A 288,358-nucleotide genomic window follows, 5' to 3' on the forward strand; every position below is an offset into this window, starting at 1 on the left:
ACCCAAACTTAAAAGATAGCCCCAGTAATCTTTACTTTTTCCTTAGTACCCTCTTCTTAGTGCAAAAATAAAATTTGACACTTTACATGAGTAATCAAATTATCTGAATTTCCAGAATTGAGTATGTTCTATGCATGTATCAACTTGGTAAAATCATCCCCTGTTATTTTAAATGTCTGTGCTTGGGGTTTTGTTTTCCTGTAGAAATCCTAAAGTATCAGCTGAATTGGTAGGGTGGGCTAAACTGCTATAACAAATACATATCTCCTCTCCTAGTCACTATGTTGTATCATCACTGCTCATTTCCAGAACTTTTTCATCATGTCAAACAGAAGCTCTACCCATTATCACATTCCCCTGCTCCTGGCAACCTCTATTCTACTTTCTGTCTCTGAATTTTTCTAATCTAGGTACATTGTATGAGTGGAATCATACAGTATTTGTCCTTTACCATCTGGCTTATTTCACTTAGCATAATTTTTCAAGCTTTATCCATCATCAGTTGATGAACACAGGGGTTCTTTCCACCTTTTGGCTGTTGTGAGTTTCCCTTTGTTTTAAATCCAAACCTCACTCCATCACTTCTTCCTTTTTTTTATTTGCACTATAATTTTGAACAAACAAGATTTTGTATTTCTGTAGCTGTGGGGATTTTTTTGAGGGAGTGTTGCTGCTGTGGGGTATGTGGTAAGGTTATGCTAGTAACAGAATTTGTTCAGTCAACAAACATTTGTGAGAGTTTCCTTTGTGGTAGATACTGGGGATACAAAGATCAATAAGACAAGGTCCCAGTTTTCAAGGAGCTCAGCTTAGTAGGGGAAACAGGTGTAAGTAAATAATTGCAATGCGGGGTCCCAGGGTTGGGAGGGACCCAAAGAAGAGAGGACCAACTCTATGGGAGGAGGTCGAGTTAACATCTTGAAGGATGAGGAGGGAATTTAAGGAGGGAAAAGTAGTAGAAGTAAGATGAGGCAAACCTTGAGCTTATTGGTAAGTTTTTCCCTCTAAAAAGTTAGAGCTCATAGAGGCTTCAGGAAGAGGGCTGATAGGGTCACGTGCCCATCTGAAGATGATTCTAGCGAGAATGTGGAGAATGGAGTGAAGTGCATGGTGCTGGTTGGTGGGAGAATAGGTCAGGAGAGGGCTAACCAAGAGACAGGGGGTAACAACGATTGCAGCCAAGGTATGCGTGCTGGGATAGAGGGAAGCTGGACTGGAGACAGACAGAAGCCGTCAGAATTGTGGACCAGCTCCATATGAGGGTTAAGAAAAGGGCCTCTTCTCAGATGAAACCCATGTTTCCAACTTGGTATCATTAACCCATAAGGGCAAGTAGGTTTCTAGACAAAGAAAGAAAAAGCTCTCAGTATGGGGCCTGCGAGTACGAGCTGTCTGTGGAATATGCAGGTAGAACTGGCTGTTAGCTGTGGCATCTGCCTGTGTGTACCTCAGGAGAGGCCTGACTGAGAACTGAAGATTCAGGAGTCAATAACATATAAGGTAGCAACCGAATATTCTATATTAAATGGGCCAGTAGTAGGGAAAAGGTCACTTCCCTTTTTAAAGTTGGGCCTGCAGTTCAAATAAATACTTGGAAAGATTGTGTTTGTCTTCCTCAACAAGGTCCCCATGTGTCTGGGCACAAAAACCCAGACTCCTTTCATGATAGAAATGCAGTGAGAATTTGGTTAGGCTGTTCACAGTGAAATTGAGGTTCGTTTGGATTAGGGTGTTTACACTGTTCTGAAATTTAAGCCAACTAGGTGTCAGAAAGAAGTAGGATATTTTTCAGAGTTGCGCCTGTTTCTGGAGATATAGACAGGCGTCTTTCAAGTACTTTATGCAATTTACATAATTTCAAGTACTTTATGCAATTACATAATTCCCAGAGCAACCCCACAAGGAGATACTTTTATCCCATCTTCAGCTGAGGAAATGGAGGCTCATGATGTTCAATAAGGTCCCCCAGTTCATAGGTGACTGATCCCGCAGTTGAACGCAACTGACTCCGAAATTCCACATTGCACCCTGTCGTGATCAAGGAGTCATGGGGCTTTAGTGTCCATCAGAAGGGACAGGGTTAGTATGAGGCAAATGATCCACACAGAATCTTTTAACCATGGAACTGAAATATTCAAGATGAAATGATACGATAGCTGGAATTAGTTTCAAAATTGGGAAGAAGCGAGTGACGATTTCGATGAATGCAGGTGTTCAATTGATAATTGTTGAAGCTGAGTGGGAGATACATAGGACATCATTATATCATTCTCTCTGTGATATTTGTTGTGTGTTGCAAAAATAACACTTTGGGAAGTAGGTGAATAAGATAGTTGCAAAAATGGCGTTTTTTCACAATTATTTATGTTTGAGACATCTTTCGTGTTTTGGATGATCTATCTCGCAGTTTCCCTGTGTTCATATGCGTAAGTACCACTGACTAGGGGAATACACACTGTTGAGATGACATACTCCAACTTTGGGCTCTGGCATTGACCAAGCACCTTCTTAAACACGAGAGAAGCTGGATATTGTCTGGTGTCCCCTCATACCATGTTCTTCCTAACAGCCGGGGACACTTTATGTACTAAGTGTGAGTGAGTGCCTTAAATGCTGGGCATGTTCTCCCTCCAGGGTGAGGACAGTTGTGGGAAAAGACAACAGTTGATTTTGAAGAATGCTGACACTTGGGACGAGAACTCTGTCTTTAACCGTTCTCAGTCTGTCAGCTCTGCTAAACATGGGAAGTAGCTAGCCATAGGACAGCAATTGTTTTCTATCTGTTAAAACAAACACTTCTCACTCATCAGAATGTAAAGAGGTCCCCATGTACTAAGACAGACCCTACATACGCACCCAGTGCAAAAACTGGATGAAATTTTGAAAGTGATAAATATTTGAGGAAGTGGATAGACTAATTTAGAAAGTCAATGAAATGTGTGAAGTATAATACATAAAAATATAATGGGGGACTTTGTTTCTTTTTATTTGAAATGTTTCATTTGAGGGCTTGAATTAAATTGCAGTAGACCATTGCACATTTACTTAAATAAAATTTGATGAGAGTTTGTTTTTCTGCTTATAGGTCAAGCAGTACCATTTGTAAATATTAAGAACCATGACCATTCCTTAGTGCATAATTGTTTATAAAGCATGGGAAAGAGTGAAATCACTGACTGAGGCAAGACAACAATCTTTCCTGATGATAAAAAGACTAGTAATTTCCACTTATGTGTATATTTTAGGCCTGTTCTCCAAAAGAAATATAACCGAAGAAATAGCGTGATTGTGTCCAGGGCTACTGAGCCTAATGTTTGGCTGCCTCTATGTTATTCTGAGTTGTAATTTTCCATGTCGTCTAAATTTGTAATAATTTTTAAATATGATAGAGTTTCAGCGAACAAACATTCTGCTTGCTGCATTTCTTCTGAGTGAGTAATTCCCTGACAACTACCAGATCTTGGCAGAAGCAGACCTGGTCATAAGTCCTGCTCCACTTTCCGTGTGCTGAAACCTGTGATGCGTAACACGGTGTCTTTGATTTCAGTTGCTGTTTTTCCTAAAGGAAATTTGGGAGAAAAAAAGAAAAGGACACGGAATACTGAAATTTAGGAGGAGAATTAATGTATTATTATTAGACTTTAAAAATACATAAACACTGGTGATGGAGTCATTTCCGGGAAGTAAAAGGATTGATGCCATTTTTCCCTGTCCTCTGTGTGGCTTGTTGGTAGCTTAAGTAGCTATGTGAGTTTCAGTGATGGATGGTGTTAAAGTCTGCAGACTAATCGTGTGAGGCAGAACGCCAGGGCCAGGCTGACTGCCATCCACAGCCGACTTAATCTAACTGAAAGGATTGAGAAGTTTGTCCTTTTTGGCAAACGCTAAGGCTCTTCCAAGTAGCCAGCAATGTGATTTTACCGCACTGTTCATTAATGGGGGTTTTGGATGGCTACCATGTCTGTCTGCTGAGTGAGTCCAAAACTGCGGTAACGGCCTCCAGCAAGCTCACAGAGGGTTATGTCATCCCCGCTCAGCCAGCCCAGCACTTTTTCCATCTGCTAAAATATGAAACATGGTTGCTGATTTTCTTCTTTCTCCAAAGAGAGTGAAATCAGATGATTGCTGCTTTTAACTTAAAGATGCAATGTTACTTAGCATTTTTCAAATCTGTTAAGCTATGCAGGTTGAGAGTAGTCGGTCAGCATTGAGTTTCTTAAAGGAGAAAGAGGGTTACAGAGTAGCAAAATTTGGGGCCAGTGTGCTAGAAGTTTGGTGGATATTTCCATAGTGAAATGATGCTCCAACCAGGCTTTCTTTTCATCAGGGGTGATCCAAAAGGTGTCTTGTGTCATAGAATTACACATGTCCTAACTAGGTTTAGGGAGAGGATAATTGACAGGTTGTGTCCTCCCCCACCCAGGAAGAGCACATGTGTGTGTGCACAATTATTTAATACATTCTTCTGGGGCGCCCTTATTTCCTTTTCTCTTTATAAATTTTTACTAAGACATTTTCTGATGGGATGGGGCGTTTAGACAATGATCATATTGTCATCTTGTATTTGATGCATATGGGGGGACAGTAGACGCTGATGTATTCTTAAAAGGCACTCCTGCTTTAAAAAAAAAATACAGGGTCACTTGTGTGCTCAGTTGATTCAGCAACTACCTTCAGCTCGGATCATGGACCTGGAGTCCTGGGATCGAGTCCCACATCAGGCTCCCTGCTCAGCAGGGAGTCTGCTTCTCCCTCTGACCCTCTCCCCTCTCATGCTCTCTCTCAAGTAAATAAATAAAATCTTTAAAAAAAAAAGGTGAAGAATGCCTATTTTTAAAAAAAATACAGGAGAATCCCCCTTAACAGGTGATATTTATTTTATGTTTCTTCTTTGACATTCATACTTTTCATTATTCTTTTAAAGGTCTCTGGGGAACAAGGCTCATGGAAGAAAGCAGCACTAACCGAGAGAAGTATCTTAAAAGTGTTTTACGGGAGCTGACCACGTACCTCCTTTTTCTCATAGTCTTGTGCATCTGTAAGTAGAACATTTCCTTCTACTAAAGGAAAAGATGTGAAAATATTTGACCTGTCCAGACCATAATTGAAAGGAATTGTACGTGCATCAGAGGGATTCATTCAGAAGCTCTCTGTTCTCAGTTTCAGTTGAGAATTTGATAAAGCTCTCCTCTCTCTTTTGGCAAACACCGATGAAAATTCAGCATTAACCTGATTGGCTAGCTCATTGTTACCATAACCCTTTTTCACTATGAGATGCATAGGCAGTCTGCCAGATAGCAAAAAACCAAGTAAAAGAATTTTTTATTAGTTTTCCCAATAAATATACTGTCACTATTTTTTACATCCGTCAACATAAAGTTGAATGTAGGAATTATTTTTAGCAAAATGACGTTCAAAGTTTAACACCGAGGAAATACAAATAATTATCTCCTAATATTGCTTTTATGGATTTAATTAATTAATTAACTTATTTATTTACTTACCTACTTATAAGTCCCACTCTTTTGGATCTGGATGTGTTTGTTGTTCCCGTATGTGGGGGTTCCTTCATTCTGATTCCTAAAGTTTTCCAAATCTGCGGTAATCACCGGTCTTGTACTCTACAGGAAACTTACTGCAGACTCATCTCTTTCTTCTTCCTCTCTTCTTTCGGTATGTCCCTGCATCCTCTGCGAGGGGAGGGGAGTCAAGCCTTAGCCAGGACAAGTCTTAGAAACCATTTACTTCCAAGTCCAGGAAGTCTTAGTGGATTAATGTCCTGAATCAAAGGTTGTTGGATGATGGGAGTTCTGTTACATTCTTGCTAAAGCCCTTTATGCAAACAGACAAGGAAGCAGCTTTATGACAACCAGGACCTCCTCCCAGACGTCTGGGAAAGGACTTCATTCGCATAGTGTACACTTAGAAATGCTTAAAAAATTAACACCAATCTGAAAAAGAGTCCTCTTTTTTCTTTATGGAGAGAATCAAAATTTAATCGATGATTTAATAAGGTTATTCATAATACATTAAAATTGATCACCTTGAATCTAATTGACTAGGTAAAGAAAGCTTCCTTAAAAACATTTTAAAAATGTATTAGATTTATAAAAATTTTTTTCTATAAACTTGTAAGTGTAACATAAAATATTGAGGAAACACTTAAGTTTCAATATTTATAATTTCAAGAAATTGAGTATTGATTTGTTTACTATCCCACCCACAGTTGTGGGGTTTTTTTAATTAATACTAGTAAGCTCTTAACGAGCTTTAACAGGGAGTGACGACTTCTTGCATTTTCTGAGACTTTGCCAATCCAAGTGGGAACTTAAGAAAAAAAGTAGGTATTTAAACTAGAATGTATGTATGAGTGAATAATATCTGTTTTCTTTATTTTTTTCTGTTACTTGTTTAGGAAGGAATGTCATTACTTTTTACAACATTCTATCTAAGATAGAAATGCTAAAAAAATACAAAAGATCTATTCATAATATTAAAAGTTGTGGTATTTTTAATTTTTATGTCCTAAGCTGTTAGAGCTTAGGATACTGAAGTAGAGTTTGCTCCCTGCATAGGCACTTGAATATTAAACTACAGTGACTTTAAAATATTAACAGATTGGTTAAAATCGTTATTAAGTTTTTTTCAAGACACATACATACATACATATTTCTTATGCAAAATATAAGTACCCCTATAGTAAGTTTAGGTTTCAGTGGCCTCCCAAACTGCTTGAGGATCAGAATCACCAAGAGAATTTTTTTTTAATTACTTTTTAAAAATAGTTTACCCAGATCTGCTAAATCAGAGCCTTCCAGATGTGGCCCAGGAAAGTGAGTGTTCTCATACACTGACAAGTTTGGGAACTAGGCCAGATAAATAAACCAAATAGTTAGAGTTCCAGGAAACATGCCTTAAGTCATATAATTAGTGTTTTCTTGTTTATTTTGGAATTTTTAATGCTTTTCTTTTTCACACTAGTCACTTTTTTTTCTTATATCATTAGCTACATATTTTACATAGGCCATTTTCAGGATATTGTAGAATCTCTGGCTAGGAAGGGATCTTAGCAACCATATGATCAAACCTCCACTGAATGGTAAAATTCCCCTGCAGCATCCCTCTCAAATGGTCAGTCTTCCTGTGTGATTGAGCAAGAGTCGAAGTTAAGGGACTTACTTATTTGAAATAGTTCATTTTGTTTTTCCATGCCTATGTCAGAAAGTACTTCTTTATATGAAGCCAAGTCTATCCTGTCTAATTTCCTCTCTTAACTATCCCCCCTCCAAGCCCACGTATACCAAGTACGTGTTCTTCTCCAATTTAGCCCATCAGAAGTTTGAAGACCAACACTCAGTCTCCCTTAAGTCTTCTCCAAGTTAAATCTTTCTAGTTCCTTTAACTGTTGGTTGTGTAATTGGAGACATGCATTTGAGGACCCATGTCACAGAAACTCTCTCCAGCACCTGTTGTGTTTATCAGGTCCCTTTGAAAGCACAGTAGGAGCCTCATGAGGAAAGAGTGCAAAAGTGGTGCCATGGGTGGGTGTCCTCAGTCAGATACATGGCTGTGGGTCTCTCCTCTTCCCAGTCCCTAAGTCTTCACATAAATGATTCTTTAGTCTCTTCACCAAAAACTGTAAAGTACTGTGTCCCACCAACTAGCATATCAACACTTTTTCCTGGAACAGAGTGAAGGACTTCCCTTTCAGCTCTGTTAAATTTCATGTCATTCATTCCATCTGTTGAAATTTTTCTGGATCAAGGTTCATTCATCTGTTCCTCTTGGCTTCACTGGATCAACAGAGTTAATACTATCTCTGTGTCCTTATTCTGATTAATAAATAAAAAAAGATTGGTCAAAGAACATCATGAATTAGTCAAAGCTCTCTGAGTGGAGTTCACTGAATTCGATCCTCATCTAGCTCAGAATGTTCAAGAAACAGAATGATAAGAAAGACCTTTTCAAAAGCTTGTCGGAATAACTCTGCCTTCCTCTGCTGTCACAGCTGTTGACCAAATTAAAAATGGACATTGTGAGGATAAGCAGACATGACTTATTCCTAACAAAGCGTTACTGGCTTCTAGTGGTTGAGCCCTTGCCCACTGCTCAAAAACCATCTTTTTAACTACCAGTTTTAAAATCTTGTCAGCAGTATCAATATCAAATGACCAATAATGTCAAGCCCATTACTTTGTGGGTAAATGAGATAATGTACTTAATTGTATGCCTTGCATATTGGATGCTCTTGACACAAAATAGATAAGGTTCAGGAAGGCAGTTGGCATAGTAGGAAAAGCAGAGATTTTTTTGCATCAACAGAGATCCCAGCTCAACTACTTATGTGCTAGGTAAGCTTGAGCAAGTTATTTAACCTTTCTGAGCCCTTATTTTCCCATCTGTGAAATACTTATTTTGAAAGATTTTGTGGAGCACCTGAGTGGCTCAGTCAGTTACGCGTCTGCCTTCGGCTTAGATCATGATCTCAGGGTCCTGGGATCAAGCCCAGAGTTGTCGGGCTCCCTGCTCAGCTGGGAGTCTGCTTCTCCCTCTCCTTCTGCCCCTTTGTTCCCTTGCTCAGTCTCTCTCTCTCTCTCAAATAAATAAATAAAATCTGTAAAAAAAAAAAAACAAAAAGAAATATTTTCTGAAGATTGGGATTAATATACCAAAAGACCCTAGGATACTGTCTATCATATAAAGAATAGTAAGAGCAGAATTCCTCCCCGAGATAGTTGACAATGGCTGAATTGTTTCATCAGTAGATTCTAAAAACTTGTGGGTTCAAACTGTTTGGGCATTCTTTTGAAGCAACTAAGTGCCCATCAAAACCTATTTTCAATCTTATCAGTGTTAGTTCTAAACCCCTTTGTCTTTAAAATTAGTCTGATTAACCCAGAGGAGAGAAATAACATGGGAACTAGGTAATCCCACTTCCTCTACAGCTTAGAATTTATTCTTTCGTGAAACCTAATAAACTGCCATGAATCCACCATCACCATCAAAGTACATACTTAAATATGGTTACTGTTAAAATAGCAACAGTATTTCTTGGTGTGATTTAGATGCTGAATTTAAAGAAGGGGATTAGTAGTATTGCTAAAGATCGTTGGAAACGCCTAACAAAGTCTTTGGTGAATCTATGATAAAAATACATTTGCCTCTTCTTCTTCTTCTTTTTTTTTTTTTTTTTTTGCGCTCTACATTAAATTTTCTCAGATTTCCTGTTTAGACATAATAATGGAAATCCTAAGAGTTGGTTGAGTTAGCATCATAGAAATGTGGTATTTCTACATGTCAAAGAAATAGATAAGATGAAAAGGCAGAAAACAACTCTAAAGAATCCTTAGAAAAAAATATTACAAAGGATTAATATTTTAACACATTTATAACCCACAAAGCACTGAGAAAAAAATATCACGTCCCCAGTAAATATTGTACAGAGTAAAAAATATAATCAATTAGTGCAAGAATGTCTTTAACCTTAAACTCACTAGTGTCCAAAGAAGTAATGAAACTGGAGAAATGAACAACACAGTCATAATACTATAATACAGCATGGTATGTCCTAGGGCGGGAAGAGCTCTTATAAGAAGAGATCTGTATGTCTCCATCTTTTTATTTATGAAAAAAGGAGGCTTTGTTTTGTATTCAAAAAAAAAAGAAATGAATAGTATCAGATCAGCACATTGTATACCTTAAACTTACACAATACTATATGTCAGTTATATTGCAATGAAAAAGAAATGAATATTTTATTTTACTTGTAAAAATCTTGCGAAGATGATTGTCTAATCTAAAGATAGTTTCCCTAATTGCAAGAGAATTCATGCAGATGAACTGTTGATAAACTAGGTCAAGAAAGTCAAAGCCCGGGGGTTAATCATCACGTTGATGGAAAGCTAATTCAATTTCCGGTGACAAACATTCCAACAGCTTCCCACAGCTAGCACATTTAGTCTGAAGATCACAGCTTGCAGCCCATGGAAAGTAACTTTTAAAGACTGCCTATGGCGAGAAAGCTGTCTTTGAAATTGAACAAAACTACAGTGCCTCAGTGCCATTAGACCACAGATTGGTTGACATCTTTTTTTCTTTTTTTAAAGATTTTATTTATTTATTTGTCAGAGAGTACAGGCTGGCAGTGGCAGGCAGAGGCAGAGGGAGAAGCAGGCTCCCTGCAGAGCAAGGAGCTGGATGCAGGACTTGATCCCATGACACTGGGATCATGACCTGAGCCGAAGGCAGATGCTTAGCGAACTGAGCCACCCAGGTGCCCCCCTCACCTTTTTTGACATCTTTTTAGATCTTTTAGTAGGGTTCCCAGGCACTGCCTCCAAACTGCTGTCTGAGACCAGATTAACCCAGGTCACTCTTCCATTGAACATGCTATAATCCCCTCCCTTTCAAGATGAAGTTCAAAACCATTGTATAATAAAGCGCACTTCATTATTCCGTCTTGGCTTACTTCTTCACACCAGCCATTTCCAATGAATACGTGTTAACTTCAGCCCCATCAGTCCACTCTGGGTCTCAGAAAGGCCTTGGCCTACTTGGTTGTCCCCTTTTCTTGGGTCTGCTCAGCTCTTCCTCATCCCTCAAGATGAGCTGGAGAGGCAGATCCATCGAGAAGTTTTATCCACCAGGCCCTCCCCTGAGCTGTGGTGAAATCCTGAATCCGCCTCAGCCAACCACACTCCTCCCCCAGGATTGTCAGGCTAGCTCATGCATCCGTGTCCTTCAGCACCGGGAGGGAAAAGGGGGTCCTGTTAGGTGCATCTCAAGAGATGCCACATGGATGTTCTTACTAAATGTTGACATTTCTCGTTTTCTGTTTCTTAGTCCTTCTTGCTCACCATCCCGGAACTGTTCCTAATAGGACAACTGCAAGAGTTCAAGCCTAATCATTCTTTGAATTATGTGTATTGCTTTGTATTTGGTACATTTTGTTTATAGAGTCTCTTCAAATATGTGTTCTTATTTTATTTCTATCGTGTTTCTGTGAGGATGTGGGACAGCACAGAGCTAGCAAAGGACATCAGCTTCCCGGTCAGGATTATGGCTTCATCTTGTGGCAGATGGCTTTGGAATACTGGATTCTACTGTCTTTACGTCTGGCATATTTATAATTATGGAGGCATTTTGATTTCGTCTTTGGCCCAAGAGTTATGAAGAGAAAAAAAATTTTTTTTTCATTTCTAGATGGCTTGGTTTTATCTCTGTGTTTGCTTAATCCTTTTTAAATTAACTTTCTGCATTTGTGGTTTTAAAAATACTGCTTTTTCATTTTTTGTGGGGGACTTTTTGTTATTCTCCGTGTTTCTGTTTGTCTTGTTACACTGGAAAATTCTTCTTTGCTTTCCTTCTTCTTTTTTTTTTTTCCTTTGCTTTGCTTCTTTTAATTCTAATGACCTGGAGTTTGGGGAGTACAGTCCTCTTTGTTTTTAGTCTTTGAGCCTACATTTTTTTTCAGCAATATTAAGGATAAAATAGTGTCCATTGCTTATTTTGAAATGAGGCTCTTTTTTTTTCATTTTTGTTTTTCTTTTTTTTTACTATTTTTATTAAAATAATATTATTAAATAATAATAATATTTATAATAATAATAATAAATAATTAAATAATAATGTGTTATTGTTGTATTAAATAATAATGTATTATTTGCCCCAGTGGTACAGGTCTGTGAATTATCAGGCTTACACACTTCACAGCATTCACCATAGCACATACCCTCCCCAATGTCCATAACCCAACTGCCCTCTCCACACCCTGCTTCCCCCAGAAACCCTCAGTTTGTTTTGTGAGATTAAGAGTCTCTTATGGTTTGTCTCCCTCCTGATCCCATCTTGTTTCATTTTTTCCTTCTCTACCCCCCAAACCCTCCACTCTGCCTCTCAAATTCCTCATATCAGGTAGACCACATGATAATTGTCTTTCTCTGATTGACTTATTTCGATAAGCATAACACCCTCTAGTTCCATCCATGTCATTGCAATTGGTAAGATTTCATTTCTTTTGATGGCTACATAGTATTCCATTGTGTATATATACCACATCTTCTTTATCCATTCATCTGTTGATGGACACCTAGCTTTTTTTCCCATAGTTTGGCTCTTGTGGACATTGCTGATGTAAACATTTGGGTGCACATGACCCTTTGATTCACTACATTTGTATATTTAGGGTAAATACCCAGTAGTGCTATTGCTGGGTTGTAGGGTAGCTCTATTTTCAGCTTTTTGAGGAACCTCCATGCTGTTTTCCAGAGTGGCTGCACCAGCTTGCATTCCCACCAATGGTGTAGGAGGGTTCCCCTTTCTCTGCATCCTCGCCAACATCTGTCACTTCCTGACTTGTTAATTTTGGCCATTCTGTCTGGTGTGAGGTGGTATCTCATTGGGGTTTCGATTTGTATTTCCCTGATGCCAAGTGATATGGAGCACTTTTTCATGTGTCTGTTGGCCATCTGGATGTCTTCTTTGCAGAAATGTCTGTACATGTTCTCAGCCCTTTCTTGATTGGATTATTTGTTCTTTGGGTGTTGAGTTTGCTGAGTTCATTATAGATTTTGGACACTAGCCCTTTATCTGATATGTCCTTTGCGAATATCTTCTCCCATTCTGTCAGTTGTCTTTTGGTTTTGTTGACTGTGTCCTTTGCTGGGCAAAAGCTTTTGATCTTGATGAAATCCCAATAGTTCATTTTTACCCTTGCTTCCCTTGCCTTTGGCGATGTTTCTAGGAAGAAGTTGCTGCAGCTGAGGTCGAAAGAGGTTGCTGCCTGTGTTTTCCTAAGGATTTTGATGGAATTCCTGTCTCACATTGAAATCTTTCATCCATTTTGAGTCTTTTTTTTTTTTATTTTTTGTGGTGTAAGGAAATGGTCCAGTTTTATTCTTCTGCATGTGGCTGTCCAATTTTCCCAACCCATTTGTTGAAGAGACTGTCTTTTTTCCATTGGACATTCTTTCCTGCTTTGTTGAAGATTAGTTGACCATACAGTTGAGGGTTCATTTCTGGGCTCTCTATTCTGTTCCATTGATCTGTGTGTCTGTTTTTGTGCCAATACCATGCTGTCTTGATGATGACAGCTTTGTAGTAGAGCTTGAAGTCTGAACTTGTGATGCCACCCACTGTGGCTTTCTTTTTCAACATTCTTCTGGCTATTCGGGGTCTTTTCTGGTTCTATATAAATTTTAGGATTATTTGTTCCATTTTTTAAAAAAAAATTGATGGTATTTTGATAGGGACTGCATTAAACTATAGATTGCTTTATGTAGCATAGACATTTTCACAATATTTGTTCTTCCAATCCATGAGCATGGAACGTTTTTCCATTTCTTTGTGTCTTCCTCAGTTTCTTTCAAGAGTACTTTATAGTTAGGGCGCCTGGGTGGCTCAGTGGATTAAGCCACTGCCTTCGGCTCAGGTCATGATCTCAGGGTCCTGGGATCGAGTCCTGCATCAGGCTCTCTGCTCAGCAGGGAGCCTGCTTCCCTCTCTCTCTCTCTCTGCCTGCCTCTCCATCTACTTGTGATTTCTCTCTGTCAAATAAATAAATAAAATCTTTAAAAAAAAAAAAAAGAGTACTTTATAGTTTTCTGAGTACAGATTCTTTGCCTCTTTGATTAAGTTTATTCCTAGGTATCTTATGGTTTGGGGTATAGTTGTAAATGGGATTGACTCCTTAATTTCTTTCTTCTGTCTTGCTCTTGTTGTATAGAAATACAACCGATTTCTATGCATTGATTTTATATCCTGACACTTGACTGAATTCCTGTATGAGTTCTAACAGTTTTGGAGTGGAGTCTTTTGGGTTTTCCACATATCATATTGTATCACCTGCAAAGAGTGAAAGTTTGACTGCTTCTTTGCTGATTCGGATGTCTTTTATTTCATTTTGTTGTCTGATTGTTGAGGCTAGGACTTTTAATACCATGTTGAATAGCAATGGTGATAATGGACATCCCTGCTCTGTTCCTGATCTTGGGGGAAAAGCTCTCAGTTTTTCCCTATTGAGAATGATATTCGCTGTGGGTTTTTCATAGATGGCTTTGATGATATTGAGGTATGTACCCAATACGCCTACACAGTGAAGAGTTAATCAAGAAAGGATGCTGTACTTTGTCAAATGCTTTTTCTGCATCTATTGAGAGAATCATATTGTTCTTGTCCTTTCTTTTATGTTTGTAGTCTATCACATTAATTGATTTGCAACCTTGCAGCCCAGGAATAATCCCACTTAGTCGAGGTAAATAATCCTTTTAATGCTGTTGGATCCAGTTGGCTAGTATTTTGGTGAGAATTTTTGCATCTCTGTTCATCAGGGATATTGGTCTGTAATTCTCCTTTTTGGTGGGGTCTTTGTCTAGTTTTGGGATCAAGGTAATGATGGCTTCATAAAATGAGTTTGGAAGTTTTCCTTCGATTTCTATTTTTTGGAACAGTTTCAGGAGAATATGTATATATTCTTCCTTAAATGCTTGGTAGAATTCCCCTGGGAAGCTGTCTGGCCCTGGGCTCTTGTTTGCTGGGAGATTTTTGATGACTGCTTCAATCCCCTTACTGATTATGGGTCTGTTCAGGTTTTCTATCTCTTCCTGGTTCAGTTGTGGTAGTTTATATGTCTCTAGGAATGCATGCATTTCTTCCAGATTGTCAAATTTGCTGGCGTATAGTTGCTCATTGTATGTTCTTATAATTGTTTGTATTTCTTTGGTGCTGGTTGTGATCTCTCCTCTTTCATTCGTGATTTTATTTATTTGGGTCTTTTCTCTTTTCTTTTTGATAAGTCTGGCCAGGGGTTTATCAGTCTTATTAATTCTTTCAAAGAACCAGCGCCTAGTTTCATTGATCTGTTCTACTGTTCTTTTGGTTTCTATTTCATTGATTTCTGCTCTGATCTTTATTATTTCTCTTCTCCTGCTGGGTTTAGACTTTCTTTGCTATTCTTTCTCTGGCGCCTTTAGGTGTAGGGTTACGTTGTGTACTTGAAACCTTCCTTGTTTCTTGAGAAAGGCTTGTATGGCTATAAACTTTCCTCTCAGGACTGCCTTTGCTGTGTCCCACAGATTTTGAACAGTTGTGTTTTCATTTTCATTTGTTTCCATGAATTTTTTCAACTCTTTTTTAATTTCCTGGTTGACCCATTCTTTTTTTTTTTTTAATATTTTATTTATTTATTTGACAGACAGAGATCACAAGTAAGCAGAGAGGCAGGTTGGGGGTGGAGGGAGCAGGCTCCCTGCTGAGCAGAGAGCCTGATGCAGGGCTCGATCACAGGATTCTGGGATCATGACCTGAGCCAAAAGCAGAGGCTTTAACCCACTGAGCCACCCAGGTGCCCCAACCTATTCATTCTTTAGTAGGATGCTCTTTAGCCTTCATGTATTTGAGTTCTTTCCAACTTTCCTTTTGTGATTGAGTTCTAGCTTCAGAGCATTGTGGTCTGAAAATATGCAGGGAATGCTCCCAATCTTTTGGTACTGGTTGAGAACTGATTTGTGACCCAGGACAGGATCTATTCTGGAGAATGTTCCATGTGCACTCGAGAAGAATGTATATTTTGTTGCTTTGCGATGGAATGTTCTGAATATATCTGTGATGTCCATCTTAAGGCCTTTATTTCCTTGTTGATCTTTTACTTGGGTTACCATTTCAGTGAGGGGGGGTGTTAAAAGTCTCATGCTATTATTGTATTATTGTCAATGTCTTTCTTTGATTTTGTTATTTATTGGTTTATATAGTTGGCTGCTCCCATGTTAGGGGCATAGATATTTAAAATTGTTAGATCTTCTTGTGGGCAGACCCTTTAAGTATGATTTAGTGTCCTTCTCTTCTCTTATTATAGTGTTTGGCTTAAAATCTAATTTATCTGATGTAAGGATTGCCACCCAGCTTTCTTTTTAATGTCCATTAGTATGGTAAATTGTTTTCCACCCCTTCACTTTAAATCTGGAGGTGTCTTTGGGTCTAAAATGAGTTTCTTGAATACACCATATTGATGGATTTGGGTTTTTTTTTTATTCATTCTCTTACCCTCTGTCTTTTGATTGGGGCATTTAGCCCTTTTACATTCAGCGTTATTTAGTGCCATTATATTCCCTGTAAGGTGACTGTTACTGTATATTGTCTCTGTTCCTTTCTAGCCTACTACTTTTAGGCTCTCTATTTGCTTAGAAGACCCCTTTCAATATTTCCTGTAGGGCTGGTTTGGTGTTTGCAAATTCCTTTAATTATTATTTGTCCTGGAAGCTTCTTACCTCTCCTTCTATTTTCAGTGATAGCTTAGCTGGATATAGTATTCTTGGCTGCATATTTTTCTCATTTTATGCTCTGAATATATCCTGCCAGTTGTTTCTGGCCTCCAGGTCTCTGTGGATAAGTCTGTTGCCAGTCTAATATTTCTGCCATTGTATGTTACAAATTTCTTCTCCTGAGCTGCTTTCAGGATTTTCTCTTTGTCACTAAGACTTGTAAGTTTTACTATTAAATGATGGGGTGTGGACCTATTTTTATGGATTTTTGAAGAGGGTTCTTTGTGCCTCCTGGATTTTGATGCTTGTTCCCTTTGCCATATTAGGGAAATTCTCTACTATAATTTGCTCCAATATACCTTCTGTCTCTCTCTCTCTCTTTCTTCTTCTGGAATCCCAATTATTCTAATATTGTTTCATCTTATGGTATCACTTACCTCTCGAATTCTCCCCTTGCAGTCCAGTAATTGTTTGTCTTTCTTTGGCTCAGTTTCTTTATTCTCCGTCATTTGGTCTTCTATATCACTAATTCTCTCTTTTGTCTCATTTATCCTAGCAGTAAGAGCCTCCATTTTTTTATTGCACCTCACTAATAGCTTTTTTTTATTTCAACTTGGTTGGATTTTAGTTCTTTTATTTCTCCAGAAGAGTTTCTCTAATACCTTTCATGCCTTTTTTGAGCCCAGCTAGCACCTTGAGAATCGTCATTCTAAACTCTAGTTCTGACATATAACCAATGTACGAATTGATTAGGTCCTTAGCCATTGGTACTGCCTCTTGTTCTTTTTTTTGTGGTGAGTTTTTCCACCTTGTCATTTTATCCAGATAAGAATATATGGACAGAGAATAAAATACTGGCAGGGTGGCAAAGACCCCAGAAAAATGTATGCTAACCAAATCAGAAGAGAACCAAAACTTGGGGGAGAAGAACGGAGGAAAAAGAAATAAAAATTTAAAAATTAAAAGTTATAGGAGCGCCTGGGTGGCTCAGTGGGTTAAATCCTCTGCCTTCGGCTCAGGTCATGATCCCAGGGTCCTGGGATTGAGCCCCGCATCAGGCTCTCTGCTCAGCAGGGAACCTGCCTCCCTTCCTTTCTCTCTGCCTGCCTTTCTGCCTACTTGTGATCTCTGTCTGTCAAGTAAATAAATAAAATCTTTTTAAAAAATTAAAAATTATATATATATATATGACTGGTGAATAGAACAGAGCCATCCACTTCATTTTGGGTGTATTTTGGTCTCTTAGAAGACACTACCTCCCAAAGTTTTAAAGAAAGGAAAACTTACATATATACAAAAATAAGGGTAAACCCGATGAAGGGGTGGAATATGACTGTAAAGGTGAAAATTTTTTAAAAATTCTAAAAAAGAAATTGATAAGATAAGTTGGTTGGAAAAAGAGGAAAAAAAAAAAAAAGAGGAGGGAATGTGCTCAGGCTGGGGACTAGAACAAAGCCATGTGGTAGATTAGGGTATATTTTGATCTATTAGAAGAAATTGTATCCCAAAACTTTTTAGGAAAAAAAACCTATATGTATATAAAAAATAAGATTAAGTACAGTGAAGGGATAAAATATGAGTATGACAATGAAGGTTTAAAAAAAAATTTTTTTTTTAGAAAGGTCTCATTTAGATAAACTACTTAAAAATGTTAAAAGAGAAAAGAGGAGAAGTTAAAAAATAAGGAAAAAAGCAAAATTTAAAGAAATTTAACTTTGCAAGACTAAAGAATCACGGGGGAAAAAGCCATGAATTCTATGCATTGCTTTCCCCTAGCTCTGGAGTTCTGCTGTTCTCCTTGATAGGTGAACTTGGTCTTGGCAGGATGTTCTTGCTGATCTTCTGAGGGAGGGGCCTGTTGCAGTGATTCTCAGATGTTTTCGGCCAAGGCAGAATTGCACCGCCTCACCAGGGACCGGCTAAGTAATCTGCTTGGGTTCACTCTTGGTAGCTTTTGTTCCTTGAATGCTTTCTGTATCGCTTTAGAGGATGGGATGAAAATGGCAGTCTCCCAGTCCCTGGCCTGGAGGAGCCAAGAGCTCAGGGCCCCACTCCTCAGTGCACCCTCAGAGATAAGTAGTCAGTCACTCCTGTCTCCCTGGTCTCTGTCTGCACTCCAAGCTCACCTGGCCTGGTACTGAGCATTTCTATCTCTGGCACACAGCCTTGTTTGGAGTCTCCAAATCCAGCAGATCCCTGCTGCACAGCTCCTCCTAGAGCAGAAAGGTGTTTCCCTGAACTTGCCACTTGTGGGGTCTGTGCTCAAAAAGCAGAGAGTGGCCCAACTGTGCCTTGGATCACGGTTTAAGGTGACTGCAAGCTGAGAGCTCACTCCTCAGCTCCATCTCTGGAGCCAGCTTCCCTGCTCTGATACCACACTTGGGCACCCCCGACATTTCTGTGACCCCATGGGACCGGAGACCACACTGTCCCTGCGAGGGCTCTGCTTAGCCTCTGGAGCGATGTCCCTCAGTGGAGCAGACTTCTAAAAGTTCTGATTTAGTGCTCCATTGCTCCGCCGCTTGCCAGGAGCCACCCCCTCCCCCCATGGTCTATCTTCCCGCTGCTTCGGATTCATTTCTCCGCACATCCTACCTTTCAGAAAGTGGTCAATTTTCTGTTCTTAGAATTGCTGCTCTTCTTCTCTTAGATCTCTTGTTGGGTTTGTAGGTATTCAGAATGGTTTGATAACTATCTACCTGAACTCCTGGGATCTGATGTCATTTCAGTCTGCTTCTCCTCCATCATCTTGCCTCTCTGATCTGAGGCACGTTTTTAAAACAGCTTTATTTATAGTGCATACTGATTAGTTGATGATGCTGTAATAATATTTTTTATTCGCCTTATTTTATGGCAAAGGGAACTTGGAAGTTAAGACAAGGGTTATATAGTAGAAGAAATATATACACATTGGACATATATTTCTCCTTTAGCTTATATTTTTTAACATTTTCCTCCTTTCTATTCCTCATTTAAGGTTATCTATTTCATCCTGTATTTTTTTTCTTCATGATTCATATCATTTAAAGAGTGAATGCTATTTTCTAAGTGGGCTTTCTCCATCTGGGACTGAAGAGAAAATAATTTAACAGTATTTGTATTACTGCAAAATGTCTTCACATACATTTCTCCCATTAAACTATGCAGAAGCCCTAGACATTATTTTTTTTTTTAAGATATTTATTTGCCAGAGAGAGTGCATGCATAAGCAGGGGGGAGGGCAGAGGCAGAGGCAGAAGCAGGCTCCCTGATGAGTAAGGAGTCCCATGGGATGCAAGTCTCCATCCCAGGACCCTGGGATCATGACCTTAGCTGAAGGCAGCCATTTAACTGACTGAGCCACGCAGGCATCCTGCCCTATATATTATTATACCCGCTTCCTTGTAGGTGAAACTCAAGCTCAGAGAAGTATTTGAGATCCCAAAACACCAAGGCCTACTATCACAACCACAGAGGCAGACATTCTTGATAAAGCAAAGCTGAAACTCAAACCCAGATCATTCTGCTTCCAAATCCTGGGGGTGCTTTAGCTACAACCTACTTGGACTCATGGTGCAGATGATGCCTGGAATGTGTGGCACTGGCACTCAGAGATATCCCATGGACCAACCCAGGACTTAGCACAAGGGAGGGACTGAGTTAATATTGATTGAGTTAATATTGAGGGACTGATTGAATGTATTAGAATAATCATCCCTTCAAAGCTAGATGACATTGTTTCTCTGGATGCCCAACAGATGGTGCTAAATAGCCAAGGGAGTGCATCACTTCCCTTTTAGTGAAGGCTTGAAATTTCATACAGGTCCTGAGAATTTCAAAAGCAATCGATACTAAAAATATAGGAAAACAAAAGAGTTACAATTTTTAATCAGTGGCTCAAATACTTATATTTGTGTATAGATAGAACTAGCATAATTTATAAAGCAAAATCTTTAAATCATTTGTCATAATTTTTTTTAAACAAATAAAAAAAACCACACAGGTAAAGCATTCGGAATCAATCAATCCAAAGCAAATTTTAATTTCAAGTTAATTGAAAAAAATCAGCTTAGTAATTATTTATTAGGTTTTGGGGATCCTTCCCTTGTCCTCTTTTGCATTATATCAGCTTTGTTCCCTCAGTTGTCTCTGGATCCACAGAAAGCTTTCCTAGAGTTCATTGTACCTTGCCCATCCCTCTGTGGGAGCTGAGCGAGCAGTGCTGTTCCCAGGGAAGCTTATTGGCTTTTCTTCTTACTGATGGAGATCACACCTTGCTTATCTTCTTAAGTACTTTATCAAGTCTAAGCCCCTAACTCTGGCCCAGTTTAGTTTTGAGAGGTAGCAGGTCATGTAACACTTGAAGAGGAATGTTCTTATCCTAATTTGTGTGTCCTAGGGACAGGGAGAAGAGAGAGCCTAACTAAGGGGACAGGAAAACATTCCTTCCCCTCCTGATAGAGCACAGAAGCCTCATGACTGTGTGTTTGATCCATTGACTGCTCAAGGTAGACTCTAAAACACACTTGGGTTTGAATCACTACTGTCTACTCCTCTTTTTAAATGATTTTCTCTGCTGCATAGGTGGGGACGAGATTTCACTCAGTAGCACTTTATCTCCAAATCATATAATACAAGGTTTTAAAATGCATTTTATGATGCTTGAAGATTATTACAGAGTCAGCTAAGTATTAATCACCCACTGGATGTTGAGAACAATGGTTAAAAGAAGAGTAAAACCTCTGTGGTCGACAGAAGTATAAGAGAGAAGTATTTTCCCTTGAAGCTTTTTGTCAGTGAGAGGGATCATAGCATATTGTACATGCAATCGTTAGCGTCCAGTGTAAGACAGCCCTGATAAAAGCACTGAAATTTTTAATAGATATGTTAGAGCAACTGATTAAGGAGAAAGAACCATCATTATTGGACTCGGAAATTTCAACCACTATATTGGGCAATTTTTAGTTACTAGTTACTAGTTTGTTGTTGTTGTTGTTTTAATTTTATTTATTTATCTGAGAGAGAGAGAGATCACAAGTAGGCAGAGAGGCGGCGGGGGGCGGGAGGGAAGCAGACTCTCTGCCTGGCAGAGAGCCCCCGATGCAGGGCTTGATCTCAGGATCCTGAGATCATGACCCAGGCTGAAGGTGGAGGCTTAACCCACTGAGCCACCCAGGCACGCCTACTAGTTACTGTTCTTATGTACACACCCAAAACTCCCATGGGATAGCTAGTTATCCCCATCCTACAGAAAAGGAAACCAAAGCTCAGAAAGTTTAAGCAGCTTGGAGCACCCAGGTGGCTCAGTCAGTTAAGCATCTTACTCTTGATTTCAGATCAGGTCTTGATCTCAGGGTTGTTGAGTTCAAGCCCCTACTTAATAAAAAGCAACGAAAAGAAAAGAAAGTTTAAACAACTTGCACAGGCCACATAGTAAGTAGCAGACACGGCCAAGATTCAACCTCTGATCTCCTGTAACCCACTACGCCTATAAATTATCTTCCCATCTCCCTCTGGGACCAGAATGGGCTGATGTAATCAGCAAATTTCATGGCAGGGGTGTAGCTTGGCTTTAGAGGGTTCTGTAGAAGATATGATAGGTAGATGGGAGGCAGATGTGTCTGTGTTAGCATTCTGGAAGGAAAGAGATGGAAAGCTCAAAGTGGCAATTAAAGAACATTTCCTGAAGGGACTGTTTCCCCTAGTGGGAGGGTTCTGGGAACCTACAAGGGGAGTGAGGCCCTCGAAACAGTTACCACCGCCAGACCTGAGGGGACAAGGGAGCAAATGGCATGGCATGAACCCAGTGTGGCTGCGGGAGGGGAGATTTCCCTTAGAGGGTGCCCTGCCAAATTGCATCCAGGTGGTGGAGAATAGAGTACAGGTAGAGGAAGCAAACCCAGCCTCGTTCTTCTCAGGTCCCCGGATTTCCCGCTCAGCCTCCTCTGGGCCAAATACATGGGCAATCCAAGGGCAAGGGAGCTCATGTGGTACAGTCTGTAGTGGTCAGCCTCAAGGTGCAGAGCAGAGAAGAATGGAGAAGTGATGCGGAAAAGAGAGCAGCCGCCCGCGTTATTGTAGAGAGCGTAACAGTGTGTGCCCAGCCGCAGGACAAGGAGTGCAGCATGGCCTCTGTAGGCGCCTGTGCAGAGCAGCCTCACCATGTGGAGGGGCTGATCCAGGAGCAGCCTCACCATGTGGAGGGGCTGATCCAGGAGCAGCCTCACTGCGTGGAGGGGCTAGAGGGGGGTGGGGGGTGAGGTTAAATAGGCCCATCCCAGATGTCAAGTAGAGGCGCTTGATCTTAACTTCATTCCCTGTAGTGAGCCAGTTTTGTTTCCCATAAGCCAATGTGAATTTATTTCTTTTATAAACAAAGAAAGAAGAGCTAGGGAGAGATCCTAGAAGAATGGTAAAAGGACGGAAGGCAGGGGACACAGCAGAATGTTTGTGGCTACCCACCTGCCCACTGGGAGTGTGCAAGTGAGTGGGCGGGTTTCCCCACAGGGTTCACATGGCTTTTTCTGTGTTCCAGTGACCTATGGGATGATGAGCTCCAGTGCGTACTACTATACCCGGACAATGTCACAGCTCTTCCTGGATACCCCAGTGTCCAAAACAGAGAAAACAAATTTTAAAACACTTTCTTCGATGGAAGACTTCTGGAAGGTATTAGCAGATGGCTTTCAACGTACCTCTTTACTGTTGAAAATTGTTCATTGAGTTTCATAAATTTAAGTCAGCAGTATCCATCTGTAGGACCTACTTTGTGATGCTGTATGAGGTGAAGGCTATGGCGAGGTGTTAGGCTGAGAACCATGTATGTGTCTTGCACCCTGTTGTGTGTTTCGTACCTTCCTGCCTTTAATCCCAAGCAACCATACGAGGCAAGGGCTCACATTACACACTGGTGGTAGGTGAGGGACGAGGAGTCATTCAGCTTGCTTACACATGATCAGCGAGGGAGAAAAATGGCCTTGTTTCCAGCCTGACAGGCACTTCCTCTCCCTAGTATGTAATTCACTCAGTCATTCATGATTCAGTAAGTGTCTGTTGAGTATTTCCTAGGCTGTATGGCCTTTAAGGGCAAGATTTGGTTGTTTTGTCTTGCTTTGGGTTTTTGTTTTTTTGGTGTTTTTTTTTTTTTTTTTTTTTTTTTTTTTGTCTTTTGTCTCTTTGTTAATGTTGGCATGTAGCCTAGAACAGCGCCTGATACAAGGCAGGCACGTTCTTTTAGAGATCGTTAATGTGAAGTTCAACCCAGGCCCTTCTCAGATTGTCAGAAAATCCAACATGGTAACCAAGGGTAAATTTTGAGTGATACTGTAGGAGAAATGTTAGACTGATCTGGGAGGTATAGTGCTCAGAACCTAAGAAAATCAAAAGGGAAACTAGAGAGGAAAGACTTGTTTCTTCCAGCAGAGATGCTTTCTAAAGCTCTTACTGAACCCTGGGGTCAGAGCTGGTGGTTGTAAAGATAGAGGAAACTGGACCATATGAACCCATTAATGCTGACACCTAAAAATACTTGGCATCCAAACCCCACCTCTCCCAGCCTCAGCAAAGCAAATCAGTTTTTCTCTACTGATTATCTAATAAGGATAAGACACTGAGAAACAGCTTCTTCTCCCCTAAGGCAAACTAATGAGAGACTTCTCCAATATGTACAGTTCCATGGTAATGAATGCCAAGCTCGAAAAGCAGGGGCAGTGGCAGGGGTGGGGGGCACTTACAGAGTTCACTATAGGCCACAATAACCCAGTCACTTGGAAGGAACCTAGATGTCCATCAACAGATGAATGGATAAAGAAGATGTGGTAGGAGCACCTGAGTGGCTCAGTGGTTAAGAGTCCTCGGCTCAGGTCATGATCCCAGGGTCCTAGGATCAAGCCCTGCATTGGGCGCCCTACTCCACAGGAAATCTCCTTCTCCCTCTCCCTCTCCTCTTGCTTGTGTTTCCTTTCCCGCTGTGTCTCTGTCAAATAAATAAATAAAAATCTTTAAAAATTAAAAAAAAAAGTGTGTGTGTGTGTGTGTATGTGTGTGTGTGTTTTAGAATACTATGTAGCCATCAAAAGAAACAAAATCTTGTCATTTGCAATGACATGGATGTAACTAGAGGATAGTATGCTGAGTGAAATAAGTCAATCAGAGAAAGACAATTACCATATGATCTCTCTGAATCAAGGAATTTGAGGGGTAGGGCTGGGGGGTGGGGGGTTATGGAGAGGGTGGCTGGGTGATGGACACTGGGGAGGGTATGTGCTATGGTGAGTGCTGTGAGATGTGTAAGCCTGATGACTCACAAACCTGTACCCCTGGAGCAAATAATATATGTTAATAAAAAAAAATAAAAATAAAAAAATAATCCAGACACTTAAATGATCCACCAGATGGCAGACTGGTAACCAAAGCTAGTGTTATCCTCTCCAGACAAGTTTGGAACCGGGATTATGTAGGACGCTGTGGGGTGTTTTGTTTTGTTTTGTTTTAAAGATTTTATGTATTTATCCAAGAGAGAGAGACAGGGATCAGAAGCAGGCAGAGTGGTAAGCAGAGGGAGAGGGAGAAGCAAGCTCCACACCGAGCTGGGAGCCCGGTACGGGGTTCCATCCCAGGACCTTGGGATAATGACCCCAGCTGAAGGCAGACGCTTAATCAACTGAGCCACCCAGGTGCCCCCAGGATGCTGTTTTAATAAGGGAAAGTAAAATTGTTCATACTTGTGGACTTATGTGAATCCCCCCACACACACACCTTTAGTCCTAGCATAAAAATCTGAGTTGCCCTTTGTTAAGCACCTACTGGTGACCAGGCTAGCAGCCATGCAGAGGATGGATATTATAGATGCAGGAACCTTGGCTCAAAGTTGGATCCTGCTCAAGGCCTCACAGCTGGCAAGTGACAGAACTGTCACTTGTCACTCTGCCGTGTTTACAGAGTTCCCAGACTGTTGGTCATGCAAACATTCCAGGAAAGAGCAAAACAGCCATTAAGCTTGGGGCTCTTCAAAAAACTTTTCCACAATGTTTCCTTCACTTTCAGTTCACAGAAGGTGCCTTACTGGATGGGCTTTACTGGAAGACTCAGCCCAGCAACAGAACGGAAGCTGACAACCGAAGCTTCATCTACTACGAGAACCTCCTGCTAGGGGTGCCACGTATCCGGCAACTCAAAGTCAGAAATGGGTCCTGTTCTATCCCCCAGGACTTGAGAGATGAAATTAAAGAGTGCTATGATGTCTACTCTGTCAGTAGTGAAGACAGGGCTCCTTTCGGTCCAAGAAATGGAACTGCGTAAGTATCAGTGCCCTGGCTTCTCATTCACTCCTTTGTTCATTCATTCATCCTCTAACCCCTTAACTGAGGAGAATGTGCTTTAAGTGAGTCTTCAGTGCTTAGACTTAAGACCATGGCCAAATTGGCCTTTGGTTTCTCAGGTTTTTTCTACTTTTTACCCCCTTTGGCTCCTGCATACGTATTTTTCAAAAGGCTAAATTGTTGACCATATGGCCCCCAAGAAGGCAGCTACCTGGGCCTTTGGAGGTTTCTTTGAAGATGCCTGAATCCTTTTTTTCTAGATCCGGGGATGACATTCACTGGGTTGTTACTGAGAACTGGTCTGGTGTGGAAATTCTCATGTTACTAGCATTTGCAAATACATTTTGGTTCAAAGTTACAGGTATTTAAAGTGTATAATAAGCTTGTGAGGCAGTTTTGTGTCTGGTTGAAAGCCTGTCCCCTCAAATGTGTGGATTCTGATTTTGAGTAGGTATTGTTCCTGTGCATATTGGCACGGATTTTGGATGTTCTTTCGTAACCACACCTATAACATCTTGTGTATTAAGGGAGGATAGTCATTATTTTTAGAATTACTGCAGTTATTATAAAGAAATAAGAAGAATGCTCAAGCTGTCCCAAGGTGGACCTCTTAGGGTCATTGCCCCTGGGGGAATCACTATGGTTAGAATTATCTTCTACACTTTACTAATTAATTCTGTCAGTTCATCTAGATCCCTCTCTTGAACTGAGACAGCCAGACCCCAGATTTGTTCATAGACAGTGGGGCAGCCAGCCTTCCTGTGATCAGATTTCTTTGTCTGTCATCCAGTGGATATCTTATTCAGGACCAGAGTCCCTAAGGAACACACTAAGTAAAGGTCAGAAGATTCAGCATAAAGGGATCAAATCATCCCAAAATATGTTTTGTCCAGGTTTAATATTTTACTTATTTCATATCATTAATAAGAGAAGTAGATGCAGCCACTTACCAGATGCTATTTAAGAAGGGATTTCATGCATTGTCTCATCTGCTTTCACAAAACAACCTGAAATACGTGTCATCTCTATGTTGTTGGTGAAAAAACTGAGGCTAACTTACCCAAAACGTCACAGCTCACAAACGGAACCATGCTGGGATTTAACCAGCCTGACTCCAAAACCCGTGATTCTTCCACTAAACCACATTGCTCCTTCCATAGCAATTACACTGTTGAGGTGTCTCTTGGTCTCCCTCAGCTCCTCGTCAGTATTCAGGCTTCGGGACCACGGGGACTATATTCCATTCGCTGCTGTATTCTTACAGCCTTGACCGCTGGCTGGTGTCTAACACTGCTCCGTAAATACCCACCGGGGCATAGATGGGTGCGTGATTTCCACTACAGGATGGACCGCCGTGGATCCAGACCACCCCTTGATTCTGCCCTATTCTCAAGTTACTCCCATTTCTCCTTCCGTTCAACTCCACAAGCGTCTGGAAAGAGTAGCCTTTACTTGCCACTTCCATTCCCTTACCACTGATTCACTCCTTAAAGCTTAAAATTTGTGCTTCTGACATCTCTCTTGGAAGCCACCAGTGGATTTGTTGAATTTGCCAACCCAATGAAGAATTCTTTTCTTTTTTTAGAGATTATTTATTTATTTATTAGAGACACAGCAAGAGCAGGAACACAAGCAGTGGAAGTGGGGGAGGGAAAGCAGGCTTTCCCCTGAGCAGGGAGCCGGATGGGACCCTGGGATCATGACCTGAGCCAAAGGCAGATGCTTAATGACTGAGCCACCCCGGCGCCCCCCAGTGACCAGTTCTTGATCTTCACCCCATCCAACCTCTGCAGAACTCGGCCATGTTGATTGCTCGTTTTTTTGACTTCTGAGTGTGACACTAAACTTGGGGTTCCCTTCATTCTGTAATGCCCCTCTTAACTCTCCCACTTCTCTCTTATTCCCGGGTTCTGTATTCAGATCTCTAGATTTGCTTTCTTCACATTCTTGCCCTTGGCATTCCAGTGACTTCCTCTCTCATGCCTGTTTGATAATTTATTGTTTCTTCAACAAGTATACAGAGTGTTAACATGTGCCAGCATTTTCTCAGTGAAGTCTCCCTCTTCTAGAAACACCCTTGGTGCTGGCTGGGGTAACAAAGCAGCAGGAAACAAAACAGAAACAAATTCCCCGTCTTTACAGAGCTTATGTTCTAGTGACAGGAAACAAAAGCCAAATCTATATCCTACCTTTGTCCTACCAGCTCCTTTGCGTTATCCAAAAAGAGAATCTCCATTTTTTCAGATGTCCCTTCTCCCTCGCTCCAGCTTCCAAGTCAGAGGCCACGTTCTGCTGACAGTCTGTCCATCCTTCCTGTCCATCATCCTGTCCTCCTCTCATTGCTCTGGCTCAGGCCTCATCGGCTCCTCTGAGTAGTTGCAGCCACTGCTAACTGAGCTGTGTCAGTGTGCAGGACCACTCCCAGGCTCAGGGGAGCACCGGAAGGATTCGCAGTGTTCGTCATCCAGTCATGTTCATGGCTAGCTTCAACGCAATGAAAGGATAAAAGCAAAAGCAGCAGAGGGTCCAGGCACATGGGGGAAGGTTTGGAGGAAACAACACGCAGGCTTCCAGAAGCCCTCTCCCAGCGGAGTCACATAGGACACGCCGAATTCCTCCAGGAACAAGCTGTGACAACATGTATGAACTGTTGTGTGTCAGAGAGGCTCATTAGAGACTTGGTGCCCGAGGTAGTCTCCGGCTGCTGGTCACATAGGCGGCCACTGCCTGGCAGAATGCCAGACTCCCAGAAGGCAGGCAGTCGTTGGGCATAAGCCACTGTGTTTGTGCTGATGGTCTAGGCACAATCACTCTTCCTAGTCACTTAATGTTTTTGTTTTTGTTTGTTTGTTTGTTTTAAGATTTTAGTTATTTGAGAGCACACACCTGTGAGCCGGTTGGGGTGGGGTGGGGGGATGGGGCAGAGGAGAGGGAGAAGCAGCTGGCCAGACAAGTTGGTCAGATAAGTTTCGTATCCGCGTAGGGAGCCTTTTATCAAGTTGCAGATGCCAGCCAAGGTGCAGCCTTGCCAGCGGGCCTTCCTAAGGAAAAGCGGTCTTAGACCTGCTGTGGCCACTTTTTTTCGACATGTGAGCCTCCTGTTCTCACCACTCCAGTCTTTCCTGCTGCCACCAGAGGAACTCTGTTCTGTGCCTCTCAGAAACCTTCCCTCCGTAACCCCTTCCCCCACAGTCTGATCACTGTCTACCTTTCAGCCTTCTTCCTTCATGTATGTGAGCCGACCTCAGCTACTAGCCGGGTGCCTTGTACTCCCCCCCTCCCTCCACCTCTCCCAATCCCCTACTCCCTGCCTCAGGCTTGAAAACACCCTTCCCATCCACTGGTGCCTGCCTGAATTCTGTTTACCTTTCACAGCCCAGGTCCACTGCAGCTTCTTCCAAAAGCTTTCTCTGATGCACCTTCCCTGTCACTGGATGCCTGGACAAGAACAGCTTTCCTCTGATTTGCCTGAGAAATTTCCCTTTCTTCTCTTGGACATCATCCATCTACCTTGTATTTGAATTTTTTCATGTCTTTTCTCTCCCCGCTTCCTATAAATGAGCTGGAATGGAACTTGGTTCATCTTTATATCCTCATTAATGCCAGAGAGGCATCTGGTTCCCAAGAAAGCCTCTGCCAATACTTGTGGATTAAATTCCCAAATGCCCTGGAAAGCTTGGGTGGCTCAGTTGGTTAGTGTCAAACTCCTGATTTCAGCTCCAGTCATGATCTCAAGGTCCTGAGATCGAGCTGCATGTTGGAATCTGCACTGGTCCTAGAGCCTGGTTAAGAATTTCTCTCTGTCTCCCCCCACTCCTTCTGCTCCCCACCACTCTCTCTCCCCCTCTCAAGTTATTTAGTTAATTAATTAATTCCCAAATGCCCTGTGGAGTCTTGTTTGGTTCAGTTGCCATTAGTGGTACTTGATGAACTTGTCTGCAATTTTCTCTGAGAGCCTAGAGTCATCTAGCTCCTAAGTATAGTTACCCACATAGACTGAGTGCTAATAGCACAGATTCTAGAGACTCTGGCTTGGTGTGGGATCCTGACAATAACCTCAGAAGCTGTGAGATTGAGTGGACCTCACTAAGCTTCAGAGCCCTCATTCCTAAAATGGAGATAATAAGTGTATGAGAGTTAAATAAAAAACACAAAGCCCCCCACCGAGCATGTTACCCAACTTGATAAGACTTAACTTGATTTATTACATACTCAGTTATGCGGGAAACCAGCTGTCTTTGTAATTGCCTTAAGTGTTCCACTGATTGTTTTGTTTCCCTTTTGTCTTTTAATTAGTTGGATCTACACAAGTGAAAAAGACTTGAATGGGAGTAGCCACTGGGGAATGATTGCAACCTATAGCGGAGCTGGCTATTACCTGGATTTGTCAAGAACAAGAGAGGAGACAGCGGCTCAGATTGCCAGCCTCAAGAAAAACGGCTGGCTGGACCGAGGAACCAGGGCCACTTTTATTGATTTTTCGGTATACAACGCCAACATTAATCTGTTCTGTGTCATCAGGTGTGTACCAAGGGCACTGATCCCTCCCATGTCTGTGTACTTGTAGGTACATCCCAGTCCTGAGAGAGACCAGGAAACCATTGCTGCTTTTGGCTAAAAGAGAATGCCGAGGGTCAGAGCCAATAGCAAGTGAAGGGGGAAACCAAAGGCTTACTGGGATAAATATATTTGGTGCAAGTGAGTTAGGATCCTAGAATATTATGAGTTGGGAAGAAACGTAAGTCTGGTCCAAGTTCATCCCAAAGCTGAAACTTTCCCAGAAAAAGCACCGTGTTTTGTAACTATTCTTACTTGTTGTAAGATGATGGGTGCTCTATGCTCCTTTACCACGACCTCTGGCCATCAAACCTCCACTCCTTTCCAAGTTTCCCACTCCCAGATGATACTGTTTAAGAACACAAGCACAGCCGTCAGGGGCTATGCCTGGGTTCAGGAGATTACCCAGGTATCTGCTTACACACAAGATTCACCAAAGGCACATAAAGTTCCTTCTCAGATCCTGTGACATTGCCATCCTGATCACTCTGGTTAGCAATGAGAAAACTGACAAAAATCCTGTGGACTTGTCTGGAGCCTTGTGTTCATTTATTTACTTATTTGGCAAACATTTATTGGACCCTTAGTATGTGCGAGGCACAGTTCTCAGCTCTGGGGACACCGCAGTGAACAAAGTAAAGATCCCTCGTCTTCCAGAGCTTGTGCTCAACCAGGAGGAGATGGATACTAGACAATAAGCAAAAGAAACGAATTAATAAAGTGGTATATTAGAAGGTATATGTAATAAGGTAATATAAAAAAGGAAAAAAGTAGAACAGGTCCAGAGGGATCCAGAGTTCATCCCCCTTGACTCCTCCTGGTGAACGTGTCAGCAACACCCAGACGTAGCTGGCATGAATTTCTTGCACATATCTTTACCAACCAAAAAGAAGTATAAATTCTCATACTTGCCTTATTTTGTGATTATTTTTGAGGCTAAACGCAAGTCAGCTTTACATGGCCAGTTGGATTTTTCCAGACCATGTATTTAACAACTTTTGAAGGAAATAGTATCATCATAAGTCAAATAAGAGTTATTACTAGAAGTGAATGAAAACCGATTGCAATTATTATTGAACTTTTCTTCGTGATTTCAGTCTGAATAGAAAGAGGATAAAAACAGGCACTCAACTGTGATTGACATTTCAGGGAATTTCTGTAGAAGGCCCTGAGTATGTCTTCCATGTCTTCCCCATACTTTACAAGTGAATATCGTCAAGGCGATTATTTCATTTCTCGATGCTGCTATGTTTCTGGAGGGGCTGACAGACACAGGGCCAGAGCAGGACAGAGAGAGGACTTGGCGCACAGAGGCTACTTTCTGCCCTTCCTTGACCAATTCTAATTTGCCCTTGTCTCTGCCTGGACCTGATTATTGCTCATGCTTGGGTCCTAGACACTCGGGCTCCAGGTGCGGCTACCAGTCCTGCAGAGAGAGAGAAGGTCTTTTGAAAGTCTTAAAGTGAAGGAGCTAGGTAGTCTATTTCTAGTTTGATAGGGAAGCTGTACCATTAAATGAATCATTTAACTTTCTCACTGTGACACCTCCAAAATGGGAATTTGTCAAGAAACATCCTCACTTCAACTATACTAAAACACTAAACATCAGTGCCATCAGAATGAATGTAAAATATGTTACTGTTTCAGACTGTCAGACGTTTGCTGAACACCTATTAACTATAAGGCTCTGGGAAGGGTAAGAAGAATATCCCCTAGGACAAATCATTCAGTGCTAGTTAGGTGATACCAAATGAATGTAATAGAAACACATACACATACACATACATACATGTACATCCACACACACATGTACACATCCACACACAAACACATATCCTGCTTCTCAATAGGCCATACACATTTGAATGCATGAGTTAGATTTCTTATGTTCTTCATTGCCTAGTTGAATTACTTGCATTTAACAGAAGTCCTAGAAAGGCTTGTTTGTTGATTAGCTTCTACATTAAGGAAAAAAAAAACCTATAGAGCATTTTGAGCAGTATAAATACCAGAAAAGTAAAGGCGAGAGTGAGAAAGAATAATCTCTTTAGGAGGATTTGGGAAGCCTTGTTCCCTTTGGGGGCACAGAATTGTACAAGTGTGTAGTTACTAGCTGTGATAAAAAATATTCTGCCACCAGCCTGGGGTGACTTGTAGTTACAGTTTGAATCCCGTATGAGTGCAGGGACAGACTAGACAGCTGTCCCTTCCTGGCTGCGTCCATGTTGTTGTTGTTACTGTTTTAATTGTTCTTATTGCAACGCAGGTTATTGGTTGAATTCCCAGCAACAGGCGGTGTGATTCCATCTTGGCAATTTCAGCCTGTAAAGCTGACCCGATATGTCACAACTTTTGATTTCTTCCTGGCAGCCTGTGAGATTATCTTTTGTTTTTTTATCCTTTACTATGTGGTGGAAGAGATCTTGGAAATTCGCATTCACAAGCTACACTATTTCAGGAGTTTCTGGAATTGTCTGGATGTTGTGATCGTTGTGGTAGGTTTGAGAACACCACCGAATTCCCTCCTCTGTTATAAAAACATGTTAATTAGAGTCCTTGATGTATCTCCTCAGTACTGTGGATCCTGATATTCCTGAAGGAGAATCTGAACGTTTTGCTCTGCTGTTTCAATTTCAGTGTTACTAATTATTTTTGCGTTTTGCACAAGAGTAACCCTTCTGAATATAGAAGCAGAGAATTGTTTACGTTAAGTTGTCAGTTAGCCACACTAATAACAAGAATAACTTAGTGGGGGACCTGGCTGGCTCAGTTGGAAGTGCATGTGACTCTTGACCTCAGGGTCATGAGTTTGAGTTCCATGTTGGATGCAGAGATTACTTAAAAATTAATGAACTAATTATTTTTTTTAAAAAATGAGAGATCCATATGTGCTGATACAGCAGGAGTTCTAAGACATTAAAAGAAAGAAGAAGAACTTAGAAATTCATATTTGTCTTTGGCATGCCATGGGAGACAGGGAGAAAAGAATGTTTTGTTTATTCTTTTTTTGTTATTGTTAATGATATTTTTTTCCAACTACTAGCAAAAATCATTTTGTATGTTTCTGCACATGTGTAAAGTTATAGTAAGAAGAAACATCTTGAAGATATTTGGGGTGGCAGAGAACGCCTCCCTGCAGTTTGAAATTTCCCGCAAATAGTCCAGTGTACAAAATACCAGTGAGGGACCATCAGGGTTTTCTGTATCAGGTACAAGAAATCAGAAGGCAATGAGGAGAGAGCCGAGACTAGGACACCTTGTAGATCTGCTATCTGCCCTTGACTTTATTATAACATCTTACACTTGTTCAACATGGTTTGCCTTCCGCATCATCCTCGTCACTTTCTTCCAGGGTCCCCACTGCAGACATGCATTTTTGCCAATCTTTCTCCCTTGACCAAGAACGCATAATCTTTTGCTGAGTCCTCTTACACACTGAAGCACATAAGGACATGCTTAATTGTCACATGCCTCAAAGTCCATCCTCCCCACTGTCCGCTGACAGAGATGCCCCCCGAAGTCTCAATAAGGGGTGCATTACCCTATCAGGTTTCTGTCTTCTGTCACCCTACTTCTTGGCCATTACTCTTCTCCTGCCCCTAACAACCAAAAATTCATCTGGGCTTTGTGAAGCGTTTACATCAAGCCATTATCAAATCATCACTAGAATTAGCTGGCAAAATATAGAAAATGTGTTCTGAAATATATTATTGAGATGTTTTAAATATAGGAAAATGTTACTTACATGTGAGTAAAAGAATGCTCAAGACATTGAAGAGAACTATACAGATCTGTACTGCGTGACGATAACATTAACTGGAGCAATAATTTAATAGTAATTGCTAATGCTTTAGAAATGGTGTGTGTCAGACACAGTTCCAAGTGCTTTTCATATCCAGATGTACACTGAGTTCTCAGAGTAACCTTAGCCACTCTGCCATTGCCTTTCAAGCTACATGCCTATGTAATTCAGAAAGAGCTTTTACTTAAAGTAAAAGTTCCTATAGAATATCGGGGAGAACCCATTTGGCCCGGATGCATTCCGAAGGGCGTCCCTTCTCTCATGATGGCTGTGTAACATCACGCCGTTCCTGGAGGTAAACTCTTCATCCCCAAATTCTCAGTATATTAATAACTGTAACAAAGCAATTTCACCATTTAGGGAGGCAAAGAAGGCAAGGATACTGGAAGTAATTTTTCAGAATATTTCTGTACTGCATGATGGAAGAGTGTGGGTCCATACACATGAAAATTATTCTAGAAGACAATTAACGTTCGGAACTCTAACTGCCTTTTTAGTTTATATGGATGTATTTATAGTTAAGTCATTGAGAATAATGGTGAAAAGGTGAGTGTGAGTGTGATATTATGCTAATTAATGGCAGGTTTGTTTGGGTTTTAGCCAAATACCTTCAATATCAGCAAAAGAATAGTCAGTCGGTGGCCATCCGCCTTTTCGATTATGTACCTATCAGTGAAAACTTTAATAACACACCCTAATGTATTCCATTTATTCATAAACTGTGTTTGTGTGTGTGTGCGTGTGTGTGTGGTATAATAGGTACATTTGTGAAAACACACACAACATAGAATTTGAAAGATTGGATTCAAAAAATACAAATAGAACTCTTAACACTTTCTTTCTACTTGGATAGAAGTTTTCATATTTTCTTTTCACACCCTAGGGAATAGCCTTGTACCCACTTCAGAGAAAATAGCTGTTGATATCATGGAATTTGAGGGTAGTTTTTTGGCTCAGTTTTGCAAGTATTTCTTTGAAAACTTGCTTTATTGTTCTATTGTTCTTTTTTCTTTCTTTCTTTTTTTTTTTTTTAACTCTCTGTACTGCCAAGACAACAATTCAGACAGTGTGCTTTTATAAAGAATAAGGAAAGGCTACTGGAATCCTCCTTCTCCTTTGAAACATTCAGACCCAGCAGAAATAAGGGCACGTCTTCTGCTCACCCTCCAAAATAAGCCCTATGCACAGGACCTTCAATCCCATGAAAAAAGCAAAGGCATTTTTATCAGGCTAAGGCACACCTGAAACTTGAAAATTAATTCTACCCTAAATATAAATATAACATCTTGGAATCACTTTGAAATCATTTTCCCTGTTACCCTTTTGTTTCTTTTTTTTTTAATAATTTTTAAAAATTTTATATAAACATTTAATGTATTATTAAATTATTACCCCTGTACCCCAGGGGTACAGGTCTGTGAATCTCCAGGTTTACACACTTCACAGCACTCACCATAGGACATACCCTCCCCAATGTCTACAACCCCTTCACCCTCTCCCTACTCCCCCCCACAACCCTCATCCTTTTGTTTCTTTAACAAAGGCTCTGAAATCTCTGGACTTACTTTAGTCAACTTATTTAACCTAAACAGTCTTTCTATCAGAGTTACTGATAAAAAGAAGACTATTAAGGAGTCTAAAAATCAGGGCCCCTTGTGGCTCAGTTGGTTGAGTGTCTGCCTTTGGCTCAGGTTATGATCTCAGAGTTCAGGAATCCAGCCCTGTATAGATCTGCTATCTGCTCAGCAAAGTTCCTGCTCTCTCTCTCCATCTCAACTTGTGCTTTTTGTCATTTGCTCTGTCTCGGTCTCAAATAAATAAAAATCTTTAAAAAAAAAAAAAAAGGTCTAAACTCAAATTGTTTTGTTGATTGGTAGGCTCAGGGGTGAAAATGATTAATTCATTTATTCAACAAATATTTTCTGAGTGTGTACTATGTGCCTGGCATTGTTCTAGGCATTAGGGATATAGGACTGAACAAAACAACCCAAACCTCTGCCCTTAGGAAGCTTACATTAAGGAAGGGAAGTTCTTTGGTAGATGGGGATGGAGAATCCCAAAGAAAACTCAGGAGGACATAACTCAAGTGCTTACAGAATCTCTTTCCCTCATCTCTTTTCTCTCATTCTCTATTTTGATGATGAATTTTGTAGGAAATTCAGTGTGTTGATAAGATATTAATGTTGTTTAAATGACTACATCTTGGGTACAAGGCAGTTGTCCCTCGTGAGAGTTGGATAAAGGGTTATTGTTGTTGAAGTCAGTCAACCCTTCCCCTCTCAACTAAGTTAACATAACAAAATATTTTCGGTGTATTCCAGAGAACCCCAAATATTCCCACCACCAGCACAGAAATCCAAGATTTGCTCTGGGGATCCTTCACAGAAAAAGAAAAGGTGGTGAGGTTGGCTTTTTTCAGCTGTGGTTGGTAGCCAGGCAGGTCTTTGCTATGATAACCACCCGGAGCCATGATTTGGACAGCCATCTCCAGAAGGACTAGTGAAGTGACCTTTGACCATCATGCATGAGGAGAGAAAGGGAATGAACAGCAAAGGTCTCAGCACCTGTGACAGCCCACCTGCTGTGGCTTCAGGCCCCACAGGAGGCCCAGGTTGCGATGGTGAACCTCTAACAGTTTCCACATCTACACATTAATCCAGTGGCAATGGATGGGAGTAGGGCCCAATGTTCTCCTGAGATGTGGTTTTAGAACCCAGAACTAAAGCCAATGTGAAAAGTTGCATGGTCATAAATTAAGGGAGAGAAGTGAGCAGGAGGGAAACCCTTGGCTCACATATATTCCCACAGTAAATCTTGAGTTCTCTCACACCCATCATCCCCACCATCTTTCAAGACCAAGGATCTTTCCTCTTAAGGGCCTCTTTCGATATGTCTTATTTCACCCTTCACCTTATGTAGTGTGATGTCGGTTCCTTCCTAGGTCTTTGTGTTACTTATTTTTGCATGTGTGCCTCGTCTTGAACCAGAGCATGAGTTTCTTGAGAACAGCTTGTGCATCTTACTTCTTACTTACTTATATCTTAGCCTTGGCACTGTACTGTGTACGTAGGTACTCATATTTGTTGAATAGTGGAAAGAATGTATGGCTGGTGGTTGAAAACAAACAAAAACAAAGCAAGATGAGGCTGAGAAAGCAGAAGGGTGGAAAGTGATTTGGATGAGGGTGGCAGAAAAAAAAACAAGGCATTCCTGTTTGATTTTGTAATAGAGCAACATATCGTGTGTGTGTGTGTGTGTGTGTGTGTGCACACGCACATAGGTGCACACACGTACACGTGCACTCACTGGATTTCTCTTCCTAGCTAAGGGAATGTAAGTGGTTTATTGTTATACCTGTTTTGGGCCGTGGTCAACACCTGTCACTTGTATGAGTGATTTGGATAAGTAGATGGGTGAACCCTAGGACTAATACATGGGTGAGGAAAAATAGTTGTTTGAAGGTAAGTTACATGTTTCTAAAACACTGTAATGATACATAAATCTTCTGTTTTCCAGCTGTCAATGGTAGCTATAGGAATTAAGATACATAGAGCATCAAATGTGGAGGTGCTGCTACAGTTTCTAGAAGATCAAAATACTTTCCCCAACTTTGAGCATCCGGCATACTGGCAAATACAGTTCAACAATATAGCTGCTGTCATCGTGTTTTTTGTCTGGATTAAGGTAATTTACAAATTTCATGTCCTGGATTTTTGATAATGTTTTTCTCTTCTTTTTACTAACAAGAGTTAACACAAAATGCTGGAGGACCTGAATTTGCTTTTGTGGCCAAATTCGGACAGCCAGCTGTAGCCGCTTCATATCTTACAAGTAAACTAGCAGAATCCATGTCATCCTTCCTCTCATTGTGAATGACCTGGCCTGCTATCTTGCAAGACCTGTCCCTGCAGGTTTGTTTAACAGATGTGGTTAAGAGCCCTTCTCAAGGTCATCTTGGCCTGGGGCCCTAGGCTACACTAACACAGGGACTGGTCTGAGTTTCACCTGATGTGGTGTGACCAAGAGAAGGAAAAGAAACTAAGAATGAGGAATGCAGATGGGAAGGGAGGGGAAGATGCAATGGAAATGGTCTACAGTGGGGTAAAAGAGGGGTCACCCTCTTTCCCGGGTGGAGGCCATACGGAAGTTTTACCTAGAATTGAGGTTGGGACAGATACATACTCTTCCAAGTAGTACCTTAATTACTTGTTTCCTTCTTTCTTGAAACGTAATGTGCATTTCCATGTATGTGAAAGGTTAGGGCATCTCATATGCAAATGAGCCTCAGTGCTGGATATGCAGGAAATTTTAGTAATAACGAGGCATCTGCCAGCATGTCACCTGTGAAGATCTAGGATTCTGCTATCTAGGCAGCGGCTACGAGCCACAATTGGCTCTTAAATTGAAATTTTAATTAGTAAAAATCACATACCATTAAACATTCAGTTCCTGTGGCACTCTAGCCACATTTTAAGATCTCAGCGTCTGTATGTGGCTGATGGCTACTATACTGGACGGTGGAAATAAAGAACATTTCCATCGTGACAGAAAGTTTTATTAAACAGCACTGTTTTAGAAGCTACTCACCAACAGTTACTTTTCCCACTGAATTGGTATTCACACCTGGAAGGCCTGCGGTTTATCAGAGGGTGCAGGCCTCATCCTCTATCTCTCGTGCTGTTTATTTAGGTACATTCTTATTCGGGAAAAACCACCGCTCGCACACCAAACCTTTAGTACAAAATAGTAATAATCAAGTCCAATAGGAATTAAGTAATGTGATTGCAACAACCCTCAAAAAATGTTTCTTGTGGCCCGAATCAATGTATAAGAGCTCTTTACGTAAAATTCTAGAGATTTCCTTCCAATTTGTGCCTCAGGCTAAGAATTTTACTTAGTGCTTTGCTTGTAACTGTTCTGCTTCCGAAACTTGAAGAACCATTAAAGTTGTTTAGGGCAGGGCCTGTGACTAGACTTCTAACGTATCCCCCTAATGGTCTTCCCTCAGGACTTCGCGCTAGAGTTCCTGAGGTTGTCAGGCCTCTGGGCTGTGATCAGCAACCTGAACAGCCATCCTTAGTGAACAGAAATGTTCACTGTGGGGGTGCCTGGGTGGCTCAGTGGCTCAGTGACAAAGCCTCTGCCTTCAGCCCGGGTCATGATCCCAGGGTAGTGGGATCAAGCCCCGCATCAGGCTCTCTGCTCAGCAGGGAGCCTGCTTCTTCCTGCCTCTCTGCCTACTTGTGATCTCTCTCTGTCAAATAAATAAATAAAATCTTTAAAAAAAAAAAAAAGAAAGAAAGAAATGTTCACTGTGGCTTTGGCATCAAACAGAGCTGGGTTCTACTGCTAGCTCTGAGTCCTTGCTGCCTCCTAGAGACAGGATACCAGTATTTCAATGTCATTGCAAAGATTTGAGTCAGTATACATAGCCCTTCCCATAATGTCTGGCACGTAGTCACTAAACAATGAATGATAGTTAATAACATGCAGTAAGTATTTCCTGGAGGAGGTTTTTGTTTTTCTTTACTAACTTTCTTTTTGAGGATTTTTTTCGTCTTTAATTTTAATCTTTCTTAGGGGAGGGTTCCCCAGTCCTCTTAATTATTATTTGAACCTGTTTCTACTTGCCACCATCATGTCAAATGTTAGCAACATCAGGGCAGGCCTTTTTTCTGTCCTCTGCTGTTCCCAGCTCTAAGAACAGTGCCTGGCACATGGTAGGCACTCAACAAATACTTTTTGAACGAATAAATAGAAACTGCTGGGTTTGGGAGGGCGGGGGAAGCAAGTCAAAAAAGCGCTCTCTCATCCAAAAATATTGTTGTAAAATAACATAACATAAAACTGATCACGTCAGTGGCATTAATTACATTCACAGTGTTGTCCAACCGTCACCATATACATTTCCAGAACTTATTCATCATCCCAACTGAACTCTGTATCCAGTGAACACTAATTCCAAACTCCCCCCTCACCCCAGGCCCTGGTCACCTCGTCTGTCTCTACGAATTTCCGTATTCTAGCTACTCCGTGTTAGTGTAGTCATACAATAGTTGGGTTTTTTGTGTGTGTCTGGCTTATTTCACTTAGCATAGTGTTTTCAGGGTTCATTCATGTTGTGGCCTATATCAAAATTTCATTCCTTGGTAGGGGTGGATAACATTCCATTGTGCATATCTACCACATTTTGTTTACCTATTCATCTATTGATACCTTCTCTCTGTTACAGCTCTTCAAATTCATCAACTTTAACAGGACAATGAGTCAGCTCTCCACAACCATGTCTCGGTGTGCCAAAGACCTCTTTGGCTTTGCAATTATGTTCTTCATTATTTTCTTAGCATATGCTCAGTTGGCCTACCTCGTCTTTGGAACTCAGGTTGATGACTTCAGTACTTTCCAAGAGTGTATGTAAGTATATATGAAATTAAAAAGAAAAATTTAATCAGAGATGTTACTGTGTTCTGAAGTTTAAAGAAATCTTCATGGGTGCTATTTAATCAACAAGTATTTTAAAATAGTTATTTAAAAATAAGAATTTATTATCTTTCCCGGATGCAATGGCCCACCCATGCAGAGATGGCAGTGCATAATGCCAAAAAGCTTCAGAGAGCAGCTCTAAAGTAATAAGACATAGTAGAACAGCAATGGTGAACCAGTACTGTTACAAAGACGGAGGGCTTCTCAGCACCGAGTGCAGATGGCAGCTTTTAAGAGACATTTGCCTATATTTTCATTCTTACTCAATGTGGTTGCCATATGTTTTAAATTTGGAGATTTTTTTCTAAGAAAAAAATAGTATTTCTAATATTCTAAGAGCAATTCAAATCGGTACAGGAATTTTCAGTCATCCAGAGTTCTCAAATATGATATGAAGACTAAATAAATAAATAACATTATTAGATTTACATACCATTTAGAAAGGAGTTAGTTAGGAAAGAAGAGGATTATGGTAATAGAAGTTAATAGGGCTTTGTACTGGAGGACAGCTAATTAATGTCACAGTTTGATGGATGTCAGGAACGGAAATGATTTTGCTGATTAAGACCCAGAATTGGCAACCCATGGCCACTCAGTACCACTTTGAGTACATGTGGGGATATTGGATCTTTGAATGCACACAATTTTGGTTGTCCTTCAAGTCTTCTTTTAAAGAGGTATTAAATTCAGAACCAGGGTAACTGTTGTGAAGTTTAGAGTTACCATGTTTTAGCCAGATTATGTGTTAAGTTCTTATAGCTGATTGCTTTGTGTCACCTAATAATAATATTATTATTTTCCTTTTAATTAAATGGAAATAACATATTTAGCATGAAAGCATATTATTTTTATTCCAGAGGCTTCAATTGGTCATATAAGTAGCAGGAGTTTTCCAAAGGGATTGACAATTTTCTATTATTTGGCAGCTATCTATACATATATATCTATACATATATATCTATCTATATATAAAAGGTCCAAAAGTGTCAGATCATCTTTAAGGAAAGTTACGTCAATGCTGGCCATTCTTTGTTTTTGTATTGTGCTGTTTTGTTTTGTTTTGTTTTTATAGTTTCACTCAATTCCGTATCATTTTGGGTGATATCAACTTCGCAGAGATTGAGGAAGCTAATCGAGTTTTGGGACCAATTTATTTCACTACATTTGTGTTCTTTATGTTCTTCATTCTTTTGGTATGTACACTTTTGTTTATAATGAGGTGATTTTAACTTCATAAATCACCATCGTAAAATCACCATCTTCCTTTTTCTGTCACTCTCTAGGGTCCTTACCATTTTTTTTAAAAGACCCAGGAATAACTGTAGAAGACATTTTTTTATTTTACTTCCCATTGATTCAGGTTTAAGTCGTCACCAAATACCTTTTCCATGGTCTTTCATTCATCTACATATAAGTGTCTGTTTAGTGTAAAAAAAAATAAGATTACATGCAAATTTATAAAGTCACTTAAAATAGTGCTTTGCCGAAAAAGTAGAATGCTTACACGTGTATGTGCTTTTTTTTCTTTTTTTTTTTTAAGATTTCTATTTATTTGACAGATGACAAGTGCAGAGAGGCAGGCAGAGGGAGAGGGGAAAACAGGTTCCCCGATGAGCAGAAAGCCTGATGTGGGGCTCAATCCCAGGACCCTGGGGTCATGACCTGAGCTGAAGGCAGAGGCTTTAACCGGCTAAGCCACCCAGGGGCCCCTGCTTTTTTAAAACACAGATGTCAGCACTTTCGTGATCACTTGCTAGCATGACTTTCATTCATCTTTTTCCTCTTTTCTAAAAAGAAAAAAGGAACTGACAAAGCAAGCTAGATCCAGGATGTCAAGAGTAATATTCGAGTGAATTATTGTTTGTAAAGGTTAAGATATTTTTGTTTTAACTTAATAATATTTAGCACATCCTGGGGCCCCTGGGTGCCTAAGTGGGTTAAGCCTCTGCCTTTGGCTCAGGTCATGATCTCAGGGTCCTGGAATGGAGCACTGCATTGGGCTCTCTGCTCAGCAGGGAGCCTCTTCCCCCTCTCTCTCTGATTGCTGTTCTGCCTACTTGTGATCTCTCTGTCAGGTAAATAAATAAAATCTTTTTTAAAAAAAATAGGGTGCCTGGGTGGCTCAGTGGGTTAAAGCCTCTGCCTTCGGCTCAGGTCATGATCTCAGGTCCTGGGATTGAGCCCTGCATCAGGCTCTCTGCTCAGCAGGGAGCTTACTTCCCTTCCTCTCTCTCTGCCTGCCTCTCTGCCTGTCAAATAAATAAATAAAATCTTAAAAAAAAATAATATTAACACATCTAGAGACTGCCTGCAAAGAACATTCAGATTTTAAATTTAAAGCTAAATGTAGGGACACTTCGGTGGTTCAGTTGGTTAAACAACTGACTCTTTGATTTTAGCTCAGGTCATGATCTCAGGATTGTAAGATTGAGCCCTGTGTCAGGCTCCACACTCAGTACATACTTGAGATTCTCTCTCTCCCACCCACCCCCAGCTCTTGCTCTTTCTCTAAATAAATAAATAAAAATCTTTAAAAATTAGAAAATACAAAATAAAACTAAATCTAACAATGAGTAGAAATTGCTTTAAAAGTTACTTTCAAAAATAATTTTTCATTCTCTTGATTTTGTACAAATTAACATTTTTAACACTTTGACCCTAAGTTAATTAAGAGTTTTTAGGAGGCATTTTGTTCTTCATCTTAACATTTACACATTCATTTGTCTACCAAAAAATTACCAAGAAATTATTCAAGTAAGTTAGCTTAATCTAGGCAGTGGGTATTTTTCATCTAAACACTAATACTTAAGACTTTCCTGGGGCGCCTGGGTAGCTCAGTGGATTAAAACCTCTGCCTTCGGCTCCAGTCATGATCCCAGAGTCCTGGGATGGAGCCCCACATGGGGCTCTCTGCTCTGCGGGGAGCCTGCTTCCCTCTCTCTCTTTGCCTGCCTCTCTGCCTACTTGTGATCTCTGTTAAATAAATAAATAAAATCTTTTAAAAAAATACTTAAGTCTTTCCTTACATCAGTCATCATTGTAAGAAAACAACGAAATTGTCTCCATTTTCAATAGATTTTATAAGATGCTTTGTGTAAAGTTCAGTAATTCAGTGTACTATCCCCAAAGTTGTTCCAAGAATTTAGTGGTTTTGTATATGGTTAAGCACTATTTATAGACTGAGTATCAGAACTACTTTAGTAGGATGGAAAGAGTCAGGAATATCAAATAAGTCCATTTGTATCTTATATGTATGTATCATTAGTTTTATTGAGTTTTTTTAAAGGATTTATTTATTTATTTTAGAGAGGGGAGAGAACATGAGCAAGGGGAGAGGCAGAGGGCGAGAGAGAGACTCTCAAGCAGACTCCTTGCCGATCGCAGAGTCCGACGCAGGGCTCCGTCTCATGACCCTGAGATCATGACCTGAGCTGAAACCCAGAGTCAGATGCTCAACTGACTGAGCTACCCAGGTGCCCCCATATCATTAGTTTTAAAGTGAAACCTCTCTAGTTTCTTTTTCCAGTCATATGTTAAGGGAAACATAGAGGGAACAGTTAGCCTTTTTCAGTTCTAACACTGGTAGCACTTTCGATTCTGGAACTCCTGAATCCCTGAATCTCTACTAAGAAAACAAAAACCAGGAACTGAGAGCTCCACCATAGACCCTCTAGTTAACTGCAGGTCGCCTAAGTTTTCTTTGTGTGTCTGTCTGCTGCATGAGAGACGGACCTGTAGCAATTCAAAATGGTCAGATGTGGACTTGTCTGAAGGTGGTTTTTTGCCCTAAAACTGGTCATTTCATCAAATCCATCAATAGAACATGAAAAGAAGCTTTTAGCTTCTGTCTTTATACTAAAGTAATTTTTCGTGCTATTGCAAAAAAGGAAATGGTCTCCCTGCACCCCACAGAGAGAGAGGAAGATGCTACTGTCAATTCACATTTTTCTTTAAAGAAATGACAAGCCAAGTGCAGAGTTGGCCATTTGTCTGAGATGACTGCAAGGTGTTAGTTTATTGCCCAGACTCTATTTTTTTATTGTTTTATTTATTTATTTACTTATTTATTTCATGATTTTATTTATTTATATATAGAGAGAGAGAGAGAAAGAATGCAAATGAGTTGGAGGAGGGGCAGAGGGAGAGAGAATTCCAAGCAGGCTCCACACAGAGCCCAATCACTCTTAAGATCATGACCTGAGCCAAAATTAAGAGTCTCAGATGCTTAATTGACTGAGCTACCCAGGTGGCCCTGCCCTGGCTTTGAAAGAAGCCACTGTGATGTGAGCTGGTCCAATGGAAGCAAAAGTCCGTCATCACTAGGGAAGGCCTTCTGATTACATATCAAGCAAACCTTCTGAGACAGAATGGAAAGAAGGAGGGGGAACTTCTCTACCCACATCCTCAATAGCCTTTCTCAGCCACGTTTAATTTTTTTAAATCTCTTCAGAGAACCCACACTTTAATCCTATAACTAAGATATTTACAGGTGTTAGCTACCAGCCATTTGGAAACTTAAAAAGAGAACACTAATTGCCTGGGTTGGGAGGAAAAATGTGGGAGATGTTACTCTGACTGCCTTTGGAATTGAGCATTAAGCCAGGAACTTATGTGCATTTTATATTTTATTCTCATTTTTGCTACAGGATCTTAAATAGTATTCCTCCTTTGTTTGTAGCAATTTAGTAGCACACTAAAATAATAGAGCTCTCTTTCATTCATTCCCCATTTAATAAGTATTTACTGAGCCACTCCACTGTATTCCAGGGAGGGTGCTAGGTACTGGGGGTGCGGTGGTAAGGAAAGTAAGAGACCAGCCCTGCCCTCAGGGAGATTCCACAAACTTGTGGAGACAACAGACCTAGTCAAATACATAACTCTGGGGGCACCTGGGTGGCTCAATCAGTTAAGTGTCTGCCTTTGGCTTAGGTCCTGATCCCAGGGTCCTAGGATGGAGCCTTGTGTCAGGCAGGTTCTGCTCATCCCTCTCCTCCTCACTCATGCTTTCTCTCTCTGTCTGTCTCTCAAATAAATAAAAATCTTTAAAAAAAATAACTATAGTCACAAACCATATCAGTATGCCAGAAAGAGGAGTAAAGAAAGAATGTATTAAAGAAGGAACTGATCGGTTGGGTGTGGTGTTTCAAAAAAAAAAAAAAAAAAAACTGTGGGAAACAGGTGTTGGAAATATAAACCATTATCTTGGGGAGGGGAAACTTAGGAAAAATGAACTAACCATTATTGAATAATAACAACTATAAATTATGTAGCACTTATCACGTGTGAGGCCTTGTCCTAAGCACTTGACATAGATTATTTCATTAATTCTTACAACAGATCTGTAGTGGAGGAACTATTGTTTCTCCCATTTTATTAATGTAAGAACAAATGAGTTTTAAAGATTGGAACATTTAAACAATATAGTCTTGGCAGGGCTAATACTGAAACCCAAGCGTGTTTGACTCCAAAGTCTGTATTTTTCACTAAGCTTCTCTTGACTATCTTTCTTCTATGAAGCCTACTGTATTCCCATTTGCAGAGATCTTTTTAACTCTTCAAAATGCACTCTGTAAATCTCAAATAATAAAATATAACAGTATTTGGAAGAAGCATAGAATTCCCCTTGTCTGTATTGACTGTTGAAATTTGAAGAGCTATGTAGAGTTCTCCATTTCTATTAATTTCTGTCAGGTGAAAAAAGTGTAGATAACATAGACAAGCAAAAATAATAAAATAATACCATCATCCATAGGTAAATACATCAGTATTTTGTTGTATTTCATTCTTGTCTCTTTTTGTAAAATATATCACAATATATGGTTTGTAAATAAGAATATACATTGCATTTTCCTTTGGCATGACTTAGTGAAAAAAATAATTTTCCCAAAGTATATAGTAGCAAAACTATTAATTTATGTCTTCTTAAGAAATCAGATTGTTAAAAAACAAAAATGCATATGTCAAATTTCAGATTGATGTTTAGAAAGTATATTTAGTTTCTTCTTTAATCTCAACTTTCCTTTGATTTACAAACAGAATATGTTTTTGGCTATCATCAATGATACTTACTCTGAAGTTAAATCTGATTTGGCCCAGCAGAAAGCTGAAATGGAACTTTCAGATCTTATCAGAAAGGTATGACAAGCCCTAATTCTCACAACTGCTTTATTTTCTACATAAAATGAGCATTGTTTCAGCCAGATTTCCACATCAAAGTTGATCCATTGTAAGGGTTTCAAGTGAAGAGTAGATTGCTACATGTCATCAATAATTTAAATGTTCTCTGTCTTAGAGCTAGAGATGGGTATGCTGCTAGCTTGGACTTAAATTCTGGGAATCTTTTATTGACCTAGAATTAAATTCTCAACAGTCTCTTGCCCTAGAATTAAAAATCTCAACAATCTCCTTTGACTCTTGAGAGCTGAGCTGCTGGTTTTACCTTTATTGTTTTGAGGACACCTCTGGTAGGCTATCATGTGCAGATCCAGAGTTCAGAATCAACTGGAAGGGAAGAACCTAAAGACATTTCTACTTTCTCTTTCTCACATACAGTTTTCAAAAAGAAGAAAAAAAAGTTTTAGAAGAGAATGTTTTGTCATTCACCCTTTATCCTTGACCTTCCAGGGAAGTTTTAAAATAATCAAAGGAAAAAGGCCACAGAGTAAGGGCCTGAGAACTTTCACTTACGCACCTTCTCAGGAAGTTGTTAAGTAAATGGAAGGGCAGGACAGGAAAGTTGGGTAGCTTTGTTCTTCTCAATGTGATTTCTTTATTTGGTTTAAAGTATAAAACTTAAGCAACAACAAATAACTACATCTAAAGCACACAGCTTGTTCCCTAACATCATTTTGCTAAGAGACCAGTGGCTCCTGGACTGTGTGATCTTTTTCTGTTGGTTTAGATCCTAAGACTGTGCTGTCTGTGAATCATGTTGAAACAGAGAACTTCCAGTTCTTAAACAAAACCCCTTGTTTCAACAGTAAATTTTGGAACACTGGAAAAAACAAAATTCAATTTAAAAAGAAATAACACACACTAAACAAATAAATAAATACTATGAAAATCTTTTCAGATCACAAAAAAAAAAAAAAAAAAAACCAAAACAACACTTGGATGGGACCTAAAATTTGAGTTATCCGGATTTTTTCAAAAACATTTTATGACATCTTAGCAAATGTCCAAGGTGTATGCAAGCAGTCCTTACTTTGCACTTCGGTTCTGAGATGCACAGGTTTCAATTATTTCATGTTCAATATGGCCAGCCTCTCTACACAGTTCCCCATTTCAGTTGTCACAGTATCTTGACTGTGAATAATACTATAAAGTGCAAACTTCCAATTTTCACAGAACATTTCAGTTATCACAGTATATTAACTGTACTGGCATAACATAAACTTCACGGCTAGCTCTTCAGTCTACAAATCGTTACATAAATAACAGATGTGTATCATAATCAGTGAGCGATAACATCCCTTCTTACAAAGTCTAGGCTAGGTCAAGGAGCACCTGCCTTTCAGTGCAGGCATAAAACATGTACTTGTGTTGCTTCTTTCTCTCTCTCTCCCTGTGAGCACCCCCATGTGATGTTTTACAAAAACATCTCAAAGGGAGAATGAGCCAGCAAAGAGGAAAGCAGAGCAAAGAAACCAAGACTGGTAACACGGAAAGTGAAGTTCAAAACAAATGTAAGAGAGTTCTAGAATAGGGAGCTGTGGGAATGCTGACACTGCTACCCTTCAAAATCTTGAATATCTGTAGAAAAAATGATATGGAGTCTAATAACCTAGTAAAGGCAAATTTATCAATGTGAATGAGGGTAGTGGTTGTGTTGGAAAGTTCCGACGAAGCGTCTCCTAGGAAGTGACGCTGGCAAACAGCGTCACATACAAGGAACTCTGGAGATATTTTACAACATTAAAAGGGCAAAGGATAAAATGTTGGGAGCTGATCCATATTAAGAAGGGATTATCAGAGCTCCTCAAGACAGAAAAGAGGCTTCCTGCATATCCTGTGACACAGGAAGAAGGGAAGCACTATTCAAACTACTCTGGGTAAAATTGTTACAAAGAAATAAGACATTTTATTTTTTAATGTTTCTAGTGTTTTAAATTTCAGTGTACTAAATAAATATTCATTTTATGTTTTTTTTAATCTCCCCATAAATTTATAACGAATGCCAAGGGAGTTTTTAACGCTTTGAATAAAAGGCTCTGTTTTTTTTTAAAGTTTATTTATTTAAGTAATCTCTACGCCCAACGTGGGGCTTAGACTCATGACCTCGAGATCAAGAGTCACATGCTCTCCTGACTGAGCCAGCCAGGTGCCCCGGTAAGATGTTTCAAAGGTCACAGAGCAGTCACAAGTTTTCCTGTTGATTATTAACATCACTTGCAGTTTCGCCTTGTGTGATCATTTTGACAGTCCTGCATGTCCGTGCAAAGCAAGATCTACACTAGTAGTTACTAGTGTAAATGAGTGGGAAAGCACATGCAAAAAAAGAGAATAAACTAAACCCAGTCGTTTCTTTTCAACAGGGCTGCCATAAAGCCTTGGTCAAACTCAAACTGAAAAAAAATACTGTGGATGACATTTCTGAGAGTCTGAGGCAAGGGGGAGGCAAGTTAAACTTTGATGAACTTCGACAAGATCTCAAAGGGTGAGAATCACACATTTTGAGGCCCTGGGAAATTCCTATATAAACATAAGTTCTTGGTGACACAGATTTACCTGGTCTGAGTACTCAGAGAAATGCTCTTTTTTTCAAAGGAGGTGTCTTTCTGGAACGTATCCTCAGAGGAGGGCTGGCCCTGATTCAGCAGTTTCCCTTTTGTTCTGCATCATGTCTCTGTGCTTGCATTGGACCATGTACATGAATGATTTCATCTGTAACCTCTCAATAATTTCAGGAAGGGCCATACTGATGCAGAGATCGAGGCAATATTCACAAAGTATGACCAAGATGGAGATCAAGAACTGACCGAACACGAACATCAGCAGATGAGAGACGACTTGGAAAGAGAGAGGGTGGGTCTCGTTTAGAGCCGGGTTTGATTCAGCCCCCACCGTGTTCCAGACACCATGCTACGTGGCGGGTTACCGAGAGTCTCTCTGTCTCTCTGCCTCTTTCTCTGTCTCTCTGTCTCAGTTTATGTAGTAGTACCCGGCATATTCCAAAAAGGATATATAACGTAATAATATGTAAAACTAGATTAGATTGACATAAATGCAAAAAATCAAAATGAAAAAAATGAGGTGAAACAAACTGAAATTAAAACTAGACTATGGGGCGCCTGGGTGGCTCAGTGGGTTAAGCCGCTGCCTTCGGCTCAGGTCATGATCTCAGGGTCCTGGGATCGAGTCCCGCATCGGGCTCTCTGCTCAGCAGGGAGCCTGCTTCCTCCTCTCTCTCTCTGCCTACTTGTAATCTCTCTCTGTCAAATAAATAAATAAAATCTTTAAAAAAAAAAAAAAAAAAAAAACTAGACTATGAAGCTAAAAATTTAAATACATATATGCTTGTTAAAGACTGAGCTACAAATTCGGCCCCAATAAGCCTTCTGGTCATCAGCTTGAAAAGGGAAACCTAGGAGTTACATACTTCACAGTGTCCATGAGAGTGAGGAAAACAAGATTGCTCAGGAGATATAAAGTTAGTTGCTCTATAAATTAACACTTATAGGGACGCCTGGGTGGCTCAGTTGGTTAAGCAGCTGCCTTCGGCTCAGGTCATGATCCCAGCGTCTTGGGATCGAGTCCCACATCGGGCTCCTTGCTCCGCAGGGAGCCTGCTTCTCCCTCTGACTCTGCCTGCCTCTCTGCCTGTGCTCGCTCTTGCTCTCTCTCTCTGACAAATAAATAAAATCTTTAAAAAAAAAAAAAAAATTAACACTTATAATAAAATAAAACTAGCAGCTGCCTTCCATCTGAGTGCTTATCATGAAATGATCTTTCATAATCAGAAAGGATAATTAAAAGCTTTTAACATTAACTTTAAAAATAAGTGACTAAACAGGGGCACCTGGGGGGCTTGGTGGGTTAAGCCTCTGCCTTCAGCTCTGGTCATGATCTCAGGGTCCTGGGATCAAGCCCCGCATCGGGCTCTCTGCTCAGCGGGGAGCCTGCTTCCCCCTCTCTCTGCCTCCCTCTCTGCCTACCTGTGATCTTTCTCTGTCAAATAAATAATATCCTAAAAAAAAAAAAAAAATGGCTAAACAAACCAAAAACATCCATGGCAATTGAGGTACAGAGAATATAGGTGAATAATATTCTATGCAAAAGTCCCTTTTCTATAAGGAGATAGTATTGAACAGCAGTTTCCAAACTGCTCCACAGAACAGTGTCAGTAGGTGGGAAACTTTACCAGGTATAGTGAAATGTGAACAGGACAGTGAATACAATCATCTTTCACTAGGCTGTTTTTAGTTAAAATTTTTATTTAAGATTATATCCTCCCTACTTTGTAGCTATTAAATGTGTTCTCTCTTTTATGAAAAGGGGATAATACATTTCTTCATTTACTTTTGTTGTTGTTTTATTTTTTAATATTCTTTCTTGTCCAAACAAGTTAGTAGTTCCATGCTGGTCATTAAAAATCTGTTTTGAAAATTGGCCAGTCCATGAAATTTAGAAGACTGGCAATCACAGTCTGGTGCTAAATGGTACATGCCCATTTGCCATTTGCTTGAGCCCACAGTGAAGCTCTGTGGGACTCGCTGTTCTCGCTCCTCACTCAGTGACCCCTTGTTCTTCAGGAGGACCTGGATCTGGATCATAGCTCTTTACCACGTCCCATGAGCAGCCGAAGTTTCCCACGAAGCCTGGATGACTCTGAGGAGGATGATGATGAAGACAGTGGGCATAGCTCCAGAAGGAGGGGAAGCATTTCCAGTGGGGTTTCTTATGAAGAGTTTCAAGTGTAAGTATTAAGGAATTGGCAGAATTGGGGCTGACAAGTTCAAAGGAGACCAAGCAGCTTCTCTTATCTCTCAGTTTGATCCTTTCCATACTAAAGAAATTCCTTATAGGAAAATCAGCAAATAAAGAAAACATTAAAATCTCTCCTAATCCCACTAAACCAAAATGCCAGTTAACATTTTGATGTCTGTATCTCTATTTACATGTGGTGTTTTTTTTTTAATATGTTTTTATTGCCGTGGCCCATGATATATCCTAAAGGATGTTCCATGTGCTTCTGAGAAGAATGTGTGTTCTGCTCTTGTTAAGTGGAGTGTTCTATAGGTGTATTTTAGGTCTAGTGGTTTATAGTGTTACTCAAATCTCCTATTTCCTTTTGTTCCACCCGTTTGTTCTATCTAGTTTTGGAAGTGGGTTATTAATGTCTCCAACTATATTGGGGCTCCTGAGTGGCTTAATCATTAAAGTGTCTGCCTTTGGCTCAGATCATGATCCCAGGGTCCTGGGATGGAGACCTGCGTCAGGCTCCTTGCTCAGCAGGGAACCTACTTCTCCCTCTCCCTCTGCATGCAGCTCCCCTTGCTTGTGCTCTCTCTGTCAAATGAATAAATAAAATCTTTAAAAAGAAAAATCTCCAACTATCATTATTAACTTGCCTCTTCTTTCTTTTCTGTAAGCTTTAGCTCTGTGTTTTTTGGAACTCTGCTGCTAGGTGTATATATGTTTACAATTGGTACCTCTTCCTAATAGATTGACCCTCTTTTCATTATAAAATGTCCTACTTTATCTCTAGTAAGATATTTTTGTTGTTTTAAAGTCATTCTTGTCTGATATTATTATAGCAACTCCAGCTTTCTTATTGTTGCTTTTTGCATGATGTATTTTTTTCCATTCTTTCATTTCCAACCTGTTTGTATCTTTGAATCTCAAGTGTGTCACCTGTAGACAGCATTTAGTTGGATCTGGTCTTTTTATCCAGTCTGATAGTCTTTGCCTTTTGATTAGAATGTTTACTTCATTTACATTTAATGTTATCATTGATACGGCTGGACTTACATCTACCATTTTATTTTTCATTTCCTATAGGCCTTATGTCTTTTTTGTTTCTCTTTTTCTCCTTTATTGCTTTCTTTTCATAAAGTGGATATTTTCTAATGTAACATTTTAATTCCTTTAATAGTTTTTTTTCATTACATTTTTCAGTTATGTTTTTAGTGGTTGCTCTAGGACTTAACCTACACAAATCAATTTATCAGAATCTACCTCAGATTTATATTAACGTAATCTGAGGAGATATAGAAATATAATTCCTATTTAACTCTGTTAACTCCTCCCCTTTATATGCCATTATTATACATATTCATCTATATATGTTAGAAATCCAGTATCACATTTTTAGAATTACCACTTCATATAAATTTATGTCCCTTAAAAGAGCTGAGACAAGAAGAGAAAGTATATATTTATAGAGTTCAGCATATTCTTTTTCGTACTTACATTTCTGGTTCTCCTCATTTGTTTCTGTGGATTCAAGTTACCATCTGGTGTCATTTTGTATTACAGTACAACTTTGATCTTACCCACCTCCTTCGTTCTGGTATTGTCAAATATTTTATTACATTTCTATGTGTTATAGGCCCAACAATACAATTGTGTACATATTGTCTTGCATAGTCCTTTTGAAATCAGTGAATGAGAAATAAAAGGAAAAGGAGTATGCATCTATATTGTCTTCTACAGTTACACAGTAACATGTTCCCGTGTTCTTTGTGTTTTCATGGGGATTCTAATTATTATCTGGATCACTTGCTTTCAGCCTGAAGAACTTCCTTTAGTATCTCTTCTAAAGCAGGCCTGCTGGGGCACCTGGGCGACTTAGTCCGTTAGGCTTCTGCCTTTGGCTCAGATCATGATCTCAGTGTTCTCAGATCAAGCCCTGTGTTGGGCTCCTAGCTCAGAAGGGAGTCTGCTTCTCCCTTCCCTTCTGCCCCTCCCCACAGCTTCTGTGCTCTCTCGCTCTCTTTAAAATCTTTAAAAATAAAAAACAAAGCAGGCCCACCAGCTTGAATTCTCTCAGTTTTTCTTTATCTAGGGATAATTTTATTTCCCCTTCCTTTTCTTCTTGTCTCCACTATTTCTGATGAGACTAAAACTTAATTTTACTGAGGTTCCCTTGTATGTGATGGGTCACTTTTCCTTGCTGCTTTTAAGATTTTGTCTGTCTTTGTCTTTCAGTATTTTGACCATGATCTGTCTGGATGTGGATCTCTTTGCAGTTATCCTGATTAAAGTTCATTAAGCTGCTGGAATATATAATATTTTTATCAAATTTAGGAAGTTTTCAACTATTATGTCCTCAATTTTTTTTTTAAGATTTTATTTATTTATTTGCCAGAGAGAGTGAGCACAGACAGGCAGGGTGGCAGCAGAGGCAGAGGGAGAAGCAGGCTCCCCACCGAGCAAGGAACCCGATGTGGGACTCGATCCCAGGATGCTAGGATCATGACCTGAGCCAAAGGCAGCCGCTTAACCAACAGAGCCACCTGGGCGTCCCGAGTCCTCAAATATTTTTTTGCTGCTTTCTCTCCTTTCTTTCTGGGAGTTCTATCCTATGTATGTACTGCTGTCCCACGTCTTTCTTCACTCTTTTTTCTCTCTGCTCTTCAGATTACATAGTTTCTGTCCATCTGTCTTGAAGTGCTGATTCTTTCTTCTGCCAGCTCAAATCTGCCGTTGAAACCCAACCTTTAGTGACTTTTTCATTTATTGTACTTTTCAACTCGAGAATTTCTCTTAGTTTCCTTGAAATAATCTGCATCTCTTTGTTGATATTCTCTATTTGATGAGACAATGACATCATACTGTCTATGTTTTTAAGCCTGATTTCCTTTAGTTCTTTGAATATATTTATAATAGCTACTTTGAGCTCTTTGTCTACTAAATCTATCTGGGCCCCCTTATAGGCAGTTTCTATTGCCTCATTTTTCTTATGTATATGTATGGGTCACATTTTTTCTGTTGTTGTTTTTTGGCATGGAGATATTAAATATATATTATAGCAGTTTAGAATACTAATTTTCTTTCCTCCCCTACCCCCAGGCTTATTGTATTTGCTGTTTGCATGCTTGTTTTTTAATGAAGTCTGTACCCCCCACCCCACACTGTGAAACTTCTGATGTTGCTTCTCAGAGGGCACAGTCGTGACCACGTGACCAGACACGTCTTGAAAAGACAGTGCTTTTAGCAGGGCTCCTCTCATTGTCGTTCCCGATCTCTCTGTGAAGCTTTCCACCTCTGTTGATATTACTTCCAACTCTTAGCTTCCACTAACTGTTGGCTGGTTGGTCTGTTTTCAGTAATGCCTCAGGATATAAGCTGTTCCACACTCTGACCCAGTTCAATCCAGGCCCCTTTGCAGGGGTAGTTACTGAAGCCAGTCTTTAGCAGTCTTCTTAGCTGTCTCTTTCCCTGGTTCTTTCTGGTAAACTAGCTGGTAAACAATTTACCTTTTTATCTCATGGGGTGACCAACCTCATCTTAACAATCTCCATTTGGAGGAACACTCTTAGGCTTAGCACTTTGTTCCACATAAAGCATTTCTCTTGGAGGAAGCTTTGGAGCCCTGTGTTCTGTGACCTGACTCTCCTCCCAGGCAAAACCTCTGTACCACAGCCTCAGAGCTAGGGGCAGGGACTGCTTCCCAAAGTGATACCCCTGTTTCATGAATAAGCCACTGGGCTAGGATGGCAGCCTTCAGTCTTCTCAGCTTTCCTGTCCTGGCATGGAAACTCCACCCTACAGTTGTCAGTTGGGTAGAAAAAGAGAACCTCATTCCTCTCAGCCACTCTTGCCTTAGATTAGATCCTCTGCAACCTGGATTTGGAGAGGAGAAATGCAACAGCCTGCCCCTCCCTGGGGGATCCCATAGCCCCCCACTGGGAGTTGAAGGGAGTGGGGGCCCTGTGTCCATTGCCAAACCAAACTGGAGTGACACTTCTGTCACAGTGAACTGGGGAAGACAGAGAGGGAGCAGACTGTAGTTCACATGTCATAGACTCTCACTCCTCTTACTAAAATCCAGTGGATTTTCTTAGATAAATGCTTCTTCATTTGCTGTATACTCTTAAGAAGATTTACAGAATTTTGAAAAAAGAATTTAAAGAATTTTCAATAGCTATGGTTGTTTCTCTGGGGAGAGTACCTATAGAGCCCTCATGGCATCATTCCAGAAGTTGTCTCCTATTTCTGTGTTTTTAAAGCATTTACATAACTTTTTATTCAAATCATTAGTGAGCAGTGTTTTCTAGCTACTTTATTTACTTAATATATTGTGAACATTATTATTTCATTAAATATTCCATCACCATATAATTTCTGGTGTCTCCTTGGAATTCCATTTTATGGATGAACAAGAACATATTTGAATGATTCTCTGTTAATTATGATCATTTTTTTTTTAAAGATTTTATTTATTTATTTATTTATTTGAGAGAGCAAGAGAGAGAACACAAGCAGAGGGGAGGGGCAGAGGGAGAGAGAGAAGCAAACTCCCCAGTGAACAAAGAGCCTGATGCGGGGCTCAATCCCAGGACCCCAAGATCATGACCTGATTCCAAAGCAGACACTTAACCAAGAGGCACCCAGGTGCCCCTAATGTAACTATTTTCAGTGAACTACTATTAATAAGCAGAACTCTAATGAGTATGCTGATAGCCCAAAAAAAAATCACACATATACATAGTTCCTTCGGAAATTTTCCCAAAAATGGAACATTGGAATAAAAGTTAAGCATATATTTTTAAAACTTCTAATACAGTGTTGACTTGCAGAAAAGTTGTGCCAGTTAGCATTCCCATCAGCAATATGTGAGTTTATCACTAAAGTCTGAGACTGCTTAGAATGTGTTTCAGATTATCATGTTGTTTAAGAAAAGAAACCTCAGCACGTCCATCTGAAAAGCCAACTGGGTGGCTTTGACCTGCTCCCCTGCGGTTTCCCACAGCCTGGTGAGACGAGTGGACCGCATGGAGCACTCCATCGGCAGCATCGTGTCCAAGATAGACGCCGTGATCGTGAAGCTGGAGATCATGGAGCGGGCCAAACTGAAGAGAAGGGAAGTGTTGGGAAGGCTGCTGGATGGGGTAGCAGAGGTAAGTGGTCATGTGACACAGAAACACTGATTCAGTAAAATATCAGGGTATCCTATCTTGTAACCTTTAATCTGAGACGTTTTTTGAGATGTCTGTGTAACTGCAGATCAGGGCAATCAGATGATAATCTGGAGCTGTTAACGTAATACCGCAAGCACTAAGGCTTCTGCCTTCCCTGAATGGTAGAATGAAGCAAAAAAGTTACTCCAGTAGCTCAGGGAATTGCTATGTATGCTCTAAATTGCTGGTGTCACTTAATGAGAGATAATTTGGCTCCTTACTTTCCTAGGGCAACCTCTAAGCACAAAAGTATGTGTCGACCTACACCCAACATGGTGGTCTCTTTTTCCTTTATTAGGATGAAAGACTGGGTCGTGACAGTGAGGTGCACAGGGAGCAGATGGAACGGCTGGTGCGGGAAGAGCTGGAACGCTGGGAATCGGATGATGCGGCTTCCCAGATAAGTCATGGTTTAGGCACACCCCTGGGACCGAATGGTCCACCTCGCCCCAGAAGCTCCCGCCCTTCTTCCTCCCAGTCTGCAGAAGGATTAGAAGGTGCAGGTGCAAATGGGAGTTCCAGTATCCACGTCTAGGACGTGTGTTAGGATGTGTTCCTAATTGGTGAGAAAGGGGCTGTGTTGCGTTGGCAGAACAAGTACACTATTTATATGCCCCGCCCACCATGCAATGCTGGTCTTTGTGACCAGCTGTTAATGCTTTTGCACTTTAATTTATTTTAGATAAACCTTGCCCATGGATCAATGAAGATTTTTTTTCTTCATGTAAGAAATCTGGGTGTAAATATTGAGTCTAGAAAAAAAGTCTTTGTAAAGTATTTGGAGTGGTATGCCTACTTGCTCCCGTGGGTGAGTCTTCTCAGTTGACAATGAAGTAGCCTTTAAAGTGAGGGGAGACCTGTTGGAACTCCTATCGGAGTTTTACTTCCAATCACAGAAATCAGTATTGGCATTTTTGCCCAGTGTGTGGAGGGAAAGTAGGGGCATTCTTTCCCACTCAGGCTTAGCTCATGGACGTAATATAACACTTTCTTTTAAGAAAGGAGCCTGTTATTTCAACTACCTTCCTGGGGTAAACTTTTCTAAAAGATGAGCTGGAAAAGAACTCCAAACCAGAGAATGGATATGTAGTCATTATGCTAGAATTTGTATGAATGGTTAAGATAAATGTTGAATAATGTGCTATTTTTTTTTTGTTACTGTATCTGATGTCTGTGGGAATAACTGTTTGACTTATTCACAATATTTTTGCTCTGAACTGCAGGAAGCCAAAAGTGACTGATTGTGGGTTAATATGTCATCTCTAACCATAACGTGGGAAAATTGGAAAGAGCCCAATCACTGAGTTTTACTTAGTCTAATAATTAGTTTTATATGAAGGTTTGTCCATATATTCTCTTCCTAGGTGGCCCAGCTTATTTGCAACTGATTTTAATGTTGTAACTAATCTGTAACTAAATGTTTTAAGTATGTACCGAAGGTTTTAGCTCAGCAGATATGTTCATTTTACACAAAAATTTAAAGGAGTTTTGAAATGCATACATAAATATTATAAAACTAAAGTTTGAGTTTTATGATGTTTTGAGAATATAAAACTCAAATGCTCTTTTTTTTTATGAGAGAGAGGGAGGGACAGAGCAACAGGGAGAGGGAGAACCTTAAGCAGGCTCCAAGCTCAGCAGAGAGCCCAACACAAGGTTCAGTCTCTTGACCCTGAGATCATGACCTGAGCCAAAATCGAGAGTTGGACATTTAACCAACTGAGCCACCCAGGCACCCTTAGAACTCAAATACTCTTGATCCTGCATCTCAGAACTAGAATTTTTCATCTAAATGGAGCTCAGTTTAATCAATTTTCTGGTATTGAAAATTTCATTAACAAAACGTATCAGCCAAAGTTCGAGTTTGCAGCAGGTTTTTTTTCCCCCATTAAGAGAGGATCTCTCACCAAATTAATGGAGAAGAAATCTATTTCTCAATAAAAAATAAAGATCTTATTTTTCAAAAGTGTTGAATGAGGTGACTGTGAGCTAATGGGACAAGCAAGAGAGAATGCAACGTTGGTGAGTTAACTCCGACTCGGAGAACAGGAGAAGAGAGGCCCATGTTTTAGTGCCTTGTTTTGAATTCTCACATTGTTCATGTAATGGGTAGAATATGTCAGTCAAATCTTCAATGAAAACATAAGCGAACAAATCTTTTAAAGCTAGCTTCCAGAGAAGTGATATACATTGGGTTTCCTTAACAGGATTTCTCCTGGCTTTCTTTCGAATATGCTACACAAAGTTCTTTATTACTAGGTACTAAAGTTTGCATTCCAGGGATACTGAGTGCACGTGTTTATGTCTGTGTACCGTGTTGTCACATGTAAACAAACTTCAGTTTGAAGTGCAGCCATTATGTGGTATCCATGTGCATTGACCATGTGCCATAAGTCAGTTATGGTCACTAGAAAGTCTTCTTATGTACTTCTTATTATACTGTTCCTCATTTCACCTGTAAGATTTTACAAAATCCCTTTTACCTGTAAGTTACATATTTTTTTTCTCTTTAGTCATGGAGCATTCCCTTCTCATCCCTCTCCTATCAACCTCCCCTCTGTATTTGTGTTATTAAGATGTTACATACGCAAGTCTCTCGACAGTTGAGAACTTCATTAATGTGTGATATTGAGCACTTTACTTCTCAATAAAGACTTGGTATAATAACAGATGTGATAGTGGTCTATTTCCTAAGTAGAAGCATCTGGGTAATTTGTATCACATGAGACTTATTAGTAAAGGCTTAGACTTTGAAAAAGGCATCTTCGTTTTTTTATATCCCAGGAACTCTATGATTGACACATGACTTCTTCTGCTGAATGTGCTTCTAGGAGGTTATTCTAAGAATTGTGTAGTATTTCCTACTGTGCAGCTACCACATTTTACTTAATGCTTTTCTGTAGTGAAGAGTTGGCTCTAATATTTCTGTTATTTGAAAACTTTGAACATAATTCCCTCATTGGCTTTTCGTGAGTTCCTCCGTATAGAACAGGAGTTGGAGTGTTGAATGCCAGGTCTACAAATATTTATTTTTTTAATTATATTTATTTGGCAAAGAGAGAGAGAGTGCATGAGCAGGCAGGAGGGGCAGAGAGAATCTCAAGCAGACTCTGCACTGAGCGCAGAGCCCAGTGCAGGGCTTGATCCCAGGACCCTGAGATCATGACCTGAGCCGAAATCAAGAGTAGAACATTTAACTGTCTGAGCCACCCAGGCGCCCCTATAAATACTTAATTTTATTCAGAACTGTCAGATTCCCCTCCGGAATGACTGCACCAGTCTACAATTCCACAATGTGCATGAGATAACCAGTTTTATGCATACCCTCACCAGCATCCCTATCATCTAGCTTCCTACTTTTTTTAATAGCATGGTTTTAAAGTAAGGTTTCATTTTATTTTGCATTTCTCTGATTCCTAATTCCTAAGGTTATACATTCCCTCACATAATTGTTCAACATTTGGGTTTCCCTTTTGGTAAGTTGCCTGTTCAAACTTTAAAATCTTACACTTTGATCTACTGGGAAACACGTTATGTTTTTGTTCATTGCTTATTTTCCTACTGGGTCATGGCCTTTTTGTTGATTTGCCAATCAACAAATCAAGTTCCTTGTTGTATGGTTTAAGTATTAATCCCTTACCAGTTTTGGACTCTTACTAGTATCTCTCATCCAACTGATAACTTTGTCAATATTTCCTTGGTTTTTATATTTAAAAAAATCCATCAATTTATCTTGCCTTATTGTGTTAGGAATTTTGAGACCTTTGTATGGTGAAAAGCTTTTATTTATTAAACTTACAGTTTTACCTTTCACATTTAATACCTTGTATAAGGTAACCTTGTGTAAGGCCCACAGGTGTTTTCTCCATACAGTGAGCCAGTTTTGCCAATATTCTCTATTAAGTAAGTTACTTTACCTTGTTAGTTCATGATGTCTTTTCTGTTTCATGTATAAATATGTGGGTTTTTTTTTTAACTTTTTAGCCTTTTACAAATTGATCTATGAATGTTCTTGCACAACTTTTATTATTAGGACTCTATAGTATGTGTTTGTATGTGATAAGATCTTTTCCTTTTCTTTTTTTTTCAGAATTGTGCTATTATTGTGAACCTTTATTTTTCCATGCAAGTGCCCAGACAGATTTGGTGGGTTCCTATGGAGGTGGAGGGTGTACAGAGAGAAAAAGTTCCCCCTGGAATTTTATTGGAATTGCATTGAATTTATTTACTTATTTTTAAAGATTTTATTTATTTATTTGACAGAGAGAGATGACAAGCAGGCAGAGAGGCAGGCACAGAAAGAGGAGGAAGCAGGCTGCTTGCCGAGCAGAGAGCCCGATGCGGGGCTCGATCCCAGGACTCTGAGATCATGACCTGAGCTGAAGACAGTGGCTTAACCCACTGAGCCACCCAGGCGCCCCTGAATTTATTTTTTTTTAAGATTTTACTTATTTATTTGACAAAGAAATCACAAGTAGGCAGAGAGGAAGGCAGAGAGAGGGGGAAGTAGGCTCCCTGCTGAGCAGAGAGCCCCGTGCGGAGCTCCATCCCAGAACCCTGAGATCATGATCTGAGCTGAAGGCAGAGGCTTAACCCACTGAGCCACCCAGGCACCCCAGAATTGCATTGAATTCATTGATTATTTTAGGGAGAACTGACATCTTAACACTATCAGGAACTGTTCTTTCTTTATTCGGAACTTCCTTAGTGTCCTTTAAGTGTCTTTTAAAATTTCTTAAAGATCTTATGCATTTTTAAAAGTTTTATTGGTACTATGAGAATCTATTATATTTTCTAGTTGCTTATTGCTGATATGAAGAGAAACTACAGATGTTCTGTAAATTAATCTTACATACATCACACGTGTCGAACTCCTTTACTAACTCTAATGGATTCTGTATTGGTTCTTTGGGTTTTCTGGGGAGGAGAGCAGCTCATTTGTAAGTAAAGACAGTCCTGTGTTGGAGAGAAGCAGTGAGAGTATTCATGCTTATTTTGTTTCTGGTATTAATGGGAATGTGTTTTAGTGTCCTAAAACAAAAGCCAAGAAAGGACTTGAGTCCCGGTAGTTTATCGGGGAGGTGATACTACACAACTAGAGCAGGAGACGGAGAGTGAGCCAGGAAAGGAGGAAATGCCAGTTAACGTACAGGTGTGTTATGGAAGGTGCCTCTGGAGGCAACGGGAGCTCAGTTCCACCTCTGAGGGCACTACAGAATGCCTCCCATAGTTCTCTGTCGGAAGAGCCTAAGGCCGGAGTTTAATCCATTGGCTCTGGTCCCTGTTGGTGGAAGGGTAGACACCCCCCACACTCTCTGGCTATGCTTGCACTCAGGCCAGCAGGTTCTTAGCTTTGGAAGCCTGACAGCAGCAAAAAGTGAAGAGATCCGTGGTGCAGGCTTGAGGCGGGGTGTTGGCAGCATTATCCGAGCTCACACGCAGCTATCGCAGCCAAAATCGGAGACGCAGAGGAGACCTGCCACAGGGCACCAAACGCATCTCTCATCCACTCCTGGCACCACTCAGATCCACTCATGACAATGTTAAGTCCACCCTGGGTTTTTTTGAGGGAGGCCATTATACGCTCTAATCTCTAGAGCGTATAACTCAAGAGGGTTAGTGGAACTTGCCGGTCCCCATTGCTGCTGCTCACAAGTCCAAAACTATTTACCTCCTCTCCCAGACTTCCTAGAGTTTCCTCATTCTTGGCCAGTACTTCACCTGTACTGCACTGCGGGTTTGGTGCAGTGATAACACCCTCGTTGGGGGTTCAAAGCCCTCATCCTTTATCAAGCTGTGGTGGTTCTGCCTGCCTGTTGAGGGAAACCACTGAGCACGGAAACACCAGGTTATCTCTGTGAATTCTCTGCCCTGTTAGATAGCGGTTAAGTCTCGCCTCTCAACACAGATGACCAGTGTGATACCCGCTTTCTTTGCCTACTGTTCACCAGTGTGCAAATCTCCAAGTGTGTATGTGGCAGACAGTTTCAGGTGTGGTGGAACCCTCACTGTTTTCCCAAGTAGAAGTGTCCACCCCCGCCCCCCCCCCCCCGAGGATTTGCGAGCTCCTCTACAGTAGAGCTGACAGCTGTAGACAGGAAGCATAAATTGTGCAAATGGTCCCAAGGAATGATGCTGAGAAAACCCAAGATCACTGGCGTGTGGACCGGTATACCATCACTGCTGGGAGCAAGAACTCCTGGTTTACTCCAGGGGCCTGCAAACTTTCCGTAATGGGCCAGAGAGTAAGTATTTTAGGCTTTATGGGTCATAACGGTCTCTGTCACAACTGCTTGGCCGTCATAATGCAAAAGCAGCCATAGACAATACAAATACAAATGTGTGTGACTGTGTTCCAATAAAGTTTTATTTACAAAACCAGGTGGTGGGCCGGATTTGGCCTGCAGGCCATGGTTTGCCAACCCTGGGTTTAATGCATGGAACATACTCCAGAAGATGGTGTTCTCATCCCCGCCAAGGGTATCATCCATGAACCAGCACTGAGATGATGCTAACAACCTGTATTGATGTCCTATGGGGTGTAGCAGGAATAGCTACTGTGTACTGAGGGCATCGTAGGAGCCAGGTGCTTCTAGGCCCTTTACATGCATTCCCCTATTCCACCGTCACACCTCCACAGAGGTAACTAACAGGGTCCCTATTTTATGGGTAAGAGGCTGAGTTAGTTACATACAGATGACATGAAGTCAGTCTGAATCCAAGTCACAAACGTGGTGAATGGAACATGACAAGGAGGGAAGGAAGGACATCTACCTGAGTAACTGTAGAGATAAAAAGGCCCCGGGTTGGGATGCATGGGTGGTTCAGTTGGTTAAGCGGCTGCCTTTGGCTCAGGTCACAATCCCAGGGTCCTGGGATCAAGTTCCGCATCAGGCTTCCTGCTCAGCCAGGAGCCTACTTCTCCCTCTCCCGCTCTCCCTGCTTATGCTTGCTCTCTCTCTCTGTCAAATAAATCAATCTTTTAAAAAAAAGAGTTACTTCAACTTAGAATGTAAGTATCTTGTGTTCATAGTCCTCAGTGGGGACAAAAAGTAGGCTGCAATATGTGAGTCAACCATTTTTTTTAAAATGTATGTACCAAGAGACAGAAGGCCAGGAGGTACAGCAAAACAGGAGAACTAGGTTTGGTGAGGTTCCAGGTTTTCTTTCCTTGGGATCTTTATTCCACTGAGATTAAACAAACACGTGATAGTGAGGAGGGTACAGTTGGTCTCCTGCATTGTCTTGGTGACAAAGAGCTCTCACAACTATTCCGCTCAGCTTGACACACATTCCTACGGATGTAGTAGACATTATTTGAATTAATCTGAAATCCTAATTCTGTCCAAGGAAGCTTTTGATCTCAGTTTCACACCTGAGAGAAGAATGTCACAAGTAAACAGCTATTATAACATTTTACTGTTTAAATTAATGAATCAGTCCTCTGGCTTATCAATCCCCTTCTGAGGATGGCCAGTGTGAATCAATTCCTCGGAGCATAACACTACTACTTACATGCACTGGGGGGAAAAAAAGCCCAATTCCTAAACATGCAAAACAGGCCCTCCCACAGACTCTGTGAGGCCTGATCTCAACTGGTGGCTAGATCTCTTAAGGGAGAGCCAAGTACTAAGAAGCGATATATTTGTCCTATCATGCAGAAACAGAGTCTCAATATAATACCTTGAAAAATATCTTAGCAAAATTACCAGCAAATTTCTTAGAAATCTGGTTCATCAACACTTTTAAGTATGGTTTCACATGACGCAGGAGTGACAACTGTTCACACCAAGGCTCTTCGCAAATCTGGCCTGCGGCCCGATCTGGCTCACACTGCCCATATTGGATAGCCTCAAGCTAAGAATAGTTTTTACATTTTTCAAGAACGACTTTCACATTTTTAAGAGGTCATTTTAAAAGAAAAAAAAGACAAAGACTACAAAATATTTATTGGATCCCTTCACAGATAAAGCCTGTCACCCCTCGTCTATAGGAAGAGAGCACCCTGCTTGGTCCTACCCCAACGAAATGTAAAAAGAATACTCAAAGCTAACCAGGAGAACAGGTCAAAGGCCAACCTTTCAAACAGAAAGAAGGAAGCCCTCCTCGATCTTAGCAACTTTGAGTATAAATCTGCATAAATAAGATTCCAATTATTTTGGTAACAATTCAAATGAAAGAAATTACAGTATTATACCAAAGCACATAGCTGAAGTTGAAAAAAGCAAACTGGATAGCTGCTCTTCTTGAAGCTAGTTGGAAAACGGACAATTCAATATAAACAACCATGTAATTTAAAATGCTAAAGCTAATTCTCATTTTACAGCTGACAGAGGAATTCAGAGAATGTAAGGATGTATGAAAAAAAACCCATAAAATGAAAAATAAATAGCAAGAATTACTTAATCTTTATGATTTCTATCGAAGGTAGGTAAAGCAATAGTAGCACCATAAAAACAGAATTGATCAAACCAGGACACTAAAAACAAGGACATATAAAATTGTGTAACTTTGAAAATATTTATTCATTGCATATTCATTGTATCATATTGGTGGGCCTATAAAATTATTTTACTCAAACTTTATTTTCAAAAATAACTTTTGGAATGCACCCCATGAAGCTTGTTTGGATTATCTGTGTATACACAAGCAATGGGTTGTAAAGCAAAGTATACTTCTTGCCATGGACGCCGGCCAAAAGTGTGAATGTTGCAATGACTCAGAAGTACTCACAAGCCAATGGCTTTCTAATAATTCTACTGCTACGCCCAAAGGAAAATTCCTTAGACACAGTAGAGCAAGAGGTATCATAAGACACTGTACAATTCTTCCCTGAAATGCAAGATAAGACACAAAGTACAGAATTTCTACAAAGACCTCCAGTAGGACTCATACTCCAAGATGCTGATCCTCACATATTTCTGGGACAGTCATAAAGTTCTTGCATATTATCATGACCATGAAGAATGGCTTCCAAGATGGAGAAACAGATGAGCAGGTACACGGCCTCTTCAACAACTCACTTTAGGCCACCATGAGAGCAATGGAAGGAGTCTAAGTAGTAGCTAACACTTTTCATTTATTCCTGAGGTTTCTTTTATTTTAAACCAAATTAATTCATCCTCTCCATTATAGATGAGTTCTTCTGACATCCAAGAAAATAAAAACAAAATTCAAAATATAGACATAGTCTGAAGTAAGTATCTTTAAATGAATATGTCCTGCCTTATAGGACTTACATTTACTTTTACTTTAAAAAAAATCTTCCTTAACTTAAAAATGGTGAAGATGGCAAATTTCATGTTATGTGTTTCTTATCATAGTAATTAAAAACAATTATGTAGGGTGCCTGGGTGGCTCAGTGGATTAAGCCTCTGCCTTCGGCTCAGGTCTTGATCTCAGGGTCCTGGGATCAAGTCCCGCATCGGGCTGTCTGCTCAGCAGAGAGCCTGCTTCCCTCTCTCTCTCTCTGCCTGCCTCTCTGCCTACTTGTGATCTCTGTCTGTCAAATAAATAAATAAATAAAATCTTTAAAAAAAAATTATGTAGAAAAGTATATTGTAATAGAAACAGATAAGCATAATAGGATGCATTTTTAAATTCTTTTTAAAAAGAGGTACCAATATATTTGGCTGTTTTGTTTCTTCTTCAAGTGTATTTTGTTCATAAAATACAGATATATATTATTCTCTGTAAAATGAGGGAAGAGTGTTTACAGAGAAGTCTGAGAAGTCAGGGTTCTATACCAAGAACAGGAAAAACTGATTAACCCTCACGGTCACATAATAAAAGAGTGTGTTATCATATGTTACAAGATGACACATCAATCAAATGTCATTTTTAAAAAGTTTTTTAGAAATATGCTATGTCCCTAGACTGACATCGCGCCAATATAGCAGGGCTCCCACTAACACTGACTGATACTCGAAGATGAGCAGTCACGACGAGTCTGCACCAGTGATCCTCAGGCTCACTTAATTCCTAGGGATACTGACTAGTGTTGACTTTTTATAAAAGGTGGGCTAGTTGCAATGTGATCTCCTGAAACAGATCCTGGAATAAAGCATGTTAGTATGAAAGTGGTGAAGTCTGAATAAAGAGCGTGGTTTAAATAGTAACAACATATAATGTTAATTTCTTTCTTCTGATACATGCAGTGGTCTATAAATGTTACCATTAAGGAAAGCTGGGCAAAGGGCCCATGGGAACTCTTCCATACTATCTTTGTAACTTTTCTCTAAATCTAAGATCATTCCAAAATTAACATTTCCCTAAAGGGGGGCAGGAGGGACTTAAAATAAGGGTGTAACTGTGCACACAGGGCCACAAAACTCAGCTGTCACGATGTGTGATAACAGCAACAGAGAGGAGTATGCCAGCGTCATTTCAGAAACAGCCCAGAGAGAAGGAAGTGGTGATGGGGACGGGGTGCGAGGGGGGCTTTTGTGGGCCCATCATGTTCTGTTTCTGCCCCTAGGTTCTGTAGTTGCACCTGCGTGTTCCTTTTACGATAATTCACTGGACTCGACCTTTCCCTATGTTACCCTGCCATTAAAAAAGTGAAGAAATTCTTCCCCGGTACCGATAAAGGTTAGAATGAAGGGAGAATCTGGGACTAAGAGATGTCTATGTGGGAATGCAGACATCTGCATGGGGGCGGTTATGACAGGGTATTCTAAATTCAAGTTTTCGGAGCCGGGAAGGATCTTGGTGGTCCCCAGGTCCTGGCACAGACCATTCTATCTGGAGCAGCCCCAGAAGCGCTGACGCAGCCAGGCGCACAGGGTGCCGTTGTGACACGCACGCAAGTCACAAACCCCTGACCTGCCCCAGCATGGCTGTGAACCGCAGGCCCTCCACACCTGGTCCAGAGGCTAGCTGAGCCCCCTGTTGTGTTCTGATTCCACAACAGAGCCATCACAGTAAGTTCTCATAACCTTCAAAGGCTCAGCAAAGCTGCTTCTCTCATAACAGCTGTTTTTACCCCATCAATCACACCGGGTTCTTCCAACACTGTGTAGACTTCATACTTCCACCGCTGCATCTCTGTGTTTGTTGTTACTGTTTACTAAGTAACGGCAGATCCTAGATTTGAACAGTGGTGGAACTGGAGGGCAATGAACCTCTACTTGTTTTAAAGATGAGGAAATTGGTGTCACAGATGTTCAGAACCCGTCACTAGTTCCTAGAATTCAATTCTTTATTAGGTCGTCAAATTAACCTAGATGCTTCCCCCGTAGTTACTGTGTGATTAGATGAACTGATATGCAGTTCCTCACAGCACTAGTTTATGACCTAGGTTCTTTTGTGTATAACTCAGTTCATAGTGGTGTCTGTGGTTGTCTGTGCTGAAAATAATTCTTGCTGAACGGTACAATGCCAAAGGAAAAGACAACAGAAACACGTCTGAAAACTTAAAATGTCAAGATGCTCCCTTTTTAATGTGTGGATCAATCATGTAAATTAAAGGGGAATTTAGGAATATTTTTTAAGAAATAACAATTTTAGGTAGGCAATTGTAAGGAAGATAACAATCATACATGCCAAGGCTACATGATTCTTCCACAGGCCCCATGGGGAGATATCGATGCCCTGGTTGAGCAAAAATTCTTCGCCTGTACATCTGAAATTCAACAGAAAGAGAATATGACTTCATTCTTAGCATTTGCCAAATTCTACTAAATTAAATTCACTCCTCCCGGGATGCCTATGTGGCTCAGTGGGTTAAGTCTCTGCCTTTGGATCGGGTCATGATCTCAGGGTCCTGGGATAGAGCCCCACATTGGGCTCTCTGCTCAGCAGGGAGCCTGCTTCCCCCTTTCTCTGCCTGCCTCTCTGTCCACTTGTGATCTCTCTCTCTCTCTGTCAAATAAATAAATAAAATCTTTAACCAAAATTAATTATTAATTATTTCACTCCTCCCATAGGTTTCCAAGGGTCAAATAACTATGCCTTTATATATAGTAGGTAACAGACAATGAGTGCTTACAAATCTGCTAGATACTATGTTGAGCAACCCACATGTAACAGTTTAGTTAATCCCTAAAACAATCCAGTGGGGGTTCGGATATACCTGTAAAAGATGAAGAGGCTAAGGTTTAAGGAACTTAGGTCCAAGGCCACAGACTCACACTGTGAACCAAGTTGCTAATCTCTGCAAATTCATTTGTTTCCAGATCTACGATGCTGCTCTCTTTGAAGGGCAGAAACATTAATCAAGTAATTTGCCCTCACTCCTGATGGGGTAAACCTCAGTTTTAACAGAAGGCATCAACAGATAACAGATGACATTATTACCAAGACAGTTAAAGCTCTTTCTAGAACTCATCACCCACAAATCAGCCATGCAAACGAACACAAGCTAAGAATTTTGCAACTGGGTAGAGAGGTGAGCAAGGGCTTCCTGGCACTGTTGCAGTTCCATCCACTCTTGCAGCAGGACTGGAATGAGCCCAGCAGATGCCTGGCTGCAAGCTGTCACCAGCAGGCCCCTTAATGAGGGGGAAGCCTCAGTGGCAGCTGAAGCAGAACAGGGTGGGGTAGCCCTAGCACCGTTTAGAAAAGCACCTGGCTTTTCTAAAACACCTGGTACAGCCTTAATTATTCCTTGTTCCTTAATTATTCCTTAATTATTCCCCATTTTTGTGCAACTCTTGAAATCTGGCAGTTCAAAAAAAAAAAAAAAATTGGTATGGCCAGACAAAAGACAGAGAGTGGGCAGGATAAAAAAGATGCTCTTTGCAGAGGTTTTCTAGAAATACTTCAAACTAGCAATGTGTCCTGTTACTAAGAATTATTTCATGAAGGTCCATAAGATTTTTGATACCAGCATCCTCTTTTCTTTCATTAGTTAATGTATCAAAGTCAAACCGTTAACAACAATCATGGATAAGGAAAGTGTTACTCAGTTTTTAAAACATCCTCTTGATTTTATGGAAATCTGCATTTCTGTTTTATTGACACTATGCAATAAATGCAAATTCTTTCTCATGACTGAAATGTGTTTCCTTCTTTAGAGGCACATGCTTTAATAAGGGCATTCCAAGTCAGTTTAAAAGAAAAAAAAAAATAGCTGTGCAGACTTCAATTTCTTCATGCCTCCTATTTAGGTGCAGGAAGAAGGGGCAGGTTCCTCGAGTGTGCCAGGGAAATGTTCTGCTCCTGGCCTCGGGTTGGGCTTCCAAGAAGCTGTAAGTTCATGAATCTGTACACTTGCCATAATCCATAAATTCCAATATCCTAAGGCTTTGCAAAAATATCAAAGCAGCTCATTTCAAACTCAGGTGTTCTGAAAATAAAAGCTAAAATCCACAATTCAAAACAGCATTTTAAAAAGGCCCCAAATGAACAACTCATCAGAAACATTTCCCCAACTTAACTATAACTTGGACTGTAGTAGAACATCAAGGAGACGTGCACTGTGCACAGGTCTGCAGTAGAAGGACCCTCAGCAGCCACATGGTCCAGTGGCCTTTCTACATGACACCCCAAGAGTAAGCAAATCCATTCTGACAATGAGTACAAACTTACATTGCATAGCTACAGGTATCATTCCCTGTTACGTTGACTCCTGGGCAGAAGTTTTGTCCCAAAAATTCATTATGCTGCAAAGCCTATAACACAGGGGGGATGAGACAAGGTAAATGGTTTTAAATTTCAAAAAGTCTCCAGAGAATGATCATGTCCTCCTAGTTTAATCTTTACTGCTATTCCTAAAAACAAACCAAGCCTCACATTCATGGTCTTGGTCACATCAGAACAGTCAAAATTCTTTTCCCTGGCAACTAACTGGGTGGCCTCTGTCGGGCTTTTGGCTTCTAAAACAAAGGCTTTAAAAAGTATTTGGCAAAGAGGGGAGACCTGTGGCTATCCTACCCATAGCTCCTTCCTCCTCCTAATTTTATAATCCCACAAACAGTGGGATTAAAATCATAAAACGGTAGTCCGTGACTGTTGTTAATTTACAGCATCTATTTAAGAACGTTTTATATTGTTCCTGTTTATTTTCATCAAAACCAGTGCTAATTCTTGGGAGTCAGAACCCCAATCGTACTATACTAAGACACAGTTTTCTGTGGACTTGATGAGCTTTTTCTAAAGCCAATAGAGTAGCTGTATTATATGCTCTTCTTCTTCTAATTTCAATATAAAATATATATTCTAGCCCCCCCCCTTCTCATTTTCGTGTGGAACTGAAATGCAACAACAGTTTTTCATATCCATTAGTCAATCTTTCTCCTTTCTGTGGAGTTCTCTTTCCACCCCTCAGCACCCTCGGACAGCAGCGTGACTGGGGAAACCTCAGGGGATGATGGAGGTGAAACTCTTCTTCATCGCTCGGAAAATGAAACCCCTGGGAGACTTTCACAGTTCATGGCTGGGGTAATGACGTTGGCAGGCTTTATTCTGGTTGTTCCTAGCTTGGGAACAATGAAGCAGTCACAAGGACAGATGAGGAAAACTTACCGCATAGCCGTATCGAGGAATGCTGAAGTACTGAAGCCAGGAGAGCCAAGGCGCAACGGTTCTGAGATTTACCAACAGCCCCGAAAATATCTACGGAAAGAAAATGCCAAGAATCAGACCTGGTGAAGGGATTTCATGGCGAATTACAGAGAATAATTTCTGAGTCCCCTACAACCTTCACAAACATTTCTTCTAAGACTTCCCTTTGCGTACGTATGCCCCGCTCGAGCTGAGGCTATTCGTGGTTGTAAAGGAATGACAACATATCTCTAATCCCTAGGTCATCTAATTGGAAGACCCTTCATTGTGAAGGCTTTTACTTTTGGTGACTGCCCACGATGAAAGATCAATAAAGTACTGACTGTCCCAGCGATACCATCACTCTATGCTTACACCAAGAAACTTACCAGAGCAGATCCTGAACATCTCCTGCCCCTCTCTACTTCCCTAACACAGTAAGATCTGTTATTTACAAGGGCTTGCATTCTATCTCTGCGTGACTATAGAAATAATCTGGCGTTCGGGATGCATGCTTAAAATAACCCAAAGCCTGGGGCGCCTGGGTGGCTCAGTGGGTTAAGCCGCTGCCTTCAGCTCAGGTCATGATCTCAGGATCCTGGGATCGAGTCCCGCATCAGGCTCTCTGCTCAGCCTGCTTCCTCCTCTTTCTCTGCCTTCCTCTCTGCCTACTTGTGATCTCTCTCTGTCGAATAAATAAATAAAATCTTAAAAAAAAAAAAAAACCCAAAGCCTGGAACTTATACACAGAATAACACGGAGTAGTACAGACTAACATATGGTGAATACCTTCATTTAAAGCTACCAAAAAGCCGTCTTACGGTGAAGGACCGAGGCCAGCAACAGATGGCTACATGAGAGAAGGTATATATTTAACTTTTAACTGGCAGTAGGTATGCTGGGATAGACCTAACAATGACAATGTTGGAGTGACTACGTATTCCTGAACTTGACTTAACCAGGTGCTTAACAGAGGAGACACTGCATCTCTGAGGAAAATGTGGTGTTATGACTGGTTTTAAAGGATCTATATACAAACTTCTAAATAACAATAAGATGAAGCATCTAATACATTATCTAGAACATTTTTATAAATTGAAGACACATTATGTATTGGATAACATGATAGAAAACATATGGGAAGGTTTATCACTTTCTCAATAACGATTAGATTGGTAGATGTCAAACTCAGAAATGGAAGACTTAAACTTTGGCAAAAATTTGTTCTAATTATGCTCCTTTTAAGGACATCTCTCCTCCTCTAGCAGAAAAAAACACATGTATTAAGTAAACAGGCTAACGTTCCTGTTCACTTGACGTTAAGGGGCAAGGTGGTAACTAGCTGATTCGCTTACTGATCCATCTATGTACAGGGAAAATGAAGGGACACGTAAGGTTAGGCTTCAGTAACCATTTAAAAAAAGGTAGGCAGAAATAGATTGGTATAAGAGAATGTCAGGAACCCAGAAGGGAGGAGACACAGTACTCTGTGGACTTTGGAACTTTTCAGTGTTTTTATTTTTTTTTTTAAGATTTTATTTATTTATTTGACAGGAAGAGAGAGATCACAAGTAGGCAGAGAGGCAGGCAGAGAGAGAAGGCGAGGCAGGCTCCCTGCTGAGCAGAGGGCCCAATATGGTTCTCGATCCCAGGACCCTGAGATCATGACCTGAGCCGAAGGCAGAGGCTTAACCCACTGAGCCACCCAGGTGCCCCTTCTCAGTGTTTTTAAAACACCCCTTTTCAAAATACAGGAGGGACCCACGATAGACTACCCACACTGCAAACTGTTCCACTTCTCATGGAGCTTAGCTACTCCCTTGGAGGGGAGTATATCCAGCCAAACCATTAAGCCACTGCTTAAATAAGTCTAACCCGAGCACAGAAGTTGGGCAATTAACCTGATGCTTTTATGAGGGAATCTTACAATCAACATTTTTCTGGGTTTTGTGGGGTTTTTTTTTTTTTAGAAGTTTCTGTTTAAATTCCAATTAGTTAACATACAGTGTACTATCAGTTTCATGTGCCCAATTTAATGATCCAACACCTCCATACAATACCTGGTGCTCGTCACAAGTGCCCTCCTTTATCCCCATCACCTCTGTGACCCAACCCCCTAACCACTTCAGTCTGCTCTCTATAGTTAAGTCTGTTTCTTGGTTCGCCTCATTTTTCCCCCTAAGATCGTTTGTTTTGTTTCTTTAGTTCCACATATGAGTGAAATCTTGTGGTATCTCTGACTTGTTTCACTTCGCAAAATGCTCTCTAGCTCCATCTACATCATTGCAAATAGCAAGATTTCATTCTTTTGATGGCCGAGTAATATTCCATTCTGTCTATCCATCTTCACATCTTTTTATCCATTCAATAGTCAGTTGACATTTGAGCGCTTTCCATAATTGGGCTATTGTTGATAATGTGTTTACAAATATAGGGGTGCATGTATCCCTTCAAACCAGTATTTCTCCCCGCTCTGGGTAAATACCTAATAGTGCAGTTACTGGATGGTTATGGATCTTGGTGCAAATGTAAGTGGGATCAATACCCTGATTTTTCTTTCTGCCGCTTCATTATTGGTGTATAGAAATGCAACAGGTTTCTGTACATTGACTTTGTATCCTGTGAATTCATGTTCTAGTTCTAGCAATTTTTGGTGGTCTTTTGAGTTTACTATAGAGTATCATGTCTACAAACAGTAAAAGTTTTACTTCTTCTTTACTGATTAAGTACCTTTCATTTCTTTTTGGTGTCTGATTGCTGAGGATAGGACTTGTAGTACTATGTTAAATAACACTGTTGAGTGAGGACATCCATGTCTTGTTCCTGACCATGGAGAAAAAGCTCTGTTTTTCCCCACTGAGAACAATACTGGCTGTGGGTTTATTGTATATGGCCTTTCTTATGTTGAGATATGTTCCCTCTATCCCTACTTTGTTGATGCTTTTTATTAAAAAGGGCTACTGTACTTTGTCAAATACTTTTTCTGCATCAACTGAGAGAAGCATATAGTTCTTATCCTCGCCTTTATTAATGTGGTGAATCATGCAGACTGATTGGCAAATACTGAACTACACTTGCAGCCCAGGAGTAAATCCCATGGGACTGTGATGAATGATTCTTTTAATGTACTGTTAGATTCAATTTGCGAGTATTATACTAAACATTTTTCCATCCTTGTTCATCAGAAATATTGGCCTGTAGTTCTCTTTTTCAGTGGAGTCTTTTGGGGGGGGGGGGGGATAGGGTGATGCTGGCCTCATAGAATGAGTTTGGAACTTTTCCTTCCATTTCTATATTTTGGAATAGTTTGAGAAGAATAGGTATTAACTATTCTTTAAATGTTTGGTAGAATTCCCCCTGGAAAATCCTCTGGCCCTGGACTCTAGTTTGTTGGGAGATTTTTGATGACTGAATCAATTTCATTGCTGGTTATCAGTCTGTTCAGGTTTTCTATTTCTTCCTCTTTCAGTTTTGGTAGATTATAGGTTTCTAGGAATTTGTCCATTTCTTCCAGGTTGTTCAATTTGTTAGCGTATAGTTTTTCATAATATTCCCTTAGAATTCTTTGTATTTCTGTAGTGGTGTTATTTCTCCTCTATCATTTGTGATTTTATTTATTTGGATCCTTTCTCTTTTCTTTTTGATGAGTCTAGCTATGCGTATATCGATTTTACTAATTTTTTTCAAAGAACCAGCTCCTGATTTCACTGATCTGTTCTATTGGGCTTTTTTTTTTTAGTTTCTGTATCATTTATTTCTGCTCCAATCTTTAATATTCCTTCTTTCTGCTTGCTTTAGGCTTCATTTGTTGTACTTTTTATACCTCCTTTAGGTATAAGGTTAGATTGTTTATTTGAGATTTTTTCTTCCTTCTTGACGTAGGCCTATATTGCTATATACTTCGCTATATATATATATGTCTCGGGACTGCTTTTGCTGCATCCCAAAGGTTTTGGACCATTGTGTTTTCATTTTCATTTGTTTCTATGTATTTTTTTTAATTTTTTGATTTCCTGATTGACCCATTGATTATTTAGTAGAATGTTGTTTAACCTCCATGTATTTGTAGTCTTTCCAAATTTTTTCTGGTGGTTGGCTTCAAGTTTCATAGTGTTGTGGTCAGAAATATGTAGGGTATGATCTCATATGGTATGATCTCAACCTTTTTGTACTTATTGAGGACTGATTTATAACCTAGTATGAGATCTATTCTGGAGAATGTCCCATGTGCACTTGAAAAGAATGTGCATTCTGTTGCTTTAGGATGAAATGTTCTGATTATATCTGTTAAGTCCATCTGGTCAAGTATGTCATTCAAAGCCATTGTTTCCTTGTTGATTATCTGCTTAGATGGATCTGTCCACTGCTATAAGTAGGGTGTTAAAGTCCCCTACTATTATTGTATTATTATCAATAAGTTCCTTTATGTCTGTTATTGTTTTATATATTTGAATGCTCCCATATTGGGGGCATAAAGATTTACAATTGTTAGATTTTCTTGTTGAACTGTCCCCTTTACCATGATACAGTGTCCTCTTTCATCTCCTGTTACAGTCTTTGGCTTTAAAGTCCAGTTTGGTTTTTGAAGTTTCAGTTTATCAAGGTTTCACTATATGTCACCCAAGAAGCATCTTTTAAGAACTCATGTGTAACAAAATGTTAACTAAAGTTATAGCAATTATATTAGAACAGTAGCCAAAAAGGCTCGGTAATGCCAAGAAAAATCTGTATATTCTCTAATATAAGCTATCCCTCAATACATGGTCTCCTTAAAGCACAAGATCCCATTTACAGAATCCTCAAAGCAGGTTTAGGTAACAGGCAAATCTGTGGAAAGGAACAAGGGGAAATAACTAGTTCTCAGAGAAGCACAGTTCCTACTCACCATCATAAACACAAAGGAGATGGTCATGAGAAGTGTCGCTATGGATACCACACTCTGGCCTGCTGCTATGGCCAGTGCCATAGAACTGGCCGAATAAGCCACCATCATAAGGGTGAACATCATGACGAAGAAGGCCTCCACAACTGGTTTCAAGCCTTAGTTGGGAAGGAAAGAAGGTGTTGAATCCACCTGCCACCTGTGTATTTGGGATTGCTTCCTATGCAAAGCATTATAATATTTGGAGAAACTAATACCAAAATGAAGAATATTCATCCTCTATTCAACAACCTTGGGTCACCAATTTCATTACCAGTCCCCCCCTCCATATTACTGTATAAAGTTATCATAGTTTCTTTTTTATACTTGTTGCATAAGCACATTTCCGTGTAACATCTCTGCTCCTCCTTTATTTATAATTATTAACAATTTCTGAGTATTTGAGATGGAGAGCTCCAGGCAACACAACTGGCCCCAATTCTATTGCCTTTTTTTCTAAGAACAAAACTTGTCAAGAGCATATTTTTTTTTTACTCAAACATCACCACGTGTCTGTTTGCTATCACTGCATTGAGTAAAGAAACTGGGAAGATTAGGTGACCTCCCAGTGGTTTCAATATCGGGGGGAATGTCTCCACATTCCAAGTTCCCCAAGACAAAGCACCATATTAATTCTGGGATTGAGGGTGGGGTTAAATAAATTTCCTAAAACTACTTTATAAATGATAATGGACTAATACCATGGATCATACAATCTGAAGGTTTTGGAACAGCTGTCAAATTTGATTCTGAGGATCTAGGTTCTATGCCTAATTCTTCATGACACACCTCTTATTTATAAAATGGAAGTTTAAACTCAATCAGTTGGTTTTTTTTCTGTAGTGCTTTACTTATATATATTTTTTAAATAAAAGATTATTTCTGATGTGTGTTTTTGCCTCAGTGAAAATATAAGGACATTATGATACAATGAGCCTAATGCACAAATGAATCTAACTACACCTATCGAACAAGTATTTGTATTAAACCAGGAAGCCCTGAAAGTCACTGTCTTTCACTATCTTTATGTGTAAACACACAGACAAATATAATAATAAAAGTACAAATACATAGTAAGTATCCCAGCTCCTCTATCATAGTCTCAAATAGTTTTGTGAATTCTTTCCATGTTGATAAATGACACACAGCATCTTTCAGTAAAATTGAGTTTTATAAGTAGTTTTAAAAGTTAGTTTAGGGCAAGTCTTGATAAAAATGTCCTCAGGGAACAGTTATTTCAGAGTATGCATGTGGGTAGATGTCTCCTTATCTCACTGGCTTGGTTTAGAGTTTGAGAACCAAAATGAAGCTGGTAAAAAGAAATTGGCTTGCCCTCATATTGAAGAGTAAAGACACAAACCTTTTGTTATACTGCTTACCTAACAAGAAGTATATTATACAAGTAAATATAATACTTGGTAACATCCTCATGGGTAGTAAATCAGATAACAGTTTTCCAAAGAAATAAGACGACACTCTGTAGTATCCACTGATATACTCATGTCTAAAAAAGAAAAATTCATCCTACATTAGTTAAGGAAGGCAGAAACCAGATTGGGCTGCTTGCTTATCTGCAGACTTCCGCCACCACCAAGGGTCAAATGACTACAGCTTCTCACATCCCTGAGGTGAACCTCCATCCTGTCAGCATCAGGCACCCTCTTGGGTGTGAGCCTCACCTGTGTTGTCACCCCCACACAAGTCTGTGCAATACCCCTCTTCTCATTATAGAACTCCCTCTGGATGCCATCCATTCCGCTCCCTGAGCGCCCACTCCCAGTGAGTAGATCTGCATCTCCTTCCTCTCTTCCAACACTGGCTCTCCTTTAAGAATAGCACTCCAGTAGCTGAGCTCAGTTATGGTAGAGGCTTTATTTTCTTTCCACTTCTGATTATGAAGGTGGCGGCTCTGCTATCCTCCAAGCTTCCTAAAGCAGCCCTGGATCACTTACTCAACTCTCATGACAAAAAGAAAATGGCACTTCTTCCTTCAACAATCACACCTTTCAACCACACATCCCTGTCAAATCCTGCTTCCTTCCCTCTCCAGTTTTAGATCCCTTCCTCTTCCTGGCATCTTCCTCCTGTAATTCCAAACTCCTCCACCAATATCATTCTTTCCCTCTAGAATGATTCCTTTCTTCAGTATGGGAATATGGGCAAATCTTGTCCAACTTTGGAAAACACAGGAAACAAAAGAGCCCTTACTTTATTTTAAGGCCGCCCTTTGGCTCCTTCCATTTCCCTTCCATTGAGGGCTAAGTTGGGTCCACATTCTTTGTCAGCTTGACCTCCACATCTTATGTTTACTGCTCAGCCTACTACTTTCTCTCTACCAAGCCCCTCTGACTTTGCCTGTGTGAGCCATCATGACTTCTCATCTGCTTAAAAACAAAAAATCCTTTTTTGCCCCTTTATCGCTTGCTTTTTCTGCAGCATTTGGATTTGCTGGCTCTGCCTTAATCTTAAACTCCTTTTCCCCTTAGTATCAAGCCCTACATGCTCAATGATTGTCCTCACAACCTCTGGCTGCTTTTTCTCAAGTAACGTGGGCAATCCCCAGGAACCAAGCTGTGGCCCAACACTGGATATGACCAGTTTGACCAACAGCCCCTGATACCGGAGAGTCCCCTTCCTGGAACAGAGACCTACTCACATAAAGAGCTTCTTCTCAACCACAAAGAGCTCCACAGCTGACACACTGCTGAAACACTGGTTGGTCGTCAGGAAGAAGAGCACCCCTGACCTGCAATGAAAGAAAAGTGGGGGGCGGGGGGAAAGCACTGCAGTCAGTGAAACATTCTTAGGTCAATTTTCTAATTGTGAAATGCTCTCCTCAAAGGATACCTCATAACATTAAATAGAAACTGTTCTGGTTAAAACAGGGAAGTATGCGCGCCATCAGCCTTCTCCCCACCATCTCTGGGTATCCACAGTGGTACCCTTCAGAGTCCACAAAGCAGAGTCTGGAAGTCTTTGTCCTGGGCTGCCATGGATTAAATTGGGTTCTCCCCCACATTCCTACGTTAAAGCCCGGACCTTCAACGTGATGATATTTAGAGACAGTGTATTTGGGAGGTAATTAGATTTAGATGAGGTCATGAGGGTAAGGCCTCACAATGGGATTAGCACCCTTAAAAGACAGGGGAGAGACATCAGAGTGTACTCTCTCTGCCGTGTGAGGACACAGCAAAAGGGTAGCCACCTGTGAGCCAGGAAGATAGCTCTCATTGGAATCTGACCATCCTGATCTCTAGAAGTATAAGAAATTGTTGTTTAGACAATTGTTTAAGCCACACAGCCTACGGTTCTTTGTGATGGCAGTCTGTGCTGATGAATATGTAGGTCATAAAAATATTATCATCTTGAATTTTAACTAACAAATCAACAAGTATCAGGCTCAGGTTATGGTCTCAGGGTCCTGGGATTGAGCCCCGCATCAGGCTCTGCTCAGCAGGGAGGCTGCTTTCCCCTCTCTCTCTGCCTGCCTCTCTGCCTACTTGTGATCTCTCTCTCTCTCTGTCAAATAAATTAAAAAAATCATTAAAAAAAAAAAAATGACAACAGCAGCAACAAATACCATTCCTAATGTATGAAGGGAGAAAGAGTGAACCAAATAAAGCCTGCAAAGCTTAAAAACCTCTATCAGCCACCGTTTTTTTTTTTAAAAAAAGAGATTTATTTATTTATTTGACAGACAGAGATCACATCATATCATATCAGCCCACAACTGTCGAGAGCCTTGATGTTGTCCTTGACAAGCCACACCAAAATGGTTTCCAACATGCTCAAAAGAGAAAACATGGGCAGCTGGGTGGCTCAGTGGGTTAAAGTCTCTGCCTTCGGCTGAGGTTGTGATCTCAGCGTCCTGGGATGCAGCCTCACATCAGGTTCTCTGCTCAGCAAGGAGCCTGCTCCCCTCACCTTCCACCTGCCTCTCTGACTACTTGTGATCTCTGTCTGTCAAATAAATAAATAAAAGCTTTAAAAAGAAAAAAAGAGAGAGAAAACAAAATGATGTTTATAAAGGAAAGATCTGTGTACCTGTAGGAAAAGGAAGACTACTAATGCTTCTTTCTCAGTAAAATAATTAAGGCTTTAAAAGGAAAGTCACAGTTAATCTACACTTTGCTACACAAACGCGTGTTATGAAAGCATGCCAACATTCTAAAAACTGGTGTTGGGCTTCCCTTTATAACCAAACCATTTCATTGACATTGAGGACATGAGTTGACACTGAAAGAGCTAAAGTGACCCATCATTTAAATGACACAAGAATACAAGAGAACACTTTTAAAAATATATAAACCCGGGGCGCCTGGGTGGCTCAGTGGGTTAAGCCGCTGCCTTCGGCTCGGGTCATGATCTCAGGGTCCTGGGATCGAGTCCTGCATCGGGCTTTCTGCTAGGCAGGGAGCCTGTTTCCCTCTCTCTCTCTGCCTGACTCTCTGTCTACTGTGATCTCTGTCTGTCAAATAAATAAATAAAATCTTAAAAAATAAATAAAAATAAAAATATATAAACCCAAGTGTACAGCCTCTCAAAAAAAAAAAAAGCTCATAGACACTTAGTAATTGTTTTTAACACCAAAAAAGAAAGAAAGAACTGAGAGAACAGAATGTTTTATTTTTATTTATTTATTTATCTTTGAGAACAGACTGTTTTATAAGTAAATGTTTATACAATAATTAATGAACAGAAAATAGCCAGAACTGGTACACAGGAGGCTATGTAACTTTTTCCACACAAGTAAGTCTACTAGCAAAGTAAAAGCTAATTTCAGAAACAAGAAACATGCAGAAAGAAAGAAAGATGGGACACGCAACAATTTAGCTCAATTTGTTAAGCCTTATATCCTTAACACTGTTATGTTCATCATGATTTTGAACTAGGAGATACTGCTATTACTTCTAAATCATATGGTTTGTTTTATAGTAAATAGTTTTTATTGCTAAATAATGCAAGGTATTCAAATTCTTTTCACACTGGTAATCCAGGACTGTAATATCTACTTATTGATCCAAATATTTTTTAAAATATCTTTTCTGTTTATATTAATTTGTTTAGCAACCACCACAAGCCTGTAAGGTAAATATTAGGCCACAGAAGCTCATATACTACATACAAATTAAACCCAGCTTGTTAGTTAGAGAGGGGCGCCTGGGTGGCTCAGTGGGTTAAAGCCTCTGCCTTTGGCTCAGGTCATGGTTCCAGGGTACTGGGATCAAGCCCCACATCGGGTTCCCTGCTCAGTGGGGAGCCTGCTTCCCTTCCTCCCTCTCTGCCTACTTGTGATTTCTGTTAAATAAATAAATAAAATCTTAAAAAAAAAAAAAAAAAGAGAGAGAAAGAAAGAAAGAAAAGGAGCCAAGAGCTCGTCTTTGGGATAATTCATTCCCAAAGAGAACCAAACCACTGGCCTCCTAAGCAATTTCAAATGACAAAAAAGTGGCAGCAAGTTTATGTCAAAAATACAAATTAAAATAAATCCAAAGAACTATTTCTCCAGAAAACATTTGAAGAAACTGCTAAACCTCTTCTTTATTTCTCTGGATTCTTCTACCAAGAATTCTAATGGTTAGATACCCAATTCCTCTTTAAAATTCCAGTTGAGGACAGGTTTTTCAATACTTTTCCAAATACTTCCCACTGCACAACACAAAAGGTCCATGGGCAATAGATCCTGTGACCTATATTCTGTGCCTGGTAAAAATATGGCATTTGCAATGGGTACAGATCATCAATGACTAGAAAGCTTGGAAGCAAGTGAGAGAACCCCACACCCTTCAGAGAAAGTAAAGGGAATAGCAGTGATATAACTCTGGAAATAAGCTTCCATAATAATTTCAACATGGAGTAACACTATCTGATCCCATACAGGAGATAATTTATTTTACTTGAGTGAGGAATTGAATTTTATGCTTATTCTTTCTTTTGTAAACAATCTGACATCAAAACAGATTCAACGTAAGCTACTGCAACTTTCCTCATATCCTTCTGGCAAAATGGGGATAACACCCCCATCTCTTGGGGCAGAAATCCGTATCCATGATTTAAAACAGAGCATAGTACCTGGCATAGAACAGCTTTGTACATGAAGTATAAGGAGAAGTCTGCAGTCTTTGACACTGCTGAGCATAGACATTCAGAACATGCTAGAGCCCATTACCAAATCTCATCATGAAAAAATAGTTTTAAGGGCACATGATGACTAAAACTCGGTAAGGTAAATGAACGTAAGCGCTAACCATATAACAGAAAAACCGGAGTGTCATCCACCTCCCCCGAGCAAACAAATCAAAAAAATAGAAAAAAATTATTTACAAACAAAAGAAAAAACAGATAAACTGGACTACATCAAAATTTAAAACTTCTGTGTTTCAAAGGACACTCAACAGTGAAAAGATGATCCACAGAATGTCAGAAAATATTTGCAAATTTAGACCTGATAAAGGATTAATATCCAGAATATATAAAGAACACTTATAGTTCAATAATTTGAATCTCCAATTAAAAAATGGGCAAAGGATTTCTCCACAGAAGATTTCCCAAAAGAAGATACACAAATGGCCAATAAGCACAAGAAACGGTTCTTAATAGGGTGCCTGGGTGGCTCAGTTGGTTGGACAACTGCCTTTGGCTCAGGTCATGATCCCTGAATTCCAGGATCAAGTCCCTCCTTGGGAGGTCTCCTTGGGGGGTCTGCTTCTCCCACTGAACTTCTCCTCTCTCATGCTCTCACTCACTTATTCTCTCTCAAATAAAGAAATAAAATCTTAAAAACAAAAAAAAAAAAAGAAAGAAAAGAAAAGAAAAAGTTCTCAATATCACTAATCATGAGGGGAATGCAAATCATAAAACCACATCCCCTGACACCAACTGGGATGGCTATTATTATTTTAAAAAGAAAAGAAAAGGAAAAAGAACAGAAAATACTGTTTGGTAATGTTGTAGAGGAATTAAACACTTGTGCACTGCTGGTAGGAATGTCAAATGATACAACTGCTGTGGAAGATAAAATATTTCAAATAATCCAATAGCTCTACTTCTGAGTATAAATCCAAAAGAATTTAAAGCAGAGATTGAGACATATTTATTTGTACAACCACGTGCATAGCAGCATTGCTCAAGGAGGGGCAAAGGGCAGGCCACTCCAAGATGGGGGTCACAGCAACATGAAAATTATTTTGAGTTAAAAGCAATCAAAAAAAAAAAAAAAAAAAGCATTCAAGGCCTCCAGACTCAGGAAAACTTTTCATCTCAGGGCACCTGGGTGGCTCAGTCATTTAAGCATCTGCTTTCAGCTAAGGTCATGATTCTGGGGCCCTGGGATCAAGCCCTGAGAATGGCTCCTAGCAGGGAGCCTGCTTCTCCCTTTACTTCTGTCTGCCTCTCCCCCTTGCTTGTGCATGAAATTGTGTACTTTCTCTGTCAAATAAATAAAAAAAGAAAAAAAACTTCTTACGGGGTGCCTGAGTGGCTCAGTTGGTTAAGCAACTGCCTCAGGTCATGATTCTGGAGTCCCGGGATCGGGTTCTGCATTGAGCTCCCTGTTGAGCAGGAAGTCTGCTTCTCCCTCAGAACCCTCCCCTCTCATACTCTCTATCTCTCATCTTTCTCTCTCTCTCTCAAATATATAAATAAAATCTTCTTTTAAAAAAAAAACTTCTTATCTTCCCCTCAACTGCCTAAATTTACGTTAGAAAGGAGAACCTGTACCAGGGAGAGAGCCATTAAGAAAGATGCCTCTTTGCCTAAGAAACTTATTTGCATAAAGAGGGCAACCTTTGTTTTCCAAACATCTCCCAACTTTTTGCTAAGGTCTTTCTTCCTTTACCCTAACCACCCTTCTCCTTAATTCATATACGCATCGTGTTGTCTCACTGCTTTTGGAATTTGCATGTCTGTGTGGATTACCTGTACACATGCTATTAAATTTGATTTTCTCCTGTTAATCTGTTTCATGTTAATGTGATGCTTAGTCCTACTAGAAGGACTCTGAATGGCAGAGGAAATTCTTCCTCTCCAACATTCACAACAGCCAAAAGGCTGAAATAACCCAAGTGTCCAAGGACAGAGAAATGCATAAACAAATATGGTATTCCATACAATGGAATATTATTCAGCCTTTAAAAGAAAAGAAATCCTGGGACACCTGGGTGGCTCAGTTAGTTAAGCGGCTGCCTTCGGCTCAGGTCATGATCCCAGCGTCCTGGGATTGAGTCCCACATCGGGCTTCTTGATCGGCAGGGAGCCTGCTTCTCCCTCTGCCTCTGCCTGCCACTCTGTCTGCCTGTGCTTGCTTGCTCTCTCTCCCTCTCTCTCTCTCTCTCTCTCTCTCTGATAAATAAAGAAAATCTTAACAAAAAAAAAGAAAGAAAAGAAATCCTGACATGCTACAATATGGGTGAACCTTGAAGATAACTATGCTAAGGAAAATGAGCCAGTCACCGAAGGATAAATACTGTATGATTCCACTTATATGAGTACCTTGAGTAGTCAAACTCAGAGACAGTAAGTATAATGGCCATTTCCAGGCACTAAAGAAAGGGAGAATGAGGAGTTGTTGTTCAATATGTACAGAGATGCAGTTTGGGAAGATGAAGAGTTGGAGTTGGATGGTTGTAATAGTTGTACAATAATGTGAATGTACTGGGGAGCCTGGATGGCTCCGTCAGTTAAATATCTGACTCTTGATCTTGGCTCAGGTCATGATCTCAGGGTCATGAGATCAAGCTCCACATCAGGGTCTGCACTCAGTGCAGACTCTGCTTGAAATTCTCTCTCTTTCTCTACCATTCCCCATGCTCACATGCTCTCTCTAAATAAATAAATAAATTCTTTTACAAAGTAATGTGAATGTATTTAATGTCACTGAACTATATGCTTAAAACTTGTCAAGACAGTAAAAATTAACAACCTGTATAATCTGTACAAATTACATATTTATATATGTATAGAGACCATCCCCCCCACACACATTCAGCTTGCAATTCACTGACTTATCCTGATCCTCAGTTGACTCTGTACTTGTCTCAAATCCAAATTCTTAATGAATTTTCATTACTTGAAAGATGTAACAGCACTTTCTCACAATCAAGATCCAAATTTACTTACCTATTCTGGATTCCTGTAGGATCATTTTTTAGATCATAGAAAATGGCACCTATAACCAATCCCAGGATGATTGTTACAATTATCTTTTCAAAAAGAAAAAGAAAAACAAGTTTTAATGCAAGATAAAAACTTAATACACCATTTATTATTACAAGATATGTAATCAAATTTCTCCATTGAGATACATGCTTCCAGTGGTTCAAAATCCTTGGGTGAATATAAAACAGTGTATGTTATGAGACTGCTTTCTAAATTAAAAAATAACTGATCCATGTTGGAGAGGCTGACAGAACACAATACCCCCTGAATGCCAAGGATCCTCCCAGTGATTCACCAGGCCAATTCAAGGTCCAGTTCAGGCTACAAGGCCTGGGAAGGCCAGCAGAACAATGGAAGCATCTGGCTAAGTCATTGGAGGAGTAAAGTCCAAATGGATAAGAGTTCTGACCTGAACTCTCAACCTTTTGTTCCAGTGAACATGCAGTTTTATATTTCAAGAAGTACAAGTAAAAACAGGATATCTTTACTCTTACTATTATAAATAAATACAATTTTTTGAGCACACATAAAAAAAATTCTAACAATGTTATTCTGCATGATAAGGAAACAGGCGTTAGCTGACCACCCACCTGACCTAGAGGACAGGGCTTGCCTGCACTGGAAAAGTGCAAAGTCATAGCCACCAAAGCATTCAGCCAGCTCTCTCTGAGGGCACTCACATGCTGCCACTGCCCTTTCTCATGTCACAGCTCCTCTAGCAACCTTAGTCCAAGGACCTACAGCCAACACTGTAGAACTAAGCTGCTTAGCCATTCTTACCTGCATTCACTTACTCGCTTTGGGGACTCCTAAGAACAGTACATAAACATCACTTTTGTTTTTAAGACTGACAAAATGAGGGCACCTAGGTGGCTCAATCACGTCTGCCTTCAGCTCAGGTCATGATCTCAGGGTCCTGGGATCAACCCCCACAGCAAGCTGCCTGCTCAGCAGGTTGTCCTCCCTCTCCTACTCCCCCTGCTTATTTTCCCTCTCTTGCTGGGTCTCTCTCTGTCAAATAAATAAATAAAATCTTAAAAAAAAAAAAACAACTAATCTATAGTCCCACATTAAATATCGCAATGTAAAGATGAATCTCTAAGAGTTATGATAGTGTTTTCCAAATTGGTTTGATGAGAAAAACCCATGGCACATTAAACAAACATTAAATCCTTTTACACAGATGATCCACTTACTCCCAGGTCATCCAAATACAACCTTTAGTTAAATGGCATTATCAGAAGCAAAGTCTGAACCACATAAATGACTACTTGAAATCTAAGCATGGCTGTAATATTACAAATATGAGATTTATCAGTAGGAAGCCATAAAGCAGTTTAATAGCCTCACATTCAAACACTTAAAGAAGTAAACCATACATACCAGATTAAAAACACTAAACCAAAGGTCGGTAAGCTAGGGTCTACTTCTGTTCAGCCCTCTAGCTAAGAACAGGTTTTACCACTCTTCTCGAAGAGTGAGAGAAGGAGACTATTTCTTGCCACATGAAATTTAGATGAAATTCTAATTTGGTTTGTGTCCATCAGTAAAGTTTTATTGGACCATAGCTATAATCATTTGTTTATGTATTATCTATCGCTCCTTTCTTGCAAAAATGGCAGAGTTGACTACCTGAGACAAAGACCACAGGGCCTACAAAGCCAGAAGTATATACTATCTACCCCTTTACAAAAAAGATTTGCCTGCTCCTATCCTAACATGCCAGTATGTACAAATCAGAACAGCAGATGCTCAGAGAGATGCAGTGTTCTATCTTTGTTTTACAAGAGCTCCGTGAATTTGAGCACTGTTAGGACTCCTTCTGTCAAACAGTTCACTGAGGAGGCAAACAGGGTGAACACGCAGCCCGGCAGCACTAGGCTGGGTCTACAGCTGAAGGAAGCCCAGCAACAGAAGATGCAGAATTATGCTGTATTAGAAAGAGCTCCACATTCTAGAAAAGGGATGCCTGTTACACTGCTGCTGGGAATGCCAACTGGTGAAGTCACTCTGGAAAACAGTACGGTGGTTCCTCAAAAAGTTGAAAATAGAGCTACCTTATGTCCCAGCAACTGCACTACTATTATTTACCCAAAGGTAATTATTTACAAATCATTTACCTAATTCAAAGGGACGTATGCATCCCTATGTTGCGGCATCATCTACTATAGCCAAATTATAGACAAAGCCCAAGTGTCCATCGACCGATGAACGGATAAAGAAGATGTGGCGTATATACAATGAAACATTACCCATCCTAAAAAAGAAGGAAATCTCACCATTTGCACAACATAGATGGAGCTAGAGAGCATTATGCTAGGCAAAATAAGTCAGAGAAAGACAAATACCATATGATTTCACTCCTATGTGGAATTGAAGAAACAAAAACAATCATAGGGGAAAAAAGAGAGAGGCAAACCAAGAAATAGACTCTTAACTATAGAGAACAAAGAGATGGTTCCCAGAGGGAAGATGGGTGGGTGGATGGATGAAAGAGGTGATGGGGCTGAAGAAGGGCACTTGTGATGAGCACCAGGGTTTGTATCAAAGTGTTGAATCACTGTATTGTACATCTGAAACTAACAATACACTGTATATTAGCTAACTAGAATTTAAATAAAAACTTAGAAAGAAAGAACTCCACATTCTAATCACATCCTGCCCAGCACTACTGTATGTGTGACTTGGACAAGATACTTAAAAATCACTTTTAGAAAAAAGAGAAATTTACATTATTTTCCAAGTAAAAAAATATAATGTATACATCACACTAAAGAATCAACTCCAGTACATTATCTCACTGTTGAAAAAAATGGGTAAACAAGGCTAACCTCATTTATCAGATATCAATGATATCTGTTTCCAAATGATATCAAATCTTCTCTTAAAAAAAGAAAAATTTAACTTTGATTGATAGTACACAGAAGTGTTCATATTCTGAGAGAAATACAAAATTATAGTAGCAAAAATGTTTGGAGCAATTAGCAGTATATCTTAAAGAGGGACAGAGATTCTGAGTACTAATACTTAAAAGGCAACAGCACCAAAGTACGAAAATTACGGCTCATGTGGTTAAGAAGTCAGTCATATCTTTTTTAAGATTCATTTATTTATTAGAGAGAGAGAAAGATCTCATGCACCCATGGGGTGGGGTGGACGGGGCAGAGGGAGAGAGTCTTAAGCAGACTCTACACTGAACAAGGAGCCCAACTCAGGGCTCAGTCCCACAACTCTGAGATTACAACCTGAGCTGAAACCAAGAGTCGGCCACTCAACTGACTATCCCACCAAAGTGCCCCAGGAAACGAGTAATATTCTATTAGTGTAGTGCCAACAACATGCCATCTTTTGGTACTCAACAGAAATCCAATGACTGATAATAAATAAAACCAACGACCCCCAAATAACTGGCTAAACTGATTTCCTTAAAAAGAATGGACCACTTCAACAGATGTAGTATATATACACAATGGAATATTATGCAGCCATCAAAAGAAATGAAATCTTGCCATCTGCAATGATGTGGATGAAACTAGAGGGTATTATGCTAAGCAAAATAAGCGAATCAGAGAAAGACAATTATCATATAATCTCTCTGATACAAGGAATTTGAGAGGCAGGGTGGGGGTTATGGGAGGTAGGGAAGGGAAAAATGAAACAAGATGGGATCGGGAGGGAGACAAACCATAAGAGACTCTTAATCTCAGGTAACAAACTGAGGGTTGTTGGGGGGTAGGGGGGTAGGGATAGAGTGGCGGGTGATGGACATTGGGGAAGGTATGTGCCCTGTACCTATACCCCTGGGGCATATAATACATTACATATTAATAAAAATTAATAAAAAAGAAAAGATGGACCAACAAACTGGTAATACTAGGGGTTTGTAGAACAGAGCACCTGAGAATAACAACAATAAAGGGGTACTAATCAACAACTACCAACAGAGCCAGCCAAAGGGGAAAAGAACATGATTTCCTTTTCATCAAAAGAAAGTTAATGGGAAAGCAAATAGCCTTATTTAGTAGAATTCAAGCCTGCTTACTATGTTGTGTTAATTGCCGACTGTTTAGGTACCTAGTGCTTTCCTAAGATGAGAACTCCTAAATGAAGAAGGTCAATGATGAGGAAAACCACTTGCACACAGGCTCCTCCCAGAGAGAGCAGATGACCCCCGTGACCTTCAGCTGCATTCAGTGAATCTAGATGCCAGCTTCCCTGACCTCCTGACTTCAAATGCAATCAACCCCCTTCCACTCTGTCCCTCTCTCCTTTCTTTCTCTCTTCTCTTCCTTTCTCCCCCACTGTGCTTCAACTTTCTCCATAGCTCCTTTTACCATATGACTTGCTATCTATATCTAGTTCATTACTGTATGAATTTGTCCCCTGTCACTCCTCATAGGAAAACAAGCTCTATGAGAACAGGAGTTTTATTTTCACTGATTTTGTTCACCCCTGTATACAAGCTCCCAAAATGGCACACGTAGTCAATGAGTCAGGAAACGAATGTGTGCAGCCACCAGAAAACCCTAAATGTGGCTAAACACTTCATTTCACCATCTTTGAAGAAAAGATTTTTCAACAAAGATTACCCATTACAGCTAGTCTAAATCAACAAGAAGTCTTAATTAGGTAGTCAAAAAAAAAAAACAAAAACCCACCAAAAAAGTTTTCCATAAGTAAAAATTTCATGGTGTTTCACTTATGCTATTGGCTATTTTTATATCCCAAATGGAGTGGAGATAAATAAATGGAAGCTTGAGTAGAAGATAAGCATAACCTTAATAGATTATATCAGAACCTAATGCTCCCACATGATTATGTCCCAGCATAATCCAAAGAATCTGCCAGGTTACCTGAGCTATAGAGGCCTGGGGATTACCCAGTAAGTTTTTGAATGAACGCTTGGAAATCCATCTGAGTTGATGACAGAAGGAGGTGGCATAGGTGATCTCCTTTAAGGCTGAGCTCTTCCTTTTCTGACCCTTTAGGACTTCATCTAACTCATCTTTCATTTTTCTGTGGAAGTCAGAGTTGGCATAAAACTCAGCTATTTTTTCTATGAGTGGAGTACCTCTCTTGGAAGGCTCTTCAGTCTCCTTGACTTTGGAATAAAGGTGGATAAAGAAGGGAAACATTATTCATAAAATAACAACTGATTTAGTCCATTTTCCTGTAACCCCTTTCTTTGGTTCCTCCCTAACATCATAATTCTAATGCTTGAGTATAAAAAATTATTAGATCTGTCATTGCTTTACAATATTAGAAAAATAGTTAATTGCCCGACTGCTTCCATAAACCTATGAATATAGCAAACCTACTGCCTTCTCCTAACTCTAACACTTGAACCCTAATTCTTTTAAAATAGACTACTTACCAGAAGGAGTTATAATTCCTGATATACAAACCTGGTCCTTGTTTTCTTCTCTATGCAAATATATAAATTGCCAAGTTTCTTATTTCAAAACATAATATAAATGGGTATTTTTAATGAAATTTCCCCGTAAAAGTGACACTATCACATGTATACTCATGTATACATTCAGTCAAAAATATACCAATCACGGAAAACAAAATCTATGTTGACCAGTGCTATAGAGTGAATGTTTATGTTCCCTCAAGATTTATATGCTGAAACCCAATCCCCAGTGTGATCGTATCTGAAGGGTGATTAAGTCGTATGAGAGTGTAGGCCTCATGAATGAGATTAGAACCCTTATAAAAGAGGCCCCTCCTTGCTTCCAACATGTGAGGAGGCATCGAGAAGATGGTCACCCATATTTGAACCAGGAAGCAGGTTCTCCACAGATACTGAGTCTTTAGTACCTTCACCTCGGACTTCTGACTCCAGAACTGTGAGAAATAAATGATTATTGTCTAAGCCACCTAGTGTATGGTATCTGTGGTAGGCAGCCCAAATGGACTAAGACAACTATTACCAGAGGACAGCATTAATATAAATTCATGTAAAGCCATGTTTTCCTGAGCTGCCACATGGTTAAACTTCAGTCAATTCCATTCACAATAATCTGTGACTCTCAACAGATTCACATACCTTCACCCTCTTGGTCCTCTCTGTTCAGTTTCACAGCAGAGGAATCTCCATTAATGACATCCAGGAAGAAATCTGCAGGGTTATTATAAGGCTCACACTGGTAACCTACAAAAAGAAGGCAACTCAGGTATATAAACTTGGTCTTGGAAAGTAAAAACTCACTTTCAGGGGTGAGAGAGGTGAGGCAGGGAAAGAGAACAACTTCTCCCTCAACTCTCTTTCTTTTCTCCCCTCTTCTCCTTTCACTGATTTACCCTTTCTTTTTTATACATTCAATCACATGAAATTTCAACAATGCTCCGTCTTCCAGAAAAACAACATACCCAAAGCCAACCTTAGACTCCCCAAAAGTCTGAAGTTAATAGCTGGTCCTTATTCGTCATAATTCATCAGGTCTCAAATGAAACCTGAAACAGCTATCAGTATGCACTGATGCTTATCAGAACTGCTTCAAAAATCTAATTTGGTCAAAGGGGAAAAAATTAAGTTAAAAAAAAAAAAAGGCTGTAGCTAGGACAAATGCTCCTTAAAGCAAAAATGCCAGGGCACAGCAAGACAGCACCTGGGAGAGGCCAGGGGTGTGTTCGGTTCTCCCAGTTCACCTGCCAAATGATCATGCGTTGTGCTGTCATAATTCCAATATAGAGAACAAATCCCCAGAGCAGCACTCCCAAGAGAATGTGACTGGCACAGGTGAATGCTTATCTCAACTCCTTGTGGCGTGATCCTCTGACTCAAATTGACCTGTAGTCTATTAGGTTCAACTCCCCTAAACTCCCTAGACTTTGTGTGCTTATTAACTTTAAATGAGAGAGATTAAATAAAAATCTCAGAAGATGGCTATTGAATATTTAAAAGTGTATTTGGAGTCATGGAGCACCATCTGTAATCCTATCCAAATACCTCTAAAATGAAACAGACTGCATGAGTCATAAAAAAAATTATATATTTCCATTCTAAATAGAACCAGGCAGTCCAAAACTGTCAGAAGTGTTGGCCCCTCAAAGTAAGACTTACAATGAGTCATTCTATTGACTGGTAAGTCTCTTATACCCCCTCAAAGCCTAAATCTGTAATTTAATGTTACTAGAAAATTTTAAGTAGCATCTCCATGAATCCCGACCAGAGCAGATCAACATCCCGTAAAAAGGAATGACATAAGAAAGCCTGATCCATAATCTGGACAAGAAGACAAAATATTGGGGGATATTATGAGACCTTTTCAAAAACGTTTGACTGACAGATAACTGGTTATAAGGCCAACACATTCACTGAACTGTTAGTGAAAGGTCACCAGAACTGGGAAGAGGGTCAGATATAGGCCCAGTAGAAATATTCATACATATGTATGCAGGCATATTCGAATAAGACAGGAAAGAGAACTAAAGAACAAGGTAGCACTGTAAAGTGAAGAAAAATTCTAGCACCAAACTCACCAAAGATGTTTTGGAGTGGTGGAAGCCATAGTATGTCTACTCAAAGACCAAACAGCACTTCTGGAGACCTCCATTGCTCTCTTTCAGGTTTCTTTTAGTAAAGGATCTTATTGTATGAAAAAGTCAAGCATACCTACTGATGCAAAGTACCCCAAGGCCTCCTGGGCAGGCCCGTGGAACATTAGTTTTCCTGAGGCCAACAAGGTGAGGCTATCAAACAGTTTGAAGATAGAATAACGAGGCTGATGAATGGAGAAGATGATCGTTCGTCCCTGTTCAGACATCCTAAGTTAAAAGCGAAAAAATAAAAGTCATTAAACATCTAAAACTTGAACATCACGGCAACTTTAATCATCTATTCTTAGTTCGACTTGATTTTCTCTTACTAACTCCTTATTTCATATTATCTGATGGTTAGGGGACCTAAAGGCAGTGCTTTTATGAAACACTAGGGTTTCATAAAACACTAGTGAGTTCCACGGGCAGTTGACATCAACCAGAATATTCATGAAAAATGCAGATCCCTGGACAGTCTTCTCAGACATACTGGGCCTAATGAATCCATATTTCTAACAGGCACCCAGGTAATCTTTAAGAAAACTCAAGTTTGGGGGGCGCCTGGGTGGCTCAGTGGGTTAAGCCGCTGCCTTCGGCTCGGGTCATGATCTCAGGGTCCTGGGATCAAGTCCCGCATCGGGCTCTCTGCTCAGCAGGGAGCCTGCTTCCCTCTCTCTCTCTCTGCCTGCTTCTCTATCTACTTGTGATTTCTCTCTGTCAAATAAATAAATAAAATCTTAAAAAAGAAAACTCAAGTTTGGAAACATATCATGGACTGAATGTTAAAATGATGGATGTATGCCCCATTTTCACTGATCATTTAAATCTCCTCGTTTTGTAGGAATTGGTTTTCATTCTTTTGCCCTAATGATACAATTAACATTACTGAGTACTTACAATGTCTTTGCTATTATATACTTTCATACTTATCTTACTTCTCACAATACTGTTACTAGGCAGTACCAATAATATTATTACCTTTATGTTAGGGATGAGATGTAGTGTGTTGAACGACTGACCCTAAGGTCACAGTAAGGGGCGAGGCTGGGATTTGATCCCTGGTCTGATTCCAAGGCCAAAACATTGCTAAACTACATTTACATGGGAGGTACTACTCACGGATAGAAGAAACAAAAGGTCAAAATCACTTTTGAAAACCTGTCATTATTGAAAATATTTTATAAGTGGTATCATATCAATTTAATCACTTTCTAAGCACCTACTGCATGTTAGCAGTAGGTACAAGGTTACTCTGCCTCAAAGAGGATCAGGCCAGTAGATTCAACCATTTCAGTACAGTGTGGAATAAAAGAAGCTGAGGGTTCCTTATAAGCTAAATGCAAGACCGTAACCCACTCTGAAGATAACATAAGTAGTGCATCAATGGGGCCAACCAGAGTAAGCCAAGAAGAGAAATTGTAGTTAAGCGGAAGGAAGACGGCAAACAGACTATGCAATAACAAGGTCTATTAAGGAGATTACAAGTACTTCCGTGTCACTGCAAAGCCCGGATGTGTGCATGGGGATCGAGGCCAGGGGGAGGGGAAGAAGCTATGAAAAAGAGACTGCCCCCAAAAATCAGTCCATGAGGAGTCCCTTCACTCAGAAGCTGCAGCTTTCGTCAGAGGGCAAGAAAAAGCCAGTGAAGGACTGAAAGCAAAGAAGTGCTTCCATGAGAGCTTTGTGGTCTAAGGACCAATGGCATCAATATCAGTATCTCCTGGGAGACAGGAAGACTCAAACTCCATCTCAGAGCAATGGAAGCAATCTGATGTTAACAAGATCCAAGTGATCAGTGTGCACAGTGGTGTCAAAAGTTCTAGGTTAAAGCCCTCCAGCCCAGGGAAAGATGCCTATGTGCTAACTAGTGCAGAACAGGGTAAAACATGACAGAGCCTAGAGCATTCCACCACCCTCTAATGAACACTGTTAACACACTGAAAGATAACATTCATTCTCTAACAGAACCTGACCCATTACTTGGCATCTTCACTTTTTTGTGTAACTGCCATCTCAAACTTAAGATGTCTAAAATCTTCCCATTTCTTCTTACCCTGGCACAGAGACCTGATTAGGAGGGCATGAGCGTCTGAGGAAGCACAGCAATGACAAGGAGGGGATGCCACAGGAAGAGAATGTGTGTGGTAGCTTTTAAAAAATTGGGGTGGTAGGGAGCAGTCCCAGAGGTGGTGGGCAGAGAGCATGGCCAGCGTGACTAGATCATCAGTTATATTTAACAATTAAGTTACTTGGCTTGGAAAGTAAGTAAATGTATTGAGATAATGGCAGCAAGTTTTTGCCTGTTTAAAAAGTCATTTACAGGGTGCCTGGGTGGTTCAGTCGTTAGGCGTCTGCCTTCGGCTCAGGTCATGATCCCAGGGTCTTGGGATCGAGGCCCACGTCAGGCTCCCTGCTCGGAAGGAAGCCTGTTTCTCCCTCTCCCACTCCCCTTGCTTGTGTTCCCTCTCTCTGTGGAATAAATAAATAATATCTTTTAAAAATATCATTTACAAATACGGAAATGGCAAAGACTAAAAAGAACATTCAAGTGTTAGACTGGATTGGAAATATTATGCACTCATGGGTTTCTTGATACACACAGGCTAACAGAGCGATAATTACAGATGTATGTTTGCATGTATCATTCTATTCAAACTATATACACATGAATACATAATAAAATAATATTCTAAATATTTCCCATATAAAATATAGAACTAGGAGTGCCTGACTGGCTCAGTCCATGGAGCATGCAACTCTTGATCTTGGGGTTGTGAGTTTGAGCCCTATGCTGGGTGTAGAGATTGCTTAAAATCTTTAATAAAAAAATACAGATACATATTTCTGTGTTATATATGCACAGACATAAAGCACACACATGTACACAAGTATTTCCTAGGTATGTCTGCTAAGTTGGTCTGGAAGCAATGAAGTGACAGTAGCAGTGAGCACACTAAGTAATTAGATCTTGGTTTCTAAATTCTGACTACAACAGAAGGTACCAGGACTCCACAGAGAAATATATGACACGGGAAAAGTACAAGATGAGCCTGGAACACCTTGTTGATCATAAAGTAAAGAATTGCTTGAAGAATGATTAGGGAACATGTCAAAAGGACACAAAAGTCAGACTGGAAAGGCTTCTAATGGCTAAATAAGGGCTAATCTAATCATAAAATATTTAAGTTATATAATCCACTGATCCATTAACGAAAATAAGAATATGAGAAAACATAAATGGGGAAGGAGGAAACGTTCTTTACAGTAGAATGCCAACTAATATATGTAGAAGGAAAGATGTAAATAGAAAATCACTTGGCAACTATCATACAAGTAATTGATAGAGGCAGAAATTGCTAGTATATGTTAAAACTGGTGGGTGAAGATTTGTTGAGGAATAGGGTACGGACATATTATCTGATCATCTCAAATACCAACCAGTTATGAAGGGAAAAAGAGTTGCTTCATAGCAGGTAAACCCAGCAGACACCAACACGACCAGGTAGTGGTCATGAATATCACCCACGGTGGGAGAAGTCAAAATCAGTTAGCCCCTGATTTATGCAGAACACGGCATCATTTCTGTGGTAGCCCTGCCAAGAACTCATGGCCTGAGTCTGGTCATGAGAGAACCCTGGGGGCATCCAAGTTGAGGGCCACTCTACGAAATGGACTCTTGAAGACAGACAAGGACTCGAGAGCCAGCAAAGACTGAAAAACTATTCAGGATTAGAAAATACTTAAAACAAGAGGTTCTAGAGAACATTCTGAGTCAGAAAGGAGAAAGAAATAGTTCTGGGACAACTGGTGAAGTCCAACTGAAGTCTATGGGTTGGATGGTGGTGATGGCAACAATGGAGACGTTGCGGCTGGGAGGTGTGGACCGTGGTAGTGTAGGAGGGGCGTCCTTGTCTCCTGGAGTTACACTCCAGAGTATTTAGGGGTGAAGGTATATGATGTCAGGAAAAGACTATGTGGGGTGGAGGGTTAGAGAGAGAGCAAATGCAGATAAATAGTAAGTTAGGAAATCTCAGTAAGAAGACATGAGATTTCTTTGTACTAGTCTTATAACTCTTCTGTAAGGTCAAAAAAATTTTAAAAATTTTTTTAGATGTCCAAAATTTAGCCTCTGAAATTTCTCCTATCGACATATTCCTCCCACTGGAAGAATAAAAGTAAATGCAACTATTTTCTCCATTCTTCCATTTTTTAGGCCCTAAAATTTAGAAATTTGTTTTCTCGATAAAACCACACCTCACGTCCAATTCATGTACTAATCCTGTTGGTTCTATCTTCAGAATAGATGCAGAATCCATGACTTCTCACCACCTCACCACTACCACCCTACTCAAAGCCAGTATCATATCTCAACCGAGCTAATACAAACAGCCTTCTGACTAGTTTCCTTGCATTCACCTTGCCCAGTTATACAGTTCTTTTCTCTCCACAGCTGCCACTTCTCTGTTCTAGAACTCTCTAAAAGCTTCCATGTTACCTAGAGACAATAAAAGCCCTAGTTCTTACTGTGGCCTACAAAGCCTGCATAATCAGCCACCCTCTCAATTCCATCTCATGTCCTATTCTAATTGTTATGGACTAAATTTTGTCCTCCCCTCCAATTCATGTTGAAGTCCTAACCCCTAGTACCTCAGAATATATCTGTAGTTGGAGATAGGGTCTTTAAAGAGGTAATTATGGTTAAACAAGGTCATATGAGTGGCCCTTAATCTAATAAGGATCATTGTCCTTATAAGAACAGGAGAGGAGGCCCCAGATGCACTGAGGGAAAATGAAATGAAGACACACATTGAAGACAGCTACCTGCACCAAGGAGAGAGACCTCAGAAGAAATAATCCTGCTGACCTCTTATCTTACTTAGACTCCTAGCTTCCCAAACATGTGAAAAACTAAACTTCTGTTGTTTAAGTCACCTGTGTACCTGTGGTCCTACATTATGGCAGCCCCAGCAAATGAATCAGTAAGCAGTCTCCATTACCCTTAGTTCACTGGGGTTCAGTTCCTTCCGACTCTTTTGATGTTTCCAAACACATCACGCATGCTCAGGACCCACAGCTCTTCCCTCCAGCAAGGACTCTCTTCCCCAGACATCCAGGCCCCATTCCCTTGCTCCCAGCTCACATGTCACATCAGTGAGGTCTTCCCTGACCACCCTGCTATATAATAGAGCACCCCCACTCCCACCACAGCCATCTTTTGCTACACTCTTACCCTGCTTCATTTTTCTTGAAACACTTCTATTTGTCAGTTGACTACTCCCCTCCAACAAAGAAGGAAGACAATTTTGTCTGTTGTGTTCACTCTTGAACTTCCTGCACTGAGAATACTACCTGGTGCATCGCAGGGGATCTGATATTGGATGAGTGGAAGAAAAATGTTCCCATCGCATTTACCTCTTCAGGAGCAAAAGGACAGCATTTGCTGTGCTTGAATCTAAGCCAGTGGTGGGCTCATCCAGGAACAAGATGGCTGGATCGGTAATAAGCTCCATTCCAATACTAGTCCTTTTTCTTTCTCCTCCAGATACACCACGTATAAATTGAGTTCCAACCTAAAGCACAAATAACATCATTAACAATTACAACCACAGCTACTACCATTTGTTGAGGTCCTACAACATGCCAGCCCTATAAGAGGCACTTTATCTCATTGTCCTCACTTATTCCAAATAACAAATAAATGAAATTATGGGAGAAGAGGTAGGTTTCTCTCTAATAACATGAGCAAACTGAGGCTCAGGTCGGGAAGTGGCCAAGCCTGATATGAACACCATGCTTAATAGTACTTCTCATTCCCTATCAAGTCAAATAGTTAGTTTTAAGATAGTTAAGTTGGAACAATAAAACATATGGCCCTGGCATAATGAAATCACAAAGCAGAAGGGAGACAAAGGTAGGAGAGGAAAAGGGGAAAGCATCTAGAATTTATTAGTATTCTTACACCCTCCCTCACCAACCCTCTAATAGTCCTGTGGGCGGGATGCAAATGGGAAAGTTCACTTTCTATCACACCACATTAGCACCTCTTAAATGATCACAAGGCTTCCCAAACTGACCCTGCCTGTATCCCAACTCACTACAGAATTCCTGATCCATTCTTTCAGACAAATCCAGAAGCTGGAATATTTTACAGGGCAATTGGCCCAGTCTTCTCAACTAGTCAATGTCATTGTGTAGGGGGGCAGGGAAAACAAGAAGGTTTGGGGAGAGGCAGGAAGTAGAAAGGAATTCCTATATTAAGAGTCTTCAGGGGCGCCTGGGTGGCTCAGTGGGCTAAAGCCTCTGCCTTCGGCTCAGGTCATGATCCCAGGGTCCTGGGATTGAGCCCCACATCGGGCTCTCTGCTCAGCGGGAAGCCTGCTTCCTCCTCTCTCTCTGCCTGCCTCTCTGCCTACTTCTGATCTCTGTCAAATAAATAAATAAAATCTTAAAAAAAAAAAAAAAGTCTTCAAAGAGATAACAAGGAAGTGTTCCTCATGCCTTTGATTGGATCCTATAACAAATGAGCTATAGCAGATATTTTGGAGACAACTGGGAAAATGTGAATGAATATGGCTCTCTCCCTCTGCCTGCCTCTCTGCTTGCTTGTGATCTCTCTCTCTCAAATAACTAAATAAAATCTTTTTTAAAAAAAAGATGCAAAATGAGTAGTCAGGAGTAAAATATGATATTTACAACTTTCTTCAAAATATTTCAGAAGGGGCGCCTGGGTGGCTCAGTGGGTTAGGCCACTGCCTTCGGCTCAGGTCATGGTCTCAGGGTTCTGGGATCGAGTCCCGCATCAGGATCTCTGCTCAGCGGGGAGCCTGCCAACTCCTCTCTCTCTCTGCCTGCCTCTCTGCCTACTTGTGATCTCTCTATGTCAAATAAATAAATGAAATCTTTAAAAAAAAAAAAAATTTCAGAAAAAAAGCCAAAGCTAGTATGGGATAAGATGTTAACAACTGGGAAATCTACGTGAATATTATTTGTAATCATACCATTATACTAATTATACTATAAACATGTAATTATGATAGTAATTAGACTACTCACTATATTTCTGCTATATTTAAATTTTCATAAAAAGTAAAAAATTTTAAACTTATTTTCAGTCAATTAAATAAATTCCAAGAAGTCAACAACTACCTTTAGCTCATTTTTCCTGGAATTATATGCAAGGAAGTTAGGGCAATTGACTGCCTATTGGTAAAGAACTTTAACCTAAAGGCAAAGATTGGAATGCACCTTAAGAAAAAGACAAAATCAAATAACAGAGCCAAGACAAAGGAAACCTAAAAACAACATAAACTTCTAAAACTTCTAAAACAAAAATAAATGGTAAATGGTGGCATCTCAGCACTATGTCTTTGAACGAAATGCAAGCAAAATACATTTTATGTTTTTCTAAAATGTCAGACAATATGACATGAAGCAATAATGAGCAGAAACCCCCATTCTTCATTATTTCCAAGTAAGGGATATATATTCAGGGGAATTAAACTATCACCACCACACGCTCAGTCAGCAGAGCATGCAACTCTTGATCTCAGGGTTGCAAATTCGAACCCCAACTCAGGTGTAGAGATTACTTAAAAAAAAAAAATCTTAAAAAAAGAATGCTAAGGGCGCCTGGGTGGCTCAGTGGGTTAAGCTGCTGTCTTGGCTCAGGTCATGATCTCAGGGTCCTGGGATCGAGTCCCGCATCGGGCCCTCTGCTCAGCAGGGAGCCTGCTTCCTCCTCTCTCTCTCTGCCTGCCTCTCTGCCTACTTGTAATCTCTCTCTGTCAAATAAATAAATAAAATCTTAAAAAAAAAAAAAAAGAATGCTAAACAATAGTCACCATAATCTTAAAAAGCTCATCTTCACCCAAAGCTTCAAAAGTTCCAGGCAAATCTTTCATCCTTAGTCATCAACTATAAAACTCCCTTGTTCATCTCGTTTCTTCCTCCTGACTCTACATAACCACAAAAGGGAGTTATTTTTGTCTCTCTTGCCCACAACTGGTATCTCTAAAACCTAAGAACCCAGCACATAACACACAGCCTGTAAGTAAGTACTGGCAGAAGAAAGAAAGATAGGAAGAGAGGGAGAAAGGAATGAGAAACAAAAGTGCCAAAGAAAAGTCTATAGAGAAACAACTCAGATGCTACACAACTTAGAAATAAACACTGCTGGGGTACCTGGGTAGTTCAGTCACTTAAGTGTTTGCCTTCAGCTCAGGTCATGATCCCAGGGTCCTGGGATCAAGCTCCACATAGAGCCCCGCATCAGGCTTCTCACTCAGCAGGGAATCTGCTTCTCCCTCTCCCTCTGCCCCTCTCTCATTCGTGCTCTCTTGCTCTAGCTCTCAAATAAATAAATAAAGAATCTTTAAAAAAAAAAAAAGAAGAAGAAGAAGAAGAAGAAGAAAGAAAGAAAAAAAAGAAACTCCACTTTGACGAAATATAATTTTGAAAGCCAAATTACAGCAAAGTGAAACATAGAGCCAGAACCCTTGGATTTTGTCATTTAAGAATTCCGGAAATATACCTCAAAAGCAACGGCACAAAGTCTCCTGGAGGAAGAGGAAGGAGAGCTAAAAAGGGGAAAGAAAGCAGGAAGAAGGAAAGTTAGTGGAAAGCTACAGCTGAGACCTGACAAACAGTGTGAGAGCATCAAGAGCTATAATCATGGGGAAAGGGCCTTGTGTTTCTTGCAAAGGCACTTCTACACACTGGACCACCCTCCCACACTTCATTTCCAGGATCCAAACATTTTTAGGTTGTTCTTTAATTTCCATCTTCACATTATGTAACAAGTCGCATTTCTCTATATTACAGAAAGCAGCCACTTCTGAGCACGCACATTGTAGAAAACTTTTGAGTAAGAGTTATGCTATCCACACAGGTGAGATCTTAATGCTGGCTATGACTCCATCTGGTTTTTCCACATTACCTTGGAATCTGCCACTTTATCCAGACCTAACTGCTGAATGACCTTGTTAATTCGCTCATTTTTTTCATGACTCGTCATGGTTGTTGGAAGCCGGAGAGCTGCTGAGAACTGTAAATTTTCTCTCACTGTCAGAGTTCCCATCACAACATCATCCTTGAAGCAAAATGAATTTTAACAAGACATATTGGGTTTTTTCTAGTACCATCACACTTAAGCACATGTAACTTCCTCCCCAAGAATACCATATCCAACATAAAGTTCTAGCTAATGATGATCTTGCAGGTAGACAAATGACAGTAACTCCAAATACAGACAGCTGGAAAGGCAGATGGCATAATTTTCATTCCCCATCTGTACATCCAAGTCGACACAGGTTGTAATTACGATTACTACTACCAGACATGTCCAGACTGCTTTATACAAATTTAGCAAAACATCTTTCTAAGTTAGGGGAAGGAGAGAGGTGAAGGTAGGGCAAAAAAGGAGAATAGTAGTGTCTTGTGGAAATCATAACTAGAATGGATATCATTGCCCTTACAGCGGTTAGATTTCAGATTCTTCCTGCCTCTTCATTTAACACCACTCCGAATCTAAACAAGGGATTATGAAAAGCTGGTGTGAAGGAAACTGGTTCCATGAACATGTCAGCTGGAAGTACACTGATCTATCAACCAAGGCATTTGCCCATACAGAAATAGAAGAAGGCTAAAATACAAATCCACAAATACTTACTTGTACCACATAACCTGAATTACATTTGAAATTGGCAGGTCGAGGTGCTCCATTTATCAGAACATCTCCAGATAATCCTTTTGGATCTTTCCTTGCAGCTAAGATATCTAACAACCTATGAGAGGACATATTACGTTGTTGTTTTTCTCCATTTCAGGCTGTATCTCTCAGCTACTCTAAATCCAAATTCTGCTCAAGTTAGAATATTGACTGATCAAGAAATTCCATGGATTGCCTAAAATTAGGTATATGGTTTTCTGTTTTTTTCAGGTACTTCCTTGAATTCAATTTTTATTTAAATTCTAGTTAGTCAACATATATGATGAAATTGGTTTCAGGTGTAGAATTTCATGATTCATCATAAAATTACTTATATTTTTCAATTCTCACCTTCCTTTTTTAGTTTATATTACAGTATAACTCAAAAACATGGAACCAAGTCACCATTGGCTGCTCCAGCACAGACTTCCCCAGCAACCTTCCAGGTCATGTGACCTTGGGGGGGTTCTCTCAAGTCAGACAATGCGCTCCTTTGTCTAAGAAGTAAGTCTTCACTTGGGCCTTTGGCTCTATCTACCCACTTTCAACTTTTTTCTCTCTCCTTTCCCTCCCCATTAGCTCAAATCATAGCCGACAGCTGTATGCCAGTCATGTCTTGTTATCATGTGCTGTTAGTAAGCTGACCAAGATTTCCCAGTCCTTGGGACAACCAGCCCCAAGCTGGCATCATGCATGTTATCCACAGCACCTAGAACCACACTAGAAAGGCAGCAAACGCTCGACACATACCTGCTCACATGAAAGGCATCCTGAAAAGCACATTAAAACCCCAAAGGAAAAGCTGACTTCTACTATTATACTCACGAAGATTTGCCTCCACCTGTGGGTCCCAGAATGGCATTGAGGCCGGGTCTCATGATGCCACTGTAAGCACAGAACACATCAGTTTATCAGCCCACTTCAAAACCGGTTCTATAAATTTAGAGTCTGTATCTAATATGCTCAATGAAAGTGATTAAACTATAGATGGAAAGCAAGCACAAACCAATGCTGAAAGGAAAAAGACAATTAATGTTATGTCCATTAACGTATGTCAATTAACATAAGTCCAGCACATGAAGGATTTTTTTTTTTTTAAGATTTTACTTATTCATTAGAGAGAGATCACAAGCAGGCAGATAGAGGGAGAAACAGGCTCCCCACTGAGCAGAGAGCCCAATGCGGGGCTCGATCCCAAGACCCTGAGACCAGGACCTAGCCAAAGGCAGAGAGGCCCAACCCTCTGAGCCACCCAGGCGCCCCCCACACGAAGGATCTTAATCACTAGTCAAGACCTATAAGAAAAATGGCTTGGTCCCTCTAAGCTCCTTTCACTTCTTCTCTAAACCATTTATAGTCTTTGAAAAAGAACACAAGAAATTTCAAGTTTCCTTAAAGTCACAGATTCTGATTAAACATATCTGTACACTTACCCCTCTTAACACAGTGTAAAGAATGTAACAAGTCTTAACTAATGTTTGATGACATTAACTGATTTACTTCAAGTCACCTCTGTGGCTACCTACTCTAAGTTCTACACAATTAATAAGTCAACGGGATTTCTAGAATCACCAGTAGCATTCTCACCACTTAAAACTCGTCAGATTAAGAAACAATATATGTGAAGTAGAATTTCAGTGGCTAAGAATAAAGCACCTCATGGGTAAAATACAAAATACCAATTCTTAACTGTCACAAAATTGTTACTGAATTAGAAAAGTAAAATATGTACCCTCAGGATATACTATTCTCTCCCTTATAAAGTATCAGGTAGGTGGGCTGGAAAATTAGCATAGAACTGGTAGATGCCGCTTTCGGTAGGGAACAACCTTTAAGGATATAGAGGCATGGGAGTCCACACAGCATGTCCTAGACAAACCACGATGTTTAAGGGCAGTGAATATCCAGATAGAGAGCAAGAAGGTAGAAAAAATTAAGGCAGGGTTTACTGTGCTAAGACTCAAAAAGAAGGTAAGTAGTTTGAATTTCATCCTGAAGGTAACCAGTAAACTGGCAAGGAAAAATGGACTAGAAAAGGGAGAATGGAGACTATGCCCTCTCCAGGGGCACCCACAGGGTAGAGTCAGTTAAGTATTTGACTCTTGGTTTTGGTTCAGGGCCTGATCTCAGGGTCATGGGATTGAGCCCCACATTGAGCTTCATGCTCAGTGTGGAATCTACTTAATACTCTTTCCCCTGGCTCTGCCCCATCTCCCCTCTAAAATAGATAAATAAGATATTTTAAAAATATATTAAATTTTAAAAAAAAGTAGGGTCTCTCCAGCTCAACAGGCATGATAAAATAGAGACCTGGAAAAGCCTTTTCAAAACCTTGGTGTCTATGCCCAATCTCTGTTGGAACAGATAAATCAAAATTTATCCCAAAATAAAAATAGTATCTATTCCAAAGCTGAAATCTATTTCATTCCCAGGCAATGATTCTCAGAGGCCAATCCTAAGGTTATATAACCAGGAGTGCTGAACATCACAAAGCAGTTGTACCCCAGTTCCCCAACCACAGAGGACCTCAGCATTTACTGACCCTTGTGCTTAAACTGTTACAAGTATAGAATGGCTGGTGGAGGCTAAGAGGGAAGGTAGCCCTCACTCTGCTCATGAACTGAGGTGCCTCTCACTGAAAGACCCAACAAAAAAATGAATTTGATAAAGTGGGAGCAAGCTGTAGAACAGAAAGATCTCTTGTGCTTTCAGTGCTATCTTCCCCACCCACCCCCCACAGTATAAAAAGACACACTGGTTAAGTGAACTTTCAAGATGCATTTATCTGTAGCTTTTGATGGATCTTCTTTATTAATAGCTACCCAGTAGGTGCCTGGGTGGCTTGTTTGGTGAAGTAACTGCCTTCAGCTCAGGTCATGATCCCGGAGTCCTGGAGTCCCAGCTCCACGGGGAGTCTGTTTCTCCATCTGACCTTCTCTCCGCTCATGCTCTCCCCTTCTCTCTCAAATAAATAAATAAAATCTTTAAAAAAAAAAAAAAAAAGCTACCCAGGAACTATATTAATAGCTACCAAGTAACTTCCTCTAATATGACCAAAAATCAGCTTGATATTCACTAAGATGTCATTGTCAGGAAACTTTTCCAGGTTTTTAAAATATCTACTCAAATAAAGACCAACAATCCTAAATGATTAACCCAAAATTGAATGTGAACAGGCTAGGACAATCTTTCAGTTCCCTGAGTTGGGTTTTCTTTGGCACTAGACCCTAGCATTACAGAAAACAACAGTACTGTCCAGTCACAAATGCAAGAAAGAGTTCCAGCTGGGAGAAGGGGCTAATTCTCCCTCCATTCACTTAGCACAATTATCCAGTAACTACTACAGGTGGTAAGACACTCTTCTAGGACATGGGATGGAGCTGAGGATAAAACAAAGCCTAGGACTTGTGGAGTTTGCACTCTAGGCCAGGGACTGGCCAATGGCTAGTCACCTGTTCTGTTCATAAGTGTTACTAGAGCAGAGCCGCATTCATTCGTCTACATCCATGACTGCCTTCACACTGCAGTGACACGACCAAGGAGCTGCCGCACTGATGTGTGGCCCGTAAAGTGGAAAATATTTACTAGCAGTCCCTTTACAGAAAGGCTGTTGACCTCTGTCCTGGTTTATGGTCTACAATGCCCTTGCTCCCTCACCCCGCCCTCCACTCTACTATCATCCCTCAAAACTCATTCTCCACCCTTATTTATGGCTTTACAGCATTTGCATCCAGGGAAGTTTCACTCTTGTACTATAAAGTCTTGTCAACAAGAATGGTGCCATCTCGGGTTCCCCCCACCACACCATAGCATGCAGCACAGCAGTCTACAAGGTAGATTATTAAATGCTGAACACATCAGGTGAAACCCAGCTAACGAACTGAGGTCCCAACGATTACATTTTAGTGCATAATGGTTAACCCTCTGGTCTCATTTTATGGAGAAGTCCATGTCATTCCCACTGCTTGGTGCACCTTTCCTCCCTACCCGACATACACACACACACACACATACACACACATAAAGGCACTCACAGACACTCTCTCTCATGCCCCTGGCCCTCCAATTTAAGTTTAGGGGCTTCCATCATGGTAGAATAACACAGTGCCATGCTCTACTTGTCTGAATCCACCATTAGACTAGAAGGTTTCTGAGAGCAGAGGATATACCTATGTCATAGCATCTTGCACAATGTCAAGCACCTAGCAGGCATCCAAAATTTGTTGAATAAATGAGTCTCTGCATTTTTATAAATGAGAATTACAGGAAAACAAAAAGGCAAGCTTGCAAAAAAAAAAAAATGTGAAGAAGTGGGAAACACTCAACAGCTACAACAGAACACGGGCTGTGAAGGGAGATGGGAGGAAGAGAGGGGACCGCTGAAGGATAGGCTAATTCCTTGTATTAAAGAATAAGAAAAATGAGCAAATCAGTAAGTGTATCAAGGATAACAAGAGCCAGGGTTTTCACTTTTTTAGATGTTTTACAAACATAGAAATGTGGAAAGAACCATGGGCTATCAGATTACAATTGGCGGTATTAATGAGAAGTCCTAGGTTTTAATCTATATATACAGATATAGAGGCAAAAGTATAGGCATATGTGTGTATACATATATAGACATATGCTCGCTAGGTCTACCCACTGAGAGGGCTAAGAACATATGGCATCCCAACAGCAACCAATATTCCAAGCACCCAGTTCATGGTTTGTAAATACCATCCTCCACAAAAAGGAACCATAGCTGATTCCAGGTCTGAAGCAAGATAAGTATTCAGGGAGTCTGAAACTTCTTTCTGTGCCAAAAACTACTCAAATAAGAGGACATCTCAAAAGAATGAGCTGAAAAAAAATAAAGGAAAGTCTCCCACTAACCGAATCAGGAACAATGGGAGTGTCAAGAAGAATAATGATAATAGTGCATTACCACTGAATATGAAATCCATGAGTCTATACTGAATGAGATGACGAATAAAGCTTTCTTCTTTCAGTAGACTTCAAATTGATCCATGCAGAAGAGATGAATGAAAAGAGAAAATCACCCTTTGATAACTATCATAGTGATCAATACTGTCACTTCGGGCGGGAAGAGTCAATGGGAGCTGAAGCTGGTGGGGTGAAGATTAACGAGGAATACTGTTTTGGGATAATGTCTTATCTCCCTTCATAGCATTTATTAATTACAAAGTGGAAAATGGTAACATTATGGTGGAGAAAGTTGGTAGGCACCAACATGACCAAGTAATCAAGGTTAAGGCATGAGACAGAAATACTAGGTTGGATGAGACAAAGGAGACATGATGTGGTGGTCAATCAACTGTGTTAAGAGCACAGGTGACCGAGGGTCTCTTAGCACCCACCACTGTGTTCACTATGAGGCTGCACTCCCCCTCGGCTGCTCCAAAATGATTCCTGAGTGATTACAGAAAAGAGGACTCTTATTTCTGGAAAACATACACCAAAGGAGTTAGGGATAATAAAACATCATATGGGAGCTTGCCTTTAGAAAAATACCAATGATAATGAGTATATAAAAACTAAATGTGATGAGCAAATGCAGTGAAATGTTAACAGGTGAGGCATAGGGGTGAAAAGTACGAGGTCTAAGTTTAAAATTATGTCAAAATAAATTATCAATTTAACAAATTCCCAAATGGTATATTGAATTTCCATGATGACTCCACACATCTACTGGAATGGATCATATTTTCCATATATCCTCATATTGATGAGGGAAAGCTCAAATGCTGGGCATGGAGACAAACTAAGTATAACAGAAAGACTTTCATGAGGAATTAAGGTCTCATATTTTTGAATTCTCATAGTCAGATTTTGTTTTATCTGGGCACCTGGGTGGCTCAGTTGGTTAAGCAACTGCCTTCGGCTCAGGTCATGATCCTGGAGTCCCCAGATTGAGTCCCACATCAGGCTCCTTGCTCTGCAGGGAGTCTGCTTCTCCTGCTGGCTTCTCTACTCTCATGCTCTCTCTCTCTCTCAAATAAATAAATAAAATCTTAAAAGAAAAAAAAAGATTTTGTTTTATCTTCTTCACTCCTCCCCCCACAAGAGGAAATCAGGTTCTAGTTACTCAGTTCTATAAATGAGATTACAAAATGTCCACAGAAAAAAACAAAAACCAAGCTTCTCACCAGGTTTTTTGAAATACAGTAATTAGTGTGAATGGCGGTGGCACTATCAAACACAAATAAAAAATCACACATATGAGAGCAATCTTCCCCCATCTCAGAAACTCTACTTAGGTAAAGTCAGCAGATAGGGGAAAGATTAGATACTGCAGCAAAAACAGGGATGACCTCTCGCAGAGATGCCTAAACCAGAAATGTGAGTTAGCAAGGAAACCAATCCCTCCTGTCCTTTTAACTTATAGAATCAGAAAGAACTGCAAGATTTGACTGAGTTTTTATGAACCTAGCTATGCACATTCAACCTAGAATGAACTCATCTGTTGCTAAAATGCATACCATGGGGCCATAAAACTTTATGAAGCATTGATCAGATAACACTTGTGTTGTACCAAGTTACTAATCTAGTAGCTTTAAAACATAAGCAGGAGAAATGTACACTCGCATAGTATGATTAAATCTATTCCACCTGTGTGTATTCAAATCCTTTATCTTCCATTCATTAGCACAATATCCAAAGTGACCAATATTTTCTTGATTAATATGTTTCACAAGGAACTTGTCAGCTTTTCAGAAAGGTCAGTTGGTTCTAATCAAGACCTGATTCAATTCCTGATTTCTCTTATCACTTTGGACTTCAGCTACACAGCTTAAGCAAAGTTATAGTTGTCTTTATATTTAAATAATCTCTGCCTGTGTAATGGAGAGAAGCATTAAGTACATGGCATAAACTACTATATAAACAGACCACTCATTTGAAATAAGTATATTTGAAAACCAAGGTACTTTTACAACATACTGTCATTTCAACTACCTCAACTGTCATTTCAACCACCTCACTCTAGCATCTGGAACATAAAGGACATAAAGTGCATAAGGACCTAAAAATATTTGGCTTGTAAGGTACAGCCATATTTCTCTTCACCTCACATATCAGAAAACGGTAGCTTGGAGAGGACAATTATATCCCGACGACCAAGAACTAGTAAATCATACAGCCAGTCGCTTTCTAGAGAACCCGAGCTCATACCCAGAAAAAAACAAACAACACATTGTTTGGTTTCTCAAACAAAAGTTGATGGATATGGAACAACCACTTTAAAAACAGTTTGACAGTTCCTTTAAAGTTAACCATATACCTAAGATGTGACCCAGCCATTTCACTCTGAGGTTAGCCACACAATAATAAAAGCATTTGTCTGTATGTCTGTATGGACTTGTACACAAATGTTCGTAAGACCTTTATTTGCAATAAGCAAAACCTATAAAGCTCATTGTATGTCAATAAGGCTATTTTAATACAAGTTCATGCACATACTTGATATTTGTTAGTATTTCCTTCTCAACTGTTTTTCGACCAAAAAGAAAGCCACTCTTCACTTTCACTCGATAGTAAATGTTATGAAAACTTAACACCGCTACTTCAGTAAAGGTCTTCTGGTTGTTGGAGGTCATCTTGGAGAGGTCACTGGTGTTTCTTTGTGGCATTGGGATAAAAACTTGGTCATTTTCGGAAGACATCTGGAGAGTTTCCGCCTTTCTGCAAAGGGAAAAGCAATAGTAAGTTGATAGTCTAGATAAATGAGACTGTAAACACCAGTAACAGGACACTTAAAACAAGTCCATTTTGGTACACATTTCCAACTATAAAATAAGTAAGTCCTGGGATGGTGGCTATCGATAATAATTTGCATTGTATATTTGAAAGCTGTTAAAACAGCAGATCTTGAAAGTTCTCATCACAAGAAAAAAGAATGTGACTTTGTGTGTGATAGATGTTAACTAGACTTATTGTGGTGATCATTTCACAATATATACAAATATTAAATCATTATCTTGCACACCTGAAACAATATAATGGTATATGTCAACTATATCACAATTAAAAAAAATGAAGATCTAAACTTTAAAAGAATGTAAAATACCTCATTAGTCACTTTTACACTGATTACATGCTTAAAGAAAAATATTTGGGGGGCACAGGTGATCCAAAATGGCAGAAGTGTAGGAGACCTAATTTGGTCTGGTCCCAGGAATTCAGCTAGATAGTTATCAAACAATTCTGAACACCTATGAACTCAACAGGAGATCAAAGAAAAGAATAGCAGCGACTCTATGAACAGAAAAGTGACCACTTTCCTCAAGGTAGGATGTGTAGAGAAGTGAATCCGAGGTGATATATGGGAAGATAGACCATGGGGGAAGGGAGCCTCCATCAGCTGGCTCCCAGCAAGTGATAGTAGAGGAGAACAAAATCAGAACTTTTAGAAGTTTGCTCCAGTGAAGGGCATTCCTTTGGTAGGTAAGCAGGAGTGGGGGGCTGGAACCCTTGGTGGGACAGTGGGATAGTGTGGTCTTAGGACACTTGGGGTCACAGAAAGACTGGGGTTGCCTGAGTGAGACAGAGCTCCCAGGAATCAGAGCAGAGAAGCCAACTGCAAAGATTGAGCAGAGGAGTGGGCTCTCAGCTTGGGGTGGCTATAAAGCGTGATCATGGCACAGTTGGGCCAGTTCTCCTCAAACAGGGGCTCAACAAGCGGCAGATCTGGGGAGACTCCCCAACTACCCCCTGGGAGTGCACTGCAGCAATCTGCTGGGTTTGGAGACTCCAAACAGGGCTATGTACCAGGGAGAGAATTGCTGGGTCACAGGCCAGGTGAGCACAGAGTGTTCAGACCCAGGAGACAGGAGGGATTGACTGCTTTTCTCAGAGGGCACACTGAGGAGTGGGGCCCCAAGCCTAGCCCCTGGCAAGGGTAGTGCAATTCTGCCTTTGGCAAAGGCATTTGAAAATCAGTGCAACAGGTGCCTCCCCAGAAGATCAGCAAGAACATCCAGCCAAGACCAAGTTTACCACTCAATGAGAACTGCAAAATGCCAGCACTAGGGGAATATAGCACATAGAATTCATGGCTTTTTCCCCATGATTCCTTAGTTTTTCAACTTTAACTTTTTTTAATTTATTTTTTCTGAAATTTTCTTCCTTCCTTTTTCAACCAACTTATCTTTTCAATTCCTTTTAGAAAATCTTTTAATTTCCATTTTTATGTCATATCTTCTCTTCATTGTATTTAACCTTATTTTTTGAGTGTATATATATCTATATCTATATCTGTATTTTGAGTGTATATATCTATACAATATGTATAGATATATAGATACACAGATGTATACATATAGATATACAGTATATCTGTATATCTACATATATACACTCAAAATATAGATATATATATACACAGATATAGATATAGATAGATATACAGATAGATATACAGATATATATACAGAGATATATCTGTGTGTGTATATATATATATATAAAGAAAAAAGACAAATATATACGTATCTTTTGTTCTTGCTTTAAAATTTGGGGAGGTAGTTTCTTCTAACAGACCAAAATATACCCAAAGTCTAGTGTATGGTTCTATTCACATTTCTTCTAACAGACCAAAATATCCTAAGTGTAGTGTATAGCTCTGTTCTATTCACCCACGTGATCACATTCTCCTTTTCAAAAAATTTTCTCCTTTCTGTTTTCAACCAACTTATCAATTTCTTTTGCAAACTCTGTTTAAATTTTCATTCTACATTCATATTCCATCCCCTCATAGTATTTCACCTTATTTTTATATGTGTATATATGTATTTTTTTTCTTTTCTTAAAATTTTGGGAGGCAGTTTCTTCTAACAGACCAAAGCACACCCAAAATCTAGTGTATGGCTCTCTTCTATTCATTAACCTGATCATATTCTTTTGCCTTTTCCCCCCAGTTTCATGTCTCTTCTGATCTTTTTAGTGAATGTTTCTCAGGGGTCATTGTTACCCTTCTAGTATTTTGTTCTCTCAGTCATCTGTTCTTCTCGGGACAATATGGCAAAACAGAAAAACTCACCTCAAAAAAAAAGAACAGCTGCCCAGGGACCTAATCAATATGGACATTAGTAAGTCAGACATAGAGTAAAGAATAATGATTATCAAGATACTACCTGGGCCTGAAAGAAAGCATATAAGACACTAGAGAATCCCTTTCTGGAGAAATAAAATCTAACCAAATCAAAATCAAAAAGGCTATTAATGAGGTATAATTAAAAATGGAAGCTCTGGGGCGCCTGAGTGGCTCAGTGGATTAAAGCCTCTGCCTTCAGCTCAGGTCATGATCCCAGGGTCCTGGGATCGAGCCCCACATCGGGCTCTCTGCTCAGTGGCAAGCCTGCTTCCCCCCTCTCACTCTGCCTGCCTCTATGCCTACTTGTGATCTCTGTCTGTCCAATAAATAAATAAGATCTTTAAAAAAAAAAATGGAAGCCCTAACTGCTAGGCTAAATGAGACAGAAGAGAGAATTAGTCATATAGAAGACCAAATAATGGAGACTAAAGAAGCTGAGAAAAAGAAAGACAAACAACTACCGAATCACAAGAAGAGAATTTGAGAGATAAGTGATACCATAGAGCTAAACAATATTAGAATAACTGGAATCCCAGAAGAAGAAGAAAGAGAGGGGCAGAAGATATATGGGAGCAAATTATAGCAGACAACTTTCCTACTTTGGGGAAGGAAACAGGCATCAAAGTCAAGGAGGCACACAGAACCCCCCTCAAAATCAATAAAAATGGGTCAACACCCCGACATCTAATAAAACTTACAAATCTCAGAGACAAAAAGAAAATCCTTAGAGCAGCTCAGGACAAGAGGTCTGTAACCTACAACAGTACAAGCATTAGATTGGGAACAGACCTATCCACAGAGACCTGGCAGACAAGAAAGGACTGGCATGATATATTAAGGGTACTAAATGAGAAAGATATGAAGCCAAGAATATTTTATCCAGCTAGGCTGTCCCTGAAAATAGATGGAGAGATAAAAAGCTTCTAGGACAAACAGAAACTAGAAGAATTTGCAATCACCAAACCAGACCTGCAAGAAATACTGAAAGGGGTCCTGTAAGCAAAGAGAGAGCTTAAAAGTAACATAGATCAGAAAGGAACAGAGACAATTTACTGTAACAGTCACCTTACAAGCAATACAATGGCATGAAATTAATAACTTTCAATAGTTACACTGAATGTAAATGGGCTAAATGCCCCCAATCAAAAGACACATCATATCAGAATGGATAAAAAACCAAGACCCATCAATATGCTGTCTTCAAGAAATTCATTTTAGACCCAAAGACACCTCCATATTTAAAGTGAGGGGGTGGAAAACCACTTACCATGCAAATGGACATCAAAAGAAAGCTGAGGTGGCAATCCTTATATCAGACAAATTAGATTTTAAACCGAAGACTATAATAAGACATGAGGAAGGACACTTATATCATACTTAAAAATAAAGGGTCTATCCAACAAGAAGATCTAACAAGAAGGGTAAATATTTATGCCCCTAACATGGGAGCAGCCAATTATATAAGCCAATGAATAACAAAATCAAAGAAACACATCAACAATAATACAATAATAGTAGGGGACTTTAGTAGCCCTTTCACTGAAATGGACATATCATTTAAGCAAAAGATCAATAAGGAAATAAGGGCTTTAAATAACACACTGGACCAGATGAACATCACAGATACATTCAGAACATTCCATCCCAAAGCAACAGAATACACATTCTTCTCGAGTGCACATGGAACATTCTCCAGAATAGATCCCATCCTGGGTCACAAATCAGGTCTCAACCGCCAAAAGACTGGAATCATTCCCTGCATATTTTTGGACCACAGTGTTTTAAAACTCAAACTCAGTCACAAGAGGAAAGTTGGAAAGAACTCAAATACATGAAGGCTAAAGAGCATCCTACTAAAGAATGAATGGGTCAAACAGAAAACTAAAGAAGAATTTTTAAAAATTCATGGAAACAAATGAAAATGAAAACACAACTGTTCAAAATCTTTGGGATGCAGCAAAGACAGTCCTAACAGGGAAGTGTATAGCAATACAAGCCTTTCTCAGGAAACAAGAAAGATCTCAAACATACAACCTAACCCTACACCTAAAGTAGCTGGAGAAAAAGGACAGCAAATAAAGATGAAACCCAGCAGAAGAGAAATAATAAGGTTTAGAGCAGAAATCAATGAAACAGAAACCAAAAGAACAGTAGAACAGATCAATGAAACTAGGAGCTGGTTTTTTGAAAGAATTAATAGGACTGATAAACCCCTGGCCAGACTTAAACAAAAAGAAAAGAGAAAGGACTCAAATTAATAAAATCATGAATGAAAGAGGAGCAATGACTACCAACACTGGAGAAATACTAACAATTATTAAAAAAATATTATGGGGGCACCTGAGTGGCTCAGTCATTAAGTAGCTGCCTTGGGCTCAGGTCATGATCTCTGGGACTGAGCCCTGCATCGTGTTCCTTGCTCAGCGGGAAGCTTGATTCTCCTTCACCCACTCCCCCTGCTTTTATCCCTTCTCTTGCTGTGCCTCTCCCTGTCAAATAAATAAATTTTTTTAAAACTTTAAAAAAATAAAAAATAAAGGATAAAATCTCTTTAAAAATAAAATTAAAACATATTATGAGCACAGAATACCAACAAATTAGACAGTCTAGAAGAAATAGATACATTCCTAGAGACATATAAACTACCAAAACTGAACCAGGAAGAAATAGAAAACCTGCATAGAGCCATACCAGCAAGGAGATTGAAGCAGTCATCAAAATCTCCCAACAAATAAGAGCCCAGTGACAGATGGTTTCCCAGGGACATTCTACCAAACATTTAAAGAATTAATACCTATTCTGAGACTATTCCAAAAAACAGAAAGGGAAGGAAAACTTCCAAACTCATTTTATGAGACCTTGATTCCAAAACCAGACAAAGACCCCACCAAAAAGGAGAATTACAGACCAATATCCCTGATGAACACAAATGCGAAAATTCTCACCAAAATACTAGCCAGTAGGATCCAACAGATCACTCACCATGACCAAGTGGGATTTATTCCTGGGCTGCAAGATTGGTTCAACATCCACAATCAATTAATGTGATAGACTATATTAATAAATAAAGGACAAGAACTATATGATCCTCTCAATAGATACAGAAAAAGCATGAGACAAAGTACCATATCCTTTCTTGATTAAAACTCTTCACTGTGTAGGGATAGATGATACATACCTCAATATCATCAAAGCCATCTATGAAAAACCCACAGCGAATATCATTCTCAATGGGGAAAAACTGAGAGCTTTCCCCTAAGGTCAGGAACACAGCAGGGATGTCCACAATCACCACTGCAGTTTGGCAATGTGTCTAGACTAGAAGTTCTAGCCTCATCAATCAGACAACAAAAAGAAACAAAAGACATCTCAATCAGCAAAGAAGTAGTCAAACTCCTACTCTTTGTAGAAGATATAATACTATATGTGGAGAACCCAAAAGACTTCACCCCAAAACTGCTAGAACTCAAACAGGAATTCAGTAAAGTGGCAGGATATAAAATCAAAGCACAGAAATCACCTGCATTTCTATACACCAGCAGCAAGACAGAAGAAAGAGAAATTAAGGAGTCAATACCATTTACAATTGCATCCAAAATCATAAGATTCCTAGGAATAAATCTAACCAGAGGCTAAGACTCTGTACTCAGAAACTATGAAATTCTCATGAAAGAAACTGAGGAGACACAAAGAAATGGAAAATCATTCCATGCTCATGGATTGGAAGAAAAAATACTGTGAAGAAATCTATGCTACCTAGAGCAATCTACACATTTAATGCAATCCCTATCAAAATATCATCAATTTTTTCACAGAAATGGAACAAATAATCCTAAAATTTGTATGGAACAAGAAAAGACCCTGAACAGCCAGAGGAATGTTGAAAAAGAAAAGAAAAGCTGGTAGCATCACCATTCCAGACTTCAAGCTCTATTACAAAGCTGTCATCATCAAGACAGTATGGTACTGGCACAAAAACAGACCCATAGATCAACAGAACAGAACAGAGAGCCCAGAAATGCACCCTCAACTCTATGGTCAACCAATCTTTGACAAAGCAGAAAAGAATGTCCAATGGAAAAAAGACAGCCTCTTCAACAAACAGTGTTGGGAAATTGGACAGCCATGTGCAGAAGAATGAAACTGGACCAATTCCTTACACCATACACAAAAACAGACTCAAATAGATGAAAGACCTCAGTGTGAGACAGGAATCCATCAAAATCCTAGAGAAGAACACAGACAACAACCTCTTTAACCTCAGCCACAGCAACTTCTTCCTAGACCATCACCAAAGGCAATGGAAGCAAAGGCAAAAAATGAACTACTGGGATTTCATCAAGACAAAAAGCTTTTTTTTCATCAATACAAAAAAACCTTTTCACAGCAAAGGAAACAGTCAACAAAACCAAAATACAACTGACAGAATGGGAAAAGATATTTGCAAACGACATATCAGATAAAGGGCTAGTATCCAAAATCTATAAAGAACTGAACAAACTTAACACCCAAAGAACAAATAATCCATTCAAGAAATGGGCAGAAGACATCCAAATGGCCAACAGACCATTTGGAGAAGTGCTTCACATCACTCAGCATCAGGAAAATACAAATCAAAACCACAATGAGAGACCACCTCACACTAGTCAGAAAGGCTAAAATTAGTAAGTCAGGAAACAACAGATGTTGGTGAGGATGGGAAGAAAGGGGAACCTCCCTACACTGTTAGTAAGAATGCAAGCTGGTGCAGCCACTCTGGAAAACAGTTGTGGAGGCTCCTCAAAAAGTTCCAAACAGAGGTACCTATGACCTAGCAATTGTACTACTGGGTATTTCCCCCAAAGATAGAAATGCAGTGATCCAAAGGGGCATCTGCACCCCAATGTTTATAGCAGCAATGTCCACAATAGTCAAACTATGGAAAGAGCCCAGATGTCCATGGATATATGAATAGATAAAGAAGATGTGTTATCTATCTATCTATCTATTGCAGTCACCAAAAATGAAATCTTGCCATTTGCAATGATGTGAATGGGACTAGAAGGTATTATGCTAAGCAAAATAAGTCAATCAGAGAAAGACAATTATATGATCTCACTGATATATGGAATTTAAGGAACAAGGCAGAGGATCATAGGGGAAGAGAGGAAAAAATAAAACAAGAAGAAACCAGAGAGGGAAACAAACCATAAGAGACTCTTAATCTCAGGACACAAACTGAGGGTTGCTAGAATGGAGGGGGGTGGAAGGGATGGGGTGACTGGGTAATAGACACTGGGGAGGGCATGTGTTGTGGTTAGCACTGTGTATTATGTATGACTGATAAATCACAGACCTATACCCATGAAACAATACATCATATGTTAAAAATAAAAAACAAATAAATAAAAATTTTGAAAATGTTTTTTGGGGGCACCTGGGTGGCTCAGACCATTAAGCATCTGACTCGGTTTTGGCTCAGGTCATCATCTGTGGTCCTGGGATGGAGCCTCATGGGTGTGGATTCAATAAAATGTTATTAAGCATTTTTAAAAAATAAGTCTGTTTTAAACTGCAATGCAATATATGCTTCCATTTGCAATGAACAGTCCATCTTGCTATGATAAGAACAAGCATGGGAGCTATATTAGGGAAGCAGACACAACTCTGAATGCATAAACTCCCCTAATGTCAATTAAATGAATAAACTCCTCAATGTCAATTAAACATTTAGTAAGTAAATATAGAATATGAAAATTAATCAAAATTCATGAAGCAGAAGAAAGATGAATGGGAGACAAACTTGCCTGGTTTGAAAAGCATATTATGAGACAACTCAAGATTAGGGGAAGACCACATGATCACCATCATCCTGCTTTTGTTTTTGTTTTATTTAGGAGTTTTAGACATAGTTATTACAAAAAAGGGGGTTAATTCTGACAGTCAAGGACAAGAGAAATTTCTCTGAATTTAAAGCTCCAGACCCCTGGTTGTTATACTCCCTCAATTAGCCAAGAAAATAATCTCCAACAAAATTGCTCAGGATGACATAATCATTTCCATAATGGGTGAATATATTTAAACTCTACGAAGATTTAGAATTAGGTATAAAAATGATTTAGAAAATCAAACTAATAGTGAAGCAGGTAAAGAATTTAAAACAAAAACAGTATTAAATTTATAAAAGGAGTTTAAAAATCCTTCATTGGACAAGTTATAAAGATACTTAATAGCTTGTGAAGCAGGTTTGAAATGTGAAATGTCCATAAACTTCATTTTTGTTTTCAGTTGTTTTTGTTTTGTTTTGTTTTTTAATTGAAGTATAATTGATAATCCCAGCTTTAATTTTTTTAAAAAATCAGAGTTATCCACAAAGAACTTTTTATCTGGCTATGATGGAGTAGCTGTTCCAAACCAAGCATTCTCCTAAGAACAACCATAAAAATAAATAAAATAAAATACAAGGGGCAACTATTTGAAAACTTCTCTCTGATGAGAGTAAGCAAAGCAGAACTTGCAGGGCCACGTTCCTGGAAAGCAGGGAACACAAAGGCAAACCCAGCATTCTGTGCCCTTTCCTATCAAGGCAAATTCCGCACAATTTGTGGGGTAAAATTCAGAAAAAACAGACAGAAAGAAGGTGCTAGAGGCTAAAAAGCTGAGCAAATATTTAAGCAGCCAGCGATATAGGAAATTCCCAACTTTTAATGTTTGTGGACCCTCAGGGAAGCTATCTGTGCTTAAACATCTCCCACTAAGGTCAAAATGACTAGCAAAACCTCAAAGCAAAGGCTCTCTTTCGGTCTGGAGCACATATGTCTGCGTGTTCAAAAAATAACCAAAAAGGAGTATTCCAAACAAAAAGATAAGAAAAACAAAACAAACCTCCCTGCTTTCCATAAGATTAAAGTCATACAGCCTTAAAATGCTAAAGTCACAAGATAAAGTCTGGAACTTTCTGTAATGTCCTTCAACATCATGATTTGTAACTATTTATGTAGAAAACATACATAACCCTGCACCGAACGTTTCCTCCCCTAAGTACTCTTTTCTTTGTCAAGATAATATATCCCAGGCAGCTGTCCTAACTTGGGCTCAAATAAAATTCTTTTCCTTTCTCTTTAAAAATTTGTAAAAGGTTAAAAAAAAAAAAAAATTTGTAAAAGGTTTATTCATTTTGCATTGACATTTCCTGGTGCACTCAACTGGATATGAGAGCAACTCTCGTGAGATCACCTGGGGGGTCCTCTGTAACTTGGCCCTGGGTACCAGCTGGGTTTATGGCCCTCTGACTTCTCAGCTCACAAATGTGTCAGATGAGCTCTCCTGATATCTGGACCTCCTTAATTTGAGTTGATAGTCCTGACTTTTATTCAAATTGTTGAAGGTTACAGGGAATGTTCTCTAGGTGGGCATAATCTAGAGGAGTTGGAGTTGATGGGTAGGCTGTTTTAATTTGGCATTATATTATCGATTTACTATTAACATAAGGCTTGAGTAAATTTTCTGGCTAGAAATATGAGAGACTGATTCACTCAGCTCTTGAAGAATAGGGACATTTCCCCCTTGTGGCCAAATGAGGCTTTCAGGTGACAGAAAGCCTAGTAGAGAGAGAGAGAGAACTATAGGGGTCCCATAGGAAATGTCCTGTCTCATAAGGTAATTAATCATTGGCCAATCCAAGAACACACACATAAAGACTGATCATTCAGTGATCCCAGCCCCCTTAACGGTCCTAGACCTCACTGAGAGAATCCAAGACACACCAGAGGGTGTATCACAAGTCTTGAAAGTATCTCTCACAAGCAGTCCCGTCTCAATGCACCACACTTAATACTCTTAGCTCTTACTCAAGCCTCATTCTAGAAATAAAACTGAAACCAAAAGGAATGGGGAACCATGCTTCATAAGCTGCCCAGACCCTGGAAAAACAATCATCCCCACAGGAAACTCCGGCAGGCTAGAGGTACAATACATGTAGATCGTGTATTTGCAAGTGCGTACTATTGGGAAAATTTAAGGATAACCTGAGTCTCAGATCCCAAGTGCAGTTCTTTGGATATGTCAGGATTAGTTTTCTTGTGCACAAAATTAAAGAAAGCCAGCTCTAAGACTAAGCAGTCAGAAACTAACAAGCCATCTGGTTGAATCAGCAAAGCTCCTGGTTTTTGAGGAGGAACCAATGCTGGAGAAGGTACTCTGGGCTTCATTTGCTTTATATTGTTCTGTTTTGTTCTTCCCTCTGAGCTTCATTTGGTTTCTCTGTTGCTACCTGTGGCCAAAACTGACCATGTTCTAACTGGCAGTGGAAAATAACTACTTAATGGATCATAAATAGTGCTATTTCGCCATCAGACTTGCTTTAATAAAAGGAGGGTACTTGGAAAGTGGGAATTTCATGTCCTCTCCACACATATTACTGAAACAGAAGTTCAATTTTGTTTGCAGCTCCTTTGTGTATGTATATCCATATCTGTTACCAATGAGATTATTTTCTCTACTTCCAGATGGTATTGCTAGAATTAATTTGTGAAGGAGCTCTATTTCATGAAGTTTAAAGGCAAGAGCTTGTAGAAATGGGCATTCTAAAACTCAAAGGTAAAAACAACTCTAATGCTTTTCAGGTTCACATCAATCTGGGATAAAATTCCATACATTCAGGCTTTTATGTTACTCCATAATAAAGCTACCTCACGGAAAAGGAACCCAACTGATGGTCTGAAGAGATGAGAGTAGACAAAAATTTCCGACACCTGACCCCCTTCCCAAGAGTCAAAATAATGAGGAATGGGGGAGGAAGAGAGGCAGACCCTGGAAATCCTACAACCATCTGGCCAGACACAGACACAAGGACCAATGCCCAAGCCACTGCCAGCTCCTCCACCTCCTCCAGGGACGTGAGAAGCAAGCAGAGAAAAAGCCCTTTCTGCAGGAGTGAGAGACAGGAAATGAAGATAAGAGCAAGTGAGTCCAGACTTGGAATCCGTCTCTGGCCTCGCAGGCAGCAGCCTTAACACCTCTGCCTCCACCTCTCCTCTTGCTCCAGTACCACCACCTGTGCCGCTGAAGCTGCGGCTCCTAGACCATCCCCGGCACCTCCCCCACCATCAACTCCTGCTCCTCCCACCCTCACTCTCCAAGAGCCCGAAGCCCCCCAGGCTATTGGGCCTCCTCCTTATGAAGTTCAAACTGGAGCAAAACCTACATCAGCATGACGAGGCCTGAGGTAACTCCTGAACTTAAACCACTCACTTCATATTTCCTCCGCAGGAACCCCAGGGAAAACTGACAGCAGGGAACAAATTGTTGAGTGGACACAGGTGCAACATATTGAGTATTAAAGCTAATTCAAAGTTTTTGGCTTAACTAAAATGGACATTTTTGTAGTTATCGACATCAAATATAAAGCAGAAAATCAGCCTTTATTCTACCTGAATTTATTAAATTCATGTTTAACTTAAAATGATAGCTAAACTTGTCTGTCTCATGAAGTTTTCATGGGCACTTGTCAAGAGCAAATAGGCTAAACAAAGCTTATAGCCTTCAAAATCTCTGGTAAATTAAAACTTTGAAGTTTTGCTCATCTATATGATAAATTGGGTTGACTTCATTGGATATTTAAGTTTTTCCAAATAAGATAAAATACAGAAACATTTAATACTAAACATAAGATCTGTTTGCTTTTGTCTTATATATTACAGAGAAACTAAGATATTTGGGTCTGTCAGTAAACATGTTTTATACTTTATTAAAAACATACCACGAAAAAATTTCTAAAAATTATGAAATGTATTCATAAATTTTCCAGTCTAAAGAATTCTAGTGTAATAGACAGTTCACACCTATTTACTACTTAGCTTTCACTGGAGAATAAGGTTTCTAAGAGTTAAAATTCTGAGGGCACCTGGATGGCTCAATTAAGTGTCCATCTCTTGAGTTCTGCTCAGGTCATGATCTCAGGGTCATGAGACAGAGCTCTGAGTGGGGCTCCACACTGGGTGTGGAGCCTGCTTAAGATTATCTCGTTTCCTCTCCTTCTCTCCCAGCCCCCAGCCCCACTCTCTAAGGAAAAAAAGAAAAAAGTTAGATTTCAAAATGTAGAGTACCTGGCTAGCTCAGTCAGTAAAGCATGCAACTCTTGATCTCATCTCGAGATTTTGAGTTTGAGTCCCACGTTGGGTATAGAGATTATTTAAAAATAAAATATTTTTTAAAAAAACAAAAAACTGCTAAATGTAATTGAGACTGCTAAAAATGATAAAACAGCTCTGTATGTAGGAAACCAGGAGACATGGGAGAAATGTATACAGAATGAAAATATATTTTTATTGAGAGAAAAGAAAATAATTTTGTCCCAAAAAGACTGATTATTTTACACGGGAAGGCTCAGAGGCGGGGGGGGGGGGGGGACACCTGGGTGGTTCAGTCAGTTAAGCGACCCATTCTTGATTTCAGCTCAGGTCATGATCACGAGGTCCTGAAATTGAGTCCCACAAAGGGCTTTGCACGCATGGAACCTGCCTGAGATTCTCTCTCTTTCCCTCTACTTCTCCCCTGCAACACTTTTACACTTTCTCTCTCCCTCTCTTGCTTTCTCTCTCAAAAACAAAAACAAAAACAAAACAAAAAAAAAGGAAAGGCTTACAACAAAGTCTGAAAGAAAAGGAAAGTTGTAGAAGGTTTGTGAAGGGGAATCTTTGGAAAAGAATTTCATGCGTGGTCAGCACTGACTAACATCAGAATTTATCCATTTCTTCTAGGTAGTCCAATTCGTTGACTTATAGTTTTTCATAATATTCTCTTATAGTTGTTTCTATTTATGTGGTGTTGGTTGTTATTTCTCCTTTCTCAGTTGTGATTTTACTTATCTGGGTCCTTTCTTTTTTCTTTTTTGGTAAGTCTGGCTATGGGTTTATCAATTTTGATAATTTTTTCAAAGAAACAGCTCCTGGTTTCATTGATCTGTTCTTTTTTTTCTTACTATAACATGTTTTGCTGTGCTCATCTTTATTATATTCTTCCTTATGCTGGTTTTAGCTTTTGTTTGTTGTTCTTTTTCTATACCAGTTTGCTTTTCCCCTTAAGTCAGGAACAAGACAAGGACGTCCACTCTCACCACTTTCATTCAACATAGTACTGGAAGTCCTAGTCACAGCAATCAGATGGCAAAAAGAAGTAAAAGTAATCCAAACTGGTAAGGAAGAAGTTAAACTTTCACTATTTGCAGACAGCATACTCTAGGTAGAAAACCCAAAAGACTCCACCAAAAAATTCCTAGAACTGATACACAAATTCAGTAAAGTCACAGGATACAAAAATCAATGTACAGAAATCTGCTGCATTTCTATACACCAATAATGAAGCAGCAGAAAGAGAAATTAAGAAAACAATCCCATTTAAAACTGCACCAAAAATAATAAGATATCTATGAATAAACCTAATGAAAGAGATAAAAGACCTATACTGTAAAACTATAAACACTGACCAAAAAAAAAAAAAAAAAAAACACAACAACAACTGAAGACAACACAAAGAAATGGAAAGATACTCCATGCTTCATGCTTATGGATTAGAAGAACAAATACTGGACGCCTGGGTGGCTCAATCAGTTAAGCATCTGTCTTCAGCTCAGGTCACGATCCCAGGGTCCTGGGAACAAGCCTAACATTGGGCTCCCTGCTCAGCAGGAAGTCTGCTTCTCCCTCTCCCACTCTCCCTGCTTATATTCCCTCTCTGTGTCCCTCCCCTCTCTGTCAAATAAATAAAAATCTTAAAAAAAAAAAAAAGAACAAATATTGTTCAAATGTCTATACCCAAATCAATCTAGACATTTAACACAATCTCTATCATAATACCAATAGCATTTTTCACAGAACAAACCATCCTAAAATTTGTATAGAACCACAAAAGACCCTGAATAGTCCAAGAAATCTTGAAAAAGAAAAGCAAAGTTGGAGGCATCACAATTCAGACTTCAAGTTATATTTACAAAGCTGTGGTAATCAAAACAGTATGATACTGGCACAAAATTAAGACACATAGCATAGAAAACCCAAAAATGAACCCACAAATATATGACCAACTAATCTTCAACAAAACAGGAAAGAATATCCAATGGCTAAAAAATAGTCTCCTCAACAAATGCTGTTGGGTAAACTGAACAGCAACATGCAAAAGAATGAAACTGGACCACTTTCTTACACAAGACACAAAAATAAATTCAAAATGGATGAAAGACCTAAATGCGAGAACTGAAACCATATAAATCCTAGCAGAGAACACAGACAGTAACCTCTTTGACATCAGTCATAACAACCTTTTTCTAGATATGTCTCCTGAGGCAAGGAAAAATAAACTATTGGGACTCTATTGAAATAAAAGCTTCTGCACAGCAAAGGAAATATCAACAAAACTAGAGGCAATTCTACAGAATGGGAGAAGATATCTGCAACTAATATATCTAATAAAGAGTTGGTATCCAAAATACACAAGGAACTGATACAAGTCAACACCCAAAAAAACAAACAATGCAATTTAAAAATAGGCAGAAGAAACGAACAGACATTTCTCCAAAGAAGACATACAGATGGCCAACAGACATATGAAAAGATGTTCATCACCAGTTACCATCAGGGAAATGCAAATCAAAACTACAATACTTTATCACCTCACACCTGTCAGCATGGTTAAAAATCAACAAAAGAAGAAACAACAGGTGTTGGTGAGCATGTAGAGAAAAAGGAACCCTTGTGCACTGTTGAAAGAAATGCAAGCTGGTGCAGCCACTCTGGAAGACAGTATGGTTCCTCAAAAAGTTAAATATACAATTACCCTATGACCCAATAAATCACACTACCGGTATTTACTCAAATACAAAAACACTAATTCAGGGGGCGCCTGGGTGGCTCAGTGGGTTAAGCCGCTGCCTTCGGCTCAGGTCATGATCTCAGGGTCCTGGGATCGAGTCCCGCATCGGGCTCTCTGCTCAGCAGGGAGCCTGCTTCCTTCTCTCTCTCTCTCTGCCTGCCTCTCAGTGTACTTGTGGTTTCTCTCTGTCAAATAAATAAATAAATAAAATCTTATGAAAAAAAAAAAAAAAACACTAATTCAAAGGGATACATGCACCTCTCTGTTTACAGCAACATTATTTATAATAGCCAAGATATGGAAGCAGTCCTAGTATCCATCAATTGAAGAATGGATAAATGTACACAATGGAATATTACTCAGCAATAAAAAAATGAAACCTTGCCATTTGCAATGACACTGAGCAAGAGAGTATTGTTAAGCAAAATAAATCAGTCAGAGAAAGACAAATACCATATGATTTCACTCATATGTGGAATTTAAGAAACAAAACAAATGAGCAAAGGGGAAAAAATAAAAGAGTGAGAGAAACCAAGAAATAGACTCTTGGGTGCCTGGGTGGCTCAGTCCATTAAGTGTCCAACACTTGATTTCAGCTCAGGTCCTGATCTCATGACGAATGGGACTGAGCACCCCCCTACCTCAGTATTGGCCTCTGCATTCGGCGGGAGTCTGCTTGGATATTATCTCCCTCTACCCTTTCCCCGGCTCCTGCTCATGTTCCTGCTCGTGCTCTCTCTTTCTCTCTCTCCCTCTCTCTCTCTCTTTCTCTCTTATAAATAAATAATTCCTTTAAAAAAAAAAAAAAGAAAAAGAAAAGAAAGAAAGAGACTCTTGGGCATCCTGGCTGGCTTGGTCAGTGCAGTGTGCGACTCTTGATCTGAGGATTGAGAGTTTAAGCCCTACATTGGTATAGAGAGCACTTAAAACTAAAATCTAAAAAACCAATCAAGCAAGCAAGCAAGCAACAGACTCTTAATTATAGAGAACAAATTGATGGTCACCAGAAGAAAAAGGCTGTGGGCCTGGGTTAAATAGGTGATGGGAATTAAGGGCTTCAGTTCTAGTGATGAACACCCAGTGATGTATGGAAGCGCAGAATCACTATATTGTACACCTGAGACCTAATATAACACTGAAGGTTAACTAACTGGAATTGAAATAAAAATGTAAAATGAAAAAAAAATACACTGGTATAAAATGAAAATCTGGTTTTTTTCTCTGTTAAAAAAACAAGGTCTTCTTGGATTGTTGGTCTGCTCTTGATAAGAAATTACAAAGTTTTTTTTTTTCTTAATCTGCCCTGTAAAACCAAGTTTTTTTGTTTTTATCAGGTCTTTAATTACTTGAGAAAACTAAAATGTGCCAGTATTAAAGGAGCTGATGATTGCTAAGAGGTAGATAAACCTTGTATAGAAGCTTTTATTGCCACTTTAGTTAAACAGATCACAAAGTTTAAGTTTTGCAATGATCTCCAATTGTATTTAGGCATGTGCTTTAAAATTTTTTTAAATTTTAAAGCACATGCCTTTTTTAAATAAAGGTTTTTTGACTAATTAGGCTTGTTTGTTTGCTATGTTAGGTTACATGGGAAACACTGTCATAACCTTCTGAGATTATATTATGTGGGTAAATGCTACATAACTGTTCCAGAAATTATATGAAATTCCTAAAGCTTTAATATGACGCAGAATAATATCATCATTTTAAATTCCAATTACTGAAATATTAAAATTTTAGGTGTCTCAAAAATAACCAGATTTACTTATTGACTGCATTATAATGAGCTCTCCTCAGATCTTTAACCCTATCCATTTTTGAGTCTTTAGTCATTGACAGTTATTATTCTGATACTCTTGCAGAATGTGTTTCAACTCCAAGAAGATTCACAAAAAGGACTTTTGACAAATGTAAGTTTCTGATACCCTTAAGATCACAGAACACAACTAAATTTCCAGCACTAACAAAGAAACTGCTCTCAGACAAAACTGAAATTAATTAAAAGGGACTAAATGAATTAAGAAAAAATAATTATGGTTTTTATAACTCTGGTTTAAAACTGCTGGTTCTCTGCTCTTCCAGATTTAAGGAAACTTCTCCTAAGATACCTATGACTTACAAAAATAGGGTAAAATATTCCTTCGTGAACATATTAAAACATTTCTCTTTTCTCCCTACCCGAAAACTCCAGAATTTAGAAACTCTCAGTGATGAGCCTTGCTTTCATGGCAGTTATTTATATAAGTTCAGTAAGAATCTGTTCTCCATGTTACAGGCCACCACTGGAAACACTGGTTATATTACCAAGGCTTTGACTGGAATGTCCTATTTGAGAGACACATGCATAGACTCAGATATGACCAGACAACTTTAAGGAAGTACAGTTGACTGAAATGGTACCAGCAGAGCCTCTTAGAGATGTTGGCCTGACACCTTGCTTACAGACCTCCTAGCAGCCTTACCAAGTAGTAAAGAATGCCACTCCTGGCAGGTGCAAGAAACCTCAGGATATTCAGAGAACCTCAAGAGGAGAGGAACTCACTGATACCTATGGACAGTGCAGTAGAATCTGATGGCAAACACTTGGCTGAGCTCTTGGCCTTGAAAAGTATTAAAGGTGCAATCTGAAATTCCTTATAAAAGTTCCAAAAAAGCAGATGTGTGTATTTAAAAGAACCTATATGTTCGATTACTATTCTTGCTGTACTTCTGTAAATAATTCAGACAAGTTTGTTAAAACTGGACTTACTTTACAAACAAATTGGTCTTAATTTGGCTATCTTTGACAGGAATGAAGATCACTTTCGAGACTGTACTTTAACAACACACCTTGGAATGTTAGATTTAGTTCTGATTAAATATCTGAGTGTTTGTTGTTTGCCTATGAAACTGGGCTGGATTCTGGTTTCCTCCAACATCTGGCTATGATTCTCCAAACCAAGGTTCCTAATCTCCTCCCATTTTCTAGCCTTAAAATCATTAGGAATGAAAATTGCCCTTTTTCCCGAAGCTTGGCAAACTGAAGCTGGACAACTTGAGATAAACTTTAAAGAAGTTGCTGTATTTGTACAGTATAATATATACACTATAACATATATAGACCATCTGAGTGCCTGTTGCTTTATGGGCCACACAGAAGGATCACCAGACACATGCTAACAACAAAGCAGAAAAATCCATCAGATTGCTGCTGCCTGTTCCCATTCCATTTGAGCATGATATCTAGAAATCTCACTAGCAGTGTTCAGGACTCAGACACTGGGATTCGAAGTTGTTCCAACCCTTAACCTGGGTTTTTCTCTGGTTTCCATAGAAATGCCTCTTGGTAATTTACCTGATTGCTTGCTAAACAAGGCAAAGTCTACCTGGCAGCCAATACCAATGGTCACACCTCTACTAGCTCCTCCTCAGAAATAAGAATCCATATAAATAGAATCAAACAGGGAACCACTTGGCCACAACAGGCTCTTGACCACCACTCCCCACCCCCTCCCACCAACTTTTGTTTCAAGGTGGCTGGGACTGGTTTAGTGACATTATCTTGGATAACCATAGGTATCAATTTTAGAGGGAATGAGAACATTGGGTTTAATTCTACTGTTACTATAGCTTGGAATATAGTTCAGGATAAAGTCAACAATGTTATATATAGTGCCAAAAAAATGCAGGAAAACATCTAAGTTCTCAGATGACCAACTACCTCCAATATCCCCTCCATTAAAACAAGAAACCAAGTTACATCCTACACCATGTCAAATCCTTTTATTCCAAAGCCCTACTGTGCCCTCTATCAGCCTGAAGCAGTTACAGACCTCTGCCCATGCTCCATAAAAATGAAATAAAACATGGACAATGGGTAATTACAACAGAGAAAAATTTAGCGTGTCTGAATCCATGTTGCTTCTATTTCTCATGCTGCTGTGACCCATATGTTAAAACAAAACAAAACAAAACAACAACAAAAAACTTCTGCTCAACACTGCACACAAGCATAATACAGCTGAGATTTACAGAAGTGCTCTCTATCGGAAATTTACTTCACCTGAGGAGATCAACTACCCAAACAATTCATTGTCCCAATCCAAGGTTGAGAAATGACCTCAGTTCAAGATAGAATTGAAACTGTTCCCCATAGGGCTGATGCAGTTAAAACTAGCATTAAGTTTAAAGCTTGTTTTTCAGAGAACTGTTACCCCAATCAGCTGTCGTGTCTTTTCAGACCCCACTAACAAACTCACTAGCCGTCTCTGCAGAAGCCCCGACTCAAGGGCAACTGGTGTGGCTCCCGTCTATGTAGAACAAGGCCCTACCTTCCATTCCTGAGACAATGGGTCCACCCAGGTTACCCCAGCTCTCAGAGCATACCCAGAGCCCTAAGATAACCTCCTGGTGAGGGACAGAATTTTCTCCCCGTTCTGAAGTTAACTGCCCACCCCCAAAGTAAACATGGGAATCTATTTTACACATGTGTTTCCTCAGTGCACATGTTCCTGCTTCTCTCTCTGCCTCTGCCTGCCACTCTACCTGCTTGTGCACACTAGCTTTCTCTGACAATGTGTCCCATTGGTTCCTTCAAATTGTACTCAGTGAATTCTTTTACTGTCCATGTATCTTTGTTATAAATGCTATACCAAGTGCAAAACCAGACAACCTAAGCCAAGCACACTTACTATATCTGCTTGTTAACTGGACTTAATAGAGAACATATATAAATTTCAAGCCTTCCCACCATTCTTTACAATAAGTTCCCTGCAAGAAGGACCCCTGGGGGGGTAATATATATATTATTTTTATTTATTATTATTATTACTTTATATATAATTATTTTTTCATACCTAGCAACAAAGGACTTAAGGGACCCAGGACAGACAAGCTAGGAACCCTGGCACCAAGAGACATTAAAATATAAAGCTGACCATCAGTGATTCCTGAGGAAAAATTATTGATCAAAGGGGGAAATGTAAGGTGCATGGCTGGCTTAGCCAGTAGACCATATGATTCTAGATCTTGAGGTCATGAGTTCAAGCCCCACATTGAGTGTAGAGCTCACTTTAAAAAAAAAAAAATCTTTTTAAAGGCAGAAATGATAAAGGAAATTTTCACCTTTTATTGTTTGCTGGCCCTGTTCTTAGGCTTCCAGGAAGCTACACTTTAACATTTGCCACCAAGGTCAAAATGACTCAGCAAAATCACAAAGCATAGGCTCCCTTTCTGCCTGAGGCGCACACTGTGTATCTGCATCATTCAAAAAATTACCAAGGAGTATTCCAAACATAAAAACAAGAAAAACAAAACAAACCTCCCTGATTCCCATAAGATTATAAAGTCATATGGCCATGCACATGCTAAAAACACAGAATCTGTAACATTTAAGGAATATCCTTCATCACCATGATTTGTTTCCCTTTATGTAAAACCCATATATAACTCCGCACCAAACGTTTCTTCCCCAAGGCACTATCTTCTTTGTGAAGATTACATATACCACGCAGCTGTCCTAACTTGGGCTTAAATAAAACTCTTTTCCTTTCTCTTTGAAATTTTCTTTTCATGCATCTGTTAGCCATCTGGATGTCTTCTTCAGGAAAATGTCTATGCATGTCTTCTGTCCATATTTTACCTGGATTGTTTGTGCGGTTTTTGGGGGGTGTTGAGTTTGGTAAGTTATTTATTTTGGCTACTAACCCTTTATCAGATATGTCATTTGCAAATACATGCTCCCATTCCGAAAGCTGCTCTTAGTTTTGTTGTCTGCTTCCTTCCCTATGCGGAAACTTTCTATTTTGATGTAGTCCCAATAGTTTATTTTTGCTTGTGTTTCCCTTGCCTCAGGAGACACATCTAGGGAAAATTTCCTATAGCCAATGCAAAGCAGTGACCACCTATGTTCTCCTCCAGAATTTTGATGGTTGCCTATTTCACATTTAGGTCTTTCATCCATTTTGAATTTATTTTTGTGTCTGATGTAAGTAAGTGGTCCTGTTGCACTCTTCTGCATGTTGCTGTCCAGTTTACTGACCAGCATTTGTTGAAAAGACTGTCTTTTTGTCATTGTACATTCTTTCCTGCTTTGTCAGAGATTAGCTTGAAATGCCAATTGAATATTACCCCCACCTTAAAAGACCACCAGAGACGTGAGTCAAAGCCAAGCAGCAAGGGTTGTTTATTGCAGGTTCGAACCTGGACCTCTGCGGCGCTCGTTGCCGATAACACAGAGAGGTCCAGAGCTGGGTTGGTGCAGGGTTTTTATAGACAGGTACAAATAAGTTTCGGGTAGGGCTGTGCTAATTGGTTGACAATTTGAACAGGTATACCTGGCGCCAGTGGATTGGGTCAGGGGGACCCGCATACACAAGCAGGGGTCCGCGCGAAAGCAGACAAAGGATCCGCGTGTGAGCAGACAAAGGATCCGCACAAAAGCTGACAAAGCATGACAAAGCAACCTTACAGAAGCAGATCTGGCCGGTGAGCCTGCGCACGTGCAAAAAAGCAAGCGTTCGTTCGTACAGAAGCGAAATTAGCTGGTTAGAAACGCACTTCTGGGGGGGGCATTTTTTTTTTTTTTTTGGTCTCTCAAGCTGACCATATAGTTATGGGTCCATTTTGGGGTTTTCCACTCTATTCCATGGATCTCTGTGTCTGTTTTTGTGCCAATACCATACTGTTTTGATCACTATCCCCTTGTAATAGAACTTGGATGTCCAGAATCAAAATGCCTCCAACTTTGCTTTTCCTTTTCAGAATTTCTTTGGTTACTTGGGGTGTTTGTAGTTCCATACAAATTTTAGGATTGTTTGTTCTAGCTCTGTGACAAATGTTGTTGGTATTTTTTTTTAAGATTTTATTTATTTATTTGATAGAGATCACAAGTAGGCAGAGACGCAGGCAGGGAGAGAGAGGAGGAAGCAAGCTCCCTGCTGAACAGAAAGCCTGACGGGACTCGATCCCAGGACCCTGAGATCATGACCTGAGCCGAAGGCAGCGGCTTAACCCACTAAGCCACCCAGGCGCCTAATGTTGTTGGTATTTTGAAGAGGATTGCAGTAGATGTGTTAATTTCTTGGAATAATACAGACATTTTAGCAATATTTTTTCTTCCAATCCATGAGCATGGAATGTTTTTCCATTTCTTTGTGTCATCTTCAATTTCTTTCATAAATGTTCTATAGTATTCGGAGTACAAATATTTTAGGTCTTTGATTACAATTATTCCTAGGTATCTTACAGTTCTTGGTGCAGTTGTAAATGGGATCAATTCCTTGATTTTTCTTTCTGCCACTTCACTACTGGTATATAGAAATGCAGTAGGTTTCTCTATATTGATTTTGTATCCTGCAACTTCAATGAATTTGTCTATCAGTTCCAGCAAGTTTTTGGTGGAGTCTTTGGTTTCCTATATAGAGTATGCTGTCTGCAAAGAGTGAAAATTTGACTTCTTCCTTGCTGAATTGGATGCCTTTTATTTCCTTTTGTGGTCTGATGGCTGAGGCTAGGATTTCCAGGACTATTAAAGAACAGTGGTGGAGGAGAGCCTTGAAGGCTCAGTGGGTTAAAGCCTCTACTTTCAGCTCAGGTCATGATCCCAGAGTCCTGGGATCAAGCCCTGCATCAGGCTCTCTGCTCAGCAGGGAACTTGCTTCTACCTCTCTCTCTCTGCCTATATCTCTGCCTACTTGTGATCTCTGTCAAATAAATAAATAAAATCTTAAAAAAAAAAAAAAAACAGTGGTGGGAGTGTACATCCTCATCTTGTTCCTGACCAAAGAAGAAAAGCTATCAGTTTCTCCTCATTAAGGATTACATTAGCTGTGGGTTTTTCATATATGGCCTTTATTTAATGTTGCGGTTTGTTTCCTCTATCCCTACTTTGCTGAGGGTTTTTATCAAGAATGAATGTTTTGGGAGACAAGATGGTGGGGAAGCAGGAGGAGGAGCCATTTCAACCTGTACCCTAAAGTGAACTGATTACCTACCAAAGAACTCTGATCAACCATGAAATCAGCTTGAGATTAGAGTTATACATTTCTGGATCTCTACGGGGGCAGAAGATGCCAGTAGGCAGGTAAAGCAGAATGGGAACATTGGACTGATATTGGAAGATAGGCAAAAGGGGGAGGGAGCCACCAGAAAAAACCCATTGGAAAGTAATACCTCAATATGAGAGTGCTCTGCCATTGGGGACCAGCATTAACTTGGAGACTGGTTGAAAGCACTCAAAAAGAGCAAAGGATCGTGGGGGGAAATTGTGGGAATCGGGGCAGTTAGGGACAGAAGCTTGAGTCCCCGGACCCAGGACAGCCACCCCTGGCACTGAGCCAGAGAGAGTGTGGGCGAAGAAGCCAGGTCTTGGTCCCTGAGCCACCAGCATGCCTGAGAGCATCTGGGTGGCGGCTCCCGTGGGGGGCAGGGAGCCTCACCAGCCAGCAGAACCACAGCCTTTTGCACTCTCCGTGTGAGCACCATGCTACCAGAGGCTGAGTCGTGCACCACACATCCACCCCCACACACACACCCAAGAGAGGTGAATGCAGGCGCCAGCCAGCACTCTCAGACCTGAGAGTCTGAGCACTCCCAGCCCGGGGCCAGCGGGAAAACCTCAGCGTGCTTTCGCTGCTTGGAACCCCTCTGGAGGTCTGGAGCTTCCCAGACAGCGGCAGCTATCATGGTTTGGATACAAGCGGGAGTTCCTGTGACCCCAGAGACGGTGCCTGGGAACGTGCTCTGCCAGAAGCCGAGGGGGAATTTACGTGCTCTGGAGCACCCAGAGGGGACCAGACTGAGGCTTCTTTCTGAAAGGGAGGTCTGGGGGCAGTTTGCTTTCCTCTAAACCTCCAAAAACTATCAAAAGGTGCCAAGACAAGAGAAAACAAACGAACAAACGAACAAACAAACAAAAAACCCCTCCAGAGATCAAAGCCTGAATAACAGGTTTCCTCAGAGCCCACTCCCTTGATGGGGGCAGGACTTAACACAGGGAACATCATTGCCTGAAAAACCACATGGCAGGACTCTCCTCCAGAAAGCCAGCCAAAAAACAGCAACAACAACAACAAGAGAACAACCACCACTACTTCATAGATACAACTTTTATTTTTAATTTGTTCCCACTATTCTGGTTCATTTTTCTTATAGATAATTTTTTTAATCTATTTACCATCACAGTGAGATGTCCAGTACATCAAATTCATAATAATCTTTTAACCTGAACTTTTTGATACATATACCTGTGTTTTTCTTTTGCTTTTCTATTTTTAAGTTTTTTCAATTTAATTTAATTTTAGCTTAGTTTATTTTTTTGTTTTTATTTTAAAATATTCATGTAGTGTTAAACTTCAAGGTAATCCCCTTTCCCCAGTCAATGCTACCCCTATAGGTAAACCAGTTTTTAATCCCCCTTTATCTTAGGAAAGCTGAGTCCTTTAACAAATATATCAAGATACATCCAGGAAGAATCAAAATAACCTTCCTCACCCACACTGAGAATTTATAACCACTCTCCCATCTTTTTCTTCCGCCAGTGTTTCTGTGTATTTGTTTTTGTCCTGGTAGTATATAAATCTTATACTTGGGGTCCTTTTTGACGAGGTTCTTTTTTTTGTTTGGTTTTTACGTATTTATTTTTTTTCTCTTGTCATCTACTTTATCAGTCTTTTTGTTTGTATACTTCATAAATCTTACCCTGGAGCCCATTTGGGCTGGGCCTTCTCTTTTATTTTATATTTCTTCTTTTTTCCTGTCTCTTTCTTTCTTTCTTTCTTTTTTCTTTATTTTGGGTGGGGACTCCTGATTGCTCAGAAGCGTTCCAGGGTGCACCTTGCCAGCACCACGATCAATACATTCAGCTACATCCGTTCAGCCATCTCTCACCAAAATGACTAGGAGGAGGAATGCCCAACAGAAGAAAAATTCAGAGGTTGGGCCTTCTGCAACAGAGCTAATGGCTATGGACATAGACAATATGTCAGAAAGGGAATTCAGGCTAACAATTATCTGGGCAATAGCTAGGTTGAAGAAAACCATGGATAACTAAATGGAATTGATTACGGCAGAAGTGAAAGCCACCAGGGATGATGTTCACAATGTTCTCAATGAGTTCCAATCTAATCTAAATTCTCTAAAAGCTAGGGTAACTGAGACAGAAGATAGAATTAGTGATCTGGAGGACAAACAGAGAGAAAGGATCAGGAGGAAGCTTGGAACAAACAGCTCAGAAGCCTCGAAAACAGAATTAGGGAAATAAATGACACCATGAAAAGGCAGTCCTAAGGGGGAAATACATAGCCATTCAAGCCTCCCTCAAAAAAACTGAAAAATCCAGAAGACACCAGCTGTCTCTACACCTTAAAGAACTGGAGAATCAACAACAAATTAAGCCAACTCCACACAGAAGAAGGGAAATAATCACGATTAGAGAAGAGATCAATGAGATAGAAACTAGAGATACAGCAGAACGCATCAATGAAACTCAAAGGTGGTTTTTTGAAAGAATCAATAAGATCAATAAACCATTGGCCACACTAACCCAAAAGAAAAGAGAGAAGGCCCAAATTAATAAAATTATGAATGAAAAGGGCAAGATCACAACTAACACCAAGGAAATAGAAACAATCATCAAAAAAAAAAGAAAAAGAAAAAGAAACAATCATCAGAAGTTATTATCAACAGTTACATGCCAATAAGTTAAGCAACCTAGATGAAATGGATGCATTCCTGGAAAACTATAAACTTCCAAAATTGAACCAGGAAGAAACTGACATCCTGAGTAGACCAACATCTAGTAACAAGATTGAAGCAGTGATCAAAAACCTCCCAAAAAACAAGAGCCCAGGACCTGATGGATTCCCTGGGGAATTCTACCAAACTTTCAAAGAAGAAATAACACCTGTTCTCCTGAAGCTGTTTCAAAAAGGAAAACTTCAAAAGGAAACTTTTCAGAAGGAAAACTTCCAGACTCTTTTTTGAAGCCAGCATTACCCTGATCCCCAAACCAGGCAAAGACCCCACCAAAAAGGAGAATTTCAGACCGATATCCCTGAAGAATATGGATGCTAAGATTCTCAACAAGATCCTAGCAAATAGGATCCACCAGCACATTAAAAAGATTATCCACCATGACCAGGTGGGATTCATCCCTGGATTGCAAGGATGGTTTAACGTTCACAAATTAATCAATGTGATACAACAAATCAATAAGAGAAGAGAGAAGAATCACATGGTCCTCTCAATTGATGCAGAAAAAGCATTTGATAAAATCCAGCATCTGTTCCTGATTAAAACACTTCAAAGTACAGGGATAGAGGGAACATTCCTGAACTTCATAAAATCTATGAAAAACCCACAGCAAATATCATCCTCAATGAGAAAAAGCTGACAGCCTTCCCTTTGAGATCAGGAACACAACAAGGATGCCCACTCTCACCACTATTGTTGAACACAGTATTAGAAGTACTAGCAACAGCAATCAGACAACAAAGAGAAATAAAAGGTATCCAAATTGGCAATGAAGAAGTCAAACTCTCTTCGCAGATGACACGATACTTTATATGGAAAACCCAAAAGACTCCACCCCCAAACTACTAGAACTCATACAGCAATTCAGTAATGTGGCAGGATACAAAGTCAATGTACAGATATCAGTTTCTTTCTTATACACTAACAATGAAAACACAGAAAGGGAAATGAGAGAATCGATTCCATTTACTATAGCACCAAGAACCATAAGATACCTGGGAATAAACCTAACCCAAGAGGTAAAGGCTCTATACTCAAGGAACTACAGAACACTCATGAAAGAAATTGAAGAAGACACAAAAAGATGAAAGACCGTTCCATGCTCTTGGATCAGAAGAATAAACATTGTTAAAATGTCAATACTGCCTAGAGCAATCTATACTTTTAATGCCATTCTGATCAAAATCCCACTGGTATTTTTCAAAGAGCTGGAGCAAATAATCCTAAAATTTGTATGGAATCAGAAGAGACCCCAAATTGCTAAGAAAATGTTGAAAAAGAAAAAAAGAAAAACTGGCGGCTTCACGTTACCTGATTTCAAGCTTTACAAAGCTGTGATCACCAAGACAGCATGGTATTAGCACAAAAACAGACACATAAACCAGTGGAACAGAGTGGAGAGCCCAGATATGGACCCTCAACTCTATGGTCAAATAATCTTCGACAAAGCAGGAAAAAATACACAGTGGAAAAAAGACAGTCTCTTCAATAAATGGTGATGGGAAAATTGGACAGCTATATGTAGAAGAATGAAACTCAACCATTCTCTTACACCATACACAAAGATAAACTCAAAATGGATAAAACACCTTAATGTGAGACAGGAATCCATCAAAATCCTAGAAGAGAACATAGGCAGTTACCTCTTCGATATCAGCCACAGCAACTTCTTTCAAGATATGTCTCCAAATGCAAAGGAAACAAAAGCAAAAATGAACTTTTGGGACTTCATCAAGATCAAAAGCTTCTGCACAGCAAAGGTAACAATCAACAAAACAAAGAGGCAACCCACGGAATGGGAGAAGATATTTGCAAATGACAGTACAGACAAAAGGCTGATATCCAGGATCTATAAAGAACTCCTCAAACTCAACACACACAAAACAGATAATCACATCAAAAAATGGGCAGAAGACATGAACAGACACTTATCCAATGAAGACATACAAATGGCTATCAGACACATGAAAAAATGTTCATCATCACTAGCCATCAGGGAGATTCAAATCAAAACCAAATTGAGATACCACTTTACACCAGTTAGAATGTTTAAAATTAGCAAGACAGGAAACAACGTGTGTTGGAGAGGATGTGGAGAAAGGGGAACCCTCTTACACTGTTGGTGGGAATGCAAGTTGGTGCAGCTAATTTGAGAACAGTGTGGAGATTCCTTAAGAAATTAAAAATAGAGCTTCCCTATGACCCTGCAATTGCACTACTGGGTATTTACCCCAGAGATACAGATGTAGTGAAAAGAAGGGCCATCTGTACCCCAATTTCCATAGCAGCAATGGCCACAGTCGCCAAATTGTGGAAAGAACCAAGATGCCCTTCAACGGATGAATGGATAAGGAAGATGTTGTCCATATACACTATGGAGTATTATGCCTCCATCAGAAAAGATGAATACCCAACTTTTGTAGCAACATGGACGGGACTGGAAGAGATTATGCTGCGTGAAATAAGTCAAGCAGAGAGAGTCAATTATCATATGGTTTTGCTTATTTGTGGGGCATAACAAATAACACGGAGGACATAGGGAGATGGAGAGGAGAAGGGAGTTGAGGGAAATTGGAGGGGGAGATGAACCAGGAGAGACTATGGACTCTGAAAAATAATCTGAGAGTTTTGAAGTGGCAGGGGGTGGGAGGATGGGGGAGTCTGGTGGTGGGTATTATGGAATGCACATATTGCATGGAGCACTGGGTATGGTGCATAAACAATGAATTCTGTTACACTGAAAAGAAATTCAATTTAAAAAAAAAAGAAAAAAAAAGAATGGATGCTGTACTCTGTCAAATGCTTTTTCTGCGTCAATTGGGAGGATCATGTAGTTCTTATTCTTTCTATTATTAATGTGGTCTATCATGCTGATTGATTTATAATATTGAACCACCCTTACAACCTGGGAATAAATCCCACTTGATGGTGGTGAATGATTCTTTTACTGTACTGTTGGATACAATCTGCTGGCATTTTGTCAAGAATTTTTGCATCTATGTTCATCAGAGATATTGGCTTGTAGTTCTCTTTTTAGTGGACAAACTAGATTTTAAACCAAAGATAGTAACAAGAGATAAAGAAGGGCATTATATAATAAAGGGGTCTATCTCACAAGAAGATCTAACAATTGTAAATATTTATGCTCCCAACTTGGGAGCACCCAAATATATAAAACAATTAACCAACATAAAGAAACTCATTGATAACTACATAATAATAATAACAGAGGACTTTAACACCTCATTTACACCAATGGACAGATCATCTAAGCAGAAAATCAGCAAGGAAACAATGACTTTAAATGACACACTGGACAAGATGGGCTTAACAGATATATTCAGAACATTTTATTATAAAGCAACAGAATACACATTCTTTTAAAGTGCTCATGGGGGGGTGTCTGGGTTGCTCAGTGGGTGAAGGCCTCTACCTTCGCCTCAGGTCATGATCCCGGGGTCCGGGGATCGAGCCCCACATCAGGTTCTCTGCTTGGCAGGAGCCCGCTTCCCTCTCTCTCTGCCTGGCTCTCTGCTGACTAGTAATCTCTGTCTGTCAAATAAATAAATAAAATCTTAAAAATAAATAAATAAATAAATAAATAAAAATTTTACTGAAATTAAATGCTCATGGGACATTCTCCAGAAAAGATCAAATACTAGGTCACAAATCAAGCTTCAACAAGTACAAAAAAGACTAAGATCATACCATGCATATTTTCACACCACAATGCTATGAAACTTGAAGTCAACCACAAGAAAAAATTTGGAAAGACCACAAATACATGGAGGCTAAAGAACCTCAAACTAAAGAATGGAAAAATAAGAAAATTAAAGAAGAAAGAAAAAATACATGGAAACAAATGAAAATGATAATATGAAAATCCAAAACCTTTGTGATGCAGCAAAAGTCGTCATCAGAGGGAAGCATACAGCAATACAGGCCTACCTTAAGAAGCAAGAAAAATATCAAATATGCAACCTAACTTTACACATAAAAGAGCTTGGAAAAGAACAAATGAAGCCTAAAGCCTGCAGAAGAAGGGAAATAATAAAGATCAAAGCAGAAATAAATGATAGAGAAGCAAAGAGAAAAACAAAACAGGAGAACAGATCAATGAAACCAGGACTTGGGTTCTTTGAAAAAAAATTAATAAAATTGATAAATCTGTAGTCAAACTTATCAAAAAGAAGAGAAGGACCCAAATAAATAAAATCACAAATGAGAGAGGAGAAGTAACAACCAACATCACAAAAATGCAAACAATTCTAAGAGAATGTCATGAAAAATTATATGCCAATGAATTGAGCATGGTTTCATGTGGCCTTACAGAAGAATTCTACTAAACATTTAAATGAGTTAATACCTATTCTTCTCAAAGTATTTCAAGAACTATAAGTGGAAGGAAACTTCCAAACTCCTTCTACAAGGCTAGCATTATCCTGTTTCCAAAACCAGACAAGACTCTCTTTCAAATTTTTAAAAAGTTTGTTCATTTTCCCTCAACATCTCCTAGGCCTATAAATGTGAAATTTGGAGTTGCAAGTTATCAACTGGAAACCTTAAGCTTTTGCAGTCCCGGAAGGGCTATGCCCTGAGAATATCGGCAACCCAGATACAGATCAACTTCTACACAATCCAAGTGACCCATTCATACTTGATTTGCGTGCAAGAAAAAAGTTAAATCCACTTTAAAAGTTATCATCATCCAAATTTTCAATAAAAAATAACCAGACATGCCAGAAAATAGGACCTAATGTTCCAAAAACAGGAAAATAGAAATATACCCACAGGTAATGCAGACTAATCAGACATTGACATATCTTTATAGATATGTAAATCTTTATCTTTAAGAAAATGAATGAAAAGATAATGACCAAAAACTAGAATTTATATTTAAAAAAAAACACAAAACAAAAATCAATAGATGAGTTTAACAGCAATTTAGGCACATTTTAGAAAAGAGAATCAGCAGAACTGGGAGACTTGTATGCAGAGAGCATCCAGAATGAAGCATAGATGAAAATTATCAACATCATGGTAGTGGGGGGTGTCCTCCAGACTGAAAAGGATAAAAATGCCACAAAAGACCCCAAGAGGGGTGCCAGGGTGGTGCCATCAGTTAAGCATCCAACTACTGGTTTCAGATCAGGTCATGATCCTAGGGTCATGAGATTGAGCCCCACGTTGGGCTCCATGCCCAGCATGGAGTCTGCTTGAGATTGTCTCTCCTCTGCCCCTCCTAGGAGCTCATGCTCTCTCTTTCTCTCCCTCTAAAATAAATAAATAAATCTCTTTAAAATAAAAGAGCCTAAGAAACAAACGGGATATGATGAAAACATTCTGGCATACATGAGACTAGAAACCTGGGAGTGGAAAAACTAAAGCAGAATCAAATTTTAAGAATCCTGGCATGCATTTTCTAAAACTGATGAAGTTATTAAGCCACAAACTGAAGAAGCTCTAGGAACATCAAAGCAGGATAAATAAATGAAAATCACACCTGGGCATTTCGTAGTAAAATTGCTAGAAACCAAAGTATTAACTAAGTTATGTTTTTGCACCCAAAACCTGCTCTATTGCTGTCACAGTATAACATTTGATTCAGTTTTAGAAACTGGAAAAGTAGGAACCACCCAAAGATTGGCACCCAGGAAATTAAAGGTAAATAGCTTAGTTGTGTGTGGTTTTTTTAAGATTTTATTTATTTATTTGAAAGAGAGAGAAAGTAAGAAAGGATGAGAGCGGGGTGAGGAGAAGAGGGCTGAGCAGGGGCTTGACCCCAGGAATCTGGGATCGTGACCTGAGCGGAAGACTGAGCCACCAAGGTGCCCCTAAATAGGTTAGTTCTAATCTGTGAACACAATGAATGGTAATAATTAGCCAAAATCCTATTCTCTTAAGTAGGTGAAAACAGTGGAAACAAAAATACGGGGTTCAAGTCATTTATAACACTTACATCTTGATTTTATAAATTTCTTAAGCTATGTCTCCATGTCATCAGAAGCCAAAATATGCCAGTTCTAACACCAGCAATCACTTCTATTACCATCTCCACGGGAGGTTTAGCACTTAGGAAGCCACTAATCCTTAAGACTCCTACAGAAAATCAAATAACATAACCAAATTTAAATAGGACATTGGCTCAAGATGAAATCCTCTAATAAGATTTTTTTGTGAGATTTTCTGCTAGTAAAAGGCACCAACTGGAGCTAAAGTACCCCAAAGACCACCCATGCCCATGCAAGGAAGATAGCTAAAATTTACCCATGTGATCACATTTCAGAAGTGTGTGCATACAAAGAGTCCCTTCATTGTGATGGGATTAAGTTTGCGATTCACACTTGTAGGAGCTGCTCAAGAGGATCCCAACCATCTTCCTCAGGGAGATGGCAGGGCTTCAAAAATTCATGAGGCACACATCTAGAGATTAGATAGCTATAACCAAGGCACACCATCCAGCTAAGGCACATTATACACATACACACAAAAAAGACAACTTTTTATTTCTAACACCAATATGGAACAATGCATTACTCCAAGACGAAACAAAAAACATACAGCAATAATTACAAAAGAAGAAAATACAACAACCATAGCACCATATTAACCTCAAAGGGCTTGATCTCCAGTTAAGACCGTATACTGCGTTTAGAGGAATCACCAAAAGTAACTGCCTCCAAGTAAACATTAATCTTTCCCTATGGTCAGAAGCTTTCTGGACATATGTGTTGCTAACATTGGATTAGCATTATCTTCTTTTGTACATAAAAAACAACCAAAATTGGGGCCCCTGGGTGGCTCAGTGGGTTAAGTGTCTGCCTTCAGCTCAGGTCATGCACCCTGCCTTCGGCTCAGGGTCCTGGGACTGAGCCCCGAATCAGGCTCTCTGCTCAGCAGGGAGCCTGCTTCCCCCCACTCTTTGCCTGCCTCTGCCTACTTGTGATCTCTTTCTCTGTATCAAATAATTATTAAAAACTGTATTAAAAACAAAAACAACTTAATTCCCTATCGCAAAAACCGCCTTCCCACCTTGTTGTTCCTTCCCTCCTCCCAGAACATCTGCTGGTCCTCATCGCGTTCTTATCCCTTTCTGTATCCTAGACCTACTGCAAGAATATTTATTTTTAAAGGTTTACTTATTTATTTATCTTGAGAAAGAGAGAGAGAGAAAGAGAGACAGTGTGAGGGGGAAGGGGCAAGGAGAGAGGAAGAGTGAGATCCAAGCAGACTCCATGCAGAGTGCGGAGCCTGATACGGGGCTTGGCTCAATCTCACGACCCTGATATCATGACCTGAGCTGAAACCGGGAGTCAGATGCTCAACTGACTACACCAGCCAGATGTCTCCCAAAACATTTACTAAGCTGCAATTTCCACAATATTTTAACTGTGTTCTGAAATTAGTCTGTAAATATCTTTACATAACACTGAAGTCAGCAATTTAATAAGAGGCAAGTATGTGACACTTTGCAAAAAAAACCAGCCCTTGTACATTTATGTCTACATATATCTGTAGAGCTAGTTTCCCAAGACCAATGGAACTAAACTGTACACACGGCGCGCGTACACACACACACACACACACACACACCACCGTATTCAAATCAAATGGATTTATATTAAATGTCAAATCAGATGCTATAAAATTTATAATCAGACACACAAAATATGAATTGAATTATGAATACACTGTTGATAATGGGTACAATAACATAATAAAGTAAAGAGAAGCATACAAAGGGCTTCACAAGTCACTCGAACCCAGCCTACTCTGCTGTCTGGCCTGATAATATCACTTAGCCAGCTGGAAAAATCCTTTCAAGCATGATCGAAGGGCTTTAAATAATGAGATTCTTTTCCCCTTTCCAGCTGTCCCTATTCTGGTGATCGGACCGATGCCACCTTTTCTCTCTTCTTGTTTTCTACTAGTGAAGCCACATTTTTACTTTTTTGAAAAGTTAGAACAGTCTTCTGCCATAGATGTTGCCATATTGACTATAAGGATGATAACCTGCATTTTAAAATGACCTTCTCCTCTATGTCACTCTTCACCATACTTACAATCTGAAAGTCTACTGTGAACAGAATGCATAATACAATAAAAGTTGCAGAGAGATAAGAAAAGTTCACAGGTTAATTCTAAAGTCCTTAGCCAGACACCTGCCCACAATTATGACTAATGCTCACACTAGAAGAAGCCAGGAGAGCCTCAGGTCAAGAATTCAGGGCCTTCCTCTTACATTCTTTCCTTCATGCTAACACGAGTAAATGGAGAGTTTCAACACTGCCTCGAAGTCACAAGGACAGGCTGTGTAGGCAAACCTCCTTCAACTATTTACTACGATGCCAAGAGACTACAATCCTGACTGGAGTTAGGGGGTCTCAAGTCACTGTCTGGTGATTACTATAAAACTTGTGGACAGAAAACAAAAGCAGGAAGAGTATAGAGCATTGTTCGAAAGGGAACTTAAAATCTGACTTTTAACTTCCATAAATTACCCCCTGCATTTCAAAAGTCATCTATCAATCAGTGGGTATTCACATGATCTGTGATTTGACAGATCCACCCTGAGGCATCCAATGTTGACACCATATTCAGGTCTAAAGTCTGCTCAGCAACAGAGTTGGAATCAGACTGTTCAAGTCTTCGGGACAAGGAAACAAGCCCAGAATGGCAGTCTAGGCCCCCACAGCATTGCGGCAGAGTGATCTGGGAAACATGGTGTGAAGCACAGGGTCAGCCAGACAGAGCAACAGAGAACTCATCATGGAAGGCATGTATGATCAGTGAGAAGCCACCCAGGCCTTTTAAGCAAGATGTCTGATCTGAGCTAAGTTGTTTGTTTGTTTTTTTTAAGATTTTATTTATTTATTTGACAGACAGAAGTCACAAGTAGGCAGAGCAGCAGGCAGAGAGAGAGGAGGAAGCAGGCTCCCCACCAAGCAGAGAGCCTGATGTGGGGTTCGATCCCAGGACCCCGGGATCATGACCCGAGCCGAAGGCAGAGGCTTTAACACACTGAGACACCCAGACACCCACTGAACTAAGTTTTTAAACTGCTGTTCTGGCAGGTACATGGCAAGCAGAGCACAGGGGCCAGTTAGAAGAAAGCAGGTCTCACCTGCTTGGACAAGAGGATAAGCCTCGGTAATGACAGAGGGGACATCAAAAACTCAAGGACTCAGGGCACCTGGGTGGCTCAGTGGATTAAGCCGCTGTCTTCGGCTCAGGTCATGATCTCAGTGTCCTGGGATCGAGCCCTGCATCCGGTTCTTTGCTCAGCGGGAGCCTGCTTCTCTCTCTCTCTCTACCTGACTCTCCGCCTACTTGTGATCTCTCTCTCTGTCAAATAAATAAATAAAATCTTTAAAAAAAAAAAAAAAAAAAAACTCAAGGACTCACTTCCAATGTGGTAAGTTTTAGAAGCCTGTAAGACATCTGAGAGAGAGAGATCTTCAGTTAGAAAACTCAGAACCATAAACAAGACTCTTGTGGATTGCAAACAACCCCACCCTCCTGGGGTCTACCTAATATGATAACGTACTGCTTTTTTATTTTTAAAAAAACACTACAGAGCCACATTTGATGGAGCACCCAAGTGTAAACTCTTTCCAAGAGGCACTGATGGATTTACACTGTCACACACAATTGTAAAGTTTAGGATCTTGGCAGCTGCAGTAAATTTCAAAAATCCAAATAAAGGATCTTTGTCCTTGGTCTCCTCAGCCCCTTGATCTCGTGCTCCCTACTATCTAAGTCCTTCAGACACACAACCTTGGAACTGTCTTCTCACCCACCTATCTTTTTCATCTTTTATCCATCTCCTATCCTTCCAGCCTACTGCTTCTATTTATCTCAAGACAACACCCCAGGACTCCCTCTGTTCGCACCCAAAGTTAACCTTCGACTCTCCTTATGATTTAAAGACATTTTGCACATTACAAAGATAGGACCTATGCAGATGTCCCCTTTACATATATTCAGCCATTAGTCAAAAATGTAATTTAACTAAGCTACTTAACAACAACAATTAAATTCCTGCTTTCCTTTTAGAGCCTAATAAATTAAAGTTTTGTGTTCATTCTGTTTGTTTTGTAAGCACTTACAGGTCACTACTTGAGAAAAACTGGGAACTTTTAAAAACTCGAAACCCTGACAATTTTATTTATTTCCCATAAGAGACTAACCCTAAACTGTCAACTACACTGAGGTCTTCTATAATGTTTGATATTTAAAGCATTATCCGGGGGCACCCAGGTGGCTCAGTCGGTAAGTGGCTGCCTTCAGTTCAGGTCATGATCCTAGGGTCCTGGGATCGAGCCCTGCATCAGGCTCTCTGCTCAGTGGAGAGCCTGCTTATCCCTCTCCCACTCCCACTGCTTGTGTTCCCTCTCTCGCTGTGTCTCTCTCTCTGTCAAATAAATAAATAAAGTCTTAAAAAAAATAAAAAGCATTATCCCATTTGTACCCATGCACTTGCTAGGTCACAAATTTATTAAACTTAAAAAGCCCAAAGTAACTCCAGTAACACTCTTAGTGCCCAGATCTTGGTTTCTCAAATAAAGAACCAGAGTGTCTTAGAGAAATGGTTGATTCCAGGGTTAGGACACAGAAAATACAAAACGAGCCTAGAGCATTCTGTGGTACCAGCAAGTAAGATTAAAGCTTTTTAGAGTTGGGATAAGGGGGCAAGTGGAATGTTAGAAGGGCACAGAGGCCAACCTGAAAGAAAGTTCTAGTGGCCAAAGCTGGAAGAGTTTGAACAGCAAGTTAAGTAACAACCCATAAAATAACAACTATCCATGCATCTGTACTGATACAAATAGTTGAACAAATAAATGGGGGAAAAAATTCTAATCAGTAAACACAGAAGAATTAGAAAAAAAAAATGTATGATCACCATCAGAACAATAAACTACAGGGGCTCCTGGGTGGCTCAGTGGGTTAAGCAGCTGACCCTTGGTTTCGACTCGTGTGGTGATCTCACAGGTGTGGGATCAAGCCCCATGTCAGGGGCTTCATGCTAAGCTCAGAGATTATCTCTCTCCTCTCCCTCTACCCCTCCCCACTCATGTTCAAGCTCACACTCTCTCAAATAAATACATAAAATCTTTTAAATAAATAAGAACAATATAGTCCAATGTACATCCAATTCTACCAATGGATGCAAAATTAGTGAATAAAAGTTTAAGGAGAAACAGAACACTCACACAGCCCGAGCTTCTCTTCCAAGATATCTACTAATTACAAAGAGAAAAATAACTTTCCACTGGGGACCAGGCAAACAGCACCTTAATCAAGGTTTACATCAGCGACATCACAGGCCCTGGACATGACGCACTGAGATTCCTTCCAGTATTTTTTCCCCAAATGCGTAACTTCAATGTGATCATGAGAAAACCTCAAGTACTAATTGAGGAATAGCCTACAAAATAACTGACCAGTACTCTTCACAAGTTCATAGACTGGATGTTGAACAGAAAAAGGATAGTGAAAAGCCACTGAACTCCGAAGAAGTCTATAGTTTCGATAACAGTAAAATAATCTCACACTAATGTGAATCTATCCGTTTTGACAATTTAACTACAGTTTCACAAGATGTTACGGGAACTCTCTGTACCATATTTTTCTGCAACTTTTCAGGAAGCCTAAAAAATTACTTCAAAACAGCACATAAAAATCAGTAATCAAAGAACCCCAATCTTTTTTCAGTATTTATAACAGAAGCATAATGTCAGACTTAAAATGCCATCTTTGGGGCTGTCTGGGCAACACAGTCTGTGGAGCATCCGACTCTTGGTTTCAGCTCAGGTCGTGATCTCAGGGTTGTGAGATCCAGTCCAGCGTCTGGCCCTGCACTTAGCACAGGGTCGGCTTGAGATTCTCTCTCCCTCTCCCTCTGCCCCACCCCCCCACTTGTGTTCTCTTATTCTCTCTCTCTCTCTCTTTCTTTCAGAAAAAAACAAAACAAACTTTTTTTTTTTTTAAAAAATGCCATCTCTGGGGGCGCCTGGGTGGCTCAGTTGTTAAGTGTCTGCCTTCAGCTCAGGTCATGATCCCAGGGTCCTGGAATCAAGCCCTGCATGGGGCTCCCTGCTCCGCCAGAAGCCTGCTTCTCCCTCTCCCAGTCCCCCTGCTTGTGTTCCCTCTCTCACTGTCTCTCTCTCTGTGTCAAATAAATAAAATCTTTTAAAAAATTAAATTAAATTAAAAATGTCATCTGTGTTCTTGAAAACTTCAGCAAGAGCTATACAAACCCAACCACCGCTGTAGGCATTCTGGAAAGCATTGTTTTATAATACATTTGTTATATGTGTTTTATGACACATTTATAGTGTTTTATAGACACAACTATAACATCTCTTTCTTGTTACTCTGGCATATTTATGATTAGCTGAAATTCAAATGACATGAAGGTTGTGAGAGACTCCTAAAAGCTAAGCTTCAACGGCTATATCACTTTACACTGAGAAGGAAGAGCAAGAAGCTTCCCTTGTGTAAAATTGTTCTCCAGAAGTGATTTGTCCTCTTCCTTGAGGAAGCAGAAGACTAGCTGAGGACAAAACACAAGCTGACATCCTGCAAACCACAACCCTCCCCCGGCCCCCACTCATGGAGGGACTTGTGTGACATTCTTTCTGAAAGCCCTAACTCTTAATGTTTATGTCTTGCTAGAGGGAAAAACCTTAACTTGATGATGGCAAGGCCTCCGGGATCTTGTAAGTCCTCTTTAGTAGATGAAAGTTCTTTTGAAAACCTCATTTACTTTTCCTTATCTCCCCCAACCCCATAGTACATAATCAATTGTTCCTCACAACCCCTGAACAGCTCTTTCTGCCCCCGGGGCTCCCTTGCTTTCATAAAACGGCCATTTTGGACCAAAGAGGTCTCAAGAATTCTTTCCTGGTCATTGGCTCCAGACCTCATCCTAGCAAACCTCACCTATGTTTCAAAACCACATCACTTATATGGGTGGAAATAGTGAAGGGAGAAAAACAGCAATTTGCTTTTTGTTGAAAAATTCAAAACACTTTAATTTGCCTCTGGGTTGGGACAGCACTCTATGAGGTAAGATGGAACACATCTCCCTGAGGGGTGGGGAGATGCGTATCTACCTCTGTGTCTGAATACAATGGGTGGTTTGTAGCTCCAGGGAACATTCCTCCAATTTTACCCTTCCAGTTACCTCGAAGAATTTAATACCAGGGAAATGACAACGACCTAATGCTAACCTGACCCCAAGTACTAATCTCCAGCCAGCTCCTGTCTGAAGAGTAGTAAGATTTTTTTCAGTTGCAAACCCAAAAAGATTGGGCTGGTGATCAGTAAAGTGCAAGAAACCTCCTTCAGTGGAGTTTCAGACCTGGCCAAGATTTTGCTCCGCCCTTCTATCAAAAACAGAAGGTCTTCGGAATCGTGATGAGAACTGCAGTTTGGCTTTACTCACAAACCCCCTGCCTGGGTTTTTAAACAACCCATCATTCATCTATAAAATATAAAAGATTTATCCCTTAATAAACCAAACAACCAGGACACTACTAACGTCCCACATTAGGACTCTCTGAATGAGTATTCATCTCTATGAATAAGCTAATAGTGTGGCTCAAAAATTAGATACCCACTTTCTAACGGTCTCTCAGCGACGCAGAATACCTGCTTCAAAAAGCGATGGGGGAGAGCCTGGCATGAGAAGGGGGAGTACCTGTCAGTAGGTTTCGAGGGGAGAGGATGAAGAAATGTGATGGTTCTACACACCATACTTTAAGTAGATGAACTGTGGGATATGTGAGCTCTGTGATGCGGGGGAAAAAATAAAGTCCGAACCATCCAGACACTTTATTATCACTGATTCACAACCTAGAGTGAGCTGGGAGCTGATATTTTAAAGGACAAATTTTAGCTTCCTGTGCGTAGACCCATGTATCCTATATCCTATAGAGACGATAGTCATTCAGGTTCTTTTAATTTTCACTAAAAAAAATCTCAACCCTAACCTATCACCCCAGTAAGCAACACAGATTAAGCCTTCCCTATTGATATAACCTTTAACTGCTGCCAAACTTCTATCAAAAACTCCCGACAGAGACAAATATAGGGTATTTTGGTTTTGTTTTTAAAGATTTTATTTATTCATTTGGCAGAGAGAGACACAGTGAGAGAGGGAGCACAAGCAGGGGGAGTGGGAGGAGAATCAGGCCTCCTGGAAGCCTGATGTGGGGCTGGACCCCAAAACCCTAGGATCGTGACCTGCGCCAAAGGCAGACATTTAATGACTAAGCCACCCAGGCACCCTAAATACGGTGTATTTAAAGAACATTAGATCCATCCATCCATCTATAAAATCATCCATCTATAAAATATAAAAGATTTATCCCTTAATAAACCCCAAACCATCAAACAACAGCATGTGTGACCAAAGGTCTCAGACACCACAAGGGTTTCTTATTACCCTTAGGGTAAGGAAAATTGTAACTACAGCGACCGTCCTAGAAAATGCACTACTGCATGTACTACATGGATGGGCACACAGGATGCTCTCCCATGCCATTTACAGTCTCCTTTGCATCTTTTGTAAATGTTAGGAAAAGCTTTTCTATGGAGCTGATACGTTTCCCCCTTTATGCTCATTGATTTGTGTGACTGATCATCCCTTTTTATTATGGCTTCCAGAGGCAACATTAATTTGCACAGCATCTGTCCAAGTCCATTTTAACGTGCTTTCCTTTACACTATTTTATTTTCCACTTGGAATACTTAATGCTCACCTCAAATGTTTCATGGATGCTTAATAAAAATAAATGCAGAAATAGATCTTGGCTCTAAGTGTATTTTAACAGCATCTTAATACAAAAGAACGTGTTTCCTAAGGGAGTTGTTGCTGAATGCACTGGGGCTGGAGAAAAGATAACCAACACACATTTATACTATAAATCTATTTCTTTCTAAAAGTGGAATGAGCTTTTATATTTCCACTGCTAGGCAAGAAAATAAAACTAGGCAACATTAGTTACTTTTGTAACTGTAAATTTACAATCTAATTTTTTTGATCTTGTATTTTTCTTTATTGTTCTAACTTCTTCAGAATTATTTTTTCCAAAGATCTTATTTATTTACTTGAGATACAGAGAGCATGTGTGGGGGTCAGGGGGAGACAGAGAAGCTGGCTCTAAGCTGAGCACGACACTGGAATCATGACCAGACCAGAGCCAAAGGCAGACGCTTAACTAACTGAACCATCCAGGTGCCCTGCTCTAGTACAATGTTTAATAATAACTGTAATACGCTGGTTAACTTTTTGAATTCAATCATTAAAAACCAACTATACACACACACACACACACACACACACACAATTACAAAAGGGAGCTCAATAACTTTTTAGCAAGCCATTCAAAAGTTGTGGACAAAACTTTATGTCCTGGGACGCCTGGGTCTCTCAGTGGGTTAAACATCTGCCTTCCCCTCAGGTCATGATCCAAGGGTACTAGGATCCAGCTCCACATGGTCTCCCCACTAGGCCGGAACCCTGCTTCTTCCTCCCCCATTCCCCCTGCTTGTGTTCCCTCTCTCGCTGTGTCTCTGTCAAATAAATAAATAAAATCTTTCAAAGTATATATACATATATAGGTACATATATATACACATACCTACCCTGGGGCTAAGAAAAAAAAGACAAAATGATTGGTTAATCCCTTTAAAAGTACTAACATTAACAAATTCTCTCCTACCTTGTAGTAACTTCTGTGCTTAGTTAAGTTTTTACCCATTTACTATCTATCAACTCTTGTTCCATACATTTGGAGAAAGCCAGTTTACCGTCTAGTTCTTAAGACACACCACCAGAAACAAAATCAGCTGGCACCAAGGCACTGATTTCTGAAAAAAAAAACGGTCTGAAATCTGGATTTGGATTTCACATTCATTTCCAAGTGAAATTGGGAAGGACTAACTAAAACCTAGTCGTCTCAACTGAAGTTTTCTATTTTCTACCAAATGTCCGTGCAATACCCACCAGATCTTTCAAGCCACACATCCCAAATGGCTTTCACCATGTACTCACTCAGTTTAGTAGAGGTTCAGTTCCACCGAGGTCTTCGATCTCAGAGTCCGTGTGTCCAGAGACAGAGCCCTAACAATTGTTTATATAGACGCTGAGCTGAGTCAGCCAAACCTTCCAAACGTACCCTAAGGAAGCAGCTCTTAACAATAGCATCAAGCATCTGTACCGTGCTTTCTAAATCGGGAAGAGCTTTTCTAACATCTCCCTGGCTCTTTTCCAGGCTGCTTTCTTCCCGCGACTCCCAGTCTCTGCAGGACTGTCTGGGACTCCCTCTTGCCTCCCGCGCGCTCCGGACTCCAGGTCGAACCGCGCGGGACTCAGGACACCGCGGGCGCGCACAGCGCACCCCATCCCCCACCGCGCCGGGCGACCCGCCCTGACCCACGCGCTCGGCTCGGCGGACTGCCCACCCACGGTGTCCAGCGCTCCCGCCTGGCCGGCACTCACACGCGCAGCTAGCGGCCCGGGAAGACGCCCGGCCGGGGCTTAACTGTCGGGAGCGGCGGGCCAGGGCGGCCAGGGTTGCGAAGAGGCGAGCGCCGGCAGCGCCGACGCCGGCTTCGCCTTCGTTATCCCCCCGCCGCAGGCCGGGAGAGCGTAGGGCGGCGGCTCCCTCGGGGTCCGACCAGAGGAGTAGCGCCGCCTGCCTGGCCGCGATAAAGCGCCCTACGGCCGCCGCGGAGCAGCGCGCGGGTGGGCGGCCAGGAAACGAAACAGGACACTGGCTCGAGGGCCATCCTCTTGCGGGACCCAGGTCACGGAGCTGACTCACCCAGAGCGCGCATGGACAAACCCCAAAATCCCGCCTTGCCGGGTCTGTACGAAAGGACAGTGGTGATTAGCCCTGGTAATCACAGGACGCTACCGGAGCTGATGGATACAAGCTCGAACCTGGACGGATTTGCTCACCGTGTCCCGCGCCCTAAGCTCCGAGGGACGCTGACACCGAGGGTTTTTTTTTTTTTTTTTCCTATCAAACACGTTGCCCACCCCGAGAGCAAGTAGGTCTCTATAGAATGAGCTTCTGAGAAATTAGGTGATTACTCCCCAAAACAATAACTTAAGGAATTGAATCTAATACGGGGGGGGGGGGGGGGAGACGAGGAACAAGTTGAATGAAAATATTACTTCGAACGATTTGAGTGTATTCTGCACACATTTTTAAAAGATTTTATTTATTTATTTATTTATTTATCAGAGAGAGAGAGAGAGAGAGAGGACACAAGTAGGCAGAGTGGCAAGGAGAAGCAGGCTCCCCACTGAGCACAGAGCCTGATATGGGACTTGGTCCCAGGACCCTGGGATCATGACCTAATCTGAAGGCAGCGGTTTAACCGCCTGAGCCACCCATGTGTACCTTCACTCTCTTGTAATAAATACTTCTCTGTAATACTGTTCGCGTGAGAAAGCTGGAAAGTGTGCATATTCAAGAAAGGGTTTGGTTATCAGGCTTTATGAGTGTTTATGACTTTCCCAAAATTTGCCTGTTGCAGATACTCTTGAAAATTAATACTTATATCTACTTTCTGATTTGCGTTTACAAACAAAAATCAAATTATTTAAAGCAACACCAGGTATTACTATTAACTCTTTTTTAACTGTTAATTCTTTTTTTTTTTTTAAGATTTTATTTATTTGTCAGAGAGAGAGGAGCAAGAATGAGCACAGGCAGACAGAGTGGCAGGCAGAGGCAGAGGGAGAAGCAGGCTCCCTGCTGAGCAAGGAGCCGGATGTGGGACTTGATCCCAAGACACTGGGATCATGACCTGAGCCAAAGGCAGCTGCTTAACCAACTGAGCCACCCAGGCGTCCCTTAACTGTTAATTCTTAACCCCTTACAGGAAATCTTTAATCACAGGGCATCTGGCTGGCTTAGTTGGTGAAGTGTGTGACCCTTGATTTCAGGGTCGTGAGTTCAAGCCCTATGTTGGGCGCAGAGACTACTTTAAAAAGGGTAAGTTTCAGGGGTGGCTCAGTGGGTTAAGCCTCTGCCTTGGGCTCAGGTCATGATCTCAGGGTCCTGGGATGGAGCTCCGCATGGAGCCCTGCATCAGGCTCTCTGCTCGGCAGGGAGCCTGCTTCCCCCTCTCTCTCTGCCTGCTGCTTTGTCTACTTGTGATCTCTCTGTCAAAAAAATAAATAAAATCTTTAAAAATATAAATTAATAAATTTTAAAAGACATTTAAAGACCTGTATACAAATATATTTGTCATTTTAGGCCAGGACTGAGAAAAATCTTTCAGAGACGGCTTTTAATAACTGCTTGCAAAATTTTAAAACACCCACTAAAGAACAAAATTTTACTGATGTCAGTAAAGATTTTTTAAATTGCTAGCAAATTCTAAAGGCAATTCCAAGAGGGGACTTGTAAAAATGGGGGGAAAATATACATAAAATTGATGAAAAGCACATTTAGAAAAGAAACAGGACAATAGGTTGAATATAGCACTGTGTAATATGTAAAACAAAAACAAACCAAAACCTTATGCATAGAAAATAGCTGGCAATACAAGAAAAAAAAATTTTTTTTTCTGGGTTGTGACATTATGGTTCTTTTGTTTCTTCTATTTTAGTGTAATTTTCTAAAATTTTTTAGTGCAGATATACAACTTTTATTTTGGAAAAAAGAATTTTGTTTAAAAGTAAATCAGTAAGGGATGCCTGGATGGCTAGCCAGTTAAGCATCTGCCTTAAGCTCAAGTCATGGTCCTCGGGCTGGAATCGAGTCTCAGAGAGGGGCTCCTAGCTCAGCAGGGAGCCTGCTTCTCCCTCTGCCTACCACCCCCCTTTGTGTTATTTCTCTCCCCACACACAAATAAAACCTTTTTTAAAAAAGTAAATCAGGGGGCACCTGGGTGGCTTAGTGGGTTAAAGCCTCAGGTCATGATCTCAGGGTCCTGGGATTGAGCCCCACGTCAGGCTCTCCGCTCCTCGGGAGCCTGCTTCCCTTCCTCTCTCTCTGCCTTGTGATCTCTGCCAAATAAATAAATAAAAATCTTTAAAAAAAAAAAAAAAAAAAAAAAGTAAATCAGGGACGCCTGGGTGGCTTAGTTGGTTAAGCTGCTGCCTTCAGCTCAGGTCATGATCCCAGGGTCATAACCCCAGGGACCTGGGATGGAGTCCCACATGGGGCTCCTTACTCAGCAGGGAGCCTGCTTCTCTCGCTGCCCCTGCCTGCCTCTCTGCCTGCTTGTGTGTACACTCTCTCTCTCTCTCTCTCTGGCAAATAAATAAAATCTTTTTTAAAAAAAAGTTTTTTTAAAGTAAATCAATAAAATGCCAGTGTTTTAGTCAGTAAAAAATATATGACAATACTTAAAGACAGAACCTCACCTAAAATAGGGCTAAAAATCACTAAAACAAAAAATTTTCTACCTTATTTTTAGTAGAATTTTTAAAGGAGTTTTATTTTTTCATATTGATAAATCAGTGTATATGCTCGCTAAAATTACATTAATTCCTATTCTCACTCTAATACTCACTACAGCTGATCACTGCCATCAAATTCTGTTTGATAAATTCAGATTAGAGTCAGCCTTTCATGAATGCATTGCATTATTAAGAAATGCGTCATTTTAGCTTATAAGTTAGCATTTTATTTTGGGCTAATCATCTTCAAATTCCCTGTCTTCTCTTTTAGTGTTTGAGTGTTTTATGTCACAGAGTATAGGGAAGAAGGAACATAAAGATGACCTTCCTGGAGCACCTGGGTGGCTCAGTGGGTTAAAGCCTCTCCCTTCGGCTCAGGTCACGATCCCAGGGTGCTGGGATTGAGCCCTGCATCAGGCTCTCTACTCACAGGAATCCTGCTTCCCCCTCTCTCTGCCTGCCTCTCTGCCTACTTGTGATCTCTCTCTCTCTCAAATGAATAAATAAAGTCTTAAAAAAAAAAAAAGGTCACTTGTTCACCTGAGCTCTCGCGAAAACTGGATAGAGTAATAATTTTAATCTCTTTAAATCTGATAACAAATGGCAGTGTTTCGATTTACATCTCTTAGATTTAGTGAGAGTAAACTTTTTTAATGTTTAATGATCATTTGTGGTTTATTTATAAATTGCCTATGTAAGGCCTTTTCCCATTTCTCTCTATAAAGTTCTTAGGTTGCAGAACAAGGAAGGAGGAGACTGGTTCTCTGAAGAACGTTGATCTGCTGGGCTGTCTCCAAGTTAGTTGAAGTCACTGTCATATTTTACAAGCCTTCCAATCAAACCACAGAATTATCAAAAGTAACGATTTCTTTACAATCCTAATGGAAAGCTCTGGGGCCATCTGGAGTCCATACCTGTGAAACACACATTGAAGACCTCAAACGCGCCCCTGGCAGGAGTAAGGTGTCGCCAAGTGCTTTTGTGACAGGTAAGGACAGACAAATAGGGAAGATGCCCTCAGGGGAAGGGAGCAGACAGACTCTTTCATGGAATCAATGAAGCCTCACTTCTTGAAAACTCCAAAAATAATGGGAAGTTTTTCTTTTTGTGGGGGAGGAGGAGGTGATAATACACATCCTGTGTGGTTTTCGCCAGGTATTCATGTTTGGTGGAAAGTCAATTTTCCCCTTACAAGTCCAGGTTTCAGACAGAACCTATTATGGACCTGGGGGCATTTGTATATAACACCTGTAATGGGTCCAGTATATTTATTTTCACTACTCCCAAATAAAAACCATTTTTAAAAAAGCAAATAAAAAACAGTACAGGTGGCTGTAGGCACTGAGTTCCCCCATGGCTCTTTTTAGAGCCACTAGAGACATTTGATGAACTCCAGAAGAGAAAGATCAGCCTAAAAAGGGCTTGAACACTGATGAGTAAGTGAAGGAGTAGAAACAGGGTGTAGATAACTCTTACCAAAGGTTTCACTATAACAAGAAGGTAAGAGAAAGGAGCATCTCTTGAAACTATCTTAGGGAGCACCTGGGTGGCTCAGGGTTTAAGCCTCTGCCTTCGGCTCAGGTCATGATCCCAGGGTCCTGGAATGGAGGCCCACATCAGGCTCTCTGCTCAGCAGGGAGCCGGCTTCCTCCTCTCTCTCTGCCTGCCTCTCTGCCTACCTGTGATCTGTCTGTCAAATAAATAAATAAATTTTTTAAATCTTTAAAAAAAAAACCATCTTGGGGTTCAAAGAATATATTTCTTATTTGGTTAAGTTAGGTAGGCTGGAATATGTGTGCACACCAAGAGGAAGTTAACTGGTGTGATCAGGTCCCTTACGAAGTGAAAGAGGAATTAGCATTAGAAAAGGAAATTTCTTTTAATTATGGCAGAAAGAAAGGGCATAAGGATGAGTCCTCATGCAGATGAGTGTTTTAGTAAGGGAAAGAAAGAAAATGGAAAGAAGTACACTTTCTGAAGCTGGAGGATCTGCTGAAGGTATCAAGTGAAAGCAAAGACAAGGGACTTAACCCTGAAATAGACCTCTATTTGTTTCCTATGGTGCCATAACAAATTCCCACAAACTTAATGGCTTAAGACAATAAAATGTGTTATTCTACATTTCCATAGGTCAGAAGTCCAAACTGGGCCTGACTGGGCTAAAATCAAAGATGCCAGCAGGTTTGTATTCCTTTCTGGAACTTTTCCAGATTTTAAAGGGCAGATGCATCCCTTACTCATGGTCCCTTCCTCTTGCTTCCAAGCCAACAGCAGAGCATCACTCTGACCTTGCTTCTGTTACCGTATCTTCATTCTGCTTCCCTCTTCTACTTTGACAGCACTCTTGTGATTACTTTAGACACACTGGATAAGCCCTGATAATCTTTCTACCTTAAAGTCATTTCATTAGCAACCTTAATTTCATTGTCAAACTTAATTCTCCTTTAGCAGGCAAACTAACACATTTACCTTCTGACTATTAGAACATGACATCTGGGTTGCCTGGGTGGCTCAGTTAAGTGTCTGCCTTAAGCTCAGGTCATGAGCCTGGGGTCCTGGGATCGAGTCCTGCATTGGGTTCCCTGCTCAGGCTCCAGAGAGCCTGCTTCTCCCTCTGCCTGCCTCTCCCTCTGCTTGTGCTCTCTTGGTTTCTCTCTCTTTCTCTCTTTCTCTCTCTCTGACAAATAAATAAATAAAATCTTAAAAAAAAAAAAAAAAAAAAGGACATGACATCTTTGGGAGGCCATTATTCTGCCTAATACAAGGCCCTAAGAAAACAAAGAGGATGCTAATAGCTAATGTGGAAATGTTGGGGTTCCGAGCCAAAGGCTAAGAAAGAATTCTTGAGATGTCTTGGGTGCAAACAGGTATTTTTATTAAGGCACGGGGACAGGAGCTACGGGCAGAGAGGACTGCCAAGGGATTGTGAGGAGCAACTGATTATATACTATGGAATTGGGGGAGGTAAAGCTAGGGGTAGTTTCCGAAAGGATTTTCATGCAGACTCACAGAATCCTGGCGGCCTAGCTATTGTCAAGCTAAGGTGGTTTTTCCCTCTAGCAAGGCATTCACATGGGAGTTCCTGGAGGACTGTTGTCCTCGGCCTGCCCCAAGTATTTGTCAGTGGGCTACAGGTTCTAAGAAAATTTACCTTTACCTACATTTCTTTTTGCCCTTGTTCCCCGCATCACCACCCAGCCCTACAGAGTTCTTATGAATATTATTTTAAACTGAAGACATTTGAGAGACAACTGATGCTGAAAGCAGCCTTCTTGGAGTTTCCTTTATCTGACTAAAGGCAAGGCCTTCAGAGAGTAAAACAGCATAAATCTCCTCTCAGGGGAGCTTCACTGCTAGGAAAAAGACCAACCATTCACACCTGGATAAGAAATTGCATAAACAAGCACTATCACAAACAGTCATACTTTCATTTGTTTCTCGAAGAGCCCTAGGTTATCCAGTGGAAGTCCTCTTTCCTGTCCCTCTTTGCTCCCATTAGTTGGTATAGAAACCTCACAAACCTTATCTTTTCTACTGTAATCTGTTGTCAGGTAACTTTCAAGCTCCTCCCCCACCCCACGGGATCTGAATTGGAGGGAAAATTTGTCCTCCCAATAGCAGTAAGGGACCTGGAAGGAGCGCACAGCAACACCAGGGACCCCGAAGACTGCATTCTGCAAATATAGCGGGATCAAAGCCACGAGTGGGCATTGCTTTCCCATTCACAAAGAATTCCCATTCATAAAGAGAGAGAGGTTATGGGGCGCCTGGGTGGCTCAGTGGGTTAAGCTGCTGCCTTCGGCTCAGGTCATGATCTCAGGGTCCTGGGATCGAGTCCCACGTCGGGCTCTCTGCTCAGAAGGGAGCCTGCTTCCCTCTCTCTCTCTCTCTCTCTGCCTGCCTCTCCATCTACTTGTGATTTCTCTCTGTCAAATAAATGAATAAAATCTTTAAAAAAAGAGAGAGAGAGAGAGGTTAGAAGGTCGAATAAATTTGAAAACACGGTTTGGCCAGGTGGACAAGGCACAGAAAAATGGAGTAAGGACTTCAGTGTGCGAAATGATTCGTCATAGGAAAGTGAAGCCAGGAAAGGACAGGTCGAAAGGGAATCCGGAGCGTGAAAAATTCATGAAAGTTTACTGTAAAGGGATGATATTGTCAAAATAGTGTTAAAAAGACTGATCTGTCCACATATAGAATGGATGGGGGTTATGGGAGAAATCAGTTTGGAAATGAACCAAAAAACCACTGAGCTAGAACAAAGGAGGAAAAAATTTTGAGGGAAGGGGCATGAGGGAAACATTGTGAAGGAGAACTTTACAGTACCTGGTAACTGAGAGAATATTGAAGGTGAAAGACATAGGAGTTAGAGCTGACTGCAGACCCTGAACCTGAGAAGCTAAAGACCTTATGGTGTCAGTAATGGAAATTGTGAGAAAGTAATGCCCTCCCCCTTTGTGTATGTCCTACACATTGCCTCTCTCCGAGTCTTGAACACAATAGTTAACTGATAAAAATTTATCGACTTAATAATAAAAGCAAGTTTATCATATGCAATTCAGGGGCCTCTCCACCCTTAACCTAAATCTGCCAGGCTATAAAACTGGATGAGGGTTTCATCAGTGGCTGACCCCTTTCACATGATACATTACTGAGTACTATAAACACTTTATTGCCTGCAGAGGGAAGAATTTGTTCTTGGTTGTGAATGAAGTCAAAGTGTAACGAGCATTCATTACACTTAGAATTTTTTCACATCTGGGTGTCATGCTTAATATTATCATAGATGACGTCAGCAAAGCCAAACACTTCGCCCATAACCCTTATTAGAGCAGGAAACATACACCCATTATTCTCTGAGTAACAAAGCCATTGCCAATCTAGATGGACTCAAGTTTTATCTCACCTTGAGAGTTTTTGCTATTTGACCCTTTTGTGTCTCAATGTCTTTTTTTTTTTTTAAAGATTTTATTTATTTATTTGACAGAGAGAGATCACAAGTAGGCAGAGAGGCAGGCAGAGAGAGAGAGGAAAGCAGGCTCCCTGCTGAGCAGAGAGCCTGACGCGGGACTCGATCCCAGGACCTCGAGATCATGACCTGAGCCGAAGGCAGCGGCTTAACCCACTGAGCCACCCAGGCGCCCTCAATGTCTTTCTTCATATTAGGGGTGATAATACCTATGTTACAGGGTTAAATAAAGATAAAAATAAAATCATGAGTATTTGGAAAATTTTTTACCCAATGCCAATCATAACAGCTAATATTTATTAAGTACTTGCTACTTGCTGGGGATTGTTCTCAATGCCTTTAAGTTTTGTGAGGGTCTTTTTTGTTTTGTTTTGTTTTTAAACCTTGCTGTATCTTCATAATAATACCCTTAGGTGGATTCTATTAAAATCTCTATGTTACGGGGCACCTCTGCCTACTTGTGATCTCTGTCAAATAAATAAATAAAATCTTTAAAAAAATAAATAAAATCTCTATGTTGCAGCCAAAACTAAAGCATAATGAGATTAACCAATTTACCCCAGGTGATAAAGCTAGTAAACAACTTAGGCTCACATTTTGGCTCTGCATTCAGCTGATATAAGAAACAATTACACCATTATTTCCTATAGAAACTGCCAAGAAGGGACACCTGTGTGTTGAGCCTCTGCCTTCGGCTGAGGTGGTGATCTTGGGATCCTGGGATCCAGCCCCACATTGGGCTCTCTGCACAGTGGAGGGCCTGCTTCCCCCTCTCTCTGCCTGCCTCTCAGCCCGCTTGTGATCTCTGTCGAACAAATAAATAAAAATCTTTAAAAAAAGAAAAAAGAAAAGAAACTACTAAGAAAAAAAGTTTGGACAAAAAAAGTAGAATGAATTTGCTCACCCTTCAAAGTCCCCCTGAACCACACTTATCAACATAAAAGAAGAAAAACAAGAAAGTCTAGGCAGTTGCAAATCCAAGATAGAGATCCCCATGAAAGAAACCCCAAATGGTAAGAATTGTACTAAAGCTTGCAGATTGAGGGAGTTAGGTCTAGAAGCAGGGAATGGTGGTAAGGAGTTTGGTCAATGGAATTCAAACCACACAAAGCAGAGGGCCAGAGTCAGGGATGAGGGTGGCCACTTAAAAAAGGGTGGAGGTGGTGAGAGACAGGGCTGTTCAGCTCTGCTTAAGGATGTGTGGCTGTGTTGTGTGAGGGGGATACTTAGGCAGAGACACAGCATGTTGGTGGGAAAGCTCCTCCAGCCCTCCTTGCCTCCCTAGGGCCTGTTAGAGGTCTCTGTGTCTCCCCACAGTCAAGGGGGCAGTAGGCACTGAGAGCCACTGATGTGGCCCTTTGACTGGGAAGTGCTTGGTCTCATGGGCTGCCTCTGGGAAGGTCTTCAACACTACTGGATAAGCTCTGTGCTTCCCCCGCTCCCTGCTCAGTAACAGGGCTTCCCTAAATTACATATGTCCTCAACAGAAGTGTGTGAGATTCCAGTTACTATCCTGGCCTTCCCAAACTCAGCAATTTGTGACTGATTTGGGGGGTGCCTGCGTAGCTCAGTCAGTTAAGTTCTGCCTTCAGTTCAGGTCATGATCGCAAGGTTCTGGGATCAAGCCCCACATCAGGCTCCCGGCTCAGCCGGGAGTCTGCTTCTCCCTCTCTCTGCCCCTCCCCCTGACTGTCTGGGCGCACGGGCTCTCTCTCTCTCTGTCAAATCAATAAAATCTTAAAAAAAAATCTGATATTCAATTAAATCATGTTAATCCTACAAAAAAAAGTCACTACTAAGCTATGGCTAAGGCTGCTCCATTTATAGGAAACAGGAAGACACATGTACACGCTGCTGGGCCTTCTTTCTACTCCTCCACGTCTCTTAGCTCTCACTCACATGTTTTCCACATCTTCATCTCCCTGTGTTGTATCTTAGATAATTTCTTCACAGATACATCTTCTCTGTTCTCTGTGCAGTTGTATTTATCTTCTATCCAAATTCTTAACTGTAATGATTAGGGATTCTTTTCATTTCTAAAAGCAATATTTTGTTGTTCTTCAAACTGGCCTAATTATTTGATAGTCTCCTATTCTTATTCATGTTTTCAGTATCTTTTTTTTTTTTTTTTTTTTTTTTACATTTTACAGCACTTCACGCAGAATTATTTTTCATTTTAATTCTGATAATTATAATCTCTGAAGTCTTTGTGGTTCTGGCTCTGTTACCGATGGCTTGCTCACTGATGTTAGTTTTCTAATTTTTTAAGTTTTTTGGGCAATCTACCTGTAGGAATTTTTTGAGGCCTAGTTGAGGGTACAGTCATCTGGAAAAGTCTGGATTTCCTTCTCTCAGACATCTGGGGATATTACCCATCCTCATAATTATATTATAGGTGCATGTTTTTGGGTCAAATAAAGAATATAGATTCAGCTCTCAAGTAGCTTAAGATTTAGCCCATTGCTACAAATTCTCAGGGGACTTTTTTTTTCCTTCTTTTTAAAATGTCCATTCATAGTATGGGCCAAGATAGCAATGTTTTCTCGTGGCCTGCCTTTGCAGGGTGGGTTTCTTTTCTAGTTTGACCTCTCTGAAGGTATACTTCTCCTAGGTCTAGGCATTATGCTTCCATTTTATGCAAACTCAAGGCTTTGGCCCTGTGCCCTCTGTGCAATGCAGTTCAGATCACAAAGACCAGTGTATATCTCAGATACCCAGCGGCCTCAAGAATTAGCTTACCTGCTTGGTCTTTGCTCTATTACTGATGCTAGTGGACTTAATCATTTAAAGTGGGTTTTAATATTTAATGATGTATTTTTAGATATCATATAGCTGCACGGTTTCAGAGCATCTAACAGGGCAAACATGCAGAAAACAAAAGTCCTCAAATATATCTGTCATCTTTTTTACTTTTTCATGTTATTATGGAAAATTACAAACATTTCACAGGTAGGAAAAAATATGATGAGGCCCAAGGCACTGATCAGCCACTAGCGGCCAATCTTAATTTTTACTCATATTCCCTTTTTCTTTTCCTTTCCCACAAATTATTTTTTTGAAGAATGCTTTCAAGTTTTGTTTATTTATTTATTTATTGAGAAAGAGAGAGAGAGCACAAGTGGGGGGACAGAGGGAGAGGAAGAAGCAGACTCCCCACTGAGCAGGGAGCCTAATGCGGGGCTCCAATCCGAGGACCCTGAGATCATGACCTGAGCTGAAGGCAGATGCTCAACTGATTAAGCCACCCAGCTACCCTCCCGCAAATTATTTTGAAACAAATTTCAGAAAGCAACTACTTTCATTCATAGATATTATCATATGTATTTCATAAATATTTTCATAATGTTCTCCCCACACACATAGAGGATGTTTAGAAATGTCCAGTAGCCTTTTTGTGGTCATGTTTGAGGGTTGTTATTGTCATGTAACGGTCATGAGCCAAGGATGAAAAGTGTCCCATGAAATAAGCAACAGTGTCACATCCAAGAAATCACTGTCAAATCCAATATCATAATGACTTTCACCTATGTTTTCTTCTAAGGATTTTGCAATTTTAGCTCTTACCTTTAGGTCTGTGATCCATTTTGAGTGTTTTCTGTCCATGGTGTAAGGAAAAGATCCAACTTTATTCTTTTGCATGTGAATATACAGTTTTCCCAACACCATTTCTTGAAAATAGTATCTTTTTCCCATTTTTTAAAAAAATTATTAATTCATTTATTTGACAAAGAGATTGAGAGAGCACAGGTAGGCAGAGAGAGAAGGGGAAGCAGGCTCCCCGCTGAGCAGAGAGCCCGATGCGGGGCTCAATCCCACGACCGGGGGACTATGACCTGAGGTGAAGGCAGAGGCCAAACCCTCCGAGCCATGGTGTCGCCTCCTATCTTTTTCCCATTAAATGACCTTTGTACGCTTGTTGAAAATTGAGCATACAGGCACGGAGTTATTTTGGAGCTTTTAATTCTATTCCATTGGTCTATATGCCTGTCCTTATGCCAGCACCACACTGTTGTGATTATACTAGCTTGGAAGTAAGTTTTGGAATCAGAAAGTGTGAGACTTCTAACTTGATCTTTATTTTCAAGAGTATTTTGGCTAGTCCCTTGAGATTCAGATGCATTTTTGGGATGGGTTTTTCTGTTTCTGCAAAAAATTTCATTGGGATTTTGATAATTACACGCAATCTGTAAGTCATTTTGGGTAGCACTGTCATCTTAACATGCACTGTGTCCATCCATGGACACAGGATGTCTTTCCACTTATTTATGTTTTCTTTAATTTCCTTCAGCAATATTTTGTTGTTTTCAGTGTGCAGGTCTTTCACCTTCTTGGTTTACCGCTAAGTATTTTATTGTTTTTTATACTATTGTAAACAAAATTGTTTTCTTAATTTTCTTTTCAGATTTTCATTGATGTGGTATAGAAAAGCAAGTGATTTCTGCAGGTTGATTTTGTAGCTGCAATTCTGTTGAATTCATTCATTAACTCTAAAACATTTTTTGTGTGTGGAATCTTTTGGGTTTTCTATGTATAAGATCATACCATCAGGTGCCTATGTGGTCAGTCGGTTAAGCATCCAGCTCTGATTTCAGCTCAGGTCATGATCTCAAGGTTGTAAGGCTGAGCCCCATAACAGCCTCTATGCTGAAAGTAGAGCCTGCTTGGGATTCTCTCTGTCCCTCTCCCTCTATCCTCCACTCTCCCACACCCCCATGTGTGCACATTCTCTCTCTCTTCTGGGGAAAAAAAGAAAGAAAGAAAGAAAGAAAAGATCATACTATATGAATAGAGATAATTTATTTACTTGCCAGTTTGGATGCATTTCTTTCTCTTGCCTAATTGTTCTGGCTAGAATTTCCAATACCGTGTTGAATCGGAGTGGGAAAAGGAGGCATCTTTGTCTTGTATCTGATTTTTTTTTTAATTTTATTTATTTTTTGACACAGAGAGAGATCACAAGTGGGCAGAGAGAGAGAGAGAGAAGCAGGCTCTGCTGAGCAGAGAGCCCAATGCGGGGCTCGATCTGAGGATCCTGGGACCATGACCCGAGCCAAAGGCAGAGGCCTTAACCCACTGAGCCACCCAAGCGCCCCTGTCTTGTATCTGATTTTAAGGGTAAAATTTTCAGTCTTTCACCACTAAGTATGATGTTAGCTGTGAATCTTTCATATATGGCCTCTATCATGTTAAGGAAGTTTCCTTCTATTCCTAGCTTATTGAGGTTTTTTTTTTTTTTATCATAAAAGGGTGTTAATTTTTTAAAGTATCTTTACAAAGATACTTTGAGTATATTTTTGCACCATGAGATTATCCTATAATTTTTTTTCCCTTCATTCTAATAACGTGGTATAGTGCATTGATTGTTTTTCATAAGTTGAACCATCCTAACACTTCAGGGTTAAATCCCATCTGGTCATGGTTTATGATCCTTTTAATAAGTTGCTAAATTTGATTTGCTAGTATTATGTTAAGAATTTTTGCATCTTTATTCACAAAGGATAGTAGCCTACCATTCCTTTTTTCTTGTAGTGTCTTTATGTAGTTTTGGTATCAGGGAATGCTGACTTCACAGAATGAGTTAGGAGGTGTTCCTTTCTCTTTAATTTTTTAGAGAGTTTGAGAAGGATTGGTGTTGGTTCTTTAAATATTTGGTAGCTTGGTCCATTGCTTTTCTTTGTTGGGAGGTTTTTATTACTGTTTCAATCTCCTTGCCAGGTCTATTCAGGTTCTCTATTTCTTTTTCTTTTTAAGATTTTATTTATTTGTTTGTTTACTTATTATTCTGTTTTTAAATTTTTTTTTGGTGGGCAGCAAAGCAAAGTTTGTTGAACAATAGTACAAAACTCCTGAAGAAGAAGGGGACCCAAAAGGGTTGCCTTAAGATTTTATTTTTAAGTAGTCTCTACACCCAACATGGGGCTTGAACTTACAACTCCGAGATCAAGAGTAACATATACCATCAACTGAGCCAGCCAAGTGCCTCAGCTTTTCAATTTCTTCATGAGTTCATTTGGCAGATTGTATGTTTCTGGGAATTTGTCCCTCTTAATTAGGTTACCTAATTTCTTGATGGGCGTTTTCTTTTACAACATGTTTTCTTTTATAACATGTTTATTTCTGTAAAATCAGTAGTAATGTCCCAACTGTTGTTAGTAATTTGAATCTTCTCTCTTTGTTCTTAGTTAGTGTAGCTAAAGGTCTGTCAGTTTTGTTGATCTGTTCAAAGAAACAATTTTTTATTTCACGGTATTATTTTAGACTTATAAATATACGTACTTATAAAATATGTCCATGATTTTATAAATGCTTCCTTAAATATTTTCCTTAAAAGATTGTGAATTACATTTTAAAGCCAGTTTCTAGCTTTTTAATGGGTACTTAGTAAATTCACTGTTAAATGAACAAATGAGGTTCGTTTATAAGGTATACAAAAAAGAAATGTATGTAAATCATAAATGCAAAGGAAGCAGGGGGTGGTTTGAGGGAAATGTACAAAGTTCGCCCTTATACACTGAAAACAATCTAATTCCCTTAACAGCAAGAGTTTTTTGTTGTTGCTGCTGTTATTTAAAACAAAAATCCTTGAGGTAGACTTCTATTATTAAAGCCTGGGTTTCTGCAGAGTTCAGTTCTTCCTCACTTCTCTTTGATGTTTAAATTGCTTTATCACGAGCCAGCAAATAAAACCTCAATCTTATCGGGAAATAATGACTTTCCCTCTTTGTTCTGTTGCCTTACCTGAACTTGATGATTCCTGATGATATTGTTTTTCTTCAATTTAAACTCGGCCTCCAGTGCTCCAAACACCTTGCATACAGGCAATGCAACTAAGTCATTGAGTTCATTTACAGAATTAAAAGGTGTCTGGTTAGTTGTAAAGTCCCTTTGACTCAGCTGGAGATCAGTTACTCAGCTTGCTCACTAGCAGAGGGTTTCAAATTGTGGTCTGATAATCCTAGGGTACCAAGGAAAGGCTTCAGGGACTCCACAACCTTTCATGTAAATGTTGTTTTTAAGATACTTTAGCCATTTAGAGAAAATATTTACAAATCTATCTGACAAACAACTTGTATCCATAGCAGGGATTTTTTTCCCCAAAATCAATAAATAACATTCATACATTTATAGATCCATTCTGCAGTGAAATTAAAAATGTAAACACTGCATATGCTTTTTTTTTTTAAGCCATCCAAGTGCCCCTGGAACATTTTTATTTTTACTGGGAGGATTTCCTAATTAGCATTTCTTGCAGAGCAGTTCTTTTTTTTTTTTTTTTCTTTTCTTTTCTAAGATTTTATTTATTTATTTGGCACAGAGAGAGAGACATCACAAGTAGGCAGAGAGACAGAGAGAGGGGGGAAACAGTCTCTCGCTGAGCAGAGAGCCCGCTGGGGCACTTGATCCTAGGACCCTGAGATCATGACCTGAGCCAAAGGCAGAGGCCCAACTCACCAAGCCACCCAAGCGCCCCCTGCAGGGCAGTTCTAATGGTAACAAATCTCTAGCTTTTGGTTATCTGGGAATATTCTCATTTTTCGCTCATTTTTGAAAGTCAGTTTTCCAGATATAAGATTCTTTGTTGACAGTTTTTTCTTTTATCTTTTTAAATATATCAGTACACTACTTCTGGCCTCCAAGGTTTCTATTGAGAAATCCGCTGAGACTCTTACAAAGGATCACTTACATGTGATGATTTGTTTCTTTCTAATTGCTTTCAAGATTCTCTCTTTGCCTTTCTTTTGACAATTAGATCTTGATGCTGGTCTCCGGATTTATTTTACTCGGACTTGAACTCCTTGAATTGGTACATTTATATATTGTATCAAATTTTGGTATTTTTTCAGCCATTTTCTTGAAATATTCTTTCTGTTCATTTTCCTCTCTTCTTTTTCTTATATTCCTACAGTGCATATGTTAGTCAGCTTGATGGTGTCTGAAGGTCTCTTAAGCTTACACCATACACAAAGATAAACTCGAAATGGATAAAAGACCTCAACGTGAGGCAGGAATCTATCAAAACCCTGGAGGAGCACATACACAGTAACCTCTTCAACATCGGCCACAGCAACTTCTTTCAAGATATGTCTCCAAACGCAAAGGAAACAAAAGCAAAGATGAACTTTTGGGACTTCATCAAGATCAAAAGCTTCTGCCCAGCAAAGGAAACAGTCAACAAAACAAAGAGGCAACCCATGGAATGGGAGAAAATGACAGTACAAAGGGCTGCAAGAGTTCTTAGTAACTTCTTGAGTGTGGTAGACTTTGGAACATATACATTTTTTGCTTGTAATGTTATCCTGTGGTCGGGTTTTGGCAGGTACACACTGCCCTATTTTATTTTGAGTCTAAGTTAAATGTTTTCTGACAAGAGATACATGCACTGAACCCTTTCCACTGCAAATCAAGATGTGGTAAAACTAAAGGATCAAGACAAATGAGATCTAATACTACTGTCAGTTTATGTCCACTGTGTTTTATACAGTATCTTTTTGTTCACTTTGGAAATTTTTACTAAAAATTGCAAAAAATAAAGTATTGTGCAAAATGTCTGTACTGTCATTTGCAACAGTACAGACAAAGGGCTGATATCCAAGATCTATAAAGAACCCCTCAAACTCAACACACACAAAACAGATAATCACATCAAAAAATGGGCAGAAGACATGAACAGACACTTCTCCAAAGAAGACATACAAATGGCTAAGAGACACATGAAAAATGTTCATCATCACTAGCAATCAGGAAGATTCAAATCAAAATCACATTGAGATACCACCCTACACCAGTTAGAATGGCCAAAATGGTCAAAATTAACAAGACAGTAAACAACATGTGTTGGAGAGGATGTGGAGAAAGTGGGGAGAAATGCACCAACTTGCCTTCCCACTGTTGGTGGGAAGGCAAGTTGGTGCAGCCACTTTGGAAAACAGTGTGGAGAATCCTCAAGAAATTAAAAATAGAGCTTCCCTATGACCCTGCAATTGCACTACTGGGTATTTACCCCAAAGATACTGATGTAGTGAAAAGAAGGGCCATCTGTACCCCAATTGTCATAGCAGCAATGGCCATAGTCTCCAAACTGTGGAAAGAACCAAGATGCCCTTCAATGGACGAATGGGTAAGGAAGATGTGGTCCACATACACTATGGAGTATTATGCCTCCATCAAAAAAGATGAATATCCAACTTTTGCATCAACATGGACGGGACTGGAAGAGATTATGCTGAGTGAAATAAGTCAAGCAGAGAGAGTCAATTATCATATGGCTTCACTTACTTCTGGAGCACAAGGAATAACACGGAGGAGATTGGGATATGGAGGGTAGAAGTGAGTTGCTTCTTTTTTAAAGTGTAGTATAGAAGAATAATTTAATATCCAGAATTTATAAGGAATACTTACAACTCAATATAAAAAACAAAAAACAAACAAACAAAAAAACCTGGTTTTAAAAACGGGCAAAAGAGGGTACCTGGATGGCTCAGTCAGTCTGCCTTTAGCAGACAAATTGGATTCCCTGCTCAGCAGGGAGTCTGCTTCTCCCAGTCGCTCTGCCCTTCCCCTTCTGCTCATGCTCTGTCTCCCGCTTTCTCTCTCCCAAATAAATAAATAAAATCTTTTTAAAAAATGGGCTAAAGGGCGCCTAGGTGGCTCAGTAGATTAAGCCTCTGCCTTCGGCTCAGGTCATGATCTCAGGGTCCTGGGATCGAGCCCTGCATTGGGCTTTCTGCTTGGCAGGGAGCCTGCTTCCTCCTCTCTCTCTACCTGCCTCTCTGCCTACTTGTGATCTCTCTCTGTCAAATAAATAAATAAAATATTTTTTTTAAAAAAAAGGGCTAAAGATTTATGTAGACATTGCAGTAAAAATATCTGAATGACCAATAAGCACATGAAAAGATGTTCAACATCATTAGTCATCACGGAAATACGAATTATAGTCACAATGAGATCCCACTGCATACAGCAGAAATGTCTATAATCAAAAAGACACAATTAACAAGTGTTAGTGAGAGAATGTAGAAAAACTGAAATCCTCAAACACTGCTGGTGGGAATGTAAAATGGTACAATTACTTTGGATAAATAGTTTGGAAGTTTCTCAAAAAGTGAAAGATAAATTTACCATAACTCAGCAACTTCTCTCTTAGGAATCTATGCAAAGGAAATAATAACATATATTCACACAAAACCTGTAAACAGGGGGATTATTCACAATACCCCAAAATTGGAAACAACCCAAATGTCTGTCAACTGGCAAGAAGACAGACAAAATTTGGTATATCCATCCAATAGAATACTGTTCAGGAATAAAAATGAATGATTCATGCTATAAGACAGATGGACCTCAAAAACATGCTCAGTGAAAGACGCCAGGCAAAAAAAAAAAGATTCCATTTAGCAAAATGCCTAGAGAAGGCAAAGGTATAAAGTCAGAAAGCAGGTTAGCGGTTGTCTGGGGCTTGGGGTGGGAAAGGGGAATGACTGCAAATCGGCTTGAGGAATTTTTAAAAAATCTACTTCCTATAATGCCTTCAGCATTTTCAGTTACATCTTCTGTATATTGGCTCAAAAGAGCTCAGCCAGATGCTCGCATCAGTCCATGGTCCAATCCGATATTTGTCTCCACCTCCAAACTAGATTTGGACTATGCCAGTGGGATACTCTAGGAACCACGCTAACCTGTGCCCCATTGTCACTAAGGACTGATGGTACTGACAACTTTAAGTTCCATCAAGTTCTCAACAAACTTTGATCAGTGTCAGCTAAAGAAGGGGGGTTGAATCCCTGCCCTAGGTCCGTTCATTCTTTTTTTTTTTTTTCTTTTTAGCCTTTGTTAGCATTAAGAACCCCCCCCCCCAATGTGGCTTCAAGCTACCAGACACAGCACCCACTCCCATCTAGTCTCCCCGATAGATAACCTTCATCTTCTTAGCTCTCCTGTGAAGAATTTGGCCCTCCTGATAACGGACTCCCTTGGGAGCTTTCCTTTCTCCAGAACTTTGCAGTAGCCTGACTGCACCACATCACTGAAAGTAGTTGCTCCTGTCTTGTTTTCAGCTGCATTTACCCGCTTACGTCAATAATCAATATCCACTGTTTATCAAGGTCAGTAGTTGGGCAGAAGCTCTGGGTCCTCGTTAAGTGGTAATGCCACATACCAACCTTCCCTAAGTAACCTGCGCGGTCCCTGTCTTAATTGCTCCTGCGGTGATGATGCCATCAGCATCACCCATCAGCATTGCCCACCCCTGAGGGGCGGGGGGGGGCAGTCCTGGTGTTTGCAGATGCAGCGGTGGGGGTGGCTCACAAGGTTTCAAAGTTTCCAGGTCTTCCTCCATCTAAATGGCAGCATGGAAAAGGTACTTAGTGAGAAGGCCAACGGGAGGTGGGGAGGAGACAAAGCTTGATGGTGTGCAAGGGGCCTAAAGACCTGGGGACAGAGGGTCTGCCTCGTGGCACCTTCAGCAAAGCAGATGTTATGGACTTGACCAGGGCTGTCTGGCCTCACCAGAGCTGCGTCAGAGTGTGCCAGCCTGCGAGTCTCAGAGATCTGAACCTGGGTTAAGCACACAACCTCAGGCTCCTGGGCCCAGGCTGGCCCCCTGCCCTCAGGCCCTCCATGTTGGCTAAGGCCCCTGGGGGACAGAGCTGAGGGTATGAATGTTTGGGGGACAACACAAGGAATAGAGCTTGTGGCTGGGCCAGCATGAAATCAGGGGCACATTAAGAATCTAAGCCTGTTTGTTCCGAAAGGATAAAGGATTAGGTAGGAGGTGGTATCGAACGCATCAGGTGACAGCAGTCCACACTGTCAGTCCGCACAGATCTCAGCAAGAGGGTCTTTCCTCTTGGTCCCCCTGTTCAGCAATATGGTCCTGCAACATGGAGTCAGCTATGGAGAACTGTGTGATCTCCACTCCTGGCCCTCCCAGACAATTGGCAGGTCTCCCTCATTTGCTAATTGAGCAAGAAGCTTCTACCCAAACCTATCCATATGACTTCTTTACTAGTAGGCCATGGTACATTTCAATATAACCAGCTCCCCATTGTCACCAAACACTTTATGAATAAGGTCTACTACTCTTTTTTTTTTTTTAAAGATTTTATTTATTTATTTGAGAGAGAGACAGTGAGAGAGAGCATGAGCGAGGAGAAGGTCAGAGGGAGAAGCAGACTCCCCATGCAGCTGGGAGCCCGATGCGGGACTCGATCCCAGGACTCCAGGATCATGACCTGAGCTGAAGGCAGTCGTCCAACCAACTGAGCCACCCAGGCGCCCCAGGTCTACTACTCTTATAGTGCTTTTTCCATACTTGGCTTAGCGAGCATACCAGACAGATGTCACCTGCATTTTTCTGAAAGAGCCTTGTCACCTTAACAGCTCCACAAAAGGAGAGTTTTAAATCCCAGGAAGTCAGTCTGCCAAAAGTCCTGGATAGTGTTGCCTCTTTTGCTGAGGGACAAATAGGACAACTTTTCCAGCAGTTTCAAAGGAGCAAAAAGGGTTCTCTCAGAAACAAACACTATGAGAGTTTGTGAAAGACAGCAATTATTCTTTGACTATACATGGGATTCTGTGTGTCAAACCACTAGCAGAAGTTTCAGTATCAAAACTGACAAGTATGTCCTCCTTTGGGATTTTAAGTCTCCCTTCTGGTAGGCATCAAAGGCCATAGACAATGTCACCTGCAACTTGCCAATCAATAAGATTTCGTTAGATGTTGAAAATGCTGGACATCAGAAGAATGGTCCTCTGATACCACAGGAACATTCCAGTTCACCATGTAACACGCTTCAGCACCAATTATACATTATTACACAGTGCATAAAATGAATTTGCTCACAGGCCTCCCAGTGACAAAATCACTTCTAGCTTTTACCTCTCACTACAAGTTCTATAGCTATATTGGACACTTTTTTATGATTTTATTTATTTGTCAGAGAGAGAGTGCGCACAGCAGGCGGAAATGGCAGAGGAAGAGGGAGACGTGGGCTCCCCACTGAGCAAGGATCCCAATGCAGAACTCGATCCCAGGACCCCAGCATCATGACCTGAGCTGAAGGTAGACATTTAATGACTGAGCCACCCAGGCATCCCTATAGTGGTCACTTTTACAGGAACACAGACCATGGATATTTTTACCCAGACACTAGCACATCAGCTTCCAGGAGACCAACTACCCTTTTCACTGGAAGGGAGTACAGGAGGTGTAACTGGCACCAGGAAGCATAGAACTGCAGCTAGGTTTTTGAGGTGATAGGAAGATTCCAAAACTGGATTAGTAATGGTTACACAAGTCTATAAATTTACTAAATTCATTGGATTTTACAGTTAGAATTTATGGTATCTAAATTTCAACAAAACAGTTTTTTAAAAAGCCAATAAATGCATTTATCTTAAATATAAAGATAAGTATTTCCTTATTTATTCAAAACATTTAAGAAAGTGTACAAAAATATGCAGTGCTCTTTCATCCACTCTCTACCAAAGTTTAACAAGTTGGAAGCCCTTGTGCTAACTTATGGGTGCTTATGTATATTTCAGAATACATCCTCTCTTGTCATCTGTTTAATCAAAGAAAAATCATAAATTATTAAGATGGCCCAAACAATACAAAAACCTGAAACCATTTCTCACTACTTGTCTGCAAATCTTATTTTTCTCAATACGTACAACCAAAACAAATGCAGAAATAGGTTTACTTCAGAGGCTTTCTGCAACCATAACAGATTTTATTTGGGGCACTTGGGTGGCTCAGTGGGTTAAAGCCTCTGCCTTCAGCTCAGGTCATGATCCCAGAGTCCTGGGATAGAGCCCCACATCAGGCTCTCTTCTCTGCAGGGAGCCTGCTTTCTCCTCTCTCTCTGCCTGCCTCTCTGTCTACTTGTGATCTCTATCTGTCAAGTAAATAAATAAAATCTTTTGGAAAAAAAAAAAGATTTTATTTATTTATTTGTCATAGAGACAGAGATAGAGAAAACACAAGCAGGGAAGGCAGCAGGAAGAGGGAGAAGTAAGCTCCTCATTGAGCAAGGAGCTTGATGCAGAACTCAATCCCAGGACCCTGGGCTCTTGACCTGAGCCAAAGGCAGAGGCTTAACTGACTAAGCCACTCAGGTGTCCCCAGATCATTAATTTAAAACAACTTATGATTAATACAGTAAGCGTTTTTTTTAAGATTTAATTTATTTTAGAGAGTGTATGTGAGCAGGGGGAGGGATAGAGGGAGGGGAAGAGAATCTCAAGCAGAATGTGTGCTGAACACAAAGCCCAATGTGGGGTTTGATCCCATGACCCTGAGATCATGACCTGAGCTGAAACCTAAACACCCCAATTGGTAAGTGTTCTCATGAAGAAAGTAAACCTGATGGGGCACCTGGGTGACTCAGTTGGTTAAGCATCTGCCTTTGGCTCAGGTCATGATACCAGGGTCCTGGGATCAAGCCCTGCATTGGTCTTGTCTTCCCTGCTCAGCGAAGAGTCTGCTTCTCCCTCCCCTCTGTTGCTCCCCCTGCTTATGCTCTTTCTCTCTCTCTCTCTGCCTCTCTGTCTCTCTCAAATAAATAAATAAAATATTTTTAAAAATAAAACTAAGGGATGCCTGGGTGGCTCAGTTGGTTAAACAATTGCCTTCGGCTCAGGTCATGATCCTGGAGTCCTGGGATCAAGTCCCACATGGGGCTCCCTGCTCGGCAGAGAGTCTGCTTCTCCCTCTGACCTCTCTCTTCTCATGCTTTCTCTCTCTCTCTCAAATAAATAAATAAAATCCTTTTTAAAAAATAAAATAAAAGTAAAGTAAACCTGAAAGAATAGATAGATAATGTAAACAGATGAAAATTCTAAGAATCAAAAAAAAAAATGTTAGGGCATAAAAACACTGTAAGAGAAATGAAGAATGCCTTTCATGGGCTCATTGGTAGGCTGAACAGAACTGAGGAAAGAATATCTTGATCTTAAGAATATGTCAGTGGAGGGGTGCCTGGGTGGCTCAGTGGGTTAAAGCCTCTGCCTTCAGCTCAGGTCATGATCCCGGCGTCCTGGAATCGAGCCCCACATCAGGCTCTCTGCTCAGCAGGGAGCCTACTTCCCCCCACCCCCTGCCTGCCTCTCTGCCTACTTGTGATCTCTGTCTGTCAAATAAATAAATAAGATCTTTAAAAAAAAAAATAAAAAAAGAATATGTCAATGGGAACTGGAAGTAAAGAGAAAAAAGACTGAAGGAAAAAAGGGGAACAGAATATCCAAGAACTGTGGTACATATATAAAACACACAGCATACACATGATAAGAATACCATAGGAGAAGAAAGAGACAAAGATACAAAAGCAATACTTGAAGCAATAATGACTGAGAATGTCCCCCAAATTAAGGTCAAACCACATGTCTTAGTTGTCTGCTACAACAAATTACTACAGGGACGCCTGGGTGGCTCAGTTGGTTAAGCAGCTGCCTTCGGCTCAGGTCATGATCCCGGCGTCCGGGGATCGAGTCCCACATTGGGCTCCTTGCTCCGCAGGGAGTCTGCTTCTCCGTCTGACTCTGCCTGCCACTCTGTCTGCCTGTGCTCGCTCTCGCTCGCTCTCTCTGACAAATAAATAAAATCTTTAAAAAAAAAAAAACCAAATTACTACAGACTGGTTTATTTCTAGAGTTTTGGAGGCAGAGAAATACAAGATCAAGGTGCAGGCAGATTTGGTTCCAGTGAGAGCCAGCATCCTGGTTTGTAGACGGCTGTCTCCTTACTGCATCCTCACAAAGTCAGAGCAAGCTCTCATGTACCTTTTCATAAAAGCACTAATTCCCATTCATAAAGGTTCTACTCTTGTGACCTAATCACCTCCCAAAGACCCCCCCCCACCTCTTAATAATGAGGGGAATGCAAACATTCAGCATATAACACCACAAAACCACAAGAAACTCAGAGAACACCAGGCAAGATAAATGCCAAATAAATTACACTAAGCATATCATATTCAAGCTGCAGAAAATAAAAGTCTTGTGAGAAAAAGTCTTATAAAAATAAAAGACAATGGGGTGCCTGGGTGGCTCAGTGGGTTAAAGCCTCTGCTTTCAGCTCAGGTCATGATCCCAGGGTCCTGGGATCGAGCTCCGCATCGGGCTCTCTGCTCGGCGGGGAGCCTGCTTCCTCCTCTCTCTGAATGCCTCTCTGCCTACTTGTGATCTCTGTCTGTCAAATAAATAAATAAATAAAATCTTTAAAAATAATAATAATAAAAAAAATAAAAGACAAAAGAAAAAGACAGAAGGAAAAAGCTATAGATAGAGGACCAAAGATAAAAACTACATCTATCTTCTCTAAAACGATGCAAACAAGAAGGGAGTGGAGGGAAATATTTAAAGTATTGAGAGAAAGGAACCTGGGTGGTTCAGTTAGTTAAGTGTCTGCCTTCAGGTCAGGTCATGATCCCAGAATCCCAGGATGGAGCCCCACATCAGGCTCCCTGCTCAGCAAGGAGTCTGCTTCTTTCTCTCTCTCTCTGCTCCTCCCCCTGGTCCTTCTCTCTCTCTCAAATAAATACAATCTTAAAAAAAAAAATTATTGAGAGAGAAAACCCAAAACATTAACCTAGAATTCTATATCCTATTAAATCATCCTTCAAAAGTGAACAAGAAATATTTTCTCAAACAAACATTGAGGGAATTTGTTGCCTGTTTACCTTCCTTGCAAGAAATGTTAAAAGAAGTTCTTTAGAGAAAAGGAAATTGATATAGGTCAGAAATTTGAAGGCAACCTCTAAAAAAAGTAAAAAGAAAAAAAAAGACATAATTTATATATTAACAAAGGAGAGAAAATAGAATCATATAAAATGCCTAATTAAAACCATAAATGTCATAACTGGTAAGGGGGAGAAAGGTGGAAGACAAAAACAGGAACAAAGAACAAAGCAATAGGGGCACCTAGGTGGCTGAGTTGGTTAAGTGTTGTATTCATAGTATGGTTCTGGCACAAAAACAGACACATAGATCAATGGAACAGAATAGAGAGCCCAGAAATAGACCCTCAACTCTATGGTCAACTAATCTTCGACAAAGTAGGAAAGAATGTCCAATGGAAAAAAGACAGTCTGTTCAACAAATGGTGTTGGGAAAATTGGACAGCCACCGGCAGAAAAATGAAACTAGACCATTTCCTTATACTACACATGAAAATAGACTCAAAATGGATGAAGGACCTCAATGTGAGAAAGGAGTCCATCAAAATACTTGAAGAAAACACAGGCAGCAACCTCTTCAACCTCAGCCGCAGCACTTCTTCCTAGAAACATCGCCAAAGGCAAGGGAAGCAAGGGCAAAAATGAACTATTGGGACTTCATCAAGATCAAAAGATTTTGCACGGCAAAGGAAACAGTTAACAAAACCAAAAGACAACTGACAGAACGGGAAAAGATATTTGCAAATGACATATCAGAAAAAGGGCTAGTATCGAAAATCTATAAAAAGCTTATCAAACTCAACACCCAAAGAACAAATAATCCAATCAAAAAATGGGCAGAGGACATGAACAGACATTTCTGTAAAGAAGACATCCAGATGGCCAACAGACGCATGAAAAAGTGCTCCACATCACTCGGCATCAGGGAAGTACAACTAAAAACCACAATGAGATACCACCTCACACCAGTCAGAATGGCTAAAATTAACAAGTCAGCAAATAACAGATGCTGGCGAGGATGCAGAGAAAGGCGAACCCTCCTAAACTGTTGGTGGGAATGCAAGATGGTGCAGCTACTCTGGAAAAGAGCAGGGAGGTTCCTCAAAAAGTTGAAAATAGAGCTACCCTATCACCCAGCAGTTGCAATACTGGGTATTTACTCTAAAGATACAAACATAGGGATCCGAAGGGACACATGCACTTGAATATTTATAGTAAATGTCCACAATAGCCAAACTATGGAAAGAACCTAGATGTCCATCAACAGATGAATGGGTAAAAAAGATGTGGTATATATATATATATATATATATACACAATGGAATACTATGCAGCCATTAAAAGAAATGAAATCTTGCCATTTGCAATGACGTGGATGGAACTAGAGGGTATTATGCTTAGCAAAATAAGTCAATCGGAGAAAGACAATTATCATATGATCTCCCTGATATGAGGAAGTGGAGATGCAATGTGGGGGGTTTGGGCGGTAGGAAAAGAATAAATGAAACAATATGAGATCGGGAGGGAGACAAACCATAAGAGACTCTTAATATCACAAAACAAACTGAGGGTTGCCAGGGGAGGAGGGTAGGGAGAGGGTGGTGTGGTTATGGACATTGGAGAGGGTATGTGCTATGGTGAGAGCTGTTAAGTGTATAAACCTGGCGATTCACAGACCTGTACCCCTGGGGATAATGATACATTATATGTTTATAAAAAAAATTTAAGGCTCAGTGGGTTAAAGCCGCTGCCTTCGGCTCAGGTCATGGTCTCAGGGTCCTGGGATCGAGTCCCACATCAGACTCTCTGCTCAGCAGGGAGCCTGCTTCCCTCCCCCCCACCACTCTCTCTCTGCCTGCCTTTCCATCTACTTGTGATCTCTCTCTGTCAAATAAATAAATAAAATCTTAAAAAAAATTTTTTTTAAATTATAAAAAAAAAAAAGTATTGCATTCAGCTCAGGTCATGATCCCAGGTTCCTGGGATTAAGCCCCTCTAGGGCTCCCTGCTCAGCGGGGAGCCTACTTCCTTCTTCCTCTGACCCTCCCCCTGCTCATGTTTTCTTTCTCATTCTCTCTTTCAAATAAATATATAAAATATTTTTTAAAAAAGGAAAGAGGCAATAAAGATAAGACAATAACAAGTTATACATTAATCCAAAGACAACAATAAAATAATCATTTTAAACATCAATGGCCCAAATATAATAATTAAAAGATAAAAATAGTCAAACTGGGTCAAAAGAACTACACAGTGTCTTTTAAAAAAAACCCACCTTATTTTTATTTATTTTTATTTTTTAAAGATGTTATTTATTTATTTGTCAGAAAGAGAGAGCAGGAGCAGGGGGAGTGGAGCACAGAGGGAGTAGCAGGCTCTCCGCTGAGTAAGAAGCCTGATGTGGGACTCAAGCTCAGGACCCTGGGATCATGACCTGAGCCAAAGGCAGAGGCCCAACCGACTAAGCCACCCAGGCATCCCCAAAACCCAACTTTAAATATAAACACACATATAGATTGAAAATAAATGGACAAAGAAAGATATATCATGCTAACACTAATCAAAAGACAAATTACTTATATTGATTTCAGACAGAGCAGCATTCAAAACAAGGAACATTATAAGAATAAAGAAGGGGCATTAAATAATGATAAAGGGGTCAATTCTCCAAGAAGACATAATAATCTTTAATGAGTAGGCACCTAACAACAGAGCATTAAATATATGAGGAAAAATTGATAGAACTGCAAGGAGAAGCAGAGGAATCTACAATTCTAGTTAGAGACCGTAATACCCTTCTATCAGAAATGGACACATTCACCACATAGAAAATAAGAACATAGTTGAACTCAACAACATCATCAATCAACAGGGTATAACTGACATCTATAAACTACTTCTAACAAAAACAGCAGATTACACATTCTTCTAAGACTCACATAGAACAAACACCAAGTTAGACCACATCTTTAAAAATTTTCAAGGAAAAAGGTCATAAAATGCAATGCCTGCTCTCAAATCATAATGGATTTAAACTAGAAATTAATAAAGATAAATGGAAAATCCCAAAATATTTGAAGATTAAATATACTTTCAAATTACACATGAGCCAAAGGAGAAATCTCAAGAGAAATTTTATAACATTTTGAGCTAAATGAAAATGAAAATACATCTTATAAAAACATGTCGAATGTAGCAAAAGCAATACTGAGATGAAAATTTCCAGCACTAAATGCATATATTAAAAAAGAAAAAAAGAACTAAAATCAGTCATCTGGGTTTCAACTTCAGGAAATTAAAAAAAAAAAAAAGAGAAAATTAATGCAAAGTTAGCAAAAAAGAGAAATAATGAAATTATAGCACAAATAATGAAACTGAGAACAGGAAATTGACAGAGAAAATTTTTGAAGGACAAAAAGTTGCTTCTTTTAAAAGAATAACAGAGTTGATAAGCTTCTAGATAAGCTAAGAAATAAAAATAAAGAGAAATTATACAATGTTAATACTGATATCAATATATCAAAAGGAATGTATGAACATTACAACATATCCTATGGACATTAAGAAAATAAGAAAAGATAGCATAAACAACCTGTGCCAACAATTTGATAATCTAGATGAAATATAACAATTCCTTGAATGACACAATCTTCCAAATCTCACACAGGAAGAAACAGAAAATCTAAAATAGGCTTATATCTTTAGAGACTTTAAATCAATAACTAATAACTTACCAAAGTAGAAAGCACCAGGCCCAGATGGGTTCACTGGGTAATTCCACAAAACATTTAAGGAAGAAATTATATCCATTCCCCACAATCTCTTTCAAAAGATAGAAGCCAAGAGAATAGAGTTGACCCTTGAACAACATGGGTTTGAACTGCAGGGGTCTACTTGTACATGGATTATTTTCAATAAATACAGCATAATAATTGTATCTTTTCTTCCTTATGATTTTTCTTTCCTTCTTTAAAAAGATTTTATGTATTTATTTGACAGAGGGAGATAGCAAGAGAGGAAATACAAACAGGGGGAATGGGAGAGAGAGAAGCAGGCTTCGCACTGAGCAGGAAACCCAACGCAGGGCTCTATCTCAGGACACTGGGATCATGAACTGAGCTGAAGGCAGACGCTTAATGACTGAGCCACACAGGTGCACCCCTTACGATTTTTTTTCTTTGAAAATTTTATTTATTTATTTGACAGACAGAGATCACAAGTAGGCAGAGAGGCAGGCAGAGAGAGAGGAGGAAACAGGCTCTGCACTGTGCAGAAAGTCCAATGTGGGGCTCAATCCCAGGACCCTGAGATCATGACATGAGCCAAAGGCAGAGGCTTTAACCCACTGAGCCACCCAGGCGCCCCCCCTTACGATTTTCTTAATAACATTTTCTTCTCTAGCTTACTTTACTGTAAGAATACAGTATAAAATGTTATCAGTAAGGCTTCCAGTCAACAATAGGTTATTAGTGGTTAAGTTTTTAAGGGTCAAAAGTTATATGCAGATTTTCAACTGTGCAGAAAGTAGGCATCCGTTGGCCTGTGTTGTTCAAGAGTCAAATATACTTCCTAACTCAGTCCATGAGGCCAACATTACCCTATGACCAAAACCAGAAAAAGACATTACAAGAAAACATTGAAAGAAAAGACAAAACAATGGGGCGCCTGGGTGGCTCAGTGGGTTAAGCCGCTGCCTTTGGTCGGGTCATGATCTCAGGGTCCTGGGATCGAGTCCCGCATCGGGCTCTCTGCTCAGCAGGGAACCTGCTTCCCTATCTCTCTCTCTCTGGCTGCCTCTCCATCTACTTGTGATTTCTCTCTGTCAAATTAATAAATAAAAAATCTTTAAAAAAAAAAAAGAAAGAAAAGACAAAACAAGAAAAACAAAAGAGCAATATCTCCCATGATTATAGATGCAAAAACCTTCAACAAAGTATAACAAAATGAAACCAACAATGTATAAACATGTATATAAATAATATATATATTTGGATAATATCATCTAGCTATCAACAAACTAAAGAGGAAAAGTCACAATCACATCAATAGAGACACAAAAAGCTTTCAAGAAAATCCAACACCCATTCATGATTACAAACTCTCGGCAACCTAGGAATACAGAACTCCCTCAATTTGGTTAAAAAAAAAAATCCACAAAAGTCTATAGCTAATCTTACACTTAATCTTGAAAAACTAGAAGCCTTCTCACTAGGATCAGGAACTAAGCAAGGATGTCCCCTTTTACCACTGCTTTTTATCTTAAAACCCAACAATAAGAAAACAAACAACCCAATTAGAAAATGGGCCAAAGACCTTGATACCACACAAAGAAGATATGAAGATGGCAAATAAGCATATGAAAAGATACTCCACATTATATGTCTTTATGGAATTGTAAATTAAAACAAAAATAAGACACCATTACACACCTATTAGAAAGGTCAGAATCTAAAATGCAGATGACGCCAATGTTCTCATTCGTTGTTACTAGGACTGCAAATTGGCATAGCCACCTTTGAAAAACAGTGGCAGTTTCTTACAAAACTAAACATACTCTTACCACAGGTCCAGTAAATCATGTTCCTTGACATTCACCTCAATGAGCTAAAAACATATAAGCTCACAAAAATCTGAACACAGAAATTTGTAGCAGCTCTATTTGCAATGTGTAAACTTAGAAGCCTCCACCAAGATGTCCTTCAGTAGGTTGAATGGATGAATAAACCGTGGTACATCCAGACAATGACATATTTTTTAGGACTAAAAAGAAATGAGCTATCAAGCCAGGAAAAGATGTGGAGGAGACTTAAATGCCTTTTACCAAGTAAAGAAAAAGCCAATCTGGAAAGGCTACGTACTGTATGATTCCAACTATATGACATTCAGGAGAAGGCAAAACTGTGCAGACAGTTAAAAGATGAGTGATTGGCAGAGGGAGGGGATAGGGAGGGAAACAGTTAAGGTGCAGAGAATTTTTAGGGCAGTGAAACCCTTCTGCATGATACTATAATGGTGGATACATGTCACTTTCAACACCAAGAGTGAACCCTAAAATACCCTCAGGACTTTGCATGATAAGTGATAATGCTACCAAGGCCTATCCATCACTTAAAGAAATGTGCCACTCTGGATGGGCACATCACTAGGACAGGAGGCAGTGCCCATGTGGAGGCAGGGGTTATATGTGGGAACACTCTGACCTCTGTCCCATTTTGCTGTGCATCTAAAACTGTTCCCCCAAAATGAAGCCTATTCAGAGGGAAAGTTAGACATACAGGCTTCTAATGAAAAGACACATGCAGGTAAACAAAAACACTAAAATGAATATGACACAGAAATTGTCAGCAAGACTGGTAGGTTTCAGCTCTCAGTCCTACTCTGTCACAGTTTGTCACCTTGGTCAACTTCTTGGTTTCCTCATCTGTCAAAAAAGGGACACCCATCTCTTAGGTTGCTGGGAGCCCAACATAAGTTAAACCATATAAAGTGTTTAGAAAAGCATCTGGCAGGTAGTTAGTACACAATAAATGTGAGCTACTATTATTAATATTAAAAGAACAAAAAAATCAACACAATATTTTATAAAGTCCATCATGCCTGGAGATGTTATATCTGTCGGTTAGGGGGAAAACTACAGATTTTCTTAATACATCACAAGTGTGGGCCCTAAGATATGGTAGAAAAGAGCATATTATGACAAAATATGATCTAGAGACCAGAAAATTTCTTTTTTTTTTCTAAGACTTTATTTATTTGACAAACAGAGATCACAAGTAGACAGAGAGGCAGGCAGACAGTGGGGCGGGGAAGCAGGCTTCCCACTGAGCAGAGAACCCAATGTGGGGCTCGATCCCAGGACCCTGGATCATGATCTGAGCTGAAGGTGGAGGCTTTAACCCACTGAGCCACCCAGGCACCCCAGAAAATTTATTTTGATATACTTATTTAAATAAGGCTATTTGGTGATACTGTTATAGTTTTAAGTAGAATTGTCCTTAAAATATGCAAAAACACCAAATATAGTAGATTGAGCTTAAATTGAGGAGATCAAAGACTGAAAATTGAGGGAGATAAAGATTCTTGCATACCATGAGTCCAAATGAGGTTTTGCAAATAAAATGTTAAATCTCCTTAGACAGTTGTTTGTCAGGACTTATCTGCCACAAGACCTATTCTTTTTTTTCAAACTGAGTAATGTATTTTGTATACCCAATGTTAGACTACATTAAAACCCATTATTTTAGGTTTTTTTTGTTTCTTCTGGTACTTGTATTCTAGGGTTTCAGAAGGTACAGAAAAGGAAACAAGAGAGGCAACAAGGAAGTTCAGACAGGCAGGGCCGTGATCAGACAGCAATTCAGACCCACAGTTCTTGGGTCTTGACCTGCATCAGAATCACCTAGAAGCTAACAAAAAACACGGAGGCCCTGCTTCTTGGAAGCAGGAAGAGGTCTAGGCCTTTGCTGTTTTTTTTTTTTTTTTTTTTAAGATTTTATTTACTTATCTGACAGAGAGAGATGACAAGCAGGCAGAGAGAGAGGAGGAAGCAGGCTCCCCGCTGAGCAGAGAGCCCCATGCGGGGCTCGATCCCGGGACCCTGAGATCATGACCCAAGCCAAAGGCAGTGGCTTAACCCACTGAGCCACCCAGGGGCCCCTAGGCCTTTGCTGTTTTAACAGACTCTCAGGTGAGTGTGATCTGGACCCAGGTTTGATCTGGACCATCTGTCTAATCTCCCTTGCTACTGAGAGGCCAGAGAAGAAAGAGCGTGGGCGTCACCTGGGAAGTGGGTTAGAAATGCAGATTCTTGGGCTCGACCCTAGATCTGCAGAGTTAGAATCAGCATTTTCATCAAGCTCTTCAGGCTCAGTTGGTTAAGGGACGGCCTTTGGCTCAAGTCATGATCTTGGAGTCGCAGGGTCAATCCCGCATCAGGCTCTGTGCTCAGCCAGGAGTCTGCTTCTCCCTTGGACCTTCCCCATTCTTGTGCTCTCTCATTCTCTCCCTTTCAAATAAATAAACAAAATATTTTTTAAAAATCCTACAGTGACTTATGTGCAAATCAAGGATTGAGAACTTGTTCTCAACCCCTCTGCACTTTGGAATCTCTTGGAAATTCTGGTTTAACCTACATAAGTTTGGCCTGGACTTTGGGGTTTTTTAAAGTTCCATAGGCTACTTAAAACTCAGCCAAATTTCAAAAGAGATTTTTTTTTAAAGGCTTTATTTATTTGAGAGAACAAGCATGAGCAGGGGGAGGGACAGAGGGGCAAAAGGAGAAGCACGGCTGGTTCCTAAAGAAGGCTGTAGTTAACAGATGGTAGGACTATTGCTTCAAAGTGGTTTAATTGTAGTCTTTCAAAATTGGAGCTCCAAAATAACTTGAGAGCTACACCTAAGAAACTAGGTTTCCTTTAAACTTGAGAAAGGACAGTTAAATGTTATTGGTGGTATCTGTAAGGACCTATTTATCTAGAGGCTTCCATCAAGGTTAAACAATAACCTTGTTGTTTAACCCTTAAACTGTCCCTGGCTCTGCCAGAATTAAACGAGAACTGAGCCAGCATCTGAATTTCTGGGAAAAGCCTCCGGAGGTCTGTCGGTCTGGTTGATCTCCAGATTTTACTCTGTGGGATCCAGTCTGTCTGTTTGGTTGCAGAGCTCCAGGTATAGCCCACCGGGGAGAAGCTGGACACAGCCATGCTCCCTAGAGCTGGAGAGGATGCGGGGATGCCCTTCCCTCCACTGGTAGATCACCAGGGGGTTCGAGTCCCCCTAGACAGTTGGGGATTTAGAGTCCCCCTAGGTGGTCACAGTCAGGGGGCTCAAGTCTCCCTAGGTGGTCACCTCTGGTTCTAAACCACTGGGCCTGTGGTTTTGTTTTGTCTTTTTGTTGTCTGTCCTGTTGTTCATTCTGTTTGCAGGGGATGGAGAAAATTCCCACCAGCAGCAGGTTCTGGGTAAGAACCACTGGGCCTGCGGTTGTGTTTGTCTTGTCTTTTTGCTGTCTGCTGTGCTGTTTGTTGTGTTTGAAGGAATGGGGCAAGCAGAGAGTAAGAGGACTCTGACTTTCATCTCTTTGTTCCTCTTAATAGATGTGAGGCTTCTCCCGCACTCATTTTGTGTGTTAAGGGCTATAACTGGAGCCAACTGGGGTTAGTTTAACTCGAGACAGAGACTTTAAGGAATATTCCCAAGCAGCTGCCAAAACAAACTTTGTTTCGGGGACATTCCTTGCCCTCTCTGGCCTGACGGGGACTGCCTAGCCCCTCCCCCACTTGCTGGCGGGAAAGCATGGCGTCTGCTCCTCTCTTGGAGCTGTCTCTTGGAGCTGATGAGCCCTAGAACTGATGAGGGAGCAGGAGGCTGGCTGAGAACAGAGCAGGGGCTGGCACCTTGCACCCCCTCTCTCCCACTCCCCTTGGTAATATGTGTGACATTTCACAGGCACCCCTGACTGCCCTAAAAGAAGAACAAATAGTTATCTTGCAGAGATCACAGTCCTGCAAGGCAGGAGTCTCTCTTGGTTTACAAATGTCCTTGAGATTTACAGCAAAGAAGTTGCCTTATCAATAGCCCAATTTCCAAAGACACATAACTCAGTTCCTCAAGCCCTAACGTCACCCTCCCCTCCATAAAAAAAACCGAAGGAGATGGAGGTAGAAGGAAAAGTAAATAAAGTTAAATTTCTTTTAAGACGTAAATCTCACTAACAAGGACGTTTGATAGCAGGAATGTAACATTCCACCAGGAGACTCCCAATTGTCTTTATGTTAGTGCCTCATTAGAGGGAAAGTGGCCTTGGCTTGATCGTAACCAGGCCTTCAATATCCTGATAGTATTCTTTGCCCCAATAGCCCTTCTGAACACCCCTTTGTCCTCACCTACCCAACTCCTGTGTATATAACCAGCCACTCCTCACATGCCGGAGCAGCAGCTCTTCCTGCCCACGGGTCCTGTCCCCGTGCTTTAATAAACCACCATTTTGCACCAAAGATGTCTTAAGAATTCTTTCTTTAGTCGTCAGCTCCGAACCTCACCCCACTGAACCTGACTTAGGTTCTGGGACTTCATCAGAACTAGGAACCCTTTCTCTGCATTCTGGTGGCACTTTGTTCTGTTCTTCACTGTCGGGAAAACAAGAAGAGCACCCCCTGGACCTAACACACGCCCCACCACTCTGGGTCTTCCCACCCAGGTCTCGGGTAAACATTTGAAGTAGAGTGGGTCAAGGTGGAACATAAATCAGTATTTGAGCTAAGTTAAGTTTGTTGGGTTAATTAGGATAAACATGTCTTTTGAGTTAACAGTAGTAAATGTGAAACTTCAGAATTTTTACTTCAGGTCAAAGTTATTTGTTATTTGTTAAAATCTGTTAAAATTTGTTGAAATCTGTTAGCAAAGAGATGACTAAACTGATGGTTAATTGTCTGTCTCGAAGTTTTAATAGTAATTATTAAAGTAGCTTTCAAAGTCTTTGGTAACCTGAAACTTTAAACCAAATGGGGTAAAATGCTAGAGTGCTGGTTGCTGGAACTAGGTTTGTGCTTTTGAAATCTGTTGATAAACATGTTTTGTGCTTAACTGATTGATAAATTTGCCATCTAAAGAATTCTGTTGTAACAGTTCACAACTGGTTTATATTTAGTCTTCAGTAGAGGTTAAGGTATTTCTAAGAGTACAAAATTCTAAGTGTAACTAAGATAGAAGGAAATAAGGGAAGCAACTCTGTATGTAGAAAAGTAGGAGATAAGTAAAAGGAGAGGAAAATACCAGATGCCTGATCCTGTTTGAATAAGAAAGAAAGGAAAACAGCCCCAGGGCCACTGTCTGAGCTAAATCCATTTGTAAAGAATGGAAGGGAAGATTGATCACCTCCCATTAGCCAGGGATGGGGGGGGGGGTGTCCAACCTGTTTGAATCTGAAGAATGCCTGACTGTGTGAATCTATCTGTATGGCTCCACCGCTTCAGCCACAGAGTCTGCGTGGGCTGCACCCTGAGTCTCGCAGGGCATCATATGGCATAACGGTCATCTACTCCACGGAGTAGCCTGGTCCGGGGCTTATACGGACAGACCTTAGCTAAGACGATCCTAAGTTCCCACAAGGGACGCGAGCAGGACAGCATCTGAAGGATCCCCCTCCCTTTGTCTGCGACGTCATTCACGATGGGAGGGAAACCCAGAAAACTCACTATCTTAAGACTGCATGCTTAAAAATAAAAAGGAAAGACAGTGGTATAAAAAACTGGTTTTCTGGGTGGCTCAGTGGGTTAAAGGCTGTGCCTTCTGCTCAGGTCATGATCCCAGGGTTCTGGGATCGAGCCCCACGTCGGGCGCTCTGCTCAGCAGGGAGCCTGCTTCCTCCTCTTTCTCTCTCTCTCTCTCTCTCTCTCTGCCTGCTTGTGATCTCTGTCAAATAAATAAATATTAAAAAAAAAACAAAAACAAAAAGCTGGTTTTCTCTCTGTTTAATAAAAGGGCAAAGTTTTCTTAGGTTAATAGATCTGCTAAAAAATGTAAATGGTTTTCTCCTTGCCTGCCCAGAGTTTTTAATGAGATCTCTTTAGCTCATAAGGCTTCTCCTTGATATGCTAAGTTACTCAGGGGAGTACTGCTAAACCAATGATAAACCTTGGGTTACTTTTGGGTAAATGCCATAACTACTCTAGAGGTTCTATACATTTCCTAGAGTTTAATATTTTGATAAGAGTCATCACTTGATATTTAACCATATCTATTCTGAGTTTTTGTCATTTGTAATTGTTTTAATTCTCTTGTAAGATGAATTCTGCCTTAAAGGAAATTCATATGGGAAGACTTTCAGGACAAATACAGGTCTTTGATACGTTAAAATCCTGGGAACTGAAATGAGTAAGAATTTACAGAAGTAAGGGCTGCAATCGGACTAAAACAGAATTAGTAACATGGGACTAGATGAATTGAAAGGTTGTAATGTTGTGTTTCTTAATGTTTTGTCTTATTTTAAACATGACTGGTTCTGTAATGTTTGCTCCTCCAGACTAGGGAAACTTTTTCTTAAGTTACGTGTAACTTACAGAGATGTAAAAGTACTCATTTGTAAACAAATCAAGGCATTCAACTTTTCTCTCAATCTGAACCCTCTGAAACCAAAAGGTCTCAGTAAGTATTCTTTCTTCCTTGGCAATCAGTCATTTGCATAAGTTCAATAAGAATCTGTTCTCCTTGTAACAGGACACCATTGGAAACTCTGGTTATTTTACCAGGGCTTTGACTGGAATACCATATTTGAAAAGACTCAGATACAACCAGACAACTTGAAGGAACTAAGGTTGACTTTATAAAACCTAGAGCCATAAAGCCCTTTGGAACTGTTGGCCTGATACCTTGCTTACAGAGTTCCCAGCAGCCTCACCAGGTGAGTAAAGAATGTCATTTCCTGGTAGGAGCTGGAGGCTCAGTATACTCTGGGCACCTCAGGAAGAGTAATTCGCCCAGTCTGACAGGTATTGCAGGCATGTCCAATGGCAAGTACGTGGCTTGGCTTCTGCTAAAAAGTTCAACCTAGAGATTCCTTATAAGAAGTTCCAGCAAAGCAGATTCTAAAAGACTCATATGATTACTTACTGTTCTTGCTGAGCTTATGTAAATAATTAAGCCAAGTTTGGTAAAACTGGACTTGTTTTTCAAATGAATTAGTCCTGATTTGGATATCTCTGGGAATGAAGGTTATTTTAGAGAGAAAAACTAGGTTTTAATAACACACCCTTCTGGATGTTAAATTCTAGATTTGATTGTCTTTAAATATTTATTTACCTAAACTAGATAACTTGAGGTAAACTTCAGAGAAGTTGCATGATAACTCATGTAGACGATCTTGCCTTTGCCAGTCAGTCAGCCCCAGATATAAGGAGAAAACTTAAGAAAATTGAAGGATTTGAAAGGAAGAATCTGACTGAGTTAGTGGGAATAATGGAAATAGCCGCTGAGGACTATGGGTCATGCTTGTGGGGGACGAGAACTCTCTTACAGATCCTGCAGGAAAAAGGGTAGCAGGTGTCAGCAATAAAAGCACAGCTTTGTCAGAGCCACACCACTTATTTAAGCTTTGTTCTCCATGAGGGAGTTTCTTGGGATGGGGGGCTACTACAGGTTATGGATACCACGGTTCGCAGAGACAGCACAACCTCTCTACGAACTGGCTAAGGAAAGACTCACTATGGTAGAGTGGACAGCTGAAGCAGAAGGAGCATTTGGGGAATTACAAACAGCCTTACTGAGTGCCCCAGCATTGGCCATCCCAGACGTTACCAAGCCCTTCCACTTGTATGTGAATAAAAAGGCAGGGGTGGCTAAAGGAGTTTTGACTCAAACTCTGGGGCCTTGGCAAAGGCCAGTAGCCTATCTTAGCAAGAAGCTAGATCCAGTAGCATCTGGGTTCCCCCTTGTAACCTCATAATTGCTGCCATGGCCCTCCTGGTTAAGGATGCAAGTATATTTACAGAAATGGACTAAATTAGACTAAAAAGGGGATTGGGCTAAGACTAGAACAGGAAAGTTAATTCTTCCTCGAAAACTAGAAGAAATTAGTAAGCCAAATACATCAGGGCACTCATTTGGGGACATGCAAAGCTTAAAGAGCTTATGGACAAGCAGTTCCAGGTTTCTAAATTAGGGAGTTGGCTCAAGATGTGGTTGATAGATGTACTCAATGTCAGGTGGTAAATGAGGAAAGAACTGGAATGGGAAGAGGGAAAAGAGAAAGAGGTAAGGAACCAGGAATTTATTGGGAAATAGATTTTACAGAGATGAAATCAGGAAAATATGGGCACAAGTATATTTTAGTTTTTGTAGATAACTTTTCAGACTGGGTAAAGACTTTTCTGTCATGGCATAGTCAGTAGGATGGCAGGAGTGATAGCCAAAAAGCTACTAGAGGTTTGGGTTACCTCTTGCGATCGGGTCAGAAAACAGCGCTGCATTTGTGAGTTCAGTCTCGCAGGCTTTGGCCAAAGCTGTGGACACTAGTTGGGGGCTACATTGTGCTTACCGGCCCCAGAGTTCTGGCCAAGTAAATGAATTGGACTCTTAAAGTGACCTTGACAAAGTTAATTCTGAAGACTGGTGGTGAATGGGTGGATCTCCTTCCCTTTGCCCTCCTCAGGGCACGATGTACACCCTACCTTACTTAAATAAGGTGACCCCACTTGAAATAATGTTCGGGAGACACCCCACCCCTCTGCCCTTGATTACAAGAGGTTGCTCTAGCAGAAATGACTGCTCAGTCTGTACTCCAGTCACTGCAGGCATTACGGTCTGTCTTAAAAAGAGCCCATGCGGGCGCCTGGGTGGCTCAGTGGGTTAAGCCGCTGCCTTCGGCTCAGGTCATGATCTCAGGGTCCTGGGATCGAGTCCCGCATCGGGCTCTCTGCTCAGCGGAGAGCCTGCTTCCTCCTCTCTCTCTCTCTGCCCGCCTCTCTGCCTACTTGTGATCTCTGTCTGTCAAATAAATAAATAAAATCTTTAAAAAAAAAAAAAAAAAAAAAGAGCCCATGCAGGGATCCGGACTGCCCGTGCGGAGACGGAGACGGAGGTGGAGCCACATCCTTACCAACCCAGGGACTTGGTTTGGATACACCGCCACCAAGTGGGAAACCCGGAGCCTCGCCGGAAGGGACCACTTACTGTCATTCTGACCACCCCCATGGCAATAAAAGTAGAAGGCATCAGGGCCTGGATTCACGCGGGTCACACCAAATGAGCAGAGGACAAGAATGCCCCCCAGAGGTGGATGCTGCTGCCGTTGGACCCCGCCAATCGTGGACTAAAACTAAGACTTAAAAAACAATGAGTTCATGATTCCAAGACATTTGGAATAAACAACAACAAAACTAAAAATATAAACAACCTACGGATGTATGCTTCTTTTGAAAATTTACCCTTGTCTTCCACTTTCATACACTCTTGTCCTTCCTTTTTATGTAGTTCATTGTTTCCCCTGTAGTTAAGATATAGGTGGGAAGGGGGCGCCTGAGTGGCTCAGTGGGTTAAGCCTCTGCCTTCCGCTCAGGTCATGATCCCAGGGTCCTGGGATTGAGCCCTGCATCGGGCTCTCTGCTCAGTGGGAAGCCTGCTTCCCCTTCTTTCTCTGCCTGCCTCCCTGCCTACTTGTGATCTCTGTCTGTCAAATAAATAAATAAAGTCTTAAGAAAGAAAGAAAAAAATAGACAGGGAATCCAGGTCTTAAGCTGCTACAATATTTGTCAGCTAAAAACAAAAGCTGTTTGAGAATCCCACAAAACAGGAAGGCCAGTCTGGCCTGAACAATACTAGCCAGCCTCTGAAGAGTCCTGCCAATTCTTTGTTTTGTCTTTGCTTTCTTTAAAGCTGCTTCCTCTTTGGCCAGGAGTTACTCATCCTTTCCTAAAGCATATTTACCAGCAGTAACACATTAAAAAACATGCCAAAAAAAAAAAAAAAAAAATTCCTGTAGTTGTTCCCTTCAGTTGCACTGGCAGAGAACTCGACTTCCTATCCTCTTTGCTGAAGCACAACCTGTTTGTGTCTCAGGCTCTTCCTTACAAAATGGTTGAAAAGTCTCCCAAAGACCCCAGCAGACTGCGACATTCCAGCTTATCAGAATATACATTATCCCGCTCGATACGCGTTGCTTAACTCTTACTGCATTTATTTGGAAAGCCAAGATTCTAATATTAAAATACCTAAGAGTAAAACCCCTAGGAGTAATGCATTCCAGTTACATGTTGATTTGCAAAAAGTTCTTTTCTCTGTTGAAAAAGTCAACCTTTCTCCACACTACCTTCTGCTATAGAGGCTGATTCCAAGACATTTGGAATAAACAACAACAAAACTAAAAATATAAACAACCTACGGATGTATGCTTCTTTTGAAAATTTACCCTTGTCTTCCACTTTCATACACTCTTGTCCTTCCTTTTTATGTAGTCATCAGTCCCTTTACAATGTCGAAGGAATCTCTTCCCATAACCTCTGACCTTAACTGTGGCTTAGCCCTTTATTACCTTATATCTGTGTGCTAAGTATTCTCTGCCAACAGCATTCACTCCTCTACTCCCACCCAAACCACCCTACACCTTGACCCCAGGATTACCTTTATTCCAGAACCACCAAAGTCTTTCTGTATTACCATTGCCTGTTGAAAAGCCATTTGTTCTCCTCTTTACGGAAAGCATCGTGTCCAAACTCCTGAGCCTGAGAAGCATGACCACCACACCCTGGTGTTAAGAGGCCTTTCCTGCCTCTTCTTTTCTAAGACAGCCAGGCTGCCATGCTAGAGAGTCCACGTGCATCTTATTTTCTCACTTCCGTTCCTTTGCTTGTCGTCTTGCATCCCATGCCATTCCCCACTCTTACACTTTCAAATCACATGTTCTAAGACTAACCTACTCTATGAAGCCTTCCTTGACCACTCCAGCCCCCAGTGGTCTCTCCGAACTTTGAGCTCTTAACACTTATTCTCACTTTCATTCATTGGCAATTTATCACTTATTCCTTCTTACACGCTTCCAGAACCACCATCTCATAGTATCATCTAACTTTGAGATGTTTACATCTTAATCCCTCAGCTAAATCAATAGTTCTTCCATTCATTCAACAAATACATACTAGGTTTACTAAATGCCAGATACTATGCTAGGTATGGGGAGAAATTCATTCTTTTCTCTTTATAGTGTAGTGTTGTTTTTAAATGCATAACAAGTAGCTTTAAGGTAGGACTATTCTTTTTTTCTTAAAGATTTCACTCATTTGCTTGACAGACAGAGATCACAAGTAGGCAGGGAGGCAGGCAGAGAGAGAGGGGAGGAAGCAGGCTCCCTGCTGAGCAGAGAGCCCGATTCGGGGCTCGATCCCAGGACCCCGGGACCATGAGCTGACCCGAAGACAGAAGCTTTAACCCACTGAGCCACCCAGGTGCCCCGGTATGACTATTCTTTTAAAGACCCCTATCACACTCTGCATCCAATGGAGAAATCTGCCAAGTACATTAAATAATACTAACGGGCTGATAAATATTAGTTTTTCCTGGGTCTTTAACAGTATAGAGTTACTAGCTGCTGCGTGAATTCAACTGGACTTCCTACCTACTGATACTTTTATAGAAATCACATTTTAATATCACCATTGGTGTACTACCAAGTGGTATAATCAGGGCTGGATCCTAGGCTCCTACTTTTTAACTAAAATCTTTTTTCTTTTTTAATATTACAGTTTTATTTGAAACTTCATTCTCACCTTGAATATGCAAAATACAAACTCCACAAAATGTTCATTTTTTTACTTTGGAGTTTATAAATATATGAAATAGAAGTTTGCTTAAATTTATATTACATATTTATTAGGTAAGGAACTATATAAAAAAAAAACACATTTTAATCCCACATTCTTGGGATTAAACCCTTGGGCAAGTTATTGCACACCTGAAACCACAGAGCATAATAGACTGTTTGCATAAAGGTCATAATACAGTTAACCTTAGTTTTTTCAGTGTTCTATCACTTTCTAAAAACTGAGTAAAGTTTCAACTTTAAATCAAAAGCTTAAATCACTTATTTAATTACACATTTAAAATTAGATTGACAAAATTAGTCTCATACTTTAATAGGCCAAATTATATTAAATAATAAAATAACAAAAGAGGTGGTGAACATTCTTTAATCCCAAATTCTTTTCAAGTGGAAGAATTCACATTCAAGCTTTAACACTAAGAAAACTGTATGTAACCCCTGAGCACTGTTGGCAGATACCCTAGCAACTAGTTGATCTAACCTAATTTGGAAACCAGAGATTTCTGTAGATTGATTTCTTGCCCTGGCCCTAATCTGTAATTGATTTGGTACCTTCAAGAGAGTTACTGTGATATCCATGCATTTACCTCATGTATTAGCTAATTCTTTTTTTTTTTTTTAAAGATTTTATTTATTTATTTGACAAAGAGAAATCACAAATAGATAGAGAAGCAGGCAGAGAGAGAGAGGGGGAAGCAGGCTCCCTGCTGAGCAGAGAGCCCGATGCGGAACTCGATCCCAGGACCCTGAGATCATGACCCGAGCCGAAGGCAGCGGCTTAACCCACTGAGCCACCCAGGCGCCCTGTATTAGCTAATTCTTACGCTTGCCGACCAAAGTCTGCAATTTTTTCTAGCCTTGATAGAATGCTGCCGTTTTTGTTTGTTTGTTTTGCTTTGTTTTTTAATCGTGGGAGGTAACCTTAATATAATTGTCATTTTGGTTCTATTTTTAAAGCTTTTAAAATTTAATAAATTCTTTATTCTTTCATATTCTTGCTTTTAGGACCATACTTTTTCTGATACAAAAAGGATATCAGATTGAACATGGATATTTGTTTATAGTTTTATCTATGTGGCCACAATTTTCAAAGTAATTTTTTCCTTATTTTGTATTTTTTAAAGTAGAGTTTTTTATTTTTTAGAGCAGTTCCAGGTTTACAAGAAAATTGAGTGGAAGTTACAGGTTCATTTTATTGTGCTTTGCAGGTAACTACATTTTTACACATTGGGGAGGTTTGTGGCAACCCTAGGTCAAGCAAGTCTATCAGCAATATTTTCCCAAAAGCATTTGCTTACTTTGTGCTTCTGAGTCACATTTAGGTAATTCTTATAATATTTCAAACTTTTTCATCATCATTATATTTGTTCTATTGATTTGTGATCAATGATTTTTGATAAAACTATTGCAATTGTTTTGGGGCACCACCAATCATGCCCATATGAAACCATAAACTTAATCAATGTGGTATTCTGACTGCTCCACCGATGCTGTTCCTCTGTCTCTCCCCCTCTCTTTGGGCCTCTCTGTTCGAAGACACAACAATACTGAAACTGGGCCAACTGATAACTCTACAATGGCCTCCATGCGTTCAAGGGAAAGAAAGAGTCATGCATCTCTCATTTTAAATCAAGCTAAAAATTATGAAGCTCAGTGAGGAAGGATGTCAAAAGCCAAGATAGGCTGAGACTAGGCATCTTGTGCCAAACAATTAGCCAAATTGTAAATGCAAAGGAAAACCTCTTGAAGGAAACAAAAAGTGCTACTCCAGCGAACACATAAATGATAAGAAAGTGGAAGATCCTTATTGCTGATATGGGGAATGTATGAGTAGTCTGGACAGGTCAAACCAGCCACAGTATCCACTTAAGCCAAAGTCTAATCCTGAGCAAGACCCTAACTCTTTTCAATTCTGTGAAGGCTGAAAGTGTTGAGGAAGCTACAGAAGAAGAGTTGAAGTATCAGAGATTGAGTCATGAGATTCAAGGAAAGAAGTCATCTCTATAACATAAAAGGACAAGATGAATAGAAACTACAGAAGACGTAGCTAAGATAATTAATAAAGGTGGCTACACTAAACCGCAAATTTTCCAAGTAGACGAAACTGTTTTCTATTGGAAGAAGATGCCATCTAGGATCTTCATAGCTAACGAGAAGTCAATGCCTGGCTTCAAAGCTTCAAAGGCAGGCTGATTCTCTTATTAACTGATAACTTTAAATAGAAACCAATGCTCACAAAAAATACTAAGGTTTTTAAGAATTATGCTAAATCTACCTGCCTATGTTCTAAAATCAAACAGCAAAAACTGGATGACAGCATATCTGTTCATGATATGGTTTACTGAATATTTTAAGTCCACTGTGGAGAACTACTACTCAGAAAAAAAAGATTCCTTCCAAACCATGACTGATAAAGTACCCAGTCAGCTGAGAGCTCTGATGGAGATACACAATAAGATTGATGTTGTTTTTATGCCTACAAACATAACATCCCTTCAGCAGCCCCTGGACAAAGAGTAATTTCAATTTTCAAGTCTTATTATTTAAGAAATACTTTTCATAAGGCTATAGCTGCCATATAGATAGTCATTCTGCTGTGGATCTGGGCAAAGTCAATTACAAACCTTCTAGAAAGGTTTCACCATTCTAGATGCCATTAAAAACATTTGTGATTCGGGGCACCTGGGTGGTTCAGTGGGTTAAAGCCTCTGTCTTTGGCTCAGGTCATGATCCCAGGGTCCTGGGATCGAGCCCCACATTGGGCTCTCTGCTCGGCAGGGAGCCTGCTTCCCTCCCCCTCTCTCTCTCTGCTTGCCTACTTTCGATCTCTGTCAAATAAATAAATAAAATATTTTTAAAAACCACAAACCAATCAAACAAACAAAAAACATTTGTGATTCATGGGATGAGGTCAAAATCCCAACATTAACAGGAGTTTAAAAGAAGTTGATTCTAATCCTCATGGATGACTTTGAAAAGTTCAAGACTTGAGGGAGGGGAGTTAACTGCAGATGTGATGGAAAATGCAAGAGAACTAGAATCAGAAATGGAGCCTGAAGATGTGTCTGAATTGCTACAATCTCATGATAAAATTTGAATAGATGGAAGAGTTGCTTCTTATGGATAGCAAAAAAGATGTGGTTTGGTTTGGTTTTTTTTTTTTTTTTTTTTAGATTTTATTTATTTATTTGACAGAGATCACAAGTAGGCAGAGAGGCAGGAGGGGGCAGGGGAAGCAGGCTCCCTGCTGAGCAGAGAACCCGATGAGGGGCTCCATCCCAGGATCCTGAGATCATGACCTGAGCCAAAGGCAGAGGCTTTAACCCACTGAGCCACCCAGGCGCCACAAAGATGTTTTCTTGAGATGGAATCTACTCAAGATGCTGTGAAGATTGTTGAAATGACAACAAAGGGGGCACCTGGGTGGCTCAGTGCATTAAGCCTCTGCCTTCAGCTCAGGTCATGATCTCAGGGTCCTGGGATAGAGCCCTGCATCCAGTTATCTGCTTGGCAGGGAGCCTGCTTCCCTCTCTCTCTGCCTGCCTCTCTGCCTACTTGTGATCTCTCTGTCAAATGAATAAAATCTTAAAAAAAAAAAAAAAAAAAGAAATGACAACAAAGGATTTGGAATATTACATAAATTTGTTTGCTAAAACAACAGCAGGGTTTGAGAACATTAACTTCAATTTTGAAAGAAGTTCTGTTAGGGGTAAAATGTTATTCAAATAGCATTGCATGCCACAGAGAAATGTCATATGAAGGGATGAGTCCAACTGATGCAGCAAACTTGACTGTTGTCTTATTTTAAGAATTTGCCATGACTACCCCAACCTTCAGCAACTATCGCCTTGATGAGTCAACAGCCATCAACACTGAGGCAAGACCCTCCACCAGCAAAAAGGACTTGCTGAAAGCGCAAATGATGATTAGCATTTTTTTAGCAATAAAGTATTTTTTTCCAAAGATTTATTTATTTTAGAGAGAGAGAGAGAGAGAGTATGGGTGGGGGGGAGGGGCAGGGGAAGAGGAGAAAGAGTTCCAAGCAGATTCTGTGCTGAATATGAGGCCTGATGCGAGACCCAATCTCATGACCCTGAGATCATGACCTGAGCTGAAACCAAGTCAGATGCTCAACCAATTGCACCATCCAGGTGTGTCAGCAATAACGTATTTTTTAAAATTAAGGTATGTACTGGGTAGATCCTTCAGCCTACGGATTCAGTCCCTGGGCTTTAATAAAACTACTTTTTTGCAACAACAACAACAAAAAGGTAATAATAAGTAAGATATGTACTTTGTTGTGTTTTGGGTTGTTTTTTTAAACTTTTTTTTTTTTAAGATTTTATTTATTTATTTGACAGAGAGAGATCACAAGTAGGCAGAGAGGCAGACAAAGAGAGAGGAGGAAGCAGGCTCCCGGCTGAGCAGAGAGTCTGATGCGGGACTTGATTCCAGGACCCTGGGATCATGACCTGAGCCGAAGGCAGAGGCTTTAACCCACTGAGCCACCCAGGCAGCCCTTTGTTGTGCTTTTTTAAGACATAATCCTACTGCACACTTAATAGACTACAGTGTAATATGAACATAACTTTTATACGCACTGGAAAGCAAAAAAATTCATTTAAGTTGCTTTATTGTGATCTTTACCTTATTGTGATGGTCAGGGTCTCTCAATATCTCCAAGGTATGCCTGTAAAGAGATTACCCATATATTCTCTACTCCCTTCACAAATACACTCTCCTCCACTATTAACATAACCCACCAGAGTGGTGCATTTGTTGATCAATTGATGAACCTACATTGACACATCATAATCACCCCAAAGTTGATCATTTAAATTAGGTTCACTCTTGGTGCTATACATATTACTTTTTTTTTTTTTTTTTTTTGGTCCTTGGTCTATTCTACTTTTTAAAAATTATTTTTCATTCTATAGATTTTGAAAAATGTATATAATAACATGTATCCACCACTGTAATATCATACAGAATAGATTTTCTGCCCTAAAAATCCTACTGCCATGACTGATCTTTCTACTACCTGCATAGTTTTGCCTTTAACTACTGGAATCACACGGTACGTAGCCTTTCCAGATTACCTTCTTTACTTAGTAATTAAAACATAAAGTTTCCTCAGTGTCTTTTCATACCTTGATAGATCATTTCTTTTTAGCACTGAATAATATGCCATTGTCTAGATGTACCACAGTTTATCCATTCACCTACTGAAGGGCATCCCGGTTGCTTTCACGTTTTAATAATCATGAATAAGCTCTTATGAACTTCCACGTTCAGTTTTTGTGAGAACAGGTTTCCAACTCCTTTGGGGTAAATATTAGAAAACACAACTGGTAGATTCTATGGTAAGAGTATGTTTAGGAAGTATGTTTAGAGTATGTAAGGAAGTGCTCAACTGTTTTCCAAAATGGCTGTTCCAATTGCATTCCCATAAATGAATGAGAGTTCCTATTTCTCATATCCTGGTCAGCATTTGGTGGTGTCAGTGTTTTGGATTTTGGTCTTTTTAATAGGTGTGTAGTAAAGTCTTTTTGTGGTCATTGTTATCTTTAAAAGATTTTATTTATTTATTTGATATATATATAGAGAGAGTACAAATTGGGGGTGTGGCAGGCAGAGGGAGAGGGGGAAGCAGGCTCCCCATTGAGTAGGGAGCCTGATGTGGGGCTCAATCCCAGAACCCTGAGATTGTGACCTAAGCCAAAAGCAGACACTTAACTGACTGTGCCACCCAGGCACCCCTTTTTGCTGTTTTAATTTGTAATTCCATAATGAGATATGGTGTGAAGCACCTTTTCATACATTTATTTGCCATCAGTATAGCTTTTTTAGTGAGGTGTCTGTTCAGGTCTTTTGTGTGTTTTTAAATCAGATCTTTTGTTTTCTTAGTGTTGAGGTTTTGTTTTTTGTTGTTTTGTTTTGTTTTTAGATTTTATTTATTTATTTGATGCAGAGAGAGGAGATCACAAGTAGGCAGAGCAGCTGGCAGAGAAAGGGAAGCAGGCTCCCTGCTGTGCAGAGAACCCAATGCGGGGCTCGATCCCAAGACTCTGGGATCACGACCTGAGCCGAAGGCAGAGGCTTTAACCCACTGAGCCACCCAGGCGCCCCTTAGTGTTGAGTTTTAAATGGTTTTTGTGTATTTTATTTATTTATTTTTATTTTTTTAAATTAATTAATTTATTTATTTGACAGAGAGAGATCTCAAGGAGGCAGAGAGGCAGGCAGAGAGAGAGAGAGAGAGAGAGAGAGAGAGAAGCAGGCTCCCTGCTGAGCAGAGAGCCCGATGCGGGATTCGATCCCGGGACCCTGAGATCATGACCTGAGCTGAAGGCAGTGGCTTAACCCACTGCGCCACCCAGGCGCCCCTGGTTTTTGTGTATTTTAGATAACAGCCCTTTATTAGGTATCTTCTGCAAATATTTCCTCCCAGTCCGTGGTCTGTCTCCTCATTCTCTTGAAACTGATTTTGGGTTTTGGAGGTTTTTTTAGTAGGCTCCACCCCCAGCATGGAGGCCAATGTGGAGCTTGCAATAACGATCCTGAGATCAAGACCTGAGCTGAGATCATGAGTCAGACACTTAACCAACTGAACCACCCAAGCACCCTCTACTCTGCCCAGTATTGTTTTTTGCAGGCCACATATTTTTAATTTTGATCAAGTCCATCTTATTAATGACTTTTATTCATGAATCATGCCTTTGGTGTTATATCTAAGAAGTTATTGCCACATCCAGTGTCCTCTATCTTTTCTCCTATGTTATCTTTCAGGAGTTTTTTGTTTTTCATTTAGGTCTATGATCCATTTTGAGTTCATTTCTGTGAAGGGTGTAAAGTCTTTATCTAGATTAATTTTTTTATGGGAAGGTCCATTTGTTAGCACCATTTATTGAAGACTATCTTCAATAGTCTGTAGACTATTTGCTCCATTGTATTGCCCTTGTTTGTGTGTGTGTGTGTGTGTGTGTGTGTGTGTGTGTGTGTGTGTTTTGTCAAAGATAAACTGACTATGTTTACATGGTTCTCCTTCTGGGCTCTCTATTCTGTTCCATAATCTATTTTTCTATTCTTTCATTGATAATACCACACTGTTCTGATTATCGTAGCTTGATAGTAAATCTTGAAGTCAGGTAGTATCAATCCTTTTACTTTTTCTTTTTCTTCAGTGCCATGTTGGCTATTCTGGGTTTTTCACTTCTGTACAAACTTGAGAACCAGTTTGTAGGTAACCATAAAATAACTTGCTTAGATTTTTATTGCAATTGCATTGAATCTACAGTTCAAGTTGGGAAGAACTGGCAACTTGATAATGACTGGTCTTTCCATCAATGAACATGAAGTATTTCTCCTTTTATTTAGTTATTCTTACAGTTCATTCATTAGACTATTACAGCTTTCCTCATTGCAGATTTTGTTCATATTTTGTTAGACTTATAACTAAGTATTTTATTTTGGAGATGCTAATGTAAATTGTATTTTGTTTTGTTTTAATTCCAAATTCCACTTGGTTGTTGCTGGTACATAGGAAAGTAGTTGACTTTTGTAGATTAACTGCAAACTTGCTATATCACTTACTACCCCTAGGGGTTTTTGTTGTTGATTCTTTTGATTTATTACATAGACAATCATGTCATTTGCAAACAAAGATGGTTTTATTTCTTCCTTTCCAATTGGCCTAACTTTTGTTCTTTTTAAAAAAGATTTTATTGATTTATTTGACACAGAGAGATACAGTGAGAGGGGAAACACAAGCAGAGGGAGTGGGAGAGGGAGAAGCAGGCTTCCCGCCAAACAGGGAGCCCTATGTGGCACTTGATCCCAGGACCCTGGGTTCATGACCTGAGCCAAAAGTGGGCATTTAACTGACTGAGCCACCCAGGTGCCCCTGTTCTTTTTCTTGTCTTACTGCATCCATCACTAAGATTTCCAGTATAATGTTGAAAAAGAGTGGTGAGAAGGGACATTCTTGCCTGATCTTATTGGGTAAGCTTCTAGTTTCTCACAATTAAGTATGATGTAAGCTGTAGGCTCTTTGTAGATGTTTTTATCAAACTCAGAGAATTCTCCTCTATTCCTAGTTTACTGAGAGTTTGTGATGATGAATGAGTGTTGGATTTTGTCAAATGTTTTTTTGTGCCTCTGCTGATATGATTATGTGATTTTTTTTTTTCTTCTTTAGCCCTGTTGATGTGATGGATTACATTTCAAATGTTGAACCAACCCTGCATATCGGGGATAAATCCCAATTGGGTATAATTCCTGGTGCATAACTCCAAGTGATGTGTAATTCTTTTTACACATTGTTGGATTTAATTTACTAATATTTTGTTGATAATTTTTACATTTATATCATGAAAGATATGGGTCTATAGTTTTCTTTTCTTCTAATGTCTTTGTCTGGTCTTAGTATTAGGATAATGCTGGCCTTCTAGAATGAACTAGGAAGTATTCCCTTGGCTTCTATCTACAAGATATGGTAGATAGGTGGTATAATCTTTTTTAAATGTTTGGTGTAATTCCCCAGTAAACCCACCTGGACCATGTACTCAGTGTTTTAGAAGGTTAGTAATTACTGATTCAGCTTCTTTAACATCTAGTCTTTTCAAACTGTTGACTAGGTCTTTTTTTTTTTTAAGCTTATACTTATTTATTTGACAGAGAGAGCACAAGTAGGCAGACCAGCAGGCAGAGGGAGAGGGAGAAGCTGCTCCCTGCTGAGCGGAGAGCCTAATGCACAGCTCCATCCCAGGACCCCAAGATCATGAACTGAGCCGAAGGTAAATGTTTAATCTACTGAGCCACCCAGGCACCCGTTTTGTTTTGTTTTGTTCTTTTAAAGGGAAGATAATTTTATTGCTTTTGGTGGTCTCAATACAGAGTCTGGTTATCTAATTCTTATCAGGATGAATTCTCAATATTATATATTCTAAAATTAAAGTTGTTATCTTAGGCATACTCAAAAATTAATTGATTTATGTCCAGTGACTGGATAATCTAGATCTAGGGACTAATTCTAGTAATATGTGGACATTTTAATTAATTAATTAATTAATTAAGTTGCATTATTAAATATATAATTATTAAATACATAATTAAATGCATTAAATACATAAATTAACAATGTATTCACTATTCATTTTGTTCTTCCTTCAAACTTGTAATTTCACTAGCAAGCTACAATATTTTAATTACAAGTTTAAACAAACAAAAAAATTTGTACATTAAAACAGAGCATTATAGACCTATTTCTATGATCCTAGCAATTAATATAGACAGCTTGGAAGAAAAAAAAGGTTCTGGGTCAAAATCCCTAGACTGTGCTCTTTTCCTCTTTTGGCAAATTCTTAAATATAACTATAAGCATACTAACTAAACTTAAACTGATACACCTAATTATAAAACCATAACAGTTGGCTCAGGGCACATCAGAATCACTTGGGGTACTTTCAAAAATTAAGAATCATAAACAAATACATCCTCAGATGAGATTCTGATTCAGTACACAATAAGTCAGAAATCTAGATTTCGACAGGGGTGGGGTGGGTGGAGGCCTGGCTGGTTCAGTCGGAAGAGCATGTGACTCTTGATCTCAGAGTTGTAAGTTTGAGCCCCACATTGTATGTAGAGATTACTTAAAAAGAGAGAGAGAGAGAGATTTAGATTTAAACAAACACCACCAGGTGATTCTGATTCTGATACAGAATCTGATTCTGATAGTCTATGTGGACCACACCTTTTAAAGCAATGTGTAAGGGTAAGACAGGGTAGATTTGATCAATATTTCCCTCCTCTTTAGTGTGCTACAGTGGGCCCAAACTTGCCTGAGAAAATAATTGACTGGGCCTTCTATGGTCTGGTTTCCTTGACATCCATGAAAAGGTCTCAACACTAAATGGTGAGTAACTGTGAGCTACACAGAGAGGAGAACTTAAATTCACTCTTAATTGTAATGAGGGAAGAGGAAAAAAAAATCTCTGTGTTGGTCAGGAAAGGGTAGAGGTGGGAAACAGAAGTAAAGTATTAGGTCTTTGAGTCAATCTGTAGAGGAATGCCGACTGTCATCTTTTTGTAAATAAGTCATATTTATTTAAGCTTAATGTGCCCATGGCTTGGTAACAAACAAACAAACAGGTGCAATTTCCTGAAGCATTTGCCAGGATGAAATGAAATGCATCTATTTTCACTAACAATTCTCAAAGTCAAGCCTTTCCAAAGGCACCCTCTAGGGAAGAAACCATTAATGAATGACTGCATTTGATGACTGACTACCCTGTTTTTTCAGGAATTTTACATAAATTTCAACTATATTAAGAAAGAGAAAATGCCCCTGTAATTTTATATTTTATTTCTAATGTCACTCACTGTTTTGGGGTTGTCTCTTTGATAGTCTATGGAAACTATACTCCAGATTAAACTCCTTTAATAAGGTAAAACCACTATTCTGAAAAGAAGTATAACTAGTTTGGTACAAGTGGTTCTTGTGATCTTTATCCTGGTTCTCCTTCTTTCTATGTGCCCATGTACCGATGTACTGTCTCTTCAATAACCATTTCAGAATTCTGACAGGCCAAGCTTATCAGCTTTGTTGTTTGGACCATGTATTCTTGGTTATTGGCATAACTTGAAATTTCTCCCAAGAAGCACCAGCTTTGGGGTAAAAATGAACACATGCATGGGGAGTACTTGACTATTGCTGATTTATACCCTTTCTTCCACGATGCAGGACCTCCAGCTTCCAAGTACTTTCTGGGATCACATTCCTTTTTTTTTTTTTTTTTTAAGGTTTTATTTATTTATTTATTTATTTATTTGTCAGAGAGAGAGAGAGAAAACAAGCAGGGAGAGTGGCAGGCAGAGGAAGAAGCAGGCTCCCTGATGACATGGGACTGGATCCCAGGACCCTAGGATCATGACCTGAGCTGAAAGCAGACGCTTAACCGACTGAGCCACCCAGGTGCCCCTGGGATCACATTTTCATATAAATCTCCTAACACCTTTCTACTTGGGCCCCCTCAATGTCTAGTGTCCACAAAGCAGTTGACAGTAGAGCTTCACTACTGCAGCTGACTTACATAAAAACAGGGACATGCCCTACAGCGGTGCTTATCTTCCAAGGCTCCAAAATCTGAATGAAAGTGTCAGAAGAAGGCTTCATTTTCTTCAGCCCCTACTGTGCCATAACACTGCATGAACCCACAGAGCTGGAGAGAGACAGCATACTTTGCTTGTTACTCAAAACATTTGACACATAAAAACAAAAACAAACAAACAAAAAACAAACAAACAAAAAGAACCCACTTGACACCAAGTATGTAGGGTCTTGTTCTCCTCACACCAACCAATTCTCTGACTCTTCAGATGTGAACTGAGTGTCCTATGATTGAATTCAATTCCGACACCGACTACCAAGAACTATCATAGACGACACAGGTTAAGGGTCAGTCCCACAAAACTGCCCTCACTACTGAGGCCGGTTTCACATCCTTGTACTTCTTTCCAACCAGCTGTAAACCAGGGGTTCCCACAGTCCTCTGCTCAGGTTTGATAATTTGTTAGAACATCTCACAGAACTCAGGACAACAGTTTATTTACCAGTTTGCTGTGAAGGATCCAACTCAGGAAGAACAGCCAGATAGAAGAGATGCATAGGGTAAGGTATGGAAAAAGTGGCACAGAGCTTCCACGCCCTCTCTGGGCATGCCGTCCTCTCTGGGCATGCTGCCCTCTCAATACTGTGATGTGTTCACCAACCTGAAACTTTCCAAACCCCATCATTTAGCAGTTTTTATAGCAGTTCTGTTATGTAGGCATGATTGATTAAACCATTGGTTGTTGGTGTCTGAGCTCAATTTCTAGTCCCTCTCCCCTCCCTGGAGGTTAGGGGGTGAAGACTAGAGGTTCCAACCCTCTAATCACCTGGTTAGTTTCTCAGGCAGCCAGCCTCCATCTTGAATCCTCTTGAGGCCCGCCACAAGTCATCTTAGTAGCATAAACTCAGACATGAATGAAAAGGGCTTGTTATGAAACACAGACAAATATTTCTATCAGCCTTATCAGTCAGAAAATTGCAACGTTCTAGAAGCTGTGTCAGGAACGAGGGACAAAGACATAATATCTATTTCTTAATGTATCACACCCAAGTTTTACATGTCACTCTTGAACACAGACCATCAGCTTTTACTCACAGGTCTTCTTTCCCCAAGGTTCAGACTTAGCCTAGAAGGTCCTGCTGATGTCCACATACTATGTCAACCTCTCTTGCCATACCCACCCTTCATATGTATAAACTAAATCTGAATTCCAGTTTTGACTCAGTTACTGTACAGAGACACTTGTCCATTTCTAGTTTCCTGGTTCTTCTTCTGCTTTCTAGATCCCCAAGGACACCGGGCTTTGTCCAGCAAGTCATCAGGACTTACACAAGATGCAGACAGCATCAGACAGGAGGCTGATCAAACTGTAGAGACTGCTAGACTGAGAGTTACCACCAGAAACTATACTGACAGACAATCCCAACAAACTAGATGTTGTAACTCAGAGGTGGAGGTCGTTGGGGGAAGGGGAGGTGCTGGGTAGTCAGTCTCAACATGGTTGAGACACTGAAGGATGATAGGCAAATAGTAGGTATGAGAACCAGTACAATGAACAGGGCAAACTTGAAGTACAAGCCAAAGAGATAAAAGTACACAAGCAAAGCGGGTAGGTGAAATATATGCCTCATGGATGACACACAAGCTTAGTAGCTCAAAGGAAAAGAAAAAAAAAACTTTGTTGAGACATAATCACAGTTAACCCTCACCAACACTAGGAAAGGTGAACACTGTTACTCCTAGCCTACAGGGAAGGAAACAGGATCAAAGGCATTTGGTAAATTTCTCTGGCACTAACAGCTAGGAAGTCCCAGCACTTAGAGCCCATGCTCCTTCTCCTCTCCCTCCTAGTAAGCAGAGGTGGGGGTGGAAGCTTCACAGGGAGCGGTAACATTTATGCTTAGAGCTCATCATCATTTTTTTGTTTAGTATTCTTTTATTCTTCCCTTTTCTACCTTGGTTTTCATTTGCTCATTACAATATTTATTTTTACGTTTAATAGTTTGGAAACTCTCTTGCTCCCTGGGGAAGATAGAAAGAGGAGGCTTAAATTGAACTTTAATAAAAATCATCTAAGATGTTCATTGTTCTTCCATCTTAACATCACTAAAATCACGGTGAGATTTTTAATCAATGGTATCTTTCATTCCTGTTTGCCAGGTGGCAGTCGTGGCATAGTTGCTGTCATGGTCTGTATGGGCCTGAATGTTCAAAGTGTCAAAAACTTGTAGGTCAAAACTTATAGAAAGGTCATCAGTAACTTGAATGAAAATTGCTGAAACAGTAGAGGACCACTCTTTCCCTCTAGCAATCATATAAACCTCAGAAGGAGGTGATGTGATATATTTAGCAATGTCCCTGGGGGTTTAGTCTAAGCCAGCTCTGTATAATTGCCAAAAGCTGCCCAGCCCAGCAACAGTGGCTTTCAGTTTATGGATTCTTTGAAGTAGCTGTATTCCCAACACTCTTGAAGGCACAGAGGTCACTGTTGTGTGAAGAACCAAAGACATCCATGACTGAGTCAAATGTGATTCAGAAGAGTTAATCTCTTTAGGTGAAGAAGTTTTAGGAATAACCAAACCATTTAATTTTATTATTTTTTTCTTTTTTGGTATGTACAAAGCAACATATGATTAAAACATAAACCCTCAATGAAAACCTCTAATCAAAGTTTAATAAGTAGAAAATAAAAACTTTATGTAAATGGGAAACCTTATATTCAGTTTAATTAACAGGGATTATAATGTTGGTATATAAAATAATAATAAAGTGATGAATTTTATTTTATTTTATTTTTTAAGATTTTATTTATTTATTAGAAAGATGGAGAGAGAGCACAAGTAGGCAGAGCAGCAGGCAGAGGGAGAGGGAGAAGCAGGCTCTCCACTGAGCAGAGAGTCCCATGCAGGGCTCGATACCAGAACCCCGGGATCATGACCTGAGCCGAAGGCAGCCGCTTAACTGACTGAGCCACCCAGGCGCCCCTAAAGTGATGAATTTTAGATTCAAAAGAATATGATATTTGCAATATACTGAGTTTTTTGGTCCCCTTTCACTCTCAAAAGTAACTATGGTTGTCCTAGCTTTAGAGAAGCAAAAATAATCCCTTGGTAGACTCTGACGCCCTCTTGTGTTTAAAGCATGAAAGAATCTTTTTGGGGGGCGGGGTAGGGGTTGTCAGAGAGATCACAGGCGCTTGACAGAGAGACAGAGAGAAAGTACAAACAAGGGGAGCAGCAAGTAGAAGGAGAAGCAGACTCCACACTGAGCAGAGAGCCCGATGCAGGACTCGATCCCAGGACCCCGGGATCATGATCAGACCCCAAAGCAGACGCTTAACTGATAGCACCACCCAGGTCTCCCTAAAGCATGAAAAGTCTTTATGGAAATGCATTTTACTTAAGGTGACATTGGGGAATTTTACATTCTGATATTGCTTATTCTGGGAGGAGAAACCACCGCAAAATGTGAACATCTCAAAGTGGATCATCTACTAATTTCCCCACTAAGATCGCAGCTTTGAATTTCATGTCATCAGACTTTATTACTGCCTGCCTCTTACGGTTGCTGCTAACTCTAAACTCTAGGACCCTCCTGCTCCATTAATGAGTAACTTTAGTTCCTGGTACACCATCACTCTCTAGAACACTATTTCTGTTTTGCTTCCTGGTGAAATCAATACACATACAAGTGATTTTCCTGACACCCTGGCTTCTTACTACCTTGACCTTCTCTCCTCCAATGCCCTTATTCTCCACCCTGTTCCAGTTGTGCACTCCCAGGTCACCAGAGACACTGTCACACTAGTACCATTTTGCTCTCTGACCACCAAATTTCGTATTTCCGCCCAGCTTCTTCTAGGAACCCGATCCCAACAAATCTTTGACCCCTATAAGAATATATAATCCATTAATTTTGCTAGTATTTCACTGTGCCTCATCCCCCATTGTTCACTTTAGTCTCCATACCAGATGAAAACCCAATTATTCATTATAGTAACAGCCTAGCAAACACCCTCAAACTCCCTTGCTCTTCTTTTGCATTGTCATTTGCTTGACTAAACTACAAACTCCCTTAAATCCACATCTCCCCGACTCTGTGCCTACCACTAAATGTGGATAGAGGAAAACAGAGAAGAATAGTGGTTCTTCTGATTTTCAATTCATGATCAAGAATCTTAACGCTGGGGGATGCCAGGGTGTCTCAGTTGGTTAAGCAGCTGATTCTTTCAGCTCAGGTCTTGATCTCAGGGTGATGGGTTCAAGCCCAACACTGGGCTCCACGTTGGGCATGGAGCTTTCTTTCTTCTTCTTTTTTTTTTTTTTTTTTTTGAAAGTTTCTTTTCTTTTTTTTCAATGGAGCTTTCTTTAAGAAAAGAAGAAGAAGAATCTTCGTGCTCAGTAGTGCCCAGCAATTCATACTTTACTTCCCTAGACCATTCATTCTTCTTTTCCCCTATTTTGATATGTCACAATGTCTTCTTCCTGCTCAGTACCTTCTCTCATAGTCATCCTCAGCTGATAACCTTATTTCTTACTTTACTGAGAAAACTGAAGCAAGCAAAAGAGACTTCTAGATTCTCTCTACCATGGCTGCCCACCTACCAACATACTCTGCCTTTGCTCCTTTTACTTTGGCCTAGATGAATGTCTATGCTTCTGTCTAAGGCTTAAGACAGTGTCTCCATTTTGCAGTAAATCCCTTAAATTCTCTTATACATCAACATATATGGATAAGATATGGATATAGTATATAGATATAGATAGGTAGTATCTATACATAGGATCTATCTGTATCTGTGTATCTATTTACCATATCCTGATATATCGATATGTCTCTACCATATTTATCTCTTACTACTGGATCATTTCCAATGGCATGCAGCCATGTTATTTTTTATTTCTTTCATTTCAACATCTCTCTTCATCTCACACCTTATGACCACTGCTATATAGCTCTGCCTTCTTATACAACAAAACTCTTCAAAGGAGTCCTCTATACTTGCGTCAGCGATCCCTCTCCCATTCCCTCTCAAATCCATTTAATTGTTGTTGTTTTAGGCCTCTCGGTTTTAGAGTTTTGTTAAGCACCAGTAGAAACTGGAGCCATACCTCTGAGAGAGCACACTAGCCTGCCCCAGGAGGAGGCAGCCTCTTTCCCCAACAGAGTTGTATGATTTTGCCAACATGTATCAGCAGAAATCTAGGGAGCAGCTGAAGGTATGGATTCTAAAAGTGTTAAGCCAATGGAGATAAAATATACTCAGTTAGGCCAAGGTCACTGACATGGGCACCCTCCTCCAGGGTTTGAATAGAACATGCTGGCTGGAGTAATGGGGAGAGTGCTAACAGTTTTGAAAAGGTTGGCTAATGAAAGCTGGGACTCCACAATAACACTGAGTTAATGAAACTGAAATGCCAGATATTCTCAGCATCCTGTAGGCAAAGGAATGCACGTTTTGGGAAAATAGGAATGGATCCATGACGTGCAACTGTCCCAGCCACCTCCTGACTAGAGCCCTCTGGGAAGGTCTAAAGGACACCCCTTTCACCAAGATATTGGGATATGCATGCGTGAGGCAGGCCTCAGCATCCTTGAAGAGCTCTGCAGCTCGGAGATACTGGCAGATGAGGCACTGGTGAAAATGTGCCCTTATTTCAGTGGAAATATAGGGATTCCGCATGGGAAAGGCTCCGCAGAGCACTGGGCTGCTTGAGAGAATAGGGGGCAGTGACTATAACAAACCACAGATGGGGCATTTTTTTACCATCTCTGGTTTGTGCCACTGCGGCACAGATTTGGGGGTTCCAAGAAATCATAAACCAACAGCATAATAATATGCTGCTTGACATATGTATATATAAAAAAAAATAACCTAGGGGGGCCTGGGTGGCTCAGTTGGATAAGCCTCTGCCTTTGGCAGGAGTCGTGATCCTGGGTCAGGGAGCCTGCTTCTTCCCCCTCTGCCCCTCTCCCCTACTTGTGCTCTCTTTCTCTCTCAAATAGATACATAAAATCTTATGTATATATATATTTTTTTTAAAAAAGGACAAAGTAAAAAAGAAAAAAAAATCTAAGTCTGCAGAACCTAACTGAAGTTGCCAAAGGATGCTTTGTACCCAATACCCAGACCTAAGTCAGTTCAGAGACTAAGAGCCCCAACAAGAGGGAAAATCTGGGAGATTGAGAAAAGATCCTGCAACACAGCCATAGGCATGGTATATCGTAAATCCTCCTCCAAGCCAGCATTTCTCAACCTCCGTACTACTGACATTTTGGCCTGGGTATTTCTTTGGTGTGGTAGCAGGGAGGGTACTGTCCTGTATACTGTCGAATGTTCGAGAGCATAACCTAGTTTCTACCCATAAGATGCCAGTAGCACACACACATCACCTTTTCTCCAGTTGGGACAATCAAAATGTTTGCTTAAACATTACCAAATATCCTCTGGAGAGTAGGATTACCAGATTTAGGAAATAAAAACACAGATGAAATTTGAACTTCAAACTATTGATTGGGGTATATTTATACTAAAAAAATTATTTGTTCCTTACTGAAATTCAAATTTAACTGGGATCCCCTATATTTTATTTGTCAACCCTAACCTGAGGATCAAAATCACTCTTTGTTGAGAACTACTGATCTAAGCTGGTATCTTTTTAAATGTGCTGAGAACTTATTACAACACGGATTCTTGAGGTCCGCTCCCAGAGATTCTGACTTAGTGGACTGGGTACCCCATGGGGTAATGTCTCTGAATTTTCTTCTTTTTAAGAGTTTATTTGTTTGAGAGAGAGCGCATGAGAGAGAATGAGCATGGGGAGGGACAGAGGAAGAGGGAGAAGTAGACTCCCCGCTAAGCCCTGCTTGGGGCTCAATTCCAGGAGCCCAAGATCATGACCTGAGCCAAAGGCAGATGCTTAACCAACTGAGCCACCCAGCACCTTGGAAGGAGAGAATCTTCAGCAGGCTCCACGCTCAGCACAGAGCCCAAAGCAGGGCTCAGTTTCACCGCCCTGGGATCATGACCTGAGCTGAAATAAGGTATGTAAATGAGGTATTTTTGATACTTGTTTCTTTCTGCTTACCAGATCCAGCTGGCATAATGACATTAATATATAGGATCGGCACGATGTCTTCTGGGATATCAAGACAATCAAGGTTCCTCTCAACTAGATTAGGATGGGAGGAAAGAGAGAGAGGACAAAGCCCTGGGACATGAACATAAATGTATCCTGTTGTGACTGCTATCTAAATAAATACAAATTGTGTTTGATTTTCCTTATTGATTAGAAAGGAAAAGAAAACATTTGATAAGTCAAGAGTTGCATACTAGGTACCAGGTGTTGTGCTGATCATCTCCACTAAAGATACAACATCTTGAGTGGCTGCTGAGATTGGAATCACCACCTAGTTAGAATCATAATAATCTGGGGCACCTGGGTAGCTCAGTCAGTTAAGTGACTGACTCTTGATTTAGGCTCAGGTCATGATCTCAGGGTGCTGGGATCGAGCCCCATGTCGGGCTCCACATTTGGTACGGAGTCTGTTTATGATTCTCTCTCCCCCTCTCCCTTTTCCCTTCCCCCGCTCATGCTTCCTATCTCTCTCTAAAATAAATAAATAAAAGCTTTTTGAAAAAAGATCATATTAGGGCATCTGAGTGGCTCAGTTGGCTGCCTTCAGCTCAGGTCATGATCCCAGGGTCCTGGGTTGGAGGCCCTCATCTGGCTCCCTGCTCCGTGGGAAGCCTGCTTCTCCCTCTCCCACTCCCCGTGCTTGTGTTTCCTCTCTCACTGTCTCTGTCAAATAAATAAATAAAATCTTTAAAAAAAAATCACAATAATCTAATGCATCCTGTATGATCCATCTGACTTTTGTACCAGCTGAACAGGTGAGTTACACAGAAAGGCTAGAGGAATCCCCACCCCAGTATCCTACATCTCTGTTGCTGTCATTAATCTCCACAATCCTCTCAGAGTATGTGTTGTTACTTTTTGGTTCATGTCTTGGTACATAGGAAGCAGGAGTGGGAGGGCAGTTTCAGGGGATTCCATGTGATGCTTCCTGCCATCATAGCTGTTACTCCATGCAGGGCCCCAAAGTTAGACTAAGTTAGGCCAAGACTTCTTCTATCTGCTCATCTCCATAAGCTGCTACTCTGAATTTTTTTAAAGGTGTGATTTATCTATTTGACACGGACAGAGAGAGAATCACAAGTAGGCAGAGAGGCAGGCAGAGAGAGAGGGGAAGCAGGCTCCCATCTGAGCAGAGAGCCTGATGAGGGGCTCGATCCCAGGACCCTAAGATCATGACCTGAGCTGAAGGCAGAGGCTTAACCCACTGAGCCACCCAGGTGCTCCGCTATGCTGAATTTTTGAACTTGGTGGTGTTTTGTGTTCCTGGGAGTCAATGGCATTTCAGAAGCAGTGTTTAATAATTCCCAGAATCACTGGGTATTTCCTTTCAGCTAGTGTATAGTCACCAAGCAAATCTCTTTGAGGCAATACTATTTAAGGTGTTTCCCTGGACCAGTGACCATTCACTTCACTTAGAAATTCATTAAAAATGAAAATTCAGAGGTGCCCGGTGGCTTGTCAGTTATGAGTCTGTCTTCAGCTTAGGTCATGATCTGAGCATCTTGGGATCAAGCCCAGTATTGGGCCCCTTGCTCAGTGGAGAGTCTGCTTCTCCTCCTCCCTCTGCCCACCACTCCCCCACCTCATGCTCTCTCTCTCACTCTCCTCTCAAATAAATAAATTAAAAAAAAAAAAAGATGATCTCTCCCTTTGTCCCTCCCTCAGTGCTTAGGTGGGCACACACGTGCAGCCAATCATTCAATAAGTAAAAAATCAAAATTGTGAAACCTCCCTTTGCCTTCCTAATTACCCCTTCCCTTACTATGCTTTTCTCTCTAGCCCTTCTCACCTAACATACTACATTATTTGGTTATTGTTTATTATCTGTCTTCTCTCACTGGAAGGTGAGCTTTACAAGAGCAGGTTCTATTTCATTCACTGTTCTATCCTTGATGCCTAGGACAGTGCCTGAAACATAGTAGGTGCTCAGCAATTATTTCTAAATTGACCTGAATGAATGTCATGAAAATTCTTGGAGAATAGTTAGCAAGTATCTCCAGCCTATTGTCTTTACATTAAGTATTGGTTGGCAAGCATTTCCTGTAAAAGGCTTGGGAGTAAACACTTTAGGATTGTGGGCCATGCAGTTGCTATAGCAACCACTCCATTCTGGCACTATAGCATGAAAGCAGCCATAGACAGTAAGTAAATGAACGGGTGATACATGGAGAGGAAGCAGAGGAATTGCTCAAGTCTTGGGAATTAGGAGGCTGAGAAAGGAGTTTACATGGAAAGGAGGGACTTCATATGGAAATATTTTATACAAATATGTCTGATTCACTTCTTTTCATGTCTTCTTGCTCCACCATCACAACTAATACTACTGAAGTTACATTTTCCCTTTGGCTTTGACTTTAATATTGTACGTTTAAAACTCCCACAGAATACACTTACTAATACAACCTCCAGGTGGAGTCCTTTCTCTTTTCTCATTAAACTGTTTTTATTATAGTTGACCCTTGAACAACTCCAGAGTTGGGGGTACCAACTATCAGTGCAGTTGAAAATCCAACTTTTGACTCTCTAAAAACTTAACTGCTGATACCCTACTATTGACCAGAAGCTTACAAGAAACAACTGAGTAACACATATTTTATATGTTTACATGTATTACATACTGTATTCTTACAATAAAGTGAACTAAAGAAAATGTTTTTAAAATCAGAAGGAAGAGATAATACATTTATAGCACCTTACTGTTATTGATACTATAAGTTTATATCGTCTGATTACAAGATCCTCTCTCACTGCCTACATCAATATTGACTTCAAGTTTTTATTTAAATTCCAGGTAGGTAGCATACAGCGTAATATTAGTTTCAGGTGAGCAGTATAGTGATTCATCACTTCCATACCGCACCCAGTGCTCATCACAACAAGCACTCTCCTTAATCCCCATCACTTATTTAACCCAGGCCCTCCTCCCCTCTGGTGACCATCATTTTGTTCTCTATAGTTAAGAATCTGTTTCGTGGTTTGTCTCTCTCTCTTTTTTCCTGATTGCTCAGTTGTTTTGTTTCTTAAATTCCACATGCGAGTGAAGTCATATTTTCTCTTTCTCTGACATTTCACTGAGCATTATACTCTCTAGCTCTATTCACATTGGTGTAAATGGCAAGATTTAATTCTTTTTATGCCTGAGTAATAGATAGATAGATAGATAGATAGATGATAGATATCTCACATCTTCTTTATCCATTCGTCAGTTGATGGATATTTGGGTTCCTTCTATAATTTGGCTATTCTGCTATAAACATCAGGGTGCATGTATCCCTTCAAATCAGTATTTTTGTATCCTTTAGGTAAATACCTAGTAATGCAATTGCTGCGCCATAGGGTAGCTCTATTTTTAACTTTTTGAGGAACCTCCATACTGTTCTCCAGAGTGGCTGCACTTCAATATTGTCTTATCTGAAACAAAACACTATAGATATTACATGTATCACTAAAATTAGACTTGAAAAATGAAAAGATAGGGGCACCTGGGTGGCTCAGTCAATTGAACATCTGCCTTTGGCTCAGGTCATGACCCCAGTGTCCTGGGATAGAGCCCCACATTGGGCTCTCTGCTCAGCAGGAAGCCTGCTTCTCCCTCTGCCTGCCACTCCCCCTGCTTGTATTCTCTCTCTCTCTTGTTCACTTTCTCTCTCAAATAAATAAATAAAATCTTAAAAAAAAGAAAACTACCACAATATTAAATTTACATTAAATATCATTCACCTTATGTCTTTGAAAGGTTATCCACTTCCATACAGTTCTTGCACACAGTGTTCTATGTGATGAACACTCAGGCAATGATGGTGATAATGACACAAAGTGTCTCAATACAGCTCTTGTACAGTTATTAGATTTTCACACAAAGACACACACCCATAGACAACAGTTGCTTATTAACTGTACAGCATGATGACTATTTACTATTCTTTTTTTTTTTTTTTTAAGATTTTACTTAATTATTTGACAGAGAGAGAGAGACAGCGAGAGAGGGAACACAAGCAGGCAGGGGGAGTGGGAGAGGGAGAAGCAGGCTTCCCACTGAGCAGGGAGCCTGATGAGGGACTCAATCCTGGGACTCTAGGATCACGCCCTGAGCCAAAGGGAGTCCCTTAACCAACTGAGAACCCAGGCGCCCTACTATTCCTTAAGTAGAAGTGAACCATCACAAAGATCTTCCTTGTCATCTTCATGTTGAGTAGACAGAGGAGGAAGAAGGGGAGGGTTTGGTCTTCCTGTTTCAGAGGTGACAGAGGCAGTAGAGGTGGAGGAGGTGGAAGGGAAGGCAGGAGAGGCAGGCACACTTGGTGTAACTTTACAGAAATACAGGTAATTCTGTCTGACTTTTTTACTTTTTCCTTTCTCTAAATATGTTTCTAACCAGTACCAATCCTTCCACCATTTGCTTTTCTTTCAGTGTCTATGTTGTAAAAGAACTGAAAAGCAGTCTTGAGGGATGCCTCGGTGGCTCAGTCAGTTAAGTGTCTGCCTTCATCTCAAATGCTGGGGACGGGGGTGGGGGGGGGGGGGGGGGGGGGGGGGGGGGCTCGGGGGGGGGCCGGTTTCTCCTTCTGCCTGCTCTCCCCCCTGCTTGTGCTCTCCCTCCCTCCCCCCCCCTCTCTCTGACAAATAATTAAAATCTTTAAAAAAGAAAACACAACAAAAGATGTCTTGAATAATCAGAACCCTTCTGCCAAATTGTCTAATGTCAGTATGTTTTCTGGAAAGGCTTCATCATCTTTTCACTGGCTGGCACTGATTTGGAAACCCTCATCTCCATCAGGTCATCGTCTGTTAATTCCTCTGGCATCAGCTCTTAAATTTCTCCAAGGTCCATATCTTGAAACCCTTCATCACAACCACCCTCTACTTTTTTTTTTTTTTCCATATTCACAATCTTGTTCATAATTTCCTTGATTAGCTCTGTTGTAAATCTTTTGAAGTCATGCACAACATCTGGGAACAGTTTTTCCAGCACAAATTCATTGTTTGAGGCTTTTACAAAGCCTCAAAAAAAAAAAAAACCAAAAGCCTTTACAAAGCCATTGTTCAATGGCTTTTACGGATTTTTATTTTCTTTTAAATATTTTTAAAGATTTTTTTAAAGATTTTATTAATTTATGTGACAGACAGAGATCACAAGTAGGCAGAGAGGCAGGCAGAAAGAGAGGAAGGGAAACAGGCTCCCTGCAGAGCAGAGAGCCTGATGTGGGGCTCAATCCCAGGACCCTGAGATCATAACCTGAGCTGAAGGCAGAGGCTTTAACCCACTGAGCCACCCAGGCACCCCTTGTGCGGCTTTTTCTATAATAGCAGTAGCACCTCCAATGGTGTGATCCTTCCAGATTTTCATGATGTTCTCTCTATTCCAGTTCTCTTTCATAATGTTGACAATCATTTCCTCAGAGCACTGTGTGTATGGAGCTTTAAAGGTCCTTATGACCCCATGAGCTAGAGGTTGAATTAGACACATTTGAGGGCAAGCAGACCACTTCAGCACCTTTGGTGTTGAATTCTTGGGGTCCGGGGTGAACAGGGGCATTGTCCAAAATCAAAAGAATGTTAAAAGGCAGTCCCTTCCTGGCATAGTACTCCTCTGACTTCAGGAACAAAGCTTTGATGGAACCAATCCAGAAAATGGGTTCTCCCTGTCCAGGCTCTCTTGCTAGACAAACAAAACAGTGGCAACTGGTGTTTATCTTTCCCCTTCATAGCTCAGGGGTTAGCAGCTTTATACATAAGGCAGTCGTGATCATAAACCAACTGCATTGACCCAAATCACAGAGTCAGCCTCTCCCTTCCGGACTTAAATCCTGCGGCTTGCTTCTCTTCCTTACTAATAAATGTCCTTTGTGACACTTTTTTTTCAGAACAGGTCACTTTGGTCTGCATTAAAAACCTGTTAAGGCTGATACCCTTTCTCCTCAATGATTTTCTTAATGGGTCTGAGAACTTCTCTAGCTGCCTCTTGGTTGGTGGAAGCTGCTTCTCCTGTTGATATTTTTTAATCTAAAGTTCTTGCTAAAATTATCTAACCATCCTTTGCTATTATTAAGTTCTCCAGCTTTAGATCTTTCATTTTCCTTTTGCTTTAAACTGTCATAAAATGATACCCCACTTTTTCTAGAATCATATTAGAGTCTACTGATATGCCTTTCTTACACTAATCCTGTACCCAAATAAGAGCTGCATTTTAGGGGCACCTGGGTAGCTCAGTCAGTTGAGCGTCTGCCTTTGGCTCAGGTCATGATCCCAGGGTCTTGGGATGGAGTCCCTCAGACTATGTGCTCAGCGGGGAGTCTGCTTCTCCTTCTCTCTCGGAACCCTACCCCCTCCCAGCTGATGCTCACTCTCTCTCTACCTCAAATAAATAAATAAAATCTTTTTTTAAAAAAAAGAGCTGCATTTTCAATATGAGATAAAAATGTATTTTGCAAAGAAGTGCAAAGTTTTCATCTCCATTGGTGTAGCTACAGTGACAGTTTCACAAATTTCCTTTTTCTTTTTCTTTCTTTTTTTTTTATGCTCCTTATGCTGGATTCATTTATCTTGAAATGGCAGGCAACCACACTGCAGACCTCAATCTACAGTACATATCAAGCAATTCAACTTTGTCTTATAATGTCATGACTTTCCTCTGTTTCTTGCAAGCGCTTTGAGCATCACTAATGGCACTTACTACGGGTCCCATGGTGTTATTCAAAGTTTACAGTGTTGCACTAAGCATCATGAAAAATGTGTGAGAACTGTGAGAGAACACATTTTACTGTGACACACGATATACTGGAGAGACAAATGGGTCATACGGAGATTATTACTGTAACACGGCATTTTAAGTGGATACTGACAACACTTGAGCTCACTGCCATAGCTAGGAGAGGTGGCTACAAAATTCTTGCAGTATATAGTATGTATTACAATTAATTTTATGTAGGTCTGATTTAATACTGCATCTTTGCATTTGTTTACATCTGTCTTGACCACAAATGGCACCACGTATGGTCTGTATTTGTGTAGGTACTTTTTAAAAAAAGATCTATTTATTTGAGAGCGAGAGTTGGGGTGGGGACGGGGTATAAGAGGAGGAGAGGGAGCCTGAAACAGATTCCATGCTGAGTATGGGGCTGGATGCAGGGCTCAATCTCATGACCCTGAGACTACCACCTGGATCAAAACCAAGAGTCAGATGCTTTACCAGCTAAGTCACTCAGGCATCCCCGTGCACATACCTTTTGATAAATTTTAAATTTTTATAATAGATTTTTATATATTTTATGGTAGTAAGTGACAAAATAATATCTACATATATTTTATGCACTCATGACATACCTAACTTCTCAGTTTTCTTGATAGATCTAGGCTATGCAGTTCATCTGTGAGTTTTTTCAAATTGTTGCAAATATCAAAAAAATTTTCCAATATATTTATTGGAAAAACGCATGTATTAGTGGACCCACACAGTTCAAACCCATGTTGTTCAAGGGTCAACTGTAGTTTAGTCCACAAATATTTACTGAGCATCTACTATGTGCCAAGATATAAGTGTTAGGATATAGCTTTGAATTAGACAAAGACTCTCTCCTCAGAAAGCTTACATTCTAATGAAGACAGATGATAGATAGATAGATATAGATAGATATGATCATTTCAGAAAGTGGTATGTCAAACAAGGAAGTGACAGAGTCATGGGAGCCTTCCTTGAGGAAATATCACTTGAGCTGAAAACTGAAGAGTAAGAACCAGCCATGCAAAGACCTGTTTGTTCGTTTGTTCTTTCACTGTGGTACAATATCTATAACATAAAATTTCCCACTTTTGAGTAGAGTTTTGTGACACCGAACACCACCACCCGTCTCCAGAACTTTTTCATTTCCCCAAACTGAAACTCTGTAGCCGCAAACAATCACTCCTCATTCTCCCCTTACCCTGGTAGTAACCACTATCTTACTTTCTGTTTCTATGAATTTGACTCCTGTAGGTCCCTCATACAAAGGTTTGTTTGTCATACGGTATTTGTCCTTTGATGACTAGCATATTCCACTCAGCATAATGTTACCAAGGTTCATCCATGTGTTAGAATTTTTAAAACAAATATTCCATTATAAACATAGACCACATTTTGTGGTGTTCTTCTACTGATGAGACACTTGTATTACTCACAAGTGTACAAATCTCTATTTGAGTGCCTGCTTTCTATTCTTTCAGTATATACCCAGAAGTAGAATTGCTGGATCGTATGGTAACACCATGTTTAATCTTTTGAGGAATTGCCAAGCTTTTCCATAGTGGCTACGCCACTTCACACTCCCATCAGCAAAGCACGAAGGGTCCAGTTTATATCCATGCCAACTCTTGTTATTTTCCTCTTTTTTTCTTATTATTATTTCCTATTGGGTATGACGTGGTATCTCATTATGGTTTTGATTTACATTTCCCTCATGATTAGTGATGTTAACCATCTTTTCATATGCTTACTGCCCATTTTTCGATCATCTTTGGAGAAAGGTCTACTCAAGTCCTTCTGCCTTTTATAATTCGGGTGTTTGGCTTTTGTTGTTGAGCTGTAGGAATCCTTTATATATTCTAGATATTAGCCCCTTATTAGATACATGATTTATAAATATTTTCTGCCATTCTGTGGGTTGGCTTTCCACTTTCTTAATAATGTCCTTTGAGACTTGCGAGTTTTTAATTTTGAAGAAGCTCAAAGATCGGTTTTTCTTTTGTTGCCTGTGCTTTTGGTGTCATATCCGAGAAATCACTGTCACGAGGCTTTTCCCCCTTGTTTTCATCTAAGAGTTTTATACTTTTAGCTGTTATGGTTAGATCTTTGGTTCATTTTGACTTAATTTCTGTATACGGTATAAGGTAAGGGTCTGACAGTTCTTTTGTAGTGGATATCCAGTTTTCCCAGCACCATTGGTCAAAAAGACTGTCTTTTCCCCATTGGACATTCTCTCTATTCCATTTCACTGGTCTGTATTTTTTGTTTATGCCATTACCACTGGGTTTTTCTTTTAAGATTTTATTTATTTATTTGACAGAGAGAGATCACAAGTAGGCAGAGAGGCAAGCAGAGAGAGTGAGAGGGAAGCAGGCTCCCTGCTGAGCAGAGAGCCTGCTGCGGGACTCGATCCCAGGACCCTGAGATCATGACCTGAGCCGAAGGTAGCAGCTTAACCCACTGAGCCACCCAGGCGCCCCACCACTGTTTTTTGATTACTACAATTTTGTTGAGGTTAGAGTTTTAGATCAGAGGTCACAGCAATTAGAAAGAACTAGAGTAGGGAATCGGTGACCTTTTTCTATAAAGGGCCAAATAGAAAATACCTGGGGCTTCAAAGGCCATGTGGTCTCTGTCACAATTACTCCACCTGCCATTATGGAGTAATGGGGAGAATCAGATGGTTGCGGCTGTGTTCCAAAAACACTTTATCTTAATTGGTGGCAGGACAGATTTGCTCCAAAGGCAGCATTTCGACACTCTTTGGACTAGAAGTCACATTTGGGCATTTTCAAAGGCTTAAAGGAAGGCCTGTGTGACCAGAATAAAGGTTAGAGAGGAGGAAGAAGCTGAGGCTGGAGAGGTAAGTCAGAGCCAGATCACAGAAACCTGTAGAACACAAGGAGAATTTGACTTACTCTCTTGCATTCACTCACCAAACATCCATCAGGGACCTTCTGGGAGCTAGGGGCTGGGACTACATAGACTCCATCCTCAGCCTCCGTGGACTTCTGATATAAGGAAGTGAGAGCTAAGAAGTTTTAATACAGATCATATTTTCCTGAGTCATGACCTATGTTCCACTCCCTCACTTGAATGAATCATGAGAGATGCTCAGAGCTTTACCCTACTGCTTAATTTTTTTTTATTTTATTTATTTGACAGACAGAGATCACAAGTAGGCAGAGAGGCAGGCAGCGGGGGGGGGGAAGCAGGCTCCCTGCTGAGCAGAGAGCCCAATGCAGGGCTCGATCCCAGAACTCTGAGATCATGACCTGAGCCGAAGGCAGCGGCTTAACCCACTGAGCCACCCAGGCGCCCTACCCTACTGCTTTAGTTCAAGCCTTTATTCACTGTCTCCAGGATGATTGCCACAGTCTGTTCAAACACCTCTGTCTATAGCCTCACCTCCTTCAAAACTACCCCTCACATTGCAGCAAGACAACTCCTAAAATGTAACTATGATTGCACTCCCAGCTTCAAACTACCACTCTATCACTGTTAAGTCCAAACCCTTGGGATGATACATAAGGCCCTGAGTGAGCAGACCCTTGTCAACTTCTCAGCATCATACGCTCTCTCTCCCCTTGGTGGGAAGTACTAGCTGATGACGTGGGCTATTAACTCACAAAAACCCTCACAAGAGCATGTTTGACTCATGATTAAGCCCTGCATACCACCTACATTAAAGAAGGGTATTTGATATCTATGTGAATTCTTATTGTTTGTGTCTCTGTTATAAAGTACAATTATGAATTGAGCAAGACCTGTAATAAAACAACAAACACATAGAGCAAAAGCCCTGCGCTGCTGAGTCAGTTAAGCCTCAGAATTCACTTCCAAGGTAAGTCATACCATTGTCTCCATTTTGTAGATTAGGAAACAGACACAAAAGGTTAACTTCCCCAGGACTGCACAGTTTGCCTAAGTGAGGTCTTCAATATTCAGACCCAGAAATTCTGGCTCTATAATCTGTGTTATCAAGCACATTGTGCTCCCTCACTAAATCATAAATATATTCTTTTAAAATACTGACAAGCTGCTCCTATAGTCTAAGAGGGTGACCACTGGCTGGCAGCATCAGATTCATCTAGAATTTTATTAGAAATGCAAATTCTGAGAGGGGGGTTGAAAGAAAGGGGTGGGGTTATGGACATTGGGGGGGTGTGTGCTTTGGTGAGTGCTGTGGGGTGTGTGGACCTGGCGATTCACGGACCTGTACCCCTGGGGATCAAAATATATGTTTATAAAAAATAAAAAATTTTAAAAAATGCAAATTCTCTGGGATCTCTCTCTCTCTGTCAAATAAACAAACAAACAAACAAATAAATAAATAAAATCTTTAAAGAAATGCAAATTCTATACCTGGGACCTGACCCACTGACTCAGAATCTCTGGAGGTAGGGCCCAGGAAGCTGAGTTTTAGCAAGCAATCCAGGTGATTTTTTTTTTTTAAGATTTTATTTATTTATTTGAGGGAGAGAGATAGAGTGAGAAAGAGATAGAGCATGAGATGGGGGTGAAGAACAGAGGGAGAAGCAACACCTGAACCGAAGGCAGACGCTTCATTGACTGAGCCACCCATGCACCCTCCCCAGGTGATTTTTCAGCATGATAAAGTTTGAGTTTGAGACAGTTTGCTCTAAAATATTTATTCCTGCAGAGTGAAGACCTTAATGGAGGCAAAGCTTAAGACAAGCATGAGCACCAATGACAAAGAAGTAGAAACAGAACTCTTTTTAGCGTACAAAATTTTCTAAGTCCGACGTAAAAAGAAAGCAGACCTATACAGAACACTACAGGATGTCAAAGGTCCTGAGAGGTTGAAGAAAGTACAAGATAAACCTGACCTTGGAGCCATCAGGCTGGCGCTCAAATCTAGCACTCCCACTAACCAACTGTGTGCCTTGTAAGAAATGGCTTAACCAGCGTCTCAATTTCTTCACTAACAAGTTAGAATAATAAGCCCTTTGACCTGCTCCCTATGATGGTTGTGAAAATCATGTGGGATAAGATATGTGACGATGCTTTGTATGGAAGGATAACATGGTGATAAAGTTTGTTTTGCTGCTGGAACTCCTTACCGCAGCATATATCTTCCCTTCTACTCAGGAAGCAGGTAGGATTTTGAGTCTTGTAGTGACTCAAGATTTCTCTTCAGCGTAGGTTGGAAGAGATACACAGCTGGAATGAGAGGTTGCTCTGAGCTTGACTAGAGAGAACAGAGGGAAGTGGCCTCAGCAGAGAAAATGGCGCCAGAGCTTTGGCAGATGGTGGTGGAATACCATTAATATATCTGAACTCATCTGTGGCTTTACAATTTATCCCCCCCTGAAAGGTTTAATTAAAGCCTGTAACAGCTTCGGCCAATGTTCAGTCCCAGACATTCTCACCGCCTAGCAGTTGCTATTGTGCGGGCTGTTTACAAAAACCTCTGTTCTGACTGGTCAAAGTTTGTGCCACACAGTTGTTAAATTTTTAAGTAACACCTCTGGTGATACCACAGTGTTCGAAAGGGATGTTATTCAAAGCTTATTTCAAAGAGAAGCAATTCCCCCTCAGGGATGGTTTCATGGATTCCCACTGCGCTTCACGAGGCCAGCGCATTCCTCGGACCCTTGACCCCAGTGCCTACTCCCCGACTTCATGACATAGTTTCGGCATGTTCATTCATCACAACACAATTTATAATTTATTCTGTTTCAAGCATATTTCTCCGGCTGAGGAAGCGATGAACTCCTATTCCGGAAGAACTCCCATGTGTCTGTGGGTCAGAATTCTATTTCTAAGCTGGGGCTTCTTCTATTCATTTCCCGAAGCTATGACATCCCAGGCCACCACACTCTTTACTTTCCCCTTTTTTCCCCATTGCTATTTTCTCCCCTCAACTACGGACAGAATAGGTAGACTTCCTATCTATTCATTTTTTTCCCCTCTTAGTTTGTCTCTTTTGGACTAAACTCGACTATCAGATAAATGTGAATCATTTAAGAGAGGGAGCTACTACCAGGAGAGATAAAAGGTCTCTCATAAGAAAACAAAACATATTACTTATGTTCCTTACTTGAATTATGTTCAATCTTGTAGTAGATTCATAGGCCTTACAATCTTTATACCTCAAAATGGTAGGTGGAAGACATCAGTTATTTTTCGAGCATGCATAATTTTTAACTGAAACTGAAATGATCAAAGTAACTGCTAGCTGTACCTGTTGAGGTGTGGTAGGACACTTAATCCCCTAAATTGTAAAAATTAAAACAAGATTTCTGGCTCTCCTAAAGTGACCCACGCAATCTAGGGAGCAGACCAACTTTCTCTCTCACTTGGGGTGACTTGGCTTACCACATCTAGGAACTGTTGAACAGAAACCCCCAATTTTAGAGATAGTCCATTGAGCAGATATAACCAAGGTAATGCATGGGGACTGATTTTCTTTTCAGGTGCTCTTCGTAAATCACATACCTAGTTAAATACCTTCATTCCACCAGCATCCTCCCAATCCTTTTCCCCCCAAAGCAAAAAAACCTAGAGGGCTGAAGCCCTTATTACTCAAGGTGTGGTTCAAGGACCCACAGATCTGAGGCTGCCTGCAAGTCTGTCGGAAATGCAGAGTCTCAGGCCCAAACCAGACCCACGGAATTCTGCTGCCTTTTAACTCAATGTCCAAGTGATTCATATTCACATTAAAGGATGAGAAGTACTGATTTAGGTGACACGTTTGTTAAAGAGCATTCCAAAAAGAACCAAGATTCTCTACTCCGAACACTTGAAAAAATAAAAACAGACAACTCACTTCAATTAGGACGTGCGATGCTGGATGGAAAGCAGCCCAACCTTCGTAGGAAGGCAGCGGTGATACGGAGACTTCTACCCTGGTAGGTTTTCCTATAGAGACTTCAGCCCCAGATCCATGTCCCTTAACGTTCCAGGAGCTTACTCTTGCCAGCCCTGGGACACAAGGGAAAGAACAAGGGAGAAAATGTAGCAGCCCCTCAGCAAGGTCCTGCAAGGACCAAAAAGACCAAGACTTTCCAAAGAAACTAGCCTTGAGGAAATAGCCGGGGGGGGGGGGGGGTGAACAGTTCTCATCTCTCCATCTCTCCCCGATTTCCTTCCTTCTCCCCCAGGAGCCCAGCATTACCCACATTTTTTTCTTGACTACTCAGATTCAAACCGACGACCTGATGCCTCCAATCTGTCTGGGATCCTTTTTCGGCGTTCCTGGCAAGAGGATGGGGAAGAGAGAAAAGGCACGTGTCAGAGAGATACTTTTATCTTTCTCTTTGTGCAGCAGAACCTGGTAACAGCATCTCCGACACTAGCGACAACTTGAGGAAGAATCAAAACCAATCCTAGCAAATAGTTGTGCTCTGTGTAAACTTCCTGTCTTTCGCTAGCTCTGACGAAATGGAGGTGGGGGGTGTCTCCTCTCATAGGCCCTGCCTTCTAGCAAAAAAAGTGCAAACAAGAAGATAACACGTTTAAAAGGAAGTGAAAGAAACCAAAGCAAAGACAAGAGTTAGGTTCCAAGGCAAAGACCCACCAGCAATTGGAAGAGAGAGCAGCTATATTTCAAACATGCTAGTCTTCTAATGTTCTCCTTTTCTAACCCAGAAATAGAATAGGAAGGTAAGACGGTATTAAATAAGTAGTTCATCTTCTGAAAACGTGATGGTATTAAGTGAAATAATAGGACATTAACTAAGAACTTCTGGTCCCTCTCTCTTCACTAGTCTTGACAAGTCTTTTCACCCATGCTTCCCCAGTTACAAAAGGCTGAGCACAATGATGCCGTCCCTACAGAGACTGGCACAATGATATGAGATGTGCAAAATGTCAGCGACTGAGCTCGCCATGATTTAAGTTCTCTTTATATTTAAGTCACCATTCTGAGTCTGCTTTTGCTCATACCTAAGCACAAATCAGGCACTCAATAAATATATTTTTTTTCCTCCACCTTCTTCCGGCATTCAATAAATAATGATTGAAATGAAAGTTAAAAAAAAAAATCTTGATGTGTTAAGAAATTCTACCTATTTATTTTTATTATTTTTTAAATGGTGGTAAAATAAAATATGCATTTTAGCCATTTTTACATGTTTGGTTCAGTGGCATGAATTGCATTCAGAAGTTTATGTAACCGCCACTACTATCTATTTCTAAAACTTTCTCATCTCCCCAAACAGAAACTCTGTAATCATAAAGAAATAGCTCCTTCACGGTTGGCTCTTTTTGTTGTTGCTGTTGTTTTTTAATGTGGGGATCAGTTTTTAATCTGGGGAGGATCCCTCCTCCCTCATGGTTGTAGTTGCACTTTAGGAACCCCTGAAGAGAAAATATATAAGGCCAAGAATAACATAGATAACTCTTTTAAATAAATTTACATTTTAATCACATAACACATCTTTGAGTATTTGAAATATATGAGATTCTTCTTCTTTTTTTTTTTTAAGATTTTATTTATTTACTTGACAGAGATCACAAGTAGGCAGAGAGGCAGGCAGAGAGAGAGGAAGAAGCAGGCTCCCTGCTGAGCAGAGAGCCCAACGTGGGGTTTATCCCAGGACCCTGAGATCATGACCTGAGCGGAAGGCAGAGGCTTTCACCCACTGAGCCACCCAGGTGTCCCGAGATTATTCTTCTTGCAGTAAAATTTCTGCCATCTTTGTGGATATATCTGGACTGCTAATTAATGTGTTCTACATTTTCTTTTTATAATTTTTATTTTTTTAAATCTTTTTTTTCTTTTTTAAGATTTTATTTATTTATTTGACAGACAGAGATCACATATAGGCAGAGAGGCAGGCAGAGAGAAAGGAGGAAGCAGGCTCCCCAATGAGCAGAGAGCCCGATGCGGGGCTCGATCCCAGGACCCTGAGATCATGACCTGAGCCGAAGGCAGAGGCTTTAACCCACTGAGCCACCCAGGCGCCCCTAATTTTTATTTTTTTAGAGAGAGAGTGAGACCAAACAGGGGGAGGCACAGAGGGAGAGGGAGAGAGAAAGACTCTTAAGCAGCCTCCACATTCAACATGCAGCCCAATGTGGGGCTCAATCCCATGAGCCTGAGATCATCACCTGAGCTCAAATCAAGAGTTGGACACTCAACCAACTAAGCCACCCAGGCGCCCCTCCTTTTTAAATTTATAAAGCTGATTATTTCCTTTTGAAGAGAGAGGAGAAACCAGCATTTATTGATACCCACTGAGTACCACTGAGGATACAAACGTCATTTCATTCTTTGTCATAAACATGAATAAGGCTGAGAAATCGTTTATGTGGTATTACTGTAATCCTGTGTGATAATTTTCCTAGTTATTGCACAGTTGACCATTCTAATGTGATGTAAGCACATAGGCAAAGCAGAGATGCTGTATCTTGCCTGGAATGTAATTAAGCAAGGCACGTATACATTCTATTAGTAGCACAAATGTTTGTATTAAGCAAGGCCTAAAGGTAAAAAGCAACCAGGGCAAAGTTACAAACCTCCTAATCAATGATATATTTATTTATTTCCTTACTTTTAAATATTTTATTTATTTATTTGACAGAAAGAGAGAGCACAAGCAGGGGGAGCAGCCAGCAGAGGGAGAAGGAGAAGCAGGCTTCTAGATGAGCAGGGAGCCAGATGTGGAGCTTGATCCCAGGACTCTGGGATCATGACCTGAGCCAAAGGCAGATGCTTAACCAACTGAGCCACCCCGATATCCCTCAATGGTACATTTAAAAGACATGTTGATAAATCTGTACAGATGGCAGAAGTTTTATTCCAAGGTGTATTCTATCACCCAGTTACCTTACTCCCCCTCCTCCCTCCCCCCCAGCAACCCTCAGTTTGTTTCCTATGATTAAGAGTCTCTTATGGTTTGTCTCCCTCTCTGGTTTTATATTATTTATTTTTTTCCTCTCTTCCCCTATAATCCTCTGCCTTGTTTCTTAAATTTGACATATGAGTGAGATCATATGATAATTATCTTTCTTTTTTTTTTTAAGATTTTATTTATTTATTTGACAGACAGAGATCACAAGTAGACGGAGAAGCAGGCAGAGAGAAATGAGGAAGCAGGCTCCCGCCTGAGCAGAGAGCCCGATGCAGGGCTCAATCCCAGGACCCTGGGATCATGACCCAAGCTGAAGGCAGAGGCTTTAACCCACTGAGCCACCCAGGCACCCCTATAATTATCTTTCTCTGATTGACTTATTTCGCTTAACATAATACCCTCTAGTTCCATCTTGCCATTTCCAAGGTTTATTTTAAACCAAATAGAGCTAACTTTGCATATACAATTTTAAGGATAATTAAGAAATATTAAAATAAATAACCGTGGACGCCTGGGTGGCTCAGTGGGTTAGGCCGCTGCCTTCAGCTCAGGTCATGATCTCAGGGTCCTGGGATCAAGTCCCGCATCGGGCTCTCTGCTTAGCAGGGAGCCTGCTTCCCTCTCTCTCTGCCTGCCTCTCCGTCTACTTGTGATTTCTCTCTGTCAAATAAATAAATAAAATCTTAAAAAAAAAAAAAAAAAACCGGGATTCTAAGAATCACCTAGACATTGTTGCGGGAAAAATGGGATACATGACACAGTATCTGTCCTCCATGGGTTAGGCAGACAAGACTAACACACGTGCCCTAACAGGAGAGCTGGCTGAAAGTCAGATTGGTTCAGGAAGCAGGTAGGGGGAGAAAGGAGACCGAGAATAGATTAGGGATCCTAGATCCTCAGTTCCACTGATGTATACCTTTGGCTGACTTGGCTAAGATGACCCACTGAGCTCCTAGCAAGGTTCAGAGTAATGGGGGTAAGCTCTCAGGATTCCCCTTTATTCCAAAATGATAAACATTAGATAAATGCTTGCTTAAGAAATAACTAAAGCCTCTCTTCCACTGTGGCAAAACTAAGTGATTCCAATTTAAGGAAACAAATACTGCTTTTCTGACAGAAAGTAACACAAACTAATTTTCATATTTTCTCCTGTATTTCATGCAATATAATTTTATGTTATTAAATATAATATTAAGACAAAAGTAATGCAGTAAAAAAATAAAGAAAAGAAAAGAGGGAAGGTAGCAAGGGACTGAGGGAAGGAAAGTAACAAAGTAGCAAAGAAATTAGAATCTAAATGTTTACCAGTAAGGATACGGTTAAATAAAATGTAGCATAGGCATACAATGGAATATTATACAACAGTTTAAAAGAATGAGGTAGAAATATATGTACTGTCTTGACAAAGAAAGATCTCCAAGATACATTAATTGTAAAAAACAAGTTGCTAACACATTATAAAATAAAACTGCATGTTTTTATATGTACCCATCAATGTATAATCACATAGAAAAAAATTCTGGAAAAAAAAAAGAAAAAACTTTTGAAAAACATGACTCAAAATGGCAGCAATCTCTGGTTAGTATGAGATCAGGAGGTAGGGATGGCTTGTTGACAACATACACCTCTGTTGTTTAAAGATTTCCCAATGTATATTTATATATTTTCCTATTTCTCTTAGAGTAAAAGCCAAAGCCCTTTATCTCTTCCACACCGACTTCTCTGCTATCACTTTCCCCTTCGCTAACTGTAATGTGGTCAGACCGATCTCCTTGCTGCACCTCAAACGTACATATACTGACCTGCCTCAGGATCTTTGCACTAGCTCTTCCCTTTACCCAGAATGATCTTCCCCTATTTATATATATGGCTCATTCCTTCACTGCCTTTCAGTTTTTCTTCAGATAGTAACTTCTCAGTGAGAGAAGACTTCCCAAATTAAAATTGCAGTTCCTTCTACTAGCATTCTTGATCTGCTTATTTTTTTGAGAGCTCTTACCACCTTTTGACACGTATAATTTCCCTATTTCTCGTGTTTGCTTTTCTCCTTCCACTACCATGTAAACTCTATGAGGGCATGGCTTTTTACTTGCTTTGTTCGTGAATAAATCCTTAGTCCCTGGAATTGTGCCTAGTATACCTTTAGATGCTTAATAAAATGTACTAGTAAAGTCATAAATTTTTCCCAAGAATATAATCATGTATTTTTGTATATATTGAATAATCAAAGATAATCACCAATCTCAAACAAACAAAAATGTTTCTAAAAAATTGGAATAAAATGCCTGAGGACCTCCTGACTTTTATGCAACAAGATTTGAAATTTTCAGGCTGAAAACTAAGGTAGAACGCATGGGACAAAAGCTTATTGAACGGAAATCCTTCTATTGACTTAGCACACTATCTAACAATGCATAATATTTTGCAAACAAGGAGCAAACCAACCATTCCTAGAACCTCTGTGAAATCCCCAGCTATTTCTTTATAGAGGGAAAAGGCCAGTTAAGGTCCCTTATTTCTAATACAGCACTGTGCCAAAGGTGAGAAGTTGTAGCAAAAGTAATGGATATTCATTCTTGAAGACCTCCATTATTTCTTTCCAAAAATATATATCCCTAAGAGTGTAGATGGAATTTAATCCCCAATCTTGTTGAAGCATGTATTGAAATCCTTGGAATTGGAGAGTGAGAAAGGTTTGAAACAGCCAGCATTATCCCCTACTTCAAAGTTGAAGTCTTTTAGCTATCAGTGATTCTTTTTTAACAGAATCAATAGTTGGGCAGTGGAGAGGAATGCATTCCAAATTAACAAGGAAGAGTAGTAGGGAATGTGGTTCACAGATAAATATTTTGCCAGTCCAATTTCCCCGTCTTTAACCATCCCTCAGGGCTCTGAGAGGCTGTAACAAAGAACACTTCCTTGCTTAGCCATTGAAATTATGAAAGGGTTGGGGCACCTGGGTGACTCAGTTAGTTAAACATCTGCTTCTGGCTCAGGTCATGATCCCAGGTGTGGCTCTCTGCTCAGCGGGCAGCCTGCTTCTGCCACTCCCCCTGCTCCTGCTCTCTCTCTAATAAATAACTTTTTAAAAATCTTTATTAAAAAAAAAATTATGAAAGGGCCTTTTCTGGTATCCCAAACTTTTGTTTTCCATATTGTATTGGTTTATAATGGCATCTTCAGAATTCTCTAGAAGGAATCCAAAGAAATTTGCCATAATCTATTTTTTTAATCTTTTGTTTTTAAAGATTTTATTTATTTATTTGACAGACAGAGATCACAACTAGGCAGAGAGGCAGGCAGAGAGAAAGGAGGAAGCAGGCTCCCCGCTGAGCAGAGCTCAATGCAGGGCTCAATCCCAGGACCCTGGGATCATGATCTGAGCCAAAGGCAGAGGCTTTATCTATTTCTATTTTCCAGGGTATGGAAAAGTTCCTCCTAATTTCCTTTAAGGCTTAGAAGCAAACCAAGACTTAGCAACTGTTTAATAAGAATGAAAATTCTGGGGTGCCTGGGTGGCTCAGTGGGTTAAAGCCTCTGCCTTCGGCTCAGGTCATGATCCCAGGGTCCTAAAATCGAGTCCCGCATCGGGCTCTCTGCTTGGCCGGGAGCCTGCTTCTCTGTCTCTTTTTGCTTGCCTCTCTGCCTACTTGTGATCTCTGTCTGTCAAATAAATAAATAAAATCTTTAAAAAAAAAAACAAACGAAAATTCTGTGTTCCATATCTTTATCATCAAGGCTCACAATGATTATTTACAAGTTCCTCAGCACTTACAAATTTGGTTTCTCATTTTGCCAGTTATAAACTTCTGAGAGTTGAGGCCTCATTCTAGGTTTTTGTAGTCTGACAATATGAGGTTGTTCAAACAGTAGTTATTAAAATCAAGGCTTTATAATCAGCATTATAAACCAAGTGATAATATAAACAGAGCTATAAACATGACCTAAAATAAAGTCACACTTGTAGCAGAACTTTGAAACGCCAAATGTGCTTCAGTGGCTGCTTCCAAGTTTTGTTTTGTTTTGTTTTTTAATTATAATTTATTTATTTATTTATTTATTTATTTGAGAGAGAATCAATGAGAGAGAGCATGAGCAAGGAGAAGGTCAGAGAGAGAAGCAGACTCTCCGTGGAGCTGGGAGCCCGATGCGGGACTCGATCCCCAGAATCCAGGATCATGACCTGAGCCTAAGGCAGTCCTCCAACCAACTGAGCCACCCTGGCGTCCCTGCTTCCAAGTTTTAAAAGCCATACAGCACAACAAAAAATTAGTAACTATGATGACCTGTCCTTGTTAACTCTTCATATTTGTTATTTACTGAACTGGAGACACAAAAAGCTCTAGGAGAGGAAAGCTCAAATCAAAGTAAGTCTTTATTAGGCAGACCAAACTCACCTCTCTTTATTGCCTGGGACATTTTTTTAAAACTTTTTTTTTAAAAGATTGTATTTATTTATTTGATAGAGATCACAAGTAGGCAGAGAGGCAGGCAGAGAGAGAGCAGACAGCCCGATGCGGGGCTCGATCCCAGGACTCTGGGATCATGATCTGAGCCGAAGGCAGAGGCTTTAACCCACTGAGCCACCCAAGTGCCCCTTGCCTGGGATATTTGTGCAGCTGTTAGTAAATGTTTATAAAATGACAAATGTACGTACAATCAATTCAGAGGGCAACACGGCCTGATTTTTCTTTTTCTTTTTCTTTCCACAAGTCTAAGGATCTGGACAACGAATACAGCAAATTTTATATATTTTTACATAATCATGTATTTGTATGTTTGGTATATCTTCCATGGCAGAGAAGGCAAAGTAGTATAGGGAAGTGGTACAAGGGAAGGAGAGTTCAAAAAAGTGCAAAGTTAGAAACAACGTGCCCCACAACAAGTGAATGCAACATAAATTATGGTATATGATATCACAATCACAAAAATTAGTAAGGATATGGTCTAGATGGATACGTGACATATGAACTGTCTAGGGAGTAAAACTTTAGATATACTTCCTGAGGACCTGCAAATTACACTGGGAAACGACAGATTGACAGGAGAAAAAAGGTTTTACCCATATGTATGTTAGAGATTTATCTACCTAACTTAGTAGGGGAATGAGGAGAGTGGAGGAAAGGCTTCTGTGGGAAGAAAAAATAAGTTTCTTTAGGAAAGCTAAATGGGTTTTTAGAAGAACAAACTGGAGATTAAAAAAAAAGTTTGTGATAACGTCTGTTTATGAATGTGTGAGTGATCTTTTCCGTCTTCTTCATGGCCACGAACCATTTGATTTATGGTAGGATTACTCTTGTTCTCTTTTCTGGGAGTAAACCCATCCTGAAGAGGGATTTACAACAGCCTCATTTTTCAGAAATTTCTGCTTTTAATGAGATAACAGAGGCACCAAAAAGGCTTCTTTCTGCATCTGTTGATTCTCAGTTTCCTTCAACTCAAAATAATCCTTACGTCAAAGTGGCATATGCTGATCCCCTTTAGTATGAAGTTATATCAGGTGAAGAAAACCAGAACTAAAATAACATGAAAGTACTCACTGACTTTAAAATGTAAAAGAAAAAAAAAAAAGGATGGATGATCATGGCAGAGATCAGAAAATAGTTTGGAATAAAGAAAACAGAATTTTAACAGTTATTAAGTTTTTTGTTCTGAAGTTTTACTAAAGTTCATAGCCATCAGTCATTTTTTTTAAGATTTTATTTATTTATTTTGACAGAGATCACAAGTACGCAGAGAGACAGGCAGAGAGAGAGGAGGAAGCAGGCTCCCTGCCGAGCAGAGAGCCTGATGTGGGGCTCCATCCCAAGACCTTGAGATCATGACCTGAGCCGAAGGCAGAGGCTTTAACCCACTGAGTCACCCAGGCACCCCGCTATCAGTCATTTTTTTAAGTGAGGGAGCAGTATTTGAATATTAAGAAGAAATCCAGTCAGGCAGAGAGAGAAATAATGAAAAAAAGAGAAAAAGTAGAAAAGGTAGTGAGAGGAAAAGAAAGGACCATAAGTGGAGGAGGAAGGATAAACCAAATACAAAGAGAAACATTTATCTAAAGCAAAACTGACTAGGGAGACAGGACTTGGTGGCAGAAAATGAGATGTATGACTGTGTCAGTTGTATATTAACTAGTTATGTCTCACAACAACCTTGTATGCTGTTAATAGCTCCACGTTGCAAATACAAAATGGACTCACAGCATGGGTTGAATAACTTCCTCAGTCATTCAGATGAGTAGGAAAGGACTCAGGCAACTCAGACTTCACACTCAAGCGTTTTGCCCTGATGTTTCTGATGCAGACATGTCAACATTTCAGAAGATAATTTTCTTTCTTTTTTTTTTTTTTAGAAATTTATTTATTTTTTAAAGATTTTATTTATTTGACAGACAGAGGTCACAAGTAGACATAGAGGCAGGAAGAAAGAGAGAGAGGGAAACAGGCTCCCTGCTGAGCAGAGAGCCCGATGTGGGACTCGATCCCAGGACCCAGGGATCATGACCTGAGCCGAAGGCAGCGGCTTAACCCACTGAGCCACCCAGGCGCCCCCAGAAGATAATTTTCAATTATCCCTTGAAATTAGTGACAAATGATTTAGCAACATAGCATAGATTTTTTTTTTTTTTTTTAAATAGTCTCCACACCCAGTGCATCACCCAGCATGGGTCTTGAACTCATGACCCTGAGATCAAGAATGGAGCTGAGATCAAGAGTTTAATGCTTGGGGCACCTGAGTGACTCTGTGGGTTAAGCCTGTGCCTTTGGCTTAGGTCCTGCTCCCTGCTCAGCGGGGAATCTGCTTTTTCCTCCTCTGCCTCTGCCCCTCCCTCTGCTTGTGCTCTCTCTCTTTCTCTTCCTCTCAAATAAATAAAATATTTTTTAAAAAAGAAAAAAATAGTTGAATGCTTAACCAATTGGGGCACCCAGGTGCCCCTAACATAGATCTTTCTGACATCCAAAACATTTTTTCTGCCTTTGTTTTGATAAAGTTTATTTTTGAAATAAATATTTATTTTTCCCCTCCCCCAAATTCTAAAGCTTTCCATCTTTAGAGAAATGACAGTGCTCTTCCCTTTCATCTACACCCCTAGGGTAGAGCACATTCATTCATTCCCTCCTTCATTCAGCACATGAATGAAGCTGAGTAAAATTACGTAGCCTCTGTCCTCAGAGAACTGCACAGTGACCTCTGGGGTACAGCCTGGAAGCCAGTCCCCTGGTCTGACATCTAACAAACCATGCAATCTTGAACACGAGATTAAGATTAAAAACTCCAATTCTTGTTTTCTCTCGGTTTCTAAATAGGAACTTTAAGTCGGGAATTCTCTCATGACTTTGGCTTTAAGCTTTGGCATTAGGAATTCCTCTCACATTTCTTTGATCCCTAAAAGCAGATTTAGCATCAGAGAAGTATCAGAGTGGAAAGATGTTCCAGACAACACCTAAGAAACCTCCTAAATTTTTATCTTCTTACATTATCATTGTGTCTGATTTTAAGCACCATGGTCACACTTTCTCAGCTGTGCCAGCACAACTTCCTTGTCGCGGCCGGTGTGACGACACGAGCAGGGTCGAGAGGGTAAGAGAAGGGAGCGAGAATAAGACTTGTAAAGAAATGAGGACAGGAGGGACACAGTGGATGATGTCCAAGCCAATTTTATTCAAGGTTGTAAGGCATTGTACAGTTAACAGAAAAAATTATAAGGAAGTATCTATTTTCGGTTGATTGTTCATACGCACGTAGCATTCACATTAAACCCCTTAAGCTTTGATGAAACCCATTTCCCAAGCGCTGGTAGCAAATCTTCTGACGCCAGTAATTTTGTCTACTTAGCTAATCTTTAACTAGCAATTCGTGAGTTTACAATGGTGCAATTTATAATCCGTGCAAGTACCAGGTAATCTTGTAACAGTTAAATGTACAACCCAGTCTGGCCTCTTAATACATGCAGGCAGTCACATCAGCGAGTCTTAGGGTCCATAGCTCAGGCTCTTTCTCAAGCGCAACTCAACTGATACTCAGGAGGCATGAATCAGGGCCTGGTTTGATCCCTGGCCTCTAGCTGGGTCCGTGGCTGCCAACATCTCCCCCATTCTTTGTTTTTAGATCTAGGAAATACATTTGAGCCTTCATACGAAACCTGTGCTGTCTTGCACGGATTTGTACAATGCACCAAATCAAAATGAAAGTAAACAAAACAATAAAAAGTCCAATAAAGAGCCAGAATGAATATTTCACTAAATTCCTGGGATTAAACCCATGTAGGCTACTTAAAATATGTGATACTACTTCAGCAGGACTAAGTCCAAATGAGACTGGCTGATGCTTGAAATATCCTTTTACAGGTCTGCTATATCAAGGCTAACATTGGTATTATACCATATTCCCTGAAGATGTCTTTTTACTCGGTCCCATGTAATATTATTTGCCTTTAACGAAGTTACACAGATAAGACCATGACAGACCAAGAACATTTGAGTTTTGAGAATAGACAATTGGCTTCCTAAATATTCTATTGCTTCTTCTAACCCATCTAAGCGGCTAAGAATTTTCTTATCAATATGTTCTTGTGTAGCTAAGGCATATGAGACATTTTTTGCAAAATTGTTTACATGTTCGGCAGTATGAACACTTTGGGACAGAGCTACTGAGGGCTACTGTAGCCGTAGCTATAAGGGCTACTAACGCAGCTATTCCAGCTATCAATAAGCCTAAAAAGCGCTTGATCCGTTTAAGTTGTAGCTGCATTTCAAGAGCAAATTGATAACCATAATTAGCATACCATGGTCCTTCTACTTCTACAGGCAGTAGCATATATGGGGGCTGCATAGTTACAAACACTATTGTAGGACTAGTACTCGGTAAAGGCAATGTTACAAGTCAACAGTTAGTCAATACACAATTGTTACATCAGATGTTATAGAAGTGTTTCCCTGAAAAGGAGGTTGAATTTATGGTTCCTGAACCTACTACTAACAAGAAAGGCCTTGGGACGCACGCCCGTAAGGTTAAATTGATGTTCAGAGTGGGGATGTAGCCATTCCTAGTTACTTGCACCCCAAGAGGTCCCATAGTAGTAACTAACTTCCACAGTTCTGAATGGAACATTCCTCCGGCAGTAGAGAAGATTCCACCTGGGATAGTTACATTATGCATTGGCAGATTAGGTGGAAAGGCGGTATCTCGCAGTTCTTCTCTAGTCTTCCTTGACCAATCCGTAATGGAGAAATCAGGAACGCCTTGAGGAGAAATGATCATAGGCCTTTTTTTGAGAGACAAGTCATCCAAATAGGGCCTGGGTAGGAATAATTCAACCGCTGAGGGCAATAGGGGTAACCAGGAGGGCGCATACCTTTCAGAGGCATATTAGGAGTCTTATTTCCCACGACTCCATAAACAATCCATTTTTCCACCCCTATCACAGGATTAGACCCATTAACCCCACTTACTATATCTCTTACAAGATAAGTAACTATATGGGACCTAGACTGCACTATCACATGTCCCTTGATGAGGTCATAGCCAGAAAAGGGCAGCTGGAAGCATATGGGTACTTGAGCCCTAAGCCTGTCCAATTAATAAAATGCTCTGCAGATTCTATACCATCAGCACTACTTCCCTCAAGATAACTAGTGCCATTAGTACGCACCCAAGAAGTGGGATCATCCCAAGTGACAGGCCTTATAGTGGGTGGATTAGGCAAATATGCCTAATGAACGGTGGCCTCACTATGAGGGAGGCCAACCATAGCTAATAATGTTAATACTGTAGTGATCAATGCTTCATTGGGTTGGGTTTGATTTGCTATTTCCAGGGCCTGGTTCAGGAGAACCCTTATCAGGCCCTGGTTGTAGTGGGGAGACGTCTTCTCCTTCCTCATCTGCCTTGGCCATTCAGCGTGAGGCGAGCCATGCTCTGGTGGAGAGGCGAGGATTTGGCACCACCTTTCTGGAAGCCAGCACGGGGTATCTTCATCCTGAGAGAAAACACAGACAAACCGCGCCCTCTGCGGAGGACAGGATCAGGACCCTTCCAAGTGCCTGTCAGGGGGTCTTTCCACCTAGTATAAGGGAGAGGAGAGAAATCTGGATGCCAAAAGTATTCAGCTGCTGTGCGACCTTCATCAACACTCAAAAAATTTAAAAAATAAAAAGTTGGGGCGCATGGGTGGCTCAGTGGGTTAAGCCGCTGCCTTCGGCTCAGGTCATGATCTCAGAGTCCTGGGATCGAGTCCCGCATCGGGCTCTCTGCTCAGCGGAGAGCCTGCTTCCCTCTCTCTCTCTCTGCCTGCCTCTCCGTCTACTTGTGATTTTTCTCTGTCAAATAAATAAATAGAATCTTAAAAAAAAAAAGTTAAAGTTAAATGCATATGAGGAGAATATTTCACTGTTCCCTATAGTATCTCCCCCTCTTTTAATTTTTTGAGGTAAAATTTGAGGATTCCATTAACTCTTTTAACAATAGCTTGTCCTTGGGAATTATAAGGGATCCCCAATGAATGTGTAATTTGAAAAATTTGGCAGAATTTTTGAAAGGCCTTAGAAGCATATGCAGAGTATTGTCCATTTTAATGGCTTTAGGAGTTTCCATTTGGGAGAAGGCAGAAAAGAGGTGATTTTACACATTTACAAAAGCTTCTCCTGAGTGTGCAGTAGTGTGCACAAATCCTGAAAAGGTGTCTAGAGAGACATGTATATATTTTAAACGGCCAAAAGCAGGAAAAAGCATTACATCCATTTACCTTAAGTGATTAGCCATCAATCCTCTGGGTTTTACCGAATATGTGGGTAATGGATAATGGATTGGACAGGCAGGATAGCTTTTGACTATTTGATGAGTCTTTTCTCTGGTTATTTGAAACTGTCGGGGTAGGGCTGATGCATTCTGATGAAATTTAGTGTGACTTTGTATAGTCATTTGTTTATTAGTGACATCAATTACATATGCATGAGTAATCGTATCCGTGATATCATTGCCTTTAGATAAAGGACCTGGTAATTTAGTATGGGCCCGTATATGGGAAATAAAGATCGGAGTTTGTCTTGATCTCAGAAGTTGCTGAATGTTAGAAAACAAGTGATATAATTCGTCATAATTGGTAAGCATATAAGCCTGTGGCAGAGAGGGGACGGCTCGCGCCACATAATGGCTGTCTGTGTATAGATTGCACGGTTCAGAATACATCTGAACAGTTTTTAACTTAGTTCTTCGTACTGATTTAGTAGGGTAGTATCCTTGGTAAAAAGTCTCTGTGTATGGAGATTTTTTATAAATTCCTTTATGTCCAGTTTTAACAAACTTGGCCCAGTTATTTACACAAGTTCAGTAAGAACAGTGAGTGTGATCATATAGATCTTTTAGAATCTGCTTTGCTGGAACTTTTTATAAGGAATTTGTAGGTTGAGCTTTTAATAGCCTCTCCAGGCCAGAAGTTAAGGCATGTATTTGCCATCAGGCATGTTTGTAATATCTGTTGATTTGGGCGAATTTTTCTTTTTGAGGTTCTCAAAGTATCCTGTCAGGAAGTGATATTTTTTACTCACCTGGTGAGGTTGCTGGGAACTCTGTAAGCAAGGTATCAGGCCAACAGTTTCAAAGGGCTTTATGGCTCCAGGTTTTATAAAGTCACCTTAGTTTTTTTTGTTTGTTTGTTTTTGGTTTTGGTTTTTTTTTTAGGTTGTCTGGTCATATCTTAGTCTTTCTCAAATATGACATTTCAGTCAAAGCCTTGGTAAAATAGCCCATGTTTCTAATGGTGTCCTGTTACAAGGAGGGCAAATTTTTATTGAACTTAGGCAAATGACTGCCATGGAAGAAAGATACTTATTGAGATCTTTTGGTTTCAGAGGGTTCAGATAGAGAGAAAAGTTGAATGCTCTGACTTGTTTGCAAATAAATATTTTTACATTTTTGTAAGTCACAGATATCTTAAGAAAAAAAAAATATATATCCCTAGTCTGGAAGAATAAACATTAGAGAACCAGCAATGTTTAAAATAAGACAAAACATTAAGAGATGTAACACTATAATCTTTTAGTTTATTTAGTTACATGTTACTAAATCTGGTGAATGCAGTTTTAGTTAGTTCTGGAAATTCTTACCCATTTCAGTTTTAGGATTTTCAAGTATATCAAATATATTTATTTGTCCTGAAAGTCTCCCATATGAATTTCCTCTAAGACAGAATTTATAAGAGAATTAAAACAATTACAAATGACAAAAACTCAGAATAGATATGGTTAAGTTACCAGGTGATGACCTTATCAAAACATTAAAACTTTAGGAAATGTATAGAACTCTTAGAGTAGTTACAGCACTTACCCAAATGCAACCCAAGGTTTATTATTGGTTTAGCAGTATTTACTGAGTAATTTAGTACACCAAGGGAAAGCCTTATGAGTCAAAGAGATCTCATTTAGGGACGCCTTGGTGGCTCAGTTGGTTGGACGACTGCTTTCGGCTCAGGTCATGATCCCGGAGTCCTGGGATCGAGTACCGCATCGGGCTCCCAGCTGCATGGGGAGTCTGCTTCTCCCTCTGACCTTCTCCTCACTCATGCTCTCTCTCACTGTCTCTCTCTCTCAAGTAAATAAATAAAATCTTAAAAAAAAAGAGATCTCATTTATAATTTAAATCTTGTCAACAATTGCTAAAACCTTAGAAAGTTTTAAAACACATGCCTAAATATAATTAGGGATGTTAAACACTTGATAAAACAAAACATAGAAACTGGGTTTTCTGGACAGGCAAAGAGAAAACCATAACAGATCAATTAACCTTAGAAAACTTTGTCCTTTTAAACACATACAGTCTTAAGATAGTGGGTTTACTGGGTTTCCCTCCCATTGTGTATGATGTCGCAGACAAAGGGAGGGGGATCTTTTAGATGCTGTCCTGTTCGCATCCCTCGTAGGAACTTAGGAGTGTCTTAGCTAATGTCTGTCCATATAAGCCCCAGACCAGGCTACTCCAGGGAGTAGATGATCCTTATGTCATATGATACCCCAGGAGACTCAGGGTGCAGCCCACTCAGACTCCATAGCCGAGGCAGTGGAGCCATACAGGCAGATTTACATAGTCAGGCACTTTTTAGATTCAGACAGGTTGGACACCCCCACTCTGGGTATTCCTGGCTAATGGGAGGTGATCAGTCTCCCCTTTCATTCTTTACGAATAAGAGTGAGTCTCTATGGTTACAGGCAATGGGGGATGGTAATGGGGTGTTTTCTCTGTCCCTCAAGGTCGGGCTGCTTTCCTAATCTCTCAAGGCCAAGTGGTCCTTTCACTTGGAAGTATAATCTATTTGGAGGTATGTTAGGAGAGTGTTAAATCACCTTGGGGGCTGTTTTTCTTTCTTTTTTATTTAAACAGGATCAGGCATCTGGTCTTTTTGTCCTTTTCTGAAGGTTTTCCTTCATAAACCTACAACCTTTTTTTCTTTTTTTCTTTTTTCTTTTGCATTCAGGTTTTGTCCCAAGCCATTTTCTTTTTTTAAACAACCATCTTATTTAGGACAAAATTATCTTTTATCTTTAATAAAATATATTTCCATTTTTTAAATATTTTTTACATATTGTTTAGTTTTCCATAGAGTTGCTTTCTTTATTTTTATCAGTCTTACAGTTAGCAGAATTTTGTACTCTTTTTTTTTAAATTTTATTTATTTATTTGGCAGACAGTGATTACAAGTAGGCGGACAGGCAAGCAGAGAGAGAGAGAAAGCAGGCTCCCTGCCGAGCAGAGAGCCCGATGCGGGGCTCGATGCGGGGCTCGATCCCAGGGCTCCGGGATCATGACCTGAGCTGAAGGCAGAGGCTTTAAACCACTGAGCCACCCAGGCATCCCTTGTACTCTTAATCACTTAAGAAACACCTTAATCTCTAGTGAAGACTAAGTATTAACCAATTGTGAACTATTACAATAGAATTTTTTAGATGACAAATTTATGAATCAGTTAAGTGTAAAACATGTTTACCAACAGATTTAAATTTTTTTTTCTGTAAGAAATCAAAAGTACAAGCCTATGTTTAGTAATTAATGATTTAGCATTTTATCCTGTTTGGTTAAGAGCTAGATGTCCATAATTTAAATCCATTTGTCATCCAACCAAAACTTTAAACTTTTAGGTTACTAAAGACTTGAAAGCTATTTTCAGCAATTACCCATTAAAACTTTGAGACAGACAATTAACCATCAGTTTAGTCTTTTCTTTGCTAACAGATTTTAACAAATAACACGAGCTTATTTGACCTTCAGTAAACTTTGATGGAATAAAAGCTTCACATTTACTGCTGTAATTTCAAAGACATGTCTATCTTAATTAAACCAACAAACTTAACTTAGTTCCAGTACTGATTTACATTCCACCTGGGCCCACTCCACTTGGAACGAGGGAGGGGTTAAGCAGTCCAAGTCGGGCCAGAGAAGACAGGGAAACTTCCCCAAAACAAAGAGAGTTTCGGCAGCTGCTTGGGAATATTCCTTACAGTCTCTGTCTCGAGTTAGACTAGCCTCAGCTGGCTTCAGTTATAGCCATTAACACAGGAAATGAGTGAGGGAGAAGCCCCCCATGTCTATTAGGAGGAACAGAGAGAGATAAAGTCAGAGTCCCTTTTGCTATGCATCCAAACTTACAGTTCCTTCCTTTGGGAACCATGGGCACAATTCTGAAACGCTGTAGGAAAATTGCTGCAAGGCCTTTTTAGAGACCTTGGACCCTTTCTGCTTCATAAGGGCCTGCAAAGCGGTCATAAAGAAGACCATTTCCGGGGCACCTGGGTGGCTCAGTGGATTAAAGCCTCTGCCTTGGGCTCAGGTCATGATCCCAGGCTCCTCCGATTGAGCCCCACGTTGGGCTCTCTGCTTGGCGGGGAGACTGCTTCCCTCTCTCTCTCTGCCTGCCTCTCTGCCTACTTGTGATCTCTCTGTCAAATAAATAAATAAAATATTTTTTAAAAAAAGAAAAAAAAGAAGACCATTTCCATAGACTGCGACTGCCCCATATTATTGTACTCCTGTGTGACCCTTGGAATCCGGGCTCCTCTTACCTGAATACCAGCAACCACTTACCTAAAAACTTGAGCTCCTCTTGTATGTGCTCAGGTCCCTGTTCGGGCACCACTTGTTGCAGCCGGTGCGACGACATGAGCAGGGTCGAGAGGGTAAGAGAAGGGAGTGAGAATAAGACTTGTAAAGAAATGAGGACAGGAGGGACACAGTGGATGATGTCCAAGCAGTGCCAATTTTATTCAAAGCTGTGAAGCATTATACAGTTAACAGAAACAATTATAAGGAAGTATCTATTTTCGGTTGATTGTTCATACACACGTTGCATTCACATGAAACCCCTTAGGCTTTGAGGAAACCCATTTCCCAAGCGCTGGTAGCGGATCTTCCGACGCCAGTAATTTTGTCTATTTAGCTAATCTTTAACTAGCAATTCGTGAGTTTACAATGGTGCAATTTGTAATCCGTGCAAGTACTGGGTAATCTTGTAACAGTTAAATGTACAACTCAGTCTGGCCTCTTTAATACATGCAGGCAGTCACATCAGCGAGTCTTAGGGTCCATAGCTCAGGCTCTTTCTCAAGCGCAACTCAACTGATACTCAGGAGGCATGAATCAGGGCCTGGTTTGATCCCTGGCCTCTAGCTGGGTCCATGGCTGCCTACACTTCCTAACATGGATTGAACAAGATCTTAAAACAACAGTGCTGGGCCCACCTAGACAATTTGGTTATTACTGAAGAAACTTGAGGACTTAATTCCTCTTAGCAACAATGTGATCTTTCTTCTTTTCATGAGTCATCTTTTGGGAAGGGTGTGCTCTCAAGTTTTAAAATAAGGCTCAGAAATGAAATAACTTCCTTATTTGAGTGATGTCATTCATCCATTCCAAACTTTTTTGAATGTCTACGATATGCCATACTATTGTTAGGATTATAGAGAAAGACCAAGTTCCTGCCCTGGAGGAATTCACAGTCTAAAGGTGAAGAAAGGAAGGAAACAACGTGTTATAATATTGGGTAGTAGGAGCCTCAAATGTAGCCAAGAATGCAGTGTAGGAGCTTGGTTAACTTTTGTCCCGGTCTCAGGGTGCTTTTATGTCCTTTCTTCTCCTAACACGTTTCCCATTATTCAAGTCTTCCTTGTTTTCCGCAAGCAGCTGTAGCATTTTCAGGTTCCTTATGAGTTTTTTTCCTCCATCTAATTACTAATATATACATACTTATTATTTCTGGAAAAAATTGACTTTGGGATGAGATAGGGCTGGATTTGAATCCCAAGCCAGCACACTCCCGTGACCTAGGAGACGTCCTCGTCAGCTCGGCATGATCTCGGGATCCCAGCTCCTCTCATTACAGTTAGGGAACCCGTCCATCCCTCAGTACTGCGCAGGTTGTGTAGAGAGAATCTGATTGGTTGTTGACTAGCTCAGGATCGGCTCTCCCAAGACGTCCAAACCGCGGAAAGCCTGTTGGTGCAAACACAGCCACCCAGGCCAACAGTTTTAACAAGTTATGAATCGGGCACGGTTCCCGGGAATGAGGGTTTGAACTGGACGGACACTCCCCTGGGATCCTGGACAAATCCCTCGTTCTTGGCAGCCTTATCTGCAAAGTGTGGTTACTACGTCGTGGATGCTGCGCTCTGCGACCACAACCTACCTTCAGGACTAAAGAAACTATTTCCCCACTAGGGGGAGCGCGGCCGGACCAAAGCCCTGGTCGGCCACCCTCTTCCGGGGGGAAAGGGAGAGCCACCGCGCCAACAGCGGCGCCCTCTGTCGGGAGAAAGTGTGCATCGCCTGATGCAAGAGCGGAAGTCAAGCGGGAGTAGGCGGGTCCGCGGGGCGCCGCGCGCCGGGGGTCCTTCCGCGTCAGAGTGGGCTCCCAGGCCGGGTTCTGTTTCAGTTGGGCGCGGTCGCGGCCGGGGAGAGGAAGGAAGGAAGGAACTGGGAAAGGAAATAAAGGAGAAGGGAGGAGGACAGAGGCAACTAGGTGTCTGGCAAATGCCAGGGGCATGAAGGAAGCGAGTCCCGGGGGGAAGGGGGGGGCGCATTCCGGCGCTCTGAGAGCGCGCCCCCGCCCGCCGTCCTCGCGGTCCTGGGCGCTGGGTCCCCGCAGCCTGCCCCTCACCCCCTGGCGTCCGGTGTGGGTGGGGGGCAGAAACCGCGAGCCGCCGCCGCAGCCCCGCCTCGGCAGCCCCTCGGAGCCAGGCGCCGGAGTGCGCGCCGGACAAAGCGTTGTGGAGAACCGGCCTCTGGATGCCTGGGTCGGGTTAGGACACCGACCCCCTGGGGATTTTAAAAAGGCTGAGGGGTTTTACAGGAAAATACAGGATCTGGGCCTTTTCTGTAGGAATCTGGTGCGAGCTGCCAGCCTTGCTCATCAAGTCTTCAGGGCGGTCTCGTAAGGACCTCTTTTATATTTTTATTTTAGCCTGAGGCTTCCATTGAGGTTAAACAAGAGCTTTGTTGTTTAACCCTTGAACGGTCTCTGCTCCCCTTCCCCAGGGGACTTAAAAACAAGTTCCGGAAACCAGCTCCAGGTAACAAAGCCCAAGGACAAGGGTGGGTAGGCCAGGTGGGGGTATTCAATCTGGGGGTGCATACTGCCTCCTAGCTACCGAGGTGATGGGCTAGTTTCCGTGGCTACTGTGGGGTGGATTGTAATTCAGTTAGCCACCTGTGTGTGGCCGGGCCCAACCACATGGCCTTTGCTCTATCAGAGTTAGTCTGGAAAGCAGGGAGGGGTCGTCCTCTGTAAGGGGCGACCCTCACTGGTCTGTTTGACTCTTGGTCTGATTCTTGACGCTTGGCGCGAAATAAAGCTTTGCTTGACCTTCGCTTTGAATCCGTCTCGCTCCTTTAATCACGGACCCATTATTGGGATACCCATTTTGGGGGGAAACCTAACAGTCTCAACGGCCGGCGCTGGGAAGGACACCTCAACCTCATTTCTAAGTATATATACTTCAAGCCCGCCAGACGGCAACACTGACACCAAGTTTGTGGAACAAAGGATTCTACAGGAAAACTGGGGAGGGGGAGGGGGAGGCTCAAGAATGAGGAAGAAAAAAGGTGTTCAAAGTCAAGTCTTACTGCAGCATTAGTGTGTATATCTTCATTTCCATCCATTTTTGCGTTTCTATGGCGGTTTCGAAAGGTCTTGGAGGAGTGCAGTGAATGTGGGAAAGACTTCCTTTAAAGGTTTAACTTCTTTCAGAGTCAGAAAGTCCACACTGCGGGGGCGCGGGGGCTAAGGGTCTGCGCGGCTCAGGCAATCTGCTCTGATCTGGAATTGAGCCCACCTCAGGCTCCCTGCTCAGCGGGAAGTGTGCATCTCTCCCTCTCTTCCTTCGCCCTTCCTTCTGCCCCAACCCCTAGCTTTCTCCTGTAAGGACCTAGTTTACATTTTTATTTTAGCCAGAGGCTTCCATTGAGGTTAAACAAGAACTTTGTTGTTTAACCCTTAAACTGTCCCTGCTCCCCTTCCTCCAGGGGACTTAAAAACAAGTCCTGGAAACCAGCTCCAGGTGTGGAGGCCAAGAAAAACAAGGCTGTACCCACCTCGAGTCTAGCTCTGACATAAGTACAACCATCTTGACAAAGCAAAAGCTGGCACCCTGCACTGTAAGAGTGGGTTAGCATAAGAATGGCCATCCTGAAGGCCGGCCTACGTGATTTGAGATAAGAGGAACTAGCTAAAATCTGAAAGAAAAAAAAAACACCTTAATCATATACCACCAGGGCGGTTAGATAGTGGCTCCATGGGGACCAAATGTTAAAGAAAAACAAATAGTTAACTTGCAGAGATCACAATCCTGCAAGACAGGAGTCTCCCTTGGTTTACCAAAGTCCTGGTGATTTACAACAAAAAGGCCATCTTTTCAATGGCCCAATTTCCAGAGACAAATGGCTCAGTTCCTCGAGGCCTAAGGTCGCCCTAAAACTGAAGGAGGCTGAGGCAGAAGGAAACGTAAGTAAAGTTAAATTTCTTCTAAACCTAAATCTCACTTAACCGCCAGGGTGACGCCAGGGTGACGCCAGGATGGCAAAAAGTTAAAGTTTAAACTGTCAAAGTGGGGCGCAAGATATGTATGTAGCTATGAAAAAGTGCCTTGAAAATGCTATATAAACCCGGGGTGCCTGGGTGGCTCAGTGGGTTAAAGCCTCTGCCTTCGGCTGAGGTCATGATCCCAGGGTCCTGGGATTGAGCCCTGAGTCAAGCTGCCTGATGGGCGGGAAGGCTGCTTCTCCCTCTCCCATTTCCCCTGCTTGTGTTCCCTCTCTTGCTGTGTCTGTCTCTGTCAAATAAGTAAAAATCTAAAAAAAAAAAAATTTTTTTTTGAAAAATAAGTAAATAAAAAGTAAAATAAAGCCCACACTGGGAAAAATCCTTATAAATGCAACTAGTGTGGAAAATTCTTCACTCTTGTCTCCATTTTCCTTCAACACTGGATTCACATTGAGGCAAAGCCTTGTTAAGTGTAGCAAATGTGGGGAATTCTTTGGCCAAAGCTCCAACTTTATTGTACAGAAGAGTTCACACTGGAGAAAGGCATTGTGAGTGCAGAGTACATGGGAAACCCTGCACTAGTGATTGTGACTTCATTCAACACAGAAGAGGCCACATGGGAGAAAGCCCTCATGAGTGCAGAGAATGTGGGAAATTCTTTAGAGCCCAATTAGCTCAGTACCAAAAAATTCATACCAGAGAAAGATCTCACCAGTGCAACAAATATGAGGAAGCTTTCAGCTAAAGGTTTAACCTCATTCAGCACCCGAATTCACCACCACACAGGAAGGCATCTTGTGCTGGGCAAACACAGGGAAGTCTTCAGCCAATGGTCTGCTCTGGTTCAGCACTAAAAACTTCACAAAGCAAGGGCAGACATCTTGCAGGGGGTGGCTCAGTTGGTTGTGCTTCCGGCTCCTGGTTTCAGCAAGAATCATAATCTCAGGGTCCTCAGACCAAGGATGGGCTCTGCACTCAGCAGAGGAGTCTGCTTGAGCATTTTCTCTCTCCCTCTGCCACTCCCCCCACTCAGGCAGCACACAGTCTCTCAAATAAATAAATCTTAAAAACAAACAAACAAACTTCACAAAGCAGATAAGCTTTAAGAGTGCAGTCAATTTGAGAAAGCCTTCAGCTGATTCATTTCCTGGGCACAGGAAAGTTCACAGGAAGTAAAGCCATAGACATGCAGGAAACATGTTCTCTCCTTATTCAATATAATAACACTGCAGGAGAACCTTTATGAGGGAGATACGTTCCTGAAGTTGAAACTCGTACATTGGAATACACACAGTGGGGAAATTTCCCTCACAAGTTCCACATAGATATGTGGAAAGAAGCATCCAACAGTTGTTTTATACTTCCTAACCAGCTTCGAGCGCTTCCCAAAATTGTCACTGTCAGTTACTATGGCAAAAGTCATCTCAGCTCTTACTACCTGCCAGGTCTCCATGGTGTGCATTAGTCACTCTCAACCTGTTCAGGAGAGTAGACATCTGTGCTCTCTCTAGAGAAAATAATGAGCAGCATGAGCCTTTAGGGGAACCTGTTCCTTTTTCTCTAATTAGGGCACATCCCTGACCCAGTTGTACCCTAAAGGACCGTATCTCAGTTCTGCAGGCCACCTGCAGAGGAGATTCACCTTCATGAATATTGTTCTTCAGTGATGCTCACGATGGATTTTTCCAACCTCCATGTCACCAACCCGTGACTCATGATCTGGCTTCCTCACCTTGCTTTGGTTTGTGAAATAATAAAGGCCTCATTTCATTTAAGACAAAAATCAAACAACTCTGAAGGGACATCCCAATTTCAGAGTTCCCTGTGAAGGGACATGGGTCTTTGAATCACAACTCAACTTCTCCCTCTTCCCATTCCTGCCCATTTCCCACCCCTGTTGCATGTGCTGTTGCCAAGAGCATTACCTAATAAATCTGTCTCAGAGCCTGCTTCCCACGGAACCCAATCTGTAGCGATAGCTTACCTATGCCCTGCAATATTTGAGAGAGCAATAAATTAGACATTGTAAATAAAGATGCCTAGACAACTCTAGGGATAACTTTATTGAAGGTTGGTCCTTTTGGCTCTTATGAAAAGTTTTTTATCACTTCTATCAAGGCTTTGTGCCCTCTTAGCTTGTATACATTTTGTGTTGTAGGGGAAATATTCTTGCCTTGCTAACATTGTGCTCTTTTCTTCTATGTTCTGCATTAACTTGCAAGATTTGCTCCTGTTAAGCATTTTCACTTAGGTCAAGGCCAGCTTCACAGGTGCACAACCTGCATAGCTGCGTCAGACCAAGTTCCTAAAAGGGCCCCAAACTTGGTTTAGTGTTCTGCAGTTGCTGTCTTTGAAATTCTTCATCAGTTTTGAAGAAGAGCCTGGTGTTTTCATTTTGCACAAAATATGTAACTGGTTCTGCCGTTGGTCACTTGCCTCCTAAGACATGATATAGGTCTCCTGGTCCTTGAAAGAACCTACCCTTGGCATGTGGCCAAAGGCATAGGACTTCACTGGTTAGATATCTTTAGGCTCTAAGCATCTTTGCTTTACCTGTGCGGGTGAACATGATCTGGTATAACTCACTTTCCTCACTTGCCTGCCTTCTGACAAAGTTCTTCAAGGGAGGTAATCAACCACTACCTTCCCCAAGCCCTTCTAGGCCCAAGCTGGTGCCACTTGCAGACCTCGGAAGCAGGTTCTCAGTAAACGCTTATCATTGGTAGACTGACTTATTAGACTTCCCTAAGAATTCATCTAAATCCTGTACTGTTTAAGGCAGTAATTCTGCTCATTCATTCACAGTCACTCCCATTATACTTACTTGGCTTGGACGTAATTTATTTTTTGTGACAGAGGCTCCGTTACTCTAATATGCCGATCCATCCACTGAAGAGTTTCTGGATCATTTCTTGTAATTCTGTTTCATGTGCACAAGAGGGCCTTCTGTAAATAGATGTTCACGGATGTTTGACAGTACTAACTGGATTTTGCCCTTGCCAATGTACAAAAGGAGGTTATGGTAGATGAGAAGGACTTTGAAGTCAAAGGGGCCTGAATTGGATCTTGCCATTATGAGCTACACGAAGGCTCCATTTCCTCATCTATAAGATGATCTATAATTTCTATATAATTAGAAAGGCTTCCTGTGTGATCATTGTGAATAAGTGAGATGGTATATGCAAAAGAGACTCTTAATAATCCATTTCCCCTTCCCAGTCTTCTAAAAAAGCAAGGTCAGAGTCATTCATGAGGCACTGCTCTTTAAGGTTTTTGTTCAGAACAAGATTCTGAGCCATAAACATATGAAGGCATAACTGATCATGTCTAAGAAACTCTGAAAGAGTTGACATATCATTCCTTCACCATTAAATACTATGGCTTATTATTTAAGGTATGTAATGTCTATTTCCCCATTAAAAATCAATGGAAGTATAATTGAATACATTAACTTATTCAACAAACATTAATCAGCAATGATTCAACATCTCCTCATTGCTAAACCTCTGAAGAGTTCTAAATATGGAGTTTGAACAAAGCATGACAGATCTCTACTCCCATGGAGTTTACCAAGTTACCTTTGGGAAAACAATACAGGAGATATCCTTGTGCCAATGGTCCACAACTATTCAATTAAGGATAGGACAGTAAAAATTGCTTGTTAAGGGACACCTGGATGGCTCATTGGGTTAAGCCACTTCCTTCAGCTCAGGTCATGATCTCAGGGCCCTGGGATCGAGTCCCGCATCGGGCTCTCTGCTCAGCGGGGAGCCTGCTTCCCTCCCTCTCTCTGCCTGCCTCTCTGTCTACTTGTGATCTCTCTCTGTCAAATAAATAAATAAAATCTTTAAAAAAAACCCTGCTTGTTAAATGTGTAATGCTGAGGTCTGCAGGATTGCTGCCAAACCCCTACTTCTATTTTTTTTAAATATGTAGAAATGATAGTAAAATACACCACATGTGGTCCATATACACTATGTGCCTCCATCAGAAAGGACGAATACTCAACTTTTGTAGCATTATGGACGGGACTGGAAAAGATTATGCTGAGTGAAATAAGTCAAGCAGAGAGAGTCAATTATCATATGGTTTCACTTATTTGTGGAGCATAACAACTAGCATGGAGGACAAGGGGAGTTAGAGTGGAGAAGGGAGTTGAGGGAAATTGGAAGGGGAGGTGAACCATGAGAGACTATGGACTCTAAAAAACAACCTGAGGGGTTTGAAGGGGTGGAAGGTTGGGGGGAACAAGGTGGTGGGTATTAGAGAGGGCATGGATTGCATGGAGCACTGGGTGTGGTGCAAAAAACAATGAATACTGTTATGCTGAAAAGAAATAAAAAATTTAAAAGAAAAAAAAATACACCACATGCAAAAAATTAGAAAATCATCATGATCATTTTCCTCTGATGCACCAACAAATATTTTGGAAGAGGGAAATAAAAGACAAATTTTGCGTCAGATCAAATTTTAAAAATTTGAATAGGTAAGTGTATACACTTTTTCCAAAGATTCTTCAAACTAATTCCGTAAACATCCTGATTTCTGCTACTAATTTCCCAACCATTCATTGGCTCTCGAATATCAGTGTTCACAGGATCACATAATAAATATTGGGAGTCTGGATTCCAAATAAACACACTTGAATTTCAAAGTGTTTAATGGATGTACTTTATTAAAGCGGTGTTTTGAACACTGAGATATATCATTTTAGTCTGTTCACAATTATTCTATTACATACATTTAAAACAATCGTCAAAGTAGCAATGACATCAACTCACCAGGAGAAAGTACAGAATACACCCAAGTAGCACTTTGGTAAAATTGCAAAATAATGCACACAGGAGCATTTAATTTAATTAATTTTCAGCAGAAATTAAATTGAGACACATTAAGCTGCTAAATTTTATACTAGAATCCAATGGCAGATGAGTCATTTTTGGAAGGGGAGGAACTCCATGGTTTCATAGCCCAGAACACTCAATTGACCATTAATGGACCATTTCAACCATCCAACAACCAGAGAGGGAGCTGCCAGAGTCCATGGGTCTCTTTCCAGATACCGAAAGCAACAGGCAGGTCATCAGAATTAGGCTTGCAAAGACACATTTTATTTCTGCTTAAGTTGTCCAGATAAGTGAATCTATTAAGTACAATAAAATATAATCCAACCAAAATTTTTTGTCACTTTCCACAGATAAGAGTATGTGAACAACTAAATACAAATCCATGCTTGTATTCAACTGCTTGATGCTAAACTTTAACCAAGCCTTCCCCTGCCTTGAAGCATTTTCTTACTATCATCTTACCATGAAATTAAATCCTTGTCCATTCTTAGAAAGGAAACGAAATGACCTGTCTGTTATTGAGGAGTTAGCACAGACCTAAATCATTCTCTGCCAAGATTCTTTAAAAAAAAAAAAAAAAAAAAAATCAAGTTCCACTTTGAAAAGATAATTTCTATTCAGATTATGTGCTAATAATTGTTCAAAGCAAGTAATTTCTAATTTTGGAACCTGAGAAAAGTTTGCATCATAGAGTACAGAGATTCAAAACTGTTCCCTTCATTTCAACACAAAAATCTACAACAAATGAACAGTTGATGGAGGCAGGACAGCATTTACTTTTGAATATATTAGGTACTTAAGAACTTATACTTGTGAAAATTCACAATGATTTAAAGAATATTTTGCCAAACCAATGTTGGCAAATAGTTTGGCAACACATTTGATAAAGGTGATTTATATACTACATATAAATGAAGGACAAGTGTAAATTACAATGGATTTAGGTTTAATTACAATATATAATTTACCTTATACCTACACCCACATGGTAATAGCCACATGGCAAATTCACAGTTATAACTAAAAAACTAAATTTAGAACAGTGCTCTTTCCACTACTACTTGCATAATCCCTTGTAGGCTTATTATCTTTTGTGGATTATAATAACCTACAAATTTTACTTCAACATTGTGGCTTAAAAAAAAAAAACACCAGTATGTTTTTATGCTTTAATCAAAATTGACTGATTTTGAGTTTTAAAAGCTTTTCAGGTGAAACAGAGCAAAGTCCACCTCAAACCAAGGCCCAGACAAGCCTACAAAACTCCTCTTTGTTACACTTGCCAATCCGCCTCAGTGCATCAGTGACTTTTGAGCTTGACAACATCACTCCCATCCTTAGCTTCTAAAGGAAAAGACAGGAACAGTCATGTGAAGAATTCAGATCAAAAATGAAATCTACAGGGGTGCCTGGGTGGCTCAGTGGGTTAAAGCCTCTGCCTTCAGCTCAGGTCATGATCCCAGGGTTCTGGGATGGAGCCCTGCATGGGGCTCTCTGCTTAGCATGGAGCCTGCTTCCTCCTCCTCTCTGCCTGCCTCTCTGCCCACTTGTGGTCTCTGTCAAATAAATAAATAAAAGCTTAAAAAAAAAAAAAGAAATCTACATATTCAGAATATCATTTTGAAAGAAAAATGAAATCTATACATTCAGAATGTCATTTTGTGCTTTAGAGTTTTCGTTTGCTTTTTAGTCTGGAAATTCGCCATACTCCTAAGCGAAGCTTCTATATTTAGGTTCTGGGACCCAACTCAGAAAGAGCCAAGGAAGTTTTCCAGCTTTCTTAGGCTACCTCTGGTTCCTCACTTCCCAGACAATGAACAGGAGACTATTTGCCTTCCTCAATGTTTTTTACTTTCACTAAGCTTCCTTTGGAGAAAAAAAAAAATTGAAATATTTGTCACCTTTTTTACCAAAGGAAAATTCCTCATTAATATATGCAGGAAAACTCAAGATTTATTTTCTTCTATTCTCAAAAAGGTGAGAAGATGTGAATATTTATATTGGACCTGTTCCTTCTAACAACAAACCTTTAAATAAAACGTAAAGATAGAAAACCAGTCGACCATGAAAACTGAGATTGGAAGATATACACTCCACCAACTTTACCTTCTTGGTTTCTTTTTTCGTTTGTCTCTGCAATAAAACTCCACATCATTCTTAACACTCAGTATTTTCCTCATGTCCTACTATTTTATTTGCAAATTACCATACAGCAATGTAGCTTCAACATGCTGGTCTGCTTCTGTGTTTTTCACAGCAATTACCCACCACAAAATATCACCCACAGCCATTTTAATTTCACTTCCTCACCTGCCAATAACCATTGGTTCTCTGCTATAAAACTGCCTTCTGTTTGTCAAGAGTCCTTGGGGATAAACTTATCAATAACTTAAAGCTAACTGGTGAAGGAGTTATGCAGGCTTGTTCCCTTTAATTCTCTATGACTCCAAAATTTACATAGGTACATACACCCACACATATAACCAATTTACATTGTCTGCAAAAGTAAAGTGCAGATAAAATTCCAAACACGCATGTAGAGATTCACATTTTAACAGCAAACTTACATGCAGATATAAAGAAGTATAGTTTTACATTCTTAAATTACATTAGCAAGCTGAAATATAGAATGCTTTCATGTTTTAGATTTATTCTACACTATGAATCACAGAAATAAGCAAAAAGGAGACATAAACCTCTTACTATGTAGCATTGTCAGCCAATATGGTATTATTTTTACTGACATGTTATCCAACTTGCTTACTCTATACAAACAGTACATAAACATACTATATACAAAACACAGAGTTAGAGCTAACAAATGGAAAGTTTATACAAAATACTTGCTACTGTCAGTATTTAAGTTTGTGTAGGTTTGACCAAAAGACTCAGTCTGTACATAACTTTTCTGATATAAAGGAGTAGTAAGAATGCTATATAGTATTCTTAGCTACAGAAAGAGAAGAATGGAGACCAAGGGACACAGCTGGAATATGAAAGTGCACTGTTGTAAATAGCCACACACTTTAACATAGAAACACACTTTCATATTATCTGAATTAATGTCTTTTGCATTGGGAAGTTTACCAGTAAGTGGTCCAGAATACAAAATATAGTCAGAGAGAACTCAGTTTTCACACTTACTCCTTGGTAGAACTATTAAAAACAAACACTTGCAGCTAACACATTGCAGAGCTGTCAAAATACCTATCAGTGCTGAAGAACCTGAAGGCAAGAATCTGTTCCAACAGATTGAATGAAGAATAAGAACCATCAAAAGAAACTCATAGCTGCCCAAGAGTTTTAAAAATTAGACATATAACACTCAGCAAGTGTGTCAAAGCCATTTTTCATTTGCTCATTCAACTTGAGACTCCCAATAGCTGAATTACATGTATACTGATACCGAGTAAGTACAGCTGAACATAAATATGACAGATATTTATGAAAAGCTACAATATAAATGGTTAATACACTTACACTGACTTGTGTACTGATCTAGTGAGTCACAGAGTCACCCCGACACTTGTTTGACCTAGTAAGTTTCTTGACATGCTCAGTGAATAAGTGTTTCACAACAATTCAATGTCCCAGCAAGCAATCAGGCCCATCGTCCGCTGGAGGCAAAGCTTCTGCTGAATGAAAAGTTGATTTCAGAGTTCTTGTACTTTCCCCACGCACCAAAAGGCACTACGACCACAGTACTATTATCTTCACTACCATATTGTATTGCCTGTAAGGTTTAGCAGGAAGGAAGAAGAAAACACGGGAAATCAGTCTATACAAAGAAAAATAACCGATAATCTGGAAGGCTATAATCTCATTTAAAATAGTTACCAGTGACTTTGCAATCATTCATGATGTATTAATATGTATGACCTTGATACATGTTTATTAGATCATACACAGAATAACAGATGCCCCCCTCTCAAAAAACCATATTAATTATATTCCACTGGAGCAATTTTGGCAACAGAAATACCAGTGGACTAAGATCAAGGTATGTAGCTCTTGAAGAAGAAAAGAAAGCATTTAGCATAGGGACTAATACAAAGTAAAAAGTGATAACCTAAGGAAGTGAAAGTGTGTAAGATGTAGCAACAATAAGGTTTATTATGCTCCCTACGAAATGAAAAGTTGCATGAACTAAATTTCCTACAGTGGGAGAACTGTAAATCAGTTTTAAGAACAAAGTCAAATAGCAAATGATATAACACTGTAAGAAGTACTTGGGATTATACTGAACAGCAAATGTATTTCAAAAGAATAAACAGCCTGAGGTTGAAACTGTGAGGGAAATGGTTAATAAAAATATCTGCTGTAAAAAGCATCCAAATATTGGGATGCCTGGGTGGCTCAGTTGGGTAAGCGTCTGCCTTCTGCTCAGGTCATGATCCCAGAGTCCTGGGATCGAGTACCCCATCGGGCTCCTTGCTCAGCGGGAGCCTGCTTCTGTCTGCTGCTCCCCCTGCTTATGTTCTCTCTGACAAATAAATAAATAAAATCTTTTAAAAAATTTTTTTAAAAAGCATCCAAATATAAAAGTTTTACAAATATAATATAATATATAATATATATAATATATATATAATGTGTTTTACAAATAAATTGTAAGACACCCCCCCAAAAAAGGTCAGAACATCAAAGTACTAATATACTTAACATATAGAAAGTTGTTACAATAACCATGAAAAAGACAAACATGCCCATAAGAAAATGGAAAAACACTATATACACAGACAAGAAATACAAGGGTCTAATGAACCTCTGCAAATGTTTAGTTCCACCAACAAAGAAAAACAAAAGCAAATTTAAAACACTAAAATTTGATTTCTCTACCTATCAAATTGGCAAAAAACAATGATCAGCATTTGGAGAAACAGAAATCTATAAACATACTAGAAAACAGTGTAAATTGGAATAGCACTTCTGGAGGGCAATTTGGCAAGCTTATTAGAAGTTTTTGAATAGGGAGCCTGAGTGGCTCAGTCAGTTAAGCATCTGCCTTCAGCTCAGGTCATGATCCCAGGGTCCTGGGGTTGAGTCCTGCATCGAGCTCCTGGCTCAGCACAGAGTCTGCTTCTCCCCCTAACCCTGCCCACATGCTCATGATCTCTCTCTCAAATACATAAACAAAATATTTTTTAAAAAAAGTTTTAGAGGGGCGCCTGGGTGGCTCAGTGGGTTAAGCCGCTGCCTTCGGCTCAGGTCATGATCTCAGGGTCCTGGGATCGAGTCCCGCATCGGGCTCTCTGCTCAGCAGGGAGCCTGCTTCCTTCTCTCTCTCTCTCTGCCTGCCTCTCAGTGTACTTGTAATTTCTCTCTGTCAAATAAATAAATAAATAAAATCTTTAAAAAAAAAAAAAAAAAGTTTTAGAATACAATGTATCTTTTTACCTAGCAATTTTCTAAGAACTTTACCTGAGAAAATAATGTATGAAGGAAAAAGATGTGCACAAGTAGATACAAGAATGTTTATACAGCGCTCTCCTTCCCTATATATTATGGGAAAGTGAAAGAAACTAAATTTGCTGATTAGGGGAACTAGTAAAAGAATTACAGCACAAAAATATAGCAGAATACAATGCAATCATTAAAATAGCATTGGCTGTGTGAATGAGAACATACATATCTGAGAGAGGTAGGTGAAATTAGAAAAGAAGTGATCCTTAAAGGACTGGGCCCATTTCTGTAATCTCATGAACACACAGAGCAAACAAGACAATACTTCATGCTTGCCCATCTACTTTCAAACAAATACTGCTTTTTAAGTGAGGTCTTGGGGCGCCTGGATGGCTTAGTGGGTTAAACCTCTACCTTCAACTCAGGTCATGATCTCAGGGTCCTGGGATCGAGCCCCGCATCAGGCCCTCTGCTCAGCAGGGAGCCTGCTTCCCCCCACTCTCTCTTCCAACTGCTCTGCCTACTTGTTCTCTCTCTCTCTGTCAAATAAATAAATAATCTTTAAGTGAGGTCTTAAATCTTAATTACAAATATTAGCATTTTAAGGTTTGGGCTAACTATGCTTTCCCAGTTGCAAATGTAAAAATTGGGAAATAAAAAAAAGCTGTTAAATTAAAGCATGACTCTAATGATCAGTGATGGCTACAATGTCAAAGAGCTATCTATCCAGAGTATTTAAAGAGCACATGGAGGGCGCCTGGGTGGCTCAGTGGGTTAAGCCACTGCCTTCGGCTCGGGTCATGATCTCGGGGTCCTGGGATCCAGTCCTGCATCGGGTTCTCTACTCGGCAGGGAGCCTGCTTCCCTCTCTCTCTCTCTCTGCCTGCCTCTCTGCCTCCTTGTGATCTTTGCCTGTCAAATAAATAAATAAATAAAATCTTAAAAAAAAAAAAAAGGACTCTAACTATTTAAAAAAAAAGAGCACATGGAAATTCTTCATTTTATTTACTGGGTATTACTGGGCATTCCCAATTTTAGCTCTGATTGACATACTTATACATGACCTATCCATACATCTTTCTGAATTTTTTATCCACACACCCATTCTTTTTTTTTTTTTTTTTTTTCTTTTAAGATCTTATTTATTTGACAGACCGAGATCACAAGTAGGCAGACAGGCAGGCAGGGATGGGGGGTAGGGGAAAGCAGGCTCCCTGCTGAGCAGAGCCTGATTCAGGGCTCCATCCCAGGACCCTGAGATCATGACCTGAGCCAAAGGCAAAGGCTGAACCCACTGAGCCATCCAGATGCCTCTCACACACCCATTCTTAAAAACCAGACAAGGGCTATGCTATAGTATTCCTAGACTGGATATTTACTTGCAGCAGTCTAGTTTAATGGTCTAGTGGTTGAATTTGGGAGCTTGGCTGTCTGGGTTTGAAGCCCAGTTCTGCAATTTAATAGTTTTGAGATCTTGAATAAGTTACTTAACTTTTCAGCCTCAGTGCCTTGGCTTTCCTCATCTGTGCAAAGGGATAGTACTAGCTCTAACCTCAGAAGGTTACAGTGATGATTACATGAATTAAATATATGTGAAGTGTCTGACACATAGCAAGTGGCATTACTATTGACTATTATAATTTACTATTGCTATTACTGTCATATCAAGCTGTGTACAAGTCCAAAAAATTAACATAGCACATTCCTTGCACACAAGTTTCTGAACTACTTGGGAGAACGGTGAACATTTTTAAAACTGGAACTATTACGGAGTCAAGTGTAAAATTCCTTGTAATATTGAAGCAAAAACACAAAATTTCAAAGGACTCTTAAGCCCATAGTAGCCCTGAGGGGCTGTACCGAGACCTGCACCTGGGTGTTCTCCCTGCCCCCACCTCCCCCGAACCCGTGCATGCTCCACACCCCCCTCCTTCCCCCGCACCAGCCTAAATTGGGACTTTTCTAGCAGAAGCTCTTGCTGCTGTCACCTGTTCAATCACTGCATGGGCTGCTTCGTTGGGATCATGGCACTGGTTGACAAAGTCACAGATCTCTTGACTATTCACCATGAAATTAATTCCATCTGTTGTGAGGACCAGGAAGCTGTCATCAGCATGCTGTAGCTGCAATCAGAACCAAACAGACTCAACCTTTGAAGAGTATTCAAAATTCAAAGATTTTATCGGTTTGCCAAGTGGTTTGTTTAAGAGCTTAGTGAAAATGGAAGGCCAATATTTGGGGCAAAATTAACATTTGTAGCATCGACCACCAAGGACAAACCTGGCATGTACTTAGTAACACCACAAAGGAGAATCTAGACAGCCAAATGATGAGAAGCAAGCATGGTCCAATGGTGGTGGGCACTGCGGTCTCTGGAGTCAGGCTTCCTGGGCTCACAGTGACCCTCTACTTTTTGGCTAGGCAAACACAGGTAAGTTCACCTACACTCTCGATTTGTCTTCTCTGTAAAATGGGGTGCTAGTAGCTATTCTGGACAGAGCCTGGCCCACAGTAAACCCTACTTAAGTATCTGTAAGACACAATAAATGTAAGTGGGGTAGCTCTCTGCCACCATGGTTGGGAGCCTCTATTATACAGGCCTAGGCGCTGGCACTTGCAGAGAAGGAAGTGTCAGCTCACAACTGGGTGTGTGTTGAGGGAGGTGCAGTGTTAACTGGGCCACTGATCGACAGCATGCAAAAGACGTCAGAGAAAGGGAGGTGGGCGATTGTTTACTTTGGGGCACAAGGGAGGCCAAGGTCAGATTCCGAGTGGTGGCGATGCCGGATATCACGTGTCGGTGAGGAAGGACAGCAGAGCCATTCCACCAGGCCATCGCAGTACAGGGTAAAGCAAAAACCAAGCACTTCATCCTACAGCAGGCCAGTATCTTATTTTATCTGAAAAGTTTATCTATCCTTCCACAAACTACTCCTTCTGAAAGTCATGTTGGCTTTAATGAAGGCTTCTAGCTGGAAGTAATCCTGCTTTCATTCTTTGCACATGTATCAGATGTTGCAGATTGTTACCTTAATCCTCTTTGTTTCTGGTTCTGCTATCACACCACTGGTTTTAAGATCCAAGTCTCCAAGACTCCTTGTCATTGCAAGTCTGCCATTCACGTGAGGCTGTCCCAAACTATTCCAAGCCACAAAACCACCACATTTCTTGATCCTGGTCCAAGAAAAAAAGACTGACATGATACCCCAGAAATGGAGGCATGGTTATATTTAAGAGAAATCAGTTTAAAATGCAAGGTTTCAGGGTGCCTGGGTGGCTCAGTCAGTTAAGCTTCTGCCTTCGGCTCAGGTCATGATCTCGGGGTCCTGGGATCGAGTCCTGAGTCGGGCTTCCTGCTTAGTAAAGAGTCTGCTTCTCACTCTCCATCTCCCCCTCCCCGACACTCATGCTCTCTCTCTCTCAAATAATAAAATCTTTCAAAAAAAATAAAAATAAAATGCAAGGTTTCATTTCTATCTTGAACTATAGAAACAGCATCCTCATAGAATGATCAGTGGAGCTGGTACCTTTCTTTTTCATCTTTTCTTTCTGGAGTATGGTCAATGGTCAGCTTCATAGGTTTTCCTTTTCTACACAAAATAGCCCGGCTATCCCCAACACTGGCTACAACCAGTTCAATACCATCTCTCACCAGGGCTATCGTTGCAGTAGTCCCAGAGGTCAGAAGGGTTGCTGTAAACATTATGAAAAAGAGTGTAAGTCAGTGACAGTCAAATGATAGGTTATGGAATTTGTATTACAAAACACAGGCATGTTAAACTAATGCTGAAAAGTGTCATTCTAATCTAACTAGAAGTAACGCAAATAAAATGTAAAGGAACTATGTAAGGAAGAGCATGCAGAGGAAGAAGTATTTAATTCAGTAACAAGGCTCCATGCAAACAGAAAAGGTTGCTAACCTAATTTGGTAAAAAATACAATACTGTCTCCATATGGCCTCTATTTATATAAACTAGAGCTGACTTGAACTGATAATTATGACACCCTTCTGTGTACATCAGGTGTCCATATTAAAAGTATTGTATTTTAATTACATTAGCTAAAATGGCAGGATGATTTTTAGGTCTACTGAGCTCACTTAGGCAAGCTGACTTTTCTAAAATTTTTATGCACTTAGAAGGCTTTTTCTTCCATTTCTTAACTTCTATTTTGTGACTGCATTATCAGTTAATAAGCTAAGCAAGAATGCCAAGAGCGTATCATTTGCTCTTCAAGTGCTGTATTTTATATTCTTTCCTTCTACAATTGTTTTAACTTTACAAATGTTCACCAAAAAAATCCTAAAATGGTTAAAGGTCCACATTCTTTTCTATTTATCTTTGTCCTCCTCCCCAGACATTGGAACAAAGTTACAGCCATCGTTTTATTAGGAAAATATGGGGTGTGAAGAACGAAGTTCATGCTGGTTTCCCAAACACTTAGTGTTAGTTCACACTTAATTTTCTCTGACCACTAACAAAATTAAATGTCACTTGACTCGAGGTTGCCACTGCTTCCTTCAACCAACCCAAACTACATTTTTGCATCTTTCTTTGATTTATTCAAACTGCATCTGCCCTAAGTTCTTTACTATGCATTAAAAATTTTGAAGATGCATTGAGCCTTGCTGAAAGTGAAACTACTGTGAAATTAAGGGCTAAAAAGTAAAGCAAATTGGAAGAAACTGAAAAAGATAATTTATTTAAAGCAGGTATTGTCTTCAGTAACACGATTAATTCTTTAAAGCATCTAAATAAAATATTCAGGTGATCATCCAAAGATGATTTCTTCTTCAAAGGTAGATTTAGGAAAGTGCTACTGATTTGACTGATTGAGGCTCAATATTTCCAATTTTATCTTTCCAAAAAGATGCTTAAAATGTGTTTAAAAAATTTCATCAGTAATACATTTTGGATGAAGATATATATATATATATATATATATATACATATATACACACACACACACATATATATATTTTCATATTCCAATTGGTGTATTAAAATGCCTGCTTTAATCAGAAATGTAAAATGGAAAAAAATTAATAAATCCTAATCCTTTTTGTCCATGCTGAATCTAATTTATTGAGAAATAGCATTTATAGCTGCACTATCTTCCCATTGATCTTTCGATTTTGGAACTGTTGCACAAGATAGTATCTCAGCAATGCTAAAACATATTACATATTTGTCATTGTGTAACGTGACTGTTTTAGCATAAGAATCAATGATGTTCACATTTAGTTAAATTTTCAGTTTCCCAAAACGTTGTATCATGGAACAGTCAGAGTTTAACCACTGTGATCTTTTCCAATGATGGGAAGCACCAGGCAAGAGAGCACAGGCAGTCACTCACATGCTACCCATCCAAGAAACTTAGTATTCCTCTCCTTTGCTTAAGTGATCAGCAGCAGCTTTTTAAACAAGTGCTTTTAATTAGCTATATCAAAAGAGTTAAAATTCCATAAATGAACACTTCTAAGTTTCACTGTTTAGGATTCTATTGTTATTCACGTCCACCTCGGCCACCCAGGAATTTCAAAGGTCTTGAGTTTTAACCAACCCAACTTCACAGTTCCAAAATCCCAGGATTTATGGGAAATTTTTCAAAACTAACTGTTGATTCTGGTTTGCTAAGGATCTAAGAAATAAAGATTAAATAAGCATTTATTTCATTTAACATGGAAGTAAATATTCTCATTTTTTGCCCTAACAACAAAAACTATAAAACTAAGACATCTTTCAATAAGGTCTTAACACTCACTGTACATTTCCTACTGCAAGTCATCTCAACTAATGGGACAAAGAGGATGTGGGAACCTTCCAGTAGTCCAGGCTAGGAACCGCTGGACTCCTTCACCTGGGACAAAATTAAGCAGATCTCTCTTTCCACTGAAGCCCAGCATATAGTGTCCACGGGCTCCAGGTCTAGAGCTGCTGACCAGGCACAGTTCTCTGCCACAAATAACACGCACAGAGGCAAATAGGAAATTCACCCAGGAATTGTGCTCAAACATTACAAACCTGCAACACAGGGGAGGACAGAGAAAGAGCTGCAAAATAAGGGGAAGCATTTTTATTTGGGTGAAATTTTCACTAGCAAATTACATAGTATTTCAGGAGGTGCCAGATCAACGAATTCAAGACTCAGTTTGCCCAAGTTGATGGTATTTTGTAGCTGAATCCGTTTTTTCATCGCAGAGTAAAACCTCTTAGCTTCACAGCTTCCCATGGTTGGGAAAACTATATGCAAACTCAGGCATACCAAACATATATGTAGTGTTAACACAGAAACACATCTATACATTCATACTCTCTTTCACACATGCATACCAGTCACACATACTTTAATAGTTAGTCCTGAGAAGTAAGACAGTAGCTCTACGGAGCTGGAAAAAAGACATTGTCAATTTGATTGGTATTAGCATCAGAACTGTCCCAATAACTAACGGGAAAATTCATGGGTTCTGCGTTGAATATTTTGTATCTAACAAGCAGTACATAATCAGAGAGGATGTTCACTACAGTATACCACCAAATTACTGGGAGTCAAATATATATTAAGAAGGAATTAAAGCACCTCCTGTACCAGACACAAGAAGTACACATTTGTTAATGACACTTAATTTTTCTTTTCAGTAGACTGATTAATTTAAATTAATTGTTTAAATATCAGCTAGTAAGGCTCTTGAGCTCTGGTGCATATTTGTAAGTTTATGGAAGTCACAAAATGGGTATTTCTGCAGCTCTCTTCTTTCCCCGGTGTTGCAGGTCGACATATCAAAGAAAAATGATCAAGTTTTTGAATGGCAACATAAAAGTAAAAGCTCTACTTTTCACAGTATAAACCACTCCTCCCAGTAATTATTGTTTACACCATAACAATTGTTTACGGTGTAAACAATACTATGTATAAACCAATATGGTTTCCAATATTTATTAAACACGGTGTCCAGACACTCAGGACTCCTGAATACTGAAATGCAAGTAATGAACTGAAGCAGTAACAGCACAATAAGTATCTCTTCAGTGTCGTCCCTATTGCTCTTTTCTTTTGGCTGCGCCCAGTGTAAGACGGGTCCTCAAAAACACCGGCTTTCTAACACTGGTTATTTTGTAGGGGTCAAGTAATGTGAAGCACGTGGACGTTTCCCATGGGACTCATGATGCTGCCACCAACATCTCACACTCTGAACGTCAGAGCAAGTCTTCTCTTTCTGATCCATCTGTCTTTTGGGGAACTTTGCTGCTTTCAAGCCTTAAGCAATCCAGAAACACTTGGAAGCGTTTATAGAATGTAAAGGATGTAATCTCGGTTTTCTACCACCCTGTCTGTTTTAAGTGAGATTTGCTCACAGACAGGAGCGTAATGGGAAATCATTTGAATTTGCTGGCTGGTTTCATTAGTTGTCAAAAGACATATGACTGGCATGAATTGAATACAAAAATATTTGAAGATAATGAAATTAGCTTCATAAATAAGGGTTATTTCAAAATGTGTCAACAACAAATCCACAGGGGCGCCTGGGTGGCTCAGTGGGTTAAGTCTCTGCCTTCTGCTCCAGTAGTGATCTCAGGGTCCTGGGATCGAGTGAGCCCACTGGGCTCTCTGCTCAGCAGGGAACCTCTTCCCTGCCCCCCTCTGCCTGCCTCTCTGGCTACTTGTGATCTCTGTCTGTCAAATAAATAAAGTCTTAAAATAAAAGAATCAATAAAAATAGCCAGCAACTTCTAAGGGCAAGGTTCTTGCTGTTTTTGGTAAGTGGCATTCTGATTTTCTTCTCCTCAAACCATCGCATTTTGTTTTTTAAGATTTTATTTATTTATTTGACAGAGAGAGATCCCAAGTAGACAGAGAGGCAGGCAGAGAGAGAGAGGCTGGAAGCAGGCTCGCTGCTCAGCAGAGAGCCTGATGCGCAACTCCATCCCAGGATCCTGACCCGAACCAAAGGCGGTGGCTTAATCCACTGATCCACCCAGGCGCGCCCAAACCATCACATTTTAAACTGAAATAGTAACTATTTTAAATGATAACAAAATAATCTTTAGCACGTTATGCAAATGTGACAGCTTTGGACTAAATTCTTTTTTTTTTTTTTTTTTAAAGATTTTATTTATTTATTTGACAGAGAGAAATCACAAGTAGGCAGAGAGGCAGGCAGAGAGAGAGAGCTGAGCAGAGAGCCCGATGCGGGGCTCGATCCCAGGACCCTGGGATCATGACCTGAGCCGAAGGCAGCGGCTTAACCACTGAGCCACCCAGGCGCCCCTGGACTAAATTCTTGAAAAGGAAAATGTTTTATGTTCACTTTATTTTGTTTACTTTCTCTCAAGAAAGCTAATATGGTATAATTGAGGGGTACTCCTCCCATTTATACCCCAAATTCTACCATTACTGATTCATTCCCTTGGTTTAACCAATCTCTTTTCAGGCTTCCCCTACTTAAAATTCAAATCCACACAGGATGACTCATTAAAACACATACACTGTATTTATAATTTCATTAAACTGGCTCTAGAATAATCAAAGAATAAACTGTAATAACTTTGGTGAGAAAGAACAGACATGGCAATCAGGCCAGTCCAAATAATTGAGTGCCTTCCAGATTCTATATAGGGTGCTCAGCGATGGAGATTCAGAATGAATAAACACAAACCCTACCTTTAAATCCTTCGCTGGAAGGGATCAAGGAGAGAAAATAGGACTGACGCTGATAGAAAAGGCTTAAAAAAAAAAAAATCCCACAAAAGACCTGGAAAGGGCAAACTGCACTTACTTCGCAATTTTATTTAACTAGCCTGGCTCCTACCCACAGCTCTGCCAAAAGAACATTATCCATTCTTATAATGCTGACACAGCTTCAGTTCTTACTAAAAACCAAAAAAAAAGTTTTTAATTTAAATAATAACTTTGAAATCTGAAACATGTTTTTTTAATCCACAAATTGAAAAGGTAAATAACTTACACCATCTACCTTCTACCTTCAGTGGCTTTAATATATTTGATAAAATAGGCCCCAATATCAAAAGGCAGTTTTTAGCAACATTGAAAAGATTGGCAACTTGCTAAGAATAAATTTTAAAGCTGTTCCCAAAATACTTATTTAAAAACACACACACAGACCAAGTGATCTCTAAGAATACATACAAAACGAGATTTAAGAACAACAATGTCATGGTAGACTGCTTTCTTTTAGCAGCACACTGGGTAACATTGTTGTGCTCCATTGTACTTGTAAACAAATGGCCATTAAATGAAAAGTAAATTTTAGACTACCTTATGAAATTTCTGAGATCATTAGCTCAAGGCATATGACAGATGAACTAAGTTAAATAAATTCAGTTTAAATTTATTATTAGAAAAATTATATTTTTTATGATTACTTACTTTGTACAACTGTCTCTGAGTAAAACACTTTTAGAAAGTTTCTTTTAAGATAGGCCAATTAAACAATTTTTTTCCTTAAGTTCAAAATTCCCTTTAATTAGAATTTATTATTTTATAAAATGAAAGGGGTCCTCTTATACGCCGAATCTCAGTTTGCAGCATCTTTGTCGATTAGATCTTTTACCAAAGGGCTGACTACACATGTTTGATTGTTGGCCCACACATTCCCCATTAGAAGCTTGAGGGTTTTCTTCTGACAGGTAGAGCCCAGTAACAGCTGGGACACGCCCCCCCACATTAGAGCCAATGAACACCAGGGTGTGAGATACAGCCAACCTGGTTATGGATGAAACCAGAGCATACCAATCTTCAGTCATAAAAATAAAACTACAAGAAAGTGTTTTTGACTCTTCTCTTCTACCTCCTATATTTGACCCATTAGGAACAAGAGTTCAATCATATACCTACAATTTGCCTTCTCTCAACCTCTATTTTCAAAGGTGAGGAGCCAGCTGGAAGGAAAAAAGTCCAAAGGAATGAAGGAGAAGAGAAAATGGGCCGAATGATCTACAAACAAGAAAACAAATCCTTGAACAAAGAGAGTGGACTCTGATGCTTTTCCAAAAAGTATGATGACAGTAAGGTTCTCAAAAAAAAAAAAAAAAAAGGCAGGAAAAATCTTGTAAGATGGTGAATAGAGCCATCTTACTCATCTTCTACGATCTTCATCATTAAGCATGCCCCTGAGAGAGGCTACTGTGGGTGCCAGGGAAATCCCAGTGCTCACTCTGCAACTGGCCCTTGTCAGGGAAATGAGGAGAATTTCCATCCCTGTGCTCTCCAACTGAAAATTGTGAAATGCTATTTCTCTGGTGCTTTGACTTCCTTTAAATGAAAAGGTGAACCAAACACAGATTAATATTGTGCCATTCACTTTCAAATCAGTTATGAGGTATGTATGCATACATTTAAATGGTTACTGCGGAAGTTTTCCAGGAGCAAAAGATTTGGGGGTCAGCTAATTAGAAAACACAAATTCCGTTCTTCTGAACACTTTTGATAAATTTGGTCAAAATCAGAAACATTCCACTTTCAAAACTTCAGGACATGCAGTAGATAAATTTTAAAAATTCAGCTGACATGTCCTTGTGTTTAACAAATAAAAACAAAAACATCCCTGGTTACCACAAAGCTGCAAGACCAAACTCTTCCTTCTAATTAAACAAAACAGTGCATACTAGCCATTGTCTTTTCTTATTTAGGACCAGTTAGCAGTTTTCTCCTTGTCTGGACAGTTACTACATGGCTAAATGAGATCACCCTCCAGTGTCTTTCGGTACTTGCTCATCAGATTCATCTAAAAAACCCAAAACTGTAAACCCTCCCACAGTATGGACCTCCTGTCCATATAAAGAGCAAATTTAAAATTTTTTAAATCTTTTAAAAATTTAAATTCAGAACCATCTTAGGGTTTCAATTTTTGAAAAATTCTTCAAGATATTTCCTTTAAAAATGAGGTTCTAACATTAATTTGTATTCCAAACAGCATTTAAAGTTATTCCTACTATAAAGCCATTTTCAACATAGCATCCTCATAAATAAACTTACATTCCCACCCCAAAGGGCTTAAGTTGTTTCCTTTAATTAGACAAGCCCCCTAAGACTCTAAGGAATGTGACTGTTTTACTTACCATCCGCAGACAGGTGGGCGTGCCTTGAAAACGCTTTATCTATTTCTAGAAAAGCCAAGGTCAACACAGTTTCCAAGTTCTTCTCCTTAGGAAGCAAGTCCCTTTATGGAGAGGGAAAAAGAGTCCCAAACAACTGTTTTATAATAGTTTCTCTTCTTCATCCAGGTCCCTCTAGCTAGCTGTTAGTCCATACAATGGAACTCCATGGTTTGTCTTTCAGATGCTTAAAATCCATAGATTAGCAAATCAAATTAGGAAATAACTAGACTAGGAAAAAAGCCTTTAAGAACAATAAAAGTCCAAGTCTCCCTCCTTAAAGATGAATACTCTCTATCCACAACTCTGAGAGGTCAAAATTTCCTTCAAATAAATTTACATTACTGAGTTCAAAACATGAATAAATCAACTGATGAACAGAATAACTATACACAAGAAAACAAGAAATTGTCATGTTCTCCCTCTTTTAATTCAGGCCATATGATCCCCAAAAGACATTAATAACTGCAGTAAATAAACTTTTTTAAGAGCTCCAAAATACCCTCATTAAATGCATTTCCCCCACACTACTGTCAATCATCTAAAGCTACGGGTACCACTTGGAAGAAGAATTACCATTTATTGAAAAACCGCAGGTCATGCACTGGTAGGAGTAAATGCTTTTCATAATACATGAGATCGTGCAGCTTGTACGACTCAGCTTGACACGATCACAAATCTAAGTGCTGTTGATCCTGGTCAGCGTCCCCACCAGGCAGAATGGTAATAACCATCAGTAGTAACAAGGGGCAGGCTTAAGCTACTGCTTGTCCGTCAAGCAACGGTATGGAGCCACTCAATTAACTAGGGTAACCCTGAACATCTCAGCCAAAAGGCTGACGTTTCAAACCTGAAGTATAAGGTAAACTGCAAAGTCAAGAGTGAAAGCCACTGTACATACATGATGCATTTCTCCATGTGGGTGTGACAGAAATCCGCGGCTGCAGGTCCGCCGTGGCCGTCATACACCGCGAAGTACAGGACCTCATCTGTCAGCTGAGCGCTGTCAAACCGGTCTTCATTCTCTTTCCGTTTCCCAATATGCGAGGCGCAGCCCACGTTCTCCAGGCTGATTTTGGGAATTGGCTTGCCATACTTAATGCTGGGCGGCAGCAGAATGGGCTCATCGATGCGGTTATCCCAGATCCCAAAATTATCCCAGGTGGCCGGACGCCCACTACCATCCGGATCAAACCGAGAACACCTGGGCTCCGAAGTGGAGCTGTGGCAGGCGGGTGTCAGCCGCTTGTCGTCCTGCAGTAGGCGGGAGCTTAGCAGCACTCTCCTTCTCACGTGGCTCCCACCGCTTCTCACCAAAGTAATTAGGGCAGCTGTGGACATACCTCAACTCCAAAGGACTCGGGAATGAGGGAAAGACCAACAGAATAATGGAATGTCTTCAAGAAAAATGATGCAACTGAGGAGGGGGGGAGAGAGAGAGAGAGAGAGATTCCATCAGTAATTTCACATGTAACTGAGGTATCATATTACCAAAATGTAGGGCCATAAAGAATGTGGCACCTAACAGCCTACTTCGAAGAATAGTGGATCAAAACCAACATTGATATACATACCCCTTTCACAGTGTTTAAATTCTATAAACATTTGACAATGTGTATGTATCATGTAGAACAAATGTTTCTCATACTTTAACCTACAGTCACCCCGGGAACTTGTTAAAACACAGATTCTGCTTCAGTCGGCCTGGGGTGGAACCCAAGATTCTGCATTTCGAGCCAGCTCCCTGGTGACAGCAAACAGCTGATCCCTCAGGCCCACACTTTGCATAGCAAGAAGGTAAAACACAGGTGTAAATAAATATTCTTCCCTTTGTTAAGGCCATTGCTCTGAAGAAAAGGTAGGGGCAAATGTTGACAGTTCCAAAGTCTCTTAAGGAGGAAGGAAGTAAAAGTAATTGGTTATAGAATAGTTAGGACAGGGGCGCCTGGGTGACTGAGTTGTCCAGTGTCTGCCTTCAGCTCAGGTCATGATCCCAGAGGCTTGGATGGAGCTCCACATCAGGCTTCCTTCTCAGCAGGGAGCCGGCTTCTCCCTCTCCCACTCCCCCTGCTTGTGTTCCCTCTCTTGCTATCTCTCTGTCAAATAAATAAATAAATGAAATCTTTTTTAAAAAATAGGGCAGTTCTGGGGCGTCTGATGGGTTAAGCCTCTGCCTTAGGCTCGGGTCACGATCCCAGGGTCCTGGGATTGGGCCCCGCATCGGGCTCTCTGCCAGGCAGGGAGCCTGCTTCCCCCCTCTCTCTGCCTGCCTCTCTGCCTACTGTGATCTCTGTCTTAGATAAATAAATAAAATCTTAAAAAAAAAATTGGACAGTTCTATACTCAGAGTGCCCAAGTTTTAACAAAGACACAACCTAGGATCTAAATTCTGTTTTAAGAATTGTCAACTTAGAGGGCGCCTGGGTGGCTCAGTGGGTTAAGCCGCTGCCTTCTGCTCAGGTCATGATCTCAGGGTCCTGGGATGGAGTCCTGCTTTGGGCTCTCTGCTCAGCAGGGAGCCTGCTTCCTCCTCTCTCTCTCTCTCTCTCTCTGCCTGCCTCTCTGCCTACTTGTGATCTCTCTCTCTGTCAAATAAATTAATTAATTAATCTTAAAAAAAAAAAAGAATTGTCAACTTAGGGACACCTTGGTGGCTCAGTCAATTAAGCAGCTGCCTTCCGCTCAGGTCAGGACCACAGGGTCCTGGAATTGAGTCCCACATTGGACTCCCAGCTCAGCGGGGAGCCTACTTCTCCATCTGCCTGCTGCTCTCCCTGCTTGTGCTCACTCGCTCTTTCCCTCTCTCTGACAAATAAATAAATCAAATTTTTTAAAAAACTGCCAACTAAACTTCACATACTTCATTGTTAATGAAGAATGGTTCATGCAAACACTCCCACAGGCACAAGGAAGAGACAGTTCTGATGTGTGTGATCACTGGGACTGGGGGACCCCACCCTTGTGAGTTATGAGCAACTGATTTATGCATTTACATTAACAGCTGCTGGTCTCCTATCTACCCATCCAGCAGCCCAGCCCAGCCCTTGCGTGCCCTGCAGACTGGGAGCTACTGCCCGAGACCACATTTCTTTTAACCTATTCCTCTGCACCCCCATTTCTGGACTCTGCCCCAAAGCTGAATCCTCCCCTGGGTGTTGTCAGGGGGAATTCCTACACCCTTGCAAGAAGGGCTGTGCTCCTGGCAGTTTTCCATACAAATAAGGTTCCAAGCAAAAATTCAACTTCACACTACTTTGTTTTGTTACTTAATGTATTAAAAAAAACAACAACTGGAAAAGACAGCATAATGTCAAGATTTGATAATGCTGGTGGAGGGTATACAGGTATTACTCTCAATTGTATGTTTGAATTATTTCACAATAAAAAGTTGAAAAAATACCTCAACAAAAGGCACATATCCACACCACACACACAAAGCCCAACTTGAGTGAACCCGTCAGTACATGCACTGCAGATTTCAAATAATCTTTTTCAAATAAATTTTTGGAAATCAGTCTAGTTGTGTAAGAACAGTAAATAAAACAGTAAAAGAAAAGATGATGTTCTAAAGAGCTCCCTTATGGGGGACCTGGGTGGCTCAGTGGGTTAAAGCCTCTGCCTTCAGCTCAGGTCATGATCCCGGGGTCCTGGGACCAGGGTCCTGGGATTGAGCCCTGCATCGGGCTCTCTGCTCAGTGGGGAACCTACTTCCTCCTCTCTCTCTGCCTGCCTCCCTGCCTACTTGTGATCTCTGTCTGTCAAATAAAATAAATAAATAAAGAGCTCCCTTAGATATCTCTACAACAAAAAACATGTGTGCCCTGCCTTCATAGAATTTAGTATAAAGAAGGCCTCCCAAAGAGTGAAAGACTTAGGAAACCATTCCTTCTTCCCCTTTTAGCTAATAGCAGGTGTAGAAGATTGAAACTCCCTTCTATGACAGTATTAGGGGTGGAGGAGATGTAGTATTCTAGTTATCAAGTATCAAACAGAAGCAACACATTAAACTACCCAAAAAAGGTGTTTATCTCTTTGCTTCTGACTGAAGGTGATCTTTTTATTCAGCAATAATAACTATGTTAAATAAAGGTAAGGACTTGGGAAGAAATTTCAAACTATAATACAATCTATGCTAGGAACTGATTATTGAAGAAGATACTTCACAAAGCAGCTTTATACCATACAGAAAATAAAGAAAACTTTTAAGATACGCTTCTTACAAACCATTCATATTGAAGAGTGCAACAGAAATTAGTGAAGCACAATTCTTTTTTCTTTTACACTGAGCTGTAATTGACAATACAATACTGCACTAGTTTCAGGGGCACAATATAATGAGTTTGTTTTTGTATAAGCAAAGTACTGTTCTTTTGGCTTCAGTCTGAAATCATGTGAGCTTTATTCAGCCTTGGGCCTTTTTGCTGTTGTTCACCTAATTTAAAGAAGAGTTCTAGAATTAGAAGCAAATAAATATTGAGTAAATTATTTTGCAGCTCTTCTAGGGCACTCTTGTCTTCTCTCTCTCCTCCAAAAACAAAACCAGAGCTGCATTTTTAGCAGGCAACAAATATCCATTGGAAACATTATTTAAGAATGAAATAAAGTGGGGCGCCTGGGTAGCTCAGTCGGGTGAGCATTGGACTCTTGGTTTCGGCTCATGTGCTGATCTTACGGGTTATGGGCTCCAGCCCCACTGTTGGGCTCTGTGCTCAGCGTGAAGTCTACGGGGGATTCTGGATTCTCTCCCCCTGCTCCTTCCTCCCCACACTCCGGCGGCGCACGCTTTCTCGCTCACTCTCGCGCGCGCTCTCTCTCTCGCGCCCCCCCCCTGAAATAAATAAATAAATCTTTAAAAAAAAAAAAAAAGAAGAAGAAGAAGAATGATATAAAATGGAAGTTGGGCAGTTTCTGTAAAAAAGGGGGCACTTGGGTGGCTCAGTGGGTTAAGCTTCTACCTTCAGCTCAGCTCCTGATCTCTCTGCTCAGCGGGGAACCTGCTTCCCTCTGCCTACTTGCGATCTCTCTCGGCTAATAAATAAAATCTTAAGAAAAAATAATAATAAAAGCCTCGCTAGACTAAAATCAATCATCAACTTGGCCTTCTTCCTCATTTATTATCTGCACAATCATCTCATAAAGTAAGCAGAAGAGTCAGGAAAACATTTACTTTGGGGGATACTTTCGGCATAGATGAAGGGTGAGCCAGATATACAACTAGATCAGCGTATTCAAGCAGGTGACTGTGTATTTCCAAAGCAATATAATTAAATCATATTAATCTCCTTATTCCCTGGGGAAACATTCAAAGACGACCTGTGTTCCCAAGCTAAATAACTACTTTGAATTAAACCTGCAAATCAAAATAAGTTTCCTCCAGGGATTCAAGCTAAGAATTAGCCATCAGCTGCCCCCAGTTCTCCAAACGTCCACAGGAATGGCTACACACTGACTAGCAGACAAGAAAGTCTAATTTATGATGTGGGGAAGAAACCCAAAGTCTACGGGGGGAAAAACAAAACAAAACAAAACATAAAAACAAAAACAAAAATCCAATCAATGTCCTTCATAACAAAAAGAGTGGAGAACAACCTGACAAACACCTAAGAGATACTTTTGTTATTTGTCAGCTTACCAATTATAAATTGGCATGTATTTATCATTCTGCCCTTCCCCCCAAAAAAGTTATTCAGGAATCTTTTATGTCAATCTCTCAGAAATCAGGATTAGGTTATTTTTTAAACCATTTTAACATTTATATTCAATCTTTGAAAGTAAAAGTCATCCAAGAGAGTCAAAGGGCAGAATTCCACATGAAAGCTAGTTGAAGACACAAAAATGTAAGAGCAAGAGTTAAATCAACCAAGAGCACAAGAATATATTACCCACACATCATATTCAACTAGCAAATATAAAATGCAAAAACAATCTTAAGAAAATAAAGATAAATAACTTGGCTGGAATCCTAGTGACAAGAACAGGTTATTTATATCAACAATCTAAACTATATTTATATATATATATATAAATAATTTATAAATATATAAAATTTATATATATAAATATTATATATAAAAACCTATATTTTATATATAAAAATATATATCTATTTTAAAGAATTTTATTTATTTGACAGATCACAAGTAGGCAGAGAGGCAGGCAGAGAGAGAGGAGGAAGCAAGCTCCCTGGTGAGCAGAGAGCCTGATGCGGGGAAAGCAGAGGCTTTAACCCAGTGAGCCACCCAGGTGCCCCCAACCTAAACTATATTGCTAGTCATAGACCAAAAGGGGGGGAAAAAGGACAATTTTCCTTCTAGACCAAACTGTTCCAAATTCCTTTTTATTTCCCAATCAAAACAAAAATTTATGACCCACAAATTTACTTTTAATCACATGAATATTTAACAATGTGAGTATGTACACATATATACACACACAAAGAAACCCTATACTGTCAATAAATAAATGCCTGAAAACATTTTCTTTTTTCTTTTTTTTTCAGCATTTAAAAAAATTTATTTATTTTCAGCATAACAGTATCATTATTTTTGCACCACACCCAGTGCTCCATGCAATCCGTGCCCTCTATAATACCCACCACCTGGTACCCCGATCTCCCACCCCCCGCCCCTTCAAACCCCTCGTTTTCCTTTTTCATCATTTTCACACTGATTTGTGTGACCAGGGGGTTCTCCATCTTCCTCCTTAATGTTTTAACAGTTTAATAGGATACTTGAAAGTCCTGACACAGAACTGCACCTGGTTTAACAATTTTGACTAGCAGGAGGGATTCTCAGCAAAGGGGTTACATTGGAAGTAAGCGTTGACACAATTCGAGTTGGCACAGAAATTTCTGCATGAGGGCACTGCTGAAAGCCCACATCCAGCGAGTAGGAAATCTCAGGTGAAATGCATCAGAAAGGAGAAAAAGATGCATTGGTTTGTAGTGTACTTTTGAAATACATACTTGATTTAAAAATAAAAGACGGTGAAGAAAAGCCACAATATATAGCTACAAGATTGCTATGCTAGTTTTGCATCTTCATATCATTCTCATTTTATAACCCCTCAATGGCTTAAATATCTCAAAGCTATCCAAATTTATTTTTGGATAAGAGAGTCACTCACTGTTTCTGGAAAGAGGATACACTTGGGATTTCAGTTAAACTGTTGACTGCTGAAAGCAGGTCAAAAGGGCAATTTATTGTTGAAATTTCAAGTGCATGCCAAAATTATTCAGTCATTCTATGGTTCAGTACTGCAGAACGCTGTTTCGATCTATCCCTCCAGCAAAAAAAATGTAAGAAAATATTCATAGTTGCCCATTATAAAGCAAAATTCAGGTACCTTTACATCAGTAACTTGCACAAAGGATACACATGGAATTTTAATATTCCCAAAGCAAATATTTATCAACTTTTTTAAAGACAAGCAACGCATCCCAGTAAATTCAAGTATTCCAGGAAATGTGGGCTCCAATATTTTATCAGTACTGGGCTGGGAGGAAGGGAAACAAAGTATAATAATGTTCATGAGGGAAAGAACAACAATAAAAACCCCAAATGATTCCCCTTGGGTTTGATGTAAACATGTTTAGATGTTTAGAGGAAGTAAAGTCGTGAATATTGTCTATTATTCTAATTCCATAGATATATTTTAAAACATCTTTGTTAATGTGGATACAATTCATACACCACGTTCCAAACCTGTACCTTTATACTTCATTTAAGGATTTTCCTTGACATTCTATACTACATCAACAGCACATCTCCCCTCTTCTTTCCTCTTCTCTAAGATTCTAGTCAAGGGAGGTGCCTTTGTCAACAGAAAGTGCCTATGGTTGCAAGAAAAAAACATTAACAAGAACTCACTGCTCAAAAATTGTAACTATTTTATTACCCAGTGGTGCATCTGTTCTCTTCCTCTAATACCATGACATCACTACTCTTCTTCAAGACCATTATAATCCGTCACTTGTCACTCATTCTGACACCGGCGACAATCTCATTCCTTCCTCCGCACTGGTGGAGGATGAGTGCAAAGGGCTTAAGCGGCCTTGCTGCACGTTTTCAGTCTGAAGCTCAGAAAGGCCAGTGGAGCTTTAGGGACTCCAAATTCCCTGGCTATTTCCACCCGAAGTCTCGTCTTTGTCGCCTCCTGTGAAATCTCTCACCTACATGATGCGGTTACTAAAAAAAAAACAAAACACAAAACATCACCAGCCACAAGGCTTCTCCTGGCAAGGCAAAACCCACATCCTCAGATCGACACCAACCAGGGCTCTGCATCCTGCTCTATTCCGGTCCCCTGAAACGCTCACCCTCGGACAGTTCAGGATCCTGCGCTCGCTCGCCGGCTGTGACACATCAGTAGCCAGTGTGATAAGACTGCAGGAAGCACACCCTCCCGCCCGCGCAGCGCTGCAGATGGCTAGGCTCCCTCCAGCACCTTCCGCCGCCCGGTCTCCGCCTCCCAACCACCCTTCTCGCCGCACAGATCTCGGGCGTCGCCACGTCTCCTTCACCCCGGTTCCATCGGCGGCGGCAACGCGACGCTGACCCCTGCAGCATCCTCGAGTCCGGAGTGGGCGACCCGGATCTTCGCTACCGGGTAACGCGAACGAGCAGCCCCCGTCCTTTCCACCATCCAGTTCGTGGTCCCTCCTGCCTTCCAACCCCGGCCCAGTCCACTCGCAATGGTGGCGCCTCCAGCCTGCAAGTCAAGTTTAAGGTCGAGCGTGGGGGGTCCCGGCGGGAAACGCCCACTGCCGGCAGCTCAGTCGGGGTGGGCCGCGACAGAACGTGCTACTCAGGACCTCCAAAGAGAAGGAAGCGGCGCACAGAGAACCCAGACGCTGACTGTGGGGCTGGGGATTCGGACTTACATTTCCCCTCCCCTCCCGGACGAACCCTCCGTTTCCCCTCCACTCCGCAGACTCCGAGCGCAGGGATGCGACCCCACCTACAAATAATATCATAAACTGTTAGCAATAAATGAAGTGCCCTCTCTAGGCTCTTACCTCGCGACGGGCACGTCCCTGGAAATTTTCTAATTAATTAACGGAGGGCGGGGAAGGGACTTCCCGCTGGGCAAGTAAGATTGCCTTCCCCGATGTTTCCGATTTCTGGAGCAAGCAGCTAGCACAGCCACTGGCTCTCCCGCTGGAAAATCTCCCCAGTTTTTCGCCCGCAGTGAGCCAGAGGGAGGGGGGGGTCTGTTCCCGCTGACTGACGGCAACTCTGGCCAATCCGCGCTCGGAGAAGCGGTGCGCCGGCCGCCCGCCCTCGGCCGCAGCCAATCATAGATTCCAACGGAACGAGCCTCCCCGCGACTGCAATTTGGTTTGGCTGACTTTTCGCAGCTCGCGGTAGATGGACGTCGACCTGGGCCAGTAGCGGCTCGAGGTGACATTCCGCCCTCCCCGAAGGCCTTGACCGTAGGGCCAATGAAGGGGCGCCTGGGAGGTGGGTGCGATCGGGAGACTGCGTAAATCGCCAGCGGGTAGAGGGGGGTGTGTGTCCCTTGTGGCAAGGGGGCAGAGGTTGTGACACCTAGGAAAGCGAGAACGAATGCCAGCACTTCGGCAGAAAGGCTTGAAAGGCATCTGGTTTCACTGCAGTTCTTTGGAAAACTCACAGTGCAGTGTTCTCCGTGACTGCACAGGCGTCTTGTGATTCCTTGGGAACGTTGATTCATTCGTTTGACAGATACTTCCATGTTTATGGAGGACCTTTTGTATGCCGGACACTGCGCCAGGCGTTGGCGCTGCAATCCGGACACAAATACACGGGATTTTTGCCTTCACGGAACTTACAGTCTAATAAGGCAAAGGGAGCAAACAAACCGGTAAACAAGCATATGAAACAAGAATCACGTCAAGGACCGAAATAGACGAAGTGTGGATATAGAGAAAAAGAGGAGGTTGACATTAGAGAGGGAGGGTTGTTGCAAGAGAACTTTATAAGATCCCATTCAGTCGGAGACTTGAAGAGTAAGAAGGAAATCCATGGTCGGCGGAGGAACCTGGAAAGCGATAACTATTCTGGGCAGAGAGGACAAAGGTCCTGAGGGGCAAGAGTTTGACATTTTGGAGAACAGAAAGAAGAGCAATCTGGCTATAGCGCATAGGGCCGGGCAGAACAGCATGACATGAGGTGGACTGAGGTCAAACCATATACCCAAGTCTTCGAGTTTGCATTACGTTTTAAGTGTAATGGCATTCTACTGAGGGATTTTAAGCAAGGAAATAAAGGGATCTACTTTAGACTTTACATCGCAGGTTAATGTGTAGAGAACGGGTAGAACAGGCTATTAGGAAACTGGTGAGGAGACCATCTTGGATGAAATTCAGGGTGGGAGATGACCCGGCTTAAGCTACGGTGATACCACTTAAGGGAGGGGAAAGCAGACAGATTCGAGATATTAAAAAGGGAAACTATTAGCCTGTTTTGACATATCAGGTATCCTGCTCCTGGGACAGCTGTTCTGAATCCAGTTTGTTAACTACTCTATTTAGAGACTGATTCTTAACATTGGTGACCCACAAATTCTGGTAATGACCTGAGGGATTATTATGCTGGGTTGAGATTCCATTTTCATGGGCTTCCTAGAATTTTCTTTCTTTCATTAACTTTTTATTGAATCATAATATATATGCAGAAAAGTACACACATTCCAAGCAATGTGTGCACCTCAATGAATTTTCACATTCCAAACACACCTTTGTTGTATCCAACACAGATCAAGGGACAGAACATTATTAACACCCAGGAACCCCATCATGCCTTCCAGTCGCTGCCTGTCCTGACTGTCAACAACACAGACTTAGTTCTGCCTGTCTTTGTACTTGACATATATAAAATCATTAAGTATGCATTCTTTTGTGTTTGGCTTCCTTACTCAACTTTACACTTATGAGATTCTTCCATACTGTTGCATGTAGTTGTAGATGATTCATTTTATTCCATTTTGTGACTATACTGTAATTTATTAATTCATTCTTTTGAAAGACACTAGAGTAGTTTCCAGTTTGGAGCTATGACCCATAGTGATAATATGTACATTTTAGTACATGTCTTGGCCTTTTATATTGATGGAGCATTTTGGTGGCCGAAGTTTAAATACAGTTAAGTTACTTTTTTTTTTTTAAGATTTTATTCATTTATTTGACAGAGAATACAAGAGGGGGGAGCAGCAGGCAGAGGCAGAGGGAGAAGGAGGCTCCCCACAGAGCAGGGAGTCCAATGTGGGGCTCTATCCCAGGCCCCTGAGCCTCAGGCAGACACTTAACCAACTGAGCCACCCAGGTGCCCCAACAATTACATTACTTTTGACTGTTCATCAATAATGTAGTACCATGTATTGTAATATCTCAAACATTCAGACCAGGTAATGAAGGACTTTGCTCTCACAAATGTGAAAACTTTTGGCAGCAACAAGAACTGTTGATGTGGGAAATTTTAAGTTTGGAAACCTAAAACATTTTGAATTATGCATGGCATTTTGACCTTCTTTTTAAGTTCTTACAAACTGCATGCCCACCATTTGAGAACATCATGACGATGCCATATCCTTTTATTCTAATAGACTATAACCTACAGTCATATGATAAACAAGATCAATTAGGTGGCCCTGAAGAATATGTGTATGTTTGATGTTATTGCAGTCCTTGGAATTACATTTGAAAATCTTACCACTGGGACATCTGGGTGGCTTAGTCCATTAAGCATCTGCCTTTGGCTCAGGTCATGATCCCAGGCTCATGGGACTGAGCTCCCCGTAGGACTCCTGGTTCAAGGGAAGCCTGTTTCTCCCTCTCGTTCTGCCCCTCACCTGTTGATGCTCTCTCATGCTCTCTCAAGTAAATGGAAAAAAGAAAACCATACCACTCTGTGTCTTACCACAGTTGATAACAAACAACACCAGTAGTTTACTTCTTTTTAATTTTATGCTAAGGCTGTTTGAATCTCTGAAATTAAAGACAGTACAAATGTACATGAACTCAGCATGAGGGACCATTCTATAATGTCCCAAAGAATCAAGTGAACACAACACTCCATGCCTTCATTAGGGTGAGCTCCTTTGTATTTTACTTTATATTTTAAAGAATTCAGTGGTTTGATAGTAGTGACTATCGGGAGATTATTCCCAAGACAGGTCATGAGACTTAGGGCAAGTGGGTGGCATGGGGACTTATAAAATATAAAGTGAGGACATGTGAGTCTTGAGAAAGCCATTCGAGATTTGGGCTAATGAACCACCAGCATGGAACTGTTAAAAGGTAAACAGAGGCATAATAAACATTTTAAGAGTTTATTTGAGCAAAAATCAATTGGAATTGGGCAGCCCCAAACCAGAAATCCTTAGGAGTGCTCCACAGTCTTGCTAGAGGCAAGACTTTATATAGAAAAGAGGAGAGCAACGCAAGGAAACTATCTGGCTCTAACTTAAGCACCTACTTTATTTGGCAAAGTTTGATTTGCTGTTTGTCATTGGCTTTCCTTAGGTTTTTATTTCTTAACCTTCAGGCAATACAGACTTAGGTTTTGATTTGCTAGTGTTACTAAGGCATTAATGCCATCTCACTCAAAAATAAAAACAAAAAACACACAACTTTTTTTTTTCTTGTTAATTTGTCTTTTGTCAGTTTAATTTTTAGGTCTCCAGCCAGAGAACTGCGGAGAGTAGAGGGAAAACATTCTTTCTTCTCCTACTTTAGAATCAGCAATTTTCCAGGTGACTGTCTCTATGCTACTTCTGGCCTCATGCCTAAGCAGGAGCCTGGAATAATACTAGGATGTATTTTTCCACAGTTCAGCCTACTCTCTCTGTTAGGTCCCCCAATAATGGGTCCGTGATTAAAGGAGCGAGACTGATACAAAGCAAAGGTCAAGCAAAGCTTTATTTTGCGCCAAGCATCAAGAATCAAACCAAACGTTTGGGGCCACACCTCTTACAAGAGACTAGCTTTTAAGGGCAAAGGCCATGTGGTTGGGCCTCGCCATACACAGGTGGCCAGTGAGATTGTAACACACATAGGAAACTCCACAGTCATGCTAGGTCACCCTTAAGTGACCAATTATATTACAATTTACCCTATAGTAGACATTTGACCTAGCCTATCACCTTGGTTAGAATTGGTACCCAAAAGGTGCCCAAAGGGCGGGGCCCATACTCTTTGGTAACTAGGGAGACAGTATGCAACCCCCCACTGATCGGATGTCTCCACCTGGCATGACACACCCTTGTATTTGGGCTTTGTTTTCTGAGGCTGGTTTCCGGGAATTGTTTTTCCCTGGAGGAAGGGGGGCAGGGACATTTTAAGGGTTAAACAACAAGGTTATTGTTTAATGGATGGATGGAAGCGCTCTGGCTAAATATAAGGTCCTTACACTCTCCAGAATTTCTAGCCCAGATGTCCTTTCTCTGTGTTACCAGAATAGCTTCCAAAACACTGACCCAAAGAATTTTTTAAATCATTATTTATTGGGGCACCTGTGTGGCTCCATTGGTTGGGCTCATGTCATGGTCCTGAGGTCCTGGGATTGAGCTCTGCATTGGGCTCCCTGCTCAGTGGGAAAGCCTGTTCTCCTCCCTCTTCTTCTGCCTCCCGTTTGGCCTATTTGTGCTCTGTCAAATAAATAAATAAAATCTTTTTTAAAAATTAAAAAAATATATTTATTTATTATTAAAGGGGGCGGGTACAGAGGGAGAAGAGAGAAAATCCTAAGCAGACTCCATGGTTAGCACGGGGCTCCCCTCACCCCAGGCTGGATCTCACTCACTGAGCCACCCAGGCTCCCTGACACAAAGAATTTGTAAGTTTTTTCCTTGGACCCAGTGAAACTTGCAGCAATGATTTTACTTTACAATATAATGTTGCTTTTTTTCTCCCCCATGTATAATTTTTCCTCCACAAATACAGAATAAATGAGCTTCATCTAGAACTAGTAGTATAGAGTTTGGAATTACCTTTCCATTTCCACCTCTGACTTTTCTATTTGACCTTATTTAAGTATTTAATTTCACCATGCATCATTATTATTTTTTTAAGATTTTATTTACTTATATGACAGAGATAGACGGCGAGAGAGGGAACACAAACGGGGAGTGAGAGAGGGAGAAGCAAGCTTCTGAGCAGGGAGCCAGAAGTGGGGCTTGATTCCAAGACCCTGAGATCATGACCTGAGCCTAAGGCAGACGTTTAACTACTGGGGTGCCCCACCATGCATCATTCTTATACAGGGCCATTATGAGGACAATTATATTTTATAAATATATTGCAGGAAAGGTTACAGCAAAATTGGACTTTATTACTTAAATCACAAAAGCTCAGAATCAAGGAAATAAATTTGGTAGTCATTAACACCACTTGTCAAATATTTCTCCCTCTCCACCACGCAGGAGCTTCTAGCACCTTTGTGGGTGGTGCTATGGGAAGGGGAGGTACCTGTGACTAGTTCAGGTCAATGAATTTGTAAGCAGGGTTTCTGAGTTAGAGCATTAATGTTCCTTGGCAAGACCCTCCAGGACCCACTTCTGTCTGCCATTGCAACCCACACTGTTCTAGATCATGTCTTCTTCCTCAGTCTGGATCACTTAGTGGCTATGAAGAGCAGAATTCTGCTCCATTATATAGCATGAGCAAGAAATAAACCACCATTTTTAGCCACTGATTTTGTTTGTTATGGCATCTTGAGCTAATTTAACCTAGTCTATCCTGATGGATGCAGAGAGTAGCTCCAACTTAAAATCATTTGACTAGGGCACCCTACTGGCTCTTGATCTTGTGGTCATGAGTTCAAGCCCATGTCAGGTGTGAAGATTACTTACATAAAGCTTTTTTAAAAATAAGATAAAATCATTTGGTTGAGGTTTTCTTGGGGCAATTTCAGTGAAAGAGAAATTTGTGTTCATTTTTTTCAGTAATTTTTTCTGAAGTTCCAGCTGTACATCAAGTACTATGTATATTAGGCTCTGGGTTTATAGCAATGAATGAACAATATGAACATGATCTCTGCTCTTATGAAAATTAGGAGGTGGGAGAGTAAATAGTACACATGTATCTAAGTATAATGAATGCTAAAATGAGAAAAGTATGGGGCATCTGGTTGGCTCAGTCAGTTAAGTGTCCAACTCTTGATTTCAACTCAGGTGTTCATCTCAGGGTTCTGAGTTCAAGCCCCATATTAGGCTGGGCATGGGGCCTACTTAAAAAAAAAAAAAAAAAGTATGGCGTTCTCTGAGTATTATCCTAGGAGTCTTATGGCTTATCTTCTTTCTGTCTCTGCCTCCCTTTTAACTTAGGGATATTCAGTTGCGAATATCTAGTCTACCTAGAAAGAATAAGAAGGAAAAAACAAATTTCTAACTCTTGAGAAGTATCTTGTAATCAAATAAAATGTTCCTTGCATGGGTCCTGAGCCTAGACTCCAACATCACTTTTGACCAGTGTATGGCCTCAGATAAGTAGCTAACTTCACTGTGCCCATTTCATCAGATATAAAATAGCACTAAATATAACCTGTCCTGGCCAACTTAGGTAACTGCTGCAAGAATTAAATTAGGTAGTGAATGTAAGTGTCCCCAAAATAATAAACAGTGTTATTACTCTGAAGATTTTACAACACATTGGAGGAGGCTATAAACAGCCAGTCTAAAAAAAAAATAATAATAATGAAAACATTTGGTCCACCTATAAAGCAACCTATAAACAAATTAATATGGCACCCTTCTAGCTATGGGAAATGGTACAGATTAATGCAATGAAAATTATACCTTCAAGGGATACCTGGGTGGCTCAGTGGGTTAAGCCTCTGCATTCAGTTCAGGTCATGGTCTCAGGGTCCTCAGATCGAGCCCCCATCGGGCTGTCTGCTCAGCAGGGAGCCTGCTTCCCTTCCTCTCTCTCTCTCTCTGTCTCCTTGTGATCTCTGTCTGTCAAATAAATAAATAAAATCTTTTTAAAAAATTATACCTTCAAGAATCTAAAACTCAGTGTTTATTGCTGAGTAGTAGCCGCTAATGTCCTGTTATTAGGATATGGCTGAAAGAGGCCAAAACCTCCCTCCTAATCTTCATAAAGAGCATTCAATACATTTATTGTCAGTGGAATGAAATGAACACACAAATTAGTAGATTTATTCAAGTGGATAAAATCCACGCAGTATTACAAAAAACTGCCATTATCTTCAAAATCTGTAATGTCAGAAGTGTGTATGCTTATAAGCTACTAGAAATCTAATTTCTTAAACTCATTCCTCTTTTCTAAGTCTCATTTAGATTAAAGTTCAGAATTTTAAGGTAACATTGTAAGAGATGATGAAAGGCACACTTGTCACTGGTTGTGAGGCAACCAAGAGTATGAGTTATTGGCATGTACAAACACACCTCCCTATTTTGTACAGAGTGGGTGTAGGCGCTGAACTGCTCCTCTATTGGTCAGTTTCTTCACCAATGGCAGCAAAGAAACTATTCTTTTTCAGCTAATTAGCATACGCTGGGAAAGTACCCAGCGGCATTTCTCTCCCTGGCAGTGTTAAATATAGACTAAAACCAGGCTTAGCATTTACCACTTAAAAGTTACATTGGCTTTGGATGATCTAGATTTTACAAACAAAAATTCTCCGGGAAAAGTTTTTCAAACTCAAATAAACTAATAGCATGTAATGGTTCTGCTATAGAAAAAAAAAGCAAAAAACATCTGTTTTTTTGAAGATGCTTTAATATAAAGAAAATAGGAACTCACACTCCTCCAGGTTGAAACCAGGAAAAATTTCCAAAGGTCAGAAAGGACAAAAGGGGGGAAAAAAAAAAAGGCGTTCTCTACGGCCACCCGCCACCCTACCTTCACATAGACCAGGGAACTTGCAGGAAGCTGAGAGCTGCGAGGAGAGCAGAGTTCTAGCAAAAGGAAAAAGGGGAAGGGAACTGAGAGAGGGACATAAGCCTGGTCACCTGAGGAAGCACCAGATAGCCTAAAATGTGACCTAATGAAAACAGTAAGGAAACAGGTGCTTAATGCTCTTTGGTGATGAACTATAGATAACAGCACAATGCAAGGTCACATAATATTTTCTACCTGTTCTCTCTTTCCCTGGATTCTCCCTCCTCCTGATGAATCCCACACCACTGTCGAGTGTTTTCATCTTACCGCGCTGTTTTCCCAAAGTTTGGGTAGTTTTCCACTTCCAACAGGGGGAAAGAAATCCTGAGCTTCCAAGGCTTGTATTCAGACCTTTCCATGGGCTGCCCCTACCCTTCTCCAGCCTTATGACCCACCACTTCCCTAAGTGGACCCTTATTCCATCCAAACACATCATTTTCTGTACCTGCCATGAGCGTTCTTAACTCCTTGCTTCCTTGCCTTTTTAAAAGGCAAATCTTTATTTTCTCCTCTTAGTTTTCTTAAATCTTCAGAAGTGGGAGGATTAAAGCAAAAGTTTGCCATGTGATTACTCTCACTGAAGAGCCAATATAGACAATCACTTCAGGCTACATACCCAAATCATCATTGCTTGCCGTAGCAGGGTTCTCCAGAGAAACGGAACCCATAACAGGGGTGTGTGTGTGTGTAGATGGAGGGAGAGAGACTGAGATTTAAGAAATCTCATCTCGCAATGTGAGGGCTGGCAAATGCAAATCCAAAGGGAGGGAGCAGACCATGGATACACGTGAAGGAGGAGTAGTCAGGGCAGAAGAAAGAGTAAAGCACCAACGTCCTGCGGTGCAGTGGCAGGCTGGAGACCCAGGGGGGAAGTCAGGTTGCAGCACAAGACCCGAGGCAGTCTGGATGGAGGCAGAATTCCTTCTTCCTTAGGGGATGTCAGTGTTTCTTCCTTAAGACCTTTCACTGACTGGATGAGGCCCCCCACATTATGGAGAGGAATCTGTTTCACTCAAAGTCTACTGATTTAAGCATTAATCCCATCTAAAAATACCTTCAACAGAGACATGGAGACATGATGTTGGACCAAATATCTGGGTACCTTGGCCTAGTCCCACTGACACATAAAATGAACCATTGCCCTCACTGATGCAAATGTTTATTCTGTCCAGGAACTGTTTTAAATGCCTTACATGTAGTAATTCACTTAATCTTAATAAGCCTATGAGGTAGGGTTACTATCATCATCCCCATTTTACAGATGAGACACAGAGAGGTTAAGTAACTTGCCTGAGATCACATAGCTTACAAATGACAGTGTTGGAACTTGAATCCTTGCAACATGGCTCCAAAGTTCATTAACAGCTATGTGATTTATCTCTCAAGAAAAAGAAAGTGAACGCACAACTTATTGAGGCCTTATATGTTCTTCCCACTGGCCCCATAAACATCTTTGTTTCCCTCCCATAACATCTGTTAGGTGCCAGTGTTTACAGAAAACTCAAGTATGTTCACAAAGCAGCTCTTTGATGTAGGTAACATTATCCCTATTTTACAGATGGAGTAAATTTTGAGGCACAGAAGGGTTAATGACTTGCCCTCAGCCACACAATATTGAGAGGAATAGCAGGGATTTAGACCCAGGACCCTCTATCTTCAAAGCATATCCCCTTCCCACGCTGTCTGTACATAGTTCATTGATGTGTTAAACGTGTTCCTACTCACCTCTGTTTTGAAAACTTAAATTATTATTATTATTATTATTATTATTATTTAATTTGACAGACAGAGATCACAAGTAGGCAGAGAGGCAGGCAGAGAGAGAGAAGCGGGGAGAAGCAGGCTCCCCGCTGAGCAGAGAGCCCGATGCGGGACTCCATCCCAGGACCCTGAGATCATGACCTGAGCCGAAGGCAGAGGCTTAAC

General features: G+C 40.4%; 3 protein-coding genes across 12 annotated transcripts in view; 1 reads left to right on the top strand and 2 right to left on the bottom strand.

The window, feature by feature from the left end:
* PKD2 (polycystin 2, transient receptor potential cation channel) overlaps window positions 1-59,190 on the top strand; it is a 62,501-nt gene extending 3,311 nt beyond the window's left edge. The window contains exons 2-15 of the mRNA XM_059375648.1: window positions 4,925-5,038; window positions 22,771-22,904; window positions 25,281-25,531; window positions 29,852-30,076; window positions 32,379-32,607; window positions 37,431-37,598; window positions 40,147-40,328; window positions 41,470-41,590; window positions 46,434-46,532; window positions 48,932-49,053; window positions 49,304-49,421; window positions 51,149-51,312; window positions 56,314-56,461; window positions 56,820-59,190. Of these exons, the coding sequence (XP_059231631.1) occupies window positions 4,925-5,038; window positions 22,771-22,904; window positions 25,281-25,531; window positions 29,852-30,076; window positions 32,379-32,607; window positions 37,431-37,598; window positions 40,147-40,328; window positions 41,470-41,590; window positions 46,434-46,532; window positions 48,932-49,053; window positions 49,304-49,421; window positions 51,149-51,312; window positions 56,314-56,461; window positions 56,820-57,056 (2,312 nt within the window). The 3' untranslated portion in view covers window positions 57,057-59,190. The remainder of the gene's footprint in view (window positions 1-4,924; window positions 5,039-22,770; window positions 22,905-25,280; window positions 25,532-29,851; window positions 30,077-32,378; window positions 32,608-37,430; window positions 37,599-40,146; window positions 40,329-41,469; window positions 41,591-46,433; window positions 46,533-48,931; window positions 49,054-49,303; window positions 49,422-51,148; window positions 51,313-56,313; window positions 56,462-56,819) is intronic.
* An 8,738-nt stretch (window positions 59,191-67,928) lies between these two features.
* On the bottom strand, window positions 67,929-226,710 carry ABCG2 (ATP binding cassette subfamily G member 2 (Junior blood group)). Of its 5 annotated transcripts, none has more exons than XM_059375698.1 (17): window positions 226,496-226,710; window positions 226,144-226,298; window positions 109,795-110,016; window positions 103,159-103,218; window positions 102,295-102,409; window positions 101,563-101,715; window positions 98,040-98,197; window positions 92,704-92,855; window positions 91,135-91,239; window positions 89,936-90,183; window positions 85,044-85,126; window positions 78,583-78,672; window positions 77,306-77,430; window positions 75,891-76,045; window positions 70,988-71,077; window positions 70,052-70,134; window positions 67,929-68,144 (listed from the first exon to the last, which is right to left on the bottom strand). In XM_059375698.1, exons 3-17 carry the CDS (start codon window positions 109,995-109,997, stop codon window positions 67,997-67,999), a joined length of 1,968 nt encoding a protein of 655 aa, XP_059231681.1. In that variant the 5' UTR covers window positions 109,998-110,016; window positions 226,144-226,298; window positions 226,496-226,710; the 3' UTR covers window positions 67,929-67,996. The 5 variants fall into 5 exon arrangements, with proteins under 5 accessions (XP_059231681.1, XP_059231690.1, XP_059231661.1 ...); XM_059375707.1 differs by having other exon boundaries at window positions 226,492-226,710; XM_059375678.1 differs by lacking the exons at window positions 226,144-226,298; window positions 226,496-226,710 and adding exons at window positions 152,067-152,135; window positions 152,514-153,013.
* Window positions 226,711-252,828: 26,118 nt separating this feature from the next.
* PPM1K (protein phosphatase, Mg2+/Mn2+ dependent 1K) lies at window positions 252,829-278,970 on the bottom strand. Of its 6 annotated transcripts, none has more exons than XM_059375747.1 (9): window positions 278,567-278,970; window positions 277,868-278,259; window positions 277,447-277,736; window positions 270,452-270,967; window positions 269,515-269,615; window positions 261,964-262,129; window positions 261,466-261,610; window positions 260,425-260,559; window positions 252,829-256,766 (listed from the first exon to the last, which is right to left on the bottom strand). In XM_059375747.1, exons 4-9 carry the CDS (start codon window positions 270,889-270,891, stop codon window positions 256,635-256,637), a joined length of 1,119 nt encoding a protein of 372 aa, XP_059231730.1. In that variant the 5' UTR covers window positions 270,892-270,967; window positions 277,447-277,736; window positions 277,868-278,259; window positions 278,567-278,970; the 3' UTR covers window positions 252,829-256,634. The 6 variants fall into 6 exon arrangements, with proteins under 6 accessions (XP_059231730.1, XP_059231740.1, XP_059231712.1 ...); XM_059375757.1 differs by having other exon boundaries at window positions 277,823-278,259; XM_059375729.1 differs by lacking the exon at window positions 277,868-278,259.
* Window positions 278,971-288,358: the final 9,388 nt, after the last annotated feature.

The sequence above is a fragment of the Mustela nigripes genome, chromosome 1 (assembly GCF_022355385.1).
Source record: "Mustela nigripes isolate SB6536 chromosome 1, MUSNIG.SB6536, whole genome shotgun sequence".
NCBI lineage: Eukaryota > Metazoa > Chordata > Mammalia > Carnivora > Mustelidae > Mustela > Mustela nigripes.

What these genes read in the sequence shown, in the direction of transcription:
- ABCG2 (XM_059375698.1), bottom strand. Translation starts at nt 109,997, where the DNA reads ATGTCTTCCGAAAATGACCAAGTTTTTATCCCAATGCCACAAAGAAAC. An exon ending in GAAATACTAACAAATATCAA is followed by an intron (nt 103,219 to 109,794) that starts GTATGTGCATGA and finishes CTGTGCTTACAG; the next exon opens with TGGCATCATGAGACCCGGCC. An exon ending in ATAAAGTGGCAGATTCCAAG is followed by an intron (nt 98,198 to 101,562) that starts GTAATGTGGAAA and finishes TTTGTGCTTTAG; the next exon opens with GTTGGAACTCAATTTATACG.
- PPM1K (XM_059375738.1), bottom strand. Translation starts at nt 270,891, where the DNA reads ATGTCCACAGCTGCCCTAATTACTTTGGTGAGAAGCGGTGGGAGCCAC. An exon ending in CACATGGAGAAATGCATCAT is followed by an intron (nt 269,616 to 270,451) that starts GTATGTACAGTG and finishes CTCTCCATAAAG; the next exon opens with GGACTTGCTTCCTAAGGAGA. An exon ending in CAGAAACAAAGAGGATTAAG is followed by an intron (nt 260,560 to 261,465) that starts GTAACAATCTGC and finishes TTCTGATTGCAG; the next exon opens with CTACAGCATGCTGATGACAG.